This window comes from Schistocerca nitens, chromosome 2 (genome assembly GCF_023898315.1).
Source record: "Schistocerca nitens isolate TAMUIC-IGC-003100 chromosome 2, iqSchNite1.1, whole genome shotgun sequence".
Classification (NCBI taxonomy): domain Eukaryota; kingdom Metazoa; phylum Arthropoda; class Insecta; order Orthoptera; family Acrididae; genus Schistocerca; species Schistocerca nitens.
Window position 1 is genome coordinate 308,402,094 of NC_064615.1, and position 288,358 is coordinate 308,690,451.

General features: G+C 41.6%; 2 protein-coding genes across 2 annotated transcripts; one reads left to right on the top strand and one right to left on the bottom strand.

Annotated features, from left to right (window-relative positions):
- Positions 1–28,282: 28,282 nt before the first annotated feature.
- On the top strand, positions 28,283–197,572 carry LOC126236076 (sodium-independent sulfate anion transporter-like). The gene is made up of 13 exons (XM_049945136.1): positions 28,283–28,362; positions 100,619–100,751; positions 131,570–131,796; positions 138,035–138,230; positions 146,658–146,878; positions 153,964–154,141; positions 154,263–154,439; positions 165,985–166,146; positions 168,263–168,403; positions 168,771–168,916; positions 172,256–172,420; positions 179,129–179,282; positions 195,840–197,572. The coding sequence occupies exons 2-13, from the start codon at positions 100,619–100,621 to the stop codon at positions 195,902–195,904; spliced, it is 1,965 nt and encodes a 654-aa protein (XP_049801093.1). The 5' UTR covers positions 28,283–28,362; the 3' UTR covers positions 195,905–197,572.
- A 26,072-nt stretch (positions 197,573–223,644) lies between these two features.
- On the bottom strand, positions 223,645–250,501 carry LOC126234382 (sodium-independent sulfate anion transporter-like; the record flags this gene model as incomplete). The annotated part of the gene is made up of 11 exons (XM_049943068.1): positions 223,645–224,364; positions 232,302–232,455; positions 232,577–232,750; positions 232,913–233,058; positions 233,326–233,466; positions 236,646–236,807; positions 238,114–238,278; positions 238,464–238,641; positions 240,391–240,611; positions 246,885–247,080; positions 250,304–250,501. Coding segments are annotated over 11 exons (1,788 nt in total), but the record flags the coding sequence as incomplete, so codon positions are not given.
- Positions 250,502–288,358: the final 37,857 nt, after the last annotated feature.

Sequence of the window (288,358 nt, forward strand, 5' to 3'; positions counted from 1 at the left end):
AAGGAGAAAAATAATAAAGAGCAATAGATAGAAGTGGAACAGTGGTAGAAAAAAATGGTTCAAATGGCTCTGAGCACTATGGGACTTAACATCTGTCGTCATCAGTCCACTAGAACTTAGAACTACTTAAACCTAACTAACCTAAGGACGTCACACACATCCATGCCCGAGGCAGGATTCGAACCTGCGACCGGAGCGGTCACGCGGATCCAGACTGAAGCGCCTAGACCGCACGGCCACACCGGCCGGCAACAGTGGTAGATAATTAAGTATTTTACTGTTAATAGCATATTTTATAACACAGTTTTTGCCGGTACATTTTGTTTGTCATCGTCAACTGCAGCGCAGTTAGTATTCCTCTACCAGCAATTCGCTGTTCAAGCCATCGACAAGCCCAAAATCATCCTCGAAGTTTTCTCTGCTCTTCTTCGGCGATCACCAACAGAGTTAACGCAGCTGTTTTACGCGTATCCGTTTTCGTAAACAAACTGGATTATTTGACTCCAGATGCAGCCGACAACTGCCGCTAGAGAGCGCTGCAGTCGCAAATCACTACGAGGAGCGCATTCCTTCAAATGTGTGGAAGGTCTCTCAGAGCCCGCATGAGCCACGAGGGATACAATTTGTGGCGTGCTTCGCAGTACCAAACGTCCCGTGTCAGGACGGCTTAAAATGATTTGGTGGAGTTGGGTATTGGAACAAAAAATTGGAGACGCATACCAGACAAAAGACTGATAATCGAAAAAATAACATGTTTTGGCGTACAGTGAAGGTAGCTCGCAAGGGCGGAACTGTGTTTAACCCTTGTACGCGAGTTACAGCGACCCCATGCTGACAGGTATTGCTGAGCGGAGATGGTACGTTGCGTCACTGTCCGGATGATACAGACTTTCGTGACTTTGTGAAGGCTATTCAGATCCTATATTTTGAAGACAAGATGTTAGTCAGTGCATGTAATTGAGGTACTCCAGTAATTGAGGTACTCCAGTAAACATTTGCTCTAAAAATGATGCAAATGGCTCTGAGCACTATGGGACTTAACATCTGAGATCATTAGTCCCCTAGAAGTTTACTGGAGTTTTCTGCTTCGAGTGATCGTCCCTGTCATATCCCTGAATATTGACCATTCTGGAACACCGTGTATAGATGGCAAATTCCAGTCAATAGTAGTCTCTGCCGCAGACGAACCAGATCCTGAAAAAGAGAAGTGTCAGTCGTAGCGAGGTAATTCGGAACACAGGTTTACCTCAATTTTACATGCACTTAAACCCAACTAACCTAAGGACATCACATACATCCATGCCCGAGGCAGGATTCGAACCTGCGACCGTAGAGGTCGCTCGGTCCCAGACTGAAGCGCCTAGAACCGCTCGTCCACACCGGCCTACATTTGCTCTAAAATACGAGTGCCACTTTGTCTTCGATACTGTGAGACAAATCGTTTCTACTACAAGCTCTTCGACTTCCATATTTTGGGAGGACGCAGTAATGATCAAAAGAACAAAAAAATTTGCCGTGAACATGGACTTTAAAATACGGTTCTTAAGAGCTATGAGAACTTGCCCGTACGAGGGACTCATTTCTCAGTAGCGAAGAGGAAAACTTGCACGTAGATTTCAAGGTATCGACTTAAACCCACGTTTACTGGACGATTTTTTCTTTTATTGGTTCTTACTACCACCACTCAGAATACGGAAAGCAAAGAGCTTGTAGCAGAAGAGATTTGCTTCACAGTATCGAAGATGAAGAAGTGCACGTAACATATAAGATACACATTTTGGAGCTTCTGCTTACTACACTTTCTTGCTACGAGTGATGGTCCTATCATATCCTTAAATATTGACCATTCCTCATGAGACACCCTGTATTTGGGAGATTATTTTTATTCGTATTTAATTCCGTGGTAGGGCGCTCTTCTTTTCGCCACGAACGTTAATTACCATAAGGAAGGATTGTTGTTGTGTCAGTCAACTGTCTGTGAATTGTGTAATCCTTTTTCTCTGCACATATTTGTACTGTAACTGTTTGCGTATTGTAGATCTGAGGACTAGAATTGGAACAAGCTGCTCACTTCGCTATTGGCTATTCGCTATCGGTGAAATATACTATCAAAAGGAAAAGAATGTAGCTTGTAAATATTTGTACGCTCACACGCACGGCTTCAAAGCCTTCCAGTCCGAGAATGTAGTCTGTAGACTTATTATGTGCAAATATTTTGTGATCCTCTGAACACATGTGGTACTAGTTGCACGCTGTAAACAGGTGGGACATTGTGTGCCGTTGCGTCAGTTTGTGAGGATTCGCGCACGGCTTAGCTCCGCATGGGCTTCACTCGGCAACAGACAGCGCTGGCTTATCTGTGTCTGCACCCAGCGGATGCTCGAGGAGTTTCTTGTTTGCCGGCAGCAGGGTACAGATCACTTCAGTACCACTGCCTCCGGGTGTCATTAAATGAAACCTGTTATAAAATGGTTCAAATGGCTCTTAGCACTATGGGACTTAACATCTGAGGTCATTAGTTCCCTAGAACTTAGAACTACTTAAACCTAACTAACCTAAGGACATCACACACATCCATGCTCGAGGCAGGATTTGAACCTGCGACCGTAGCGGTCCCGCGGTTCCAGACTGTAGCGCCTAGAACCGCACGGCCACACGGGCCGGCAAACCTGTTATAGTTTAGCCATTCGTGGTAAAATAATGATTAAAATTTATATTTTTTGAGGTCACTATTTAGTCACAATAAGCAGTGATTTCTCTTCAGCTTTCATTTTACATTATTTGAGATGGCACAACAGGAAAGTACTGAGTATGGAAAGCTTCAAATCCTTATCATGCCGTACTAGTGTTTCAAGGTTTATCTAACTCACTAAGAGTTAATAATCCCTTAATTCTTTAGTCAGTGCTGTGTGTCGAATGAAGTCGATGGCAATGGGATCACCAAACGTTAATTTTAATTTTAATAATCAACAGCCTCAGTTGCACCGTTTACCTAGAATTTACCCAGGTTTCAGTCGGGATAACCCAACATTTTTCAGAATAACAGTAACTACCGTTTGTCCATAGTGGACATCGTCAAGCTAAAACCACAAATCCATAAATTATCGCCAGACTGTAAAAACTTCTCTGAAACTGCCTAGGCCCCACTTCGCGTCCGCGATGCGGCAGCCATGAGTGCTGTACTGGAATCAGACGATGTCCACTATGGAAAAACGCTAGTTACTGTTATTCTGAAGAAGGTTGGTTCAAAAAAGGCCTCTGAGCACTATGGGACTCAACTGCTGAGGTCATTAGTCCCCTAGAACTTAGAACTAGTTAAACCTAACTAACCTAAGGACATCATAAACATCCATGCCCGAGGCAGGATTCGAACCTGCGACCGTAGCGGTCCCGCGGTTCCAGACTGCAGCGCCTTTAACCGCACGGCCACTTCGGCCGGCTATCGCATGTGCTTGTTACCCTAATGGCATAAGAAAACCGGCAGCGTACCACGTATAGCTCAAAATTCCCAGGCGGAAATAGTAAACGGGAGACAATGAAACAGACATCAATGAACTATGAAAGACAAACTTTTGAAAAACACAACCCTCAGTCGCGAACACAATTAATTTGTGACCTACGTTTCGGTGTCACAAGGGACACCTTCTTCAGACAAAATTAAAACTAAATGTTACAGCATAACATACCAAAAAATACGAAAGCTGCGGTCATACCTGACAGCGTCAGATAGTCCGAAATAAAGTAAAATGCAACAGAGGTGCAAGCCACTAGGAGCTGCATGTGTCCTCTGCTACAGTCAACAAAGTCAGTACGTCATGGTGTAACATTTAGTTTTAATTTTGTCCGAATAAGGTGTCCCTTGTGATACCGAAACCTAGGTCACAAATTAATTGTGTTCGCGACTGAGGGCTGTGTTTTTCAAAATTTTGTATTACACAACAGTCGCTGATTGACAGCCATGTTAAAAAACCTTAACTATGAAAGACGTTAAGTACTTGGATTTTATCAGATAATACCACTGTATTCTTAGTGATACTCGTCATATAGTTTTCTGACCGCCTGGAAGGAGAGGAAACAAGATTATAGGTCAATGTCCCGTCGACGACATGGTCATTAGAGACGGAATACTATCCGGAACTTCCTATGAATTACCTTAAATGCTTAGTTAGCTACGTAAGTTACCCTAGTGTCAATAATTTACTTCATATTTGGAAGCTTACATTTTAGGGTTTATCAGTTTCATTAGCGAGGCACCGTACATGACAAGAGTTCCTTCGACTTGGGGAGGCCATAAATAATTACACTTCTCATAATATAATAAAAAAACGCGTACAGCCGTTAGACAAATTTAGTCTTGATATTCTTCCCAAAACGAATTCATGAATAAATAAGTTTGTCGTCTTTTTAGTTTACACGCGTTTATGTGTTTCAGATTCTTTCCTGTCAGCTGTTCGACATGACATTGTGAAAGGCTGTTTTCTGTCTGCATGTAGTTGCCAGTGGATCAACATCGACTTCCGTGAGATGTTTTAGTGTCGATTAGCCATCGTCCATTGAGCACACGTCTCATAGCTTCCATATATTTTTAAATGGAAGGCTTTCAATCTGTGCCGATAAATACTACACGTTTCAAAAATGATAAATTTTCTTTTATTGTCAGTCTGTGAACACACCCATTTTTAAGTTTACGCTTATTGCTGTTTGGAGATTTTTGCAATGGACTTCGGTAGCACAAGGAAAACAATGTTTAAAGAAAAAAAACTGGCTAGTTGCATGACTACCGCACTGAGGGCCCCGTAAAAACTTAATATGTATATACACAATTTTTGCCAGTTATCGACATTAATGCTGGCAAGATACCGGTCCCAGAGACCCCCTGATTTTCGAGAATGTTTTAATCTCCTAATTGTGACATTAGTCATGCAGTGGGCAGTCGACCATTATTACAATAATCAGCAGTTCTCTATTCAGCCTGACTGGGTCACAATGGTAGAAGTCAAATATCAGGCAAGGAAGGACTTTATTGCTCATATGACTAATCCGCGAATGTTTGTTTTACGTACAACTTGAAACGCACGTCTACGTTCAGTAATCACTCCCTGATATCTGGTGACGGATAAATCCCAAAACGAGTCATATGAGCAACAAGGTCATTCATTGCTTGATCTTTCTCTTTTACCCCAGTCAGCATGAATGCAGAAGCATGATCGTTTTAATTCTAAGTTTGACTTTGGATAACAAGTGACAAAAAATTGCTCTGAGCACTATAGGACTCAACTGCTGTGGTCATCAGTCCCCTAGAACTTAGAACTACTTAAACCTAACTAACCTAAGAACATCACACACATCCATGCCCGAGGCAGGATTCGAACCTGCGACCGTAGCAGTCGCACGGTTCCGGACTGCGCGCCTAGAACCGCGAGACCACCGCGGCCGGCACAAGTGACAAAAGAAATATTTTTTCGATAAATTTGTTTTCAAATTTTCTTTGGGTTGCACTGTGAGACCTTGCTCCTTGCCAGATTTCATGATTCTAGGTCAACGGTAAGGACCATTCTAGTGCAAGGTTTTGATGAGTGAGCTGACGAGTATTAAAGTATGCGAAATAAAAGGCCATACCTTTGATTGCACTGACATAAACTCCAATTTTTTACACCACCAAGGGAGCATAGACATCAATATGTGACACAAATTTCAACTTGATACGTATACCCCTTTCTGAGAAAAAGGGTTTTTAACGGTCAGACAGACAGACGGCTCACACACTAAAAAGGACAATGCGTGATAGAATTGTAATTTTCGTTAACAATGACAAAGTTTTGGTGGTGAACGCCTTCCACCTTAGAAGCAAGGGCTAGACCTGAGCGCATTGTTCAACGAGTCAAGCGCTGAGTCTGAGAAAACAGATTTCTAGACTGACATCAAATCTGCTAGAGATGATGTTACGAAGGTTGCACAGACAAGCTAGATTTCTTCTTTAAAAAAAATGAGGTTAAATACTTGTCTAAGCAATCGTCAAATTAGCTGAACCTTCACCACTCACGATATGCAAGTAGTAAAATAAACACACAGACCAGATTCTGCATAATTACAACACAGACAGTCAGTTGAGACGACCTTACGATGACAGTAAAGTATCCAGCTGTAGGATTACACGTCAAGTCAAGATCTAGTAGATGTCTGGGCGCAAAAAATGCTGATGTAACAAGAAGCAAGAACACTGCAATGCTTTAGTCACATAATCCAAATGCAGCAAATTAAATTCCCATCCACCATTGCGTCATTTGTAGAATCTTCAAACACGAGTTTTCCTAGTTAAAAGGCTTGTCGTTACAATTTTTTCTCCACAAGCAGCTTAGTAATTTTCCTGATAACTAGAAAATCTTGCTTTTTTTCCCGCGCCCCCCTCACCCCCTCCCCGTCTCTCTTAGGAATTTTATCCACAAAGGACAACAGCGTGTCTCACGATCATCTTGCTAATCCAGTCATCCTAACAACTTTTTTCATCATGGACGAAAATCTTCGATGAAGTGCAACCAGAAAAGTTGTAATCAACAAAGAGGAATAGCTGCAGAATTTAATTTCATTTAGCTACGCGTATTACTAATGCAGTGTACTCTGTCACTATATACACAATAAATGCTGAATTAAATCATCATAAAAGTGGCTAAAATGTAAAATTCTGCTGCGTTCCCATTTATTCAACGTCTTGTGACTTTTCTCTCAATGTTTCATATGCCCGTGGCCCAGAAGCGAACAAATTCAACATCTGTAAAATAAGTTAGGTGCGTAAAAGACATTTACTCCATTTTCTTTTCTCTAGAAAACAAGTGCAGTAGTTTTCAACTAGATTTTTTTTCTCGAAACAGTATTCGGTACCATTTTGCATGACCATAGGGCCACGGAGGAACAGAAATCTAATATTTATGAGAAATCTGATGATAGGAAGTGGCCAAAAACAGATAGTGTCCATCAAAACGCTTAATGTGCGCCCTAAAACACTAATAATAATAATCATCATCATCAAAACGCTTAACAGTATTAATTGATATAACAGAACTCCTTCATTCATTTGAATTTTAAGTCACAGGCAGTGCTGGAGATAAAAAAAATACTAAGTATCCCCTCTTTATTGCCCACTGTTTGCATAATAATTTCACGATTACATTGGTAACGGTCTGTAGGTGCTGTTTTCTATACGCTGTAAAAATGGGAGTTTGTAGACAATGTATGTTATTAGTTATCGTGCTTTCAACAATGACTTCAGAAAATCATACGAACGGCATTTCAATACTTCCGCACACTGTAAGATCGAAATAAGGAAAATAATTTATTTTACAAAGTACATTTACAAGTCTTCAGTAAAATCTCCATTCATAATGATGTCAGCTTCTCTACGTTTTGGCAACTTCCGTATTGCGGATAGGGCACCTACGTTGTTGTCTCATTACGCGTGTACACCACCGGAAGCTTCATAAGTTATATCAAAACGTTATCCACGGAGCTGTACGTCGAACTTGGGAAACAAATCAGAGACAAGGGGGCTCATATCAGGACGGTATGGTGAGTGGGGCAGTTATTTCCCGTGCATATTTGTAGAGCGTTCCTGTGACGGTTTGGGCAATATGCGGTCTAGCACTATCAGGAAAACTGCGGACACCAGCTGCAAGGATGTCAGGCTTTCTTTGACGAATTTTCGTGCGCGAAACATTTTGCAGAAACAGTTTGCAGTACGCGTCTGTTACAGACGACCCCTGGTGCACTTTATTTGTTGTTGTGACTCTATTCATGTTATACGGAAAGATCATCATCAGTTTCACCTTAGATTGTTGGCGGCGGAATTTTTTCGGGCGGGGAGAGTTAAAATGTTTCCATTGTGACGACTGAGACTTCAATTCTGGCTCAAAATCTCGTATCCACGTTCCATCAAGTGCAACAGTCGGTTTTAGAAACTGTTCTCCTTCTTTCTGATAACACTGAAGCAATTCTTTTGCGATTCTTTTGCGATCTGCCTTCTTCTGCTCTTCACTCAGAACGTGCGGAACCCATGTGACAGCAACTTTTCTTATCTTGAACTTTTCAGTTATGATTCTGTAAACTGAAGTGACAGACATTCCGGTCTCTTACGCAACTTCCTCACATGTTTTGCGTAGATCCTCTCTCCAATGTCATTAACAATAACCTGAGAGCTGTAGTCTGTTGCACTTGACGGCCCACCACTTCTTAGGTTGTCTTCAGCGCTTACCCGAATTTCGCGGAAACGAGCTACACAATTTCCACACACATTTCTCAGAGTGTTGTATATTTTCGTTGGGGTCTTTCCACGTATGGCGGGTTCCCGGGTTCAATTCCCGGCGGGGTCAGGGATTTTCTCTGCCTCGTGATGGCTGGGTGTTGTGTGCTGTCCTTAGGTTAGTTAGGTTTAAGTAGTTCTAAGTTCTAGGGGACTGATGACCATAGATGTTAAGTCCCATAGTGCTCAGAGCCATTTGAACCATTTTTTTTCCACGTAGGGATTCGATTGTGATGTAGGAACGCTGGTCGCTACATGTTATCCGATCTGACTCGGTTTCGGCTTATATTTTAAAACAGAACTGCTCACGACACAGCCTCGCTTATCAGCAAATACATTTACAACCGTTACGCCTAAAGTCTCGCTCACGACTGACATGAATTTGACTTTGTAACAGTAACGATTGCGCATGCGCAGTGTGCAGGACTTTTGAAGCGATCCTAGTATTTTAGGTACAGGGTGATTATAATTAAAGTTAAAACTTTCAAAACACAATAGAACTAATACCACTGGTCAAAATGACGTCAAATTGCAACGGAATATTATCGGAGAAAGGGGAAACCGTATGGAAGAAGAAAAAATAGTGTGAAAATTGATCAATAGATGGCGCTGTATGTGTCAGAATACGTAAATACGTGATGATTTATGTCGAGAACAGTAGACATTTGCCTTACCTCCATACATTAGTCGCTCTAAGCCTGTAATTAGTTATGTCTTACCTATTCATGGAATGTATAGCCAGACTACATAATTTTATTTATTGACTGTTAATATGTTGCTTAAACGTTTTCTGTGGGAGACATATCACGATGTATGTAAAGCGTGGTTATGTCCTTACGATCGGTGCGCACCTACATAACGTCCTGGCGGCCGACCCAACAGAGGGCGCTGATCATTGATCTGTCTTTATCAGCTGTCATATAGACATTTTATCGTTCATAGGCAATTTATAGGTTGCTACAGGCAATGTATTACGTATATTAATTGTTGACCATAAATTAACCATAAATAGGGTCGGACCTATTCTCTTCATATATTTCCTTTTAATAATTTTATATGGGTAACTGCATTCGTCTTTTAGTTTATCACAATTGGTTTCCATGATAGTTATCAATTTTAAAGGTCTGCTACATGTATTTTATATAATGTGTTTTTGTCAGATTATGTTTGTTGCGTTAAATGATAACTTCATCTAAGCCCACAGTAGCGACATCTAGGGAGGATGTAGGCAAACAGATTTCTGGTAGCTACTTTACTTCAGTAGCCAGTTGCAATAATCATTGTGTGGACGATGCCACCTGTTCCACGCCTTATTTTAGATCTATATGACGATGCTGAGCTGATTACATTTATATGTTTTGACGATGCCAATATGGCCTTAGCACTTTAGGACATGGTGTAAAAAAGGTACGTTTTACCGTATTTTATCTGTACATTTCCCTGGTTGTATGATAGTATATTGTGATACATATTGCTATTTTATGTTGAAAGACACACTGCTCACTAGGTGTATATATTTGTATATTGTAGATCTGAGGATGGTCATCGTCTAAACAATTGAGATTGTGATCAAAGACTGGAATGAAAAAATTAAACATTTGTAAATGAAAACACCTGTCATGCGCACGCCGGGTACACAGCTTTCCTCCTTTCGCATCTGCGACGTTCGCCATGACTGTCTCAATACAGGATCGCGCTCTGCTTGTAAAGCTGTAACACAAGAATGATGACTGTGCACACGTCGCTCGGCAGAAGTTCCGGACACTGAACGGTTTGAAAAAAAAGGCGTTGTTCCGATGACTGCCGTGGGTCTGGAGAAAATGATTCGGAAATGCGAAAAGACAGGTTCTTTTGGTGTGCAACATGGTATAGAGAGGAAACGAATTGCTTCGATGTCAGTGAAAGCAGTGGCCACAGCAATGCAGGAGACGAGTGGTGGTGTGCAAACGTGTAGTGGCCGGCCGGTGTGGCCGTGCGGTTAAAGGCGCTTCAGTCTGGAACCGCGTGACCGCTACGGTCGCAGGTTCGAATCCTGCCTCGGGCATGGATGTGTGTGATGTCCTTAGGTTAGTTAGGTTTAATTAGTTCTAAGTTCTAGGCGACTGATGACCTCAGAAGTTAAGTCGCATAGTGCTCAGAGCCATTTTTGAAACGTGTAGTGCACGGAGAATTGCCCGAACATTGGACATACCCGTGAGTAAGGTGCGTAAAATCCTACGAAACATCTTTCTTTGCTATCCATTCAAAATCACTCATGTGCACGAGTTGCTTTCTGTTGACCTGCCAGCAAGAGAGTCCTTTGCTTTAGAATTTCTTGCTCGCATGGAAGCGGACCATGATTGGCCGTATAAGATTTTGTGAACAGACGAAGCCCACTTCCATCTGACAGGACATGTCAATACACAGAATTGTCGAATATGGGCAACGGAAAATCCACCCGAAAATCAACCAGTACCACTTCATCCTGGAAAGATCACTGTGTGGTGCGGGTTTACGGCAACATTTCTCATAGGGTCATATTTTTTGAAGAGACAGGTGCTTCCGGTCCTGTTACGTGTACTGTCTCTGGTTAGCGCTACGAGTGTCTTTTGCGCCAACTACGCCATTCCAGCTGTCCAACAGCGTGGATGTGTGGATGGTATCATTTTTATGCAAGATGGCGCACCTCCGCACGTTGCAAATTCAGTTAAGCAGCTGCTGAAGCGCCAGTTCGGAAATGCTAGAATTATCAGCCGCCATTTCCCTATAGCCTGGCCGTCCCTAACACCCGATCTTAATCCGTGTGACTTCTGGCTTTGGGGCTATCTGAGAGATGTTGTGTTCAGTGTTCCGATTGTAAACTTAGCTGCATTGAAGGCACGCATTGGGTAACACATTCTGAACGTGACCCTGGAAACACTTAGATCAGTTGTGGAACATGCTGTACCTCAATTTCAACTTGTTTCAGAAAACGGTGGACAGCATATTGAACACGTTTTGCGCCAGTCACACGGAAATTAATACTCCGATTTGAATTTGATTGGTGATTTTTATGCGGTTTTTGGTCTCAGGAAATTAAAAACCGATTTTTCCATCCGATGTGATATGACCTTGCCATGTTGGATGGGATTACGTAACTAACAATATCACAGCTGTACGCTTATGCACACTGACAAGGGAACCTCCCCATCGCACCCCCCTCAGATTTAGTTATAAGTTGGCACAGTGGATAGGCCTTGAAAAAATGATCACAGATCAATCGAGAAAACAGGAAGAAGTTGTGTGGAACTATGAAAAAAATAAGCAAAATATACAAACTGAGTAGTCCATGCGAAAGATAAGCAACATCAAGGGTAATATGAACACAGGAGCGCCGTGGTTCCGTGGTTAGCGTGAGCAGCTGCGGAACAAATGGTCCTTGGTTCAAGTCCTCCATAGAACGAAACTTTTAATTTTTTATATTCAGACAATTATCAGAGTTCAGGCACTCACACATAATCAACTTCGCTCTTCAAAATTCCAGGACGTGTTCAGATTTACTTGGACATATGCAGGATTTAACGGTCTACACACGGAAAAATTTGAAAACGTTAAAAACATGTTTTGACAGAGCACAGGGAAAACTGTGTGAATGTGAAACTGTTGCATTCATTTGTTGCAGTTTATGTGACAAACTCTTATGTTTTCATCACTTTTATCGGAGTGATTATCACATCCACAAGAAACCCTAAATCAGGCAAGGTAGAAGAATCTTTTTACCCATTCGCCAAGTGTACAAGCTAGGTGGGTCGACAACGTATTCCTGTCATGTGACGCACATGCCATCGCCAGTGTCGCATAGACTATATCAGACGTGTTTACCGGTGGAGGAATCGGTTGACGTATGACCTTGCGATCAAATGTTTTGGGTTCCCATTGGAGAGGCACGTCCTTTCGTCTACTAATCGCACGGTTTTGCGGTGCGGTCGCAAAACACAGGCACTAAACTTATTACAGTGAACAGAGACGTCAATGAACGAACGGACAGATCATAACTTTGCGAAAATAAATAAAGTAAACTTTTCAGTCGAGGGAAGACTTGAACCGAGGACCTTTCGGTCCGTAGCTGCTCACGCTAACCACGGGACCGCGGCGCTCCTAAGCTCAGACTCTCCTTGATGTTGCTCATCTCCTACTCAGTTTGTATATTTTGCTTATTTTTTTCATAGTTCCACACAACTTCTTCCTGTTTTCTCGATTGATCTGTGTTCAGTTTTTCAAGGCCTATCCACTGTACCAACTTATAACTAAATGTGAGGGGGGTGCGATGGGGAGGTTCCCTTGTGAGTAGTACAGTTTGTTTAACGTCAGATGTACACCTTAGGCATTTTTGTATGATTCGTCATTTGTAGTAGACATCTATTAAACTATAATGCTTACAGCGCCATCTATTACTACATTTTGTAACTATGTATTTTTCATCTGCCATACGTTTTCCCTCTTCTCCTATAATGTTCCGTTGCAATTTGACATCATTCTAACGAGTGGTGTTATTTCTACAGAGGTTTGAAAGTTCAACTTTAACTATAATCACCCTGTAGAATGACCGGCACAAAACATATTTTTGATTTTCCTTAGAATCTGCAGGGGTTCCTAGCTTTTTCCTTATGTTTAGAGACAGTATCTCAATACAAAACTTCACCATTGATCCTAAACAAAAACAGAAGTTCATTGTAACTGGGAACTGATTGTACAAATATAATTTTCTTTGAAGAGATCACTGTAAAGTGTACCACTACGGACTGTACTCAATATACGTTTTGCTCGCTGTTATAGAATAAGTACTTCCCAATCTCAATTGCATAAGAGAAAAAGATAATTTCATGCAACAACGAAATGTGCAACATAAGCTGGCAAACCTGTCTGTAGATAAACAAAGTGAGAAATGTGGAGAATTCTGTACGAAATTCAACCTAGGTCAAAGTTGTCTTATGGAACCTACTAAGTATTTTAGAACATGCTACTTTATCTAGAAACATTAAAATAAAATGATGATTATGTAGGACTGGTATTTACAAATTATTTGTTCCTATTCACTTTTATAAGTAGGTGTCACTACTGCATATTTATGTTTTTAATGAAAAATACATGGATTCACTGCCTGATTGTAAAGTCAAATCAAGTAATGGTCACATCAATTTAGCGTAACATTTCAATGCTTTATTACAAAAAGCAGTAATTCTTCTGTCTATGATCACATACAGAAGAATTATTACTTTTCAGTACCGTAACTGTTTTTCTAATCTTTGTAGTGGTTCTAGGTTTCATTCCTGTTCATGGCGTTTGCTATGCATTCCGGGGTAAATCATGCTTCTGAACAGTTTTAATGATTATTGGTTCCTTTAGTTGCTACTATATCCACGAATTGTAAATGAACGAGTCAACATTGTTGCCACAGCGACCTTTAGTTAACTCAGATCCATTTCTATTTCTGTCGCTGGTTTTCTTTAAGGCATCTACGGTTCAGTCACAAGCCTCGCTTTTACTGCAGCACGTGACTGTAAAAGAAATTAGTAGAACCTTTCAGAAAATTTTCGGTAAGCTCCCACGTAAATTATGTCGATTATTACGAACAACTAAGCAACATAAGGACATAAGGTGTGACTAGAATAGTTCTTTCTGCCTAGCATTCACGAAGAAACAGAAAAGGAGGGAAATGATAGTGATGCACAAAATACTCTCCGTTCGTTTGCTAACTATAAATGTACGTTTAGATTTAGGGACTGTTCATAAACTATGTAGATACAATGAGTCATTTCTTCCTTAATGAGATTTATCGATACCGAAGTGTCCACTGCGCAATATGTTTCTCCGGAGTGTCCCACACATGTTCTCATGTGATTCAAGTCTGGATAATACGCAGACTGTTGATTTCGGATGATGTTCTCGCTTCTCGTAATGTCAACAACGAGAATGGTTCTATAGGTATGGGCCTACTGCATAACGGAAACGTCAAACATCTTCCATTATCCCCAGACATACACGTTCCCTTGTCGCAGAACCTACTCCCTAGATATTGCGTGGTGTCCTTACATTGACCACGAGACCGGTGCACCTCACGAATCCACCCCTTGCTAATAGTCATTCATTCGTTCATTGCGAACCGAGATGTATCTCTAGCCCGACTGCAATGAAGTCCGACATAACCGAGACTAGCGGTCGTAAATTGTATGTTACTTAAATACTATGCTTTCCTACAGCCATTTACGTGAATGTCCTGCTGCGTCCCAATCTCTGTGTCAGAGGAACAACAATCAAATACTGAGAGCCTGAAAAAGTACAAAACAGTGAACGAGATCTACAGACTGACAGCGCACTTACGTTTTCGCTCTTCCATTGAGTTGACATTGACTTAAAAAGTGCATTCACCCAAAGAAACAAGAAACTGGTTAGGGCGAACAAACATTTGCTAGACACAAACCTCGCGACAGTGGAATAATTCTGGGATAGAGAAAAGAGGGAGAGACGAAAATGCCTAAAAATTTAGAAAATATCATTCCAATAAATTATTTCACCTAGTGACTGATAGGATAGAAGGCCCAAATTGTGTGAGCTTTGTAGGTTAGGACCTGTATAAGTTCAGAAAGGTTATGGCAACGGCTACAAATTGATATATATACTGTTGAATTTATTCTCCACTTGTAGGCAACACACAATTAGATTGTGCATGGGGGCTTAATTAAAAAGGAAAGGACTAATATTAATGAATAATGGAATAATTTTAGTAGCTGTGGCCCTGACTAGTATTAGCACGCAATCTGACTGCTTAAAATAAAAATAAAGAATGATAAGGAATTTCCATTAACACAATTGATTAATTAAGTCCCCTGCAACTATAAAAGCTACGAAACAACAAAGCACAAGTGTATCTGTTCTATGTGTGGTAGTGTGACTCAACGCACATATATCTGGCTCGGTTCTTTCTCAATACGACAAAATATTTTAAACACCATTTACAATGAACTAATTGAAAAACCAGAAATACTATAATTGCACATAGAAACCAGAATTACAAGTCTAATAAATGAACACGAGCCAGATGCTTTGTTGACTGTACCTGTGAGCAAGAGGGATTGTCATTAAAGAAAACTGTAATACCTTTTTACCTAATTATATATTGACGAGAATATTCCATTACACCAGTATCATAAATCAAAAGCCCATCTCCTATGTCAAATATATTCTGACAATTGCAGCTTCTTCCATCTATACGTTACACCAACCGAACAGCGTTTACTCTCTCACCCAACAGAACAACACCTGCCCTCGACATCCTCTGAACTACTACTGCCCAGTGGAGACGGCGGAATAATAATCATTGGCGCAATCTCTGGCGCTGTGACTCAGTGTAGCCACCTTTCATATGCCCCTCCTCCACGGGCTAGAGTTTGGTGGTATTTTTGCCAGCATTGGTGGTGAAAATACCACCAAATTCGTCCAAAAAACACAGATGAAAAAAAATTATATTAATAAGTAAATATAACATAACTAAATAAATTTTGGCTTTGCACTGACCCTTCAATAACCTAATATATAAAAATACAGTAAGGAATACAAATGCTTGCATACATGTGATTTTACATAATAGTTTACACAAGTATCACTTCTCAAAGTAGTTAAACAGTTCAATCAATGGCACCAGCAATGACGAATAGGTGCAGATGAGAGTCTCATAACATTTCATAAACAGTAAATACACAATAAATCAGTTTACACAAATATTCACATAAAATCTTTTCAATAGTTCAATAAACAAGTAGCACTCAGAGTAGTTGACAGTTCCAACAGTAGCACCCAGCAGTGGTCAACAGGTGCAAATAGCAGTCCCATAACATTTCATCAGCAGTATTTGAACAGCTCCTTCAGTGGCACCCCGCAATGGCGAGCAGGTGCCGGCAGCAACAGTTACATCATCTCAGTAGCAGCAGTTCCAACAGTGGCACCCAGCAATATTGAACAGGTGCAGACAGCAACAAGTTACATCATCTCAGTAGCAGCAGTTCCAACAGTGGCATCCAGCATTGTTGAACAAGTACAGGTCAAGTCCATAATATTCAACAGCAATAATTAAACAGTTCATCAGATTTCATCAGCAGAAATTAAACAGTCCATCACATTTCATCAGCGGAAATTAAACAGTTCATCACATTTCGTCAGCAGAAATTAAACAGTTCGTCACATTTCATCAGCAGAAATTAAACATTTTCAAGTTGCACCCACCAATGATAATAGGTGTAAGCACGAACAACAGTTTGAATGCACACACAATTGCTTTTACATAATTATTATCAATGCTCTTACACTAAACATACAAATTATAATAAACACACAAATGATATCAGATAATTATCATATTAACTATTACAAATACACAAATATCAGTAAACCTACAATATTTGTGTGTGTCAGTGTAAGCCACAACAAATAAGTAAAACAATATTTAGGAGGTAGGTCGGTACCAATTATTTGGGATTAGGAAAGGAAAACACACAAAATACACTCACTCATCTTTCATCCACATACTAAGTACTATTATGTAATTGAATAGTGGTAACTGTGTAAATGCAATTCTATCAAAATTTGATGTTTAACATGTGTATCAATTAGTAGTGGCAGCAGTGTATAATAGTCAATAGTAGTTAGGCAACGTCATAGTCTTCAGTCAGTCAGTGTTAAGACCAATGTTTGCCAAGCCACATCAAAATATACGGTTGCTGAACAGCTGTTAGTTTGCCAACATACGCAAATACTTTCCCAAATAAAAGGTATATACTGCTTATTGATTTAACAATGTGTGTGTGTCGACAATCTTGCTTCCACTGGAGTGTTCTAGTCTGCCATCTTCATCCTGTTTGTTCTATATAAACCAACAAAAACAATCTCTTATCCACCAAAACTCCAATAATCATCAGTATCACACAATCTCAATACTTCAATAATACCTCTTCAATACGTCGATACATATAAACCTCATCACCAATATCACTTCACTTCCATAACAACTCTTTCCTCTAGTCAGTCTCCTCGAACAAGTACAGATAAAATCCTAGTGCAAACTTCAGTTCATCATCCCATACAAGCCGAAGACACAATGTCCACACACAACCTCTGTGTAATCCACCTGAGCCAAATCTTCTACTCATTATGAATTATAAAATACATTTTGGTTACCTTGTCCATCATAAAATAAAAGAAATGTATACATGACCTTTAACAGCCTTTAAGTAGGTGCGAGTATACAGTGTTAATGATCACATAAGAATTTGAATGAATAAATCATAATATTTCACAGTGTATACACCACTTCAAGAATCATGGCAAAACAGAAGCAAACATGTGGAGTATTTCTTTGTGTCAAGTGTCACTTGTTATTTCAATTGCTCACGAAGAATGCAGTGTAATAAATGTCAATGGTCTAAAGCTAGTGTCGGTATTTCATGTCGTCAGCTTCCTTTCTATAATAATGAATTTATACAGCTTCCATAGAACCTCCAGTTCATGTGACTTCAATAAAGTTTCTTGTACCCATGTAGTTCGTAGAATTACAGCAGTTCATTTTCTTATCCTAAAATGTAAATCACTGAGCATAAGCAAAACATGAAATAGCGAGTAAATATACCAGTAGAGAACAGAATGTCAAGAAGTGGATGCAGCATAATCCCTACAATGAGGCTCTGCCAAGCGTACAGTTATAATTAATACCATAGTGTAACGTAAACTCTATGTTCGTACACAGTAATTAAGCATTTCTATATACTAAATTAAAGATTAGTTATGACAACAAAACAGAAATGTGTATATATGCAATCCATATGCAAAGCAGCAAGTATATATCTTACATAATAAATAAGTCATTAGCATCATATCAGCATAAGCAAATAAATGTTCATATGTAATCTTAATAAGTAAACATGAAGGTGCAATCAGATAAATCACAAAGTATAACTTACATAGAAAAAACGGTTCGAATGGCTCTGAACACTATGGGACTTAACATCTGAGGTCATCAGTCCCCTAGTACTTAGAACTACTTAAACCTAACTAACCTAAGGACATCACACACATCCATGCCCGAGGCAGGATTCAAATCTGCGACCGTAGCGGTTGCGCGGTCAAAACAGAAATGTGTAAATATGCAATCTATATGCATAATAAATAATTCATTAGCACCATATCAGCATAAGCAAATAAATGTTCATATGTAATCTTAATAAGTAAACATGAAGGTGCAATCAGATAAATCACAAAGTGTAACTTACATACAAAAAATGGTTCAAATGGCTCTGAACACTATGGGACTTAACATCTGAGGTCATCAGTCCCCTAGAACTTAGAACGACTTAAACCTAACTAACCTAAGGACATCACACACATCCATGCCCGAGGCAGGATTCAAATCTGCGACCGTAGCGGTTGCGCGGTTCCAGACTGAAGCACCTAGAACCGCTCGGCCACACCGGCTGGCTAACTTACATACATATCCATATCAGCACTACTAATCAGGTGACAAATATAGTATAAATAAATAGGAACAGCATTTGCACTGAGCGCTCGATCAGCTGTAGGTAAGCGTGACGTAGGAAGTATTTGTTTACGGTCAACCGCTCCCTTGTGAGGACCGCGGACTGACTGTCGCTTTGTGTATGTGCCGCCGCTAGAACACGGCGCGGTATCCCTGTGTTCTTTGCGTGTTTACGAGTAACTGTTAATTATCTCAAAAGTGTCATTCGACAAAAATTTTAACGTTCGATATATGACGTATTCCCTTAGAGCGCCGTGATTTAAGAGTTTCTACTTCAACAGTGTTAACATGAATAATTTTGCGAACTCTATATGGACCGTTATCAAGCAGAAAAAAATTGCGACATAAGCCTTTTCCTTTGTGAGACAAATGATGAGACTTAATTAACACCTTTTGACCAACTGACAAAGTTTTTAAACAACCAGGACGTTTAGCTGATTTCTCTCTTCTAGCAGCAGGAGATGCAATATTTTGTAGAGCCAGGTTGACAACTTCAGAATGCCTCAATTTCTGTGTAGGTGGAAAAGGAACGATTTCAGAAATACGATTTGTCGTTGCTTTATTTTTTAATATCAATATAGGCGGTAAAGAAGTTGAATCATTAGGGAGTTCGTTCAGAATGTTTTGAAAAATATGAAGATACTGATCCCACGTTCTGTGATTATGATGACAATAAAGACGACACAATTTATTAATTTCCTTCGTCCATCTCTCTGACGCGTTAGATTGAGGGTGAGAAAGTGAAATGAAAATTGGTTTAATCTTACGACGCCGTAGAGTACGAAGCCAAATTTTAGAGCGGAATGTGATCGATTATCTGATATAACTTTATTAACATGACCCACTTCTTTAAGAAAATGTTTGATGAAAGCATTAGACACTGCACGAGCTGTTGCTTTGCGTAAAGGTGTAAAACACACATATTTTGATGTCAATTCCACTACTACTATTAGTAGAACGAACCACTGGACCGAAGAAATCGACTGCAGCCATCTCCTTTAATCTCGCTGGAATGATAGGAAACAACGGTGCTCTGTGAGAAATAGTTGGCGGCTTAGCCTTTTGATGTAATTTGCATTTAGCAAGAACAAATCGAATACGTTTTTCCATATTACTGAAGAAGCAATTTTCTCGTAATTTATGAAAGCATTTTCTGGGACCAAAGTGTGCATAGCTGAAATGTGTATACCAAATCAGTTTATTAACCCACTCATCAGGAATGCAAACTAACCAAACCGAGTTGTCAACCGATTTTCGTTTAAAAAGAATATCATTACAAACTAAATAATACTGTCCAATCGCTACACTTTCCTTTCTCCTCCACTTCTCCTTAATGTCCTTCCAGACTGGATCCTTGTTTTCCTCCTTAGCGATGTCTTGGAGCGAAGACGAAATGAAATTTTCAAACGCAACACCTTGAATATACATCAAACAATAATTGTTTTCTTTGCAGTCTTCCTCAGCACTTTGTTTCAAACCCATAGGTGCGCACGTGATAAAGCATCAGCAATAATATTAGAAGAACCCTGGATGTAAACAATACTGAAATCAAATTCCTGTAGATGCGGTGCCCATCGTGATAATCTTCCATGTGTTAATTTTGTTGACATAAGAAATTCCAAAGCTCGGTGGTTGGGGTAAACCTTAGTATGTCTGCCATACAAAAATATGCGAAATTTTGTGAAAGCCCAAACAACAGCCAAAGCTTCAAGTTCCGTGATCGAATAATTCTTTTCTGATTTAAGGAAACTACGAACATCACGTTTAGCAGTAGGAACAGCAAATTACGAATAGCGTCTAGTTTCTCTGGATCAGGAAGAATAACTTCTGTAGAAATAATATGACCAAGAAATTTCACCTGAGAACGACCAAATTCAGATTTTTCCAGGTTCACTGTAATGCAAACTCTTGCAAAAATACGTAATAATGAATCCTAAATTCTGATATGCTCACTTCAAGAACGTTTAGCAATAAGAATATCGTCAACATATGAAGTAATATTGTTACGAAGATAAACAGGTAAAATTTCATTTAAACCACGAATGAATGCTGCTGAAGATACAGTAAGCCCAAACGGTAATTTCCGAAATTTATAACAGTTACCAAAGGCTAAAAAAGCAGTGTATTTTCTACAGTCAGGGTGGAGCTCAATTTGCCAAAAACTTCGCGGAGATCAATTGTGGATAAAACTTTAATTCCATGGAAATGTTGAAGAAGTTCATCTAAATTTTGTGGACGGTCAGTTTCAGGAATGATGATATTATTTATCTGTCTGGAATCCAGAACCAAACGAATTGACACATCCTTTTTAGGAGCGACATGTAATGGGCTGGTATAATGACTGACTGCTGGCTCAATGATGCCTTGATCTTACATGTATTAACCTTGTCTCTATAAGCCAAAGGAATAGCGTACGTTTTTCCCCGAAATGGTGTGTGTTCTTTTACTTTAAATAAATATTGTAAGCCTTGTATTGTTCCTGTGTGATGACTAAATACTATAGCATGTGAAGTCAAAATTTGGTGTAATTCTTCTCTTACAACGTCATCTGTCACTTCAGCTTTGTTAACCTTTTCATTAATTAATTCTTCACTTTTAATCATATCCATCGCGTCTCTGTATCTATTGTCGTTGTCATGAATGAACACATTGTCGTCATAATACTCAGCGAAAACATCAGAAGTAAGAAACCTTAAACAATTTGTGTCTGATTCAGATTTCGTTACACACTCGAAAAATTTCAAACGTCTCGGCATTCCGGCAACAGTCAAGTTCACATTTCCTTCCCTAAAGTTTGACATTGCTTGATATGTGTTAAGAAACTCCAAACCTAATATAATTTGTGTACTGAGTAATGGAACAATAATAAAATTAGCAGAAAATTCATATCCTTGACAAATGAAATTTAAGTTGGTCTGTTGTTTGACTTCCACACTTTTTCCAGAAATAGCTCCTCCAATTGTGGTTTTAGAAACAGGTAACACAGGCCAAGCAATAGTTCTTACACATATACGAAAAACTGATTCACTAATAACGTTCAATGGGCTCCCAGAATCTAAAACCGTAGTGAACTTATTCTTACTCACACATACTTCAATAACAGGATGTAAAAATGCGTCTACATTATTTTCCTTTTCGTCTAGCAAAAGATCTCTCATCTCTTCCAAGCGTATGTTGTGTAAAGTCGTAGTGTCATTACTTTCTGAATCGTTTATATTGCTGTCAGAAGCCGAAGTTACAAGTCATTGTCGATTGTTTGCGTCACGTCTTTGATTATTCGCGTCACTTCGCGGATCAATTTCTATGATTTGCAATTGTCTCTGTGAATTTCTGTCACGTGGAGGATGCCAATTAGGTCCCTCCTGTCTGTTAGATGTAAATTCTTGGTTGTGTCTGTTATTAAAATTTCTATTTTCCTGGCTATCTGCATGACTACTTCTTGCGTAATTTCGACTGTCACTTCTGAAATTATTGTTGGGTCTACTACCCTGGTTATTTCTGTAGTAAGAATTTCTGTTATTGTATGAATAATTTCTGTCTTGATGATACCGATTACAGTTTCCGTATGATTGATCATTCCGATAAGAATTTCTGTTATTATAGTTGTCTGTGTAATTTATGTTAGAACGTCTGTTATTGTCATAAGGCTGGTATCTATTGTCCTGTCCGTTTCGTCTCTCATTTTCAAAATTACCGCTATAACGTCCGTTCCGATCATTATCCCGGTCCGTCGTCGTTGTCATACTCAAGTTCTTGTAGCAAAGGCTTAAAAGTTTCAATGTCGTCTTTACATCTTCCAGCTAAAGCAATATGTCTTATCGATTGTTGCAGCCTAGTTAAACAAATGCCAATTAATTCAGTCGGGCTATAAGGGTTGGAAAGGAATTGATTCTTTCGAATCATATCTTCAAAGTATTCTGCCGGCGTGCGGAACTCCGACTGTTTAAAATTACGCTGCATAATAAGACTGCCTTGCGTGTTTTCGGACCAATGTGCCGATAGAAATACATGATAAAAATCATTTAAATTATTACAATCTCTAATAAGTGCGCGCATGAGCGTTGCCGGTTCGTTTTCTAAATATCCACACATACATTCCAGTTTGTGACTTAGTGGCCAATTTGGCGGAAGTGCGTACATAAATTGATCTAACCATGAACATGGATGTATGTCATTATTAGAATTGCGAAAGACCTTAAATTTCCGAACAGTTAAAAAGTGTTTATAGTCAAAGTTTTCGCCTCGTGGCGACAAAGACCTACGGCGTCTGTCCCAGTCCGAATGTAGATTATTGTCAAGTTCGCGCGCCTCTCTTGTTGCATCTCGTAAATGAAATAAATTATTTTCTTCAATCCCCCACCCCCCTATCAGTGATTCAAAATTTCTTCTACTGTCTTTTCCTACGATTTCGCTTTCAATTTGTTTAACTTGCTTTCGTAAAGCCTCAAATTCCCTTTCAAGGCGTTCATTAAATTTTCCCTGATTTTCAACATGTTTATTTATATTCTGGTACTCTTCTGTTTCTGCAAATGGCATTGGAGCGGTATCATCTGAATTTCTGACCCATTTAAAGTAAGACTTGTCAATTTATCTGACATCTCAACTTTTTCCGATAAGTCACCTATTTGTTCTTTCTGTTTATTTACGTCTTCCGTAAGTGTCGTGACTCGGGTTTCAGTATTGACACATTTAGTAGTTAACTGGTCATATTGTTGTGTTAGGTCATTTATTCTGTCATTTGGTACGAATTCCTTGATTCGTTCAAATATTTTTTCCTTATCCCGTGCACGTTGTAAATTTAACTCTGAAAATTTTTGTACTATCACGCGATCTCTTTTTTCCTGTTCCTTTGACTAATGTTTATTGAAGTTAATCTATTACTGTGAGGATTCAAAATCGGTTGTACTTCTTCTCTAATTTCTTTCTTTAATTCATCTTTCATGTTTTTAAAACATGTCCCTCTTCGTGAGTCTAACCGTGTTTCCATTGTTCCCATATTAGTATTAATTGTTGCTATTTGTGATCACAAATTTAATACTGCACTCATCAACTGCTCCATATTAACTGGTTCGAAATTATTTTCGCCCCTAACATTTCCCGTAAAACTAACTTCCTTCGTCATAGCCGTAAAGCTCTCTGTGTTCGATACTATTCCACAATCTTCTATCGTTAATCTCGTATTCTGAAAATTTTTCGATTGTGGAAAATTTTGAACTGGTTCCGGACTATTTTCTCGGCTTATTAAATTGTTTTCTACTTCATTATTCACCATACTGTTCTCCTGTGTTGGCGAGTTCGCCATGTTAACGATTTCGCTATTCTGACTATACATCATTCTTGCCTTTTTCATCGATGGCGTAATCATTTTCAAAACATACAAAACTCGTCACTATACGAAAATTACACACAATATAACACTTTATCACCAACAATACCATCCACACAAAATGCTTCCCGACAAAGACGATTAACGAACAATTAAAACCTTCACAATTGCACAAAATTGTCAAACCCGTATACGACACATCAAAAATTAAATTCTACAAAAATACCATCAGAAGAATGACAAGGTAGCTACAAATGTTCAATTGCAAAATCTACACGTGCAATATAGACTACAATTACTAAACTACAAATTACTACAACAATACTACTGTCTACTATTTTTACTGGCAAAATAATTCCAAGGGACGATCCCAAGCAGCGGTCGCCACGTGCATGGGGATTAATTATAAAGAAAAGACTAATATTAATGAATAATGCAATAATTTTAGTAGCTGTGTGACCGGTTACGAAGTCTCGTAACCGGTTGGCCCTGACTAGTATTAGCACGCAAACTGACTGCTTAAAATAAAAATAAAGAATGATAAGGAATTTCCATTAACACAATTGATTAATTAAGTCCCCTGCAACTATAAAAGCTACGAAACAACAAAGCACAAGTGTAATTGTTCTGTGTGTGGTAGGGTGACTCAACGCACATGTATCTGGCTCGGTTCTTTCTCAATACGACAAAATATTTTAAACACCATTTACAATGAACTAATTGAAAAACCAGAAATACTATAATTGCACATAGAAACCAGAATTACAAGTCTAATAAATGAACACGAGCCAGATGCTTTGTTGACTGTACCTGTGAGCAACAGGGATTGTCATTAAAGAAAACTGTAATACCTTTTTACCTCATTATATTTTGACGAAAATATTCCATTACACCAGCATCATAAATCAAAAGCCCATCTCCTATGTCAAATATATTCTGACAATTGCAGCTTCTTCCATCTATACGTTACACCAACCGAACAGCGTCTACTCTCTCGCCCAACAGAACTGCCCTCGACATCCTCTGAACTACTACTGCCCAGTGGAGGCGGCGGAATAATAACCTTTGGCGCAATCTCTGGCGCTGTGACTCAGTGTAGCCACCTTTCAATTGTTATAACACACTAAAGTCAGTATTTGAAACTAATGTTAACGCTGCGAAAACAGGGATAGAAAAAAGTGTTCACGATTTTGTTCCCCATAAAAATTATCAAAAATTTAAATAATTCAAATTTATTTTTCCATTACAACGTGAACAAATACTTCTAATATCATAAATCACTTGAAAGCCACGAATCAACAATGTTTTAGAGTTATTTTCAGCTTCCAAACATGTGAATTTGTATGTCTACGTAGATGAGGAGCACGTTTCGTGATAAGAAGTAATGCACTCTGTGCATCGAACTCATTTCTCTCCGCTTGCCTCTATAAGTGGCAACAGGAATAAATTTTTAATAGTAGTTCCAAATTTCGTGACGTGGACGGAAATAGAATCTACAAGGGAGACGAATATACGAACATAGCCAGATTTATTATAATGGCCGCTGGAGCAAATAGACAAAACCGTTGACTATAGTGATTATACGCCAGAAACTACAACACACGACTGAAATGAAGTCCAATTTTATTATAATGACCGCTAGGGCAACATAGGCCAAACCAATGACTATAACGGTTACCCACAGAAACTACAGTACACAACAAAAATGAAGTGTAATATTTGAACATAAACCAGTGCTCACACTATGAATAGCAGGCTGTCATTTAACTGCTGCACTAACTCACCTGAGTGCAAAAGGATGAATTCTCTCTTACACGAAAGATAAGCGTGCTACACACACCAGATTCTCTCAACAAAACCACGGACCGAGGTCGCTTATGCGTGCATTGTTAAAATATTTCCTAGAGTGTAGAGTAAATCCTGAATGTTGGAAGCAGAGAACGCGTCAGCGAGCACGTGGACGTACTGACACTGGTGCAAAGCAAAGCTGGGGAGGTCTAGAAACTGTGGATGTGCCTTGAAGGTAGGCTGCGAAATGAGTCGGCCGATCGACAATTATGCTTACGTTCGTCATTTTTTTAATATTTTTCGTCGTTCCTTAATTGCTTGCACATTCTTGTAGACGCGGTTCCTTTAATGCAACTAAATTAAAGGCTGTTTGTATTGTGCGTTTGACTTCTTTTTATTTATGGAGTATCTTCAGTGGCTATTTGTGATCGTATTAGTGCATGTGTGCCGTCCTGGACTACGTACAGCTCCAGGACGGCACATATACGCTAATAGGATCACGAGTCTCCACTGAATATGATCCACAAATAGAAAGAAGCGAAATGCACAATACAGCCAGTCTTCTATTTAGTTGCCTAAGGCGAACCATATCGCCAGGAATTTGTTTACGTTGTTTGTCCAGGGACTGTATGGACATTTACGTAGTTGGCAGGTAGGAGGCACGAACGTTTTTTGATGCTTGGTTGAATGCGAGCCTGCTTATCTCACAAACACCCTGGTGTGCAGAACTTAAGGACGAAAGTAACATTCGTGTGATGTGTCACTGCCAAGGAACACAGCTCGATGAAACTTGGACAATATTTTGAAAGAACTGTTACAGTATAGTACAGAACGTAACAGAAAGAATTCGTCGGGGTGTGATCACCGCAGACAGCAATGCATGCTCTGCATCGTGCTCGCAAACTGGTCATTGGTTTGATAAGCATTTCTTATGGTAGGGCGTTCCGTTCCTGCGTTAGTGCGGTTGACAACTGATGCACGGGCGACGGCGCTTGTGGACGTGTTGCAATGCGTCTTCCCAACGCATCCCACACATACTAGATGGGATTTAACAACGGGAACGGAACGGACTGCCCATTCGCCGAATATGCTATTATTCCAAGAGCTTCTCCATCTGCGTTGTTCGATGCGGTCGGATATTGTCATCAGGAACAAATGCTCCCCTAAAAAGACGCACACGGGGAAGGAGCACATTGTCACAATCGCGTTGACCGGTGGGTGTGTAATCTTTAAAGATTTGGAAATCACTTCGTCCATACAGCATTTTGCCTTTCCACACCATAAGACCTGAACCACCAAAACGATATGTTCGACGATGTTCCTGGGTGCGTTACGTGTTCCCATCTCTCGCCGTACGTACAAAACCACTACTCATACTGAATCTTATCCGAGCATACCGAGCGAGATGGCGCAGTCGTTGGCACAGTGGACTCGAATTCGGGAGAACGACGGTTCAAACCCGCGTCCGGCTATCCTTATTTAAGCTCTCCCTGATTTCCCTAAATCGCCTCAGGCAAATGCCGGGATGGTTTCTTTGAAAGGGCATGGCCGACTTCCTTGCCCATCCTTCCCTAATCCGATGGGACCGATGACCTCGCTGTTTTGTCCCCTCCCCAAACCAACTACCAACCGTCCGAGCACGCGACCTTATTCCTCGTTGGTCCAGTCCCTGTACTCTTAAAACTATCGCAAACTGTACAGTCCTGTTGGATATGGTAGCAACTGCTCCCGCTGTTCGATGTGCATCGCTTCTTGCCTGTTGCACAATGTAGAGGTCATCTGCTGCTGTGGTTGACATCTGCATGGTGACTGCATGCGGGTAGTTTCTTTGTCCGATGACCAATACATTGTGCTCTGTGACGTGCAGCCTGCTGCACATCACTGGGAGACCTCTGGCTACATGGTCCCCCACTTTCATTCATATTCATTCGGTAGTCGTTATGTTATGGTACTTTATCTACCTCGTCCTCAATTATTGCAGAGCGATGCAATTACATTTGTTGACGCCGTTCTGTGGAAAAAACTTTTAACCAATGAGCTTTGCAAAATGTTTTTGATTGCTCGATGGATTCTCCGTGTAACTAAGCGTGCTAAGACATTGAGGATTTTTATTGCCGATGTTAGGAATACTGACGGCAGTCACAATCTTAATCCCCCTGGAGTGTTGCATCAGAGAGCCAAAAACGGTTGATCCCTGTGCAACGGTGCGCACCCAAGTTGCGCGAGTCACGTCATGACAGGTGATACACAAATGTTTCGAGCTACCTCCAGATGGCTCTGCACTGGCGAGGCACCTCTTATTTAAGCATCGCGCGACCGTGGTGTCGGCCGCATCCTCACCGCGCGCCGACGCCAAACAGTCGGCCTCCATCACTACGCGCCACACCAAACTGCACATCAGCTCGCAACGCAAAGGTAGGCGGCGGCAGAGGCTGAGCGCCAAAGCATATCCTGTCGCAGTTGATTACTAAGTAATCGGTCTACATAAAGCCACTTTACAAGTGCGTGTAAGAGTGTATAGAGGAAAGTAAGTGTACGTTTCGTGTAACACAATGAACTGATGAAAAAAAATCCTGATGATGATCAGGTAGATTGAAACCGGTAACAATAAAGTAACTTTCTTTTATTTGCAGTTCATGGTGTTATATAAAAATTACTTTCCTCAAATAACTGAACTTCTTTTACTGTGTTGATTTCTACGTGACCTGCGTGTACATCGTAACTTTCGATTTTCGCTTACGTCCGGTATTTAGGTTCTCAACATCTTAAGAGTAATCGTCTACGTCCTATGTTACACGTTACTTCTAATTACACAATACAGATCGAGTTGAACGGTTAAGATCTCTTACTAACTACGAGCGCTATCCACAAAGTACATTACGTTTTGGAATTAAAAATAAATAAAGAATTGGAAAATTTTTTCATGATATACAGATGAAAGCCACACTTATATACTAATTTTCTACATAGTTGCCATTTAAATTAAGGCACTTATCGTAGCGATGGACGAGCTTGAAAATTCCTTCGTCGTAAAATTCGGCCGCCTGCGCCTTCAACCACGTGGTTAATCAGTATCCCGGTGGAAATACGATTTTTGTGGATTTCCTGGAAAGAGGCACTACAATAAACTCTCAAAGGTATTGCCAAACTCTGCACAACCTCAGAAGAGCAATACAAAACAAGCGCAGGGGAAAGTTGGTCTCAAAGATCTTGCTGATTCACGACAACGCCCGGGCCCACACGACAAATGCCACTCGTGAAGTTCTCGAATCTTTTAAGTGGGAGTTGTTTCCTCATCCGCCGTACAGTCCCGACCTGGCACCGAGCAACTTCCACTTATTCCCAGCAATGAAGAAGTGGTTGGCTATGCAGCGTTTTGATGACGACGCACAGCTTCAAGAAGAGGTAACCACGTGGTTGAAGGCGCAGGCGGCCGAATTTTACGACGAAGGAATTTCCAAGCTACTCCATCGCTACGATAAGTGCCTTAATTTGAATGGCAACTATGTAGAAAAGTAGTATTGAAGTGTGGCTTTCATCTTTATATAATAAAAAAAATTTCCAATACTTTATTTATTTTTAATTCCAAAACGTAATGTACTTTGTGGATAGCCCTCGTAAATCAAAATATAAATAATCGCGCAGCTCGTTTCTAACAGTTGCTATACTTGTTTCCTATGTCCTGTGTAGACGAGCTACGTAGCCTTCCAAAACGGAATGAAAATTCCCGCACTAATAATACTGTTGGGAAGTACAAGTCTGCGTATAAGTTTGTCATACAGAATTGTGATTCATAACGATCGACAAACTTAGTGGCCGTGGGAGTACATTTTTATTACGGATGGGCTCTGACCCTCCATTGGAACCCAAAAGCGACATACATACAGCATTGATTCTCGCAGATTGAAAAACACAAATATTTGAGCAGTGGAAGAAAGGAACGCCAACTTGTGTGGTTCCATCCCACATTCAAGCATTTTCCGCTACAGAATAGTATAAGACCTCAAGAAAAATATATTTAAGTGTTCCTTACACGCATGAGTCGGTGAAATCTCGTACTGCCTACTTGATTCACGCTATAATACACAAATTATACGTAAACAGGTAGAGTGTGCCGAAACAATGACAAGTTTAGAAGTAAAAAGTCAAGTATTTAGCCTGTGAGACTGTCGTCTTTAGACGCGAGCCACTTTTATGAAATCAGTAGTAACATGCTGTGGAAAACGTTGTGTTGAGACCGATTAAAGAAATTTGGATCAGTTCAGCGTAGTTAATTATGTCTTGCAAGAGGCGAACTCTTCGTAACAAAAATAGGTTTGCAGCATGGAAATAGAAAGAGCTAGAATATGGGGAGGCTTGTTCGCGACGTCTAATGCGCTTGTTGCCTCATCTGTTTCTTCCAGTGGCTAGTCCCAGATATTCGACTGTCGTGGCTCTCTCGTTCCCTGTATCGATTCGCAACTTCAGCCAATAGTACCAAAAAGCTACCAAAGGTATCTCCTAAGTTAGAAACATTCACTAATCGGCTGGAGCATTATGGTTCTGAGAATTAAAAAACCTAGGTGAAATGTAAAGGGTAATATGAGTATTATTATGACGCGTTGGTGTGGATATACGTGGTGCTTCAGGAGGAATAGTAAATAGTTCAGACGGTGATGTTGTACACTAGTTCGAATAAAACATTCCATATAACATTCGTTCAGTTTTTACTGGATACAGAGACAATTTTTCATTTCGTACGTCGGTATTCCAGTTACTGTGGGTTTATTTACTGATTACCGTTTTTGTTTTGAAACCAACATACCTTTGAGGAGACACATTTCCAAAAGCGCTCCTCTGTAAATGTGTGATGTGGACGTTACAGACAGGCAGTTGATTTGGCGCATTGTGTTACCTCATCGTCCTACAGGAATCTGTTATCTAAGAATTTCTCGTAAACGAGCGTCCAGTAGTATTACAAATGGTTGCTCTGGAAACAATGTTGGGTACGTTCTTCCAACATGAAGGAACCCTGCACATGCTAGTGAGCAGGTGACATCATTTAAACCTAACATTCGCCAGAAGATAGATTGGCAGAAGTAGTCCTTATCCCTTTAGATTTTTGTGTGTGGGGATGGTTGAAAGAGAGACGAACTGATCGTTCGGATTATGAAAAGTGCTGCTCTCATTAAAGAACGCCATGAAAACATTGGGAAAACTACACGTGGTATTGTCAAGAGAATTCGAAAGGCATTGAAGTCAGAGGTGGGACGTATAATAATTGACATGTAGTAATAACAATAAATAAAGTGGCCTCAGGCTGCAGTTATGGTGTTACACGTTTTACTGCATGATCGATTTCTAGACCTCCGACTCACTCTCAGATGCGCCTTTGTGCACATCTAATCGATGGTTATTTGATACTTTCCCATCTCACACAGATTATCAACCGAAATATCGGCAACCACATCCTACGTCCGCAACGCAATGCAAGCGACACTACACCGGAGGGCAAGAGACAAAGTTGTTGTCGTCGTCTGCAGAGAACAAGAAAATAACGACTACGATGCCCCGCGGCTAACGCCAGTTATCACCGACACGGCAAGGTTCGTTAAGCTTCCAAGTGCTACCGCCTTTCGGATCTACCGAAAATGACTCGTGATGAAACTGTTGGCATGTCGTACCCATGACTATTCCAAGGTGCGGGTATTGCAGGATTACCCGCTCTCTAAAGGGGAATAAATGACTAACTATACATAACGCAAATGTTAATAAAGTTCATTGCTACGGAAGCGATATTACTTTTACAGAACTCTGTTCATCGTATGTCGGTGCAAATATGGCTCAACGACAGTAGCCGGTATTCCATCTTTACCGACTCAACGATGTCGTCAGTTACAACTGCAATGTGAACAGGAGCATCTTGACTGGAGAGAGGAACAGTGGAAAAACTTGTCTAACTAAAAGAAGTTTGACGTACGGCACTGTTAGTTGCGGATTAGTTTCATTCCTCTGACTGGAAAGCTCTCATATATTGGCACCTTCCTTCAGAATGTGGGTTCCTTAATGTGTCTGTTGAGTATTGATGGCTATGATAAGATCGTGTGGCACATAGCCCACTGTTGCCGAACAGCATCAATGGGCTCACCTAGAGTCCTATAGCCGGATTAGCATCACCAGAGATTACCGATAGGTTTGGTAACTAACCCAAAGTGTTGGTGCACAATCTTGTCATTTAACATCCAGCCAGTACATTAGCGTAAACTCTGTCGATGGGGAACCTTACCCCAATATCTCCTCCCATGACGACCAAACAGTGGCGTGGATTTTTTTTTTCCCATCGTGACAATTCGGACCGGTTACCTCAACCGTCATGCTTTAGTGCCCCCAGCTACGGTGGTTTGCCGTATGCCGTTATATGACACCTCGCTCATCATATTAGCATAATTAGTGATGTAAAACACTTTTACCATGGAAGGTACACAGAGAACTCACGGCAGTATTATTATTTTACTGAGAGTAGAATTCTGTAAGGAAGACAGCACGAAAACTGTAGGTAATATCAATCCTATTTCTTATGATTACTTATGACGAAACACTCATAACTCCAAAATATCAGTCAATTGGTTACAATCACTATATATGATGACTTGCAGCCCTTAATGGTTAATCTTTCCCCACCGGATGCACTATTTTTTAGTGATTTGAGGAGCGTGAGAAGTAATTCCCTTCAGGTTCTCGCTTATAAAGACGTTTGTCGTATATCGTCGAACATTAGCTCACAAGAAAACACCGTGACTTCTGCGTCGTTTGTGCGAGGTATAAAGAGGTTTTTTCGAAAGTGTTAGTACAAAAAAAGACCCACCACCAGCTGACAAGCGATCCATGGCAAGACAAACCTTCTACGGTGTGTGTTACGCTCATATGGACATAACTGGCAGACTAAAAATGCTACTAATAAACTTGCGCAGAATAAGATAGGTTTTTCCTCAATAATAACAAAAGCTGTGTCTAAGCACTCACGAGGGGGAAAGCGACTAGGACGAGCCGTTGTCTCCACATTTTCAGAATTATTCAGATGTTGCTAACGGAGATTATTTGGATGTGGTAGCATGCAATAGGATGCGAACCAGAGTGTTCATGAAGTTTATCTGTAAAGTGGCAAACTGCAATACAGAGTTCATTATAATTTTACAGCACATTTCGTTGGCACAAAATACGAGGGTTGGAACTTTAGTAGTGGCAACTATTTATTTGCAGCTCGTACAAAATAGATATGTGTTTCAAAGTTTTACTGACCTTCAGAGTAGTAACCGGCATTGTATATAACCCGTTGCAAGCGATGTGGAAGTCGTAGGATACTCTTAGCAGTGCCAGTTGTGTTGAAAGCTCAAGCTGCGCGTTCTATTGCCCGGCGAATTTGTAGCAGTTCTGAAGCGAATGCCGTGAAGTGTTTCATTCAGTTTAGAAATCGAGTTGAACTCAAAAGGGCTTAACTCAGGGGAGTGCGGTAGGTGGTATAGCACTTAGCAATCCCATCATTCAAACAAATCAGTAACAGCTTGCACTGTACGTGCTTGAGCATTGTCTGCAAAATGATGGCCAGGCCCTGCAGAAACTGCCGTCACGTCTGTCTCTAAGCTGGTCGTAGGCTGTGTTCCAAAAATAAACAGCACAGAGGCAGAAGTGAATACACTTTCTGCGGGACCTGACCATCATTTTGCAGGACAATGCTCAAGCACATACAGTGCAAGCTGTTATTGATTTGTTTGCCTGATGGGGCTGTTAAGTGCTACACCACCTACTGCACTCCCCTGACATAAGCCCTCGTGAGTTCAACCCGATTTCTAAACTGAAGGAAACGCTTCACGGCATTCGCTTCAGAGCTGATACAAATTCGTCGGGCAATAGACCGCGCCGCTCCAACTTCCAACCCAACTGGCACTGCTAAGATTATCCTACAACTTCCACATCGCTGGCAGTGGGTTATACACAATGTTAGTGACTACTCTGACCGTCAGCAAAACTTTGAAACACGTATCTATTTTGTACGAGCTGTAAATAAATAGCTGCCACTATTGAAGTTCCAACCCTCGTTATTAAATATACAGAATTGTATGTGTGCGATTATTCGTGCGAGTGCAAGTATCAACGTCAGAGTACTGTCTGGTGGATGGTGGTAAACCGACGTTGTGGAACAGTGTGTGTAGGTTATGAGTCAAGGAGCAGCATTTCTTCCTCACTGCATTTGATCAAAACCAGAGTTCGCACTATTTCCGAAACTGTTATAGCCCAATTGCTCCACTCTTGTTTGGTATACATACGCATTCCGTAGCTCCGGTGTAACGGATTCCATGTAACAGATGCCTTTCTGACGTATTGTTGAAGCGTTTTCCCTACGTACGTCCTCCTGAAAGTCAAATGGGTCGATACTGAAAACAGGGTCATTACTAATTACAAGTTGAGCCCTCTCACCCTATAGAAAGATGAGGCTGTGGCATCGTTTGCTCTTTTTTCTGAACTAGCTACTTTGCACGGAATGGCGATCCCTGCGTCTTACGTTTAAACCAGTTTTCTGTTTTGCAACGAACTACTGCTTCCCGGAATTCAGTGCAATTTATGTGACGCGCAGTTTTATGTCAATTTCGCATTACGTCATTATCGTACAAAGTTCAGCGAGCATCCTTGAACCAAGTCAACATCGTTTGTATTGGTACATGTGCGATACCTGCCCGTGGATACCCATACCTTTTCTTGCAGACCACGCTGTCGTACTGCTGCGAAGTATAATGATATTTTCTGTGATGGTTGCTGTTTTTGCTTTCATCCTGTATGTACCTAATCACGGCTTGCACCATTTCAGCAAAGTATGAATCCTCCCTACCTCGGTGACGCCATTTCTGCATTTGACGCCGCGCGGGATTAGCCGAGCGGTCAGAGGCGCTGCAGTCATGCACTGTGCGGCTGGTCCCGGCTGCGGTTCGATTCCTCCCTCGGGCATGGATGTGTGTGTTTGTCAAATGGTTCAAATGGCTCTGAGCACTATGGGACTTAACATCTATGGTCATCAGTCCCCTAGAACTTAGAACTACTTAAACCTAACTAACCTAAGGACATCACACAACACCCAGCCATCACGAGGCAGAGAAAATCCCTGATCCCGCCGGGAATCGAACCCGGGAACCCGGGCGTGGGAAGCGAGAACGCTACCGCACGACCACGATATGCGGGCTGTGTGTGTTTGTCCTTAGGATAATTTAGATTAAGTAGTGTGTAAGCTTATGGACTGATGACCTTAGCAGTTAAGTTCCATAATGTTTCACACACATTTGAACATTTTTTTGCATGTGACGGCACTTATTGCTTTCACCCCTAGCCTTCTCCTTCCGTTTCACTCTGTCGTCTCCAGAATTCATCGTCATCGCTACACTACATGTACGTTGCCGTTACAATCTAGAGCGTACGATTCCTACGTTCGTCACTTCCTTTTTGCTGTCTGAAATTTCGTTTGCCATTCCTGAAGATACTGCAACATTGGTGTTTGTTACTGTAGACCGCCTCTAAACACTTCACCGTCTACAGAACATGAAACGGAAAACATTCTTCCTTTGCTGCTGTAGAGCTCTTTCAATATTCACATGTTTTGACACAGCCACTACTTTTCTCGCCGTCCACCACATTGTTTCTAGCATTCTCGTGCAGTATGCACCACATTAGCTCACATGATACTCATTAGTTCTGTATAGCCCCGCTCCCTGTTGCCATTACAAGCCAATAATGTGCACGTGAGATAAGAATCGCCTGCCGGCGCTTCCACTTTAGTAAACATTCACCAAAGGCCACTCGAAGATACGCAGATTCCCATCACAGCACACATATCATCGTAATCTTTAAGATTGTGTAACTTTTTCGATGAAGATCTAGCGCTGTAAGACTCCGGTTATGTTCTGCTTGCTCATGGGATCAGTGTCACGAAGGACTAAAAAAAATGGCTCTAAGCACGATGGGACTTAACATCTATGTTATTAGTCCCCTACTTAAACCTAACTAACCTAAGGATATCACACGCATCTATGCCCGAGGCAGGATTCGAACCTGCGACCGTAGCAGCAGCACGGTTCCAGACTGAAGCGCCTAGAACCGCTCGGCCACAGCGGACGGCTACGAAGGACTGATTACTTCTGATTTGGATGGTAATGTTGAATTAATATTCTAATGTTTTTACTGATTAGCGTAATAGTGGCCATTCCATGACGCTTCCTTATGGTACAAATGTTCCTTTCTGACTTCCTGTCTCGTCCAGAATTAAGTATACAGCTCCGTCTGCTCTGAAGTCTCGACCCAATGGCATAGCTGAACAGGCATATGCTAGTACTTCATTTACACAACTACAGCGAGTCGAATGTTTGGTATAGCAGAGCGACTTCGATAATACAACGCTAGACAGCCCGCCACAGGTCGCGACAGAAAACTTGTTTATAAATGAAGCACATGGTAGGTACGAGCAGATCCATACAATGCAGCGCTGCTGTATCCCTACTCCGGCTGCAGTGTGGAGCAGTTGGCTGAATAGAAAAGCCAGATTTAAGATTTTGAACTTGGCTGCGCTTCAGCAACTGTGCGTGAAAGAGATTCAATGAATTGGAATTAATAGCCTACCAGTTTCAAAATACATGTTTATTAAACCTTGACCATGATTTAGACAGTTTTAAAACCGTTTTCTTCAGAAGGTATTATAGGTAGAATCACATTATCTGTATCAGATGTGGGAGCCTCTGACTCTGTCCAGTACATGTGCGTGTCATACACTTAATAGCCATTTAAAATAAATCATTTAAAAGTAGTTGCTCTCTACTGTAGAGCTTTGTATTAAAACTTTTTAAAATACCACACATTTGACAGTGGATGCAACAAAGTGTAGTGTGCCACTTGATAGTCCGCAGCTCGTGGTCGTGCGGTAGCGTTCTCGCTTCCCATGCCCGGGTTCCGGGGTTCGATTCCCGGCGGGGTCAGGGATTTTCTCTGCCTCGTGATGACTGGGTGTTGTGTGCTGTCCTTAGGTTAGTTAGGTTTAAGTAGTTCTAAGTTCTAGGGGCCTGATGACCATAACTGTTAAGTCCCATAGTGCTCAGAGCCATTTGAACAATTTTTTTGTGCCATTTGATAGATTAATACATGTATGACATTAGATATAATACTGGCATCGGATCTTTCAGAGCTTAAGTACGTCACGTACAAACCTTGTGACATGTGCCACGTTAAATAAACTTGTATTATGCAACTGGCTGGCCACAGCCAGATGTGGTTTTTTTTTTTTTTTTCGTCAGACTCTTCAGACATAGCTGTGTGGTCTCCAAGCGTTTGCTTCCAATGCCTCTATACTTTACAGTGCCAGAGGAATTCACTACGAGAAGACGACTCGATATGTGTCGAACGCCCAAAGTGTATGCAACTCACCTGGGTCTCGTTAACTACAAATAAAAAAAAATGTTCAAATGTGTGTGAAATCTTATGGGACTTAACTGCTAAGGTCATCAGTCCCTAAGCTTACACACTACTTAAACTAAATTATCCTAAGGACAAACACACACATCCATGCCCGAGGGAGGACTCGAACCTCCGCCGGGACCAGCCGCACAGTCCATGACTGTAGCGCCTTAGACCGCTCGGCTAATCCCACGCGGCACTACAAATAAATCTAATAATGAAGGTCGAAAGACAGTCAAGACAATACTTGTACAATTACTAGGAAAGTTTTAAGGCATAGTATCCATGGCAATATAAAAATCTTCAATAATTAAAGTATGCGAATGTAGATAACGCAACAAACTAGATAAGCCTCTAATGGTATTTCCATATGAAAGTATTTGCAAACGAAGAGAAGTGTAAAGACAGTGAAATTGGAATTACATGATATTTTCAACAGGCTACAGAAGGAAAAGTATCAGAAATAAAGTACTTCATATATTATTTTCGATAAGTTATGGATATCTTCGTTCGACATGACTCTTAATGTTAGTGAAGGAATCGGAAACGTAATCTTTTTTTCGCGAACACTACTCTTTCAGCTGAGACACCTAAACACCCTTCAATGAAATAAGCCAAGCTCACGTACTTCTGAAAGTGCTTTGCCACTATCTTCTTTCAAGCTGTGGGTGACATACCACACATGTAACGAATCCACATGGAGGACTGTCATCGTCTAATGTGCGCTGCAATGCTGTGTGCGTGTGTGTGTTCTTTTGGATGATTAAGAAATCGAGCTGCCATCAAACCTAAGGCTGCCTTACTAGCCATCTTCGTATTTCAGCTGGTATCGCCCTTATTGGAGGTGATATCGTCTTGCCTCCCTCCGAACATTGAACTAACTCACTAAGCCAGTTACAGGGGTGCCCACAGTTTGACGTGGATTCCGAATCACGGTGCAGTTCGAGTTTTTTATATTAACAAACATTGCCGGAGGGGAAACAGGTGCGTATGGAGATAAAAATCCTTGGACTGACTATGTATCGAACCACAGGCTTTCGAATTCATAGCCTGGCATTAACCAATCAGTCATCGAGCCACACCTTTGTGAAAATGGAAAGACAGATAAAAGTGAAACATTGTCGTGGCACACTGGCAATTTCTCTCCAGTACTGCGTAGATGTCCGCCAGGATTCGGCACCAGTTAGGACGCTTGGGTGGTCATCAGCACACTCATTTCATTGTCCTCGATAATGACACGTAATGGTGATAGGGAAGTGAACTCGACAGCCAGCCAGATTTTCGTCGCGAAAATTGCTTCCTCCATAAGCACTCAAAGCAGTTACTTAACACTAACTCACAAGCGAGAGCGACGGTGATCTAGTATAGACACGAAACCTTATGTTGATACCGACCTGTGTAGCACGAAAAGCAAATTACTTGAAACTGTTTGGTTCCAGAGACCGTTTCAAGTCTCAAACATCTATGATGAATGTACGCAGACTGAAGCGACGAATAAAAGTTTGTACAAAGGTCGGGATTCAAACCCGGATTTCCTGCTCACTAGGCAGATGCTCCCTGGCACAGTGGCTTTGTACAACTGCATGGACTCCCCTAGCACGCCCCCCTCCGCAGTCCAAATTCCAAATCACGCCTCAGCCAACTACTATTCCCCGTAAACTTGAACAGCATTGCAGAGGCTCCCAAACGGTGTTAGAATAGCACTTCAGCGTCGAAAGAAACGGGGGATCCTGTCTCAAACTCTAGCACAGATGCTGAAGTCAAGTGAGATTATATGGTTCCAAAGATCTTTCTAAGTCTCAAACATCTATGACGAATAAATGCAGACTGAAGCAACGAACGAAAATTTGTACAAAGTCCGAGATTCGAACTTGGGCTAGGGCGTGGATGGGAATGTGGATTGAGGAGGGAGGCGTACGCGGGTAGTCCGTGCAGTTCTTCGAAGTCACTGTGGCTGGGTGGCATAGTGGTTAGTGCATCTGCCTAGTACCTGGGTTCGAATCCCGGCCTTGGTTCAAATTTTCTTTCGTCGCTTCAGTCAGCATATATATAGATAAAGCAAATTGCAAGGTCTGCATTGTGAAATTGAAAGCACTTTTAGATACGTATGCGTAGTATTCCACAGCCGTTGTCACAGTCAATAAAATTCTTCTGGGTATGTGACCGCATGTGTAAAATTCTCCGACGTGTCGGCCAATGGTGGCCGAAACGCCGGACAGTTTTACACATTGATAATGCGGTCACATACCCAGAAGAATTTTATTGATAGTTCTTGAGACATTCACAAAAATATTGTGGTGCAAGCTACCTGAATTGCTTCGGGACTTGTCGCTGGTCTACGAAACAACACCAAGAAGCATAGCAAAAATTAAAATTTATTTACTGCACGAATGCAGTATATGAGGAAGAAAACTTGATTAAACTTGTAAGTGATTTGGGGCTACACAGTGTGCGAAATTTGTAACACAGAGTTGTCACCTCTTACAGCTCAAATACCTATGTAGCAACCGAAAACTGAGTCGAAATGAGCCTGGATGACGTCAAACACGAGTGCGTCACCTGTCACTTCAGTCGTAGTGGCTGGCGAGTAGTAGTGTGCCAGACTTCGGCGACTCACAACCAGATGTTGCTAGTGGACCAGGTCTCTGAAAAACTTGCTGGCCAGGACAGTAGTTGAACACTCATTGTACTCAGGTAGGTCAGGAGCGCACGCCCGGCGTATGGTCCTGCGTTATCTTGTTGAGAGATGGAGTCCTCCAAGACAGGGCACAGCTACTTGCCTTAACAAGTCACAAGTGTAACTCCTGCTTCCTAATTTACAGGCAGTGTGAACCAGAGGTGTTCGTGTTGTGCACCCAGTAACACCCCATACCATAATGGTCAAGTGCTGTGCCCGTATGCCGATGACGTATGTAATATGGCAACGTTCGTTCTCCTCGGAGCGTCCACAAATGGATACGTCCATCGTGGTGCCATAAGTATGACCGGAAAGGCGACCTGGCGCTACTACTGTGCCGAGAGTCATCAGCGCGCCTCTCCCGTTTGCCGATTCAAGGGAAGCCGTAGTGCTCCAGCCGTCGCAGTACCGCTGTAGGTACTTGTGTCGCTATAAATAAGCCCTTTAGCTGACTCAAAGTACGTGAAGTGGCTGTACGATCCTGTACAGCCGTGCGAACAGTATGTCTGTCTTCTCTGGCGCTAGTCGCGCGGGGCCGTTGGGATCTTACACGTGGTTGAGTATAATCTTTCTTAATATTTATTGGCTCTAAGAGAGTAATTTGGCAAGTCTGGTGAAAAGCAAGACATATGTTTGTTTTGTAAAAAGCTCAGCCGGCCGAGGTGGCCGAGCGGTTCTAGGCGCTACAGTTTGGAACCGCGCGACCGCTACGGTCGCAGGTTCGAATCCTACCTCGGGCATGGATGTGTGTGATGTCCTTAGGTTAGTTGGGTTTAAGTAGTTCTAAGTTCTAGGGGACTGATGACCACTGCAGTTAAGTCCCATAGTGCTCAGAGCCATTTGAACCATTTAAAAAGCTCACCTTACTTCTCGACATAGTTTCATTTGAGGGATATACACTTGGTCCAGTGATCCTGCAGCTTTTTCATCCCATCGGAAAAATAGGTTCTGCTGAACTCTGTAAAATACTCAATGACTGCTGCTAGGAGTTCTTCATTTGGTGAAAATTTCTTCCCGACAAGCCAAAGTTTTATGTTAGGGAACAGGAAGAAGTCACTTGTGGCTAGGTCTGATGAATAGGGTGGATGAGGAACCAATTCAGTGATCAATTCATGCAGTGTCGCCATTGTTATCGCTGATGTGCGAGATGATGAATTATCCTGGTGAAAGAGCGTTATTTTTAATTTTTCATTCTTTTTAATAGTGCCAAACTTGATCTTTTTTCAGCCAACGCAAGTTTCAAACGATCCAACAATGAAGTACAACAAGGTCCAGTTATGGTTCTGTATTATTCCAAGTAATCTATCAGAGTTATTCCTTGGGAATCGGAAAAAAACAGTAATCATCATTTTACCAGCTGACAAAATTGTCTTCGTCTTCTTCGGTGCACTTTCACCAGCCTTTGACCACTGTGTTGACTGCCGTTTTAACACTGGTGTATAATGATGGATTCAGGTTTCACCAATAGTCACAAATGGACGTAAATGACGGACTGCGATTAAACATCGCCAGACATTGTGTTGAAATGTGACGGATGCGCTCTTGGTTGCCTTGAGCAATCAGGGCACCCACCTCGAACACAGCTTCTTCATAGCTAATTCTCCGTGCGGGATATCATGCACTCGCTCCGTTAAGAAGTCTACAGTATCAGCAAGCTCATAAATTTTTATTTGGCGATCTTGCATTGTCATATCACGGATTTTATCAATGGTTTTCTTTGTGGTGACCTCAACTGAACGGCCGGAGCGTGCATCGTTTTCGGCGTTTGTCCGACCACATTAAATTCATTAACCCAAAAGTAAATGGTCTTCAATGATAGTGCAGAGTCCGCGTGAACTTCATTCAATTCTCGTTTGATCTGTGTGGCAGTCCAAACCTTCAAATGAAAATGTTTGATAATGACACAAAACTAGGTGATCTCCATTTTTAGTTGTAGTCAACACACTGACCAATTCAGACGGCTATCAACAATGAACGGTACGATAAACATTGTTGAATTACTTTATACGATCCTTGGAGTAATCAAGCTTACCAACCACGAAGGGCCAAAAAAAAAAAAGGTAGCTCCAGTATTTCATGGAAATTTGACATATTTATCAAACTACCCTTGTAAGTCAAAATTAGTTCCCTCGTCAGAAATAACTTAAAGAAAACTACGTTAATCTTTTGAGTTCCTCTATATGCTGGGAACCCCTTGGTGAATTTGTAACTCACTTACTCCGAGTTAATAATAGATATTACGTAACATAGCTTAAAGATACTTTGTGAGTGTTAAGTTTATCAGTAGCAGCACCTATGTGTACCAACCTTTCATGAATCCTCGTAAATCTATCATTTAGGTGCACCATGAATTTCAAGATAAAAATGTATCCACAAATTCTCCTAAGTCTCGTGGATCAGAACTGAGGAGCAAAGTATTAATCTTGCTGATACCACTAAAGACTTTAAGTCACGGATCCTTACCCTAACGAAGGCCGTGTGCTAAATGAAATATTGTCGTACTGCTGAAGAACGACAATATGAGATTTTAGTCTATGATTAACTTGATTTCGATAACTCGATTTTTTTAGACGAGTGAGAAATAAATGTTGCCCAGTGAGAGCAGATTGGATTGTCTTCTATTCATCTACATCTATAGTCTGCAAATCACACTTAAGTGCCTGGCTGAGGGTTCATCGAACCACCTTCACAATAATGCTCTATTATTCCAATCTCGAACACCTCGTGGAAAAATCGAACATCTTTATCTTCCCTTGCGAGCTCTGATTTCCCTTATTTTATTATGATGATCGTTTCTTCCTACGTAGGCTGGTGTCAACAAGATATTTTCGCATTCGGAGGAAAAAGTTGGTGATTGAGATTTCGTGAGAATAATCGGCCGCTACGAGAAGCGCCTTTGTTTTAATAACGTCCACCCCAGATCCTGTATCATGTCAATGACGCTCTCTACCCTATTTCACTATAATATAAAACGGGCTGCTTTTCTTTGAACTTTCTCGATGTACTCCGTTAACCCTCTCTGGTAAGGATCCCAGACCGGGCAGCAGTACTCCAAAGGAGGACGTACAACCGTAGTATAGGCGGTCTCTTTAGTAGATCTGTTACATTTTCTAAGTGTTTTGCCAATAAAACGCAGTCTTTGGTTTGCCTTCCCCACGACACTTTCTGTGTGTTCTCCCCAATTTAAGTTGTTCATCATTGTAATTCCTAGGCATTCGATTGAATTTACAGACTTTAGATTAGACTGAGTTATCGTGTAACCGAAGTGTAACGGATGATCTCACACTTTTCTTTATTTAGCGTCAATTGTCAATTTTAGCACCCTACAGATATTTTTTCTATTTCGCTTTGAAATTTGTTTTGATGTTCTGGTAGGTTACAAACGACAGCATCATCTGCAAGTAACCTAAGACGGCTGCTCAGATTGTCTCCTAACTCGTTTATATGGATAAGGAACAGCAGCGGGCTTATGACACTACCTTGGGCCACGCCAGAAATCACTTCTGTTTTACTAGACGACTTTCCATAAGTTACTACAAACTGTGACCTCTCCGACAGCGAATCACGGATCCAGCCACATAACTGAGACGATTTGACTACATGCCGCCTGTGTGGCACAGTGTCAAACGTCTTCTGGAAATCTACTGCCGCAAATACATATACATCATTAGCAAACTATCAGTCACTACAGTTAATCCATAATTCTACAAAGTGTGGAGTCGTGTGTTGTCGTCCGAAAAGCAAGGTTGCATAGCAAGGTTGGTACCTCGCAACGCAATCACAAGAAAAGACAGTCGCTAGAAGCCGGTTCGGCGGGTGAGTGACACTGGTGTTAACGCGCTCAGGAACGTTTCGCTGTCACCGCAACGAATCTTCTGCTGTCTTACGGCTGAGCACAGTACCGCGCGGCCCAATCCGTGATCACTAAGACAACAGCATCGCCTTCTAGTTGGCCAGCTGTCTGATCAATATATTTGGCAGAACACTAAACAGAAGTTATTTTTAAATGTACTTTGAGTGAGAGACTTGTATAAAAGTAATACGTTACTGTTCAGAGACATTTGTAAAAACTCATGACATTCCTGTGGAAATGGATTGTACAAACGTAAGTAATTCATCTTACCTTTGTTATAAGAAAGTGAACCAATTAATATTTTATACACTCCTGGAAATGGAAAAAAGAACACATTGACACCGGTGTGTCAGACCCACCATACTTGCTCCGGACACTGCGAGAGGGCTGTACAAGCAATGATCACACGCACGGCACAGCGGACACACCAGGAACCGCGTTGTTGGCCGTCGAATGGCGCTAGCTGCGCAGCATTTGTGCACCGCCGCCGTCAGTGTCAGCCAGTTTGCCGTGGCATACGGAGCTCCATCGCAGTCTTTAACACTGGTAGCATGCCGCGACAGCGTGGACGTGAACCGTATGTGCAGTTGACGGACTTTGAGCGAGGGCGTATAGTGGGCATGCGGGAGGCCGGGTGGACGTACCGCCGAATTGCTCAACACGTGGGGCGTGAGGTCTCCACAGTACATCGATGTTGTCGCCAGTGGTCGGCGGAAGGTGCACGTGCCCGTCGACCTGGGACCGGACCGCAGCGACGCACGGATGCACGCCAAGACCGTAGGATCCTACGCAGTGCCGTAGGGGACCGCACCGCCACTTCCCAGCAAATTAGGGACACTGTTGCTCCTGGGGTATCGGCGAGGACCATTCGCAACCGTCTCCATGAAGCTGGGCTACGGTCCCGCACACCGTTAGGCCGTCTTCCGCTCACGCCCCAACATCGTGCAGCCCGCCTCCAGTGGTGTCGCGACAGGCGTGACTGGAGGGACGAATGGAGACGTGTCGTCTTCAGCGATGAGAGTCGCTTCTGCCTTGGTGCCAATGATGGTCGTATGCGTGTTTGGCGCCGTGCAGGTGAGCGCCACAATCAGGACTGCATATGACCGAGGCACACAGGGCCAACACCCGGCATCATGGTGTGGGGAGTGATCTCCTACACTGGCCGTACACCACTGGTGATCGTCGAGGGGACACTGAATAGTGCACGGTACATCCAAACCGTCATCGAACCCATCGTTCTACCATTCCTAGACCGGCAAGGGAACTTGCTGTTCCAACAGGACAATGCACGTCCGCATGTATCCCGTGCCACCCAACGTGCTCTAGAAGGTGTAAGTCAACTACCCTGGCCAGCAAGATCTCCGGATCTGTCCCCCATTGAGCATGTTTGGGACTGGATGAAGCGTCGTCTCACGCGGTCTGCACGTCCAGCACGAACGCTGGTCCAACTGAGGCGCCAGGTGGAAATGGCATGGCAAGCCGTTCCACAGGACTACATCCAACATCTCTACGATCGTCTCCATGGGAGAATAGCAGCCTGCATTGCTGCGAAAGGTGGATATACACTGTACTAGTGCCGACATTGTGCATGCTCTGTTGCCTGTGTCTATGTGCCTGTGGTTCTGTCAGTGTGATCATGTGATGTATCTGACCCCAGGAATGTGTCAATAAAGTTTCCCCTTCCTGGGAAAATGAATTCACGGTGTTCTTATTTCAATTTCCAGGAGTGTATATTGTGGTATCCACTCGGTCTTCTCCCAGAACAAACCAAAGACTCCACTGTTGTAACGACGAGTGTAATTTCGTCAGCTACAACACAAAGTTGTGAAGCAATAGCTAGTATGCAGATCCCTACGAACATCTTTAATTAATTAAAAGAAACATATTTTCTAATATTTCATTCCCTACTAAAGTCGGCAGGCAAGGCGAGACATTGTATAGTACTACTGGTATCTCTTGTCCAAATACCAAATAACTGGGAATTGGGTTAAGGCTTTTTTTTTCAAAGTAATGTTTTTTTTTCTTTTTCTTACCCACGAGGCAATAGCGGACTCTGTGAAATATGGCCCGTTACAGCAATCACTTCTTTTCAGCAAAATCCCAACGAACTGGTAACGGCCAGGGAAAGTGAGAGCTGAAAAATTCGAGTTAGGCATTTGGATTACAACCAAGGTAACCATTCCAAAACCCTTTGTCAGAACCGGAGGATAGGCATTATTTTTTAATACTGAAACAATATGTTCCAGACAACAATATGCAAACGTGGGCGTTATACGTGTTTTTGTTTGTATGCATAGCAGAGTAATACCGACGACTTGTTAGACATCAGCAGCGCACATATGACGTTGACGATTACCCGTAACCCTGATTGCTGCTTTAATTCACCCTAGAGGCAGAGTGGAGAGCGGACTGTGCGGGTAATGACATGTTGTGGAGTTGGGTTCCTTTCAGAATATACCAGACGAGCTATAAACGAGAAGATGCAGTCCTGATTTGGAATACTTACCAGTTCCAGCAAGAGAAACCTTTGAGAAGTGTATTTGTTTAGTGTGTGACAGAATAATGACGATGACTTGCTCTATACATGCAGATCACTAAGGCTTTGCAGGCGGTAACCTGTTATGGCAATTTTATTTTTTTGTTTGTTTTTCAGTCTCCACTCCAAGAAATAGAACGGGTTATTTGAGATCTAACCCAGTAAGAGGTCGCTGTTTTCGGTTGAGTTGTTGTGGGGGTCCAGATCAGACAGCGAGGTCATCAGACTCATCGGATTAGGGATGAACGGGGAAGGAAGTTGGCCGTGCCCTGTCAAAGGAACCATCCCAGCATTTGCCTGGAGCGATTTAGGGAAATCACGGAAAACCTAAATCAGGATGGCCGGACGCGGGATTGAAACGGCGTCCTCCCGAATGCGAGTCTAGTGTGCTAACCAGTGCGCCACATCGCTCCGTGTCGCTGTTTTCTTCACCCGTAAGTGGCGAGCTGGTAATGGACTTACCAACTAGGAATAAATGGGACTGTGATGTTTGATTATGTTTCGTTTGTGGGACGCTCAACTGCGGGGTCATCAGCGCCCATACGAAGTCCCAATTTTTACAAATCCCAATTTTTGTACACAGTCCAGTCTAACCTCGTCACGAATGATAAGGAAGATGAAATGAGGAGGACAACACAAACACCCAGTTCCCGGGCGGTTAGAATCCTCAACCCGGCCGGGAATCGAACTCGGGACTCCGTGATCCAGAGGCAGCAACGCTAGCCACTCGACCACGAGCTGCGGACAAATGGGACTGTGCATGTATTTAATCGTATACAGAGTGATTCACGAAGATATGCAAATATTTTAATTTGTTGTTCTACAAGTAAAACTAAAGAAAAAAGTTCGTATAAACATAGGTCTGCAAATGTTTAGTTACGGCTAGTAAAAGATTTTGCCATAAATTTAGCAACTTCGCTAATGTGAAGTCATCGCAAAACTGTACGAGGTTAAAGTAAAGCACGATTTCCATTTATTTTGTTGTTATTTGCCTGGTGAATCTAATAAGACATGTCCCTGTCGTGTATCTGTTGTAGTTTTCAAGAACACCCCTGGCTTCATTTCATTGTCTCAAAATACTGAGAACCTGAGTAACGCTTCTTAGAGTTCGTGATTGTTTGAGCAAACTAGAAATGTCAAGTTCGAGATTACACAAACAAAGAGATAAGCTCGTCAGAAACATTCAGCTTTATCGTATCCATTCAGTGCAGAAACAATGACTTCCATAATGGATGTTTAAGAAGAACAATAGTCAAATACTCGTTAATGAAACGACACTCACATGTGCACACATAAAGTTACTCAATGATGTCGCGTCAACTTTTAACCACCAGTTCCAAGTCTGTCGGGAGACAATGATGGAAATGCCATTCGCGTCCATAGAATGTACTGAAATACCGTGCACTAAAAATCGACCAAACTAGGAAGATTAGCACTGCATTTGACACTATTTCGAAAGGACGTATTGAGTATGGTTCAAATGGCTCTGAGCACTATGGGACTCAACTGCTGAGGTCATTAGTCCCCTAGAACTTAGAACTAGTTAAACCTAATTAACCTAAGGACATCACAAATATCCATGCCCGAGGCAGGATTCGAACCTGCGACCGTAGCGGTCTTGCGGTTCCAGACTGCAGCGCCTTTAACCGCACGGCCACTTCGGCCGGCCGTATTGAGTATGAGGGTGGATTTTATCTGAGATAATCCAGCTCCGTAATCGATGTCGCTAATCAACTTTGAGGTAGCCTGTCACTATCCGGGCGATGAATAAAACTTCCCCCTTTAATATTTCCCATGAAATGGGAGGAGGTAAAGAATTTCCTAAACATCAGATTTTGCGTGAATGTCTCCTTCTTCCTCTTGCGGATTATCTACGTCTGTCGCCGCTTCTCCGCTACCAGTCACCATCTTCTTGTCTTGACTTTCTTCAGCATTCATATTCCTTGCTTGCATTGCCTCCTCCACATCATTTTCCTAATTGTGTAGTGAGCGACTCCTATTCTTCCGCTGGGATGCTATCCATCGTGGTACCCTTTTTGTTATGCTATCTTCATTCACCCTATTCACATGGTCGAACACATTAGCTGTTTTTGTTGTGTGTCGCCGTAGATATCCCCATCCATTTTCAGCCTTTGTTGGATTGCGTCATTTCTTATCCTCCTACACTCTGGATTGAAGTCTTACACATTCTTCGTTGGCCTTCTTATCATTTTGTCTCACAACAGAGTTCATTGTTCTTGTTAATGCATTGGCTTAAATTCCAAACCTTTGCTCAAGGTCTCGTAGAGCGAGTACTTGTTACACTGCTGATGGGGGTCCGACAGCGGATGGGAACGTCAAGCTCAGCGGCCCCCTGTGTTGCTGTTCCATAGGAGTAGGTTCTCTCTTGTTCAACAGTACAAACGCGATACTGCACTCAAGACGTACGCATCACGTTCAACTACGGGAAAAACACCTGACACCCAAGCCACGCCACTGGCACAAACGAAAAATATGTACACAAGCAACCATAAAATTGTGAAGTGAAAGGAGGAGTTCCACATTATCTTTCCGAGTAACCTCATATGAAGCCCGTCACCCAAAAATGAAATTATAGTCATTTGTTTTTTTTAGCAATTTACGTATGACCAGCGATACATAGGCATAAAGTTATTGGTAAAAAACTTTCTAAAACCAAGATCGCGTAAATATTTTTTTTTATTTTCAACCAGCGGTTTCGACAGAATTTGCTGTTATTTTCAAGTCTTCAAAATTGTTATTACAAAACGTGTTCATTGTGAGGTGGAACCCCACGTCAAGTTGTCATGTTAATGGATCAAATGTAGCACACTATACAAAGGTTTGTCAGAAATAAAACAAACATTTCTATAGTGTGCTACATTTTAACCGATAACATGACAATTTAGCATGTGGTTCCAACTAACAATGAACACGTTTTGAAACAAAAGTTTCTAAGACCTGATGATGACAGCGACGTCTGTCGAAACTGGTAGTTGAAAATAAGAAATATTTATGCGATCTTGTCTTCAGAAAAGTTTTTTACCAGGTAAAACAGATCACTCCTTCTCATTTTTCAGCATGACAAAATTTAATCATTCGATTACTGGTAGCCTCAGGGTAGTACTTGCAGCCAACGTCCTCAATTATTTGTTGGGTGTATTCCATCTCCGTTTTCTTCTACAGTTTTTGCTCTTTACAGCTCCATCTAGTACCATGAAAGTCACTCCCTGATGTGTTAACAGATGTCTCCTTGTCAGTGTTTTCCACATATTCCTTTCCTCTCCGATTCTACTCAGAACCTCCACAGTCCCTACGTTATCAGTCCACCTAATTTTCAAAATACGTATGTAGCACCACATCTCATATGATTTGATTCTCTTCTGTTCTGGTTTCCTCACAGTCCATGTTTCACTACCATACAATGCTGTGCTCTAAACGTATATTCTCAGAAATTTCTTCTTCAAATTCAGGCTTCTGTTTGATACTAGTAGAATTTTCTTGGTCAGGAATGCCCTTTTTGCCAGTGTTCTTCTGCTTGTGTAGTCTTCTTTGCTCCCTCCGTCATTGGAACTTTTTCCGACTAGGTAGCAGAATTTCTTAACTTCATCTACTTCGTTACCTCAGTCCTGATGTTAAGTTACTCGCTGTTCTCATTTTTGCTACTTCTCATTACTTTCGTCTTTCTTCGATTCACTGACAGTCCATGTTCTGTACTCATTGGACTGTTCATTCTATTCAGCAGATGATGCAGTTCTTCTTCACTTTCACTCAGTATAGCAATGTCATCAACGAATCTTATCATTGATATCCTTTCATCCTGAATTGTAATCCCACTGCTGAACCTTTCTTTTATTTCCATCATTACTTATTCGACGTACAGATTGACCAGTAGGGGCGAAAGACTACATTCTCTTCTTACACTCTTTTTAATCCGAGTACTTCGTTCTTGGTCGTTCACTCTAATTATTCCATCTTGGCTGTTGTACATATTGTATATTACCCGTCTCTCCCTATAGCTTACCCCTATTTTTCTGAGACTTTCTAACATCTTACACCATTTCGCATTGTCGAACGCTTTTGCTAGGTCGACAAATCCTATGAATGTGTCTTGCTTTTTCTTTAGTCTTGCTAACATTATCAACCGCAACGTCTGAATTGCCTCTCTGGTGTCTTTACCTTTCCTAAAGACAAACTGATCGTCATCTAACACATCCTCAATTTACTTTTCCATTCTTCTGTGTAGTATTCTTTCCAGCAACTTGGGTGCATGAGTTGTTAAGCTGATAGTGCGATAATTCTCGAACTTGTCATCTCTTGAAGTCTTCGGAACTGTGTGGAAAATATTTTTCCGCAAGTCAGGTGGATTGTCGTCAGACTCATACATTCTGCACGCCAATGTGAATAGTCGTTTTGTTGCAAGTACAGGTGGCGCACTGGCGGGGGGGGGGGGGGGGGGGGGGGGACGGTTTAGAGGAATTATGAGTTTTCCGATGTGAAGAAATAGGATACCAGTTGCGTTAAGAAACTATTTTTAACGCAACTAGTGTGCTGTTTCTTCACATCGACATTCTTCAAAACCAGTTTCAGAAAATGATGAACAAAAATGGAAGGAGACGTGGGAGGAAATGCTGACGTAATCGGCGTTCGGCGCTACCAGCAGAAACTTTAACGTCACCACGCAATTTTGACACTGCAGCTGCTAGGTCGCTGGAATCTGCAGATATGAAAAAACAGGGTAGTCGACATGAAGTGTTCCAGACAAATCAGATATGTGACGGAAGACGAATACGACACCTTTTATTGAGCCACTTACATGCAGTTACCATTGCTAGCAAAGTAGTTATCGCCAAGCGTGAACGTGAATTGTTTTCCTTTCAATTCTTTCTCTAAGGAGGGTAAGCAGGCTGCTAGGTTGTTGATGTAAGAATATCTAGTAACAATACTTAAATATACAGTTCTAAAACTGGCGGTGCATTTACAATGTGGAGCCGATAAAAATAAGCCAGTACGTTGATATTTTTTCTATTGGTATATCGATTCTTATTTAGATATATCGACTGCCGATATTGGTATATTTATAAGTAACTATAAATCGGATCCCCGATATTTTTAAAAATATCAGCGGTCCTAGTTCAAATCCCAGACCAGCCATCCAAGAGATAGGTTACTTATCGTTTCACTGATTCGATTAAGGCGAATGCCGAGGTGGACACCGTAGAAGAAAAAGAATACTACGATTTGCTTGACATGTCGGAAGCTGTGCTTCTTCCCGAAAGACCACTCCGCTGACGTGAAGTTAAGCCCTAATTCCCCTTCTGAACAAGTTCCTGGCAAGGTGCGGTCAACAACCGGCGTCTGAGATGTCAATAAAAGTAAAGAACGACCGACAGTGCTTGCTCACGGCGTGTCCTTGACAGTGAGGGGAGTTCCAGGACAAGGCGTTCAGAACGTGTATCTCGTGGCCGTGGCATGATGTCATTGCTACTGGCGGCCTCGCCTGCTCGTGTTGCCCTTATGGCGGACCAACTGACGGCGCGGAAAAGGGACAAGGTGTTCTCGCGCGAGGTTGCAGCCGCCGGGTTCCGGCTGGAGCACCTTATCAAATCTACATTCATTCTCGCGACGAACACCAAGGAAATAATTTTTCCCAGTACGGAAAACTATACAAGAGGTCCTATTTCTTAATGTACTGCATTGTAATGGATATCTTCGTTTGTATATGCAGAATCGGTGCAGGATCAGGTTCTCAAACTATGTTGCAGTCATAACGACAGTGCGTAGTGCGTTTCCGCCATTCACATATGTGGGAGACATGAAGTAGACCTTAGATAATTCTACGTGCAGTACAGACCTGTCTCTTTCAAGCTTTCATTTCGAAAGTGAACAAGCATCTTACCAGTGAAGTTAAGATGATGACTTCCTAGATATTATGAGATGACGCCCCGCCAGAAACCGGAGGTGTGAGGGGTGGCCGAGCGGTTCTAGGCGCTACAGTCTGGAACCGCGCGACCGCTACGGTCGCAGGTTCGAATCCTGCCTCGGGCATGGATGTGTGTGATGTCCTTAGGTTTGTTAGGTTTAAGTAGTTCTAAGTTCTAGGCGACGGATGACATCAGATGTTAAGTCCCATAGTGCTCAGAGCCATTTGAACCATTTGAACCGGAAGGTGTGAATATGGATTACTTGAAGTATTGTCGAGGTACGAGAAACGCGTCCCTATTCAGGCAGCCTATTTGAAGAAGGATATGAGAGTACCTCGTAAATGCTGCGTACTTTATTGCTGTAGTACTGTTAACTGATATGCTTACGGAATCATACGGTTTTTCAGTTTCCGAATTACTTTCGCATTTGGGTATTTCATGGTTTCTCTAATTCACTGACGGTGGACCTAATTATGGTTCATTCATCTAGAGCCACAGGTGACTTCTCGCCCACTGTTTTCAGATTTAGCTGCAGCACTCATGACCCCACCACTGGAGAATGTGAAAGCTATGGAAAGGATTAAACACTTTGCGGACTGACTGACTGATTCTCCATTCATTCCAGTCTCATAATTCGTTTGAAGACTTTCTCACAACAGTGATTATTGATTTCCTTTCCAGTATAAAGTATGTTGTTCGAAAGAAGCAGCACTTTTCTGGAGACGACGCCATTTGTGTAATTTGTCCACTGTTCTGAAACAAAAAGATTTTTTTAATGTTGTTGAATTCTTCTGACGATGCTTTGCAAAGCAGATTAGTATCCGTCAATGAAGAAATGGAGTGTGAGGTTATACGATGTTTGACGATGATCTGGTAAGCTGAAAATATGATCATAACATAAATAAAGTTGCATAACATGTTTCTGACTTTACTGATAAAAATTTTTTCGTTGTCTACTTTTGTATACTTGACAAAATGAGGAAACAGTATGCAGCTTGATGATAAGCAATGAAATGTAACTGACCTCCCTTGTTTCGAGAGGATTGTTTTTCTTATATCATGACCTCAGTTGTTCAACATCGGCTACCCTCACGTTCTACACTGGAGAGCCAAACCGAGCGGGGTGGCGCAGAGATTAGCACACTGGACTCGCATTCGGGAAGACGACGGTTCCAACCCGTCTCCGGCCATCCTGATTTAGGTTTTCTGTGATTTCCCTGAATAGTTTCAGGCATATGCAGGGATGGTTCCTTTGATAGGGCACGGCCGATTTCCTTCACAAACCCACCCTAATCCGAGCTTGTGCTCCGTCTCTAATGACCTCACTGTCGACGGGACGTTAAACGCTAATCTCTTCCTCCTCCTCCTCCTGGAGAGCTAAAGAAACTGGTACACGTAATATCGTGTAGGGCCCCAGCGAGCAGGAAGAAGTGCAGCACGACGTGACATGGACTCGATTATGTCTGAAGTAGTGCTGGAGGGAACTGACGCCATGAATCCTGCAAGGCTATCTATAAATCCGTAAGAATACAAGCGTGTGGAGACCTCTTCTGAACAGCACGTTGCAAGGCATCCCAGATATGTTCAATAATGTTCATGGCTGAGGAGTTTGGTGGCCAGCGGAAGTGTTAAACTCAGAAGAGTGCTCAGGGAGCCGCTCTGTAACAATTCTGGACGTATGGGGCGTCGCATTGTCCTTCTGGAATTACCCAAGTCCGTAGAAATGCACACTAGACATGAATCGATGCAGATGATCAGACCGTGTACTTACGTATGTGTCACCTGTCAGAGTCGTATCTAGACGTATCAGGGGTCCCATATCACTCCAATTCCACACAATCCACACCACTACAGAGCCTCCACGAGCTTGAACATGACATGCAGGGTCCATGGATTCATGAGGTGGACTCTATACCCGTACACATCCATCCGTTCGTTACAATTTGAAACGAGACTCTCCCAACCAGGCGACGTATTTCAAGTCATCAACAGTCCAATGTCGGTGCTGAAGCGCCCAGGCGAGACGTAAAGCTTTGTTTGTGTCGTGCAGTCATCAAGGGTACACGAGTTAACCTTCGGCTCCGAAAGGCCATACCTACGATGTTTCGTTGAGTGGTTCGCACGCTGACATTTCTTGATGGCCCAGCATTGAAATATGCAGCAATTTGCTGAAGGGTTGCACTTCTGCACGGAGAACGATTCTCTTCAGTCGTCGCTGGTCCCGTACTTTCAGGATCTTTTCCCGGGCGCAGTGATGTCATAGATTTCATGTTTCCCCAGATTCCTAATATCCACAGTACACTCGTCGTACGGGAAAATCCCCGCTTCATAGCTACCTCGGAGATACTGTGTCCCATCGCTCATGTGCTGGCTATAACACCACGTTCAAACTGACTTAAATCTTAAATCTTGATAACTTGCCATTGTAGCAGCAGTAACCGATCTGACAACTGCGGCAGACACTTGTATCACATAAGCGTTGCCGACAGCAGTGCCGTATTCAGCCTGTTTAGATAGCTCTGTATTTGAATACGCATGCTTATACCAGTTTCTTTGGTGGTTCAGTGTATTTCTTCTAGTGCCCCGACAAGAAACTGGGGCTATTACTTGTGACAGAGACACGACAGAATCGTTTGTTTCCCTGTATTACACCCTGTCATATATTTTCATTTATATACAAGCAGATAAAGAGAAGAAAATATACACCTCAGCACAGTCTTGAGATAATTTCAAATCGACAATGTTGCTGTTTAAAATCGATCAAAACTTCCAAAAACATTAATCTGAAAGTTGTAAAAGGTTAAGGTATTGTCTCTAATAATACCACGACGAGAAAGGATTACTGTTTTTTAAAATCTTATGGGACTTAATTGCTAAGGTCATCAGTCCCTAAGCTTACACACTACTTAACCTATATTATTCTAAGGACAAAGACACACATCCATGCCCGAGGGAGGACTCGAACCTCCGCCGGGACCAACCAGAAAGGATTACTGATGTGTATCCTAACTCAGAGAAAATGAGGAGGCAGAAATTAACAATTTGTTACGTAATAAGATTGAGACTGCATAAAGGCATACACTAAGTTGACAAAAGTCATGATTCCTAATATGCTTCCTCATATCGTGTTGGGCCTTCTTTTTCTCGGTATAGCGCAGCAACTTGACGTGGCATGGACACAAGAAGTCGGTGGAAGTCCCCTGCAGGAATACTGAGTCATGCTGCCTCTATAGCAGTCCATAATTACTGCTAAAGTGTTGTCGATGTGTCATTTTGGCACGAACTGGCCTCTCGATTATGTCCCATAAATTTTCGATGGTATTCATGTCGGACGGTATGAGTGGCCAGATCATTGGCTCCGATTGTCCAGAATGTTCTTCAAACCAATCGTAAACTGCTGTGGCCCAGTGATATGTCGCACTGTCATTCAAAAAAATTCCATCGTTGTTTGGGAACAAGATGTCCATGAATGGCTGCAAATGATCTTTAAGCAGCTAAACACAACCATTTCCTGTTAAGGATCGTTTCGGGAGGACAAGAAGACCAAGTCTATTCCATGCAAAAGCAGCCCACACCACTGTTGAGCCACCACTAGTTTGCTCAGTGCCTTGTTGACAACTTGGGTCCATGGCCTCGTGGGGTGTGCGCCACACTCGAACGCTACCTTCAGTTCTTACCAACTGAAATTGGGACTTATCGGACGGTTTTCCAGTCGTCTCGGGTCCAACCAATATTGTCACGAAGCCCAGACAGGCGCTGCGGGCTATGTTCTGTTAACATAGACATACCCCATTAACACCAGACTTGGCCGCACTTTCCAAACGGATACGTTAGTCGTATGTTCAACGTTAATTTCGACGGCTGTTTCACACTGTTTCACACTGTGTTGCTTGTCTGTTAGCACTGACAAGCTCCGCTTTTTCTTTCCTTTATTGAGTTTCGATTACCATCGAAGGGGGTGGGCTGGCAGCAGCTTAGTACGCCGCTCTTCAGCCTACGGAATATGTTTTAAAAAACTGAAGATAATAAATAATAAAAGCAGGCGATAAAATCGGTGACGTAAATGTTAAATGGCGGAAAATTGTGGAACTTAAAACATAAGACAAAGGGTTGGTGATGCTAATAAAATACACAGGAAGGAAACAGGTAATATAATAGACAGACAATCAGAAAAAACACAGCATAGTCTGGTTTCTGTTCGCAAGAGATATGAAAATCACACCCAGCGACAGCATGATTTCTGTTTGCAACACTTTGGAAAGACACACAACACTGAACACTCACTTGAACACTGCACTAAAAAGTTGGCACAAATATGACACACCACAGCCGATGGCACAAGGGGGGAAGTGGGGGGGGGGGGAACCTGGACAGATGATAGGAGAGAAAACGGGGGAAAGAGAGGAAAAACGAAGTAGGGGGGGGGGGGCGGGGGAAGGACACAATGGAGGACAAGGACTCATAAGAGGGGGGGTTGGGGTGGGCAGACACGAGAGGGAATGGGGAAAGGCAGAGGAGGAGAATGCAAAAGGACTCGGGGGATGGGGGGGGGGGAGAAGGGAGGCAGAGAGAGGGTAAGCGGGGAAAAAAACAGGATGGAAGGGGGGGAAGAGAGAGCCCGGGGAAAGGACAGAGGAAATGAGGGGGAGATGAGGATCAGAGTTGATAGGAGGGATAAATGGAGGGAGAGAGGGCATCATGCGGGATGGGGAGTTGACGGAAGCCACCTTGGGAAAGGAGATGAAGGGTGTAGAGATGGAGGGTATGGAGGACAACAGTGAAGGCGTGGCAGAGGGCGGGGGTTGAAGAGGAGAGGAGCAACCAGGGGATGAGTGGGATCGAGGCAGCAGGAGGTGTAGAGTATGCGGATATGTTCGAGGAATAGGAGCACATGGGGGAGGGGGGGGGGGGAAGGAATGAGGTCTTAGAGGATCTGCGTGGGGGATTGGAGGCATATACGGAAGGCGAGGTGGAGTGCATGGCACTCGAGGATCTGGACAGACTTATAGAATTTGGGGGGAGGGGGTGGATATCCAAGTGGGACTGGCATAACAGAGGATGGGATGGATTAAGGATTTGTAGATGTGGAGGATTGTAGAGGGGTTCAACCCCAATGTCCGGCCAGAGAGGAGTTTGAAGAGTCGGAGTCGGTTGTGGCCTTTGGATTGGATGGAGCGGAGATGAGGGATCCAGGTGAGGTGACGGTCAATGGTGTGGCCACGGTAGGTGAGGGTGGGGGAGAGGCGGGCAGGAAGGGCGCAGATGGTAAGGGAAACAGCTCCGCCAGTGCACTGCCCTTTTATACGTTATGTTTGCGGTACTACCGCCATCTGTTTATCTGCATATCGCTATCCCATGAACTTTGTCACCTCAGTGTAAAGGAAAGGTAGCGAGTATAGTTTTAATTTCAGATCAGATGACAGAATTATAAAAGAATGTCAGTGAACAGATGAGAATGTAATGCCCGAAATTTCTAGAGGCGAAGAAAGTGAAATACAATTTTAAAATGGTAAACTAAACTTGAATAAAACGTCACAGTTAACTCATGGTTCAAATGGCTCAAATGGCTCTGAGCACTATGGGACTTAACATCTTAGGTCATCAGTCCCCTAGAACTTAGAACTACTTAAACCTAACTAACCTAAGGACATCACACACATCCATGCCCGAGGCAGGATTCGAACCTGCGACCGTAGCAGCCCCGCGGTTCCGGACTGCAGCGCTAGAACCGCACGGCCACCACGGCCGGCAGTTGACTGATGATTTAGTCACACGATTAGTTTCGCTGCGTTAAACTGGGATCTTCTGGTGATGCTAAACAGAAAGTAAAGCATTCTTTTAACACACATAATTAAAAATTAGGGGCAGCCAACAAAAATAAACCTGAATTGAACATACTTACAGTAATGTCATATGTATTAGCACACGAAGACGCCTCCCCCCACCCCCTCAATGTTCATAATCACTGAATCCAACGCATGAAGAGGGAAACAGTGAATAAATAATAATCGGCAGATCGTTGGGGTGAACAGTGTGAGGGACGAGGCACTGTGGTAAAAAGAACAGTAATGGAACGTAATAAATATGATTAAAATGTAATACAAGTCGCATAGATAAGACATCATTTTTTAGAGAGTCTGTGCGAGAAACGTAGTCCATTAACCAGCCCCGTTACAGTAAAGATAAAAACTCCCAGAACGAAATAATATGAATAGCCGTTTCTCACACAGACCTCTTACTAATGATATCTTACTTTATGTTTTAATTATATTTATTACATTTCACTGCGGTTCTTTTTTCCACAGTGCCTCACTCATCCCCTTCAATATTTGTCTCCTGTGATTTGTCGTCTGTTATTTGTTGAGTACTTCCCGTCTTCATGGCGTTGGATTCGCGGACTGAGAAAGTTGCGTACATCTTCGTGTGCTAATATATGGGCCACTACTGTTAGTACTTTTAATTTAGGTTTGTTTTTATCAGTTGCCCTTAATTTTTAATTATTTCGATTAAAAAGATGCTTCCCTTTCTATATAGTATCACCTGAGGATGCTGCTTTAACGCAGTGAAACTGGTCGTGCGAACAAATCATCAATTAACAATTGTTTGCGGTTTTATTCAAGTCAATTTATCATGAATCATGGTTGCCCATAGTATAAAGTTGCCCGTGACAACTCAAGAACTGTCACACGTGATTCATAAGTGACCTAAAAGGCAATGGCGAGTGTCCTATGCCTACGGTACAAACTCTTTTCCTCACAAACTTTATTTTGGAATATATTAAATTTTTTATAAATAATTCTGGACGCACTATATTGATTTCACCAAGTGCAAGCACGTCACTTGCATTTCTCGAGGGGAGGTGAGGGGCCAACTAACACTTCAGCCTCATCCGCTAGTCAGTATTACCAACAACCTAACTGTACTGTCACCCAGTACGGCAGTGTGGAGAAGTTCTTGCAGACTCAGTTCTAAAAGTCTCCTCGTCTCGCCCTAGTTACCACCAACTGCATCTTGCTGAACCGTTACCAATACAACTTATCGAACATACTCCTACACACTTCATATCCTCTCCCAGCGCTACTTCAACAATCTCCACCCTCTCATGCAATGAAATCCATGTATAACTCACACCTTCCTTCCCTTTCCTTTTTCACGTTTCTCTTTTCCACTTCCCAAGCTATCTCTTTCTTTCCTCTCATTGGTCTTGCCTCCATCTCAGTTGTTCCTGTGTCTGCTGCCAACCCACTATCCCACAATACAGATACTCATACACCAACCTGTCAACTCCACTGTCGACACAGTCTTCGCAGCACCACTTAATACCCCTACTCTCTTCTTATCCTCTCACAGTGCAAGTCGTACAGCTTACCATATAGTGCAGTGAAGAGCTCCAGTTTCATTAATTATCATCACATACTGCAACATTTGTTTTTAAATTAACCAATGTACAGTTGTCCTTTTAATAACTTCTAAACAATATAGATATTGCGTCATTTAACATTTTAAAACTATATTTGTGTTTATAAATACTTTTGGTTGAATAAATGCAAAATCATTGTTACAAATTCGATTAAATTACAATAAAAAAACTGGAATAACACGGAATATCATCGCGAACATGGTGCAGTGTGGCTACCAGCAACTGCACGTCACCCTCCCTCAGAGGAACAGATTGCACAGTAGTCTCGCATTCAGGAGAATCAGAAATGGATTTCCAGTCCAGCTCCTTGAGAGAATGACTGAATGGTTTCTCTGGCGAGGCCGAATTTACTTCATTCGTCGTTATGTTAGTAATTCGTATATCATAATGTCAGTGAGTGATTGCAACGCTCAAGTAGGTGAAGATGTAGAAATCAGAGGCAAAGGAGAATATGGGTTCGACAGGAAAATCAGACAGCAGAATGGCTAATTGAGTTCTGCAATAAATATTCTGTTCGTCAATCACAAGAAGAGGAGGTACACTTAGCAAAGACCTGGACACACAAGAAGATTCCAGCTGGATTACGTCATGCTCCGACAGAGACTCTGAAATCAGATAGTGGGTTGTAAGTGATACCCAGAAGTACAATTTAGTAATGACCAACAGTGGACTGAAGTTTAAGAACAGCTTCTGGAAGAAACATTGTGGCAAGAAATTGGATATCGAAATACTGAGGGATTATGACTTGCGTTTGAATTTCTAAGGTTGTAGATATTGCAATGATGAATACCAGAATAGGCGGTTCAGTTGAAGACGAATGGATGTCTCTAAAAAGGGGAATCACAGCAGTTGGACATACAAAAAAGGTTACAAAGAAAGTAACCGCGAATAACCGTGGGTAACAGAAGAAATATTTCAGTTGATCAACGAAAGAACGGACTACAAAAACGTTCGACGAAATTCAAGAATACAGAAATATATGTCACTTACCAGTGAGATAAACTGGGAGTGCAGGATACACACAGCAAAATGGCTGTAGGAAAAATACAAGAAATGGTCGTCAGAAGAACTGATTCAGTATATAGAAGAGTTAAAACAACTTCGGTGAAATTAAACGCAAAGTCGTCGACACTAAGAATGCAAAAGGTGCCCCACAGTTAAACGCAGAGGACACAGCAAATAGATGGAGAGAATACTGAAGGCCTCTACGACTGGGATGAACTCTCTGGTGATATGGTAGAAAATGAAATAGGAGTCGATGTGGAAGATATAGGGGATCCAGTACTGGAGTTTAAGAGACATCTGTATGATTTGCGATCAAATAAGGCGGAGGCATGCGCAACGTTCCTTCAGAATTCCTAAAATAGTTGGGGAAGTGGAAGAAACCAAACGGCTGTTGATATCGGTTAGAAGATTGTAAGAGTCTGTAGACACACCATCGGGCTTTCGGAAAACTGTCATCCACGCATTCCCAAAGATGACAATGGCAGATAAGAACAAAAACTATCGCTCGATCAGCTTAACATCTAATACGTACAGGGGTAATAAATAGAAGAGGGGAAAAGAAATTAAATGTCTCGTAGATGACTATCAGTTTCGCTTTAGGAAAGATAAAGGCACCAGAGAGACAGTTCTGACGTAGCGTTTCATAATGTAAGCAAGACTTAAGAAAAATCAAGACATGTTCATAAGTTAGTCGACATAGAAAAAGCATTCAACAGTTTAGAATGGTACGAGATATTCCCTTCTCAAGAAAATGGGTGTAGCCTATAGCGACAATATCTATAGAAACAAAGATGAAAAAATAAGAATGGAACACCAAGAACGAAGTTCTCGGATTAACAGCGGTACAACAGCGAGATGTAGTCTTTTCACCCCTATTGTTCAATCTAGACGTCGAAGAAACGACGACGAAAATAACATAAAGTTTCAAGAGTGGGATTAAAATTCAGGGTGAAAGGATAAGTAAGATTCCCTGGTGACTTTGAGGAGGAACTGTGGGACCTATTGAATATAAGGAACTGGATTGGGGGTAAATTAAAGAAAAACGAAAATCATGAGGAGTGGTAGAAATGAGATCAGCGATGAACTTTAAACCAATATTGTGGACCACGGAGTCGACGGACTGAAGGAATTCCGCTACTTTGGAAGGAAAATAAACCATGACAGACGAAATAAGAAAGACTTGAACAGCAGACTATTACAGGCAAGAAGGACATTCCTTGCCAAGAGAAGACTACTGGTATCAAACACGGGCCTGAATTTCAGGAAGAAATTTCAGCAAATGTACGTTATGAGCACAGAATTGTAGGCTAGTGATTAGCAGAGAATCGTGGACTGAGGAGAAACAGCTAAAGAAGAGAATCGATGCGTTTGAGGTGTGGTACCATAGTAGGATGTTGAAAGTTAGATGGACCTCTAAGATAAGAAATGATGGATCCGCAGAGTCGACGAGGAGAGGAACGATCGAAAAGCATGAAGAAGGGACAGGATGGTACTACATGTGTTGGGACATCAACGAATAACTTCCGTGGTGCTGCAGAGGGTAAATACTGCAGTGAAAGATTGAGATTATGATATATACAAAAAGTAATTGAAAACGTTTGGGGCAAGAACTTTTGTGAGTGGGATGAAGAGGTTGGCACAGAAGAGGAATTCGTGGCGGGCCGCATCAAATCAACCAGAAGTCCGACTGAAAAGAAAAAAATAAATAAAAAAAGGAACCTCAATCTAGAGAAAACCTTCCTCTTTCTTTTTTTCGCAAACATCTCTTCCAGTCGCTGGTGAAGAACTCCAGTTAGCGTAGGGTGTTGTCTCTTGTAGGATGTGAAATAATTAGTTCTGGCTCAAGCGACAGTACATTACTGAGACTTGGAAAATTTACCCACGAATTCGAGTCCACAGTACATTACGAGAGGCTTTTGAATTTTTCGAAGTCTTGTGAGACTTCGGTGTGCTATGGACTGTAATTTTAGATCTCTCCCGGATTACAAGCAAAGTGACCCTGACATGATCTCAATATCCCAGTAGACGTAGTGCTACATTCATAATGTAATTCATTTTCGTCTCTGTCTTTAGAAAGTGATATATTTACGGAGAACAATTACACTCTGCTGCATTGAACAACCCCGTCGCTATGATTCACGTCCGTGTCAGTAACCACATTCGTGCGCATAGAAGGCCACTTCTGAAGCTGGCAAATTGTATATGCATGGCTGGTCTCCAAGTCCTTACATGTGAAGTGTGGACTCCATGCGACCTCGTCCCTGCAGTACAAGTTACGTAGTAACACGCCTTACAGTGAAGTACACTGAAGCCTGCATTCAGCTGCGTGCGCATAACGCAGGTTCCAAATACCCTGTTGGAGAAACAAGAGCAAAACATCATGAAGAACCCAACTCTTTTTGCCATACGTGGCTATAGCTGGCAAAAAACCGATACGTTTTCCAGTTAACACAATTACATTATTCCAGAGAAACAGATATTTTGTGGCACCTCCAGTAATAACCCCACAGGTCCTGTACAACCCTCTTTCCATTAAATCAGAGAGGCACCTTATTTGTTTCGGTGGTATTCCTTACATCGCATTTTCAGTCCTAGTCTGCTGTTCATTGGTACCGAACTGTGCAGGATACTTTAGCCACTTTCCACACAATATACCACATTTTGGCTTCATGCTTATTAATTTAACAGGCAAGACAGAAATGAAATGGTATAAGCTGCCGAATGAAGAAATCTTCGACATTCTTGGGACGCACTCACTGGTGACTGTCCTGTAGAAATATAGTAGACGTAGAGTTGTGACGAAGACAGTGTACTGCTACGCACTCCACACTTTCACATTAGCTAAACAGGGTGCAGAAGATATATCCCATGCGTCATACTAAGATGTCGAATCGACCAAAATTTGTCAGACAGTCTAAGCTAGGAAACGCACGGTTGTGGGAATCCCATAAAATGGCAACCAATCAGCAACGAGCAAGCGATAGATTCTACAGTAAGCGAAGGGCGGTGGCGGTTTTGAACAGTGTAGCTGACAGTAACGAGTGCATCTGGCCTGTGAAGTCGTGTTTGCTTTGCAGTAATAATAAATCAGAAGCTAGAAGGTGAAACTAGGTACCAGCCTACTCTTGTCGAGCAGCAGCGACAGTGTCACATGTCGTCACTCCATGAAAGAAAATCTTGGAATTTGATACGGATTTTTGTTTATATTCTGGTGATCAGGAAGTTCATATGTGTCCTCTCTTTCCACACAAATACTGGTCTTGAAAATTTTTCTCGCCACTAGGATTCGAACTGCTTATCGCCTAATCCAGTACCAATGCAAAACCCGGAGGAGAATTTTTGAACTGTAGAGGACATGCTTTGAGCGGGTGCAGGAGACAAGCTCGCATGACTCAGCTGGTAGAATACTGTCTGCGAAAGACAGAGATCTGATCGGGGTCCAATTCAGGAACTGGTACTATTTTTTTCCTCTGCCCCAAAGCTTTTCCGCTGCTGTTTTACCCCATTTTAAAAGAATTGTGAGTACTGTATGTACCGAACAACGTCCGCACTGCCGCTTGCTCCAAAAAGTGCGCGCTTACGGTCTGTCCGATGACATATGCGGTTGGATAGAAAGTTTTCTAACAGACAGGGAGCAGTATGTTGTCCTGAACGGGGTGACTTCAACAGAAACAAGCGTAACTTCAGGTGTGCCCCAGGGCAGCGTAATAGGTCCGCTGCTTTTCACGATTTACATAAACGATCTAGTTGATGGTACTGACAGCGGCATTAGACTGTTTGCCGATGATGCTGTAGTCTATAGGGAAGTAGTATCTCATGAAAGTTGTGAACAAATCAATGAGAACTGGCAGAAAATAAATGCGTGGTGTAATGACTGGCAGTTATCTCTCAATATTAGTAAGTGTAACCTACAGCGTATAAGAAGGCGAAAATCCCCATCATTGTACGAGTAAAAAACAAATACCTAGTCTTTGGAAGCGGTAACATCCGTCAAGTAGCTGGGTGTGACTATTCCAAATGATCTCAAATGGAATGATCAGATTACACAAGTAACGGGCAAGGCGAACTCTAGATTGCGGTTTATTCGTAAAATCCTGAAGCGATGCAGTCCTTCAACAAAGGAAATAGCTGGCAATACGTTAGTTCCTCTAGTCTTAGAGTATTGTTCTGTATGGGACCCTTACCAGTTGGGTCTGATTCAAGAGATTGAGAAGGTCCAAATTTACCCATCGCTAGAGCGTTACAAATCTCATTGAGCGTTTGAAGTGGGACACACTTGCAGATAGACAGCGCGCTAAAATGAAGGGGCTGCTCACTAAATTCCGAAATCTGATCTTCACCGAGGATGTAGAGCATATATTATTACCACCAACTTTCAAATCGCGCAGTGATCACCATTCAAAGATAAGGGAAATTAGAGCTCATACTGAGGCGTTCAGACAGTAGTTTTTCCCTCGCGCGATCCGCGAGTGGAACAGAGGGAATGAAATATACTTTGGCGCGAATTGTGCCGCCTGGTGGCCAGTGGAGTATAAATGTAGATGTAGATATCATGTGGCGTCAAGTGCTTGTAGAATAATTAATCGCAAGCAAATTTTTTAAGAACGCTTGGGAACTCATTTCTGGTTTAATCAATGGCGAAGATGCAGCAGGTTATGAAGGAAAGAAAGGCTGATAAATTTTATGTAAGGAGCCGAGTTTTGCCCTCCATTACAGAGAAATAAGAGACGCGAATGACAATACAGTCGTGCTAGGGCACTCGAGTGATGTCATGTCGCGTTGCGGAGTGCCTGCCATTACCCACAATGTATTGTACATGCAGAAGCCCTGCAACTCTCCACAGGATCGCGACTAATGATCTATGAAAACGAATTCCGCAGGGTCGCAGAAATATTTCAGCGAATGACTCGACATTCAGGATGAAGCTCGACTGAAGCATTTTCTGCCAATCATTCTGCGTAATGCGAGACAGAGGAACCACTGAGACATTTCCGTTGAAAATCCTGCAAGTTCTCTAGAACTACGTCGGTCCCACTTTAGTACATTCAAATTTGCTATGACCGTTTGGTGTGAGAAATAAGATTAACAATTCACGATTGCACGAATTCGTGCTTTTGTCGTAAGCCTCTTAGATAAGACTGCACCTCCATCACCCATCTTTGTTAGCGTCATCACCTAATATCACTCATTTTATGTATATAACGGTCGCCGTCACGTTTTTGTTTAACTGTTATTACCATCTTTGGCAGAATTACTCTTCAGACTCAAAACTAAAATGTTGTTGTTGTTGTAGTCTTCAGTCCTGAGACTGGTTTGATGCAGCTCTCCATGCTAATCTATCCTGTGCAAGCAAGCTTCTTCATCTCCCAGTACCTACTGCAACCTACATCCTTCTGAATCTGCTTAGTGTATTCATCTCTTGGTCTCCCTCTACGATTTTTACCCTCCACGCTGCCCTCCAATACTAAATTGGTGATCCCTCGATGTCTCAGAACATATCCTACCAACCGATCCCTTCTTCTAGTCAAGTTGTGCCACAAGCTCCTCTTCTCCCCAATTCTATTCAATACCTCCTCATTAGTTATGTGATCTACCCATCTAATCTTCAGCATTCTTCTGTAGCACCACATTTCGAAAGCTTCTATTCTCTTCTTGTCCAAACTATTTATTGTCCATGTTTCACTTCCATACATGGCTACACTCCATACAAATACTTTCAGAAACGACTTCCTAACATTTAAATCTATACTCGATGTTAACAAATTTTTCTTCTTCAGAAACGTTTTCCTTCCCATTGCCAGTCTACATTTCATATCCTCTCTACTTCGACCATCATCAGTTATTTTGCTCCCCAAATAGCAAAACTCCTTTACTACTTTAAGTTTCTCATTTCCTAATCTAATTCCCTCAGCATCACCCGACTTAATTCGATTACATTCCATTATCCTCATTTTGCTTTTGTTGATGTTCATCTTATATCCTCTTTTCAAGACACTGTCCATTCCGTTCAACTGCTCTTCCAAGTCCTTTGCTGTCTCTGACAGAATTACAATGTCATCGGCGAACCTCAAAGTTTTTATTTCTTCTCCATGGATTTTAATACCTACTCCGAACTTTTCTTTTGTTTCCTTTATTGCTTGCTCAATATACAGATTGAATAAGATCGGGGACAGGCTACAACCCTGTCTCACACCCTTCCCAACGACTGCTTCCCTTTCATGCCCCTCGACTCTTATAACTGCCATCTGGTTTCTGTACAAATTGTAAATAGCCTTTCGCTCCCTGTATTTTACCCCTGCCACCTTCAGAATTTGAAAGAGAGTATTCCAATCAACATTATCAAAAGCTTTCTCTAAGTCTACAAATGCTAGAAACGAAGGTTTGTCTTTCCTTAATCTTTCTTCTAAGATAAGTCGTAGGGTCAGTATTCCCTCACGTGTTCCAACATTTCTACGGAATCCAAACTGATCTTCCCCGAGGTCCGCTTCTACCAGTTTTTCCATTCGTCTGTAAAGAATTCGCGTTAGTATTTTGCAGCTGTTACTTATTAAACTGATAGTTCGGTAATTTTCACATCTGTCAACACCTGCTTTCTTTGGGATTGGAATTATTATATTCTTCTTGAAGTGTGAGGGAATTTCGCCTGTCTCATACATCTTGTTCACCAGATGGTAGAGTTTTGTCAGGACTGGCTCTCCCAAGGCTGTCAGTAGTTCTAATGGGATGTTGTCTACCCCCGGGGCCTTGTTTCGACTCAGGTCTTTCAGTGCTCTGTCAAACTCTTCACGCAGTATCACATCTCCCATTTCATCTTCATCTACATCCTCTTCCATTTCCATAATATTGTCCTCAAGTACATTGCCCTTGTATAGACCCTCTATATACTCCCACCTTTCTGCTTTCCCTTCTTTGCTTAGAACTGGGTTTCCATCAAAGCTCTTGATATTCATGCAAGTGCTTCTCCTTTCTCCAAAGGTGTCTTTAATTTTCCTGTAGGCAATATCTATCTTACCCCTAGTAAGATAAGCCTCTACATCATTACAATTGTCCTCTAGCCATGCCTGCTTAGCCATTTTGCACTTCCTGTCGATCTCATTTTTGAGACGATTGTATTTCTTTTTTCCTGCTTCATTTACTGCATTTTTATATTTTCTCCTTTCATCAATCAAATTCAATATTTCTTCTGTTACCCAAGGGTTTCTACCAGGCCTCGTTTTTTTACCTATTTGATCCTCCGCTGCCTTCACTATTTCATCCCTCAAAGCTACCCATTCCTCTTCTACTGTATTTCTTTCCCCCATTCCTGTCAATTGTTCCCTTATGCTCTCCCTGACACTCTTTACAATCTCTTGTTCTTTCAGTTTATCCAGGTCCCATCTCCTTAAATTCCTACCTTTTTGTAGTTTCTTCAGTTTTAATCTACAGTTTATAACCAATAGATTGTGGTCAGAGTCCCCATCTGCCCCTGGAAATGTCTTACAATTTAAAACCTGGTTCCTAAATCTCTGTCTTACCATTATATAATCTATCTGATACCTTTTAGTATATCCAGGGTTCTTCCATGTATACAACCTTCTTTCATGATTCTTGAACTAAGTGTTAGCTATGATAAAGTTATGCTCTGCACAAAATTCCACCAGGCGGCTTCCTCTTTCATTCTTCCCCCCAATCCATATTCACGTACTATGTTTCCTTCTCTCCCTTTTCCTACTCTCGAATTCCAGTCACCCATGACTATTAAATTTTCGTCTCCCTTCACAACCTGAATAATTTCTTTTATCTCATCATACATTTCATCAATTTCTTCATCATCTGCAGAGCTAGTTGGCATATAAACTTGTACTACTGTAGTAGGCGTGGGATTCGTGTCTATCTTGGCCACAATAATGCGTTCACTATGCTGTTTGTAGTAGCTAACCCGTACTCCTATTTTTTTTATTCATTATTAAACCTACTCCTGCATTACCCCTATTTGATTTTGTATTTATAACCCTGTATTCATCTGACCAAAAGTCTTCTTCCTCCTGCCAGCGAACTTCACTAATTCCCACTATATCTAACTTTAACCTATCCATTTCCCTTTTTAAATTTTCTAACCTACCTGCCCGATTAAGGGATCTGACATTCCACGCTCCGATCCATAGAACACCAGTTTTCTTTCTCCTGATAACGACGTCCTCTTGAGTAGTCCCCGCCCGGAGATCCGAATGGGCGACTATTTTACCTCCGGAATATTTTACCCAAGAGGACGCCATCATCATTTAATCATACAGTAAAGCTGCATGCCTCGGCTTTCAGCCGTTCTCAGTACCAGTACAGCAAGGCCATTTTGGTTAGTGTTACAAGGCCAGATCAGTCAATCATCCAGCCTGTTGCCCCTGCAACTACTGAAAAGGTTGCTGCCCCTCTTCAGGAACCCCACGTTTGTCTGTCCTCTCAACAGATACCCCTCCGTTGTGGTTGCACCTACGGTACGGCTATCTGTATCGCTGAGGCACGCAAGCCTCCCCACCAACGGCAAGGTTCATGGAAGGGGGGGGGGGGGGGGGGGGGGGAAACTAAAATAATTATAAATAAAAACATGAACCGTCCGCAGCTCGTGGTCGCGCGGTAGCGTTCTCGCTTCCCGCGCCCGGGTTTCCGGGTTCGATTCCCGGCGGGGTCAGGGATTTTCTCTGCCTCGTGATGACTGGGTGTTGTGTGATGTCCTTAGGTTAATTAGGTTTAAGTAGTTCAAGTTCTAGGGGACTGATGACCATAGATGTTAAGTCCCATAGTGCTCAGAGCCAAAAACATGAACCGTTCTCTGTCGCCTAAGTATTTATAATAACATATGAAAGATGCAAGTCTGCAAATACAACAGGTTACCTGAAGTACAGAAGGTCTGTTGTTACCACCTTCATCAACTGGTGTGCGTCCTTGCAACGGAGAAAACAGGAAAAGCGCCGCAATTTTACATGACAGTTAAACCACTTTGTTTGCTTCTCATCAATTTAAAAATATCCTTTACGGCATTATATGTATTTAACAACGTTTTTTTCTTCTCTGCATTAAATTTGGGAACATGCGTACTTTCTTCTCGTTGTGACACACCGTTACCCTTTTCGAGTTCATGCACTGGTCTGTGGTGTAGATGGATAACTCAGTTGTTTCATGATTATGCAGTAAATAAAATATATCAGTTTTAATCTTTCTCTGATACTTAGCAGATACACTATGGTTCAGTACCGATGCTAACATGTAAAGGGAACAAAGTACACAGCCTGAAAAAAAAAAGTGAAGCAACCAGGAGACATAGCTGGATGTCAGCGTAACTTCGTACACGTAGATCCCATTGGCAGGATTAGAGTAACAATTCTCTGTGACAAACAGAACGGCCACCAGACTGCATTAGTGTTTTTCGTATTTAGTGTTATTACCAGGCATGGTAAGCTACGAGGGTCACTTTAAAGGAAATGCACACAATTTTTGTAAAAATACAGTTTTCATTCTGCATGTGTGAAAGTTTTACAGTGTGTAGATATATCTTTGCCGCTTGTTTTCAAACTTAGTTCGACCTGTTCCCGTTAGTGGCGCCGTCACAGCATGTCTTCAAGATGGCTGCTACACTTGGCGTTCGTCAGAAGCAACGTGCTGTCATAGAATTCCTGTGCTGTGAAAACGAGACAGTGGGAAACATCCACAAGAAGTTGAAAAAGGTGTATGGAGATGCTGCTGTCGATCACAGTACAGTTAGTCGGTGGGCAAGCAGGTTATGTGATGAAAGCAGCCACGGCAATATTGGGGATTGTCCTCGCAGCGACAGGCCTCGTACTGCACACACTCTAGACAATGTGCAGAGAGTTACCGAATTGGTGACTGCTGGCAGACGCATCACAGTGAACGAATTGTCACGCTACGTTTGGATAGGGGAAGGAAGTGTTTGCAGAATACTGAGAGTGTTGTCGTTAAAAAAGGTTTGTGTCAGATGGGTTCCCAGGAAGTTGACAGTGGCTCACAAATAAACAAGAAAAACGGTATGCAGCGAACTTTTGGAACAGTACGGGAATGGTGGAGATGAATTTCTTGGAAGAATTATGACAGGTGATGAAATATGGCTAAATCATTTTTCACCAGAGACGAAGAGGCAATCAATGAAGTGGCATCATGCAAATTCACCCAAGAAGAAAAATTCAAAACCACACTTTCTGCTGGAAAAGTTATGGCTACGGTGTTTTCCCATTCCGAAGGACTCTTGCTTGTGGACATCATGTCAAGTGGAACCACCATAAATTCTGATGCATATGTGACGACACTGAAGAAACTTCAAACTCGACTGAGTCGTGTTCGACCACATCGGCAAAAGCAGGATGTTTTGCTGTTGCACGACAATGCACGGCCACATGTCAGTCAAAAAACCATGGAAGCGATCACAAAACTCGGATGGACAACACTGAAACACCCACCTTACAGTCCTGACCTGGCTCCATGTGACTGTCATCTCTTTAGGAAACTGAAAGACTCTCTTTGTGTAACAAGGTTTGAAGATGATGACTTCCTTGTGCACGCTGCCAAACAGTGGCTCCAACAGGTTGGTCCAGAATTTTACCGTGCGGGTGTACAGGCGCTGGTTCCAAGATGGCGTAAGGCAGTTGAGAGGGATGGAAATTATGTGAAGAAATGAAAATATTGTTCCTAAAGGATGTATCTACACACTGTAAAACTTTCAAACATGTGGAATAAAAGATGGGTTTTTAAAAAAAAATAGTGTGCATTTCTTTTGGAGTGTCCATCGTATATAATGGGACAGAACAGTGGCAGTTGTCGAGTGTTTACCGTGAAGGACACAGATATGTCACTTACTCATTTTTGACGGTGTTATCAGCACCTGACAGTAAAAGGGGCCTAATTTTGGGTCTACATTTGGCCAACTACTCGAAATGTGTAATATTCAGATTTGTGGGGCATTCGGTTGTCACCATGGCCCGATCTGGGACTGCGTGGGGACGTAAGGATAGGCATACTAGCTGTCAAATTTCTGGTCGACCCTGTCTGGCATCCACAATGGAATATCCGTGTGCACCAAGCACATCTTCGCATCTGTGGGGACAGCTAATGGATTCTCGTAACACTAGGTGTCATTAGACACTAGCAGCAGCCATACTAGTGAATTACCGACCCATGTGTAAGCTACCGTTAACACTGTATCCCAAACGGCTGCGTTTTGATTGCTGCCGAGTGTGGGGAGCATGGACTGCTCTTCAATGCGTCGTATCCTGTCCAATAATGTTCAAATGTGTGTGAAATCTTATGGGACTTAACTCATAAGGTCATCAGTCCCTAAGCTTACACACTACTTAAACTAAATTATCCTAAGGACAAACACACACACCCATGCCCGAGGGAGGACTCGAACCTCCGCCGGGACCAGCCAAACAGTCCATAACTGCAGCGCCTTAGACCGTCCAATAATGAATCACGGTTCTACACTATCTCTCTTCGCCATCATTGGCGTGTATGGCGGTGACCTTTGGAGAGGCACAGCGTTGTCACATGGTTCAAATGCCTCTGAGCACTATGGGACTTAACATCTGAGGTCATCAGTCCCCTAGAACTTAGAACTACTTAAACCTAACTAACCTAAGGACATCACACACATCCATGCATGAGGCAGGATTCGAACCTGCGACCGTAGCGGTCTCGCGGTTCCAGACTGAAGCGCCTAGAACCACTCGGTCACAGCTGCCGTCCACAGCGTTGTCACTCCTGGCCTCATGGTGTGGGTAGCCATTGGGTATGACTCCAGATCACGGCGGGTAGTAATTGAGAGAGCTCTGGCGGCACAACGCCACGCCATGGAAATCATGTGCCCTCACATGCTGCCACTCATACAGCAGTATCGTGATGCTATTTTTCGACAGGATAATGCTCTTCTACAAATGACATGTATATCTTTGGACTGCATACTCGATGTTGAGGAGCTCCAGTGACAGCAAGAGCCCAAGATCTGTCCACAATAGAACATGTGTGGGAGCAGATGTGACGTCAACTCCGTCCCAGAGCCAGTGACAAGGCTATCAAGGACCACTTACAGCCGGCCGGAATGGCCGAGCGGTTCTAGGCGCTACTGTCTGGAACTACGCGTCCGCTACGGTCGCAGCTTCGAATCCTGCCTCGAGCATGGATGTGTCGGATGTCCTTAGGTTAGTTAGGTTTAAGTAGTTCTAAGTTCTAGGGGACTGATGACCTTAGAAGTTAAGTCCCATAGTGCTCAGAGTCATTTGAACCACTTACACGTTGGGGGAGAGTTAGCCTCAGTAGAGAGTACAACAGATTTATGGTACCCTTCCCAAACGACTCAGTGCATGCAACCACGCTGCATCTGCAAGATATCTGTATGCTGCAAAAAGTGGCAATTGACTCTAAATCTTGAAAACTATGAAGCCATCTACATGTACACTAAAGAGAATCCGCTAAATTTCAGTTACACGATAAATCACACAAATCTGAAGGCTGTGAACCCAAATAAATACTTAAGGATTGCGATTACGAATAACTTAAACTGGGACGATCACATAAATAACGCTGTGATGAAAGCAAACCAAAGACTGCGATTTATTGGCGGAATAGTTAGAAAATGTAACAGGTCCACTGAGGAGAATGCTTACACTACGCTTGTCCGCCCTCTTCTGGAGTATTGCTGTGCGGTGTGGGATCCTTATCATATAGGATTGACGGGGCACATCGAAAATTATCAAAGAAGGACAGCTCGTTTTGTATTATCACGAAATAGGGGAGAGAGTGCCGCGGTTCTGATACACGAATTGGGGTGGCTGTCATTAAAACAAAGGCGTTTTATGCTGCTTCAAGACCTCATGAAATTTCCATCGCCACTTTTCTCCCAAGAGTGTGAAAATGGTTTGTTGGCGCCCATCTACACTGGGAGAAATGATCATCATAATAAAATAAGAGAAATCGGGGCTCGCAAGGAAAGATTTATGTTTCCGGAATGACATTTTCACTCTGCAGTGGAGTGTCTGCTGATATGAATCTTCCCGGCAGGTAGAAACTGTGCGCCTGACCGAGACTCGAACTTGTGACCTTTGGCTTTCGCTGGCAAGTGCTGTACAGTCTGGACTATCCAAACACGACTCACGAACCCCCCTCCCCGCCCTCACAGCTTCAGTTCCGCCAGTGCCTCGTCTCCTACCTTCGAAACTGCACAGAAGATCTCGTGCTTGGGTAGCTAAGACGGCAGAGTACTTGCCCGCGAAAGGCAAAGGTCCCGAGTTCGAGTCTCGGTCCGGCACACAGTTTTAATGCACCAGAAAGTTTCAAAGATTTAAGTGTTCGTTTTCCCGCTAGCTGCTCGATAGTGGAACGGTAGAGAAGTTGCTTAAAGGTGGTTCTATGAACCATCTGCCAGGCACTTAACTGAGAACTGCAGGGTAATCATGTAGATGGAGATATAGATGTAAAAGGAGTGCAAAGTCGCACTGAAAAATTAGCTCATGCTGTCAGTTCTTTGTAACTCTGACTCGATTTTGTAATCACTGAAAAAACATCGCATACCATCTCAAGACGTGAAGCTTCATTTTCTTTCCTGCTTCCTTTCTGGGTGCGTCATATTCTTTGTCAGGCAGTGTAGTAGTTGAGTTAAATGTCTCATCAGCATCGTACCACAAGCTTACGTGGGCAGGGATGGGAGTTTTTAAATTTTCTTTTCAGTCTGAGGCGACTGTTTGAGATCTGTGAATTTGGGGGTTTGGTAGTTTTGTGCCAAATCCTAGAGACCTAGAGGTGGAGCAGGAGGTTTCCAGGTGGGAATGTCTAAGATTACTGGTTCCGACGTTTATCTTACAAATCAAGAAAGAGCTCTTGAAATTTTTTAGCAGATATGAGCGACTGGTGCTACTTTTATCTCTTTCTAGGGTAATGTGTCTAACGTAAAAATGCGATCGTTTAGTGTGTGTGTAAGTCCGCCATCGTAGCTCAGTGGTAGGAGTGTGTGACTGGTACGCAGAAGACCCAGATTCGATTCCCGGTACTTTTCCTTTGTAGGAGTCTGTAACGGAGTGCACTCAGCCTCGCGATGTCAACTGAGGACTCCGACGCCTAGAAAGCCTAAGATGATAGAACGATATGCTTATCCCACGTTCCACCAAACCGCATGCGAGTGACGCTATTAGCTCAGTACGACACGGCAGTCAGTCGGTCCCTATTGGCGCGTCTGGACCAGAACTCGGAGCTTTACTTCACTGTAAGTGTATCTGTTACTGTGTCAAATAGAATCAAGTGAATGACGTGCTCAACGTGTGTAACAGTGTACAGGAAAGGAAATCGACATATTTGAAGGGACCGCTCCGTCTGCGTCATTCGTATAAGGAATTTAGAGAAACTAAGAGAAGTGTAGATTCCCGGAATGGGGCCTGACCAATCTCTTTCCGAATGGTCTTATAATATCTCAACACATTAAATTGGAAACGACTCAGTTAAAAATAGGGAGAACTAGAGTACAAACTGAGTGACAGATACCATAGAATGTCTTTTCGTTTCGCTCATGTTCTTGCACGGGAAACCTATCGGGACAAATACTTCAGTATTTCCCGGCGTGACTGCGTCTTATGCTAGCTGCCAGGCGCAATGATAATGAGCAAAGGTTGCATACTTGCTCCAGATAAACGAGTCCGGCCCCTTCCGCGTCCTCAGCCGCGCGAGATAAGGCGGGCAGGTGTCCTCGCCAGGAGACCGCTATCAGCGTCTGGCCTCACCAGTCACAGCTCAGGCAGCACGCGGCCGACCTGCCGCACTGGTTCCTCCATTGAACTGCGCAGCCATGCGCCAGGAGCGCCGCCGATATTGGAAGGAGAATAATGCAACTGGCTCATTGCGGCAGCGCATTACAGACCATACTCCCCGCAAGTAGTCTGTCGAATAGCATCCACATACAAGAGAACAACGAAGAGCTCTCAAAGGGCGCTGGACGCACCACCAAGAGCTGTAGGATGTTTTATCGTAAAATAATATTAATAACTGGACAGTCGCCATGTTCTGTTATATCCAGCAAACGGAAATTAGTTTTGACAGAAGGATGCTGTTCCTTTTTCTTATTCTCGTTCGTTTTCTCTTTATTTTTGTTTGTCCTTGAGCCGAATTCCTTGCTGTGGTGTACTTTATCGCCAGTACCGCTCGGAAAATTACGTTCTTCCAACTGTTGTGGTGTCAACACGATGTTGTTCGTCCTTCGATGGTATCGCGCCTACTACTCTTCCTGTAAGATGTCTCACTAAACAGCGGCAGGCATTTTCCATTATTGTTCTCTCAGAGTGGCAAGCAGTTTTGCAGCCGTTTTGGAGACGCCTGACCTACTTGTCAACCGGTGTTGCATCCTGATATGACTTCAGCTGGGCTGAAGTTTTAGCTCTATATCCACACGAGTGCCGTGCAATTCACACTTAACCATCTGGCAGAGGGTTCACCAAACCATCTTCAGACTATTTCTCGAATTGAGCCAGGAAAAAACGAACACTTAAATCTATCCGTGCGAGCTCTTACTTCTCTTATTTTATTACGATGCTCATTTATCCCTAAGTTGGCGGGCGGCATCAAAATATTTACACATTCGGAGTAGAAACCTGGTGCTTGAAATTTGTAAAAACATGACGCCACAACGGAAAGCACTTTGTTTTAATGATTGTCATCCCGATTCCTGTATCAGTCGGAGCGTCCTCTGGTTTCATTCATTTACATTTCCTCACATGGCAGCGCTTTAAACTTCGTTTACTGAACGGAATGATTGTCATTTTTGAAACGTAAAAATAAAAAGTATTATTATACGGCAGGCGTCATCGTACATGGTTGTAGTAACTAATATCAGTGGATCAACGACAAAGGGGGAAAACACTTATCTCCTAAATTGCAGAACGACACAAAATGCAGAAAGCAAAGAATGAATTGAGTTCAATATTCTACTTGCGGCCCGACAGTCAGTTCTTTTCATAGCAGGATCACTTTGGTTGTCATCGCAGGACCCGTACAGCACAGCGGTACGTCGACGATATTCTACGCCCCCTTTTGTTGCCCTGCATGGCAAGCCCTCCTGGGCTTACATTTCAGAAACATAATGCCCTACCGCACACGGCGAGAGTTTCTACTGTTTGTGCTTACCAAACCCTACCTTAGCCACCAAGCCCACCAGATCTCTCCCCAATTGAGAACGTGTGGAGCATCATGGCCAGGACCCTCCAACCAGCTCGGAGTTTTGACGATCTGACGCTTCAGTTGGACAGAATTTGGCATGCTACTCCTTAGGAGGACATCCAACAACTCTATCAACCAATGCCAACCCGAATAACTGCTTGCATAAAGGCCATAGGTAGACCAACGCGTTATTTACTTGCTCGATTTGTGCAGCTCTTGCTCTTGAATAAATCGTCCATTTTTTCTGAAATTGTAATACCTTGTTCGCTGTACTTGCACATCACATCTACCGAATTCAGTCCCTTTCGGATACTTCTTTCGTAGGGTGCGTCGTTTTCCTTTCTTTTTTTTTTTGTCTTAGACTGTATGTAACTGAAACTGAAAGAGTTTGAAGAAAAGGAAACAAAACTTTGTTGGATTTGCATAAAATTTAACAGATAAGATGGCTGCTGGTACAGCGACAGAGAGTAGATTTTATAAACGTTCCATAATATATTTAAAAGACTCAGAAACATAGAATATTAATACCGAAAATAATTACATTACGAAAGTACAGGGTGATTATAATTAAACTTTCAAAACGCTGTAGAAATAACACCACTGGTCAGAATGGCGTCAATTTGTAACGGAATATTATCCGAGAAGGGGGAAAAATATGGCAGAAGGAAAATAATAGTGTAAAAATTGATCAATAGATGGATATTAACTCATTCGAATTAACTGCTTGTGGCCAAAAACCGCAAAGTTATACGTAATTGCTTGTTGACTGGGAGTGCATGTCTCACTGCAGAATTTTATTGTTCCATTCTTTCTCGTATTAATATTAGAAAATAATTCTCGTGCGTTGTGGATGTGTTAAAACTCTACAAGTGTTGAAACCAAAGGCAATTTATAATGAATAAGCTGCAATCAGTTGCTTTCATATATTTATTTTTCCGTGATGACTTTTCAAGATGCCTGGCAAACGTTCTTCAGATGTTTACATTTATTTACGGATTGTGAACATTGTTCCTTTACCAACGACGTCGCAGAATTTTGCCACGGAATTTTTTAGGACAGCTATTTCAAAACACTGTAAGGAGAGAAACAATGTTCACGACGGGTAAAGAAATGTAAACAGCTGAAGATGGGATGAATATAAAATGAATGCACACTCAAAAACACGTGTTTCCAAACATAATTTGTTGGCTTGGCGCGTAGGAAAATTTTCTCATTCATATCGGTTTGTTAACTTATTAACATTGTCACGGACTCTATAGTTTTGACTTTGTGTGCTAGGAGCGCTGCTGTCACGTCACGTGACGAGGTGTCCTGCGTGCTTAAGGAAGTGTCTGAATCTGTCCCGCAAGTCACCAAAGGTTGCCAGTGCCTGCAGTAAACGGTGATAGCTGTAGGAAATTTTGTTTTGCTATAAATTATCTTCCATTATCGCATGATGACACCTGCCACGACCAAAACTACAAGACTGCTATCTGTTCCGCTATCGTACAGTTGCGTGTCTCTCCGATAGAGTTAATTTTTTTGGAAATCGTCAATTTTTGATGGGTTTGATAAATGCCTTTGCACTTTGGCCTGGTAAATAAACAACTCACTGCTGCTAAGCAGCTACTGCTTATCCTATTCAAAGAAAATAAACCCATTCCCACAGCAAATCCACGTTATCTTAATCCTGGGAATAACTATAGGCAGTCATTATGAACTGCGTGAAACTGTGGAGTCAGTTCTGATAGTCCATTCGGATGGCGCTTTCAATTAATCGCTTGTACATCCCTTTGGTACTGTGATTAATCTTATATTTTAGCTTTTCAGCCTGTGCTTCTCCTGAAGTAAGCTACGACAGAGGAATGTGTAAAACAAGGTTATTTAAATATTTAAGGGGGAAATCGGTGTTTCCTTTTTTTCAGGCGCCAGCTAAATCGATATCCATCACTATTGTGAAGAAAGGAAGGAGGGAAGGGAGATAAAGTTCAACGCTCCGTCGACGACGAGACCGTTAGAATTGGACCACATACTCGGATTCGGCAACGATGGAGAAGCAAATTGATCACGTCTGTTTCGAAAATATCGGCCTAGCATTTGCCTTACGATCTACGAAAACCACGGACAACGTATATATCTGGAGACCTGGCGAGGATTTGAATCCCTTTCCTCTTGAAAGCGAGTGCAATACCTCAGCAATTGTGCCACCTAACTCTGTCTCTTGTACCTTCCTGCGAGATAAAACGTCCAACAAGTAACAGTGACGCCTTCCTCTGTGTTGCTTAGTCTGCGCTCCCTCCTCCCCTCCCCCATCGCTCCAGTGCATGCAACGACAGTTTGGTAGAAGCAAATTAACTTATTAGGAGCAAACAGCTCGGTAAGCTGCTAATCCAGATGCGAAGTCTATAGTTGTCATTGCATCAACTTCCACAGTGATAGATTAGATAACTCTGATAATCGACTGCCCCCCATCCCCTTATATTGAAATCGGTCCTAGTAGGATGATCGAAGAAATTCTTTCGATCTCGTACTGGGCAGAAATCGCCTCCACTATAATCTCTGCTGAACCACTGCGACATACACCCATCAGAACCTGCTTTCTGTCATCAACCACTGGTCTCCTAAAACAATATTTATACACATACACTTTACCATAATGATGATTCCTTGGGGCATCAGGATGTGTTTTTAGGCGAGTTGTGTAATAAATAAACCTATTTTTTCGCCAGCTCGATTCAGTACCTGATTAGTTACTGGGTCTACCCATGTAACCTTCAACATCCCCCTGCAATAAATCATTTCAAAAGCTTCTGTTCTGTTCGGGTTTGAACTGTTTATCGTCCACGTCTCATTTAGGTACAAGGCTACACTCCAGACTAATGTCTTTGGAAAAGAATTTCTAGCATTTACATTTGCAACTGATCACCAATTTCTTTTTTCAGAAACGCTTTATACCTATCAGCGGTCTGCTATTTATGTCCTCTCTAATTCGGCCTTCGTCACTACTTTTACTGAGTGTACTCTTCCAGTCCCCCCATGAACCATGGACCTTGCCGTTGGTGGGGAGGCTTGCGTGCCTCAGCGATACAGATGGCCGTACCGTAGGTGCAACCACAACGGAGGGGTATCTGTTGAGAGGCCAGACAAACATGTGGTTCCTGAAGAGGGGCAGCAGCCTTTTCAGTAGTTGCAGGCGCAACAGTCTGGATGTTTGACTGATCTGGCCTTGTAACATTAACCAAAACGGCCTTGCTGTGCTGGTACTGCAAACGGCTGAAAGCAAGGGGAAACTACAGCCGTAATTTTTCCCGAGGGCATGCAGCTTTACTGTATGATTAAATGATGATGGCGTCCTCTTGGGTAAAATATTCCTGAGGTAAAATAGTCCCCCATTCGGATCTCCGGGCGGGGACTACTCAAGAGGACGTCGTTATCAGGAGAAAGAAAACTGGCGTTCTACGGATCGGAGCGTGGAATGTCAGATCCCTTAATCGGGCAGGTAGGTTAGAAAATTTAAAAAGGGAAATGGATAGGTTAAAGTTAGATATAGTGGGAATTAGTGAAGTTCGCTGGCAGGAGGAAGAAGACTTTTGGTCAGATGAATACAGGGTTATAAATACAAAATCAAATAGGGGTAACGCAGGAGTAGGTTTAATAATGAATAAAAAAATAGGAGTGCGGGTAAGCTACTACAAACAGCATAGTGAACGCATTATTGTGGCCAAGATAGACACAAAGCCCATGCCTACTACAGTAGTACAAGTTTGTATGCCAACTAGATGATGAAGAAATTGATGAAATGTATGATGAGATAAAAGAAATTATTCAGGTAGTGAAGAGAGACGAAAATTTAATAGTCATGGGTGACTGGAATTCGAGAGTAGGAAAAGGGAGAGAAGGAAACATAGTAGGTGAACATGGATTGGGGGGAAGAATGAAAGAGGAAGCCGTCTGGTGGAATTTTGCACAGATCATAACTTAATCATAGCTAACCTTGGTTCAAGAATCATAAAAGAAGGTTGTATACATGGAAGAATCCTGGATATACTAAAAGGTATCAGATAGATTATATAATGGTAAGACAGAGATTTAGGAACCAGGTTTTAAATTGTAAGACATTTCCAGGGGCAGATGTGGACTCTGACCACAATCTATTGGTTATGAGAAGAAACTACAAAAAGATGCTAATTTAAGGAGATGGGACCTGGATAAACTGACTAAACCAGAGGTTGTACAGAGTTTCAAGGAGAGCGTAAGGGAACAATTGACAGGAATGGGGGAAAGAAATACAGCAGAAGAAGAATGGGTAGCTTTGAGGGATGAAGTAGTGAAGGCAGCAGACTATCAAGTAGGTAAAAGACGAGGGCTAATAGAAATCCTTGGGTAACAGAAGAAATATTGAATTTAATTGATGAAAGGAGGAATTATAAAAATGCAGTAAATGAGGCAGGCAAAAAGGAATACAAACGTCTCAAAAATGAGATCGACAGGAAGTGCAAAATGGCTAAGCGGTGATGGCTAGAGGACAAATGTAAGGATGTAGAGGCTTATCTCACTAGGGGTAAGATAGATACTGCCTACAGGAAAATTAAAGAGACCTTTGGAGAAAAGAGAACCACTTGTATGAATATCAAGAGCTCAGATGGAAACCCAGTTCTAAGCAAAGAAGGGAAGGCAGAAAGGTGGGAGTATATAAAGGGTTTATACAAGGGCGATGTACTTGAGGACAATATTATGGAAATGGAAGAGGATGTAGATGAAGACGAAATGGGTGATAAGATACTGCGTGAAGAGTTTGACAGAGCACTGAAAGACCTGAGTCGAAACAAGGCCCCAGGAGTAGACAACATTCCATTAGAACTACTGACGGCCTTGGGAGAGCCAGTCATGACAAAACTCTACCATCTGGTGAGCAAGATGTATGAGAAAGGTGAAATACCCTCACACTTCAAGAAGAATATAATAATTCCAATCCCAAAGAAAGCAGGTGTTGACAGATGTGAAAATTACCGAACTATCAGTTTAATAAGTCATAGCTGCAAAATACTAACGCGAATTCTTTACAGACGAATGGAAAAACTGGTAGAAGCGGACCTCGGGGAAGATCAGTTTGGATTCCGTAGAAATGTTGGAACACGTGAGGCAATACTAACTTTACGACTTATCTTAGAAGAAAGACTAAGAAAAGTCAGACCTACGGTTCTAGCATTTGTAGACTTAGAGAAAGCTTTTGACAGTGTTAACTGGAATACTGTCTTTCAAATTCTGAAGGTGGCAGGGGTAAAATACAGGGAGCGAAAGGCTATTTACAATTTGTACAGAAACCAGATGGCAGTTACAAGAGTCGAGGGGCATGAAAGGGAAGCAGTGGTTGGGAAAGGAGTGAGACAGGGTTGTAGCCTCTCGCCGATGTTATTCAATCTGTATATTGAGCAAGCAGTAAAGGAAACAAAAGAAAAATTCGGAGTAGGTATTAAAATTCATGGAGAAGGCACAAAAACTTTGAGGTTCGCCGATGACATTGTAATTCTGTCAGAGACAGCAAAGGACTTGGAAGAGCAGTTGAACGGAATGGACAGTGTCTTGAAAGGAGGGTATAATATGAACATCAACAAAAGCAAAACGAGGATAATGGAATGTAGTCAAATTAAATCGGGTGACGCTGAGGGAATTAGATTAGGAAATGAGAAACTTAAAGTAGTAAAGGAGTTTTGCTATTTGGGGAGCAAAATAACTGATGATGGTCGAAGTAGAGAGGATATAAAATGTAGACTGGCAATGACAAGGAAAGCGTTTCTGAAGAAGAGAAATTTGTTAACATCAAGTATAGATTTAAGTTTCAGGAAGTCGTTTCTGAAAGTATTCGTATACAGTGTAGCTACGTATGGAAGTGAAACATGGACGATAAACAGTTTGGACAAGAAGTGAATAGAAGCTTTCAAAATGTGGTGCTACAGAAGAATGCTGAAAATTAGGTGGGTAGATCACATAGCTAATGAGGAGGTATTGAATAGGATTGGGGAGAAGAGGAGCTTGTGGCACAACTTGACTAGAAGAAGGGATCGGTTGGTAGGACACGTTCTGAGGCATCAAGGGATCACCAATTTAGTACTGGAGGGCAGCGTGGAGGGTAAAAATCGTAGAGGGAGACCAAGAGATGAATACACTTAGCAGATTCAGAAGGATGTATGCTGCTGTACGTACTGGGAGATGAAGAAGCTTGCACAGGATAGAGTAGCATGGGGAGCTGCATCAAACCAGTCTCAGGACTGAAGACCACAATAACAACAACACTCTTCCAGTTGAGTCAGCAAAACAAGCCTAAATGAACCATGCAAAACTCTGTCTCAGTGGAAGTGGTTTGTTATTATATTCTTCTAACCTGTGGGCTATAAGCCAAATACGTAACTGATCTCTATGGATAACTGTTATCAGTTATTGTGCGGTGCAGTGATCTGTTTGTATTCTCATGGATTGTTAAAAAGTAGATATATCATCGACACGAAAGTAACTTTACTAGCCGGCCGTTGTGGCCGTGCCGTTCTAGGGGCTGCTGCTACGGTCGCAGGTTCGAATCTTTCCTCGAGCATGGATGATGCCCTTAGCTTATTTAGGTTTAAGTGGTTCTTAGTCTAGGGGACTGATTACCTCAGATGTTAAGTCCCATAGTGCTTAGAGCCATTTGAACCATTTTTTAGCTTTACTGTGCAGGGTCCTATTGGAGATAGTACACCCTTGCTTCCTCTGATCACTGACCTAGTTTACCGAGGCACGTATGCGGATACCGACAGTTTAACGTGTATTCTTAACAACTATGGAAATCGCAATTTTTAACATTAACAAATGGTGCCAGAGGGAAAAAAGCTAGAAGTGACAGATCAAAATCTTAGGACCGAATAGGTGTCGAACGCCAGGCATTTGAATCCGTATTCTAGCACTAACCGCCGAGCCTCGTCAGTGGGTAAATGAAAAGACAGAAAAAAGTGAAACCCGGCACCAGCACATTGATCATTCCTCTCCAGCACTGCGAAGGAGTCCACCAACTTTCAGGTACCAGTCCAGACACTTAAATGGTCATCAGTACCCTCATTTCAGTACCAATTGCTGGAACATTTGGATCCAGTCCTGGATACTTTAGGATCGAACACTAGTATAAGTGAATGTTACAGTGTTGTTTTGCACCGGTGAAACTTGTTCTATACAACGAACAGGTAACTGTAATGTTTCTATTGTGGAACTGAAAAAAGTTTTGGTTAGTATTAAGGAAAGTGTATGGAGCAGGGAACCTGAACTGCTTCGCGAATGCACATGTACATAGGAAACGTGGCTTGTGAAGCGACACACAGCTAGCTGCCCATTATAATTTCAACATCAGGAACGATAATAAATAACGAAATATTACTTATTGTGCGTGTGCAGTAGGTAGGAATAACACATACCTGAATCTGTAGGCGATATGGGAGTGAGTATACGGGATGCGAAATTTAGTACACAGAGCTGACAAGTCTAGCTGAAACCGTATGTCTAACCCAACTGGGCACTGAGACGAACTAAGTGTTGGTGACAGATACGGGATGTCAATCCACGTCGCTTCAGTCACAGTGGCTGGCGAGCAGTGTTGTTGTGCTACGTCAGTCCCTCGACATCCCACGTCTGGATGTTTTAAGTAGGCGAGATACGAGATGTGGCTTTAAAATAACTGGACTCATGCTGTCAAGAGTAAGCATGGGCGAGAGATGGGAGACGAATATCCGGGATATGTGAGGCCTTCTCAGTCGAATGCGGCATCTCTGGTGTCTGCAGACAAACCAGTGTACCCGTGGCTTTCGTTTGTATGAAAGCTGTTGTTTTGTTTTGCCGGTAAAATGATAAGTGTAATAATTGAGCAACGAGTTGTCGTGGAGTTTCACATGAAACTTTGGAAAAATACTAAAACATATCTGTTACTAAAAGAAGTATATGGCGAAGACTGTTTATCGCGTGCATGAGTCCTGAGTGTTTCAAAGATGGCCTAGATGACGTTGAAGGTAACTCATGTCCGGGACGCACTCCAACATCAAGAAATGAAGAAAATATCGAAAAAATAGGAAATTTGATTCGGTCTGACCGTCGACTGAGTTTTCGATTGATTGCTGAAACTGTAGGAATTGAAAAAGAAAGCGTAAGGCAAATTTTAAATAATCAGTTTAACATGAGAAAAAATATGTGCGAAATTGGTGCCGTAAATTCTGACGACCCAACAAAATGAAGCTCGTGAAAATGTTTGTGGTGAATCTTGTTTTTCCACTTATGATCCATAAACTAAGCATCAGTCTATGCACTGGAAAGTCCCAACTACGGCGAGAGAGATAAAAGCTAGAATGCGCAAATCAGGACTCAAAGAGATTACGATTGTGTTTTTCGATATTCTAGGAACTGTGTATCTTCACTGGGTTCCTGAAGGCCAAACTATTAATCAACATTACTATCATGAAGTTCTTGCTCAATTCCGTGAGAAAATAAGAAAATAACGAACCGAATTGTGGAAGAACAAGTCATGGGTTCTGCATCAAGACAACGCACCGGCTCATATCGCCTTGCCTGTTAAAAAGTTTCTAGCGAAGCACAGCATCCCAGTGCTGGACCACCGACCTTATTCACCAGACCTAGCACCATGTGATTTTTATCTGTTCCCCAAGGTCAAATCTGCTTTAAAAGTCTGAACAAGATTTCAGTCCGCTGAAGCAGTTAAAGAAAAGCAGGACACGTCATCAAGGAAATTCACAGAGAAAGACTTCCAGCACTGTTTGCATCAACGTAAAATTGACAAGGAGCGTTGCAGGGATAGATGGTTGGTTCAAATGGCTCTGAGCACTATGGGACTCAACTGCTGAGGTCATTAGTCCCCTAGAACTTAGAACTAGTTAAACCTAACTAACCTAAGGACATCACAAACATCCATGCCCGAGGCAGGATTCGAACCTGCGACCGTAGCGGTCCTGCGGTTCCAGACTGCAGCGCCTTTAACCGCACGGCCACTTCGGCCGGCGCAGGGATAGAGGAGAAGAGTATATTGAAGGGTTAAATACATATGATGTATATATGCAGACTGAAACAATAAATGAAAATTTATACGAAGGTCAGAGTTCAAACGTGGGTCTCCTGCTCATTAGGGAGACGCGCTAACCCTACGACACGCTGGCACAGTGACTTTGTACAACTGCGCGGACCACCTCCTCAGTCCATATTCAGAATCCCATTTCTAATGTCATTGTGCCAGCTTATGGTAGTGATTAGTGCACCTATCTAGTGACCAGGAGATCTGGGCTCGAATACCAACAACGGTTCAAATTTTCATTCATTGCTTCAGTCTGCATGTACACATCATACATGTTTGAGCCTTGAAAGGTTTCTGGAACCATATAGTTTCATTTGATTAAATATGTATGTTTTTAAATAAAATGTTTTACAACAATAGTCCAGTTCTTTTATAGCCACATTTCGTATTTGGAGATTGTGGTTCAAATGCCTCTAAGCACTATGGGACTTAACTTCTAAGGTCATCAGTCCCCTAGAACTTAGAACTACTTAAACCTAACTAACCTAAGGACATCACACATATCCATGCCCGAGGCAGGATTCGAACCTGCGACCGTAGCAGTCGCGCGGTTCCAGACTGTAGCGCCTAGAACCGCTCGGCCACTGCGGCCGGCGGAGATTGTGCTGTCCAAGGGAACAGCCGAATATCCTTGTCTCGACTTGGATCAGAAAAGCACGGGAAAAATGCTGTCTTGCATTGTCTCGTTGAAAGAGGGAGACCTCTAAAATAGGGCACATCCAACTGCCTTAGCACGTCAGAAATGTGATCTCTGCTGTCCAGTTTACCGACTGTACCAACCAGAGGTGATCTTGATGGGACCCAGTGGCATCGCATGCTTTCTAAATCTACATATATACTAATACTCCGCGAGCCACCTTATGATATATGGCGGAAGATATTTATGTACCATTTTCACTCCCACTCGCCCCCCTTTTCCGTTCCGGTAGTGAATGGTCTGTGGGAGAAACCATCGTTGGTAATTCTCCGAGTGAGGTCGAATCTGTGTAATTTTACATCTGTAGTATTTCGGTAGATGTTCATAGGAGGAAGCAATATACTGGTTGATTGTTCGAGGAACGTACGCTCTCAGAATTTTAACAATACACCACACCGTGGTGCACAACGCTTCTCTTCCAGTATCGTCACTTGTAGTGTTTAATAAAAAAAGAAAATGAGAAGAGAAGAAAAGGAAAAGAAAATGTTGAAAATGTAGGAAGAAATCGTGAATAAAAAGGGGGTTTTAAAATCGTAAATGACCGTGAAAAAAGGGAAAGATTGAAAAGCAAATCGGACTTCGTATTACAGAAAAGCTATTGTTGGGGTGGTCCTTGTGGCGTTTTTGAGCAAACGTTAAACCAATTTCCACTACAAAAAGTATTGAAAAAGAACAGAGAATAACAAAATGTAAGTGACAGGGGGAAATGGCGTAGATAAGAGTTAATCCTTTACCAGGTTAAATGTCTTCTTTCATGCGGCGTCCAGGTCTTCAAAAATCTCCTACTTCATTTCTGCGCGAAAAGTCTGCTCCGAAATCTTGCAATAAGTTTCATTGTCCAGGAATTTCTAATGTATACAAAACCGTCTTGATCTTAAATACAATTTATTTTAGTTGCTTCTCTCCATCCTCCGAATTTCGTAACAACTTCCACGATGTCTACACATTAATAAGTTTTTTCGTCTTAATCAGATCACGTCTGCCTTAAGCTTCGGCTATCAAGAGACAAATAAAAAACGAATAGAAAACAAAAAAAGAGTTACAATTTTAGTAGTTTCTCTGCCGTCGAGCGCTCATACCGCTGCGACGGGATATTTTTTATCTGAGGGAACGAGTGTAGCGCCGCGAAATTCAAAGTCCCGCTACACACTGGAGTTGGAAGGACATCACAGTGACGCTTTCGCGGTCGCTAAGCGAACGTGAGACGAAAAACGCTACTCTTCTTTAGATATTTTCTATTTGCTTTATCAATCCTATAGTTCACCAGACTGCTGAGCAATACTCAAGTATTGGTCGAACTAGAGGCTTCTTAGTTACTCCAGGTTTCTTCCTATGAATATCAGTATGGCATTTGCCTTTTCCACCACCAAATTCGTGCAGTCATCCTGTGTTTCGAACTTCCATTGGCGGTTTTCGAGCAACCATAGAATATTCCGTAAGATGCATTTGAGGAATTGCCTCTATAGGACAGTGATCTGACCTCCTCACAGCTCTTTACTACTGCTTGACAGAGTCACATAGATTAAGGATGGAGGCCTTAAGTTTCAAAACGATATGAACTATGAGTAGAACGAGAACGTAAGAACAACAGTAGGGAAGGCGAATAGTGAACTTCGGTTTATTGGCAGAATTTTAGGAATGTGTGGTTCATCTATAAAGGAGGCCGCGTATAGAACACTAGTGTGACAAATTCTTGAATACTTCTCGATAGTTTGGGATACCCACCAGGTAGAATTAAAGGAAGACATCGAAGCAGTTGAGAAGGGTTCCGCTAGATTTGTTACCGATAGATTCGAACATGACGTGAATGTTACAGAGACGCTTCGTGAACTCAAATGGGAATCCATGGAGGCAAGACGACGTTCTTTTCACGGGACACTATTGAGAAAATTTAGGGAATCGGCATCTGAAGCTGACTGCAGAACGGTTCTACTGCCTGCAACAAACATTTCACATAAGGACCGTGAAGATAAGAGAAATTAGGGCTCGTGCAGAGTCGTAGAGGCAGTCGTCTTTCCCTCTTTTCGAGTGGAACGGTGAAGCAAATATCTAGTAGTGGTACAAGGTAACCTCCGCCATGCACCAGACCGTCGTTTGCCGAATATGTATGTAGATGTACTACAGCAGTTCATGTTGTTGAATTGGCGAGTGATCCGCGACGCCGTGGCCTTTGTAACTACTGCTGCCATCGGAGCTAGCACACAGCGATCCATGTTATCCACACGATGTCGACCACGACAGTTGAACCTAAAGGTAGCTATATTCTAATCGAGGTACTCACGGCAGATGTTTCGCACAGTTATTAGGTTCAAACGACTTCGGAGTGAGCGCCGAAGATCTGGAAGTGGCTAAATGCTCTAAGATCTCACGTTCCTCCGATCCGGCGCGTTACTTTCTGATGGTTGGTACAACGACGATCAACTATTCCGCCGAACTATCCCATACTCAGTTATGTCAGTACGACCGTCTCTGCAGCAATGCAGCTGTCGCAGTTCAATTGGTTAACAGTGTTAATATACAGCGTGGCTATAATTGTATTTTCGCTACTTGATCCAGTGTAGTCGTTAAACTATTTACTGTATGGGTACGCAACTTTACAGGAATGGTGTTCCGAGCGTTCGCTGCAGGATTTGCGTTATTAGCAGTGATACTGTTGTGTCTTACCCTTAGGAGCCGGTACAGCTACGGCCAGGCAGTGTTGAAGCACGAGCGTCAGTGCGCATTACAGTTGCAGACAGTCAACATGGCTCTGGACAAGATGGGCAGGGCTTTGCTTGCAAAACTGTTTCATCAAATCAACAGCAATAGCGCTGCTGCTCTTTGCAAATATCAAATGGTTCAAATGGCTCTAAGCACTATGGGGCCTACCACCTGAGGTCATCAGTCCTCTAGACTTAGAACTACTTAAACGTAACTAACCTAAGGTTATCACACACATCCATGCCCGAGGCGGGATTCGAACCTGCAACCGTAGCAGCAGCGCGGTTCCGGACTGAAGCGCCTAGAACCGCTCGGCCACAGCGGCCGGCTTCCAAATATCGACACATTAAAGAAATAGGGAGAGGTACTCTTTCCGCTTCAGGGTTGAAGAACATGATTCGGAAGTACGAATTACCTGACGATTTGGGAATTGCTACTGGGAGAGGCCGACGGCCAATTGCTCCACAAATTGCTGAAGAAGTTATTGTTGCCATGGTTGAGAATGTCTGACGCAAGGTACGATCATGAAGCAGCGTATGGGCTGTGTCACGACAGCTGCACATGCCCATGGTCCACCGTTCGAGAAGTACTGCGAACAATTTGTACCTCTAGTACGGCTGCAGGGTGTTGTGGATGCAGATGGTGGAAAGTAAACACGGCAGGCAATTAACAAATGAAACCCTCTCATACTGAAATTAAAATGTGTTTCTTTCAGTGATTTATTCGTTATTTCTCTTCCCATGTCCTTACAAATGTTTCCACAAATTTTCATTGTCCTACGGCCACTCACTTTACATAGGTACCCTCTCAGGTAGCAAAGTTTAGTTATAACCACCCTGTAAATGAAATGATGGGTAAAGAACTACGCATACATTGTATAGATGAAAGTATCCATGGATACAGTCAAATGCTGCAACTTTCGTTTAAACGGTATTATATGACTGTGGCCCCAAGCAACGGAAATATTACCGACACATGCAATCCCAAACCACAGGAGTCTAAAGGCTATCATAATATCTGGGAAGATTAGGGATTAGGGAGTGTCTCGCAGCTTGTGTACATATAGAAGCGATATGACCACGAGGGAAGTAGATGACAAAAATGTCGAGTTACATCAATTGTGCAATGTTTGGAAACTACAAAGCTTCTTATTTATACCGAACAGGTGATCTGAATTCCTGCTGGATTCTACACGTTATCAGATGATTAAGACGTTTCCGTATTCAATAAACAGATAGTAAATACGTCGTCGAGGAAATGCTAAAATTTACAACAAGGGTTAAGCTGTAAAATCCAATCTTTCTTTTCCTTTTTATGACTTAGTTTCTGTTTCTAATTGTAGCACACGCCTCATAAATACATACTGCTGCTTAGTAGTAAACGCATCGTCATACAATTCAGAATCGTAAATAAACAACAACACTGCAGGAATTACATAGATTAGTGGGGAATAAACCATGTGTGTCTACAGAGTGGAACTAAGTTGTAAAAATGGAAATAATTTTGAGTACCAAAGATGAAGGATGATTGGAGTATAACGTCTGGTCGATGAGAAGGTCGTTAGAGACAGAAAATAATTTCGAACTATACAAGGATAGGACGGGACAGAGGCCTTGGCCTATTCGAAAGAACGTTTTAAGAGATCAGCAGGTAACCTAATTCTGGATTACCAGACAGCAGGTGAATTACGACACTCCAGAATACCGATCTAGTGACACAATCACTGGGATATCTCGCTGAAAAGTAAACAGCACTAAAGCCCAAAGTGTCCAAAGTGAAAATAAACAAATAAGAAGAACTAAGTTGTACCAAAAGGGTAACAAACACGACAGAAAGAAACAGCGATTAGCACAAAATTAGGTCACACTATCAAACAGCGTTCGCTCAGTAATGGGCCATATCTAGCGCGTTCTCGCAAGCTACCATAAGTTCACTATGCGTACGACTCGGGCTGGAATATAGGCATAGAGGTATGTTTGGAGTGGTGTATTCTACTGCAAAATCAATCACACAGGACTGATTTTGCAGGAAAACACTGTATCTACAAATTTTCCTCCCGCCCCTTCTTTTATTATTAGATTGTAGGACAGGCCAGATGGGCTTTGGATTTGCCGACAACTACGCGCGACAAGTTCTGTCACTTTGACATAGACTATGGCTCTTCGTTCGTGTTATTAAGCGTACTTGCAGTGACGACCACTTTTATGAGACTCCCACACACGCAATGTGAACTTCGGGATTCCCCAGAGAGCGAGTAGAGAGATTCCCAGGAACATACTCCTGAATATCAAGTTCACTCATGGGAGCTAGTGTCCATAGGGAAATCGATTCATGTGTTTGGACTTCGCTACATTATTTCTGTGCAGCACTTTCTCGTCAACAGTGTTTAAAGGAATGCTGGAGAGGACTGACAACTCGCCTTTTTCTGATGTTAAAAATCTGGTTTTTTGGTTTACAACGACATCCACCTGCCCTGGGTATATAGTCTCATAACAGGCAGAGCTGTAATACTCCCCAGTGGAACGACACATGGCGTAAACAGTTAGACGCCGTATCTATCGCATTGCGTTATCCCTCGCCTTTGCATTTTGTTTGATACTGATCTGATCCAAAGTTGCCCCCGGGTACTTTTCTGCACGAAATTTCTCTGGGTTCATTCCATTCTAAATTACTTCTTAGAAGCTTGCTGCTACCTGACTCTTCTAATGGAGGCCAAAGTTTGTTTGTGATATACAATTATTGGGTAGTAATTACTCTGGCTCAAGAAGTGCAAAGTAAATATTCCTCGATAAATATAAATTGCGCATAAGTAATAGCAATAAAGTACAGAAATTTCGATCGGTCAGAAGTTTACAAGAACAAATAATACCGTCAAACCACACAAATTCCGTCACACACTGAGTGGCAGTTTGTCAAGATTCCATTAATCAATTGTCTCCACTATATTCACCACTCCATAACATTTCCTCCTAGAACATACAGTGGAATAGGCATTGACTTGGGGACTTGTAGATAGACTGTGACTGGTATTAGACCCAGAAGTAGCTGATACCTCAGAGATAGGTCCTGTTTGTTGATATACAACCCTGCCTCCTTCGACAAAACGAATTACAGCATTCGAGATACGTGCTCCTTGGCTATACAGTTTCAAAAGTACCGTAATATTTGCTCATTGAAGGAATGACATTGAAAACTGCATGTGCAACACGCAAAGTTCTCAGCTGCTCAGCGGATTTACTAATTTAAGAACCCCGACGGCTGCTACCGCGACAGTTCTCGGTGAATACAAGTCTCATTGCGAATGCTTCAGGCGGACCGTGTGCGTCACAGCATAATGAGGAAGTGCAGAACTTTGCTTTAAACTGACCGCCATGTCAGTCGAGAGCGTTTCAATTTCAAGGTTTCGTATACAGAGAGTCTTCCGTGTTCCTGCAACGCATAACTACGTTGCGAGAGATTTCCATAATTTATTGCTGTGCTCAACAGAGAGTTTACTCCATAACATTCTGGACATCGGTAACCAACTAACCTATAGGTAAAATTATTATTTTCTGTGTCACAAAATTAGGTCTACTAAATTGAGATTCTACGTAGCATTTTCTGTGTGTTAGTAAGAATCGTATTTGAGTCTGACAACAGTTATTGGCATGTGCGAACAAAGTCTTTTGGGTTGTTTTACAGGCGTAAGGCTCAATTACAGGGCCGGCCGCGGTGGTCTCGCGGTTCTAGGCGCGCAGTCCGGAACCGTGCGACTGCTACGGTCGCAGGTTCGAATCCTGCCTCGGGCATGGATGTGTGTGCTGTCCTTAGGTTAGTTAGGTTTAAGTAGTTCTAAGTTCTAGGGGACTTATGACCACAGCAGTGGAGTCCCATAGTGCTCAGAGCCATTTGAACCATTTCAATTACAGGTAAACAGACTAAAATCTGACTACAATTATTCTAACAAAAGGGATATTGATTTATGAATTAATTTATTAAATATTTCAAGGTTTCACTACACTTCGATCTATGAAATATAACGAAGGTTTCCACTTCCCAGAGAAATAAAGTCCTTGCGAAAGTCATCATAGCGTGAACGAAAGTCATCATAGCGCGAGCAGCAAACATTCCTAAATATATGAAGAAATAACCGCACAAATGTCTTCATATTGGGAGATTTACAGTATATTTTAATCTTGATAAAAGAACTATACGTTTTCAAACTTACCACGTTGAAATATTGGAAAACTGTGCATCTAGTCACCTTTATGTAATTTTTTTTATGTTTTACTAGGTGCGCCCAGCGGCGTTACTCGCGGTTAAAAAGTTATTAATAAAGAGATGCTAATGCCGAAACCCACTATCCACGCGTATACGTTGTCACAAAAGTTCTCTCTTGGACGTATTGAAGCGCGAGCCACTTGCAGCCCAGCAAGCCGCGCGACATCGGAAAAAAAAGAAAGAAAACTGAGGCGATGTGAGAAGCTGGCAGAATAAATGTCGCTCACAACTCACTCATTGTATTGAGGAACTAATCTGTATACGCTAAACTTAATGCATTCATTTGATAGTTAACTTTTATGGATGACTTCAGTCACGTTACCCATCCCTGGACAACAATAGTCACGTTGACCTGCCATGGGACCAGTGATTCTTTTTAGGAATAAAAGGTAACTTGAGTATATTCTATATCCATTCCAAAGAGTAACAACTGTACTGACTCGACGTGCTTGTATGGAAGTATGGATTAAGCACTTCGAGGGTTGTAGAAGCATTGTGTTTATTACATTGAATCCTATTACGTAGGACATATTGAACAGTAAATGCATTTTCACGAACACAATGCAGGTCAAAAGTCAAAGAGTAAATAGCTTTTTCTAAGAGCAATTATTGTTCCACATTTTGCGTTATAGTCATCAAATCGATAAATATCTTGTACTACACACTTTTAAAAGTAGCCTATGCGTTAAATTAGGTTATAAGCTAATTCCCTTCCAAATCCGTCCAGCCGTTTCAGCGTGAAGGAGTAACATAGATTCTCACCCACAAACTCGCATTTATAATACATGGGATTTTGTCACAAATTGTACTGTAGATTCCATCACCTGTCATTCTCTAATCTATTTCTTGTCACCAGAAATTTAGAGAGTCTCCTATTCGTCAGTGGACAGCGAAGAGAGAGACAGAAGCAGACATCACCGTTACGAACGGATACTAGAAGAGCATAGGGGAAGGTGCGATAAGGTGACGAAGCGGTTAAGATGACAAACGCGGTATTTCTCCGATGCATTCATAGATAGCAGTACATCTCCATGACGTTTTTGAGACTCAGACGACGAGCTACGAAGTTTGCCGAACGAGATTTCAGGACTGACTGTTTAGCGAACATTAGCAACAAAGCTGTGTTTTGTTGATGTGCATTTGTAATTTTTGGACTTCGCAGCACAAGGAATTATTTGAGTGTGGCAAGTTGTTCAAGCTCTTCCATAAACTATTCTCAAAACACAATTCGTCATTTAAAGAACAATGTATTCTGCAGGTAGTCGACAATAAACTAGGATAATAAAAATCGAGTTCAAAACGGAAATGGCGGCTCAGGATGACGAATGTCAGGGTGGGTAAGGTGACGAGAAGTTCGCTGGTTTGCCATCTTACCCGGCATATTTTGGAGAAGCAATTTTTATTAATAGCTTTTGTCGTTGTGTAATAATTGATTTTGACACTGAATTTTAGACACAGGTTTTTTTTAGTTTAAATTCTAATGTACGGCTGTTTATTTATTAATATTTTAGATTTTATAAACTTAATGCCAAGAAATTATACCAGGAAAAGTGGCAGGGGAAACTGCGAATGCACGAATGCTGAAGTAAAAGATAAAACCTGTAGAGTAAATGCAGCGGCAAAGAAACATGACATGCCAGATCCAACACTACGGAAGTCCTCAACAGGGAAGTCGTAAGTGGGCTACTGTAGCAAAAAATTTTTAAGGAAATGCCTCAAAACATAATGCATCTTTAAATTTACGGATAAAACTTTTATTTGTTCAAGGAGTATCCTTGAAACTTAGGAAGATTTAAACACACTTTTACCGACCATTAAATAAAAGAGCTGAGACGACATGTGGCTGATTCGGAGAAAAGACCTTTTGGGGTAATATATAAATAGTTTGGCAACCTGTGTTTTTCGTAAGCAGTAAAAGTAGGACTGAGGCATCAGTTCAATAAAGATAAGAATGCCGCTGGATAATACTTCATAAAGTATTTTCGTAAAATATGCAAACTGACTTTGAGAAAACCAGAAGCAACATCAGGAGCTCTACTCATGGCCTTCAGTCGAGCTGTATATGTTCAAAGCCCAGAATATCTCCAACATCGATGAAACGGAGTTTTCCACAGTGTCCACGGAAACTGATAAAAGTGATCTCACACATTGGTTCCCTCCGTGTGATTAAAGTTTTTTCTGCTGAACAAGGAGTAATAGTCACAGCTTTATGCCGTATAATTGCTACTAAGACTTACATTCCACTTTTTCCCGTCTTTCCCAGAATAAGAATGAATCCTGATTTTCTTAAATGGGCCACCCCCAGGCACTATTGGACGGGCTCATGAATCAGGGTAGGTGATTGCTCAAAATTTTCTGAATTTCTTGGGATACTTTAGCAATCATGCTCACCCAAGCAAACAAAATCCAGTTCTAATTATAATGGACAATCACGCATCGCATGTCACTCTAGAGTCCATTGACCTTTGTAGGAATAATGGATATACCTACTAGGATTTCCAGCTCGTACAAGTCAGAGGTTGCAGTCACTCCATGTTTCTTTCTATGGTCCACTGAAGACTGCCTACTGTCAAGGCTGCGAAGATTGTTTAGTGTTAGCCGTTCGAGAAATTGTTGAAATATTTGGCAAAGCATATCTCAGAGTGAGACTGCTGTGAACGGGCTCCGAGCTACTGACACTGAGCCTCTAGACAGCAACATTTTTGCAGATGAAGGCTTTGAAGCCCCGTACACCACTGATCTTGTTGAAAACAATCAACAGGCTGCTCCCGCCGCTGGTCAGCAGCTCGTTCCCTCAGCTCTTTCTCCAGACCCACGATGTCAGCAACCCCATCTCCATAGACTTATCATTTCCTCAGCTGTTCCTCCACAGCCGTCAAATGACTCAACAGCTCCCCACTTGCTCAGATCTTCCTCCATTTCCGAAAGCGAGCAAAGAAACAGTCAGGAAACCAAGGAAGAAGCTGCCTTCTTACCACAGTGCTCGGTAGACCGCATGCTCACCCATCCATGGGCTAGCCCAGCCCGGCAGCGCTTAACTTCGGTGATCTGACGGGAACCGGTGTGACCACTGCGGCAAGGCCGTTGCCTCAGTTTTCATAACTGAAACGTTTTTAGTTGGAGGGTAGGTCCCACAAGCAGGTAAACGCGAGATCATTAAGAGCTGTGACCGTTCTAGTGCCAGTCCCATGTTCCTGTTTCGACTCATAACTACTGGTTGATCATTATTAATTTTTCATTTATCCAGTTAATCGTATGAGAATGTTCTACATCGTATAATTCTGAACGGGTAAAATACGTAACGCACTGCTCATCTGGCAAGTCTTTCAACCTAACAGCTCAAGTTGTCATCCGCCATCTTCATTGCGATTAGTGTCATTCTAGATCGTTCTCCGTGAAAACCTAGAAAATTTAGTTGAAACATCGTATCTGACAAATGCCATTGCTCATTATTCACATGTGACTGTTAACTTTAACCTCCTGAGCTTGCTCAGTTCTTAACAGTTACTTCCATGACGACCCTCTGTTTGCAATCTGTTTACCCTTTTGTTTTTGGGTTAACAGTCTTTTAACCGATTTCATGCGGCCCTCCACTAATTCTTCTCTTATTCTCACAGTAGTTCTTCTACTCAACATACTCCATTATTTGCTGGATGTATTCTAATATCAGTCTTCCCCTACACCTTTCATCCTCTACAGCTCTCTCTAGTATCAAGGAAGTTATTCCCCGGTGTCTTAACACCTGTCCTATCGTCCTGTCCCTTCTTCTTGTCAGTGTTCTCCGTACGTTCCATTCCTTGCTGGTTCTGCGGAAACGCCATTTCTTGCCTTCTTTAGGACCCCATAGCAAAAGCTTCGATTCTTTTCTTTTCTGATTTTCCTACAGTCCATGATTGACCTCCGTACAGTGCTGTGCTCCAAACGCACATTCTGAGTAATTTCTTCCGCAAATTAAGGTCGATATTTGAGTACTAGTAGACTTGGTTTGGCAAGCCCTTAGCTAATTTGCTGTTTATATTTTGTTCGCTTCGTTCGTCACTTCCGAGGTAGCAGGTAGCAAGGTTTTTTTATCTACTCAATTTTTATGTTAATTTTATCGCTAGTCTCATTTCTGCCACTCCCACGGTTTATTCTCAGTGCTTATTGTGTACGCATTAGACTGTTTATTCAATTCAGTAGATACTGTAATTCTTCTTCACTTTCTCTGGGGGTAGCATTGTCATCAGTGAAGCATCATTGACATCTCTTCAGCCTGAATTTTACTACCATTCCGGAAACTTATTGCTAACTAAAATTTTTCTCCTCACGTACCTCTGCATTAATGCCATAGTTCATAATGATTACTGTTTCACGCAACACCCACCAGCTCACGAACTGACTGACGCCACAGGTCTCAAACGAGGTCAAACTTTTACTAGCTTCAATTGAAAGAGGGATACACTGTCAACACTACAATACCCAACGACTATTAACTTGGTTACCAAAGGACTTGGCTGTGATAGATATAGTAGGTTTACACATGGTTCTCATAAATTGCTTAAGGCAAATGCAGGGATGGTTTCTCTGAAAAGGACTCGGCCGACTTTGTACCCCGTCCTCCAACCTGAACTTGTGCTCCATCTCTAATGATTTCAACATCGATGATATGTGAAACCCCAATATTCGTTCCTAAACAGACTCAGTCAATGCCGAGACGCTTCCTATGAAAAGGACATGGATGATTTGCCTCCCTTGCGTTTCGTTTTCCAATCCGAGTGTCTCTAACAACCTTAACCAGAAGGATTGCTCGACTGAGAATTCTGCTTATACAGACCCTCTCAAATAGTACAAGTCTTAAATAATAATATATCGCCAGTTAGTATTTTTTTTATCTTTCTAAGGCGTTTGACTGTGTAGATCAAATGTTCAAAAAAAATGTTCAAATGTGTGTGAAATCTTATGGGACTTAACTCCTAAGGTCATCAGTCCCTAAGCTTACACACTACTTAATCTAAATTATCCTAAGGACAAACACACACACCCATGTCCGAGGGAGGACTCCAACCTCCGCCGGGATCAGCCGCACAGTCCATGACTGCAGCGCCCTGTGTAGATCATGATACTCTTTTATAAAAACTCAAGTTTTCTGGAATCGATGGCTTTCACACAGCTGGTTTAAATCCTACTTCAGAATGCAGAACGTTATGCTGAAGAATTCAAACACTGTCGGAAAGGTAGAAAATTTTACAGACTGGGCAAAACAACAATCACAAAGGGAATCCCGCAGGGCTCAATTTTGGATCCATTCCTATTCTGTATTTATGTGAACGACCTTCCACTTAACATTCAACAAGGAAAATTGGTACTTTTTGCAGAGATACTAATGTTATGACGCATCTCCTTAGAGACAAAGCAATGTAGGAGTTAGTGAATGATTTTTTCTAAAGAAAGTCGTTCTGTGAAAATGGACTGTCCCTAAATTAAAAAGCATTACATTCAGTTCTGTACAACAAATAGCTTCTACAACTATTGATATAGGATAAGAACAGGAGTCAGTAAGTAGAGTAGAATGCTCCAAATTTTTGGGTGTACATATTGATGAAAGCTAGAACTGGAAGAAGCATATTACTGAGCTTCTCAAAAATTAAATGCAGCTCCCTTTGCTCTTCGTACAACTGCTAATCTTCAAAACAAACGCATGAACTCTTCATAACTGGGATTCACAGTCATGTAATTTTTTTTTTTTGAAAGACTGACGTAAACATGATGTCTTTCAAAAAAACGTATCAACTTCGTGACATATTTGCATATTTGCACTCAATAAAGTCGCATGGAGTAGTTTCCCTGGGCAACTCATCACTTAAAAATAAAGTGCTGATTGCACAAAAGCGAGGTGCCTACTCACGGACATCGTTTAGGTATCTCTTCAAGAAGCTAGGCATTTTAACTTCGCAGTCACAGTACATATATCCGCTAATGAAATTCATCATAAATAATCCAGCACAATTTGAGAAGGACAGTGGTGTGCATACCTACAACACTAGAGGGAAAATGACCTTTATAACCTATTGTTAAATTTGTCAGTAGCTCAGGAAGCATTTCAGTATGCAGCAGTAAAAACTTTTGTTCTTTTTTACAATATCATGAAATGTCCGACAAATAGTGAAGCAAGGTTTCAATGTAATTTCAAATCATTTCACCTGGACAATTCTTTCTATTCCAAAAAAAAGTGTAGTTGCATGATTAGGACTGAAAATAATAGCGTGTTCATTAATTTTACACTAATTATGTATACTGATTCGTTCCACGTCATTTCGATAAAAGAATCTTTCAGATCATCTATGGAACATGTAACTAACTACCGTCATCGACAAGTTAACTTCTAAAATTCGTTCCTTTCTGCTTTCACTCTCGTCCTAGTTGCCTGCAGAAAACGTTTCCACACCCTGGATCAAACCGCCCACATCTGGATTTAAGGCGACTGAGGTTTCATCGTCTCAGCCTCAGTAAGGGCTTCTCAAGAGATAAGGCGATTAATCCGTCCTTAACGATCTCGTTTCCACTGAGACACCTTGGCACCCGAAAAACTCCTCACACAGAATCTTCCGTTGGACTCTGTCCCTGAGGAACAAATAACCGTAACAGCTTAACGCGGGGGGATTTGCAGAAAGCGGTCCACCTTATCTTCTCCCGGCGCGCACGCCTAGACCTGAGAGCAGACGCGGAGGCGCTTAGACAACAGCACGCGCCAACAGGTGGCGTCACCAGGCGAGTGGCTGGACCGGCGGGGAGGGGGCGGGGTTGGAGGCCGTCGGCGGGTGGGGGTAGCGCAGCGGCGCCTCGTATAAGAGAGTCCCAGTGACGCCGGCGCTGACACGCTTGCGCTCTCTGCTGTGCTGCAGATGACCGTCGCCGCCTACCACGCCAACTCCGCCGAGATGGGTTTCGACGCTACTGAGGACGACGTCTACGCCAGCGCCGCCTACGAACAGCAGACGGCCCGGCAGCAGCGCGCCGGCAGCACCGACACCATCCGTAAGTTCCACTCTGCAAGTGTTTGCCATTGTCTCAGCTCATCTACCGAGTGTTTCACAATTCATGTTGCACGCTTCTCGTGGTTGTAGATGGCACTTAGTAGATCAAATTTTACAGATATCAGAACGATTTTCGTTTGTAACTTTCGTTTCTGAACCAGACACACATTCATCCTTCTCCATCATCCTTGAAAGTGAGTAACATCATCGCAGAATAACCCAGTATAAACATACATATACAAATACTGGCGCCTATAACTTTGACGCTCTGCAGCGCCGTTGGATGACGTTTCCGGACATGGTTCAAAAATGGTTCAAATGGCTCTGAGCACTATGGGACTTAACATCGATGGTCATCAGTCCCCTACAACTTAGAACTACTTAAACCTAACTAACCTAAGGACAGCACACAACACCCAGCCATCACGAGGCAGAGAAAATCCCTGACCCCGCCGGGAATCGAACCCGGGAACCCGGGCGTGGGAAGCGAGAACGCTACCGCACGACCACGAGATGCGGGCTTTTTCCGGACATGGGTTCCATGTAAAACCTGATCTACTAAGTCCCGTCTACAGGCCCGAAAAGCGTGTAACATAAATTATGAAACACGCTGTATATCACTAAACAGTTAATACGGGAACACTGTTTCAGTCGTAAGTTGCCTGTATTACGTCTTCCAGGAGTACTAAAACTTGATTTTTACTATTTCTGTCAACTATCAAAATGGTTCAAATGGCTCTAAGCACGATGGAACTTAACATCTGAGGTCATCAGTCCCCTAGACTTAGAACTACTTAAACCTAATTAACCTAAGAACACACACATCCATGCCCGAGGCAGGATTCGAACCTGCGACCGTGGCAGCAGCGCGGTTAAGGACTGAAGCGCCTAGAACCGCTTTCTTTAATATAACCTCATTTTGTTCCTTTTCCATCGTTGCATCTGCTCGGGGCGGACGTCGCAAGACACCCGTTTCAGTTCGTCGGTCATGCATTAACTCAGTTTTTTTTATTACAGAGGGCAGCTAACCCTCTTACCAAACACGCTGAGTTACCGTGTCGGCGAACCGCTCGGCCACAGCGGCCGGCTGTCAACTATCGATAGAACTTAAAAATTTAAAGTGCTCTCATAACCTACTCATTAACAAATATATTCTTATGATGAAGTCTTAACACAATAAGTGAAGTATTAAAGTTAGAAACTGTGCATATTATGTCTTGACGCAGAGTAACTGTTCAAATGTGTGTGAAAACCTATGGGACTTAACTGCTAAGGTCATCAGTCCCTAAGCTTACACACTACGTAACCTAAAATATCCTGAGGACAAACAAACGCATCCATGCCCGAGGTAGGACTCGAACCTCCGCCGGGACCAGCCGCACAGTTCATGACTGCAGCGCCACAGACCGCTCGGCTAATCCCGCGCGGAGCAGAGTAACTTACAGCGCGCATGTTACCCAAACTACATTCATTTAGTATTTGAGAATGAGAGCACTTCGCAACTTCCAACAGACTTTACACATAATTTCAAGCCTTCTCGAAACTTTTCTGGCTAACTGCTCTGCGCAAAATACTGAATGGAAAAAAATTTATCGCTTACTGTATTTTCGTTGTTTAACCAGAAAACTCCAGCATCAGGCATGACTTTCTAATTTACTGTATCTTTACTATTAACTATAGTCGCACACATGTTGCAGACAGTATCCGCACATACGATTGAATGTACTGGCAAAATTAAGTCCATGTAGGACACGTAGTTCACAAGATATGACGTCATAAACATTCAGTTACCAGATACTGGTCTTGCAGGATCATGAGGCAGCCTCCTTCCCCTTTTGTTAGTGGAAAATTGTTACAAAAATGAGTGTTTAATCTTACGATACCCTTAGTCGTGATCTTTTTAATGTCATGCTCACCTCGTAATAAGTTCGATCTACTGAGCTGCTTGCTTTATTCTCAAACGATATCTTGCAAATAGAAGACACAGGTCAACAGGTATAGTCCGTCTTTATAGTTTTTCGAAAGGTTTCCGTCGTAGTAACACATATGCGACTAACGACCAAGACATGATCATATGGGGAATCTTCACAAATGTGCGAGTGACTCGGTGTAATTTTGTCTGAGAGAACCCCTTACGTCACACCACTCTGGAGGCGCCTCATAACGTTGTATTTGTAATTGTGGTCTAAAACTTAAATGACCACATTCACGTCCATTGACAAACTACGTATGTATACTTTTTATCTTCTAGGTACGCCAATGAAGCCACTTAAAGATTACAGAGTTGCTTTTCCAATCAAGGCGTCAGTGTGTCTGCTCTACAAATTAATATAGTATTGGGTTGGGACGTAAGTCAGTAGCCTTTTTGCATAAGCAAAAAAGAGACATGTAACAGAGACATTAGACATTACTAGCATATTCTCCACTATTCACAACAGTCTGTCAATGCTGGGGTAACTTTTCGACACCGCGACTGCAGAAATCACGTGGTTTTGAGGCGAAGGACTCGTCAAGCTATTTTCGGAGCGCATTTTCATCGGGAAAGGAAGTTCCTCGAAGGCTGTTCGACAGAGAGCGGAAAAAGGCGAAAATCTGAGGACGCCGGATCAGGTGAATAAGATGGGTGCGGAATGACATCCCATCCAACTCCTGTATAATGTCTTTATCAGTGTAGGAGAATGCTGGCGGGCGTTATCACGGAATAGCAACACTTCACGCAGTCTTTATGGTCGTTGCTCTTGGATGGCGTCTTTAACGCCTCAGTAGTTGACAACAAATGTCAGCAGCAATGATTCCACCTCTGGGAAGCAATTCGTAGAACACTACACCATCGCCGTGCCACCAGATGCTTAACATTGTCTTTTGTGGATGCCCGTAGAGTTGCTACTTTGTTTGGGCTTAACCATACCTTTCTTTTCCTTATGTCAGCATGAAAATACCCTTTCTCGTCAGCAGTAAGAATACACGATAGCAACAGTCGATGTTGTTCACGAACCTGTTGATGACGAGCAAGCAGAGACGCACGTATGACAACCCACTGATTGTTGTGATTTTGGCTTAGAGCTTGCGATATCCATACACTCGTTTTTGAACGTTCCCTACTGAATGCGATGTTGCACGATGGTGAAATGATCACACATTTGCTAGTTTTCAGGTTGTTGTTGTTGTGGTCTTCAGTCCTGAGACTGGTTTGATGCAGCTCTCCATGCTACTCTATCCTGTGCAAGCTTCTTCATCTCCCAGTACCTACTGCAACCTACATCCTTCTGAATCTGCTTAGTGTATGCATCTCTTGGTCTCCCCCTACGATTCTTACCCTCCACGCTGCCCTCCAATACTAAATTGGTGATCCCTTGATGCCTCAGAACATGTCCTACCAACCGATCCCTTCTTCTGGTCAAGTTGTGCCACAAACTCCTCTTCTCCCCAATCCTATTCAGTACCTCCTCATTAGTTATGTGATCTACCCATCTAATCTTCAGCATTCTTCTGTAGCACCACATTTCGAAAGCTTCTATTCTCTTCTTGTCCAAACTATTTATCGTCCATGTTTCACTCCCATACATGGCTACACTCCATACAAATACTTTCAGAAAAGACTTCCTGACACTTAAATCTATACTCGATGTTAACAAATTTCTCTTCTTCAGAAACGCTTTCCTTCCCATTGCCAGTCTACATTTTATATCCTCTCTACTTCGACCATCATCAGTTATTTTGCTCCCCAAATAGTAAAACTCCTTTACTACTTTAAGTGTCTCATTTCCTAATCTAATACCCTCAACATCACCCGACTTAATTCGACTACATTCCATTATCCTCGTTTTGCTTTTGTTGATGTTCATCTTATATCCTCCCTTCAAGACACCATCCATTCCGTTCAACTGCTCTTCCAAGTCCTTTGCTGTCTCTGACAGAATTACAATGTCATCGGCGAACCTCAAAGTTTTTATTTCTTCTCCATGGATTCTAATACCTACTCCGAATTTTTCTTTTGTTTCTGACGTATATCATTGTGGATTCGTTTAAACAATCTTCATCAAATCCCGAAGGTCTTCCTGAACGTGGAGAGCCTCTAATGACATACGATTCTCCGTAAAACGAGAAAACGATTTTCTTGCCATGCTCTTTCCAAATGTAATGCCGTGCGGGTTAGTCGCGCAGTGTAAGGCACCTTGTCACAGTCCGCGCGGCTCCCCCCATCGAAGGTTCGAGTCCTCCCTCGGGCATGGGTGTGTGTGTCGTCTTTAGCGTAATTGAGTTTAAGTTAGGTTAAGTAGCGTGTAAGCTTAGGGACCAATGACCTCAGCAGTTTGCTGCCATAAGCCCTTCCCACAAATTTCCAACGGTAATATTTCCTTACACGGTGCTATTTTTCCTGGCTCCCTCAGATGCTGTCACCACCGCACTAATTCAAATAGAAGAGCGTGTGGCAAATGTTCCGATTTCTCCACTTAGCACTCCATTTTCTAGCGTCCACAGATCCACTCACTCTCTCCAAATGATTAAATGACAATATTTTAACTGAAATAGCAACAGTCAATTAGAAATAAAAAAGACAGTCGATAAATAAACCGATAGCGACCAGATACCAACAGCAAAACAAAAGCGCTACTAACTTATGTGCCCACGTAGAAAAACTCAAATTTCGGTGACATTAACGAAAACAGTTCAGTAAGTACAATGTCCAATAAGTACCTGCCTTCTAAGAAACTTGTTTCTGAACTGTGTAAACTCCGTTCTGCATGTGATCGTATGTTAACCGTTTGTATATCGTATTTTCTGAGGAGGAAATCATATTCAGTATTTCTCTAAACTAGAGTGAAAAACCACCTAAAAGCCACACTCAGGCTGACCAGTGTACCAGCCACGGTCGTTTATCCGTCGCGCAGATTCGACCCCGGGTCTAGCTCACCTTCCTGCTTTTCAAGAAATTAGTTTCTGAATAAATAAATTAAACTCATACACAGCAATTTCGCGGACCATAACTTTTAAATGGACCTGTACGACCAATTTAAAAAGTGCCTGTAGACACTGGAGGGAAGCTCATGTTTTATTCTAACCAGCTCCGCAAACAGCCAATCCGTTCCTGTGTCCAGGGCTGACAAGTATACGTCACTGATGTCGTTCATCTTCTCACATCAGAAGTGTGCTGATTGTATAAAGTGAATTCTATGGAGGTCTTTTTTATAGGGCCTCCCTTCTCCCCTCACAGCCTTTCCTTGCTCTCTCCAAAGGGGCTTTAGTTAAATTTAAAAGTAAATGTCATGTTCCGACAAAAAGTGATTCATAATCTTCTCACCTTTACAGAAATAAAGAACGTAACCAAGAAATAAATAGTACGAAATGAAATTTTAAGCGTTCCTCGGAGTCCATATGCCGTGACGAGAATTTTTTTTGAGAACTGAAACCTTCATGATGTGTAGCAAGAACAGAAAGTGTGTTTCTTCATAATGCAAATTTGTATATAAATATCTTGACGTACCGCTATTCTTACAGCCAAATAACAGAACGAAGGATAATCATAATCGGCAGTAGATGATCGAACTGGCAGTCCGTCACAAGAGTTTAAAGCCTGAGACGTTTCTTGGTTACCAGATGCAAAACTAAAATATTTGCTGGGCGCTGTACAAAAATAATCATTATCGAAACAGTTCGTCGAAAACGTTTTTTTATGGATAACAAAATAATCGTCTTCTAAATCAAAAGCTCCTGACGGAAATATGGAATCAAAAATAACATAAACTGACAGTATACATTCTCGTTGACACTCGAAGTAAATGTTCACCTCCAGAGTTTACATCGTGCTTGGACATCAAACGTACCTTAAATATAAGAAACAGAAGATCCTTCCAGCTGTTCTACTGGTCCAGTGTCAGGCAACGTCTTCCAGTAGGCCAGCCACTTGTCCCCAGTACACAAAGAGACGTGTACTGGAATGCACACAACACTAAGCAACGCCAGAACAGTCATGAGGCAAATTTCCTACGTCTGTTTTTCTGTCAGTGCTCTTCTAATAAAGTGCTACACAATTGAAAGAAATCTCAGCACATGCGGCATAGGAAAAGTAAATATGGACTTCGGACAGCACAGTAGATTTGGAAATCACATTAAATCACCAGCCATGACTGAATTTCAATCTCGCAGAGTTCAATTCGAATCGCCTTTTGTTCCCTGCGCCAGTGGAGTTACGTTCCATGTCTCACTACGTGCCTTCACTGTATGTGAGTAGAAAGAGCCGTTGTGTTAATTTTCTGTATCTCGCTCCTTGTTCTAGACACTTTCGGTCAAAACTGTTTATAATCTCTGTGAGTCAATAGCGGAATTTAAGTGCATTACAGTTTCACTATTCCAGGTCAGTTCGCCACATACCGTCCGATGTAACGGTGGTTGCACGAGGAGTCAGTAATTGGTGGTGGTTAGTGTTTAACGTCCCGTCGACAACGAGGTCATTAGAGACGAAGCGCAAGCTTGGGTTATGGAAGGATTGGGAAGGAAATCGGCCGTGCCCTTTCAAAGGAACCATCCCGGCATTTGCCTGAAACGATTTAGGGAAATCACGGAAAACCTAAATCAGGATGGCTGGAGACGGGATTGAACCGGCGTCCTCCCGAATGCGAGTCCAGTGTGCTAACCACTGCGCCACCTCGCTCGGTGTCAGTAATTGTCAAATGAAGATGAAATAATAGCAAAACTTATTTATAGAAATAAAAGAAGCAGTTTTACTGCTCACATCACGTTATCTGCTAAGATGTAGAATAATTTTTTCTGTCACTGTTATTAACAGTGATGTCCTATCATTCGGTCCGTTTGCTGACTTAATACCTTAAAACTCGAGCATCCACCCTTATTCATTGTCACAAATAACCATCTGAGTAAATTGCAGAACAAATACCTGATTTCCACTACACAAGTTTCATAATCTAACAGCGTGGTGTAAGTTTTTGGTATTTTCAAAGCATCGTCTAGACTGCTGTTGTCAGGCTTCTACAATAAGTCAGGATCTGGAGAATGAATTAGGAACGAACTAAAAACGAGCGTAAACTTTCATTAACATCCGAAGTCAGAGGCCAATATTATCAATAACCCTCCGCCAGGCACTTAAATGTAATTTGCAGAGTATCCATGTAGATGTAGATGAGTAGCCACTGAAATTCTTTCAAATATTCATTCCTTTATGCGTAGCAATCTCAACTAACATAAAATGCAACTTTTTTTTGTTTCAGTAAGCTTATTCACGAGTGTTTTGAGGTTTCTGCTACAATGTACCTCTTAATTTCCTTACGGAGATGGTGTAATCACAATACGCAAAGCATTCAGTAAAGCTGTGTCAAAGGTACCAGACAAGAACAAAACAGCTAAGGAGAAATCGAACAATTCGCCTATTTGTGGATGCGACTCAGATGTTTATACGATTAATAAATTTTTCTGCATAGCTACGCGGCGGCGCAAGTTTCGTCTCACTAAAGGCTGCCGTCAAATAACATCGTCCCTTTGCTAAATTACTAGAGGCTTGAAAACAATGACGGATATGACTGTTGACAAGTAACTAAACTGATTTTAATTCCTTGTATTATGGGTCCACAGTTTCTATAAACGCATGCGACGTCACATAATAAATTACCAACGGTGGCTGTCTATCAAACTTTCTAAAGCGTCCTTACTGGCACAAGAAATAACTGAAGACGTAAATCGATATGAAGTGCTCAAAGGAGAACAAGAGTAAAGATTCAGCTTACCTTCAGCCGCCTCGGTGCACGAAAATATACATAAACGGAACACCTGCCACGTTCGACGTGTAGTTACCGGATACTGCGTCTGCATTAATCACCAGAAATGGCTGCTTAATATTCGGCCTCTACCTCTGATGTTGCCAGAAATCACTTTAGACATTGACCAACTGCCGGAATATAGGGTCATAAAACGGCAAAAATATTTCAGATCCGGAAGATAAAAAGAAGGTGACGTCAGTGGGTAGCCTGGTAGCGGATCAGTACTCAAAGTCGCTGGCATTGACCTTTTTTGCGACCTTCTCGGCCATACCAACCTATCTGGTCCTTAAACTTGGGAAGGGTGCACCTTCCGACGGACACAGCCTTGGTAAAGGTGCACCTTGGAATGGAAGCTGTATCTGGAATAAAGCATAAACTAGCCCTGCAGAAAGAGGAAGTTGGTGGCAGTAACTCTACAACATTTTAAGGTTTGAGGAGAAATGCAGGAATTAATAACAGTTTTGATTAAAAAGTAGTCAAGTTTTCAAACATCAAGATAAAATCACAAAAATACTACAACAAAAAAGTATGTTGTCGAATTGTAGAACACCTGACGCAGTATAAAAGCAGCACAGGCAAATACTTTATGCTGGATATGTACTAACTGGATTCTAGCTTAGTATATTTCTCGTTTTGCAGGAGTCCTGGGTTCGTCTCGAAATATTCGTAGAAAATAAATTGTCAAATTTGTCGTCTGTCAGCGGTCAGTAAGTTCGTGATGTGTTCGACTGTACTTCCTCGTCTGCAACCATTTCTTTGACGGATGGTTCGTTGGTGACAATTTATTCCATCTTCTCATCAAAACAAAATGTAACTGCTGGCATACTCCATACCAAATCAGAGATTCTTGACAACGGGTCTGCTGTTATCGTCCGTGTAGACTACTGGCAACACATACATCGCACCTTCATTAAATCTTTCATGAAAGATTTATAACTCTTTCAGTGGCTTCAGAAAGGCAGAGCCAAGTTATCGTCTATTCGCTGACCTATTTACTTGAGAGCATAACAGCAAATATCGGTCATGAACACGTGTCGAGCCCTTTGAGAGTCCTGAATGGTCCATTTCGATCTCGAACTTGTGGTATATGGACAAGAGAACGAACAGCCCTTAACCATTCGGAGATTGTTTCCTGAATTTGACCTTCCATGTACCATTTACCGGTATCAGATACACTTAACACACAAATCGCACACTTCGCGAAGGAAAGGTGCCAATGTGTGCGAAGGATAGGTAAACATTTCCAATTAGGAGACTGAACCTGCTCTCGAGATCTCACGATTTTACTTTTAATCACTGTTTTTCGTAATTTTTTCTTCGATTTATGTAAACTAATCTATACAGGGCTATTACAAATGATTGAAACGATTTCATAAATTCACTGTAGCTCCATTCATTGACATATGGTCACGACACACTACAGATACGTAGAAAAACTCATAAAGTTTGTTCGGCTGAAGCCGCACTTCAGGTTTCCGCCGCCAGAGCGCTCGAGAGCGCAATGAGACAAAATGGCGACAGTAGCCGAGAAAGCGTATGTCGTGCTTGAAATGCACTCACATCAGTCAGTCATAACAGTGCAACGACACTTCAGGACGAAGTTCAACAAAGATCCACCAACTGCTAATTCCATTCGGCGATGGTATGCGCAGTTTAAAGCTTCTGGATGCCTCTGTAAGGGGAAATCAACGGGTCGGCCTTTAGTGAGCGAAGAAACGGTTGAACGCGTGCGGGAAAGTTTCACGCTTAGCCCGCGGAAGTCGACGAATAAAGCAAGCAGGGAGCTAAACGTACCACAGCCGACGGTTTGGAAAATCTTACGGAAAAGGCTAAAGCAGAAGCCTTACAGTTTACAATTGCTACAAGCCCTGACACCCGATGACAAAGTCAAACGCTTTGAATTTTCGGCGCGGTTGCAACAGCTCATGGAAGAGGATGCGTTCAGTGCGAAACTTGTTTTCAGTGATGAAGCAACATTTTTTTCTTAATGGTGAAGTGAACAGACACAATGTGCGAATCTGGGCGGTAGAGAATCCTCACGCATTCGTGCAGAAAATTCGCAATTCACCAAAAGTTAACGTGTTTTGTGCAATCTCACGGTTTAAAGTTTACGGCCCCATTTTCTTCTGCGAAAAAAACGTTACAGGACACGTGTATCTGGACATGCTGGAAAATTGGCTCATGCCACAACTGGAGACCGACAGCGCCGACTTCATCTTCCAACAGGATGGTGCTCCACCGCACATCCACCATGATGTTCGGCATTTCTTAAACAGGAGATTGGAAAATCGATGGTTCGGTCGTGGTGGACATCATGATCAGCAGTTCATGTCATGGCCTCCATGCTCTCCCAACTTAACGCCATGCGATTTCTTTCTGTGGAGTTATGTGAAAGATTCAGTGTTTAAACCTCCTGTACCAAGAAACGTGCCAGAACTGCGAGCTCGCATCAACGATGCTTTCGAACTCATTGATGGGGACATGCTGCGGCGAGTGTGGGAGGAACTTGATTATCGGCTTGATGTCTGCCGAATCACTAAAGGGGCACATATCGAACATTTGTGAATGCCTAAAAAAACTTTTTGAGTTTTTGTATGTGTGTGCAAAGCATTGTGAAAATATCTCAAAAAATAGAGTCATTGTAGAGCTGTGAAATCGCTTCAATAATTTGTAATAACCCTGTATTTTTAAGATACAAATTGTGATTATACGGGTAAATAGTTACGAATAAAATGGGATTTAATAACCAACTACTAATTTTCCTCAATAGAATTAGCAAACGACCGAAGGAAGAACTACTCTGTTTGCCGTTAACATAGTGCATACAGTTCGTTTCCGAGACAGTGACAGTTTAATGAAAAAATAAACAAAGAAATAAACTGACCATCCGTCACAGCTGTGCGGCAACCATCGTTTCAGTTTCCATCCATGGGAATGACACTAGACAGAGGGTCCGTCGCATGTAGGAACACTGAAGAGTAGTGCGTTTTATGAGAAATCTCAGGAACTGACCATTATCGGTATCTACAACTCTGTGAATCGCGATCTGATTTCCAAACATACACCATCCGTTAAAAAGTGTTTGCACACTCCTATATAATGAGAAATTGACCACTAGATGTCACGTCAGTCGGAACCACCAGTATAAAAGGGGGTGAGGAGTATTGTGTTGTCAGCAGAGAAAGAGTAACGGTAGAATTCTTCTATCAGGAAAGCTCGGAGACTTCGAACGTGGACTAGTCACTGGATGTACCTGAGTAACATATCTATCAGGCATATATCACCTCTTCTAATGCTGCCCAGTTCGACTGTTGGTAATGTGACTACGAAGTGGTGTAACAACCGCTCGCTCACAGAAAGAACCATACCTAAAGACCGGAAAATTGCTCAAGTCACACCAATACCGAAAAAGGGAAGTTGGAGTAATGAGGTGAATTACAGGCCTATATCACTAACTTCGATTTCCAATAGGGTTTTGGAACGTATACTGTGTTCTAACATTACGAAGTACCTCGAAGAAAATGTTATATTGACACATAGTCAACACGGATTCAGAAAATATCGTTCTTGACAAACATAACTAGCTCTTTATACTCATCAAGTAATGAGTGCTATCGACAATGTATGTGAAATTGATTCTATATTTTTAGATTTCTAGAAGGCTTTCAACAGCGTTTCTGACAAGCGTCTTCTAAACAAACTTCGTGCCTATAGAATATCTTCACAATTGTGCGACTTGATTCGTAATTTCCTGTCAGGAAATTTCGTAGTAATAGACGGAAAGACATCGAATAAAACAGAAGTAATATCCGGCGTTCCCCAAGGAAGTGTTATAGGCCCTCTATCGTTCCTGATCTATGTTAACTACCTAGGAGACAATCTAAGTAGCCGTTTTAGATTGTTTGCAGATGATGCTGTCATTTACCGTCTTGTAAAGTCATCCGATGATCAAAACTAATTGAAAAATGATTTAGATATTTTTTATGGTGCGAAAAGTGGCATTTGACCCTGAGTAAAGAAAAGTGTGAAGTTATTCGAAGTTAGTCACATGAGTACTAAAAGAAATCCGCTAAATTTCTGATACACGATAAATCACACAAATCTGAAGGCTGTAAATTCAGCTAAATACTTAAGGATTACAATTACAAATAACTTAAACTGGAACGATCAATAAATGATGTTTTGGTTAGATCAAACCAGAGACTGCGGTTCTTTGGCAGAACACTTAGAAGGTGCAACAGGTCTACTAAAGAGGCTGCGTACACCATTTTTGTCCGCACTATTCTGGAGTATTGCTGTGCGGTGTGGGATCCGCATCAGGTGTGACTGACGGATGACATTGAAAAATTCAAAGAAGGGCAGCTCGTTTTGTATAATCGCGGAATAGGGGAGATAGTGCCACAGATATGATACGGGAATCGGAGCGGCAATCATTAAAATAAAGGCGTTTTTCGTAGCGACGGGATCTTATGAAATTTCAATCAACAGTTTTCTCCTCCGACTGCGAAAACATTCTGCTGGCACACACCTACGTAGGGAGAAATGATGATAACGATAAAATAAGAGAAATCAGGACTCGTACAGAGAAATTTAAGTTGCTGTTACGGTATGGAAATGATTTCGTGGCTAGGGTGTGAACAGCTTATTGTGCTTAAGAAAACCCTAAATGCGGAAGGATATGAACACATTTTACAGCAATGTGCACTTCGTGCACCAGAGCAGTAGTTCGGAGACGGTGACGGTTTGTACCAGCATGCCAATGCCCTCTGCCATCAGCAGCACCTGTGAGGCAATCGTCAGAGGACAATAACGTTCCTTAATGGACTGGCCTGGGCAGTGTCCCGACCTCAATCCTATAGAACCCAATGGCAATACATTAGGACGACGACTTGGCTCCAGACCCCGTCGTATTGAGGAAGAACGGGCTGCCATTCCACCACAGACATTCAGACCTCTCATTGATAGTGTTCCCAGCAGAGTCGAAGCCATCATAAAGGTGATGGGCTGGCGCTCTTTATTAACGTTCACGTACCCGTGGTCTAGGGGTAGCGTCTTTGATTCATAATCAAATCGTCTTCGGTCCCGGGTTCGATCCCCGCCACTGCCTAAATTTTGATAAATAATCAGCATTGGCTGCCGAAGACTTCCGGCATAAGAAGTCAGCCTCATTCTGCCAACGGCCTTGTCAAAGAGGGCGGAGGAGCGGATAGAGGTTCAGGGCACTCTCTTGTCCTAAGGTGGGAAACTGCCCCTAAAGGCGGAAGAATCAGCAATGATCAACGACATGAGGATGCAGAAGGCAATGGAAACCACTGCATTAAAGACACGTAACGTGTATCCACAGGACATGTGGCCTGTATTTGAAGTGTCATGATGATCTCTCCATTGGCAAAAGATTCCGGAATAGTCCCCCATTCGGATCTCCGGGAGGGGACTGCCAAGGGGGAGGTTACCATGAGAAAAAGATTGAATAATCAACGAAAGGATAACGTTCTACGAGTCGGGGCGTGGAATGTCAGAAGCTTGAACGTGGTAGGGAAACTAGAAAATCTGAAAAGGGAAATGCAAAGGCTTAATCTAGATATAGTAGAGGTCAGTGAAGTGAAGTCGAAGGAAGACAAGGATTTCTGGTCAGATGGGTATCGGGTAATATCAACAGCAGCAGAAAATGGTATAACAGGTGTAGGATTCGTTATGAATAGGAAGGTAGGGCAGAGGGTGTGTTACTGTGAACAGTTCAGTGACCGGGTTGTTCTAATCAGAATCGATAGCAGACCAATACCGACAACGATAGTTCAGGTATACATGCCGACGTCGGAAGCTGAAGATGAACAGATAGAGAAAGTGTATGAGGATATTGAAAGGGTAATGCAGTATGTAAAGGGGGACGAAAATCTAATAGTCATGGGCGACTGGAATGCAGATGTAGGGGAAGGAGTAGAAGAAAAGGTTGCAGGAGAATATGGGCTTGGGACAAGGAATGAAAGAGGAGAAAGACTAATTGAGTTCTGTAACAAGTTTCAGCTAGTAATAGCGAATACCTTGTTCAAGAATCACAAGAGGAGGAAGTATACTTGGAAAAGGCCGGGAGATACGGGAAGATTTCAATTAGATTACGTCATGGTCAGACAGAGATTCCGAAATCAGATACTGGATTGTAACGCGTACCCAGGAGCAGATATAGACTCAGATCACAATATAGTAGTGATGAAGAGTAGGTTGAAGTTCAAGACATTAGTCAGGAAGAATAAATACGCAAAGAAGTGGGATACGGAAATACTAAGGAATGACGAGATACGTTTGAAGTTCTTTAACGCTATTAACGCTATAGATACAGCAATAAGGAATAGCGCAGTAGGCAGTACAGTTGAAGAGGAAAGGACATCTCTAAAAAGGGCCATCACAGAAGTTGGGAAGGAAAACATAGGTACAAAGAAGGTAGCTGCGAAGAAACCATGGGTAACAGAAGAAATACTTCAGTTGATTGATGAAAGGAGGAAGTACAAACATGTACCGGTAAAATCAGGAATACAGAAATACAAGTCGCTGAGGAATGAAATAAACAGGAAGTGCAGGGAAGCTAAGACGAAATGGCTGCAGGAAAAATGTGAAGACATCGAAAAAGATATGATTGTCGGAAGGACAGACTCAGCATACAGGAAAGTCAAAATAACCTTTGGTGTCATTAAAAGCAACGGTGGTAACATTAAGAGTGCAACGGGAATTCCACTGTTAAATGCAGAGGAGAGAGCAGATAGGTGGAAAGAATACATTGAAAGCCTCTATAAGGGTGAAGATTTGTCTGGTGTGATAGAAGAAGAAACAGGAGTCGATTTAGAAGAGATAGGGGATCCAGTATTAGAATCGGAAATTTAAAGAGCTTTGGAGGACTTACGGTCAAATAAGGCAGAAGTGATAGATAACATTCCATCAGAATTTCTAAAATCATTGGGGGAAGTGGCAACAAAGCGACTATTCACGTTGGTGTGTAGAATATATTAGTCTGGCGATATACCATCTGACTTTCGGAAAAGCATCATCCACACAATTCCGAAGACGGCAAGAGCTGACAAGTGCGACAATTATCGCACAATCAGCTTAACAGCTCATGCATCGAAGCTGCTTACAAGATTAATATACAGAAGAATGGAAAAGAAAATTGAGAATGCGCTAGGTGACGATCAGTTTGGCTTTAGGAAAAGTAAAGGGACGAGAGAGGCAATTCTGACGTTACGGCTAATAATGGAAGCAAGGCTAAAAGAAAATCAAGACACTTTCATAGGATTTGTCGACCTGGAAAAAGCGTTCGACAATATAAAATGGTGCAAGCTGTTCGAGATTCTGAAAAAAGTAGGGGTAAGCTATAGGGAGAGACGGGTCATATACAACATGTACAGCAACCAAGAGGGAATAATAAGAGTGGACGATCAAGAACGAAGTGCTCGTATTAAGAAGGGTGTAAGACAAGGCTGTAGCCTTTCGCCCCTACTCTTCAATCTGTACATCGAGGAAGCAATGATGGAAATAAAAGAAAGGTTCAGGAGTGGAATTAAAATACAAGGTGAAAGGATATCAATGATACGATTCGCTGATGACATTGCTATCCTGAGTGAAAGTGAAGAAGAATTAAATGATCTGCTGAACGGAATGAACAGTCTAATGAGTACACAGTATGGTTTGAGAGTAAATCGGAGAAAGACGAAGGTAATGAGAAGTAGTAGAAATGAGAACAGCGAGAAACTTAACATCAGGATTGATGGTCACGAAGTCAATGAAGTTAACGAATTCTGCTACCTAGGCAGTAAAATAACCAATGACGGACGGAGCAAGGAGGACATCAAAAGCAGACTCGCTATGGCAAAAAAGGCATTTCTGGCCAAGAGAAGTCTACTAATATCAAATACCGGCCTTAATTTGAGGAAGAAATTTCTGAGGATGTACGTCTGGAGTACAGCATTGTATGGTAGTAAAATATGGACTGTGGGAAAACCGGAACAGAAGAGAATCGAAGCATTTGATGTGGTGCTATAGACGAATGTTGAAAATTAGATGGACTGATGAGGTAAGGAATGAGGAGGTTCTACGCAGAATCGGAGAGGAAAGGAATATGTGGAAAACACTGATAAGGAGAAGGGACAGGATGATAGGACATCTGCTAAGACATGAGGGAATGACTTCCATGGTACTAGAGGGAGTTGTAGAGGGCAAAAACTGTAGAGGAAGACAGAGATTGGAATACGTCAAGCAAATAATTGAGGACGTAGGTTGCAAGTGCTACTCTGAGACGAAGAGGTTAGCACAGGAAAGGAATTTGTGACGGGCCGCATCAAACCAGTCAGTAGACTGATGACCAAAAAAAGGCGATATACGATACTGCGTGAAGAGTTTGACAGAGCACTGAAAGACTTGAGTCGAAACAAGGCCCCGGGAGTAGACAACATTCCATTAGAACTACTGACGGCCTTGGGAGAGCCAGTCCTGACAAAACTCTACCATCTGGTGAGTAAGATGTATGAGAAAGGTGAAATACCCTCACACTTCAAGAAGAATATAATAATTCCAATCCCAAAGAAAGCAGGTGTTGACAGATGTGAAAATTACCGAACTAAAAATACTAACGCGAATTCTTTACAGACGAATGGAAAAACTGGTAGAAGCCGACATCGGGGAAGATCAGTTTGGTTACCGTAGAAATGTTGGAACACGTGAGGCAATACTGACCTTACGACTTATTTTAGAAGAAAGATTAAGGAAAGGCAAACTTACGTTTCTAGCATTTGTAGACAGGGTTGTAGCCTCTTCCCGATGTTATTCAATCTGTATATTGAGCAAGCAGTAAAGGAAACAAAAGACAAATTCGGAGTAGGTATTAAAATCCATGGGGAAGAAATAAAAACTTTGAGGTTCGCCGATGACATTGTAATTCTGTCAGAGACAGCAAAGGACTTGGAAGATCAGTTGAACGGAATGGGCAATGTCTTGAAAGGAGGATATAAGATGAACATAAACAAAAGCAAAACGAGGATAGTGGAATGTAGTCGAATTAAGTCGGGTGATGCTGAGGGAATTAGATTAGGAAATGAGACACTTAAAGTAGTAAAGGAGTTTTGCTATTTGGGTAGCAAAATAACTGATGATGGTCGAAGTAGAGAGGATATAAAGTGTAGACTGGCGATGGCAAGGAAAGCGTTTTTGAAGAAGAGAAATTTGTTAACATCGAGTATAGATTAAAGTGTCAGGAAGCCGTTTCTGAAAGTATTTGTATGGAGTGTAGCCATGTATGGAAGTGAAACATGGACGATAAATAGTTTGGACAAGAGGAGAATAGAAGCTTTCGAAATGTGGTGCTACAGAAGAATGCTGAAGATTAGATGGGTAGGTCACGTAACTTATGAGGAGGTATTGAATATAATTGGGGAGAAGAGGAGTTTGTGACACAACTTGACAAGAAGAAGGGACCAGTTGGTAGGATATGTTCTGAGGCATCAAGGGATCACAAATTTAGTATTGGAGGGCATCGTGGAGGGTAAAAATCGTAGAGGGAGACCAAGAGATGAATACACTAAGCAGATTAAGAAGGATGTAGGTTGCAGTAAGTACTGGGAGATGAAGGAGCTTGCACAGCATAGAGTAGCATGGAGAGCTGCATCAAACCAGTCTCAGGACTGAAGACCACAACAACAACGACAACAATAGGTATTCGGATACTTTTGACCAGAAAATGTACCTTGGTGCACCCGTATGAGAGGGAGGGGTTCCACCAACGGTTTTGCTTTTTCTATCTTACAAATGTAATTGAGCTCCTGAATGAAACGTCTCACTCAATAGTGTGCCGAAACGAACTTCCCCTGTAGGTAGTAAAAACTGTTACGGGAGGGAAGTTGGGCACGAACGTTTGCCTCTCGTGAGTTGAGTTGCATTCAACTACCACGCTAATACCGTCGTATATCTCCACTGAATCAACACAAAGACTCTGTCTATAACTACCTCTTCACACTGTAGCATTAAATTATTACATTTAATTGATTCAGCTGTAGGTTGTTGGCAAAACATTGTACGCTGCGTTACCGAAATGAAACACTGTTTTAGCCTTGTTTCACAATCTTTATTATTATTGTGCGATCTAGGTTCGCGTTATAAGCCCATTTTTCTTGTATATAACTGCTTATTAGTTGCTTGACGTGGCAGATAATGATTTCTGGACTTGTAACTGAACAGACAGAATTGTCTGCTACCACCTGTTTGTATAAATTTTGACAGTACTAAGCTTACAGTTGTACTCCGCAACCCTGCTGATCGTGTGCGGTAGAGGCTGCATCTTGTAACAATACACCACCCCCTACCCATTTGGCCCGCATCTCGTGGTCGTGCGGTAGCGTTCTCGCTTCCCACGCCCGGGTTCCCGAGTTCGATTCCCGGCGGGGTCAGGGATTTTCTCTGCCTCGTGATGGCTGGGTGTTGTGTGCTGTCCTTAGCTTAGTTAGGTTTAAGTAGTTCTAAGTTCTAGGGGACTGATGACCATAGATGTTAAGTCCCATAGTGCTCAGAGCCAGAGAGCCCTACCCATTTGTCACATTCGTGTATGATGGTGCACCGGGAGAAAGCCTCAGTGTAAGCTGTCCGTATCAGAATAGCTTCAGCCGGAAACTAAAGTTTCCAAGTCACAACACGATTCAGTATAGACGGCTTGTAACAAGATAACAACGATAGAGCAATATTCTGAGTAAGGGACCTGGCCTTGTTCACGTGATTAACCTTAATGGGGACACAGCTGACTCTGTTCCGAGCTCATATTCGCTTAACCTTTAGAACGGCGTACTTCATAACTTAATTACGTTCAGTGGGTCAGGGTGTGTTTTATCTTCATATTGCTAACCTAAGTTTCCGTCAACTGGATATTCATTAGTTCACTTTGGAGGATATTAGAGCAAACCAGTGAATACGCTTTAGCTTACAGCCATTATTGTCAACGTAAACTGAAGCCACGACCTCAAACTTCGATTTACGTTCAGAAATTGTCAAGTGTGAGTCTCTAATTATGGGAGAGCATTTGCAACAAATAAAATCATTCCTGACGGCTCATATGATGTCTAACGGCTTGAGAAGAGTCATTCAGCACGCATTCTAAGACATTTCTCCTAAGACTCTCATTTATGGCCGTTTACGACGCATTGCGATTGTTGCGTGTTAAGTGCAATTGTCTGTGTAGGATACTTGTGCTATAGCGCCTTTATATTGGAGCTGTTTTTGATGGTTCATCTAGAGAGGATGACCTGTGCACGGTACACTTTGCTTCTCATGCTGAGAAGGACCAAGCGAGACAACAGAATAATTTCCCCATCCACTTGATTGGCATTTCACATTCACTTCATGAAAGTTAATACAGGATTTCGAGGCGCAGCCTAACTATCAGGAAGTAGCTTTTCCTACAGCCTTTATTCTATTCAGGTACTACTTATTTCTAACGATGAAATTTACGAGGTACATACATATCCGTTTCCTTCTCCTCTTTGTGGGCCTTAAGGGCCTTCACTTGGTGCTCATATTTCATCATACTCTTTTGGATCAAATGCGGTTGAGTTATTAGTTAAATTAAGCCGACCCTTTCGAATAGTTTACGGGCCATGAATTTCTTGTGGGATTTTTAGTGCCTGGAGATGACGAAAAAAAAAAAATAAAAAAATAAACTGCATAGTTGACATCAACGGAAGAACCAGAAACTTTCAGCTGTTTGTAGTGCCATTTTCTGTGTGGATACTCGAAGAAAGTTTCACTGCACATAACGTAACACGCGCAACTTTATGTGTCCCCTGTTTCCAACAACAATAAAATGAATGAAAATGAATGAGAAAATGTGGGAAAAAGTTTCTGTCACCGCTCGTTTACAATATTATGGCTTACGTCATCCACCACCACCTGCGATATCTGTCATTTCAGACAAAAGATGACAATGTATTTGAAGGATGAGGCAAATGATCCCGGAAAAGAAAATCAACTGAAATCATTGAGCAGAGGAAAGCAAACTCGACCCTTTAACATAACTTCAGAATTCCGTAAGCTATATGTGTAAGACCTTACTCTCTTGTATCAGTAGTTACCGTAGGTCCCTGGAGCAACGAAGAGCACCAAGGTACTGGAAGAATCCAGCAGGTTATTTCCGTTCTGAAGAAGGGTACTGGGCCTATTCGAACAATTATAGATGCATATTGCTGACGCCTGCTGCAGAAAATGTTTCATGTTTACGTAACATGAGATTTTTCGCGAACGAACCTGTCTTCTGTAGGAATAAATATTGACTCCACAAAAAGATACCTTATATAACTTAGCTCCATCTGTTCGTCCTACAGATCCAGAGGGAAGTACACAACAGAGACTAGGTTGACGACTTGCGGAAGGTATTCCGTACAATTCCGTTAGTTCCATATTTAACAAAACAGAACGCGGACGTAAGTGTGTGTTGACTGATCGTGACAGACGATCATTTGAGAGAATTGTGACGAAAAATAAGAGGAATTCAGCTGTAAGAGTCGCTGCAGAACAGAATGTCGCTCTTGCGAACCCTGTCAGCACCAAAACAACACGGAGCTCCATAAGCAGGGAATTACACGGCTAGCTAGAATATTCCAAAACCACTCATCAGTTGTGCAAATCCCCATAATAGGGGAATATTTTGCCGAAACCATAAAACCTGGGCTATGGGGCAATGGAAGAAAAACATTTGGTCGGATGAGTCTTGTTGTAGACCGTTTCCAACTTCTGATCAAGTTCGTATCCCGAGAGTGAAGCGTGGCGGAGGTTCGGTGATGATTTGGGAGGCCGTACCGTGGTATACCATAGGCCCGTTGTTACTCTGAAAGGCCGCATTACTGCCAAGAATTACGTGACCATTTTGGCTGATCAGGTCCATCTCGTGGTACTGTGTTTTTTTCCAATTGTGATGCTCTGCTGCAAGATGACTGGGCCCTGTTCACACAGCTTACATGGTCCGGTACTGGCCTTGTGAGCACGATGATGAATTGTCGCTTCTCGCCAGACCACCACAATGACCAGATATCGTTATTACTGAGCCTTTGTGGTCTAGTTTGGAGAGAAGGATGCGTGATTGCTATTCACCTCTACCATCGTTACCTAAACTTACCACTATTTTGTAGGAAGCATGGTATACAATTCTCTGGAAAACCAACTAGGGCCTGGATTTATTCATTGCGAGACGATTCGAACCAGTTTTGAATGCCAACGGCTTTCCTACACCGTACTAGTCGCGGTAATGTGTCGTATGTTTCGTGTTTCCATATTTTTGTCCAACAAACCCTGTGCTCAAGATGACCACCATTAATCTTAACATCGTTCATTTACGCATATGACACAGCACTTGCTGTGCAAGGTAGTACTTTTGAGGAGGTAAAAGGAAAACACACAACAGGTTTAAGGCACTATCTGACTATTGTGATAGCAACTACCTGGAGCCAAACCCTTCAAAGTGTGTGCATTCCACTTACGGAACAGAGAGGCTCGGAGGAAACAAAATAACCTGGAGAGGTCATCAGCTAACCCACTGTGACACCCCAAAATACCTCAGAGTAAAGTTAGACCGTTCTCTCGCCTTCAAAGACCACTGCACAGATACAAAAATGAAAATGTGTGCTAGAAATAACATTATTAGGAAGCTGACCGGCAACAACTGGGGAATACATCCACATGTCCTCCACATATCTGCCCTTTCTTTGTGCTTCTCCGCTGTTGAATATGCAACAGCTGTATGACAGAACTCCAGCCATGCCAGAGTGGTAAATATTGCCCTAAATGAAACAGGACGAGTTGTAACCGGTTGCATGCGGGCAACCCCTCTTAATAAAATCTGCTACTTTATGGGCATAGCACCTCCAGACATCCGAAGGAGAACTGCAGCTGAAATAGAAAGAGAGAAGCAGGAGACGGACCAAAGAGACCCTTGTTACGAAAAGAACATCAACCACCAATACTTACATCGAGAAAAAGGTTCCTCCAGACAACACAACCAATTCAGACAACAACTGCAAACCGTATTATACAACTCTGGCATAGCTCATCATCAGAGAAATATTGGAACAACCCCAAAGAAGAACTTGCTGCAGGACATCACCTCCCATACGAGACATGGAAGATCCTCAATAAACTGAGAACTGGAGTATCTCGGTGTAAGGTGAACATGAAGAAGTGGGGATATATCTCACGGGATGAAGTGTGTGAGTGCGGTGAACCACAAGTCCACCAGCACCTACTCAGTTGCAGGAGACTATCAAAACCTGTATCCATGGACGATATGGTTGCCGCCAATGATAAGGCAGTCGGTGTAGCAGCATTATGGGCAGCACGTGGAATATAAATGTGCACATATACTTTGTATATAATGAATACAGAGTATATGTGCACATTTATATTCCACATGCTGCCCAAAATGCTGCTGGTGATGCAATACATCAAAAAACATTTTACATTACCCCAGTTCCCAGAACTCCTCAAGATAGATGTTGACTGTGATATTGTGTCACACACAGTCCATTTGACCAGAGACGTCACTAAACCCGCCCAAAGATGTAAACAACCATGCATGAGCAGCGCCTATTAGGCGGAGGGGGTCAGACAGCCGATCAGTTCGTCATTCCACCAGGAAGGAGGTATACGGCTCGCGTTGTCTGCCTAGACGGTCATTACCGCGGTTCGCTCGCGTCCGCATTCTTACTTTGTGCCAGGGAGGGCTCTCAACAAGGGAAGTGTCCTCGTCTTGGAGTGAACCAAAGTGATGTTGTTCGGAATGGAGGAGATACAGAGAGACAGGAACTGTCGATGACATGCCTAGCAAAGGCCGCCCAAGGGCTATTACTGCAGTCGATGACCGCTACCTACCGATTATGGCTCGGAGGAACCCTGACAGCAACGTCACCATGTTGAATAATGCTTTGCGTGCAGCCACAGGACTTCGTGTTACGACTCAAACTGTGCGCAATGGGCTGCACGATGCGCAACTTCACTCCCGACGTCCATGGCGAGGTCCATCTTTGTAACCACGACACCGTGCAGCACGGTACAGGTTGGCCCAGCAACATTCCAAATGGGCCGTTCAGGATTGGCTTCACGTTCTCTTCACCGATGAGTGTCGCATATGCCTTCAACCGGACAATCGTCGGAGACGTGTTTGGAGGCGACCCGGTCAGGCTGAACGCCTTAGACACACTGTACAGCGAGTGCAGCAAGGTGAAGGTTCCCTGCTGTTTTGGGGTGGCATTATTTGGGGCCGACGTACGCCGCTGGTGGCTATGGAAGGCGCCGTAACGGCTGTACGATACGTGAATGCCATCCTCCGACCAGTAGCGCAACCATATCGGCAGCATATTGGCAAGGCAGTCGTCTTCATGGACGACAATTCGCGCCTCCCTCGTGCACATCTTGTGGATGACTTCCTTCAGGATAACGACATAACTCGACTAGAGTGGTCAGCATGTTCCCCAGACATGAACCCTATTGAACATTCCTGGGATAGATTGAAAAGACGTGATCCACCAACCACTCTGAAGGATAAACGCCGAATCGCCGTTGATGAGTGGGACAATCTGGACCAACAGTACCTTGATGAACTTGTGGATGGTATGCCACGACAAATACAGGCATGCATCAATGCAAGAGGACGTGCTACTGGGTATTAGAGGTGCCAGTGTGTACAGCAATCTGGAGTACCACCTCTGAAGGTCTCGCTGTATGGTGGTACAACATGCAATGTGTGGTTTTCATGAGCAGTAAAAAGTGCGGAAATGATGTTTATGTTGATCTCTGTTTCAATTTTCTGTACAGGTTCCGGTTCTCTCGGAACCGGGGTGATGCAAAACTTTTTTTGATGTATATACATTATGCATAATATGTTATGTTCTGCACACGTATAAAAAAATAAATAAACAAACAAATAAAATCTTTTAATGAGACGCTGTCGGGTGAACTGGCCGTTTCTCATTTGGCTGACTCGAAGCGGCTGCTTTCTGTGGGGAACACCCGCCAGCTGGCTGGCTTAACGTCCGGTAAGTTCTGACGAGTGTCAGCCAACTATCGGCCATCAGCACTCAGCACGCGACGCACGGCTCACATTCCGAAGCGGTCCGCAGCACTCGCAGAATGCGAGCCTGGATATGACAGGCAGCGAGCAGCAGCTCTCGAGCCGGCCAGACGGTGCCGGCGGAAGGAGGTCGGCGGTACTGGCTGCTTCTGCCGCCAGCAGACACAACACAGGGGCTGGCGTGGCTGCCAACACGCTTACCGCAGGTCCGGAAAGCCGGCTGACACTCCACGCACTGGTCACTGGACAATCACGAGCAGCCTGCAACAGCACCCGCAGAACCAGTTTTTATCTTGTATCGTGCTGCAGTCACAGACAAAGAAATAATTACGACATGGGAACGCGTGTCACGAACGTCACATCTGGAGAGCCGTAAGCTGTTGCTCTTCATACATACATGTTTTCCAGTTCGTGTAGCAGCGTAGTGCTCATAATTTCAGATTAAGCATTCAAATAGTCTGATGCCTATTGCCTACAACAGGGTCGGCCACGGCGTGCAAGACTTCAAGCGTGCACAATGTGCCGCCTGCGAGCGGTGCGTGGCTCGGCCTTTCTCGGCAACGCTCGGTAATGTCATCTTTCTTCCGTCCTTCTAGGTACATCACGACATTTCATTTCGCAGTGCAATGTGACACTTTCTTTCAGCATTTGGTACGGTTTGTTTGGTCGGCACGATTTTTGTTCACTATGTCAGAATCGTGGTGTAAGCGCAGTTTATCCTTCGCTGTTTGTTCGTGGTATAAAGAAAGTTTACAGGTCCAGGGACTGTTGTCTCAAAAAACAGGCAGTCCAGAGATATATCATCGTAATCCTTTAAAAAGAAAAAAAAGAAGTTTTTAAAAAGAAAAAAATCTTCAAAAATGAAAGGGAATCACAGAGGAGAAGGATGAGAACTCTCAGTATCTCTTATGTACTAGCACACCATCGAAACAAAGAGTAGGGAGACGTTATACAGTGAAGTGCCAAAGAAACTGATATAGGCAAGTGTATTCAAATACAGAGAGATGTAAACAGGCAGAATACGGCGCTGGAGTAGGCAATGCCTATATAAGTATCTGGCGCAGTTGTTAGGCCGCTTACTGCTGCTATAATGGCAGGTTATCAAGATTTAAGTGAGTTTGAACGTGGTTTTATAGTCGGCGCACGAGCGATGGGACACAGAGCCTCCGAGGTAGTGCTGAAGTGGGAAATTTCCCGTGCGACCATTTCACGAGTGTACAATGAATGTCAGGAATCCGGTAAAACGTCAAATCTCCCACCTTGCTGCCGCCGGAAAAAGATCCTGCAAGAGCGGGACCAACGACGGAAGAGAAAATTTGGAAATTTGAGGTAAGTTTCTATGGGACCAAACTGCTGAGTTTATTCGTCCATAGGCTTACATACTACTTAATGTAACTTAAACCAACATACGCTAGGGATAACACACACACCCTTGCCCGAGAGAGGACTTAAACCTCCCACAGGTAGGGGGGGAGGGGGGGGGGTTGGCGACGTGGCGAACCGTGGCATGGCGCCCTAGACCACGCTGAAGGAAGAGAATCGTTCAACGTGCCAGAAGTGAAACCCTTCAGCAAATTATTGCAAATTTCAATGTTGAGCCATCAACGAGTGTCAACGTGTGAACCATTTAACGAAACATATGGGCTTTCGAAGCCGAAGGCCCACTCATGTTCCTTTGATGACTGCACGACACATAACTTTACACCTCGCCTGGGCCCGTCAACACCGACACTGGACTGTTGATGACTGGAAACATGTCCCCTGGTGGGACGAGTCTCGTTTCAACGTTCAAACACGATCGAAGTTGTACCGAGTTTTGCGATGTTTCTGGAAAACTCGAGTCCATTGGAATGCAAGTATCGTTTGCCCAACTCTAGCTTAATTACTTCGACATAATCTCTAGTAACAAATAAAACCTCCTTCATTTCTGTATCTGGTCACTATGACGTGCACTGGATAACTATTTGATGTATGTACGATCACACTTTGCTCTTGATACTCTTCCTCTTCTACTTCTTCTTCTTATTTGCGCTGTCCGATATCTCTAGGGGTTCGGCTTAGTTATATGGGTTGTGACAATCTTACTGGTTGCTGGTGGCTAGATACCCTTCTTGTCGCCACCCTGCTCCTGGTGAATACGAGGAAAGAAAAAATCGTTAAACCATCTGCACCTGGTTGATTTTCCGCAGCTTGCGGAAGAACACAGCCAACCTCTTTTGAAGTAGGATGATGCTCTATCATATAGGTATCTATGTGGAGGGTACAAAACTGATTCAAGCACAGTTACTTCGCGGATGCACTAGGAGACGAAAAGCTGTCATACGTCATCCGCAAAACTTCAGTTGCACAGTGACCGTTTCTTCTGTGGGCATATGAAGAATGTAGTTTACGCTCTGAATATTCGTTCCTTTAACCAGTTGCCTGACACGATGGTGGAACCTGAGTCGCTATACAAATAGTATCCACATCAATCATTATGAACAAACGTGGGAAACTTAGGCTTATAATTGTACAGTAACAAACTTCGTCTTATCACTTATTATCATTCTTAATGCCAGGAATTCAGTTCCACCTATAGTGCAAACAACTGTCATTTATAAATGCTCAAAATTGTTTAAGCTCCTTTGCACCATCACCAGTGGGTACTTTTATTCATTTCTGTGGAATGAAAATATGTTTTAATTATTAGCATTCTAACAAAATTTGAGCCTAAAAAATGGATTGTTTGTTGTGTCTTCTACGTTATTTTTCTATTACTAGGTTCTGTAGGACCCAGCAATGAGAAATTGAGATAATAACCGTAGCAAACATAATCTGTTTTCTGCCTAAATGTATTGGAAAATTAGTATTTACAACAGGCAATAAAAGAACGACGACAGGTTTGGCCGGCTTGACCGGTCTCCACGTGATGTCACAAAGGCACATCGGCAGCACGTGATCTTGCGCGCCTTGTTTGTGTACAACCAGCAGTGGACCACTCCCGAGTGACTGGACGGTACTGCAGGTTGCAGACAAACAAGGCGAGTAGAATCACGCGCTGCCGACGTGGCTTTGTGACGTCAAGAGGACACTGGTCAAGCCGCCCAGCCCTGTCGTCGTGCTTTTATTGCCTTGAACGAGGAAACATTGTCGTGGTTCGCCACGCTGAGTAGTTACTGAGCGGACAATACGTGGTTCGTATGCCACATGCACCCTTAGTAGTTACATTATTTATCTTAAGCAAATAATGAAGATTCGCATCTTAGACATACGACAAATGAATAAATGACCTTAGCCATTGGTGTAATTGACGTATATTCTCCTCCACGCATTTCGCAATTTTGTGCAAGTATTTGCAAATCGTTTGCTGACACATTACGAAACATCGAATGCCATGATAATGCCAACGAGTACTGGAATATGTTGAAAGAAGGAATCATAAAAGAAGGACTATGTTGAAAGAAGGAATCATAAAAGAGGGACAGAAAAGCATAAGATATGTAAACGGGTAAAGAACAAAAATGCCGTGGGTTACACAGGAAATGATTTCGAAGACGGAGGAGAGAAGAAAATTGAAAAATAAAAATAAAGAAAATGCAAGAAAAACATACTGAAGGCTGGATAACGAACTGCGCGGAGAAACAGGGCAGGATAGAAAAAAACAGCAAAAAGAGGAGTGTGACTCAACTGAAGAACTGGAGAGGGAGGATAAATATGCTTTACTGTAGAACAGAGTTAAGACTACGACATGGGATCAAAAAAAGTGCTACAGTGTAAATGATACCGAGACAGGACCAAGATCATAATGGAATAAGTAGAGTGTGCAATAGCTACAGTGAAAAATGAGAAAGCAGTAGTACAGATACAACACCAGGAGAAATACTAAAATGCATGAAGCAAGAAGGAATCTGAGTGATATTGAGGTGACAAATATATGACACAGGTGATAGACCAGAGGACCTGCTGACAACAGCAATGATTGCCATATCAAAGAAACGAGGAACCTAGAAATGTAGTGAGCAAAGGATAATTACCCTGATTTCACATGAAAGCAAAGTTATGTCAAGAACCATTAATAAAAGACTGGTCTTAGATGGAATACAAGCACAAAAGATGCAATAGGACTCTTACGAATTTTGGGAGAGAGGGTTATTGAAAAGGGAAGAGACTTATGAGAGCTATTCGGAAAGTAAAGTCTGACAGGCCGTGAAACTGAAACGACAGGGATAACCCAATGAGGCTTTGCACAGATGTATTGGGCAGAGTCTCTAGCATGTCTGTCGATCGCGTAATGTCGATCTTTTCAGTTCTGAGCACATAAATATGCCTAGAACAATAGCGTCTTACGCCAAGTACGTGTACCTGCTGAGAGGTTTCGCCTGATTTCATGCAACCCCACATAACATAACTGTCATTTGTTTCCTTCCTCATGGCAATATTCTCGTCCGGACACAGCAGAGACCATGAGGACGTCTCTTCCCGTTTTCGATTGGGAGTGTTTGATCACCCACCATAAAGTCTAGACTGGGCTCTCTCTGATGTTCATCTCTGCTCACATGAACCGCTGGCTATGAAGTCAACATTTTAGCACAAACAACAAACTGCAGACCAGCGCAGATAAGTGGCGGAGAGAACAGGCGGCTGCATTCTATAAAAATGGTATTCGTAAGTTGGTACACGCTATGACAAATGTCTCCGTCGGAGCGGCGACTATCGACTATGTAGAGAAGTAACTGCAAGGCGTAAGTAACTGTTGCAAATAGGCCTAAAATTTTTTGATTTTGACTGTGGTTTTGATTTCGCGACGATCAGGCTTTACTTTCCGAATAGCCTTCGTATATACACTCCTGGAAATGGAAAAAAGAACACATTGACACCGGTGTGTCAGACCCACCATACTTGCTCCGGACACTGCGAGAGGGTTGTACAAGCAATGATCACACGCACGGCACAGCGGACACACCAGGAACCGCGGTGTTGGCCGTCGAATGGCGCTAGCTGCGCAGCATTTGTGCACCGCCGCCGTCAGTGTCAGCCAGTTTGCCGTGGCATACGGAGCTCCATCGCAGTCTTTAACACTGGTAGCATGCCGCGACAGCGTGGACGTGAACCGTATGTGCAGTTGACGGACTTTGAGCGAGGGCGTATAGTGGGCATGCGGGAGGCCGGGTGGACGTACCGCCGAATTGCTCAACACGTGGGGCGTGAGGTCTCCACAGTACATCGATGTTGTCGCCAGTGGTCGGCGGAAGGTGCACGTGCCCGTCGACCTGGGACCGGACCGCAGCGACGCACGGATGCACGCCAAGACCGTAGGATCCTACGCAGTGCCGTAGGGGACCGCACCGCCACTTCCCAGCAAATTAGGGACACTGTTGCTCCTGGGGTATCGGCGAGGACCATTCGCAACCGTCTCCATGAAGCTGGGCTGCGGTCCCGCACACCGTTAGGCTGTCTTCCGCTCACGCCCCAACATCGTGCAGCCCGCCTCCAGTGGTGTCGCGACAGGCGTGAATGGAGGGACGAATGGAGACGTGTCGTCTTCAGCGATGAGAGTCGCTTCTGCCTTGGTGCCAATGATGGTCGTATGCGTGTTTGGCGCCGTGCAGGTGAGCGCCACAATCAGGACTGCATACGACCGAGGCACACAGGGCCAACACCCGGCATCATGGTGTGGGGAGCGATCTCCTACACTGGCCGTACACCACTGGTGATCGTCGAGGGGACACTGAATAGTGCACGGTACATCCAAACCGTCATCGAACCCATCGTTCTACCATTCCTAGACCGGCAAGGGAACTTGCTGTTCCAACAGGACAATGCACGTCCGCATGAATCCCGTGCCACCCAACGTGCTCTAGAAGGTGTAAGTCAACTACCCTGGCCAGCAAGATCGCCGGATCTGTCCCCCATTGAGCATGTTTGGGACTGGATGAAGCGTCGTCTCACGCGGTCTGCACGTCCAGCACGAACGCTGGTCCAGCTGAGGCGCCAGGTGGAAATGGCATGGCAAGCCGTTCCACAGGACTACATCCAGCATCTCTACGATCGTCTCCATGGGAGAATAGCAGCCTGCATTGCTGCGAAAGGTGGATATACACTGTACTAGTGCCGACATTGTGCATGCTCTGTTGCCTGTGTCTATGTGCCTGTGGTTCTGTCAGTGTGATCATGTGATGTATCTGACCCCAGGAATGTGTCAATAAAGTTTCCCCTTCCTGGGACAATGAATTCACGGTGTTCTTATTTTAATTTCCAGGAGTGTATGATTGCTAAGAAAGCCGCTATTGCGTCTGCGTACTCTGAAAGGAACCTGATTGGTATACCATCTGAACCGGAAGACTTGCCTTTCTTAAGTGATTTGAACTGTTTCGCAACACCTAAGATATCTACTTTTATGTCACTCATACTAACCGCTGTTATGGTTTCGAATTCTGGAATATTTACTTCGTCTTCTTTCGTGAAGTAATTACGGAAAACAGTATTTAGTAACTCCGCTTTAGAAGCACCATCATCGGTAACATTTCCATCGCTATCGCGCAGTGACGGTATTGACTGTTTTTTTGCCACTGGTGTACTTTACATACGACCAGAATCTGTTTGTGTTGTCTACCATATTTTGAGACAATGTTTCATTGTAGAAACTGTTAAAATCATCTCGCATTGACGTCCACACTAAATTTCGGGCTTACGTGAAACTTAGCCAGTCATGGGGATTTTGCGTTCTTCTGAATTTGGCATGCTTTTTTCGTTGCTTCTGTAACAGTGTTCTGATGTGTTTTGTGTTCCATGGTGGATCAGTCCCGTCCCATAGTAACTTATGCGGTATGAATCTATCTATTTCTGTCGATACTGTATCTTTGAATATCCTATAACTTTTGTCACCCTAGTGTAAAATCACTGCTGTGAGAGGATAAGTGGTACCGTCGTTGTACCGCCTGCTTCTCAGAGCCTTAACGCGCCGCCGTTGCGCTGTTTGCACAGTGACGTCACGCAGCGGCTACGAGGGCACCCTGCGGCAGAGGATGGGCAGCCGCCTGCGGAAGGCGTTCTCTCGGAAGACGCTCCTCAAGAGGCTGCCCGTGCTGTCGTGGCTGCCGCGCTACTCCACCGAGGACGCCGTGGGGGACCTGGTGGCCGGCGTCACCGTCGGACTCACCGTCATCCCCCAGTCGCTCGCTTACTCCAGCGTCGCCGGCTTGCCGCCACAGGTAAGCGCCGGACCTCAGACAAGGTGTGGTGACTGGATCAGCCTTGTCCACTTATTCACCCTTCAACACGTCACATTTTCTACAACTGTGAGTGGCTTGGCGGAGGCTTTGGTTGTAGAAGTCTGCCTTGTGGTTGCTCAGGAGACGTTCCGCTTGCAGCGACTGATCTGTAGATGATGAGTGATACGAATAAAACTGGCGATATCACTGCGTTCGCCGTTTCCCAGTCAGACTGGTGGAAGTATATGCTAATCAGCTAACCCTGGACCGTGGAGACTTCTTCACTTGGCAGGTCTTTCGCCGCCTAATAGATTAATTTAAAGAAAGAGGAACAGGGGGAAAGCCACATAACAGCGATAGCCAGTAAAGGCGATAAAATTTGAGTGTGTACAAGGGATGTTAAATAATAAAGAGACAAATTGATGTAGAAAAATCCTACTTTACAAAACGAAACTTTTACTACTTCTGAACATAATATTGATACGTTGCTCCCAACGATGAACCGCATTTTCTTATACCTCATGTAACGAAGTTTTTGTCTTGTTGTCTGAGCCACTTTCCCACAAATTCTTGGATGTCCTCGTTGTTGCTGAACTGTTTCCACGTAACGCCTTCTTGAGTGGACCAAGGAAATTAAAATCCGAGGGACTCACTGGAAATGAGCTTCTTTCGTTGTGGGATCCTTAAGCATATCTTAACCCCGAACATAAAGACGTTACTTCAGGAAAGAAGGCTTCTCTGGAAGCATCACCTACAGCTACATTTACAAAAAAAAAAAAAAAATGGTTCAAATGGCTCTGAGCACTATGGGACTCAACTGCTGTGGTCATTAGTCCCCTAGAACTTAGAACTACTTAAACCTAATTAACCTAAGGACATCACACACACCCATGCCTGAGGCAGGATTCGAACCTGCGACCGTAGCAGCAGCGCGGCTCCGGACTGGAGCGCCTACAACCGCACGGCCACCGCGGCCGGCTAGCTACATTTACATGTACATATATATATACACGTAAGGCGCGTGTGGGAGGGTACCGTGCACCACTATTAGTCATTTCCTTTCCTATTCCACTTGCAAATAGGGCGAGGGAAAAACGACTGCCAATACACTGAAAAGCTAAAACATTATGATCACTGCCCAACGCGACGTTGGATACCTCCTGGTGGCGCTGTGGGCACGTGACGCGGTAGCAAAAGTATGTAAGCGGAGCAGGCACGGACGGCGGATCACCCTAGCGAACATATGGGCTGCAAATTAGGAAATCCATTGACAAAGGACAGATTATTATTAAGAAGAACTTGCGAGCGAGTGTCTCTAAAACGGCGAAGCTGGTCGAATGTTCACGTGCTACTGTCGTGAGCATCTAAGGAAAGAGGTAGAAGGACAGTGAAACTACCACTAGGCGCTAAATGCTCTACGTCCACGACTATTCAGAAAATTTTGCGTTCGGAGGCTTGTCTGCTCTGTAAAGTAGAATACATGCTGATCTGTGGCATCTCTGGTGAAAGAGCACAATGCTAGTGGACGCACAAGTGTTTCGGATTACACTGTTCATCGTAAGTTGTTGAGCATGGAGCTCCGCAGCAGACCACTCTTACGTGTTCACTTGTTGACCCAACGACATCATCAGTTACGATTGCGGTGGGCACGGGTCTGTCGGGATTCGATCGTCGGTCTATGGAAACGTGTCGGCTCTTCGGTTGATTCACATTTTTGCCACACTAGGTCGATGATCGCTTCCACAAACGCCGTCATCTAGGTGAACGGTGGCTGAAAACTTGTAGAGCTTCACGAATGCAGGCTGGTGGGAGCAGTATTATGCTATAGGAGCAGTACTATGCCTCTGCGCTTGCATGGATCCTGTGGCAGTAATAGAAAACACGCTAACAGCTGTGAACCACCTGAATCCATGTTTGATGTCTTCTCCGACGGCGAAGTCATCTTTCAGCAGTATAATCGTCCATTTCTCGGAGCCAGAACCATTCTACATTAGTTTGAGCAGCATTGTAGTGTACTCACGTTGATATCTCGGCGACCAAATTCGTACGATGTAAATACTATGGAGTCCATATGGATCGCTATCGGGCGCTATCATCACGTACGCAAGTCAGTGGCGCGCTATTTACGCGAATTACATTACCTGTGCACAGGCATCTAATGCCACATACCTCCACAAACATAGCAACAAACTGTTGGATCCTTGATACGCAGAATCAGTGATGTATTTCTTTGAAAAGACGGGCAGTCAAGCTCATAAACAGATGGTCATAATGTTTTGGCTCATTAGTGTATGCCTCCGTACGAGCCCTAATTTCTCATACCTTATGCTCGCGGTCCTTACGCGAAATGTATGTTGGCACCAATAGAATCGTTCTGCAGTCGCTTCGAATGCTACTACTACCAGTTTCCAATGGCTCAGAAGTCGAAACAAGACAAGATTTTGCAGACACGGTGCTGTCATGGATTTAAGCTTTAATAAATTATTAGTAAGCTGAAGCCTAACATATCGCTTAAATATTTAGGAATAACACGAACAAGCGATCAGTATTGGAAGACGCACGGGGAACTTAAATTACAATATTTGGAAGAGTGCCAACGTTGTTCACGCGAAAATCATGTGAATAAATTGTGTGTGTCGGTATTTGAGGAGGACTGTGCAACAGTTCCTCTAGTACCATATTGCTTCTACCCTAGGAATGATAATATGGCGTCAGTGGCCGGGAGTTCCCACGCGGGAAGTTCAGCCGCCAAGTGCAAAACTTATTGAGGGCGACGCCACATAGGGCGACCTCCGTGTCGACAATGGGGATGAAATGTTGATGATGACAGCATAACAACCAACCCCTGAGAGGAGAAAATCTCCCACCCCAGCCGGTAATCGAACCTGTGCCCCCGTGTGTGGCATTCCAACGCGCTGACCATTCAGTTAATGGGGCGGACACCTGGGGATAATGAGAATAAGGAATGACACACTACGAAGCTTACAGCTGCATACGGAGAGGTACTCTCCTCTACCTAAATACGCGAATAGAATAGAACAGAAAATCTTTAATACAGATACGAACTGTACATCCAAATCTGACAGCTTTCTTAAAGAAAATGGTTCAAATGGCTCTGAGCACTATCGGACTTAACATCTTAGGTCATCAGTCCCCTAGAACTTAGAACTACTTAAACCTAACTAACCTAAAGAATTAACACACATTCATGCCCGAGGCAGGATTCGAACCTGCGACCGTAGCAGTCCCGCGGGTCCGGACTGTAGCGCCCAGAACCGCACGGCCAGCTTTCTTAAAAACAACACGTTGTAAAATATGTACATGTGTCTAGACTATACGATAAAATCTCTTCACACTATGGGCGACGAGCGTTTTACGTGCAGCTGATGGGGTTTTTGAAGGCTCTTCATCTATGCAAACAAATATCGTTTCTTCCTCGATCGCTGTAATGTTGTACTCCTTGTCCTGCCTCCCATAAGCAATGGAAGAGTTCTGGAAACAAGGTGTGTGTTGAAAGTCTGTTGCGGGGATACCCATTGTCGACGCTCAAGTCGCCCAATGGGGCGTCGCACTCAAGAAGAGGCACTTGGCGGCCGGACTTGCCGACTGGGAACTCCAGGCCACTGACGCCATATTATCATGCCTACGGTGACCGTTCGTATTACCCAACAAACAAATCGTGCCTGCTTGCTCCACAACTGTGTACAATACAATTTCGCGAGGGCTGATGCACTTTTAACTTCAACGTTTAAATACAGACTGTAGCGTTACAGTTGTTGTATCAAGACAGGCTATATCAGTCTACTCTCAGGGAGTTTTCTGTCTCCAGACCTCACGGTTGGATGGTTGATTAGTTGATTTGCGGGAAGGGACCAAACAGTGAGGTCATCGGTCCCATTGGGTTAGGGAAGGATGGGGAAGGAAGTCGGCCGCGCCCTTTCAAAGGAACCTCCCGGCATTTGCCTGAAGCGATGTTAGGGAAACCACGGAAAACCTAAATCATGATCAGCGGACGTGGATTTGAATCGTCGTCCTCCCGAATACGAGTCCAGTGTGCTAACCATTCGCCACCTCGGTCGGTCAAACCTCACACATACTGGTCGCTTTTATGCACCCTACAAGGTTAACAGTAAAGAATAAAATAAATTTGTTTACTACATCATACAAAGAGCTACTCGTATTCCATTGATAGAGTTATCTGAAGTACACCTAGCTTGATAATTGGCGGCTTATTGTATTCTGCATCAATCCTTACCTCAAACTGATACGTTTGTTTTTCTGTGTCATTCCCGAAAGTTTTTGTCATGATTACGGAAACATCTTGTTTAGTTGCGACATGTGAATCGGGATTTGAAAAAAATAACCTATAGTTTATTTCTATTCCATGCGTGGTGTCTGTTCTTTCGGACACGCCCGAAAAAGCAGAAACCACACTGTAATGATTTCGGGGCTGTGTAAATAAATGATGAAAGAGAAATACGGACTTCAACCGCACGAGGACTTTAAATAATTCAGTGGCAACAAGTGAAAACCTGTGCAAGACAGGCATTCTAAGCCGGATTTCCTGCTTTACGCGAATGGCTGGCTTAATCGCTTCGGCTATCCGAGCACTCTTCACGTCCGATCCAAATACCCAACTTGTCGCGCACAACTCCCGTAGCGTTTTCCTCATTGCTCGCAGCACATCACATTGTTCCCGCAAGACGACTGGGAATTTGGGTAGGATGTGAAGCACGCTTCGATAGCCGAAGTTGTTAAGGTGACCGCTTGCACAAAGTGGGAAAACTCGTTTCGAGTCCCGGTCCGTCACAGGTGTTCACTCATCGTCATTGATTTACACTCAAGTGACAAAAGTCACGGGGTAACGATATGCACATATACAGTTGGCGCTACTATAACGTACACAAGGCATAAAAGGACAATGCATTAGCGGAGCTGTTATTTGTACTCGGGTGATTTGTATGCACAGATCTCCGACTTGATTATGGTTGCACGGCTGGAATTAACAGACCCTGAACGCGAAATGGTATTTGGAGTTAGACGCATGGGACATTCCACTTTTGAAATAGTTATAGAAGTCATTATTCTGAGATTGTGTCAAAAGTGTGTCGAGAATATCAAATTTCGGGCGTTTTCTCACCCCAAAGGCAACTCAATGTTCGATGGCCTTCATTTAACGACCGAGAGCAGAGGCGTTTGCATAGAGTTATCGGTGCTAAATAACAGACGATCAACCGCAGAAATCAATGTGGGACGTACGACGAACGAATCCGTCAGGACAGTGCTGCGAAATTGGGCGTAAGTGGACTATGGCAGCAGACGACCGACCTGAGAGCCTTTGCTAACAGCACGATGTCGTCTGCAGCGCTTCTCCTGGGCTCGTAACCATATCGGTTGGGACCTAGACGACTGGGGAAACCGTGGGCTGGTCAGATGAGTCCTGATTTCAGTTGGTAAGAGCTGATGGTAGAATTCGAGTATGGCGCAGATTCTACGAGGCCATGGGCCCTATTTGTCAACAAGGCACTGTGCAAGCTGGTGGTGGCTCAATGATGGTGTGGGCTGTGTTTGCATCGATCATTCGCTGGAAATAGCTATGTTCGGCTGCTTCGAGCCATTTTTCAGCCATTCATGGACTTCATGTCCTCAAACTACTATGAATTTTTTATGGATGACAATGCGCCATGTCACTGGGAGCCAGTTGTTCGCGACTGGCTTGAAGAACGTTCTGGACAATTCAAGCGAACGATTTGGCCATCCAGATCGTCCGGCAACTCTTTCGCAATTATGGAAGGCTATAGAGGCAGTATGGCTCAATATTTCTGCAGGGGGCTTCCAACGACTTGTTGCGTCCATGCCACGGCGAGTTGCTAAACTATTCCGAACAAAAGAAGGTCCAACACGATATTATGAAGTATCCCATGACTTATGGCACCTCAGTGCATTTCAGTGCCGTAACGCTGCTGACGTCGGTACTTCTCTTTCATCACATCATTTTATTGTTGGGAAAATGAAAAATTACCTGACTATTTGTGTTTCCTTTCTAAACTGGTAATATCAATCACTAGAAATTATTAACTTCCTTTGTAGGCCCTGTTAAATTCCTGAAGAGACGACAACGTCATATACGGTGTGTCTTTTTCGTTCAGGCAGTGCTGAGACTCCCGCAGCAACGCCAGACGTGCGTAGCCGGACGCTTTGCTTTGTTTACATTGGCGGCACCGCTTGGCTGTTGCAGTACGGGCTGTACGGGTCATTCATGGGCTGTTTCCTGTACGTGCTGCTGGGCAGCTGCAAGGACGTGCCGATGGGCCCCACGGCCATCATCTCGCTGCTGACGTTCCAGTCGGTGCGCGGCATGGGCCCCGAGCACGCCATCCTGCTCGGCTTCCTCACCGGAGTCGTCCAAGTTGTTATGGGCATTCTCGGACTCGGTAAGCAGGACAGCGGGCGATCGCTGGGACGCTGGGCTCCACTGCGAGCAGTGCGTTTTCAATTCATCTTCTTTCGCAGATCTGTATATGAGCTCGACAAGCCTATATACTATGTATGGTGGAGGGTACGAAGTGCAGCAGATTCAACCATCCCTAACCACCGCCGCTATTCAATTCATACGAGAAGACAGACTGTCGGTACTCAGACTAATGCCGGCCGAAGTGGCCGTGCGGTTAAAGGCGCTGCAGTCTGGAACCGCAAGACCGCTACGGTCGCAGGTTCGAATCCTGCCTCGGGCATGGATATTTGTGATGTCCTTAGGTTAGTTAGGTTTAACTAGTTCTAAGTTCTAGGGGACTAATGACCTCAGCAGTTGAGTCCCATAGTGCTCAGAGCCATTTGAACCATTTGAACTCAGACTAATGTGATGTAGTCATAAAGCTCTAATTACCATCCCGGAAAAATGAAGTTCTGTGATTTTTATTTTTTTGCTGTATGTGAGGTTATAGCTGAGATTTAAGTATACCGCTGTAAAACTGTTAAGACCTGAACCCAGTGACCTTCGCCGTGAACAGGTAGATCAAGTGAATCATTGATCAAAAGTTGCACAACAGATAATTATATGAAACATCTGAAGTTAAACAGGTGTGGCCCAATTATACATGAAATATCGCCACCATACCTCACAAAGATATCGGTAGGGCTTGATCTACTTATGGAATGAAACAAGAGGTATTATCGTATTACCGTAATACAGGTCTTACCGTATTACTGTATTACATGTCATGTTTTGGGTATCAAATATTAAAATATTGACCGGTTTAAGTGCCTTGCAGTTGACCTAGACACTTAAGATGGGACTAGTTGTAGCAGCCGCATTGCACGAGAAAATGCGAAAAGTGTTAATTTGTAGTAAAAACTTAAGAAAACCTCCCGTGTTTGTCATTTGTTTTCGTACTGACGTAATGCCAGTGTAGTGGACTGACAAGGCAGCCAGTCCACAGTGACGGGTAGCCGAAAGGGCACACGTACACACACGCCGACTGGCGCGAAGTCTGGAACAGGATTCGTAATGAATGTGATAAAGAAAAGAACGTAGCTACTAGAACACTTAACTTTTATATCGTCCTTTGGTATACAGCATTCTTGATGATACAAGTGAGACTATCTTGATATACATGCAATGGTACAAATGGCGCCTTGCTAGGTCGTAGCCATTAACTTAGCTGAAGGCTATTCTAACTGTCTCTCGGCAATTGAGAGAAAGGCTTCGTACGTGTAGTCGCTAGCAATGTCGTCCGTACAACTGGGGCGAGTGCTAGTAAGTCTCTCGAGACCTGCCGTGTGGTGGCGCTCGATCTGCGATACTGACAGTGGCGACACGCGGGTCCGACATGTACTAATGGACCGCGGCCGATTTAAGCTACCACCTAGCAATTGTGGTGTCTGGCGGTGACACCACAGCCAGAACATCACCTTGCTCTCCTTTCTCTCGGAAAAGTTTACATTTATCGGCTGGAAATTTTGTCACGTACTGAGGTATCCAGTCTCTTCGTATTGTACAAAATAGAAGCTTCTAAGTTAATGCAATCGACAAGTAAGCCGTATTACAGGTCATGTCTTAGTTATTGGAAATTCAGTTATTGACCGGTTTAAGTGCCTTGCAGTTGATCTAGGACCTTAAGATTTTGCTTGTGAGGAGGTGTAGCCGCTACGTTGCACAAAAAAATGCGAGAAGTATTAATTTGTAGTAAAAAATTAAGGAAACCTAATGTTATTGTGATTTGTTTTCGTACTGATTTAATGCCAGAACTTCGCATTGCTCGCCTTTCTCTCGGGAAAGTTTACATTTATGGGCTGGAAATTTATGTCACGTACTGAGGTATCCAGTCTCTTCGTTCTGTACAAAACAGAAGCTTCTAAGTTAATGCAGTTGACAAGTAAGCCGTATTACACGTCATGTTTAAGTTATCGAAAATTCAATTATCGAGCGGTTTAAGTGCCTTGCAGTTGACCTAGGACCTTGTCAGGTGGGTTGCGGAGTATGGATGTAGGTCTAGATGTAGGTCACAATGCAGCCTTGTTTATTACTAAACGTATGGACTTCGCTTTTGAACACAGAATGGGTATAAAAAGTATACAATTAGATTGATGAGGTTACAAATGAGCTATATCAATAACATAATAGTACCTCGGCAAAGGCGGATAAACAGAAGTGATGATAAGGAGGGAAATTAACTATGTTCACGTGAACCATCAATGATTGCTAAATTAACTATAAGAATGAAGGATCAGACCCAGAAAAGAACATCCTTGCATTAGGTTCCTTGCTTAAGCACATACTGAGTTGAATTTGCTTAATGCACAGATGAATTCAGAGTACCAAAACCTAATTCGAATCAGTGGACTTCACAGTCACCTCGAAATGTCATCCACCAAGGGTTGACTTGCTTATCATGCTTTGCACAATCAGAGACAAAGAATGACTATGGTGTTAGTTGAAAATCTGAGTTCAACCCATCATCTGTGAACATGACACTGCAGATCTGGAACGAAGTGTTCTCTCTCGCAACCTAAGAAGTGCCTCTTGGTTCTTGCTGTAGAAGTGTGGGATTGTCCATTGAATTGCCGCTTCCAAAGCTGACTTGTGACGTAATCAAAACGGAAACAGTTTTTCCCACTTTGTTTAAAAGTACATCTTACAATTAACCAACCAAACCAAGGCGTGGACTGTGGAATTTTCCACCGAACGCTCATTCGAATTTTTGCTCGGCAAACTGGCGGCACTGGCATTTTTAGCCTCCTCCAAATGCGGCAAAGCATTTGACGCTAAGAGATCCTGACGATTGGATGGCGGCCATTCACACTCTGAGAGGCTGCACAAGAACATAGCCTCTGTGATTTTTAGGAGGTAGTTGGTAACAGGAAGTTGGAGTCTGGTGCTGTAGTGAATAACACGAACTGCTTCCAAGTGTATTTATATAAGCCAGGAAGAGCCATGTTTTAAAATTCCCTAAGTATTTCCCTATATCACACTCTGTGGATAGCGTTTACAAATATTTCAACAGTTCTCTTTTGTAGGTTGAAAAAATTTTTGCTATCTGTATTGATTCTGTACACAGGGTGTTATTCTGTATACAGGGCGGAACAGAGTAAACGAATATTTTAAACTAATGTATGACTTCCACTGTACGCAGCTCGTGGTCGTGCGGTAGCATTCTCGCTTCCCGCGCCCAAGTTCCCGGGTTCGATTCCCGGCGGCGTCAGGATGTTGGGTGATGACTGGGTGTTGTGTGCTGTCCTTAGGTTAGTTAGGTTTAAGTAGTTCTAGGGGACTGATGACTATAGATGTTAAGTCCCATAATGCTGAGAGCCATTTGAACCACTTTGACTTCCACTGTTTTATTTATAGAAAAACAAGTTTTACATTAAATAAAATATTTCCATAGAATTTTTGAAATCTGCATACATTAATTAGGTTCAGAAAATAATGTCGTTAAGATGGCGTCCTTCATGTGAGATGCAAATTTGAGGCCCCTCCTCAAAACTTCACACAGCTTTCTCCAACATTCATTCGAGACAATTTCAGTTTCTTGACGAATGGAAATTTTAAGGTTACAGCTTGTCTGGGGCGTTGTTCACATGCACCCTTGATTTCAGTCAACGCCATAAAATGAAGTCACAAATCGATATATCGGGAGAGGATGCTGCCCAGGAATATCGTCGAATGGTGAAACGACATGTCCAGAAAACGTTTATTGAACCACTTCCATGGATGGTTTCGCGATGTGAGCTGTGGTACCATCCTGTTGAAACCACATTTCTCTCATGTTGACACAATGCCTTTCCATTTCCGGATGTAGGAAGTTGTTTAACATTTCGATGTAGTGTGCTGATGTTACAGTAAGTGTGGTCCCTCTGTCTTTAAAAAAAAAAAAAAAAAGTAGAACCAACAATCTCTATATTGCAGACACCGCATCAAGCTGTTACTTTTGAGATGTAGAGAAGTTTTGGTGTTGTTCACATTAGTTCTCTGAAGGCTAGTGCCGACACTACTGTTCATTAACAGTGCCCTCCAGATGGAAATGAGCCTACTGTAGGACGTCTGCTTCTTCTGTAAGAATGGCATCTGTTATGCCACAAAATTCTTTGGGTTGCACTAAATCCCTTTCATTAAGCTGCTAAACGAACATAATTTTGGATTGGTGAAATCTGGTGTGATGAAGCGAATGACGTGAAATATCCATCGCTAAACGCCGTCACATAGCGGATTGTTTCGGACTAGCAAGAGTTCCCTTCTCACTCTGTCTATATTTACCGGAGTTCGGACTGAATGGGGATCACGAAGTCTTCTTTATCATCAAAGATCCAGTATCTGTAAACACCTCAACCCATCAGATTAGGGTTTTTCGATCTGGGACTGCACCTAGATGTTGAACACTAAAATTTCGACCGAAAGGTACCCGGCGGGTACTAGCAGTTTAAAGAAACAGATGTTTGATCCACTCACCTTGTAAACACGCACACAGTACTGCGTCAATATTGCAGCAGTCTCTGAGCTTTCTTGACGTATAACACTACGTTTTTTATTCAATAACTCTATATGTTTCTGCCATCTTAGATTATCATCCAACCATGTGCAAGACGTTTGTTTAGTAAATCATGTCCCTCACTTTGCGTTTATGTTATCTCTGATTTGGTTTCTTATGGACCTGAAATTCATGCATATGGCCCTCCTTTCATTTACAACCACACAGTTATCCATCAGTTATCCATGAAACATTTCCTGGTCTCGTCCCTTGTTGCTGTGAGTTTTTATTCTATACCTGCTTCACTCGATCCCTCGATGAAATGGCTTCTCATCTGCTAAAAGCACTGCCTCTGTCCTCGGTAAACTATTTGTGAAGACTTATAATCTAGCACGAAGACTTGTGATTTGTGATTTAAATCAGATGGCTCTGAGCACTATGAGACTTAACATCTGAGGTCATCAGTCCCCTAGAACTTAGAACTACTTAAACCTAACCAACCTAAGGACATCACACACATCCATGCCCGAGGCAGGATTCGAACCTGCGACCGTAGCAGTCGCGGGGTTCCGGACTGAAGCGCCTAGAACCGCTCGGCCACCGCGACCGGCTGATTTAAATCATTTATGAAGACTAATAAAAGCTGAGGAAACGAAACAGAACCTTGGGCCACGAGACAGTTAATTTTGTGGGATGTCGAGTAATTCTCTGGATTGTCCTGGTCAGTGATCAGTAGTGTAGTGACTTCACCGACAGCTTTTGTCTGAAACTGATTTTTTGTTTCATATATGTTCCCATATAACCTAAGTGTATGACAGTGTAATTTAGTCTAAATTATGCATACTACGGTGGAATCTACATCTATACCGTGCAAACCCCTGTGAGGTGCATGACAGAGGGCATGTCCCATTCTGCCAGTCATTTGGGTTTCTTGCTGTTCCATTCACGCATGGAACGCTGGAAGAAAGATTGTTTGAAGGCCTCTGCGCGTGCAGTCATTATTCTAATCTTATCCTTACGATCCCTATGTGAGCGATACCATGGGATTGTCGTATATTCCTAGAGTCACAATTTAAAGCTAGTTCTTGAAACTTTATTTACAGACTTTCCCTGAATAGTTAATGTCTGTCTTAAAGAGCCTTCCAGTTCAGTTCCTTCAGTACCTCTGTGACACTCTCCCACGGATTAAACAAACCTCTGACCATTCGTGCTGCCCTTCTCTGTACACGTTCAGTATCCCCTGTTAGTCCTGTTTGGTACGGGTCCCAAACACCTGAGCAATATTCTAGGATGGGTTGTAGGGATGATTTGTAAGCAATCTCCTTTGTAGACTGATTGCTCTACCCCAGTATTCTACAAATAACCGAAGTCTACCACTTGCATTACCCACTACAGAGCCTATGTGATCATTCCAATTCATATCCCTACAAAGTGCTACACCCAGGTAATTGAATGAGTTGGCCGATTCCATAGGTGACTCATTGATATTACAGTCTCAGGATACTATGTTTTTTCGTTTAAGAAGTGCGCTATTTTACATTTCTGAAAATTTAAAGCAAGTTGCCAATCTTTGGACTACGTTGAAATCTTATCAAGATATGACTGAATATTTAAGAAGCTTCTTTCAGACAGTACTTTCTTAAAGATAACTGCTTCATCTGCAAAAAGCCTGATGTTACTATTAATATTGTTTGCAAGGTCATTAATACACAACATGAACAGCAAGGGTCCCATCACACTTTCCTGGAGTACACTCGATGTTTCTTCTGCATCTGACGATGACTCTCCATCCAAGATAACATGCTATGTCCTCCCAACCAAAAAGTCTTCAATCCAGTCACAGACTTCACGTGGTACCCTTATTTTCTACTATAGTAGTCATGTCTATAAAGTGTAAGCAGAACGAAATGTCCATCTTTCAAACTAGAATCTTCAATTTTTTTATTGTAAAAGAGAGCGAGATGGAAATAATTTCTTGTTGTGTAAAACAGTATTAAACACTGCATGTTTTTTTAACAATAGTTTGAAGAAATTGTAGCAGTTAAATATATTCCGACTGTTCGACAGTCTTATTTAGTACGCAAATGCAGGTAACCTGGAAACTGTCACGTAGCAAAACAGGGAATTTGACTGAAAATAATTATTATGTGTTATGTTTCCTTGTTTATATTTCAATTCATTTATTTCGATACTGAATTTCAAGTTAGATAAGAAGCTTGCGTGCGAGGTTTGAGACAGGGAGGGGGGAAACAGTCCTTGCCCTCCCAACTGCTGCCTTTGGTCAGTGTTACTGGCCGTCTAGAAAACATTGCTTTGTTAGCAGACTTGACGGTCAGCGTTGTGTATCATTGTTTGCCCGATACGACCTCAGAGTTCCGTTCAATTTATTATTTACAGCTCCACTTCTAAACGAGGAAATTCTGCTGAGCAATGAATGCAGACATCACGTTCACATGAAATGCAAGAACGGAACGAGAAAATCCTACAACTGTAGATGTTTCCACTGAATAAAACGAAACGGGGTATCATAACAAAAAACAAATATCAGTAATTTCACACGCAAAACAAGTTTTGATAAGTTGTTGCTACATCAGTTACTGATAACAAACACACAAATGGAGAATTTCGCCGACATTATTTCAGTCGCATCAGTCCACTGACGATACGAACCGATTTAACATATTTACGTCGCACAGACCTCTTCTAGTCAGTCGCAGTTGCAAGTTCCACGTAGCTGTATTCATAAAAATGTTTTTAGAACAGCGTATACTGCCCTATCTAGACCACGTTGCCCCACACGCAGTCACATTCCCGTCGCGCGCACTGTTCTCAGCTGAGGACAGTTGCAAGAAACCAATTTCCGATTGTAGAACGCTGGAACGTGGGTGTAACGGTCGACTTTTACATTTTTACACGTACTTTTATTTATGGGGTAATAAGTACTGCAAGCATAGTTATTAACTGCAAAAAAGGCTTTGAAATCAGTAATGTTATTCACAGCAAAGGCACCTAACCAGATGTCAAATTAATGACATTGCGGACAATACTAATAGTAACTCCGGACTTTTCGGATATGATGCAGGTATTTAAAGATAAGTTCTGCCTGAAAGAAATTGCACAAATATTCAGTCAAATCCTGATTAGTTACCAAGTGTTGCAGTTTGCTTTCAGTGTTCCTAAATGTAAAACTGTGCTCTTCGCAAAAAGTAAGAACGTAGCATTATTTGACCGTAACATCAATGAGTCACAGTTGGAATCAGCCAACTCATACAATTCCCTGGGAGTATTAATTCGTAGGGATATGAAATGGAACGATCGTATAGGCTCAGTCATAGGTGAAGGAGGTGGCACACTGCGATTCATTGGTAGAATACTACCGAAATGCAATCAGTATAGAAAGAAGACTGCATAAAAATACTCGTGCGATCCATCCTAGGATATTGCTCAAGTGTATGCGACATGCACCAAATAGTACTAGCAGGGAATGTTGAACGTATACAGACAAGGGCAGTACGAATGGTCGCAGGCTTGTTTGACCCATGAGAAACTGTCACGGAAATGCCGGAAATGCTGAACTGGAACTCTCTTCAGTATAGAAGCAAACAATCCCGAGAAAGCCTATTTACGAAGTTTCCAGAACCAACTTTAGGTGACGATCTATACCACAACCCCATAGATAACGCCAAGACGAGACTAATTACAACACTTACAGAAGCAATTAAGCAGTCATTCTTTCCACGCTCCATACACGAATGCAAGGAAAATAGCCCTAATAACTGATACAATGGGACGTACCCACTGACCTCCACAATTATTTCGCAAGAGTATAGATGTAGATGTAGAAAGTAAGTCAGACATTGTTGCTCACGTTATGAACGCTCATTGTTGATTTTTCAGGTTTTCTAATCGACTTCATTTCGGGCCCTGTGTCGTCGGGTTTCACGTCAGCAGCTGCACTCATCATTGTGACGTCACAAGTGAAAGACGTCCTGGGCATCTCGGCACAAGGCAACACGTTCGTGGAGATGTGGCAGAGCCTGTTTCAGAACATGTGGAACACTAAGATGTATGACGCTATCATGGGATTTGTTTGTATCGTTGTGCTGCTCCTGATGAGGGTGAGTTTTTAATTTATAAACATGACTGGTACCGCGTAAAAATTTCAGTCAACCAGTTTTTATCCAAATTCATAAAAGGATGCTAAACACTGTCTTATTCTTAAAACACATATTCGCAGCGAGAGCAGATTCAGAAGCGAGTTAACAGATACCTACGACTCGACCCATCGCTGTGGTCCTTTCCATCTTTGTTCACTGAAACATGTTTGTCTTTAAAAAGGGCGTGGTGGCTACATATTCAGAAGAAGATAGCAGAGCAAATCAACATCGCCTGTTGCTGAGAACATCATTTGCTGTTGTGAAAACTGTTTACAATAAACCTTCCTATCCAGTATGTGGCACGGTGGAAAGGACTTAGGCCTTAGGGCATGTCACGCTACACCCCTGTATTAAGCAATATTACTAATTTACCGATAAATTCTGCTTATTTTAACCAGTATAACAAAAAGCACTCGTAAATATGAATGCAATAGGGCCTGCTCAGAATTTTTTATTACGCGCAGAATTACATCTAAAATACAATAGTACTGCACTGCGAGACTGATAGACCCTGTAGTTTTGTCCCTTTATATCCCAAACCAACCAACCAACTGTAAACCGCAAAACGAGAAAATGGCTTTCTGGCATACAGTATTGCCTTGGTGCATGCTGGAACGACTGCTTCACCCATATGAATACCACGGGTGACAGCGGTGCCATCCTAATGTAGTAATCAGTATTAAGTAATTCTTTTAGTATTTAGTCTGCATATCGAACATTTTATCGTTTACTTGGCATAATAATTCAATGGAAAATTCACGGTGAATGTACCAGTAACTAATTCTAACACATAACGTCTTTAAACCCAAATAGACATCAATTTAAAGGGAAATTTTATACAAATAATTAGCCCAAGAAGTCACAAAATCGTTACTAGTATAGGCAGAAATTATTTAGAAAATATGTTATGATATATTGAACGGAAATTTTTCGCCGCAGCAATAGGCAAAATGTTGACTAGAATCGATTTCTTTTTTCATGTCACTCATTATTTTCGTTTTATCCACCAAGTATTAGATCTAATGAAATATACCACTTCGTGATAAAAATTGTAGTAAATTATTTGAGTATCTTCTTGAACATAACTTGTTCAATCCTTAGGAACCAACTCCTGTACAGGGACCAAACAATTTTTTCTGTTCAGTGTTAAGTTAGAGTTTAAAATTAACCTTATCCTTGCTGTCTTTAGGATAAGACGCAGATACAGGCTGTAGCCCAGTCAACGAAAACCACCAAAGGTCGAATAGTGAAAAATGATCGTGCAGTCGCAGATTTTTGTACGGTGGTAGGGGGAAGTATCTTGAACAACATAAAAAATAAAAATCCCCACCTGTGGGGTGTGAACTTGCGGATGGAGAGGAGTTTAAAAGCCACATTGTAAGTTTTTCATAAATATCTCGAAACCGCCGGCTTCTAGCGAAAACGTTTTCTAGTACAAAATTAAACTATAATAAATTTCCTACATAAAAGGACATATTCATTTTATCTCTGGGAGTAATAGTTTCCTAGTTTCAGGGGATGGAAAAATCGCCCATGATTAAAAATAAAGTTTTAATGGTATAGCCTATAATGTGTACCACAGCTAAGTGCAAGAGAACAGTATTCAGAAATAAGTTATGTTCAAGGTGTGTAAAGGGGCAGAAAGGGGGCAGGAAATTTGAGGTAAGAAGCGTGAATGCGGGCAGGTCATGCACTCCCCACCTTAATAGGTCTACAGACTGCGGAGCGAACAGGCGTTTCCCCATTCTCTCTACCGCTCTAGGCCTACGCCATAAAAAGCAACTACGGGGTGTTTCACGAAGTTATACCGACCCTTCCGCAGCGCGCCTTATGCGTCACTGGTGATGCAGTGTGCAGCCATTCCTGAGGTGTTTATTTCCCCCAGAGTATGTTAACACTACATTGAGTTGCTAATAATACCAACGCTTACGGACAGATTCTATGTATATCAGTGCATGATGTTATACACTGATAGAGGTGATATGGAGTCTTAGTCATCATGTAGCATTCTTCTGGACCAACGTGACTTTCCCCATCACTGTACCTTCCCAGAATTTCCTCTCCAGTTCTCATCGCGAATTAGACAAAATAACTTCACTGAGCACGTGTTTGTACAGTGGAGTTATTTTCAGAACTTCTTTGCAGTCGTTTAGTGAGCCTTTCTGTAAAATATATTTCTACAAACAATCACTGAGAAGTTCTTAATTTGTAAGTGCAGTGCAGTCAGTGACCTACTTACAGTTGGCATCTATATTTACAGCTATATTCCACAAACCACTGTGAGGTGCATAGCAGAGGGTAGAGCTATGTAACCATTAGTAGTCACTTGGTAGTGAATTAATGAGTGACCACAAAGGTACTGCACTTCTCTCACCATTAACTGTGTTACTGGTAGACTGTATAAATCTCTCTCATTCAGGAAGTACTGGTACTTGTATAGTGAGCTGATCTGAAAGGAACCACTTACCACCTGTCTACAGTATTACAGTATAACTTGCAGGTAGATGTCAATATGTCTGATGGAACCAGACTGATCATGTTCAAGTCTAGAACAGTAATATGATATAATAAATTGCTTGACTTACACTGAAATATCTGAAGTTCCATAACTCATAGGTAACCTACTCGTGTTGCAATGGGATACTATTTAAACTCTGGACCTCTTCAGATGTTAAGAGACTAGGGCAGGGATAATGCATTTGATATCACTCATGCTGTGAGAAACATTCCAGCCATTGATAGTGGAGAGAATGAAATCACCATTGTCGAATATGTATTAACAGCGTGTTACTCTTGTGATAGGCTCATCAGTGTATTAGACAGTTGATAGCTCCACCTGTTGAACTTTTTGATATAACAATTCACTAAACCACTGCGAATGAATACTCAATAAACTGAAAATTACTCCATTATACAAACAGGAGCTTAGTTAACTTATTTTTCCCACTGTTTTAAGAGAAGTAGACAGGAAATTCTGGGGAGATATAGTCTGACTGCAAGCCGAAAACCAAGCTGTACTTATGGTGGAGGAAATTGCATATCCCAGAAGAATTGTACAGCTGCCATACACAATTGCTTAGATTCAATTTCCCCTCTAGAACTGCAGAACAGAGGCAGAGATTTGTGTTGATTCTCCTCATAAGTGTATTGATTGATTGACTTGATTTATTGATCCATTTTCATCCACAGCTGCACAATGTGCAAGAGATATTTGGATTTTTTTGTTAATATTAACAGTTTTACATATAATATACCTTTGTACATAATAACACACAATAATATATGAATTAATGATGAATATTTATATAAATGTTGTTATGCTATATACAGAGATAAAATATAAATGTTCTTCTGAATGAGACTACATTGGGTAAACACACCAAAATTTAGTTTTGTAGGTATTCATTTACTGTGTAAAAGCAGTGATCAACCAAGTACGACTTCAGTTTAGATTTGAAGTGACCAATGTTTTGTATGTGTTTTAATGGTATCTGCTAAGGCATTGTATAGTTTGATACTAGGATGGATAAGGCTGTTTTGAAATAACTTTGTGTTGCTGCTTTGAACATGTACATCCAATTTTTGTCTTGTATCATAGCTGTGTATTGTGTGATTTTGAGTGAGAGTGGTCTTTTTGTATGTAAGTTTTGCTTTAAATACATTATATTTTCAAGTATATATATGCAAGGAAGTGGCAGGATCATCCTTTTCTGAAACAATGGTCTACATGATTTGCGATTATGTACCCCTTCCATTATTCTTATAATTTTTTTTGGATTTTGAATGTTTTGATGGCATCTCCAGAATTTCCCCAGAACAAAACCCCCTACCAGAGGTGAGAGTGTACAACTGCATAATATACACACTGAAGGTTGTTGTAGCTGGTACAATTGTTTAATGTATGCAGCACAAAACAAGAAGTACTTAATTTTTTGTTCATCTGCTCAATATGTGCTTTCCATTTCAAGTTGTCTTGTAGATGATGTCCAAGAATTTTGGTACAGGCTGTTTTGGCAATTGTCTGTCCATATAGCTCTAGATTGGGTGATATCAGATTTTTTGTTTGTGCTGTGTGTATATCCATAGCTACAGTTTTTTCAGTGTTTATTATTAAGTCGTTGTCATCAAAGTAACATGTTAGCCTGTCAGTGGTTTCTTTTATGTTTTTTACAAGAGTTTCTTCTGGGTTTCCTGTAATAAGAACACTCGTATCATCAGCAAATTGAAATATTTTACTGCTGTCATTGCTTATGTTTAGGTCATTTACATAGAGTAAGAACAGAACAGGGCCCATAACTGATCCTTGTGGCACTCCATATTTAACAGTCAGTAGCTTGGAACTATATTTCCTAATGACATTGTCCCTTTCTTGATCTATTTCCACATATTGTTCCCTGGTTTTAAGATAAGAGCTGAGCCAGTTGTTAGTTGTTCCCCTAATGCCAAGATTTTCTGGCAGCTAACAACTGGCTTAGTTCTCTTGCATCAGTGTTACTAATAATTCAAACATTTATTCCATGTAGTGTTAAAATGCATTTTGTGGAAAATAAACACTCTCAGGCACATCTATACACTGTGTTGTCAGTGATTCTAAGGCCACACTGCGGACTCAGTATGACTCCACGATGTAGTGCGGTAGAGAGAATGGGGAATTGCCTTCTCACTCTTCAACTTGCAGACCTATAAAGGAGGGAAGTGAATGACACAATCTGTTGACCGACCTTCCCTCATGCTTCTTACCTCATCTCCTCCCCCCCCCCCCCTTTCCACCCTGTTACAACCCTAGAGCACAATTTATTACTTAACATTGTTCTCCTGCAGTACACACACTTAACATTTTTTCTCAACCCACTTCATTTATCAATAAGCATTAATTGTGTACCATTAAAACACTATTTTTGATAAACTATCCCCCACAATGCAGAAACTATTACTCCTAAAGAAAAACTGAATGTGATATATCTTTTAGGGAATTTAATGTAGTTTAATTTTGTGCTGGAAAGCATATCACTGAAAATATAAGTGAAATAAGTGTTCACGTCAGTAGTGTTGAGAAACAGCTGAAATTGTTAAAATTGTACAAAGCTACAGGGACCGATGGGAGTCCCTATCAGATTCTATACTGAATTTGTGGCTGATTTAGCCTGTCTTATAACTATAATCTATCATAGATCCCTCCAACAAAAAACCATGTTCAGTACTTGGAAGAAGGTGAAGGTCACACCTGTTAACAAGGATGGCAGAAGAAGTGTTCGAGAAAACTGTCATCCAATAACCTTGGTATCAATTTATTGTAAATTCTTAGAATATATTTTGAGATCAGACATAATGAGGTATCTTGAATAGAATGACCTCCATGCCAACCAGGATGGATTCCAGAAACGTTGACCACGCAAAACCCAATTCGCATATTTCTCACATGACATACTGAAACCAAGATAAAGGTAGTCAGATAGATGCTGTACCAGTATAACTCAGTTTCCAGTGTGCTGTTGTCAAACGTTTGATCATCTGGGATATGAAGTGAAATTTGTGACTGGACTGGGGATTTTTTGGTAGGGAGAATGCAGAGTAATTGTCAGATATAGAAGTAACTATGGGTGTGCCCCAGGGAAGAGTGTTTGGACCATCTCTGCTCATGTTGTATATTAATGACCTTGTGGACAATGTTAATGGTAATCAGACTTTTTATAGATGATGCTTTTATGTATAGTGAAGTACTGTCTGAAAGAAGCTGCATAAAAATTTCAGTAAGATCTTGATAAGATTTCAAAGTGGTGCAAAGATTGGCAATTTGCTTTAAATATTCAGATATGTAAAATTGTGCACTTTGCAAAATGAGAAAACGTAATATCCTTTGACTATAATATCAATGAGTCATAGCTGGAATTGGCCAACTCTTACAAATACTTTTGTGTAACACTTTGTAGATATATGAAATGGAATTATTACATAGACTCGGTCATGAGTAAAGTGGGTGATAGACTTCGGTTTATTGGTAGAATACTGGGAAAATGCAATCAGTCTACAAAGGAGATTGCTTGAAAATTATTTGTGCAATCCATTCTGGAATACTGCTCAAGTGTGTGAGACCCACACCAAATAACACTAACGGAGGATATTGAATGTATACAGAGAAGAGCAGCACAAATGGACATGGGTTTGTTTTATGAATGACAGGATGTCACAGAGATGCTAAAGAAAATGAACTGACAGACTCTTGAAGATAGACGTAAACTACCCTGAGGAAGCCTGCGTGCAAAGTTTCAAGAACCAGTTTGAAATGATGATTCCAGGAATATACTACAACCCACTACTCGTTTCTCACATAGGTACAGCGAGGAGAAGATTAGATTTATTACAGTATGCACAGAGGCAATTAAACAGTCAATCATCTCACACTCAATATGTGAATGGAATAGAAAGAAACCCTGATAACTATGCACAGTATAGATGAAGATGAAGTTATTGTTGCTGCAAAAGCCTCATGGTCACTGATACCAGTCTCAATATGAATATTCCCAAAGAGTTTGCATATACTCTCTTAGGTCCAAGATTGTGAAATACCAAAATATGGAATTACTCATCAACAACTACATCACAGAGGACAATAAATAATCCCAAGGAAAAAAAAGAAATATGTAGTGCTATCAGATGGTGATCAGATTACAAAGAAAATTATGAATAGTAGCACAGGAACACTTTGAGTAAGGATTCAGAAAGAGCCTGGTAGGCAATAGACAAAACTGTGTGTTCTTTACAGTTGAGGTTTCCCGTGTTTAAAACGTTATGTTATTGCCTGGCTTTACTCTGTGATTTCAGCTCATCTGATAACGTATTATTATCAATACCTTTATTAATGTGAAAATAACCTGTAGGCTTCAGGTTTGGCTAGCACATTTGTATTTATTATCACAACTAACTACTATTGCCTTTTTTTTACTTTCTCATTGGGTTCAAAAATCAATCTGTGTTGTTAATTTACAGTTTCACAATTCATGAAATAATGTGATAAACTTTTCTCAGGTGATTTTCTTGTTTTGCAGTTATTAGCAAACATCAAAGTAGGACCAAAGGAAGACGAGCATAAGGAAACAATCCACAAAGTGGTGAACAAATTTTTGTGGCTTATTGCAACCTCAAGAAATGCCATTCTAGTAATAGTATGTGGAATTATAGGGTATCAGCTTTCATTACTGGATGAAGTACCTGTTAATCTGATTGGTATGTACAGCAGACAGAATTTACCTTAAATATAATGTTTGACCTCTTCTTTACTATTATATAGATAAAACTTGTGGCTGTCACTGATCATTGAATGAATCATTCATTTTAATTTTTATAGGTTACATACCAGCAGGTCTTCCAGCATTCCAGTTACCACCATTCAGTGTGACTATAGATTCTGGAAATTCAACGGTTTCATATTCATTTCTCGACATGTGTTCAAATCTTGGATCTGGAATATTTGTTCTACCTCTGGTTGCACTATTAGAGAACATTGCAGTTTGCAAGGCATTTTGTAAGTAATTATATTGATAGAAAAATTACAACTGAAGTTTATCCACCACTGGATAAATAATAAAAGGAAATAATGTATTTTGTTACATTTTTGCAGTTTTATATTAGACTCTTATACAATATATAATAACAATCAAAGACAAGATGTTGTTGTTGTGGTCTTCAGTCCTGAGACTGGTTTGATACAGCTCTCCATGCTACTCTATCCTGTGCAAGCTTCTTCATCTCCCAGTACCTACTGCAACCTACATCCTTCTGAATCTGCTTAGTGTATTTATCTCTTGGTCTCCCTCTATGATTTTTACCCTCCACGCTGCCTTCCAAGGCTAAATTTGTGATCCCTCGATGCCTCAAAACATGTCCTACCAACCGATCCCTTCTTCTAGTCAAGTTGTGCCACAAACTTCTCTTCTCCCCAATCCTATTCAATACCTCCTCATTAGTTACGTGATCTACCCACCTTATCTTCAGCATTTTTCTGTAGCACCACATTTCGAAAGCTTCTATTCTCTTCTTGTCCAAACTGGTTATCGTCCATGTTTCACTTCCATACATGGCTACATTCCATACAAATACTTTCAGAAACGACCTCCTGACACTTAAATCTATACTCGATGTTAACAAATTTCTCTTCTTCAGAAACGATTTCCTTGCCATTGCCAGTCTACATTTTATATCCTCTCTACTTCGACCATCATCAGTTATTTTACTCCCTAAATAGCAAAACTCCTTTACTACTTTAAGTGTCTCATTTCCTAATCTAATCCCCTCAGCATCACCCGATTTAATTTGACTACATTCCATTATCCTCGTTTTGCTTTTGTTGATGTTCATCTTATATCCTCCTTTCAAGACACTGTCCATTCCATTCAACTGCTCTTCCAAGTCCTTTGCTGTCTCTGACAGAATTACAATGTCATCGGCGAACCTCAAAGTTTTTACTTCTTCGCCATGAATTTTAATACCTACTCCGAATTTTTCTTTTGTTTCCTTTACTGCTTGCTCAATATACAGATTGAATAACATCGGGGAGAGGCTACAACCCTGTCTCACTCCTTTCCCAACCACTGCTTCCCTTTCATGCCCCTCGACTCTTATAACTGCCATCTGGTTTCTGTACAAATTGTAAATAGCCTTTCGCTCCCTGTATTTTACCCCTGCCACCTTCAGAATTTGAAAGAGAGTATTCCAGTTAACATTGTCAAAAGCTTTCTCTAAGTCTACAAATGCTAGAAACGTAGGTTTGCCTTTTCTTAATCTTTCTTCTAAGATAAGTCGTAAGGTTAGTATTGCCTCACGTGTTCCAACATTTCTACGGAATCCAAACTGATCTTCCCCGAGGTCCGCTTCTACCAGTTTTTCCATTCGTCTGTAAAGAATTCGCGTTAGTATTTTGCAGCTGTGACTTATTAAACTGATAGTTCGGTAATTTTCACATCTTTCAACACCTGCTTTCTTTGGTATTGGAATTATTATATTCTTCTTGAAGTCTGTGGGTATTTCGCCTGTCTCATACATCTTGCTCACCAGATGGTAGAGTTTTGTCATGACTGGCTCTCCCACGGCCATCAGTAGTTCTAATGGAATGTTTTCTACTCCCGGGGCCTTGTTTCGACTCAGGTCTTTCAGTGCTCTGTCAAACTCTTCACGCAGTATCTTATCTCCCATTTCATCTTCATCTACATCCTCTTCCATTTCCATAATATTGTCCTCAAGTACATCGCCCTTGTATAAACCCTCTATATACTCCTTCCACCTTTCTGCCTTCCCTTCTTTGCTTAGAACTGGGTTGCCATCTGAGCTCTTGATATTCATACAAGTGGTTCTCTTCTCTCCAAAGGTCTCTTTAATTTTCCTGTAGGCAGTATCTATCTTACCCCTAGTGAGACAAGCCTCTACATCCTTACATTTGTCCTCTAGCCATCCCTGCTTAGCCATTTTGCACTTTCTGTCGATCTCATTTTTGAGACGTTTGTATTCCCTTTTGCCTGCTTCATTTACTGCATTTTTATATTTTCTCCTTTCATCAATTAAATTCAATATTTCTTCTGTTACCCAAGGATTTCTATCAGCCCTCGTCTTTTTACCTACTTGATCGTCTGCTGCCTTCACTACTTCATCCCTCAAAGCTACCCATTCTTCTTCTACTGTATTTCTTTCCCCCATTCCTGTCAATTGTTCCCTTATGCTCTCCCTGAAACTCTCTACAACCTCTGGTTCTTTCAGTTTATCCAGGTCCCATCTCCTTAAATTCCCACCTTTTTGGAGTTTCTTCAGTTTCAATCTGCAGTTCATAACCAATAGATTGTGGTCAGAATCCACATCTGCCCCTGGAAATGACTTACAATTTAAAACCTGGTTCCTAAATCTCTGTCTTACCATTATATAATCTATCTGATACCTATTAGTATCTCCAGGATTCTTCCAGGTATACAACCTTCTTTTATGATTCTTGAACCAAGTGTTAGCTATGATTAAGTTATGCTCTGTGCAAAATTCTACAAGGCGGCTTCCTCTTTCATTTCTTCCCCCCAATCCATATTCACCTACTATGTTTCCTTCTCTCCCTTTTCCTACTGACGAATTCCAGTCACCCATGACTATTAAATTTTCGTCTCCCTTCACCACCTGAATAATTTCTTTTATCTCATCATACATTTCATCAATTTCTTCATCATCTGCAGAGCTAGTTGGCATATAAACTTGTACTACTGTAGTAGACATGGGCTTTGTGTCTATCTTGGCCACAATAATGCGTTCACTATGCTGTTTGTAGTAGCTAACCCACACTCCTATTTTTTTATTCATTATTAAACCTACTCCTGCATTACCCCTATTTGATTTTGTATTTATAACCCTGTAATCACCTGACCAAAAGTCTTGTTCCTCCTGCCACCGAACTTCACTAATTCCCACTATATCTAACTTTAACCTATCCATTTCCCTTTTTAAATTTTCTAACCTACCTGCCCAATTAAGGGATCTGACATTCCACGCTCCGATCCGTAGAATGCCAGTTTTCTTTCTCCTGATAACGACGTCCTCTTGAGTAGTTCCCGCCCGGAGATCCGAATGGGGGACTATTTTACCTCCGGAATATTTTACCCAAGAGGACGCCATCATCATTTAATCATACAGTAAAGCTGCATGTCCTCGGGAAAATTTACGGCTGTAGTTTCCCCTTGCTTTCAGCCGTTCGCAGTACCAGCACAGCAAGGCCGTTTTGGTTAATGTTACAAGGCCAGATCAGTCAATCATCCAGACTGTTGCCCCTGCAACTACTGAAAAGGCTGCTGCCCCTCTTCAGGAACCACATGTTTGTCTGGCCTCTCAACAGATACCCCTCCGTTGTGGTTGCACCTACGGTACGGCCATCTGTATCGCTGAGGCACGCAAGCCTCCCCACCAACGGCAAGGTCCATGGTTCATGGGGGAAGAAAGACAAGATAGGATAACATAATTGAAGCTAGCGATGGGAAACAGACAAAGACACAAACTGAAGAAGAAAAACTGCTATTTTTGTGATGATGAGGTTCCTTTCTGCCTTAATGGTCAACAAAGCATTGGAAAGATAGGGGTAAAGGAGAGAACTATTCAAGAATTTCATCCAGGGAGACACAAAAGGGTAAAATATTCCTGTTAAATAATCATTTCCTCTAGCTCTTTGAAACCACCATTGTAAATCAAGAGACAAGAAAGTTAACTCTTAAATGATCACTGGTGTAAAACAATGTTTTATTATTCAGTGCCAAAACTATTTGTATTTACTTCCTCATATAACCTTGTAGCTTCCAACACTTTTCACAGGAAGCCACCACATGACAGTATTGTCATTTTGGAAGCTGTTGCCAGCTGTTTGGGACACTCTTTAATTAAATTCTGTCAGTTTCTTTTCCACTTCAGGTCTTACCTCTGAGAGGGAGGGTTAACTCCTAAAGGAAGGATAGCAGAACTTTCATTACAGAAAGTTCATTGACTTGCTGTAAAACTGGCGTAACAGGAAATGTGCGAATGTACACCTCAAAAATTTCTGATCAATGTGGCTTTTCGCCCATACATCGACACTATATGTGACATGATTGCCAGCTCCAGTTCTCACATCACAGATTCTTCACCTGCCTGCATTTCCACAATCCTATGAAACAGTATCACAGTGGCAAGACAATCACATTGCACTTTTAGGTATTAATATTAAAGTTGTCTTCAAATTACACTGTTACTGGATACAATTAGTTACATGAAGACTGATTATAATGCTCAGAAATGTTTGTAGTTGTTACTCAGTAATTAACATGTTACAACCAGACTGTAACCTAGAAGTACTGCATGATCTATGTTTAGGAATGAACTGAACTTCTCCCATAGAGAGTTGTAGAGATGCAACATACAAGATGATATGATCTTTACACAGGTATTTTAAACATAATGATGTTGAGACATCAGCATGCAGACTGAAGATTTTGGGGGTGGAGTTGGCCTTATAAAGGCTAGCATATGAACATTTTAGCATTTTGGAAATGACATTTTAGTTTAAAAAATGGCTATATTAGATTTTCTATATTTTGACAATAATTTGGTTTTAAAGGTATGTGTAAAAATTCATGGAACGATTTCATATGCCTGCATTGTGAATAACCCATTTACTGGTTCAGGCTCAATCTTTATAATTATTTATGAAAATTTGCACAAGTTCTTAATTACTGTACTAGCTTAATTATTTAGTGAAAGGGGCAGGGTGGGGGTCATTCAGTTAATAAAATTTATGGTGACCAGCAGGTCTTCCAGCATTCCAGTTACCACAATTCAGTGTGACCATAGATTCTGGAAATTCAACAGTTTCATATTCATTTCTCGGCATGTGTTCAAATCTTGGATCTGGAATATTTGTTCGACCTCTGGTTGCACTATTAGAGAACATTGCAGTTTGCAAGGCATTTTGTAAGTAATTATCTTGATAGTAAAATTACAACTGAAGTTTATCCACCACTGGATAAATAATAAAACCTGTACAGGGACCAGAAGGCAGTTATAAGAGCTGAGGGATTTGAAAGTGAAGCATTGTATGAAAAGAGAGTGAGACAGGGTTGTAGCCTATTCCAAATGTTATTCAGTCTGTACACTGAGCGAGCAGTAAAGGAAACCAAAGGAAAAATGGAGCAGGAATTAAAGTTCAGGAAGAATAAATAAAAACTTTCAGGTTTTCTGATGGTTTTGTAATTCTGTCAGAGATAGCAAAGAACTTGAGGAGCAGTTGAGCAAAATTGACAGTTCTTGAAAGGAAGATATAAGGTGAATGTCAACAAAAACAAAACTAGTATAATGGAATTGAATCAGGCGATGCAGAGGGAATTAGATTAGGAAATAAGGCACTAAAAATAGTACACAGATGTTGGCCAAGTAGAGGTGATTAAAGTGCAGGCTGGCAGTGGAAAGAAAAGTATTTCTGTAGAAGAGAAATTTGTTAGCATCAGATATAGAGTTAAGTTTCAGGAAGTCTTTTCTGGAGGTATTTTTTTGAAGACTAGCCATGTATGGAAGTGAAACATGGATAATAAACACTTTAGACAAGAAGGGAAGCCAGCCGGAGTGACCGTGCGGTTCTAGGCGCTACAGTCTGGAGCCGAGTGACCGCTACGGTCGCAGGTTCGAATCCTGCCTCAGGCGTGGATGTGTGTGATGTCCTTAGGTTAGTTAGGTTTAATTAGTTCTAAGTTCTAGGTGACTGATGACCTCAGAAGTTAAGTCACATAGTGCTCAGAGCCATTTGAACCAAGAAAGGAACAGAGGCTACAGAAAAATGCTGAAGATTAGATGGGTAGATTGTTATTAAACAAAGAGGTACTGAATAGAATTGGAAGGACAAGAAATCTGTGGCACAACTTAGCTAAAAGAAGGGATCAGTTGAGGGTATACATTCTGGGACATCAAGGGATAACCAATTTAATGTTAGAGGGAAGTGGGGGGGGGGGGGGGGACACAGCTAAAAATTTTAGAGGGAGACCAAGAGATGAATACAGTAATCAGATTCAGAATGATGTTCGTTGCAGTAGTTATTTGGAGACGAAGAGGCTTGAACAGGATAGAGTAGCATGTAGAGCTGCATCAAACCAGTCTTTGGACTGAAGAACACAACAACAACTGTTGTAAGTTCCACTTTTTCCGAAATGCTTTTCTTGCTATTGCCAATCTGCATTTTATGCCCTTTCTGTTTCAGCCATCATCACTTATTTTGCTGCCCAAGTTGCAAAACTCAAAGACTTCGTTTAATGTCACATTTCGTAGTCATATTCCATCAGCACCACCTCATTGAATTTGACTATATGCTATTGCCTTTGTTTTACTTTTGTTGATATTCATAATTATAAACTTTCTTCCAGACACTATCTATTATGTCCAACTGTTCTTCCAAGCCCTTTGCTGTATCTGCTGGAATTACAATGTTTTTTTGCAAATCACAAAGTTTTTATTTCTATTTGCTGAACTTTAATTTCCTTTCCAAATTTCTCCTCGATTTCCTTTACTGCTTGCTCAATGTACAGACTGAATAACATTGGGGACAGGCTGCAGTTCTGTTTGCTTTCTCACTCCTTTCTCAATCACTGCTAAACAATAATAATAATAATAATAAAAAGGAATCATGCAAATGTGACAGAAATTGGTATATGTGATGTACATGTACAATTTCAGAAAAACTGGATGAGTTATTCAAGAGAAAGAGCTTCACCAACTGAGCAAGTCAGTAGCATGTCTGGCTCTTATGCAAGCATTTATTTGGCTTGGAATTGACTGACAGAGCTGTTGGATGTCCTCCTGAGCGATCTATCTATCTACCGGGTGATCAAAAAGTCAGTATAAATTTGAAAACTGAATAAATCATGGAATAATGTAGATAGAGAGGTACAAATTGACACTCATGCTTGGAATGACATGGGGTTTTATTAGAACCAAAAAAATACAAAAGTTCAAAAAATGTCCGACAGATAGCGCTTCATCTGATTAGAATAGCAATAATTAGCATAACAAAGTAAGACATAGCCAAGATGATGTTCTTCACAGGAAATGCTCAATATGTCCACCATAATTCCTCAACAATAGCTGTAGTCGAGGAATAATGTTGTGAACAGCACTGTAAAGCATGTCCAGAGTTATTGTGAGGCATTGGCGTCGGATGTTGTCTTTCAGAATCCCTAGAGATGTCGGTCAATCACGATACACGTGCGACTTCAGGTAACCCCAAAGCCAATAATCACACGGCCTGAGGTCTGGGGACCTGGGAGGCCTAGAATGACAAAAGTGGCGGCTGAGCACATGATCATCCCGAAACGACGTGGGCAAGAGATCTGCCGGACATTTTGTGAACTATGTTTTTTTTTTTTCCCTAATAAAACCCCATTTCATTCCAAGCATGTGTGTCAATTTTTACCTCTCTATCTACATTATTCTGTGGTTTATTAAGTTTTCAAATTTATACTGACTTTTTGATCACCCGGTATATCCTGATTCCGCTCCAGCTACTGCCGGGTCTGGCTGCTGACGAGTCCTCTCCATTTGGCTCAGTCCTCCCACCACTTTTCTTCCTCCACTTGCTGCCCTGCCCATACCATATTAATCTGTTTTTTTTGTTTTTTTTTTTTTTCAATTTCTTCTCTCATACTTTCTTGTTTAAAGTCTTTTCTAATATCTACATTTCTTACTCTGTACATTCGTGTTTTTCCCTGTAACTGCTCCGAGAAATTTCATTTCCCCTGCTTGCAGTCTGCTCCAGTCTCTTTCTGTCATTGTCCATGTTTCTCCTCCTTTGCCTCCCATCTGTAACCTCCTATTAATTACGTTGGTTATTCTTCCATCACTAGATATTTCACTCCCTAAATAAGTGAAACTGTCTACAACTGTGAGGGGTTCTCCATTCAAAGTTATATTTCTTTTGATCCCTTTGTCTCTTCCCAATACCATTACTTCACTCTTATCTTTATTTATTTTTATCCAAACCTTTTCATTATTTCCTTCCACGCATCAAGTTGTAGCTGTACATCTACCTCTTTATCACCCCATATTACCATATATATCATCTACAAAAATCATCTTTTTGTCTTTTTTCTTTTACTATATCTGTAACTGCACTATTCATTCCCTCCATCACAACATTAAAAAGTGCAGGAGATAGAATACTTCCTTGTTTAAGTCTTTGTCTTATTTCGAAGTATTCGGAGTTCCCCAATGGTATTCTAATTCTACCATTGTGTCCTCTATACATTGTCTTTATTACATTACTGTATCCATCTTCTGTATATGTCATCTTCATTTCTTCCCAGAGTCTTTCCCTGTTAACTGAGTCATATGCCTTTTCTATGTCTATAAAAACCATGATCACCCTTTTGTTATAGTCACAAATTTCAGGTCGATCGTGCTTCTTCATTTCCTAAATCCATGATGTTCTTCACTCAGCTCCTTTTCTATATTTTCACTTATTCGATTTAGTAAAATTCCTTCAAAAATCTTGGCTGTATGAGTCATAAGCATTATTCCTCTGTAGTTTTTACAAAGCCTTTTATTGCCTTTTTTGAAGATGGTAACAATGTCTCCCCTTCAATCATCAGGTATTGTACTATTTCTCCACACACTTGATAGTACTCTATACAGTCACTGCATTCCCACTGGATCTGCTGCTCTTATCATGTCCACTGATACTTCATCAGGTCCTGGGACTTTCCCCCCATTCATCTTCTTCACAGCTATTTCCATTTCTTCCCGTGTAATTTGTCCTAATTCTGCTTCCCAACTTCTGTCAATTTCTCCATGATTTGTTGTTTCCATGTGTACCTGCTCCTCAGCATTTAACAGTTTCTTAAAATGTTATCTCCAGATATATTTTGTATTTCCTGGAACTTCAGTCACAGTACCATCCTCTGTTTCCATCTTTACTGGTACATCAGAAGCCTTCCTTTTATTATTCATCATTTTATAGAACATTTTGTTATTGCTCTTCACGTCTTCTTCAGGTTTTTTGTAAACTCTTCCCATGCCTTTTTCTTTGCTGTTTCCACTATTTCTCTGCACTTCTTCTTTTCCTCTATATATGTTTTATGGTCCTCATCATTTTTAGTTTTCCACCACTTTCTCCATGCCCCATTTTTTTCTTCTAACTGCTTGGATTGTGGTATCATCCCACCAACCAGTCTGTCTTACTTTTTCCTTTCCAGATGTTCTGCCACATACTTTTTGTGCTGCTTCAACTAAAGTGTCTTGAATAAACTCCATTCTTTTTCTACATCGCAGAAAACTTCTTTTGGAAAGATATTTTGGTGATATTGTGTCCAATTTGCACAATCCAGAGCTGGTTGGAGAAACCTGCCCATAATGAACATTCTCAAGTGGGGAGAGATCCGGCAACCTTTCTGGCCAAGGTTTGGTTTGGCAAGCATGAAGACAAGCAGTAGAAACTTTCGCCATGTGTGAGTGGGCATTGCCTTGCTGAAATACAAGCCCAGGATGGCTTGTCATGAAGGGAAACAACACGTGATGTACAATATCATTGACATACTGCTGTGCTGTAAGGGTGCCACAGATGACAACCAAAGGGATGTTGCTATGCAAAGAAATGGCATCTACACCATCACATCTGGAATCTAATTGACTGCAATAAAATTGTCTTCAGGCCTGCTTCAGATTGAGCCCAGATGATCAGCAGACATGTGTCTGTAGATGCCATGGACAATGACAGGATACTAGCCTTACTGTCATCTGCTATATGGGCTGACAACCAGGAGTGATGGTCTGGGCTTTTTGTAGCAGGACCCCTTTGGTTGTCATCTGTGGCACCCTTACAGCACAGCAGTATGTGAGTCATACTCTACATCCCACATAGTTTCCCTTCATGGCAAACTATCCTGGTCTTACATTTCAGCAAGATAATGCCTGCCCACATGTGGTGAGAGTTACTACTGCTTGTCTTCATGCTTGGCAAAGCCCACTTTGGCCAGCCAGGTTGCCAAATCTCTCCTTTTAACTGAGAACGTTTGAAGCATTATGGGTGGGGCCCTCCATCCAGCTCGAGATTTTGACAATCTAACATGCCAATTGGCCAGAATTTGGCACAATATCCCTCAGGAGGACATCCCACAACTTTGTTAAACAATACCAAGCCAAATAATTGCTTGCATAAGGACCAGAGGGGGACCAACATGTTATTGACTTGTCCAATTTGCTAAGTTCTTTCTCTCAAATTTTGCTGAATTTGTTATCATTTGTTTGCCTGTACACGTACATCACATCTACTGATTTACTGATTTCCATCCCATTCAAGTAGTTCCTTTGCGGTGTATCAGTTTTTTTTTTTTGAGTGCACTATAAATAAAGGTTTGCTTCTTTTCATCCTATCTTCTAAGATGAGCCATATGATCAGTATCGCCCCATGTATTTTACATTTGTCTGGCACACAAACTGATTATTCCATAGGTCAGCTTCCACAAGTTTTTCTATTCTTCTGTGAATAATTTGCATCAGTACTTCGTAACCATGCCTTATTACGCTTGATAGTTTGATAGTATTTAGATCTGTCTTATTTGGAATTGAAATTATTACATTCTTGTCAAACTTTGGAGTTTTTTGCCCTGTCTCATATCTTGCAAACCAAGTGGAATAGTTTTGTCATGACTGGTTCTCCCAGGGATCTCAACATTTCTAAGAATATTTCACCTACCCTTGGGGCCTTGTTTCAACTTACCTCTTTCAGTACTATATCAAATTCTTGCAGTATCATATTTCTCATCTCATCTTCATTTACTTCCTCTGCCATGTATATAATATTGTATTCAAGTTCATCTCCCTCATAGAGCCCTTTTGTGTATTCCTTCCACTACCATCTGAACTCTTGATATTCATACTACTGCTTCTCTTTCCCTCAAAAGTTTCTTTAACTTTCCTACAGGTGATAACTATCTTTCCCCTAGTATTGCATACTTCTAAAGCCTTGCATTTCTCATCTAGCCATTCTTGCTTAGCCATTTTGCATATTCTGTTAATCTCATTTGCTAAATTTTTTATTCCTTTTCATCTACTTTTTTAGGTTTCCTCCTTTTGCCACTTAAATTCTATATCTTTTATGTTATCCAAGGTTTTCTACTAGCTCTTGCCATTTTTACTTGTTTGATCCTCTGCTGCCTTCACTATTTCATCCCTCAAAGCTACCCATTGGCCCTCTACAATATTCCGTTCCTTTTTTCAGTCGACAAAGCTCCATTTGAAACTCTCAATAGCCTCTGGCTCGTTCAATTTACCTAGGTCCCATCTCCATACTTTCCTACCTTTTTACAATTACTAATGAGAGCATTTGTTTGAGTCTGCTATTTTGCAGCCCTCTCCAGCAATGTGTATCCTGATTGGACAGTGTGTTATCTAATTATTACAATGTGCTCAGTACAATGCACTCTTTTCAACTCCTTTGTTTTTATCTCCTACATTTTTATTTTTTCTGAAAGAAACCATTGTACAAAACATTTTAACTAACTTCAGCATTAACACTAATAAGGTATTTCTTATACTTGTAGCAAATGGTAAACCAACAGATGCTACACAAGAACTACTCGCCATTGGAGTCTGCAACATTGGTAATTCATTTGTTCAAGGATTTCCTGGAAGTGGTTCATTGTCTCGTAGTGCTGTTAATAATTCAAGTGGTGTGAGGACAACTCTAGGAGGCCTCTACACAGGTAATAATAATAATAATAATTCACAGTTTTATCCACTCCACACAAACTCAAACTTCAATCCATCAGTTGTTCACAAAATTTTGTTTGTTGTGTCTGTTGCATAATATTAATTACCTTCCTCATAGTATCAGAGAAACCATTTTGTATTTCTGTTTTAAGACTATGGCATGATTAAAAGTTTAAATTGAATATCTTTCAGAATGCCAAGGGTACTTCTTGAGCTACCTAATAATTTGCCTTCAGGCAAAATCAAACAATGGAAAATCCAGGATGGAATTTAATAGTACATGGAAAGGATGGTTGCTACTCACCAAATAGCGGAGATGCTGAGTCACAGATAGGTGTAAGAAAAAGACTGTCAGAAAGTGATCTTTCAGCCAACAATGCCTTGTCAAAAAGAGATAAAACACACACAACACAAGCACATGTGGCCACGGTCTCTGGCAGCTGAAGCTGTGATCAGCGGTGGATGATGATAGAGGCAGGTGGGTGATGGGGATAAGGAGGAGACTGATGCGAGAGGGAGAGGGATAGCAGGGTAGGGGTGGGAGATGGTAAAGTATAATGGTGGGGGTGGGGGTGGAGGTGGAGGAATGGAAAAGGAGAGAAGTAAAAGGACTGGGTGTGTTGGTGGAATAGAGGCTGTACAGTACTTGAATGGGAACAAGGAAGGAACTAGATAGGTAAAGACAATCTCTAATGAAGTCTGAGACTAGGAGGTTTACGAGAATGTAGGACATGTTCCAGGGAGAGTTCCTACCTGTGTAGTTCAGAAAAGCTGGTGTTGGTAAGAAGGAACTAGATGGCACAGGCTGTGAAGCAGTCACTGACATGAAGAATGTATTGTTGGGCAGTGTGCTCAGCAACAGGGTGGTCCAGCTGTTTCTTGTCCACAGTTTGTCAGTGGCAATTTATGTGGATAGACAGCTTGTTGGTTGTCATGCTCACATAGAATGCAGCACATTGGTTGCAGCTTAACTAACAGTTTTGTCATGGTTGGCTCTCCCTAGGCTAGCAGTAGTTCTGACATAATGTCTTCTAATCCAGGGGCCTTATTATGACTTAAGTCTTTCAGTGCTTTGTCAAATTCTTCTCGCATTATCATATATCTGATCTCATTTTCATCTACATCCTCTTCCCATTGTATACTCTCTCTAAGTACTTGTTCTAGCTTTTAACTTTCCCTTCTTTGCTTAGTACTTTTTTCCATCTGGACTCTTGACATTTGTACAACTGCTTCTTTTTTCTCTAAAAAAGCCTCTTTATTTTTCCTGTGGCAGTATCTATCTTTCCCTAGTAAAATATTTTGAATCCTTCCATTTGCCTGTGACTCAGCATCTCTGCTATATGGTAAGTAGCAACTATCCTTTTCATAATATTGTAATGATATTGCCTGATATTGCAACAAATCTCCAAATTTATGTAGGATACTAGTATTCAATTCTCATAGCCACCATGTGGCACAGAATGTTTGTTGTTGAATTATATAATGAAACCACATCACATGTCTTGCAGGGCTCAATAAACCCTGTCCTATATTGTACAGTTATTTGGAATGATGAAGCATATACTCAGCACTAAGGCATTCATTGTGTTATGTTGCTTTAGAATATCTATGTGCTTTTTCTAGTCATGTTACTTTACAACTGGAATTCTTCTTAAATATTGTGTGTGCTGTTTGCTGACTGAAAAAAAAAGAAGAAAAGAAAAAGAAATACAGTTAAAGGGCAGGAAAACCTTTGGATATTACATTACAGTGGGTATGATGGAGTTTGAAATTGCATAACTCTTCATTGTCTTTCATGACCACCAACTGGAGAAAAACTATAGAAAACCATATAATTCAAATTACACTTGAAAATTTGCAATGAGAATCAATATATAGAACATTCATTAGTTTCATTGCTCAGAGCCACTAGAAAAAAGAAAAAAGTGTGTAAGTATTTCTCATTGTACAAGTTCCAAATTTGTTCTTCAGTATGGAGATTACTATAATTACACACAAATAACTGCTGAAGTAAAATTAATCTGCTCACTCAGAATCTTTTGAGAAGCATTTTGTGCTACATTACAGAAAAAGGTTATGTGTTTAACTAATACTATTTACTACTTACAGGACTTTTGGTGATTCTATCACTGCTCTTTTTTACCCAGTATTTCTACTTCATACCAAAAGCAAGCCTTGCAGCTATTATTATTGCTGCAGTAATATTTATGGTAGAGCTGCATGTTGTTGTTCCTATCTGGAAGACGAGCAGTAAGTGTCATGGTGCAGTATTGCTGATTATACTAGTATATAGGTGTTAGAACGTAACATAAGTGTTAGTATTTGTTATAGAATACATAGGTCTCTCTCTCTCTCTCTCTCTCTCTCTCTCTCTCTCTCTCTCTCTCTCTCTCTGTCTGTGTGTAATTTTCCAGTCTTCTCTTCATATTGCCTCTTTTTATGTCTTCACAAGATGAATACTAGTCTGTTACGTACAAATACATTCAACACTGTCAGTGTTACATTATATAAGTGGAATGTCTGAACCTCTGCTGTTGCTTAGTAAGTAGAATGTTTTCTACCTATATGTAACTGGCATAATTTTATCAGAAGCTGTTATACTTGATGGGCTTTTCAGAACAGGACCTCATCCCTGGCTTTGCTACCTTTATTGCCTGCTTGGTGCTGCAACTAGAACTGGGAATCGTTGTTGGCATTGGAGTGAATATTCTGTTTGTTCTCTTCAATATTGCAAGACCAAAAATAAGAATTGAAACCAACACAGTAAGTACTGTACTTTCAGTGCTTTCTCCATTTGTTGACAATGTAACTTTAACAGCAAAAATTTGTACTTGGATACCTGAATTAACATTTTACTTGTTTTAATGCATTACATATAGGTATCTTATGCTATGAAATGGACAAGCTGTGTCCCATCTTCTAAACCAGTTAACAATATTATGAAAAGGATAGTAGCTACTCACCATGTAGCGGAGATGCTCAGTTGCAGATATGCACAACAAAAAGACTGTCAGAAATGAGCCTCAGCAGCCAGAGACTGCAATTATGTGTGAGTTGTGTTTGCATGAGTGTGTGTATGGATGTTTTATCTCTGATGAAGGCCTTCTTGGCCAAAAGCTCATCTTCTGACTGCCTTTTTGTTGCGCGTATCTGCGACTGAGGCATCTCCACTATATTGTGAGTAGTAACTATCCTTTTCATAATATTGTTATATTCCATCCTGGATTTTCCATTGTTGAATCTAAACTAGTTAAGAAATATGTAGATAATAATATGGTAACCATATCATCTTTCTGCGCACCTTGAAAAACTCACAGGCACATGAAATAACAAAAGAGAAATATAGTTAACTACCATGAGACAGTCTTCTTATTTACTGTATGGATACATTGCTTCATCATTAAGAATGAGGAAAATTCACTTTAGTATCAAATAATGGAAGTGTTATGATATTTCCTCGCACATGACATTGTCATGTTTTTCATAATCGTGCGTATTACCTACACACAGTCGTAGTATATATTTGGTAAGCATAAGTGACCAATGTATCATTGAATATCTTACAGAAGCCTCTTCAAACAACTGGAAATTCTTATTCTCACTTCCAATTTTATTTACTCTTTAATTATATTTGTAGCTAACAATAAAAGTCAATGTAAGATATGTATGATTCACAGAAAGTAAAACACAAAAAATTGTTTCAATGTAGACTTTGCCTCCTCATCTAACACAGAGCACAGAATGGGATTTTGTGTTCTGTTGCAAATGCCTTCAAGAGGCTTCCATCAGATAGAAAGTTAGAAACTTGGTATATCTATAAGTTCCATAGAAAATTACAGGAGTCCTTGTTTACTACTCGTTCTACAAGTTAATTGACTTTGAGAATCAAGGCTGAAGGTTCTTGTTAGCTGCATAAAAAATAGAAATTTTCATTGTTGACAACGTTTTCTATGTATGGTATGTTAGTAACTGCTGTTCATTGATAAATATGTGTAGTCATGTAAATGTTAGGCTACTATTACGACATGAACAGCAGTTATTTAATATAACTGAAATGGCAGTATTTTTCTAGGTAGCACCTATCATATTAATTTTACTAAATTTAGCCTGAATAAGTAAAAGAAAGTTACCATACTTAAAGTGGTCAAATTGTGGGTTTCAACTGAACTTTTCTCTCAATGATGTGTCTCCCCTAGTTGTTTCTATAAGACTTTGGTAAGGTATTCATTTCCTCAGATCTTTCAATATGCCAAAACTTCTCCTGCCTCTGCTTCTTTTTCTGTCTACTTTTGCTTTAACAAGAATTTGCTGACAATAATTTTTCCTTTGAATGTGTTCAATCTGGTTTGATTTTCTCTTTCTAATATCCTCCAGTAGAGTTCTAGTTTCCTTCACTTTCTCAAATTCATCAGCATTTCTTATTGCTTGTGCCCATTTAATTTTCTCTACTCTTCTTCATTGCAAGATTTCAAAGCTTTACAAATATCTCTCATCTTTCTTCCTTATTGTCCAAGGTTCTGAGCCATTGTAACTGCACCCCAAATAAAGAATCTTGCAAATCACTTTTTTATGTTGTTTCTTATTGCTTTTGTAAGAAAGTGTCATATTTTTCTAAAGGCTTTTTATTCATATATCATTTTACTATTCACTCCAAAATTATCTGATGATCTTCACTCTCTGTGACCCCTTGATCTCACATATTTAATCACTTTCATTTCCTCTCCACTTTTATTGTAGCTATACTAGTGAAGGCTATGTCCACTAGTCTTTCACCATAGGTGTTAAAAGGGGTGGAGATATTTAATAGCTTCATCTCACACTTTCTCTTGATAGCCATTTTATCTATTTCCTCCTCCTACCATTGTCCTGTCTCTTACAAATAATTCCCTACTAATCTCCTATTGTTCCATTCTGTTCGTATTTTCTACAATATTTTAAACATTGCCTTCCATTTCCCTTACAGCACTTTATTAAGTTATGAAACATACATATTTCTTCCTATTGACTTCATCATACTTTCTGTCAACATGCATCCAATGGTTTCTCTGATTACCTTCTCTCTCCTTAATCCAAACTGACCCTCTTATAAGTTGTTACCTCTCTTGTCATCCATACTTTACAGTATTGTATGATTAATAGCATAATATTTTACAATGGTTTATTTGTTTCTCTGTCTTTAATGCGTAACACCAGTCACTCCACACCCATAAAGATTATCTTAATTATAGGATTTGTCAAACCTAGTGAAGTAAAGAAAGCACTGGTAATGTAATGCTCTGGCCACATAAAAACAGATAAAACTGTCTACTTACCAAAGTAATAGGGGACAGTAGTTCTAGAGACAGAAACTCTTAGGGTGAATCTCAACTTTTCAGTTTATTGATTCATTCAGATGTCATATTTTGTTGGTATTTTCATAAAGAAGAACCTCCAGGGAAGTGGGCAGTATCAGAGTATTAATTACATAGAATACCAGACATGAGAAACTGCTTTCGTACAATACCTTTACCTAACATTATTCTCCTGTTCCCTGTGTGTGCCTAAAAGGCAGTAAATTAATATAGTTAACTGGAAGCAAATAAAAAGAAAAGAAAACTTAAAAACTGATGTTTTTATTTCTTATAAAAAGTGTCTGTAATTTATCTATTTTTGTTTACTGTTTACAAGAGTGTTCTAAGAACTGTTGTGGATCACATTACATGCTGTTAGAATAGTATGTATGTATGTATTTTAGCTATCCCCTAATCTAGAACCCATGATTCCATCTGTCTTAACTACTGTGGAAAAGTAGGGATAAGAAACGTGTAGAGCAGATGTGAAAAATAACTCAAGACACACAATTAAAAATCACAATAAGAGATTGCTTGAGGCACACATCTTTTTTGCATGTCTGATGTGTTGTTGCCACATACCATTGTATTCCATTAAACAGATTATTTGTCTATCTGAAGTATTTCAACATAGATTCATATAATACCATTTATAATAGTCATATGTCAGGATATCTTTTCTTTATTCATTTAAGAACAATTTTTGAACAAAGAAACCAAGTAACTGATGAAGAATGATGGACAGTTAATTTCAGTTAAACTTTTGTTACAGACACTGGAAGGCGTGGAATATTTGGAAATAACTCCTGACAGGTGCTTGATCTTCCCATCAGTTGATTATGTACGCAATTTGGTGATGAAGCACAGCATGAGGAATGACATGCCAGTTGTCATTAACTGCACTCATGTATTTAAAGCAGATTACACAGCTGCCAAGGTAAATTATTTAGTAGTTTTGTATTTAGTACCCTTTTTCCAGAATGTGAGATCTCTGAATGTAATAATATGACTGATAGTACAGTATACCATATAGTAAGACTGTGAGCATATCTTTGACTGCAGCTAAGAGTCAACAGTAAGAATAATTGAAAAACAAGTAAAATAAACTTACACCGCCACTCACCAGATTTTTCTAAATGAAATGGATAGCAAAAAGCCAATGCAAAAACTGTTCTGAAAGACCTCTCTTGGGAACAAAGAGGCAAATGCCAGACTCTTGTGGTGAATTGAAAATGATTCTCTTTTATGGAATTTATCAGTACTGGCGAAATAATGTGGATTTTTGCAATGCATTGTGGAAACAAAGTGTCAGAGCCCAGAATTCACTATTAGGCGCAAAGACTACAAAAGTGAGAATGAGAAAATAATTGTTCATACTGATCTTCTATTTACAATGTAGGAAAAGACAGAGTGCTACTTACTGTAAAGAAGACATACCAAGTTGTAGACAGGCACAATTAAAATACAGTTACATAAAGCTTTTGGCCACAGCCATTATCAGTAAAAGAGAGACACACACCATTCATACAAGCAAGAGAAATGTAGACCACCCTGTGGCAAAAGTGGCTGAGCACAACACACTAGATTTCAATGGCTGCTTCACTACTTGAGCCATCTGGATCCATTCTTCCCCCACCAGCTTTTCTGAACTGTGCAGATGGGAGATATCCCAACTACACATTCTCAACTCCCATAATTATCCCGGCTTTGACCTACGGTAACATATTGTCCCTACTCCCTCCACCCAACAGTTTCCACTCACTTGTCTTATCATCTCCTCCCCATTGCCACCTCCCACCCTGTTTATTTGCAGCCCTCTGCCAATGCAATATGCCTGTCTTTCCCTGCTCCTCTCCTTTTTTCCCCACCTCCCTGTCCCACAACCTCCTGACACTGCACCTGTTAGCATTCTAGTCCCTGCGGACTCCACCAGACAGCATTTGTCTCTCTCCCCTGCTGTACATTACTACTTCTTCCCCTCCCCCACCCGCTCCAGATTGCTGCTGGCTCTCACTTGATAGTTGCATTCTGGCCCAAGATGCTGGAGTTGGCAGTGGTATGTGCATGAGGTGTGGTTGTTTGTGTGAATGGTGTGTGTCTCTCTTTTACTGATGATGGCTGTGGCCAAAAGCCTTATGTAACTGTCTTTTAATTGTGTCTGTCTGCAGCTTGACGTGTCTTCTTTACAGTATGTAGCAGTCTGTCTTTTCCTACATTGTTAATCTACTATTTGATAGACAAGAGAAAATAAAAAGTATTTGTGCCTCAAGGACAGATGGTAAATCAGTAATTTTACTATTATACACTCCTGGAAATTGAAATAAGAACACCGTGAATTCATTGTCCCAGGAAGGGGAAACTTTATTGACACATTCCTGGGGTCAGATACATCACATGATCACACTGACAGAACCACAGGCACATAGACACAGGCAACAGAGCATGCACAATGTCGGCACTAGTACAGTGTATATCCACCTTTCGCAGCAATGCAGGCTGCTATTCTCCCATGGAGACGATCGTAGAGATGCTGGATGTAGTCCTGTGGAACGGCTTGCCATGCCATTTCCACCTGGCGCCTCAGTTGGACCAGCGTTCGTGCTGGACGTGCAGACCGCGTGAGACGACGCTTCATCCAGACCCAAACATGCTCAATGGGGGACAGATCCGGAGATCTTGCTGGCCAGGGTAGTTGACTTACACCTTCTAGAGCACGTTGGGTGGCACGGGATACATGCGGACGTGCATTGTCCTGTTGAAACAGCAAGTTCCCTTGCCGGTCTAGGAATGGTAGAACAATGGGTTCGATGACGGTTTGGATGTACCGTGCACTATTCAGTGTCCCCTCGACGATCACCAGTGGTGTACGGCCAGTGTAGGAGATCACTCCCCACACCATGATGCCGGGTGTTGGCCCTGTGTGCCTCGGTCGTATGCAGTCCTGATTGTGGCGCTCACCTGCACGGCGCCAAACACACATACGACCATCATTGGCACCAAGGCAGAAGCGACTCTCATCGCTGAAGACGACACGTCTCCATTCGTCCCTCCATTCACGCCTGTCGCGACACCACTGGAGGCGGGCTGCACGATGTTGGGGCATGAGCGGAAGACGGCCTAACGGTGTGCGGGACCGTAGCCCAGCTTCATGGAGATGGTTGCGAATGGTCCTCGCCGATACCCCAGGAGCAACAGTGTCCCTAATTTGCTGGGAAGTGGCGGTGCGGTCCCCTACGGCACTGCGTAGGATCCTACGGTCTTGGCGTGCATCCGTGCGTCGCTGCGGTCCTGTCCCAGGTCGACGGGCATGTGCACCTTCCGCCGACCACTGGCGACAACATCGATGTACTGTGGAGACCTCACGCCCCACGTGTTGAGAAATTCGGCGGTACGTCCACCCGGCCTCCCGCATGCCCACTATACGCCCTCGCTCAAAGTCCGTCAACTGCACATACGGTTCACATCCACGCTGTCGCGGCATGCTACCAGTGTTAAAGACTGCGATGGAGCTCCGTATGCCACGGCAAACTGGCTGACACTGACGGCGGCGGTGCACAAATGCTGCGCAGCTAGCGCCATTCGACGGCCAACACCGCGGTTCCTGGTGTGTCCGCTGTGCCGTGCGTGTGATCATTGCTTGTACAGCCCTCTCGCAGTGTCCGGAGCAAGTATGGTGGGTCTGACACACTGGTGTCAATGTGTTCTTTTTTCCATTTCCAGGAGTGTATATCAGTACCTGTTGAAGGGCCACTAATATAACACCAAGAATGATACCAAAGTAATTGCTGCATGAGGGCAATGTGCCCCATCCCACAGCACTCTCTGTTAAGCAATTTTATAAGTATTTATTTCATTCAGTATTGGTTGGCTCTCCCCTGCTTGCAGGAATGATCAAATTGGCTTGCCTGTAGGTAAAGCAGGTGGTAGACTTCCTTTCACAACTAGGATACTATGAAAATGCAGTCAGTCTACAAAAGACAAGATGAGAAGGTGAACCAAAGACTGAGTTTTATTGGCTCAACACTTAAAAGGTGCATGAACTCTACCAAAGACACTGTCTACATTGTACTTGTCCCTGATCTTCTGGAGTATTTCTGCACAGTATGCAGTTTTTATCATTTAGGATTGACAGAGAACCATGAAATAGGAGAGAGATTGTCACAGGCATGATGCACGAGTCTGTGTGGCAAGATTAAAACAAAGGCATTTTCCATTGTGGCCAGATATTTTCATGAAATTTCAGTCACCTACTTTCTCTTCTGAGTGACTTAAATGTTCATTTTTCAAGCATGCTGTTCGAGAGTGGAACAGAGGGAAATAGTCTAAAAGCAGTTCTATGAATCCTTTCCCAATCACATAAGTGTGAAATGTAGCGTTGTCACGTGAATGTAGATGAAGGTGGTTGTTTACAAAACATTTGTGTGACATATTCTAGAATACTGTTCAAGTGTTCGGTAGCCATATGAAATACAACATAGCAGTTTGGTGAATAGACTGGTGGCACTGATATGACAACATGAAAGCAGACAAGCACGGGCAGTGGCGGAAAGACATCTACAAAGGGTTAGGAACCACACACAGGAAAACAGCATCAAGTTGCAGAACCAAGTTTTAATGGTTATTTGAATTCAGAGACAGCAGGGATTGTGCTGAAAATCATGAAAGCACTGGGCACTCACCAACTGCATGCAAACTAAACAATGTCCAGTGTGTCAGTGACTTGATAATGGGGCACAGGCAAATCACAATTGATGAACTAGAGAAGGCAACAGGTCTCTCAAGGGGAACACTCCATGCCGTCATTCATAAGGATTTGAAGATGAAGAAGGTGTGTGCACAATGGATGCCTGATTCCCTTACCATTGTGCACAAACAGAAGTTTGCAGAGATATGCCAACAGTATAACAGTACAGTGCAGATCCTGTGGAGTTCTTTGAGCATCTGGTCACCATCAATGGGTCATGGATATTCCACCAGACTCCAGAAAAGAAATGCTAGTCTGTGGAGCAGAAGCTTGCTGGGATCCTAATCTCAAGTAGTCACAGCCAGGACTAGTCATGTAGAAACAAATGGCAACTGTGTTCTGGGATTGGGAAGCTATACTGCTGGTGTATTGACTCTCTGTCAAAATGACCCTCAAAAGTGCTTGGTACTGTGGTTCACTACCAACGAATTCAACAATGCCACCACAGAAAATGGGCTGTGGTATTCTACTCCAAAACAGCAGTGGGCAGCCACATGACAATTGCTAGACCATAGCAAACCAGAGTTTATTGTGCTGCCACATACACCACATTCGCCAAATCTGAGTCCTAGCAACTATGCCCTATTCAACACAATGGAAGAGATCACACTGGGTAAGAAGATCACCACCAATGATGAATTTCATGCAGTTATCCACCAGTGGTATCTGGGTAGCCAAAATAATGGTTTGCTATGGAAATGCAGAAGCTGCCAGAGTGACTGCAAAAGTTCATAGACATTTGCAGGGGAATACCTGTAAAATAATATAGTAAATCTGTGCTGTGAATACAAAAAATTGTTGTATCTATCATTTTTGAACACCCAAGTACACACATATACACTTCTGTAGCTCTTCAGACACCTTATTCCTGAAACCTTCATCTCTGGAATATTATTGTCTTGTTGGAACTGAAAAGTCACATGGAAGTACACCATTTCAGGACAGTAGAGAACTTTGAAACAGTCATAATGTACCTATCAACAGCAACTCTAGTTTTTGAGTTCCAGCTCTGTTATAGCAGTGAATTCAAAGTGTTGTAAGTCTGTTAAGAAAGTAAAAGATGTAATTAGTTATTTACATGGCATAAAAATCTTGTAAAAATCTAGTCTCATTACTTTATTTCCGAACCGTAGTCACGTCAAACATTTATATACTTACTTAAGTTTCTTTTTACTTGTAGTCATCAAATGATGGCTTTCACAGCTGTCGTATCTGAATACAGAAGATTAATGCAGAATATCATTGATATAAAGCTGCTGTAAACAGTTTTGACACATTACAGATTGCGTAATAAGGTAATGGTTTCTATGCTTGTATACAAAGATTTATATCTACTTTTGGACTTACAATTTCTGTTTCCCACTCAGGTTATTTCACACCCCACAGCTACTTTTATATCTACTTTCATAGCTTAGAGCATGTATCATTGTTCAAGGGTCAACATTGTTAACACTTGATATGTTGTTGTTGTGGTCTTCAGTCCAGAGACTGATTTGATGCAGCTCTCCATGCTACTCTATCATGTGCAAGCCTCTTAATCTTTGAATAACTACTGCAACCTACACCCTTCTGAATCTGCTTACTTTATTCATCTCTTAGTCTCCCTCTACAATTTTTACTCTCCGCGATTCCCGCCAGTACTAAATTGGTGATCCCTTGATACCTCAGAATGTGTCCTACCAACCGATCCTTTCTTCTAGTCAAGCTGTGCCACAAATTCCTCTTCTCCCCAATTCTATTCAGTACCTCCCCATTAGTTATGTGATCTACCTATCTAATCTTCAGCATTCTCCTGTAGCACCACATCTCAAAAGCTTCTATTATCTTCTAGTCTAAACTGTTTATTGTCCATGTTTCACTTCCATACATGTGTACACTCCACGAAAATACTTTCAGAAAAGACTTCCTGACACTTAAATCTAATGTTAACAAATTCCTGTTCTTCAGAAATGTTTTCCTTGCTATAGTCTGCATTTTATATCCTCTCTACTTTTATGATCATCAATTATTTTACTCCCCAAATAGCAAAACTCATTAACTACTTGTAAGTGTCTAATTTCCTAATCTAGTACCCTCAGCATCACCTAATTTAATTCAACTACATTCCACTATCCTTTTTTGATTTTGTTGATCTTATGTCCTTTTTTCAAGACTCTGTCCCTTCCATTCAACTGCTCTTCTAGGTCCTTTTCTGTCTCTGACAGAATTACAATGTCATCGACAAACCTCAGATTTTTATTTCTTCTCCATGGATTTTAATACCTACTCCAAATTTTTCTTTTGTTTTTTTTTACTGCTTGCTCAATATACTGATTGAATAACATTGGGGAAAGGCTACAACCCTGTTTCACTCCCTTCTCAATCACTGCTTCCCTTTCATGCCCCTCAACTCATATAACTGCCATCTGGTTTCTGTACAAATTGTAAATAGCCTTTCGCTACCTGTATTTTACCCCTCCCACTTTCAGAATTTGAATATCTGTCATAATAATAGATATGTGACTCATGAGTTGTGAGTCACCTCTAATAATCTATGTATGAATTCCAGAGTATGTTTTATATACCAGCGATTCCACATTTCTCATTTTTAAATTACTGCTCCTTTTTAAAATTCAATGACATCCCTAATTTATTGTGATGCTAGTATTTATACTCATTTCAGCATTGTAATGAATAATTCCTGCCAATGAATTCAAATTTTCAGTCTCGCATTTCTACATATTTTCTTTGAAAACCTACAACAAAAATTATGATCAAGAATTGCTAATTCCATAAAAAATTCATTGTTACCTTTTGCACCAGGATAATAAAGGTTATAATAATCAGTAGATAACAAGAGAGAACATTTACATGTAAATAACTTTAAATTACATTTGTGATGAGTGAAGCCATTGTTTTCAGGTTGTTGAATGTCTAACACATGACTTCTCAGTAAGACGTCAACCTCTCTTCTTCTTCAATCTGAAGCCAAGTATAGTCAACATGTTCAGTGGTCTGCGTCCAAAGGACTTCATTGTGTACGACCAAGAAGATGAACTGGATAGTCTTATTCGTGGTAAGAAAAAATTCTAATCAATTTTTGCTTTTTTGATAGATTAACTGATATTTAGAAATTTTAATGATTTCACCTACAGATATCATATAGTTTAGGGTTACTACCACTCCTAATATGGTATCCATAGCTAGAGCTGCAATCCTTCATAAAGTAACATATGATGATGTTCAATAAATTAATTTCTGAAATTCTGCTTCACAATTGGCTCCCAGTAAAATGTTTCTCTTTTGAAATGATTGTGAAGTATAGGTAATGAAGGAGATTTTTCAGTATTTCTATCATGTCACAATTACATAAACGTGAGAAGTATTTTATAAGCAGACAGCCTAGACTTCTTAATTATAGGTTCAGTAAATGTGACAGAAAACACTTCTGCTACTCCATTAGGTCTGTCAAGTAGCAAACAGACTGGAACAAACTCCCAGGATGACTGTATCAACCAATAATTTACCCATACGGCATTGCTCTGCCATCAGTTGTGCACTTATTGGTGGCATGCATCTAACTATTTTGACAGAGAGTTACAAGTCATAAGTTACCATTTATCAAATACTGTGGGAGCTTATTTATCATGTTTTCCTCCTATTACAATGGAGTTTTATCATAGAGTCCAGCAAGCTTATGAACTACATCCCAGCAGTCTTGCTTTACTCCACCCCCACCCCCCCTTTTCTACGATATCATTTACCCAACAACTAAGCCCCATTACAGTAATGAACAAGCAAATGGGCTAGAATTAACTCACTTAAAATATAGAATTGTAATGACACAACTGGACTAGTCTTTAAGCAACAATATAATGAAAAAGATAGATTGCTACTCACTACGTAGAGGAGATGTTGAGTCACAGAGAGGCACAACAAAAAGCTTGCTATGTATTTGAGCTTTTGGCCAAAAGGCCTTCTGCTAAAGTAGAAAACACACACATTCATGCAAGCACAACTCACACACATATGATCACTCTCTCTGGTAACTGAGGCCAGACTGTGAGCAACTGCATGCAATGGGAGAAGCAATCTGTGGGTTATGCGGCAAGGAGGAGGCTGAGGCAGGAAGGACAAGGGATATCAAGGTAGGGGTGGGAGAGGATTAGTGCAGCTTGCGGTCGGGCTGCTAGGTGCAGTCTTGTGGTTTGAGACTGGGGTGGGGGGTGGGGGGGAAGGAAAGAAGTACAGGAGGGGAAAAATACTACTAGGTGCATTGGTGGAATAGGAGGCTGTGTAGGAGTGGGATCCAGGAAGGAGATAGGTGAGTGAACGACAGGCACTAGGGAAGATTGAAGCCAGTGCGTTATGGGAATGTAGGATATATTGCAAGGATAGTTGCCACTTGAGCACTTCGGAAAAATTGGTGTTGGTAGGAAGGACATGGATGGTGCAGGCTGTAAAGCAGTCACTGAAGTAAAGCTCATTATGTTTGGCAGCATGTTCAGCAACTGACTGGTCCAGTAGCCTCTTGACCACAGTTTGTCAGTTGCCATTCATGAGGACAGAGAGCTTGTTGGTTTTCATGTCCATGAAGAAAGCAACACAGTGGTTGCAGCTTAGTTTGTAGATCACATGATTGCTTTCACAGGTAGCCCTATCTTTTATGTGATAGGTGATGCCTGTGACCAGACTAATATAGGTCATAGTGGGAGGATGTGTGGGACAGATCTTACAACTAGATCTATTGCAGGGATATGAGCCATGAGGCAAGGGATTGAGAGCAGGATTGGAGTATGGATGGACAAGGATATTATATAGGTTTTGTGGACATCAGGATACCATTTGGGAGGGGTGCCAAGGATAGCTGGTAGGATATTCCTCATTTCAGGGCATGATGAGAGGTAATCGAAACCCTGCCAGAGAACGTGATTCACCTGCTCCAGTCCTGGGAGGTACTGACACAAGAGGGGAGTGCTATGTCAGGAGGTTTATAAACAGCACACTTTCTGCAGTAGAGCAAAAGATCCTTTCTGGACACTACATACCTAATTTTATGCTACTAATAATACATGTTTCAAAGATCTACATCTATACTCTGCAAACCACTGTGAACTACATGACAGAAAGTACCTCCCTCTGTAAGAGTTATTAGGTCTTTTCTCTCATTCCATTCATGTAAGAAACACAGGAAGAATGATTGATTAAATGCCTCCACATGTGGTATAATTAATGTAATGTTGTTCTCATGATCACTTTGGGGGTATCGTAGTGGGTTGTTGTATGAGGGCTATCCACAAAGTACATTACGTTTTGGAACTAAAAATAAATAAAGTATTGGAAATTTTTTTTATTATATACAGATTAAAGCCACACTTAAATGATGCGATGGACGAGCTTGGAAATTCCTTCATCGTAAAATTCTGCCGCCTGCTCCTTCAACCACGTGGTTACCTCTTCTTGAAGCTGTGCGTCGTCATCAAAACGCTGCATAGCCGACCACTTCCTCATTGCTGGGAATAAGTGGAAGTCGCTCGGTGCCAGGTTGGGACTGTACAGCGGATGAGGAAACAACTCCCACTTAAAAGATTCAAGAACTTCACGAGTGGCATTTGCCGTGTGGACCCGGGCATTGTCGTGAATCAGCAAGATCTTTGAGCCCAACTTTCCCCTGCGCTTGTTTTGTATTGCTCTTCTGAGGTTGTGCAGAGTTTGGCAATACCTTTGAGAGTTTATTGTACTGCCTCTTTCCAGGATATCCACAAAAATCACACCTTTTCTGTCCCAAAAGACAGTCGCCATCACCTTCCTTGCCGACATTGTCTGCATGCATTTCTTGGGTTTTTGGGGGGAATTTGTGTGCCCCCACTGCATTGACTGCAATTTTGTCTCGCAGTTCACATGCTTAACCCATGTTTCACCACCAGTAACGATGCGATCTAGTAATGAGTCGCCATCTTTCTCGTAAGCGTCCAAAAATGTTAACGTTGCAGCCATTCGCTGATTTTTGCGAATCTCTGTCAAGATTTTTGGTATCCATCTTGCACAAAACTTGTGGTAACCAAGCTTTTCGGTAATGATTTCATGCAACAAACTTCATGAAATTTGTGGAAAACTCATAGAGAGTTCCGTTATTGTGAAATTACGGTTTTCACGTACCACGGCATCAACTTTTTCGACAAGTTCAGCAGTCACTATGCTGGGTCTTCCACTTCACTCTTCGTCGTGAACATTAGTTCGGCCATTTTTAAATTTTATGACCCATTGACGCACTCCACCTTCAGTGATTATGTTGTCCCCATACACTTCACAAAGCTGCCAATAGATTTATATCGGTGTACAGTTTTTTGCAGTCAGAAACCTTATTACAGCACGCACTTCACACTTCGTGGCATTTTCAATTAACGCTGACATTTCAAACTGTCATGGTAACTCAACGGAGTACAGCACGAACTTCTCACCAGCACGGCAGGATGCTGACTGAGCGGCGGAATGCCATGACACCAAGATAGCCCCGCTAGCCCCGCCCCTAACGGATACAAACGAAAACGTAATGTACTTTGTGGATAGCCCTCGTATATTCCTAAAAGTCATTATTTGCTTCTTGGAACTTTGTAAGTAGGCTCTTTTGGGATAGTTTACAACTCTTGTCGAAAGTCTGCCAGTTTAGTTTCTTCGACATCTCTGTGACACACTCCCACTGGTCAAACAGACCTGTGTCCATTCATACTGCCCTTCTCTGTATATGTTCAATATCCCCTGCTAATCCTATTTCGTACAGTTCCCACACACTTGAGCAATATTCTGTGATGGCTCACATGCTTGGTTTGTAAGCAGTCTTTTTTCTAGACTGTTTGCATTTCCCTAGTAGTCCACCCATAAACTGAAGTCTGCACCTGCTTTACTCACAACTGAGCATAGGTGATCATTCCATTTCATATCCCTGCAAAATGTCACACCCAGGTATTTGTATAAGTTGACTGATTCCAACTCATTGATTTTATTGTTATATGATAATACTTTTTTTTTTTTTTTTTTTTTTTTGTGGAGTGCACAATTTTATATTTTTCTGAACATTTAAAGCATGTTGCCAGTCTTTGCTCCACCTTGACATCTTGTTAAGATCTTGCTAAATATTTGTGCAGCTTTTTTCAGACAGTATCATCTGCAAAAAATCTGACGTTGCTATTAGCATTATCTGTAACATGAACAGCAGAAGTCCCAACACACTTCCCTGAGGCACATCCAAAATTACTTCTGCTTCTGTTGAAGGCTATCCATCCAAGATAACTTGTTGTTTCCTCTGTACCAAAAAATCCTCAGTATAGTCAAAATTCTCACTTAATGCTCCATACAACCATACTTTTGATAATAAGCATAGATGTGGTAGTGAGTCAAATGTTTTTTTGGAAATTGAGGAATACTGCAACTATCTGTCTCCATCGATCCAAGGCTTTCAATATGTCAAGTAAAAAAAATACAAGTTGGGTTTCACAGGATTGGAGTTTTTGTAACCTGTGCTGGATGGCATGGAAGAAGTCATTCTGTTAGAGATACCTCTTTATGTTAGGGCTGAAAATATGATCTTAGATTATACAACAAATTGATGTCAAAGATACTGGACAGTAGTTTTGCGGGACACTTCTACTACCCTTCTTGTAGGCTGGTGGAACCTGTGTTTTCTTCTAACTACTGGGCATTGTTGTTTGACTGCATTCTACATTTAATTTTTGAATGTAAAATGATCATAAAAGAACATTTTTATCTTATCTATGGAACTGTTAAAATGCGGCATGTGCGTGTATGTTTTTTCTATATCTCACGCATATGTAAGCCAATGAAGATGGAGGCGAAATTACAGAATTTTATCGTCATTTAACATACAAGTTAAATTATTAATTTAGTGTACAGGAGACTTGTCAGCTTGTAACTAGAATAGATTACACATGGAATGCAATATTAGTTATCATAGAACTCCGGAGTCTGAATTAGATTTTTTATCATCCTCAAATGATCAGTTCACTATTAAAAATTCCTCAGCAGAGTAATAGTATTTCTGTATCAGAGACCTCCACAATTTTCTTGTAAATGATAATACAGTTTCAACCTTTCGAAAATTTTTGTCATTTAATGTGTTGCATATATTTATTCCCATATATTGCAGTATCTGTGTGACAAGGCAAATATGCCATTCATCACATTCGTGTAGGAAGCATGAAACTTTCTTTGTTCCTAGTTTCATACCAGTGCTGCAAGCTATTTTGAAGAAACAGTTTAAGAGGGGTAGGACGTCAAACGGGCCGACTTGGAGCAGGAGAGGCATCACAGGACATTTTAATTTCCAGTGTCTATACTTTTACAAATAAATTCATAACCAGGAAGGATTCAAGATTCACACTCATTGCAGTGGAAGTTCGAAAACATAACAAAATAATTGTTTTTACATGTGAAATTTCATCATTTTTTCACTTACTAATGGCTGCATTTGTTGCTATACGTACACTTTTCTTCATAAGTTACAGAGATTCTTCGATGAATTTTGCACAGCATACATACCATACTTACAGGTATATGAAACTCTAGAATTTATTTAATTTATGAAAAAACGAATGATCTGTTGTATTTTAAACTTCATGTTTAGAAAAAACACAAATTTTGTAGTTAAATACCTCAATTTTTACCACAGTTTTTAATAGATTTGGAAAATTGTAGAGTTTCATACACCTTTAAGTATGGTTTGTATACCGTGCAAAATTCATTGAACCCTCTCTCTTACTTATGAAGAAAAGTGTACCTATAGCAACAAATGCTGCCATCAGTAAGTGAAAAAATTGATGAAATTTTACATGTAAAAAAAATTACTTTGTTATGTTTTCGAACTTCTACTGCTATGAGCGTGAATTCTGAATCCTTCCTGGTCATGCTGACAAAGTTTTATGAATTTATTTGTAAAAGTATAGACTGTGGAAATTAAAATGTCCTGTGGTGCCTCTCCTGCTCCAAGTCGGCCCGTTTGACGTCCTACCCCCCTTAAGATTTTTGTTTGTGAAGAGAATTACTTCATAGAGGTACAATGAGGGAGAATTGTAAGTTACAGATAATAACTACCCACCAAGTGGTGGCAGAACACACACATAAAAGAAGGTTGTAATTAGGTAAGCTTTCAGATTCAGTGCCTCCTTCTTCAGGCACAAGGGTTGAAGGGGAAAGAAGAGGGGTGAAGGAAAAGGACTGGAGAGGTCTAGGAAAAGGGATAGATTTTGGGAAAGTCACCCAGAACCACAGGTCAGATGAGACTTACTGCACGGGATGAGTAGGAAGGATTTACCTTCTCAGGCTGTGTATGCAGTAATGACAATTGGTTTATCAACATTTTAAGAGTAAATTGCCAAAGCATTGGTAAAAAAGTTCCTGAATTTACTGTCTTCCAGGAAACTTGTCATGCTTAAATTATTCTGAGAACTGTGAGCTGGATGAAACCTGAAGTAGAAAGCTCCACCACAATTAATGAGGCATGGAATATATATTGAAAAGATGGATCCCGTTTAGAGTCTATAAGTGCAGTCACGTTATATGTGAAGTTAGCACAATAAACTCAGTAATTTCGAGAATAACCAAACAATTCAATAGCATTATTTATCTTGTGTCGGTATTCTCCTAGTTGAAATTGCGTTGCAGGTTTTTCTTTCCAGAGTCATCATGTATTCTGTGCAGATATCTTTTAACAGTACCTGTATTGCTAGAAATAAAAATACTGGCCATTCAGTTTGTCTGCAGAGATTAATTTATTAATCTGGATGAAAAATTAACTCTCATAGAGAAAACATTCCACAATCAGTGCTACTATTGTGCAATGATTTAATACACAAGAGCCCTTTACAAGTATGTCTGGTCATCAGCACATAAACAGTGTCTCTCTTGTCAAGTCATTATGTCTCTTAATTGTTGAATTACTCGCCAGATCAAGAAATGATTGTCTTTTCTTATTGAGTCAAAATGTCTCATAATTGCTGAATTACTGGCTATATAAAGTAAATGATAACATTTATATTTTTCTTTCTTATGCAGGCCATTAAAAGCACAATATTTAAAAAATGTATGTGTTATTGATGGTTTTCATGAACTATTTCAGTATTTATGTAATCATTCTTTTATGCAAAGATATAATTTATAGTTTTTGCTCTTTTGAGTTGAGGTAATTTGGGCTCAGAATTTGTATCAAAATTCTTTAGTCAAATTGAGATTTTAAAGTAGAAATCTATTCTGGATATTCTGTCTCCTAAGCTTTGTGATGTGATATAGAAATGATTTTGAAAATTTGGCATTCTTGAATGTATGTCTATTTCTGTTTTTTAGTAATTCAGAATGTTGATTAAGCATTATGATCATTACCAGACTATACCCGGGCCGCTGAAACATTGCACTTGACGTTTGCGTATGAAGTTGGCAGCGTAACAGAGTAACAAGTGAAGAACGATAGGCGCTAGGCGTTCAGCGTAGGGCGCCAGCCAATCACAGCGCAGTGAGCACTGCTGTTACTCACGTGCTGTGACGTCAAAGTTCCCGCGTTGCCGGCTTTGTTTGGTGAATGTGTATACAACGTGAATTGTATGTTGTTTACCGCGTGTTTTCGTTGTACTGTGTGCTATATCGTTGTGACTTTTGTTACGTTGTGAGTGTACATACTTGGAAAATGCCACCGAAAAGACTTCGTTCACCAAGTGACAATCCTTTGCGTCGAGGGGTGCCGCTAAACAGCCAGGCACTGGAGTTGCTACGCAGAACTCGTGAGTTTTACGAGCAGGAGAAAAACTACGTAAGCATTCATGGACAGCCATCAATTCCTGCCGACAAAGTGGTGGAACGTACGTCGAAAACTCTTGGTATTAGTGCAAGAACCGTAGTAAGTAAGGGAGTATTACTACAAAACTTGGAAGATACTGAAGTGAGCCGTAATGATTCCGAGCTGTCTGGATCAAATAATACATTTTTATCAACCCCGGGAAAGAAGAAAAAGCGGCCTAGTCCTATCACAGATTCGGATTCTTTCCAGACTGATGCAATTCGTAGGCATGTTTATGCTTACTACAGCAGAAAAGAGTATCCGACTGTAGCTAAGTTATTAATCTCTTTAAAAGAAAGTGAACTCTTCAGGGGTGGTAAAACATCACTAAAAATTGTGCTAAAAAATATGGGTTTCCGTTACAAAACGCTAGACGGACGCAAAGTACTGTTAGAGAGGGCACATATTGTTACCGCTCGTAGCATTTTCTTGCACAAAATTGTGGGCAGAGACATTCATTCCATAATTTGGCTAGACGAAACGTGGGTTAATGCCGGGGAAGCTGTCAGTAAATGTTGGACGGATAACACACCCAGCAGTAGCGGCCATCAGCCGACGGGAAGAGGAGCTAGATTAATTGTGGTCCATGCAGGCTCCTCCAGTGGTTTTGTTCCTGACGCACTTTTAGTTTTTAGATCAAAAAAGACTGGTGATTACCATGAAGATATGGATCACACACGATTTGTTGAGTGGTTCAGGAACCTTTTAAAACAATTTCTTGTCCCTACAACAATTGTAATGGACAATGCTCCATATCATTCGGTGATACAGAACAAAGCCCCAACCACAAATGATCGGAAAGAAGTTATGGTGCAGTGGTTACAGGCTCGAAATATTGCAGCGGATATGAGTATGACAAAGGTTCTGTTATATTCTCTTGTTAAAGAAAATAAGCCTACGACACCTACATACGTAGTAGACGAAATTGCCAAGGAGCAGGGTCATACTGTAATAAGGCTGCCACCATATCACTGCCATTTCAACCCTATTTAGTTAATATGGAGTGATGTAAAAATGTATGTAAGGAACAACAACAAGTCCTTTACAATAACAGAGGTGGAAAAGCTGTTGCGTGAAGCTCTTGTGACTGTGGATGCAGCCTCATGGAGAAAAAAAGTAGAGCACGTCGAGAAGCTTATACGAGCAGCACAGACAATAGAAGGCATTATCAGTGGCCATGAACAATTAATGATTTGTCTTGCTGATGACGACGATGAAGACGGTTTTGGCGATGAATCGGACAACAGTGACGATGACGAGCTGGATGGAATTGCGCCATTATCGCTGTAAATTGGTGAGTGAAAAATTACTAATATTGGTTATTTATTTATTTTGTAAACTACGTACATTATTGATTTTAAAGTACCAGTCGTCAGGTGCTTGTTTTTTGTATTTCTTTGCTCCGTTATCGAAAGGGTGCGCATCGTTGTGCTTTTATATGCGTTATTATACGGTTGTTTACTTCCTATCATTGTAGTACAACTAAAAACGAGTTTTTATATACACTGTAAATGCTCAATCGCTTGCATTTACGAGACGGGACGGGAAACTGTGTCGTCTGCTGTGTGTATAGAGGCTGCTGTTGCAACATCGCTATTACAGTATAGCCAACCTAACTAGACAAAAAGCGAACTGTCAAGTGCAATGTTTCGCCGGCGGGGGTGCTATTGTAATTTCAGATTCTTTCCAATTTATTTGATTTTGGATTATTGTTTAGTTTCAAACATGGTTGTAATTATAGTATGTCAACAACCTTTGCTAACTGGAATAATATTAAGTTGTTGTTGTTGTGGTCTTCAGTCGTGAGACTGGTTTGATGCAGCTCTCCAAGCTAATCTATCCTGTGCAAGCTCCTTCATCTCCCAGTACCTACTGCAACCTACATCCTTCTGAATCTGCTTAGTGTATTCATCTCTTGGTCTCCATCTACGATTTTTACCCTCCATGCTGCCCTCATATATATGTCAGTTGGTAAATCACGTGGGTGCTTTCACACGTGGCTCTGCCTCTGATCGTGTACACCTTCCGTGTTACAGGACTGGAGTAGGTGGTGGTGGGAGGGTGCGTGGGACAGGTTTTACACCGGGGGCGGTTACAAGGGTAGGAGCCAGAGGACTTCTTCACTTTTGAAGGCCAGACATACCAATAATTAAAGGGAACAGCCATGGGTACCAGGATGGCTCCCTCGTACGCCAACCTATTCATGGGTCGCTTAGAGGAAGCCTTCTTGGTTACCCAGGCCTGCCAACCCAAAGTTTGGTACAGATTTATTGATGACATCTTCATGATCTGGACTCACAGTGAAGAAGAACTCCAGAATTTCCTCTCCAACTTCAACTCCTTTGGTTCCATCAGATTCACCTGGTCCTACTCCAAATCCCACGCCACTTTTCTTGACGTTGACCTCCATCTGTCCAATGGCCAGCTTCACACGTCCGTCCACATCAAACCGAACAAGAAGCAACAGTACCTCCATTATGACAGCTGCCACCCATTCCACATCAAACGGTCCCTTCCCTACAGCCTAGGTCTTTGTGGCAAACGAATCTGCTCCAGTCTGGAATTCCTGAACCATTACACCAACAACCTGACAACAGCTTTCGCATCTCGCAACTACCCTCCCGACCTGGTACAGAAGCAAATAACCAGAGCCACTTCCTCATCCCCTCAAACCCAGAACCTCCCACAGAAGAACTACAAAAGTGCCCCACTTGTGACAGGATACTTTCCGGTACTGGACCAGACTCTGAATGTGGCTCTCCAGGAGGGACACGACTTCCTCAAATCCTGCCCTGAAATGAGATCCATCCTTCATGAAATCCTCCCCACTCCACCAAGAGTGTCTTTCCGCCGTCCACCTAACCTTCGTAACCTGTTAGTTCATCCCTACGAAATCCCCAAACCACCTTCCCTACCCTCTGGCTCCTACCCTTGTAACCGCCCCCGGTGTAAAACCTGTGCCACGCACCCGCCCACCACCACCTACTCCAGTCCTGTAACCCGGAAGGAGTACACGATCAGAGGCAGAGCCACGTGTGAAAGCACCCACGTGATTTACCAACTGACCTGCCTACACTGTGACGCATTCTATGTGGGAATGACCAGCAACAAACTGTCCATTTGCATGAATGGACACAGGCAGACAGTGTTTGTTGGTAATGAGGATCATTCTGTGGCTAAACATGCCTTGGTGCATGGCCAGCACATCTTGGCACAGTGTTACACCGTCCGGGTTATCTGGATACTTCCCACTAACACCAACCTATCTGAACTCCGGAGATGGGAACTTCCTCTTCAATATATCCTCTCTTCCTGTTACCCACCAGGCCTCAATCTCCGCTAATTTCAAGTTGCCGCCACTCATACCTCACCTGTCATTCAACAACATCTTTGCCTCTGCACTTCCGCCTTGACTGACATCTCTGCCCAAACTCTTTGTCTTTGAATATGTCTGCTTGTGTCTGTATATGTGTGGATGGATATGTGTGTGTGCGCGAGTGTATACCCGTCCTTTTTTCCCCCTAAGGTAAGTCTTTCCACTCCCGGGATTGGAATGACTCCTTACCCTCTCTCTTAAAACCCACATCCTTTCGTCTTTCCCTCTCCTTCCCTCTTTCCTGACGAAGCAACCATTGGTTGCGAAAGCTAGAATTTTGTGTGTATGTTTGTGTTTGTGTGTCTATCGACCTGCCAGCTCTTTCGTTTGGTAAGTCACATCATCTTTGTTTTTAGATATATTTTTTCCCACGTGGAATGTTTCCCTCTATTTTATATATATATATATATATATATATATATATATATATATATATATATATGACTTACCAAATGAAAGTGCTGACAGGTCGACAGACACACAAACAAACACAAACATACACACAAAATTCAAGCTTTCGCAACAAACTGTTGCCTCATCAGGAAAGAGGGAAGGAGAGGGAAAGACGAAAGGATGTGGGTTTTAAGGGAGAGGGTAAGGAGTCATTCCAATCCCGGGAGCGGAAAGACTTACCTTAGGGGGAAAAAATGACGGGTATACACTCGCACACACACACATATCCATGGATATTTTGTGTGTATGTTTGTGTTTGTTTGTGTGTCTGTCGACCTGCCAGCACTTTCATTTGGTAAGTCACATCATCTTTGTTTTTACATATATACATATATATAGTTATAATAGAGGAAAACATTCCACGTAGGAAAAATATTCTAAAAACAAAGATGATGTCTGCTTGTGTCTGTATATGTGTGGATGGATATGTGTGTGTGTGCGAGTGTATACCCGTCATTTTTTCCCCCAAGGTAAGTCTTTCCGCTCCCAGGATTGGAATGACTCCTTACCCTCTCCTCTAAAACCCACATCCTTTCGTCTTTCCCTCTCCTTCCCTCTTTCCTGATGAGGCAACAGTTTGTTGCGAAAGCTTGAATTTTGTGTGTGTGTTTGTGTTTGTTTGTGTGTCTATCGACCTGCCAGCGCTTTCGTTCGGTAAGTCACATCATCTTTGTTTTTAGATATATTTTTCCCACGTGGAATGTTTCCCTCTATTAAAAACAAAGATGATGTGACTTACCGAACGAAAGCGCTGGCAGGTCGATAGACACACAAACATTTTATTAAGTAATTATAGGCATTTTAGGTATTTCAGATATCTAGTATTTCAGAGTTTAAAACATTTCAATTACAGATATTATTCACTGAAATAAGGTGTGAAAAGTTCAGCTGAAGAGATTGGTAGCCAGCAACATATGATTCAGTGCTTGACAACTGGCCAGATTACTTAGTGAACTGAAGAGTATTTATGCTGGATAGAGTAAATAAGCATCCTACTAAGACAATGAATGGACATCATTTGGTTCCAATATGGTGAACCTACAGGATTTATGAGCAAAGTTTAAAGTGATTGTAAATCATGTTCTAGAAAAGTATATGCCATGTAAGTGGACTAAGGTCAGAAAAGACCTACCGTATTTAAATAACAAAATTCAGAAAATACTGAGGAAACAGAGATTGTTGCTAACTTGGTTGTCAAAAACAACATGGAAAAGTCAACATGCAAAAGTTAGTAGAAATTTGTGTATCTATCAAGAGATTGATATGCAAAGCATACAACGTCTTCCACTGTCAAACTTTAATGAAAGACTTCGCTAAAAAGCTAAAGGAAAACTCTGAAACTGTGTAAAGTCATTAATCAGGATGAAGCTTTCTATCCAGTCAATCATCAACCAATTTGGTGTGGCAATAGAAGACTGCAAATGGAAGTTTTAATTTAAGAAATCATTCATGCAGGAGGATCATAAGGACATACCATCATCTGACCATAGCACAGACTCCCATATGGAGGACATAGAAGTAGGCATCCTTGGCATAGACAAACAGCTGAAAGAAAACAAAACGAATTAAGTGACAGGACTATATAGAATCCTAGTCCGGATTTTCAGAGAGCACTACTGCACTGTCCTCTTACTTAGCTCGCACCCAGAGCAAAGTCCCAAGTGAATGGAAAATATGTAGGTGACTCCCATATATAAGATGGGTATAAGAATCGATCCATAAAATTACATGCCAGTATCCTTAACACAGGTTTACTGCAAATGTTTTCTTACATTCTAAGTTCAAATATAATAAATTTCCTTGAGACAGAAAAGCTTCTGTCAACAAATCATCATGGATTTGGCAAGCATCACTCGTGTGAAACTCAGCTTTCCCTTTACTTACATGATATCCTGTGACCTATGGATAAAGGGCAAGAGGCAGTGTTCAAATTTCAAAATTTCTAGAAAGCAATTTACGTGTGTCCCATCTCAGACTGTTAATGAAGGTCCAGGCATACAGAATAGGTTTTCTGATATGTGAGTGGCTTAAAAATGTAATAGAACCCAGTACATTGTCCTTGATGATGAGTGTTCATCAGAAACAGGGCTACCATCAGGGGTGCCTCAAAGAAGTGTATAGACTGTTCTTGTTCTCTGTATGCATAAATGATCTGACGGGTAGAGGAAACAATGATCTGTGACTGCTGGTGATACTTAGCATATGGGAAGGTAAGTGTCATTGAGTGATTGTAGGAGGATATAAGATGACTTTCTATTTTGTGTGATGAATGACAGCTTGCTGCAGATGTAGAAAACTGAAGTTAATTCAGATGAGTGACAATACTATAGTGTTCAAATACAGAATTAGTGGTGTGCTGCTTCACACAGCCACAGTGATATCTTGGCATAAATTTGCAAGGTGATATGAAATGGAACAAGCTTGCAAGGATGCTAGTAGGGGAGGTGAATAGTTGACCTAAGTTTATTGGGAGAAGTGCAGCTCAGTGTAAAGGATAACATAAATAGAACACTTGTGCAACCATTTCTTGAGCTGTACTTGAGTGTTTTGGACCCTCATGACATCTGAATCAGTACTCTGCAAGCCACCTGACGATGTGTGGTGGAGGGTATTTTTGATAGCCCTACATGATCCTACCCTTACCCGTTCCACTTGTGAAAGGCACATGGGAAGAATGATTATTGGTATTAGCTCCAATTTCTTGAATTTTCTTGTAGTAGTCATGTCATGGGACATATGTGGGCAGATGTAATATGTTGTCCAACTGTTCCCAGAAAGTAGTGACTCAAAATTTCAATAGTAAACCTCTCTGTGATGTACAGTGCCTCAGTTGTGGCATTTGCCAATGGAGTTTTCGGAGCATCTCAGTAACGCTCTCCTGTGGACTAAATGATCCCACGATGAAACACATCACTCTTTGTTGGATCTACTTTATTTTTTCTGTCAGACTTAATGGTTAATGGTCCCAGACTGATGAACAATACTCTAGAACCGTGGAACAAGTGCCTTCTCAACCACTTCTTCATTGGATAGATAACACTTCCTTAAGGTTCTTCCTGTGAAACTGTCAGACATCTGCTTTTTCTACTACTTGTTTTATAGGTAATTCCATTTGATAGAGACCCCTAGATATTTTATGGTAGTTACTGTTTCCAACAATTTGTCATCAATAGGGTACTTGTACAATAGTGACTTTCTTTTCCTGTGTATGTGCAATATGTTACATTCATTCACATTCACATCGACTGCCTGTCCCTATGCCATTCATTAAACCCCTGTAGATCTTTCTGCAAATCATTGCTGTCTTCTGGTGTTGTTCCCTTTTTATAGATAAGTACATCATATAGAAACTTCCTCAAAGAGCTTCAGATATATTCTCCTAGATCATTCATACACATTGTAAACAGTAACTGTCATACTTCCATGTCATACACCCATGAAACTGCCTTTATATGATTATGTCCATTTTGTTCCATGAAGATTAAGTGTTGAATTCTATCTGCCTGGAAGTTTTGAATCCAGTCACAGATCTGGTCCAATACTTGGTAAGCTCAGTTATTTTTTCACTAAGAGGTGGTGTGGTACAGTGTTAAATGCCTTGCTAAAGTTAACAAACACTGCATCAACATGAGTGCTGATGTCAACAGTGCTGTGGATCTCATGGAGGAACAGAGTGAGCTGAGTTTCATGAGATCTCTATTTGTGAAATCCATGTTGATTTTTATAGAGGACATTTTCATTCACAAAAAACATCATAAAACATATTCCACGAGTCTTGAAAAATTTGACATGAACTATATAGGCCTACAATTATGTGCATCTATCCTGACCCTTTTCCAAAATGGGAATGACCTGCATTTTTTTCCATTTACTAGGTACCCTCCATTGCTTCAACAACCTACAATAAACTGTTGCTAGAAAGGGAGCAAGTTCCTTCACATAATCTCTGTAGAATCTTAATGGTATCTTATCTAGTCCTGACACCATTCCACTACAAAACAATTGTAGTTGTTTTCATGTTCTGCAGTCAGTTATCTCAATATATGTCATTATGAAGCTTGTAAAATGATTGAAAGTTGGGCTCATGTTAAGCTCTCCCACAGTGAAAGGATTAAGTGAAGATACTGAAGCAGGTCAGAGACATGCTGCTAGATTTGTTACCGGTAAGTTTGATCAACATACGAGTGTTACAGAGATGCTGTGTGAACTCAAATGGCAATATCTGAAGGTATGTTAATGTTCTTCTTGCAAACACTATTGAGAAAATTTAGAGAACAGTATTTGCAGGTGACTCCAGAATGATTCTACTGCCATCAGTATATATTTCATGTAAGGACCATGAAGACAAGTTAAGAGAAATTAGGACACATACAGAGGCATATAGACAGTTGTTTTTGACTCACTACATTTATAAATGTAATAGGAAAGGAAATGAGAATCTAGTATTGGTAGGAGGTACCTACAAGCATATACCATGTGATGCTTTACGGAGTATGTATGAATGTATGTTGATGCAGCTGTAGAGAGAACATTTAGAATATTTATGTTTCTTAACTGTGGCCAACAAGATTCCCTTGGTCTTGTATGGCACATTTTCCAGACAATTTTTTTCTCCAAGGTTAAAGTTCTTGTCAAGATGCTAGCATTTCTCCAAAAGGCAACACCATATCTCATAACTGCCTCAAAGTAGCTATGGTACAAAAAAGACCTGTAGTTTTGTTGTGTTTATATGAGTTACATTGGCTAAGACAGACATGGTGAATGTTGGTTGTTTAATTTATTTTTCAGGTAGTTCTTGTATGAGGACAATGATAAGGATCTGTTTTTGTTGCATGCATTTGTGTGTGTGTGTGTGTGTGTGTGTGTGTGTGTGTGTGTGTGTGTGTGTGTGTGTGTGTGTGTGTGTGTGTGTGTAAGGAAGAAAGAAAGGCAAATTAATTTTCATCTGTTGTATGTTACAGCTCATGAGAAATATGCAGCTGCTTATCAGAATGCAGTGGATCTCAGCATCATCTGTTCTGGATAACTAAAGAGGAAACCCCACAAAGAATATTTCTCTCATATACACACCTGTGTATTTACAAACTAGTCAAACAAATATAAAGTTCCAACTGTGTGATGCAGTACTGTATAATAACATGGCAATAAACCAAAACACACACCTGCAGCTGCAGAATTGTACTTTTTTGTGAGATATCAGTTCTCAAGAGTTATTTTTGGTATCAATGTCTTACTGTTATTTAGTCATTCAGATAATATTCAGAATAAATAATTACTTGTTGCATGAAGTATTGACAGTGATATTCATCACACTATCCAAGTTCCTGTGTAGTTCTGATTGAAACAAAGGGCTCAGAGCAAATGATCACAAAGGTGCAGTGGGATGAATGTTTATAAACCTCCTCAGGAAACTGCTTTTATCAGTTACTACACATTCAATATAAAATTCTGACAAATGCTTGTCCTCCAACCTGAATCACAGTGCCAACACTTTTTTTAATGTAATATGTATATAATATTCAATACTTGGGCTTATACTCAAGAACAAAACGACAGGGAAAGATACATAAAAGAAAATATATGTCAAACATTCAGACAATGCAAATTCCACCTCACAAAAATGATGGATTTTTGTAGCAACCTTTTTGAACCAAATTGTATGTGTGTATATTGTGACAATAATGGATGGAGCACACAATCCTAGTCATGAAGAGGCAATGAACAAATATTTTTAGTCTCAATTAGAGCAGAATTGTTAACTGCATGTTTGCTATAAGAAATTATAAATTTGAAATTATCCTTTTAAAATACATATTTCATTCACCACATAATGCTAGTGTGCCCTGTAAGTGGTGTTCTTATAAGAGTTTACAGTGCTCATAAATGCATTCTTCTAAATGGTGAATAATGCTAACAAATATGTATATGCTATGACTCAATAAAATTTCAATGTGGTAACTGAAAGTGCTTCTCTACTACAACTGGCCCATTAATGAAAATAACACGTCATTAATACTTAATGTAGAACTTATTATTGTAAAATCCTGAGATTGTGACATTTTCTCAAGTTTAACTTGCACTACTGCAATGCAATGACCTAGATCAGTGACAGTGTATGCTTAGGTATTATAAATATGTCTAATGAAGACATTTTCATCAAGTTATTTTCCAGTTTCATAACACTGTAATTAATTTGTTGGTAACTGAATAAGAATACTCATTTATCAAACAATGGAAAATTCAGGATGGAATGTAACCATATTTTGAAAAGGCAAATTGCTACTCACCATATAGTGGAGGTGCTGAGTCACAGATACGCACAACAAAAAACTGTCACAATATAAGGCCTTTTTCAACATGTTTCACAGATAGATGTAGACATGTCTTGTATTTCAATGATTTGGAGACCAGAGTGCTGGCTTATTTTGCATAATTGCCTTTGTTGAAAAAGGCCTTACTGGCTGAAAGCTTATATCGTGGCAGTCGTTTTTTTGTGCCTACTTGCGATTCAGCATCTCCACTATATGGTGAGTAGCAACTTTCCTTTTCAGAAAAATCTTTTGCTGTGGGCAAATTTCTTCTTATCATAACTTATTGTGTATAAAAAATATCCTCTTGCTTCACAATTAATTCACTTTACAGTAGTCACATAGTGTGCTCCCAGCTTATTGTATTTATTCTTAGTTCTGCTTACTGTTTTGCAGAAACTGTGATTTTTTTATTGAAAATTTTCACTGACTGATGTTATCTTTTTTATTTAGAAATAAACTGAAGTTTTACTTAAAAGATCCTGGTTTTTGTTTCTCCTATCAGTAATTTTATTGATCATGTACATGTAGTGAGTTAAATAAAAACTGACTCACTTTTGATACATGAATTAAAACCTCCAGTTGTTTTATGTAAGTCTTATAATCCCACGAAGGCTGATATAGCACAGGTTCAAACAAAGAAAAGTTAGTTATTGGCACCAGAAATAAACATTAATGATCAGAAACTATACAAAACAGAATGTGTAAAATTTGTTGGGAGACATGATCAATTTAAAATTGAATCAGTACATAGATAAAGTAATCAAACATTAAATTCACATGTTTCACAGATAGAGGTAGACTTGTCTCGTATTTCAATGATTTGAAGACCAGAGTGCTGGCTTATTTTGCATAATTGCTCTCCATGCTGTCTAATGTAATAAACTTTTGGAGCAATTCAGAAAAATTGAAGAAACCATTCACTCAGAAAATGAAGCAGTTTGATTACTGTATGATATACCATAAATTAATGAACATTTTACACAGACCTCTTCAAAGATCAGATAATTATTACCCTATGGTAAATATTGAAGTGGAACCCCAGATCAGGGGAGACTTACTAGATGGGATGAGAAGGAAATACTGATTGTTGGGGACTGCACCGGACAAGATTTGAAAACATGAGAGCTTAAAGGTGGAAGGTAGGGTAATACACAAGACAGAAAGTGCATTGTATGTGGTAGGAGCACTGGATGGGAAAAAACAGACAGGTCAGAAAATGAAAGATGTGCAAAAGAAAGAAAGTGAGAAAAGGAATAGCTGCTGTGAAGAAGTGCTGAGACCGAAGAAATTAATGTAAATGCTGTTGTTAGTAGATTTAATGTGAACAGAAGTGTGTAGCTGACCAGTGAGTGTAGAGCAACATCAAGCAAATTGGCATGAAATTTGGAATAAGACCATGTGAAATTTAATTAGGAGAATATATTTAGAGATGCCAAGATTTTTAATAGGTCAACCACACTGAAGGTCAGCCGCGTGCTTCGGTTCACATTAAACCTACTAACAAATAATAGAACTTACATTTTTACAGTTTCCATCATTTTCATGTTGAATGTTCCCTCCCATACAGCTTTGGCATTTGAGGTAAATGTATTTGTTAAGATGCAGACTCTCTACAGCAGTACACCATCATTTCACCTCAGCCTTCAATGGATGTATTTATTCCCAGCCTAGGTCAAAAGCAGATCTCCCAGGCGATCACGTCCAGTCCTGGTACTACTGATCCCTCCATAAAACAACTAAGGAGTACACCTCTTGTCACTGAGTATTATCCAGATCTTTATTGTGCTAATCAGCTACTTCAACAAGGCTATGACTTCCTAAAATCATGCTCTAAAATGAGATTTATTTGGTCCAACATTTTCCCCATCACACCTAGAATAGCTGTTCATTGCCCTCCCAATCTCTGCAATATCCTCATCAGACCCTATGCTCCTTCTACACCCATCTCCCTACCCTATGGCTCCTACACCTGTGGCCATCCCCACTGTAAGACTGGCCCTATGCACCCCTCCTACCACCATCTATACAAGTCCTGTAACTGAGAAAGCATATAAAAGCAAAGGAAGAGCCACCTGTGAAGCAACACATATCATATACCACATGTTATGTAAACAGTGTTTGGCCTTTTGCATCGGCATGACTACCACCAAGTTATCAGCTAGGATGAATGGGCATAGGCAGAGATTGTATACTGGCAACATACAACATCTTCTTGCAGAGCACACTATAACATGACAGTTGTGGCATTGATGTCTGTTTTATCACATGTACCATCTGTGTTCTTACCACAGACATGTGTCTCAGAAATCCACCGGTGGGAATTGACATTACAATATGTCCTTGGTTTTCACCACCCACCTGACCTTAATTTACGTTAATTTCTTCAGTCTCAGCATTTCTTCATGGTAACTATTCCTTTCTTCACTCTCTTTTGTTTTTCTATATCTTTCATTTTCCGACCTGTCTATTTTGCCAACTCCCCGTCCCACCTCTGTCACATACAATGCACTTTCTGTCTCATGTATTACCCTATTTTCCATCTCTAAGCCCTCATGTCTTCATATCTCAACTGGTGCACTCCCCAATAATCAGTCTTTCCTTCTCATCCTGTCCAGTAAGTCTTCCCTGACCAAGGGTTCTGTGCACTTTTCCAAACTCTACCCTTTTGTCTATAACTCACCTGTCCTTTACCTTCATCTCTCTTCCTTCCTTTTCAACCCTTCTGCCAGAAGAAGCAACCATTGTCTCTGTACACTTGCAAGCTTTATCTTTATATGTGTGTTCTCTTGCCACTGCTTGGTGGGTGGATTTTTCATCCATCCTATTACTTTATAGTGCACATTTAGTCAGTTAAGTCTAGACCACACACTGTTCTTCATATTATGTTCCTCTGCTTTGACTGAAGGATGTATGATGCCTTGAAGATTAATAATGGCTGAGTTCCATATCTAGCATCATTGTCCCGTGGTATTAAGATTGATCTGTTTACCTCGTCTTTTTACTAGGTACTGGACTTTGCCAATTTGGAGGTTAGTTCCACGGATTACTTGTACGATTAACTGAAATAGTGTGACACTAGTCATTTGTGGCTACAAGCTGACCATTTACATGATTTGATTTTTTTTAATGGATGTAAATCAGCAATTTCTTCTCATCACCTTTTACACATAAATAGAAATTCTCCTATGAAAAAGAAAGAGTTGTCAAGGAGAATCTTTTTCTCTTTGTATTCACGTTTAACTTGCTGTCTGTCGGAAACTGGATCAGTGATCAAAAATTTTGTTAGCAGCATGGCACATCCTTTTTTTGGGCTAAAGTCAACAGCAATATGGAGAAAATAATGTCATTTTTTCTGGTATTGTAATTACATAGATCACTGTTCATTGTGAACTTAAGTGGGTTATTTACAATAAACTTCATGAGAGAATACATATATTGTGAAACAGTAGTCAAAATGCCTAATTCTTTAAACAGATTTCTGCAACACGATCCTAGGTGAGCACAACACGCTTTCATGGTACAGTTCTCAGCAGTGAAAACTATCTTTCCTAAAGTTAAGTTACTCATAATTGTTATCCATAGTCATTCTTGAATGAAAATATGCAGAATTTATAACTTGCGGATTTGTCTCGCCACAAGATTTGCAATGATCCAAAGTTCAGTAGTGCCTGATCTGAGTTGTTTTATGAGTTCATGAATGTGTTTTTTTTCCATTTTAAGTTCTCATCAATTTAGACACCTAACATTTTCAAGTTTCCATCCTAGTTATTGTCAGTACACCGCAACCCCTGATTAAAAATTTAAGCTCCCAATATGAAACAGCTTCAAACCTCTGATTAGTTTTCAAATGAGTTAATCCATTAAATATTTGATGTTAGGCATTTAAGAAACACAAATTTTAGAAAAGGACTGAAATTTTGCTGAAAATTTGTTGGAGGTCACTAAAAGCTCTCCACCAAATGAGTATAGTTAGGGTAATTTGCACTCCATTTTAAGCAAAAGCTCACACCTCAGATACCATATTTCCTTAACTATGTGTCATACAGTTATGTAATTTTGTGAGTGCATTGAGTGCTATACATGAATCATGTCTGCAAATTTCACTGTAGATAGAGTTCGTAGTTAATAAGAAATACATTAAAATGTCATGCCTGTGCTGAAGTTTCACTGCATGAACAGCAAAAATGTAGTACGTGATAAACATTTTTCCTCTCGTCATTTCGCATAGTGCAACAGCATCAAAATGTTTTTTAAGTTTTGAAATTATGTGCAAAGTTTGTTGGAAATCACTAATTGCTTTCATTATCAAATGTAGGAATGTAGTAGAACTAATTCTCTCTATTGTGTATTAGGTGGATTGTCATTTATATGCACTGCCTTACAAAAAGAGTAAGGCACCCAGAAGGGGGAGAAGAAACAAAATGAAAAGTCATGGATAGAGAGATTATTTGCTGTTACTTCAGTGATTATAAAATGTAATCAATTTTTCAATGGACTTTGAAGTATTAGCCTATTTATCAGTATGACATTGCACCCCCTCTGGCCTGGATCCATGCACTGCTTCAGTTGGAAAGGGTGTCATAAGGCCACTGTTTCCCCTCCTGAGGCAAGCTGGCCCACAAATGTTTTAATTGGCCATTGATACCCGGCATACTGGCAATGGGACAGAGTTTATGTCCAAGTTAGTCCCACACTTGTTCTCTCGAGGACAGATCTGGGAATCCTACTGGCCACAGAAGTACTTCAACATTACGTAGACATTTCACAGAGACACGTGCAATGAATGGACGAGCAACATCCTGTCAAAAAATTGCACCTCAATGCTGTTCCTTAAAAGGTAACACACAAGGACACAGGATGTCCACAACGTATGTACAGTTGTGGCATCAGAATTCCCTCAGTCACTACCAGCCATGACATGAAGGCACACGCAGGGGCTTCCCACACCATGATACTGGGGGTAACACCACTGTGCCTTTCAAAAACACTGGAGGAATGTGGTCTGTTCTCTGGTTGCTGCCCTACTCACAGGCGATGGTCATCCAGGGTAGTGCAGAACCACAGTTCATCAAAGAACAAAGTGCGAGATCATTATCACTAGTCCATGCTTCTCAGCCACAATAGCAGTCCTAAATAAAGCTGTTTGTGTTATGATGTTACTGGCATTCTACACAACATACAATAATTTCCTATTTCAGCACTGGTAGTCTCCAACCAATGGTGCACACTGACACAGAAATGATGCAGGCAGCCCATTAGGTGGCTCTCAGATGGCAGGCACGGAAGTGAAGCAGTCACAATGTGCTTGGTCCACAGTGCAGCACAATGTGCTTAGTCCACAGGTGCTGACGATACACACTAGGTCTACTTTGAGTCTTGGGGTCAGTTCCACAATGCTAGGTCTTATAGTGATGACATCTCGATCGGCGAAGGATTCAAGTCCAGGAAGGGAGGCATTTTCAAAACGAACAATGGCTAGAGTAAACCAAGCACTACCAGAATTTCCAGTAGCGACATCCAGAGTAAAATTAACCCTACAGCCTCGGAAGAATATAGGTCCATTTAAGATTACTGCTTGAGCTGTTCCATTGCCTCCAAGTTTATTTTCGAGGCTTATAATACGTATGTAGACAAGCCTATACTCTACGTTATGTTTGTAGACAGACCTATATTCTTCCGAGGCTGTAGGGTTAATTTTAATCTGGATGTCGCTACTGGAAATTCTGGAAGAGGTTGCTTTACCCTAGCCATTGTTCATTGTGAAAACGCCTCCCTTCCTGGACTGAAATCCTTCGCCGATCGCTCTTGTAGAAAAGTTAGTAATGATGAAAAATACATGTATGGATGAAAGGACTTGGTGTACTTGCTGACAATGTAACAGTAACTGGAGATATTACTTTGTACTACAATTATTAATAAAGTGTGATCCTTGACCTCTGTAACTGCTAGATGTACATCGTGAACCAGGGGCTCAAGATGTAACAGTTTGAAAAAATTCAAAAACATAGTGCTGCACTGCCCACTGAGTGCCTTGTGGTGGTCAAATGTGGTTGATCAGTACCTTGATGTAGAGTATGCCTGCCTTTGCCTTCCTGTGCATTCCAACATCGAATCATTGTCTCATCTGAATGCCCCACAGATCTGGGTATTGCACGATTCGACTGGCTGTTAAAGCTGAAACCCACAATGAGCCACCATTCAGACTCTGTCCGGTGCTGATCGAGCTTTCTCACAGCAGTACGTGGCACCTCCAGGTCCCTCACACTGATTACTTAACCCCTTTTGCTGATCGAGAAATTTACCTATATTACTAAATCGTACCAGTTGCAGGCTGTCTACATGACAGCTTCCAGGGCAACAAAAATTTGACTGTCAATATTTTGTATAGTTATTGACTGAATTACAAAAATTTAAATTCTGTCAGAACCCACCCATCAAGAGGTATAAACTTATGACAAAAATTTAACCCAATAAGAGAAGTATTAGAGTTAGAAACTGTGTGCTTGTCTTGAGGCAGTGTAACTTCATTCATCCGTTATTTGAAGATAAGAGCATTTAGTGACTTCCAACAAACTTTACACAAAATTTCAAAGCTTTATGAAACTTTTTCTCACTGACAACCACCACAAAATGATGAGAGGAGAAAAGTTTACTGCTTACTAAATTTTGGATGCCATCTGGCCCACAGGCTGTATCGGGGCACTGTGCCAGGGCGCTCTGGAGTTCCCACAAACTAAATGGGGCGTTATATGCCTCAGGGTGGCGAGAAGCAAAAGAAAGCCGTTTGCCTTCCTCCCGGCGTTTGAGCGCGCGAAACGCCGGCAGGTAATTCCCCGACGCAGAGGCCCGAACATAGTGCTGTGCGAAATGCCCGGCGATTGCATCGGCATCGGTGGATACCGCCCCGTTGATGGTAAGCCCTGGGACACCTGCAGAGTACTGCAATCCAAAGATACGCCGAATCTTCATCCACACCTGGGAGGGTGAAGTACGGGAACCAATGTTGGAAACGTACCTCTCCCAGCACTCCTGTTTCCGCCGTTTGATAAGCCTCCGGACCTGAGCACGGAGACGTTTGAATAAAATGAGGTTCTCCAGAGACGGGTGCCGCTTATGTCGCTGAAGAGCCCGCCGACGTTCTTTAATGGCTTCAGCGACCTCTGGAGACCACCAAGGCACTGACTTTCGCCGGGGGCACCCTAACGAACGAGGAATGGTACGTTCCGCAGCAGAAGCAATCATTGCAGTCAGTGTCTCAACCGCCACATCGACGGTACCGTGGGGGAGAGAGTCAACAGTGGCAGCAGAGGAGAACATTTCCCAGTTTGCCTTGCTAAAGGCCCATCTAGGCAAGCGTTCATGGGAGCGACGCTGGGGTAGTGAAAGGAAGATTGGAAAATGGTCACTACCACACAAGTCGTCATGGACTCTCCAGTGGACCGATGGTACAAGCCCTGGGCTGCAAAACGACAGATCTATGGCCGAGAACGTGCCATGCGCCACACTGAAATGTGTGGTGGTGCCAGTGTTTAAGAGGCAGAGGTCGAGTTAGGAGATGAGATTCTCGACATCTCTGCCTCGGCCAGTAATCTTCGTTCCACCCCACAGGGGATTGTGGTCGTTAAAATCCCCCAGGATAAGAAAAGGCGTGGGAAGTTGGGTGACAAGTGCAGCCAATTTGGTCAGGGAGACTGTACCATCTGGAGGGAGATAGACACTGCAGACGGTTATGTCCTGGGTAGTCCTTACGCGGACAGCCACAGCTTCCAATGATGTTTGAAGGGGCACAGGAGCACTATATACAGAGGTAAGGACATACACGCAGGCTCCACCTGACACACAATTGTAAGTGCTACGGTTGCAGTAATAACCCCTGTATCCACGAAGGACAGGGGTCCGCATTGCCGGGAACCAGGTTTCCTGGAGGGCAATGCAGAAAGCAGGTGTCATGCTTAGAAGCTGACGTAACTCAGGTAGATGGCTAAAATAACCGCCACAATTCCACTGGAGGATTGTACAAAGCGTGTCCTGTAGGGGCATGCAGGCACTGAAAAATCAAATTAATTCGCAGGGTCACATGCTGCCATCGACTGAGAGATGGACGTCGCTACGTCCATCGTTTCTGAGGAGACGGCGAGATCTAGGTCATCAGGGGACGCAAAGAGCTCGACCTCATCCTCAGAGGCTGAGCTGACAGGAAGCGGTGGCGCGGGAACCACTGGGTCCTTAGGCTTCTTAGAGAGCTTCCTCTTCTCTCTCTTGTCTTTTGGAGGAGGGTTTACATGCTGGGAGGGCTTTCCTGACGTATTATCAGGAACAGACGAAGAGCGTGAAACCCTTCGACCAGCAGCTGGTGGCTTCTTCAACCACTGGCAAGTGTCTTGTGAGACACTGGGGAAGTCCTTGGAAGGGACTCCCCCAAGGGATCCCTTCCGAACAAGTGAGGCCGGAGGAGGCCCGTGCGTCCCCGGCTGATCAGCCGGAGAGGGCTGTCGCCCCTCCGGCTCAGAAGCCTGAGAGGGCCGTCGCCCCTCCGGCTGAGAAGCCCGAGAGGGCCGGCGCCCCTCCGGCCGAGAAGCCGGAGAGGGCTGTCGCCCCTCCGGCTGAGAAGCCGGAGAGGGCTGTTGCCTCTCCAGCTGAACAGCCGGAGAGGGCAGTCGCCTCTCCGTCTGAGAGGTGGGGACTGACGTCCCCAGTTGTTCGGGGCACACTGCTCCCAAACTGGGTGTTTTAGGAGCAGTGGAAGAGAGAGTGGCCCCCACCTGTGGTGGGGCAGGCGTAACGTGACTGTTCGGTGGGCCAACTGTGAGAGGAATCTTTGCAGGAACTGGTGGCGGCAGTGTTACAGCAGCATAACTCCTCAACATAGGTGTGGGGTTGAGCCGTTCTAATTTCTTCCTTGCCTCTTGGTAAGTTAAACGGTCCAGGGTCTTAATTTCTTGTATCTTCCGCTCTCGTTGGTAGACTGCACAGTCTGGCGAGCAGGGGGAATGATGCTCCCTACAGTTAACGCAGGTGGGAGGCGGAGCACACGGAGCATTGGGATGAGAAGGTCGTCCACAATCTCGGCACGTGGGGCTGGCAGTGCATCTGGAGGACATGTGTCCGAATTTCCAGCACTGGAAGCATCGCATAGGGGGCGGGACATAGGGCTTGACATCGCACTGGTAGATCATGACCTTGACCTTCTCAGTCTAGCAGTCGCCTTCAAAGGCCAGGATGAAAGCACCGGTAGCGATCCTATTATCCTTGGGTCCCCTAAAGACACGACAAACGAAGTGTACACCTCGTCGTGCCAAGTTCTCCCGTAGCTCGTCATCAGACTGTAGCAGAAGATCTTTATGAAAGATAATCCCCTGGACCAAATTTAGTGACTTATGGGGAGTGACGGTAACAGGTATGTCACCAAGCTTCTCACAGGCGAGTAACGCCCTTGACTGTGCAGAGGAAGCTGCTTGTATCAAAATGGCCCCGCTCCGCATTTTGGAAAGAGATGCCACTTCCCCGAACTTATCTTCAAGATAGGTCACAAAGAACAGAGGCTTCGTTCCCAACAATGAATCCCCATCAGTTCTGCTGCACACAAGGTATCGCGGTGAATATGGCTCCTGTCTGTCCGCAGCCCTGCGTCCCTCCCAGGGCATGGCTAGGGAAGGGAACGATTTGGGGTCATATGCCACAGCGTTAAAGTCGACTTTACCGCGCTTAGAGACGTTGGTGGTCGTGCGACCACCGGATTGAGACTTTACCCGCTTCATTGCGGGGTATCCGCCCTGATGCCACCCACTCCGACCAGGGGCTCTCCCCACGGGCGCCACCCAGCCACAGCAAAGGCCACCTGGCAGGATGGCCGTTGCCGGGAGTCCTGATGCCCCAGACAGACGGGCATCTACTCCTTGGCTTACGTGGGGAGGTGTCAGCACAGGCATCGGCAGTACAATCCCTGTGTTGTCAGGGGGCTACAACCTAGAGGGTACATGACGACCCCACCACAATGGGCTGGCTACCGTGCTGGATTTTGGGTGCCACTGGTAGGTAGTCCATAGTGATCGTGGATGCAGATGGTGACGCACTAAGGGCGTAACTGACACAATCCATCAGGTGTATATGCCCAAAATGAGGGATGGAGGGTGCAGTTACGACGCCAAGACGATAACGTGTGCCAAGGTCTTAGGGGACAGAGGACTCATGGTGCACCACGTAAGGTGTCCTTCCCCAAAAGGCTCGTACTCCTGTTGAATTTGGAAAAATGGAGGTCAAACCCCAATGGGGACCATCTCATTAAAGGCCGAAACAGTTGAGACTCCTTTTAGTCGCCTCTTACGACAGGCAGGAATACCGCGGGCCTATTCTAACCCCCGAACCCGCAGGGGGGGTCGAACTGGTCTCACCGAATGCAGAGCATGATCTTGGAGCCTTGAACATTCGGTTTGGCCATCGATATAGAAGCATGGCCGGGAGCACTGAAACCACTCACGACATGTTCTTTCACTAATAACGTCCTTATCATACATACTTGATAGCATTTGATGAGACTCAGCCTCTGTTTTCTTCATATTGAAACAAAACCGTAACACCTCCCACAAATAATGAGAATTAGTCTCGTAAACTGACATTTTCAGTCAAGAAACTAATGTTTGAATGAGGTTATGTTGACCAAGGTTCAAGCTAACTGCCTGATGTCTGCGATCTGTTTTTTTCTTACCGTTGTCGCCACCTATCGGCAAACAGCAGAGGCCAAGTTGTACACCTTTTACTAATACAAAATAGGCAGCCAACCAACGTTAACCAATAGTGAGAAGAAAAGCCTGGTTGAAGGATTATTGTGTTGTGTGAAATGGGGGTTTCCTTTGAGGAATAATGGTGTTAGGGACAATGTACAGGCATATATCAATTGAACAGGGAGGAATGAAAAAATTGGTAAACTCTTTTCTGAAAAGAAATAAAGACCTAATGGTTAGAGTAAGTGAAAATGTGAAGAGGGCAAAGGCAGCAGTTACACAAGAAACAGTGACTGATTAATTTAAAACCCTTGAAGTGACGTTGAGTGGTGTCCCTTCATCCAACATTATAAACTACGGCGAGACAAGCTTTTTTGATGATACTGGACAAGTGAAAGTAATAGTGAAGCAAGGCACAAGACATCCTGAAAGGATAGTGTAAGTCAAGTATCAGCGTAACGATAGCAGCAGCTGCCAACGGCTCATTCCTCTCGACGTACATTGTTTATAGGGCAAACTAACAGCAATCAGAGGAACCTAAAGTGATTATAGGTGACAATCTCTCGAGTTATCTGTTATATAGCATGATTAAACTGTGTCAGGAATAGGACACTACATTTGTGCTTCTACCATCTAATTCTACTCATTTGTGTCAGCCATTTGACGTGGCCTTTTTTAGACCTTTAAAACTTGCTTGGAGAAATGTGTTAAATGATTGGAAAAGGAAGAATAGAGGAGAGGTACCAAAATCTGAATTTCCTATGTTGTTGAAAAAAAACTTTGAAAATACAGCTATCACGTCCAAATCAAATGTAATATCTGGGTTCAGAAAGCAGGAATTTTTCCTTTCTGTCCCAATAATGTCATTTCACAGACTCCAGAAGCAACCGATAACAATGCACATGGCACCAGCTCATCAAAAGTTTCTTGGGCAGCAGCCTTCGAAATGCAATTGAAACAGGTTCGCTCTAGTGAAGCAAAAGGAAAGCAGTGCCAAGCAAAGATGTTATAATGTCAAGTTTAACAAATGTATTTCAGAACGACACAACACATATAAGTCACAGAGTAAGTTGACAAGCAAGACATGTGTACACGTTAGCATTCGAATGAGCACTGAGTCCCAGTCCAGCGGCCGCTGCTCGGCTGGCTGCTTAGGTGGCGCAGCTGCTGCATGGCTGGCAGACAGCGCCGCACGTAAAGGACGTGCGTAACTGCGCGGCGGCGCTTTGAATGATCGGCGAGTCACAACACTTTTCCCCCCTTTGAAATTGTTGCACTGGTCTTGGTGGAGGTGTCCTGGAGATGGCTAACGTCCATAGGCGTTGTTTGACTCGCCGTAAAGTCTCGAGGAGGAGGCTTCCCGTACGGACGGAAGTGTCCCTGATGATAACGGGTCGAGATGACAGGAGACGTAGGGGTCGAATCTGCTGAGGCCCCCTGCACCATTCTGCCCGTTGCGGCAAGTCCAGTTGATATGATAGGAGACATGGGCGATGTCTCGGCGTCCGTTGGAGGAGGAGGCGAGTAGATTTGCTCTGACAGAGGATGCTCATCCGGTTCCTGCATGGGCACGTCTCCTGGTGGCGTCCGTTCTTGTGCTGGCATCGTGATGACGGTGAGAGGGCTGCGTTGTGAGTATTGAGAGATGCCAAGATCCCGAGTGTCAGGTAGGGCCAAAAGTGGTGTAGCGGCATTCGGAACAGGCGTTGCTGGCACACGAGGCCGAAACTGGTCCGAATGACGCACTGCAACACCCGTGTCCGTCTGGATTTCATGCAGGCGTCTGCCACGGTGTCTTAAGATGCGGCCCGGGCTCCATTTTGGCCGCCTGCCATATCCCTGTACCCAGACGAGGTCGTCGGCGGTGAACCGGCCAAGGGAAGGCACCCGCGGCCGTGAGGTGGAAGGCCGCAGAAGATGAAGTGGCGTGCGGGGCTGTCTGCCATGTAAGAGCTCAGCCGGGCTGTGGTCGCCCATGGGGGTGAAACGGTAAGACGCCAGAAACTGGAGAAGCGCATCATCAGCAGCAGAAAAAGTCAGAAGTTTCCGCATCTGAGCCTTAAATGTGCGGACCAGTCGTTCAGCCTCACCGTTGGATTGTAGATGGAACGGCGGGGCCGTGACATGCGTAACGCCGTGACGAGCACAAAATACCGCAAATTCGGAAGAGGCAAATTGCGGACCATTATCAGTAACAAGAGTAGAGGGGAGGCCTTCCAAAGAAAAAATGCAGGCGAGAGCACTGGTGGTTGCCGCGGTGGTAGGCGACGTGCAACGGACAATGAAAGGAAAGTTAGAGTAGGTGTCAATTACGAGGAGCCAATAAGTACCTAAAAAGGGTCCGCAAAGCCAGCATGAATGCGCTCCCAGGGCTTCTCAGGCGAAGGCCACGCTGACAAAGATGACTTCAGGGCAGCGGCCTGTGACGCACAAGGGCCGCAGGCAGCGACCATGTGTGCTATTTCAGAGTCGATGCCAGGCCAGTACACATGACGGCGCGCCAGAGATTTTGTGCGAGACACACCCCAGTGCCCTTGGTGAAGGAGGCGCAAGACCGAAGCACGCAAAGACGCAGGTACCACGACACGCGGCGAAGCATTGTCAGTGGAGAGAAGGATTACACCATCCCTAGCCGTGAGGCGGTAGCGCAAAGCGTAGTAGTTCCGCAACGGATCAGAAGTCTTAGCGGACGGGCGATCTGGCCAACGTTTCTGAATACAGCGTAAAACCCGGGAGAGGGTAGGGTCAGAACTCGTAGCAGCAGTCAGCCTGTCCCCAGTGATGGGGAACCCGTCCACAGCCCGCTGCTCGGCAACATCCAGGTGGAAACACAAAAGTTCGTCCCTATCGAATGCCTGGTCAGGACCCATGGGAAGGCGAGACAGAGCATCAGCATTTGCATCTTGAGCCGTTGGCCGGAAATGAATCTCATAATTGAAACGAGACAAGTAAAGAGCCCAACGCTGGAGGCGGCGTGCAGCCTTGTCGGGAAGTGACGTTGATGGATGAAACAAGGAAACAAGTGGTTTGTGATCCGTAACAAGATGAAATTTTGAGCCATAGAGAAAACACCAAACTTATGAAGAGCATAAATAATGGCCAAAGCTTTTTAAATTTGAGAATACTTTTGTTGGGCATCCGTGAGCGTTTTGGAGGCATAAGCAATGGGTTGTTCCGAACCGTCAGAAAAACTGTGCGCAAGGACTGCACCGACCACGTATTGAGAGGCGTCTGTGGCAAGAACAAGATGTTGGCCAGGTCGTTAAGTAGCCAGGCACGGGGCCTGTTTCAGCATAGTCTTCAATTTCTGGAAAGCCGCATCGCATGACGCGGACCAGTGAAAAGGCACGTTTTTATGCAACAGGCGATGCAACGGCTGAGCCACCGAAGCCGCAGACGGTAAAAACTTGTGATAGTATGCTATTTTCCCCAAGAAGGCCTGCAGTTCCTTAACAGATGTAGGGCGAGGAAGGGCATCGATCGCAGCGACAGTTTGCTGAAGCGGACGAATACCATCCCGAGAGAGTTGAAACCCGAAGTACGTGATAGATGCCTGAAAAAATTGTGATTTCTGAAGATTACACTTAAGACCGGCAGTCTGTAAGACACGAAAAAGTGTGCGGAGATTTTGAAGATTTTCTTCAGTGGTGGAGCCAGTGACAACAATGTCGTCCATGTAATTGATACACCCAGGGACAGGGAGCAATAATTGTTCCAAGAATCGCTGAAAGAGAGCAGGGGCGCTAGCAACCCCGAATGGCAAGCGTTGGTATTGATAGAGGCCGAAAGGCGTGTTAAGGACCAGAAACTGCCGGGAAGCAGTGTCGAGAGGAAGTTGATAAGCTTCTGACAGGTCAATTTTAGAAAAATACTGGCCTCCAGCAAGTTTAGTGAACAGTTCTTCAGGACGAGGCATAGGGTAAGTATCGATGAGGCATTGAGCATTTACAGTGGCTTTGAAATCGCCACAGTGACGAATATCACCATTTGGCTTAGCAACGACAACGACAGGAGAGGACCACTCACTGGAAGTGACAGGAAGCAAGACCCCTGAAGTTGAGAGACGATCCAACTCCCGTTTTACCCGATCACGAAGGGCCACAGGAATGGGCTGAGCCCGAAAAAACTTAGGCTGAACAGTGGGTTTGAGCGTGATATGAGCTTCAGAGTCGTTTGCACGGCCTAACCCAGGAGAAAAAAGGGACGAAAATGTCGGCGACAAGGAATCCAGTTGAGCATAAGGAATAGCACCAGAGACAATATTGACAGAGTCATCCATGGAGAACCCAAAAACGCGAAAGGCATCGAAACCAAAAAGATTTTCTGCGTTGCTCTGGTCGACCACAAATATGGGAACAGTGCGAACGACGGATTTTTAAGATACCTCAGCATTAAACTGTCCCAAGAGAGAAATCTTCTGTTTATTGTACGTCCGTAATTGCCGAGTGACAGGTGACAGGAGTGGAGAACCCAACTGAAGATACGTCTGAAAATTAATTATAGTGGCAGCAGAACCGGTATCCACTTGCATGCGAACATCTCGACGAAGGATTTGGACAGTGAGGAATAACTTCCCTGAAAGGGAAGAAGTGCAATTGACAGACAACACAATCAGAATCAACGTCATGTTCATGAACATCATGTATGCGATCGGATTTGCAAACGGAAGACACATGACCTTTCTTTTTGCAATTATGACACACAGCCCAACGTTGGGGACAATCCTCGCGTGAATGTTTCGTAAAACACCGCGGACATGAAGGAAGTTGCCGGGGGTTTTGCTGCAGTTTCTTAGTGGGGTGTTTACGGCTAGGCCGAGGCTGCGCGTGGGAGCGCACTGCGGCCACGTCGGCCGGCGGGGACGCGCCGCGCGCGTCGTCAACAGCGCACAGAGGTTGTATTTCCCCGACATCACCCCACGCCTCTATTTGCGCCCCAGCGGCGTGAGAAATTTCAAATGACTGCGCAATGGAGAGAACTTCATCTAGAGTCGGATTCGCCAACTGAAGGGCACGTTGCCGAACTTCTTTGTCGGGCGCCGACCGGATAATAGCATCCCGTACCATGGAATTGGCATAGGATTCTTTGTGAACGTCAGTAACAAATTGACTCTTTCGACTGAGGCCGTGAAGTTCAGCAGCCCAAGCGCGATAGGATTGATGTGGCTGTTTTTGACAACGATAAAAGGCAACACGAGAGGCTACCACATGCGTTTGCGTTTGAAAATAGAAGTGAGCACATTTCAGCAAAGATGCAGGATCCTTCACAGGAGCCAATTGCGACAACAACCGATACATTTGAGGTGAAATCCAGGAAAGGAACAGAGACTTAGACTAATGACCTCAGCAGTTGAGTCCCATAGTGCTCAGAGCCATTTGAACAGAGACTTACATGGTTGTTCGTCCGTGACATGGAATGCCAAGAAGTGCTGTCGAAGACGTTTCTCATAATCAGACCAGTCTTCCGCCGTCTCGTCGTAAGGAGGAAAAGGAGGTACAGCCAACGACGAGAAACGCCCCGCATTTGACGCCGCGACGAAATCGCGAATCGCCGCTGTTAGAAGCGTTTGCTGTTCAAGGAGATTTTGCAATAGTTGCTCGACAGTAGCCATGGAACCCTGTGGGTCAACGGTGAAAAGGAAAAATCCCATCCTCGTCGCCAATTGTTATAACGTCAAGTTTAACAAATATATTTCAGAACGACACAACACATAAGTCACAGAGTAAGTTGACAAGCAAGACATGTGTACACGTTAGCATTCGAATGAGCGCTGAGTCCCAGTGTAGCGGCCGCTGCTCGGCTGGCCGCTTAGGTGGCGCAGCTGCTGCATGGCTGGCAGACAGCGCCGCATGCAGAGGACGCGCGTAATTGCGCGGCGGCGCTTTGAATGATCGGCGAGTCACAACAAAAGCATTTAGTATTAACTCCAGGAAAAAGGACTGTTGTCGGCGACTTCAATGAAAATGAAAGTGATGGGGCTGCAAGCAGGGAGTCCCTATCTCGAATGTCTAACAGTAATCTGGAACAGCACAAGTCAAATGAAAATGAAGTAATGCACAAGGAGAAGGATAAAGATTGGCATGAATTTAAAGAAAATTATTTCACCATAGTTAAATTTCCTACGAAAAACAGATTCAGGTATTTTATTGGTAAAACTGAAAGCATCTCTAATGACACCTATGAAATGACATTTCTGAGAAAGGAAGTTCTTGGTGGTAATGTTTATTATGTCCTTCAAGAAACTGATGATGCAATTGAGGTAGAAAGAGCACAAATTATTAAAAAAATTGTTCCAGAACATAGAAAACGAGGTAAATTTATTTTTGAAGGGATAGATGATTATGACAGTGAGTAAATACTTTTTATTTAGAATATGACATACAATAACTAAAAATTAATATCTGTTTGTGTGATTTCATGAATGCAAGTGTTTAATAGCAAAATCTCAAGTTTAATGCACTTGTAAAAATTTGTCTAATCTAGAAATTGTAAAATTTTGTTGCAAATACTGCAGTATATTTTTTAAAAATCAAAATAGTGGTCAGATTCACTCCACTGGGAGTCTGGTTCTGTTCCTGGATACAAAATACAATGGTGATCAGATTTGCCCCAATTGAGGAGGTGACACTCATCAACAATTAACTTAAAATAAGAACTGCAATTATAAACTAAAAATAACATAACACGTGAATATAAATATCAAGGTGAAATTAACATACTGAATTTTTATTCAGATATCACAACAGTAAATGGACAAAATTAAAAAAAAAAAACTGCTGTTTTTGATCAGATTAACCTCATTTTATGGTACCTATTTATGTGGAAACAATTCTTTAGTGTCCTGTCGGAAACAATCAAATTCAACTGAGTTTTTGTATTTGAGAAAATATATACTTTTCTTTATTGCAGAAGGAGAAATGGATGAGACACCCATATGACTGAATTCAATGAGAGTAGCTTTTTCAACATACTGCTTTGATTTTTCTATTGAACTAATTGTCTCTACTTTTTCCTACTACTTTTAAGAAATGGTTATTAAACTTGGCTGTTACCTGTGACTGATCATTTACTGCCCTTTCATTTTAATCAATAGTGGTTTTGTCCTGTTCATTGGCCTGTTTTCCTGTCTCTCATTCCACATATTTTATATAGACTTGAATCTGTTGTTATAATTACCAATTTTTAGTATACTGTGCATTATTAGTAATTTTGGGTATTTTTGTAGTGTGCAACTATTTGAGGACTTGTTCTTGCCAAAGATACAGTTCCCTTTTCCTTTCACAAGATACTTTAATCCCTGTAGTGAGCTACAGTTTTTACATGACTGTTTACTTTCCATTCGGATTACTTTATGAAGAGATCTATTTTCAAATAATCATATGAATTTAATATGGAACAGATTAAATTTAATGTCAGCATTTGACCACTGCAAAATTTGTCCCAGACCATCTCTTGTGAACTGTTGTTAAAAACTTTTGTCTTCAATTCTTTAACTATTCTGATTTCCACAGAGGAAAAGCTATAATCTAAGATATTGTCTAATCAGCACTAACTAAATGTGTACAATGATCAGAGTTACCATTTGTTGCTGGGTATACTGGTATAGTGTTACTCTGAGATTCACCAAAGAAAACATCAACAGTCAGTGTTCTACTATCTTTATTTATGATTGTTGGAAATTTAAATACTGGTATCAAATTTTATGAGCCAAATAAACTTACCAAATCATTTTCCATATTGTTCAATAAGTAATGCAAGACTTTTTTTTCTGAAAGCAGAATGGTTTTATTGAGGTTTCCAATATACCGTATTATTCCCCTCTCTTTTGGCAACAAAACCTATTTTTTTATATAATCTCCTTTCAATGCAGTAACCTCATGCCACCTTACTGGGAGGTTATGCACATCCACATGGTTCCTCTCTACTGGTTGAAACTGGAGCCAACATCTTGCTGCATCACTAACCTCGCCATCATCCATGTACTGCTTCCCATGAATGTGTCCTCCATTAGGCTAAACAGATGGAAGTCAGAAGGGGTGAGATACGAACTGTAGGGTGGATGGATGAGGAAGGACAATCCAATGAAGTTTTGTGAGCTCCTCTTTGGTTTGAAGATTTGTTTGAGGTCTTGCATTATGCACAAAGAAAATGTTGTTTGCATTTTTGTGGTGATGGACATGCTAAAGTTGTTTCTTCAGTTTCCTGAGGTTGTGTGCTGGTGACTGGCACACAGAAGATCAGACAGATTTGTGCAACCTTGTTGCAATAATGAAAGACACCTTTCCCAACAACTCACCATGCTTTTGTTCACTGCTTGGAGTGCTGTTCCATTACAGACACCATTTTGTAGGCTACATATGGCACCACCATCTATCGGAACTTCATGAAACTATAGGGGATGAAGTGGGAATATTTCCTGATGTCCTACAGAAAATTCTGCATTTTATCAACCAAAACTGGACAAGAAAAATATGTGCTGCATGACTTATTGAATGTCCCTCATGCAATTAAAAGTGAATTATTTTTATTATTAATTCACACACTTCTGTATCCTGATCACTACAAAATCTATTTATTTCAGTGTTTTCTATTTGTCTTCTGTCTTTATACACTACCTGACAAAAAAAGTATATAACTTTGTACACAGATCATTGGGTAGTATATAAATGATTAGAGCTGCAATTCTCTGGAGCAGGTTCAATGGTCACCAGAGTGCATTAGGGTCATTCATGTTGACTGATGTTATCAGGCCCGATAGGGTACATAAGGAGTTTGAACAGGGTCAGATATTGACTGATCACTGTGAATGACACAGAGATGGCATGTTCTCTTGTGAGACAGCATTATCAGCATCTGACAGAGTTTGACAGGGGCCTCACTATTGGTCCCCATTTGGGCAGGTGATCACATCATACAATATACAAAATTGTCAGTATGCAGATGCAACAGTTGCCTGATGTTGGACTCATGAGAATGTGAAGCAGACATACTTCTCATCACAGTTCTGATCGACCATGTCTGACTGCCACAAGGCAGGAGTGCTGTATTGTGCACCAAGCACATTGCAGCCATTCACATCTGTGCCTGCCATTCAAAAACAAGTAGTGGGCTCCCTGCAACATTCTGTGCCATCCTGCACCACTGGTCAAAGATTAGCAAGAGCCAGCTTAGGGAATTGCTGTTCCATGTGCAGGTTGCCATTAACACCACAAAACAAACAGCTGAGTTTGGAGTGATACCACAGCTAGGAAGTGTGGACTGCTGATGAATGGCATCACATTGTGTTTAGCGATGAATTGCAGTTCTGTACTGCCCTGAATACCATCATCAGCATGTGGAGAGGTTCCATTCTTTGAATATTTTGGAAAGTTATAACTGTGTTACTCCTGTCATCATGGAGTGGGGAGTCATTGGGTATGACTTCAGGTCATGCCTGGTAGTGATTGAGGGAACTCTGGCAGCATAATCATATGTTGGTTGGTTGGTTTAAGAGGGTGGGGGGGGGGGGGGAGGGACCAAACTGCATGGTCATTGGTCCCATAACCATGTGTCACAGACATCCTGTGACCTATTGTGTTACCTCTTACATTACAGTATTGCGTTTCCATTTTGCAACACAATAATGCTTGTTTATGTGTGGCACCTGTCTGTATGGACTGTCTATGTGATGTTGAGAAAACTTCCATATCCAGCAAGATCCTCAGATCTGTATGTGGTAGAGCATGTTTGAGACCAGTGTTGTTGTCAACTCCATCCCAGTGACATTGTCCACTATATCAAGCACTAGTTATGACATTTGTGGCTAGCTCACCTCAGGAAAGGGACAATGGCTTTGTGACACTCTTCTCAAATGAGTTAGTGCATCCATCCATGCCAGAGTGAGTGCAACATCATACCACTAAGTGGTCTCATACTGCCAAGTTTTTTGTAAATTTGACTTCAGTTAGTAATCACTGTTGTCATCGCATACCCTCTCAAACCTTGAAGTTGCATCTCATTTCCTCCTCCCCTCATGGATGCTTAACTTTTTTATTGGGCAGTATATATGTAGCAACTCCTGCTATTCTCATATTACTGATACATGATTAGTATTGTGGAGACATGTACAGTTCTGTTGTTGTTGTTGATCATTAGTTATAACAAAGTGAACTCCCAATCCCACTCTACACTGGCAGTTCAGTTGGATGATATTTTGATCTGATAACTGCTAGAAAAAGCAATGACCATGACTACCTCTCCACCTGTAGGCTGCAATGTCTTTTTCCTCAGAAACAACTCCATTGCAGTTACGAAAAAAATTTAGTGAGGTGGAAACTGACTACAAAGAATGGAAGCACTATCCAGCCTTCTAGGCGTATTCTGAAACAAACTCTTCAAACACATATTACATGGTCAAGTCCTGTACAGCAATTGTTTATGCAGTAATACAAAAAAGTTATCCCCTCACTGGTGCCAAAGATTTTTAAATTTATGGAGAAGTTGCAAGTTAAGTCAGCAAAATTCATTTAGCAGCTTACCCTAAAGTGGATTCTTGAAAATGTGAAGTTCAATTGAAGTTCTTTAGTATGAAAAGAATCTACTTGCCATGTGGTAGTATATTTTGACACTGTACAAGAAGCAGTTTATAATTCTTAAACTCCTAGAAAAAAATTTAGAGTCCAGAATCATGTGAGCAGAGTTTCCCAAGTTCACCATCTAGCATGATGAAAATTCACACACAACAAAACTGCCGAGGCAGAGTGGAGACTAGCATAGTGATGATGTCCTTGTACAACACACCTCATTCCAGGACCTGGCAGTGCAGACAGTGGAAGGGATATCTGTGAGGGCTTAAACCAATGGGTAGTTAATCTGAATGGGTTTTACTATTAGGTCTACAACTTTGCTTCTGCTGTTTTGCATTGGACGGCATAAATAGAAAGTAGTGGTGCAAGTTGTCAGTCGTAAATGCCATACAGTAAGCTTAGGCATTTGAGAACATAACGTCATTAGCATATTAGTCAATTTTTGATTGCATCTTAAAGTTATTCTCAGCTGAATATATCAACTTACGAGTCCAATTCTCATCATCTGCACGAGGTTTTAATTTTCTGCTTTGATATGAAGAAATCTGTGGCTGAGGCTCATAAAAAGCTGGGTAAGACCTATGATGAGATGCCTGATAGTGACAGAACTTTGCAGAAAATGATTTCCATACTTCAAGAACGGTGATTTTGATGTTGAAGACCGACATGGTTGTGAAAGAGAGAAAGTTTTCGATGCTACTGCAACTGACGAGAACAATCACAGGAGATCATTATCAAAAGTAATTGATGTGTTTGAGCTGAGCACTGAAAGACAAACAGCCACAGCACAACGATATACATGAAAAGGTGATTATGCAGCATGACAGTGCTCGACCCCATGTTGCAAAACCCGCCAAAACATACCTGGAAACATTTAAATGGGAAGCCCTATCCCACCTGCCATATTCTCCAGACATTGTTCCCTTTGACTAAAAACTTTTTAGTTCAATGGCACACGACCTAGCTGTCCAGAGCTTCCTGTCATATGAACACTTGCAAAATTGGATTGATGCATGGATCTTCTCAAAAGAAGCTCAGTTCTTCCACCGCGGGATTTGTATGCTGCCCGAAAGATGGGAGAAAGTAGTAGTCAGCGATGGCCAATACTTTGAAATATAAATTTTTTGTAAGATGCTCACAATAAAGCCATGAACTTTGAGAAAAAACGGCAGAAGCAAAGTTGTAGCCCCAGTATATTTAGCGAAATCATTAATTTCAGGATAACTTGATCAAATTTAAAGATAGGTCTACATGATAAAGGGAATGCTTGCTGTATATGAAATAAATGTTACTGTTGAATTATAGCTTACTAACACCATTCTCTGGTGGACACAAACACACAGAAAAAGCATCAATACATCCAAAATTGTACATTTAATTTTGATGGCATCTGACAGAATAAATGTAATCTAGAGGTTCTCATAGCTACTCACAATTTAGTATCAGTCACAAATTTTCCTACTCAAGAGACTCAAGATAATAGTACCTTTATAGAAAATGTGTTCATACAGCAAACAAAAGTTAAAGAGGCAAATGTCTATCCTGCAGTAAAGGGACTGGCAGATCATGATGCACAGTTAGTCACATTATTTTGCTCCATGTATGGTACAGAAACTCTCAAAGAAAACTTAATGCTAGTTTTAAATTCAACAAATTTCTTAATGAGTTTCTATTCAATTATTAAAGCAGCTTTCCTAAGATAATTACATTTGATAGAAGGCAGTCATAAAAGAAAATTGGATCATTACAGGCATCAGAGTCTCTTCACAATGAGAATCTCTTCACAATCTACAAAATAGCCCGAACAAGTAATGATCCAGAAATACTTTTAAATTATAAATAGTACTGTAACATATTAAAGAAAGTTGTTAAACTCCAGGAGTATGCACATCTTGTCTAAACCTGACGATCAGACAGTAAAATCAAATCACTGCAAAATACTGCTGCGAGAGAGACAAGGAAAGGAGATATAGAAGATGACATTATTTCTATTCAAGAGAATAGGGGCACTCTAAAAGACAGTTCACATGTAACAGATATTTTTAGTAACTGATTTTCAAAAGTATGGGGGAAATAGTTTAGAAAATATAACACCAAAGAAACAATATAGAGGACATTGAGTGAAATAAAAATTAATCTCCATCATAAATAAGGAAGATCATCTTGGCTTTAAAAATTAAAAGTTCATATGATGTGGATCATATCTCCATTAAGACACTAAAATGCTGAAGCTCTATAACACATAACGTTCTTAGTCACTTCTGTAATGCATCATTAAATCAGGGTGTATTCCCATACAGGTCAAAATATCTACATCTACATACAGTGTTGTTATGCCTCTCCATAAAGAAGGTGACTCCACAAATGTCAATAACTACTATTTACGGACACTCCTTAAATAATTTTCTAAACCATTTGAGGAGCTAATGTACTCCAGGGTTGTCATCAACCTGTACAGTAATCAGAAACTTAGTCAACCATAGATTGGATTTAAAAAGAGCCACTCTAGTGAGTCAGCTATTTATACATTTACTAAACATTTGATAAAATCTTGTATCTTGTCCACATAGCAACAATGGCTGTGCTACAGACAGTTATCGATGTGATCAAGCCAAAGAGGTTCATCCTATCATCTGCAGGGGATACTGTGGGCAGAAAATTTTGTGAGTGAAGGCAGAATACATCCTTCTCATGACATGTTTATGGAATTTGGCTGCTCTCTTATGGATATTGACTTCAGATTACTCTACAGACTGATAACTGCTGTATTTTTAATGATACCAGGAGTATATACAGACTTTCTGATATTATCCTTTCACAGTCTAGACTATGCGACTCAGCACATTCAGGTTTTGTGCTTTACTTTGTTCTGTGGTTGCTTTAATTCAGAGTTATCAAAGGTTGTGCACACTGGTACACAGAAAGCTTACCTGCATATATAAAATCCCTATATATTTATAGTGACTGAATTTCAAAAATATAGAAATGACCAATTAGTACGCATTACACAGAAAAGACGTTGAGTTGCAGACAGGAACATCGACATCTACATTTATACTCCGCAAGCCACCCAATGGTGTGTGGCGGAGGGCACTTTACGTGCCATTGTCATTACCTCCCTTTCCTGTTCCAGTCGCGTATGATTCGCGGGAAGAACAACTGCCGGAAAGCCTCCATGCGCTCGAATCTCTCTAATTTTACATTCGTGATCTCCTCAGGAGGTATAAGTAGGGGGAAGCAATATATTCATTACCTCATCCAGAAACGCACCCTCTAGAAACCTGGACAGCAAGCTACACCGTGATGCAGAGCGCCTTTCTTGCAGAGTCTGCCACTTGAGTTTGCTAAGCGTCTTTGTAACGCTATCACGCTTACCAAATAACCCTGTGATGAAACGCGCCACTCTTCTTTGGATCTGCTCTATCTCCTCCATCAACCTGACCTGGTACGGATCCCACACTGATGAGCAATACTCAAGTATAGGTCGAACGAGTGTTTTTAAGCCACCTCCTTTGTTGATGGACTAAATTTTCTAAGGAATCTCCCAATTAATCTCAACCTGGTACCCACCTTACCAAAAATTAATTTTATATGATCATTCCACTTCAAATTGTTCCACACGCATACTCCCAGATATTTTACAGAAGTAACTGCCACCAGTGTTTGTTCTGCTATCTTATAGTCATACGATAAAGGATCCTTCTTTCTATGTATTCGCAATACATTACGTTTGTCTATGTTAAGGATCCGTTGCCACTCCCTGCACCAAGTGCCTATCCGCTGCAGATCTTCCTGCATTTCGCTGCAATTTTCTAATGCTGCAACTTCTCTGTATACTACAGCATCATCCACAAAAAGCCGCATGGAATTTCCGACACTATCTACTAGGTCATTTATAAATATTGTGAAAAGCAATGGTCCCATGACACTCCCCTGTGGCACGCCAGAGGTTACCTTAACATCTGTAGACGTCTCTCTATTGAGAACAACATGCTGTGTTCTGTTTTCTAAAAACTCTTAAATCCAGCCACACAGCTGGTCTGATATTCCATAGGCTCTTATTTTGTTTATCAGGCGACAATGCGGAACTGTATCGAATGCCTTCCGGAAGTCAAGGAAAATGGCATCTACCTGGGAGCCTGCCTCTAATATTTTCTGGGTCTCATGAACAAATAAAGCGAGCTGGGTCTCACACGATCGCTGTTTCCGGAATCCATGTTGATTCCTACAGAGTAGATTCTGGGTTTCCAGAAACGACATGATACACAAGCAAAAAACATGTTCTAAAATTCTACAACAGATCGACGTCAGAGATATAGGTCTATCGTTTTGCGCTTCTGCTCGACGACCCTTCTTGAAGACTGGGACTACCTGTGCTCTTTTCCAATCATTTGGAACCTTCCGTTCCTCTAGAGACTTGCGGTACACAGCTGTTAGAAGGGGGGCAAGCTCTTTCACGTACTCTGTGTAGAATCGAATGGGTATCCCGTCAGGTCCAGTGGACTTTCCTCTGCGAGTGATTCCAGTTGCTTTTCTATTCCTTGGATTTAGAGAATGAACTGCAGTGCAGTCTTCCTCTGTGAAACAGCTTTGGAAAAAGGGGTTTAGTATTTCAACTTTACGGATGTCATCCTCTGTTTCAATGCCATCATCATCCCGGAGTGTCTGGATATGCTGTTTCAAGCCACTTACTGATTTAACGTAAGACCAGAACTTCCTAGGATTTTCTGTAAAGTCGGTACATAGAATTTTACAATGAAAAAGAATGTCAGAAATATTTCAGCATCTGGCCAAAGTCCTTCTTCCCTGTTTGAATTTATTTACTGATTGAATGTGACATTTTGAGGGCATTCAAGCAGTCTGCTTTTCTTTTTTTAACTTTGTTATAAATTAAATATAGTGTAGCATAAATATGTATGTAAATGTTTAGTAAGTGAAGAGTAGTATAAGTATGTCATATTTTAATTCAATCCAGTCTACTTTATTCTCTCATGTAGCAACTTGTCACGGGCTAATGGTTAAAAGTCTTCTCCTTTAATTTATATTTGTTTCATATATGCTATGTTTCTTATCATTTTGTAAATTAATAATTTGATAATAATTCAGTCACTGTGTATGTGCTTTATTAATGTCTGTACATTTGGCTTTCGTAATTGCAAAACAGTGATTATAACAAACAGTAATATCTGATACTTTGAAGCATCTGAGCATCAGTTGGTGTGAAAATGGGACAGGAGACAAAAGGAATATAGGAATGGCAAGTTAAGTATAATAATGGCATCAACACAAAATGAAAATCTCGAATTTAATCTACATCTTTTCTCCAACTCTCTATAAAAAAGGAAAAAAGTTTCTTTGGTTGATGAGAGACATTTATAAATATGCTTATCTATATACACAATAGTGCAATATTGTTCTTTGTTTGACTTTTTATAAATTAATATTACACATTGATTGTACAACAATATTTTTACAATTATTACATCTCCATTTACAGGAATGCAGGAGATGTGTAGTATAAATTGTATGTATAATACTACAAATGGTCATGCATGCACACATAGGTGCTCACACACACACACACACACACACACACACACACACACACAAATAGGAATTCAATACTGTTTTGTTGCATGAATATTCAAGCCAATCTGAAGCCACAGTTCATTCTTCAATAATAACGCTTATGTGTAGTTCACAGAACACACCAGCTTTAGCATCACTGAACCTTATGTTTCTGTAATTAATTCAAATATTTCTAGTTCTAGGACACTGAAGAAACATTGGGTTGATCACAAAATCCCAACTCTGACAAATGATGAATACTGCGATTTCAAATCCTGAGAGTCATCTGCTGTTGGTGTCCTTGTGTTTGGTTTGCATATGCTGAAAGAAAAAAAATTGTGTGATTTAAAAGTATGCCATAGCTAATGAGAAGATTCTATTTGACTTCCACAAATCATGCATCTTTAGCATCCATAGGTAAGGCAAATAATGTCCCCTAACATAATATTCGTTATTGAAGTATTTCACAGTGGCACTGCTGAACAAAATGTTCTCAGTTTTCAAGCCACATCAAATAAGATATAATTCTTCAACAGCTGTCACCACAATAGGGTTTAACAGTTAGCGAATCTGACCCACCTGTAGAAGATTCTGGACTATGCTGCTTCAAGCATATAACAAGGAAAGCAGTTCTTAACCCCTAAAGATGATGGCAGTGACAGTTGTGAGAAAACTATATAACTCAACTAACATGACTTTAAACTGAGAGACACTATTCATAAAGTAAATTTGTTTTTCTTCACAAAATAAACAATTACCAAAATAGTGTGTGTGTGTTTCAGTAAGAGAGAGAGCTACTACCTTATCACTGTACCCATGTACTATCACAGTACTTGTGCCAAACATGGGATTTCTAATGCCTAGCAGGAGGTCAAGCATGGAGGAAAATTCTTACAGATATAAAAGGAAGTGATTTTCAAGGTTTCAGTGATGATGAACTAACAACTGCACGGATAATGAACCTGGCAATGGGTTTAAATGGTTTTGAAACTATTGATGAAGAAAACTTGAATGAGTGGCTGAAAACCGATGCATGTGAACCCAGCTCACAGTACATGAGGGACACAGAAATTGTGACCATTGCTAACAACAAAATAAAAAGGACAGTGAATGTGAAAGTGAAAATGAAGACAATGACCTTTCAGTCATTGTACCATGCTGCAATGTGTTGATACTCTTCTAGATTATATGGACCAGAGTCGGTTTCAGTACATTATCACTGCAAGAAAAATTTGAAATGCCATGTGGAAAAATATCAACTCATCAACTCCTCTTAGAACCAGACCAGCATCACAGACTATTTTAAGAAATAAACAGGCCTACAGTACCTATGCACAGAACTTGGATAAGCTTTTGAACAAAGAATACATGTTTGAAAATATCTTGATTATGCATGTTTTTCTATTATTCATGCACTTTCTCTTCCACATTACACAAAATAATCAGGAGTATTGTAAATTCAAATATATTATTTAGAAACTTTCTTTCATTACAAAGACAATTATCACACATTCCAAAGAGAACAATTTGTATCGAAACTTCCTTTCACTCAGTACATTTCAAATGTCATTTGTTATCAAAGAAAAATGAAGTCAACACAATGATGAACTATTTACAGAGATTTTAGGTTATGAACATAAACATAACCCTATATCATCACCCCTTAGTATGTAAGTCAGTGAACTGTACTTTTTGGGGAATTCCACAACTCAGTCAAATAAGGATATCTTCCTTTGGTGAGACTCCTAGAGTAACTCATTCACAGGTGAAGTGCTCTATATGTTATCATGTTGACAACTGGTGTGTGAGTTTATAAGGATGTCTGCTGGTTTTCGGCTGTTAAACAAGATTTTAGTTGCCACATCATTAACTTCATATAGGTCTTTGTAGGGAGGCACTAGTGTGACTTAATTTTGTCATCCCTCAAAGATTCATGAGTCATTTATGCAGATCTTTACAAATGAGTGATGTTTTATTCACCTTGTAGGAACAATTTGAAGGGCTTAGTTTATCCATATGATGGCGTAACTGAGAAGTAAATGCTGGTAGATCTACTTCTTGTTTCTTTTCCAACCTTACAATGAAAGCACCAGGCAATGTTAAAGTTTAGCATTTTGCCAACTGTTCAGTCACTTCCTTTTCTCATATGGCAACAGAGTTCTAGGAAAATTGTAGACATGATGTCACTCTGTTTATTTTCACCATATGCTCTGATGGCTGCCTTCTATGTTTGACAGAATCTCTCTATTTTCCCATTTGGTTGTGAATAATATGCCATAGTTAGTGTTTATTTAGAACCACTTATCTGAGCTAACACGTGGATCAGCTCTGATTGGAACTGTGCTCATTCATCAGTCACTTTTTGGTTATGTGTTCCAAATCTAGTGATCCAGAAGTTATAAAATGCTTGTGCCACTGTTTCTGCTCAAACATCATATAGTTGGATGACTTCTGTTCAGTTATGGAACTGATTGATGGACATTTAACAGCGAATGAATTCATTTGGGCTGATCAGACAAATATGTACCACCTTAAAGTGTCCATCTGTGCTTGGAAACTGGCCAATAGAAGATTTAGTATGTCAAGTCACTTTGTTCTTTTGGCTTGCTATGCATGATTTCACTCATTCTTGGATATCTTGTTGATGTTTGACCAAATAAATCTACATACAAGTAATTTCACAGAAGGCTTAATACCAGGTCGTGTCATACTGTTGTAATGTTGAAAAACTGAATATCTGAATTCCTAAGGAATATAAGGATGAATTTTACTTATTGATACACTGTACCATAATAATCTCCCATAAGGTGTTTTATGCTGTTTAAACTTCAATGAGGTATTAGGAACACACCAAAGTTTCTCTAGTTCTTTATCACTCCCTTGAGCATCTGTTACCTTCTCATAATCAATTGGTAATATTTATTCCAATCTGGATAGGTTGTCAGCAACAGTATTGTCTTTTCTATAAATGTGTCCGATATCTGTCATAAACTGTAATATGAGTTGTAGGTGATGCTACTGCATAGGGGTTGCTTTATTGTTTTGTTGTTAAAAAGCATGTGTCAAAGGAGCAGTTTCGGTATACACTGGAAATGAACATATTTCTTCAAGGAGGTATTTAAAATACCTTATTGCCATGTACATGCTGAGAAGTTCCCTATCATATGTTCAATATTTCTTCTGGGATCGCAATAACTTTTTGGAGCAGAAACCCATTGGTTTCCATATTTCTTCATCCATCTGTTGCAGCACTGCACTGGATGCCAAATCTGAAGAGTGCACAAATAATGCAAATTCATTGTTTACATTTGGGAATGTTAGAAGGGCTCCATTTGCAAGGTCCATTTCACACATCTTGTCCTGCCTTATTGAATCTTCTGTCCACTGAATGCTTCTTTTGTAATTTTTCTTTACATTCCTCAAGTAATAATTTAGGATAGCTTGACTTTTTTGTTCCAAATGCCTTCAGTAAAAATTCAGTATGCTTAGAAAATGACATAATTCCAACATTTTAAATTAGTTATCACTTGTACTCATTTTGGGTCTGGTTTGGTATCTTCTGGAGTAATCACATAACCTAAAAAGTTAATTTCTTGAAATCTAAACGTAGATTTTTCAACACAAATTCTTGAACCAAAATCGTTCAACTGTTAAATACGATAGTTAAATCTTGAGTGTGTTTTTCCGGAGAGCTAGAAGCTATCAGTATGTCATCTAAATGTGCAAACCGAAATTTAATCTCTCAAAACTTCATTAATTCTCTGTAAGGTACTGTGTGCATTCCTGAGGCCAAACGGTGTGAAACTGAATTCATAAAGTCAGAAGTGTGTGATCAGTGCACTCTTTTCCGTATCACTTTCAGCTATTGGGATTTGGCAATATGCTTTGAGGAGACTGGCTTAGAGAATATTTTCTTGCCAACAAGGATGGAATTTACATCATTTGTATATGGGCCTGGATAGCAGCCAAGAAGGTCTAGTCATTAAGAAGTTGATAGTCTCCACAAAGAACCAGCCCACAGGTATTTATAGCGGTGAGTTATACAGGGTGTTTATAAATTAATATAGGTGTTTTAACACTTTATAATATTTATTACTTTAAACTTACATTTGTCACATTGGTTGAACTTCACTGTGCCCAAAGCTGGATAGCCCGCAAGCGGCCTAATGACAGGACTTGCTTTGCATGACTTCCACGTTCTCCTGACCTAACAACATGCGATTTTTTCCTTTGGGGCTTCATCGAGGATCGTTTGTACATACCTCTGCTACAAGCAGACCTTCCTGAATTAAGAAACTGGATTGAAGCAGCTGTTGCTACAATCACTGAAGACACACTTATCAATGTTTGGGAAGAACTCGCCTATAGACTTGATGTGTGCTGTGTGACAAATGGTGCTCACATTGACCATTTATAAGATTCTTCTTGGTAAAACTGTTTGGGTTGCTCTTTCATTTGACATATCATTTATAACTGTAAGTTAAATATAATAAATATTATAAAGCGTTAAAACCCCGATATTCATTTATAAACACCCTGTATTATGATTTATTTGGAACTAAATTTTTTTGTTTAGACAGGTTTAATTTACGTTGACCTGCCTGGTGGGCTTTTGAGTACACTGGTGTGCCACTGCTGACTGCACTATAATATTTAACATCATGCTTAATTTCTCCTTGCATAATGTGAGATTTAAATGATTAATGGAAAATCTCATATAAAGATGTGAAACAAATACTAACAAAGAGATAGAGGGGCTGGCCAGTACTCACCTCAGCTCAGTACAGCCGATAGATACACAAAAAACAGAACCGAAAATTTATGTTCCTAGCTTTCGGAACAAATGTTCCTTCATGAGGGAAGAGAGAGGGGAAAGAAAGGGAAGATGGGAAAGTAGATTCAGTTACTCACAACCCAGGTTATGAAGCAACAGGAAAAGGAAAACAGGGAGAGTAGTAAGGATGGAGGCATGGTTGTCAGAGGGAAGCCAAAGATATTCTACTGCAAGTACAGAAGTAAAGAGGTATATAGTATACTATATACCTCTTTACTTCTGTATGCATCTTCTTTGGTTTGAAGCTGGCACAGTACTTACAGTATAATATCTTTGGCTTCCCTCTGACAACCATGCCTCCATCCTTACTACTCTCCCTGTTTTCCTTTCCCTGTTGCTTCATAACCTGGGTTGTGAGTAATTGAATCTACTTTCCCTTCTTCCCTTTCTTTCCCCTCTCTCCTCCCTGATGAAGGAACATTTGTTCTGAAAGCTAGGAACGTAAATTTTCGGTTCTGTTTTTTGTGTATCTATCGGCTGTACTGAGCTGAGGCAGGTACTGGCCAGCCCCTCTATCTCTTTGTTATTATTTATAATGTGAGATTTGTCATTTAGGACATTTCTTAAGTAGTCCAGAGTATTTACAGTTTGTGTGGAGTGAACTAACAGAACTGCACAAATCAACTGCACTCTGGAGTGCAGCTACATGTAACCGAGTATGGCTGCCAACTAATAATTTTCTTTTCACTTCTGTTAATAAGTGAATTGATGGAGGAAGTCTGCACTGATCACATCTTATGCTGTGCTGGTTACAATGAAAGACCACTGAAAAGTTTTAAAAGTATTTGTTTCTCAGATCCATTCACAGCATAAAGTTTGTAATCTGCCTCTTTAATCTTATCCTTGGGTCACACTGGTATAATGGAAATTTCAACACCGTTGTCAACCTCAAGTTTTATCCCTAATGAACAATCAATATTGGCAGCCTGATATAACTGCTGTAGTACAACACTCAGCTGCTAGTGTATATGCCAGTTGGAGTTTCTCTCCCTTTTCCATTGGCAAGGCTGGACACATTTCTTATGTCTGCAGTTTGAGGTATAACAAAAATGAAAGTAGCAGTACTTTCCCATACTATTATATCACAGCTTGCTGCAGTCTGTGCTGTGAGTATGTCATCATGATTGATACTGTCGTTCCCTTGAACTGGATTTATGCACTCCACTTTCAAGCTCTTTGATCCTTACCAGAATATCTTTCACAGATACAGAAAAATCACATGTCACAGACAGTCTGGAGCCGGGCGACCGCTACGGTCACAGGTTCGAATCCTGCCTCGGGCATGGATGTGTGTGGTGTCCTTAGGTTAGTTAGGTTTAAGTAGTTCTAAGTTCTAGGTGACTGATGACCTCAGAAGTTGAGTCCCATAGTGCTCAGATCTATATATATGAACATGTCACAGAGGACACTTCCTTTGAAATTGATTGAGGTTCCTGATTGCTTTGCATTTCCATCATCTGTTCATCCATTTGTGCTAGTATGTCCACATTTTCTTTGGAAATTATTAATTTATTTCAGATGCTACCAGGAAGTTTTATTAGCCAGAGAGTCTCCAAAATTTTATCTGAAATATTCATTTCTCCATAAACTTTCATTTCCCAAAGCAACAGACTGGGCTTCACATCACCAATTTCTAATTTGCTAACTAGTTTCTTAATTTGATGTCCTTCACTTTCTTTAAAAAGTTATTAACAGTCTTTCTTTAGCTAATTAATATTTGTTGTTTTCTTCACTGTTCATGAGATTCCATATATTTTTGATAAATCAGCACTCTAACTCCACTAACAAGTAACTCAATTTGGTATCTTCAGCCTGTATTCCCACAGTTGTGAATTGTGCTTTGGCCTCACAAGCCATATATCAGCAGAACACACAGAACACATGCATAAAGACAGTTATAAGTAAGCAGGCTTTTGGAGCCAGAGGCTGCTGCTTCAGGAAGAAGAGTTGAAGGGGGAGGAAGAGCAGTGAAGGAAAAGTACTGGAGAGGTCTAGGAAAAGGGGTGATTTTGGGAAAGTCACCTAGAACTGTGGGTCAGTGGAGACTTACCGGGTGGGATGAGAAGATGGGCGAGTAGATTTTTTATCTATCCAATTAAATTATTTTGTCAAAAATTAAATGTTTCCATTGTGATATTAAATCTTTTTTATTTCCATCAGACTTCTGACTGGTGTGATGTGGCCCACCACAAATTCCTCTCCTGTGCCAATCTCTTCATCTCCAAGTAGCACTTGCAACCTACATCCTCAATTATTTGCTGTATGTATTCCAATCTCTGTCTTCCTCTACAGTTTTTGCCCTCTACTGCTCCCTCTAGTACCATGGAAGTCATTCCCTGATGTCTTAACAGATGTCCTATCATCCTGTACCTTCTCCTTGTCAGTGTTTCCCACATATTCCTTTCCCTCCAATTCTGTGCAGAACCTCCTCATTTCTTACCTTATCAGTCTACTTAATTTTCAGAATTTATCTGTAACACCACATCTCAAATGCTTTGATTCTCTTCTTTTCCTATTTTCCCACAGTCCATGTTTCACTACCATACAATGCTGTACCACAATGTACATTATCAGAAATTTCTTCCTCATTGAAGGCCTATGTTTGACAATAATAGACTTCTCTTGGCCAGGAATACCCTTTCTGCCAGGGCTAGTCTGCTTTTGATGTCCTCCTTCCTCCATCCATCACCGGTTATTTTACTGCAAAGGTAGTAGATTCCTTAACTTCATCTACTTCATGACCATCAATCCTGATGTTAAGTTTCTCACTGTTCTCATTTCTGCTACTTCTCATTACTTTCATCTTTCTTTGATTTACTCTCAATCCATAGCCTGTATTCATTCAGCAGATCATGTAATTCTTCTTCACTTTCACTCAGCATAGCAATTTCATTATTGAATCATATCTTTGGTATCTTTTCACCTTGAATTTTGATTCGATTCTTGAACCTGTCATTTATTCTGTAACTGCTTCTTCAATGTACAGGTTGAACAGTAGGAGTGAAAGACTACATCCCTATTGTATACCATTTTTAATCTGAGCACTTCATCTTAAGTCAGCCACTCTTATTATTCCCTCCTGGCTCTGTATGTTACCCATTTCTCCTTACAGCTCACTCCTATTTTTCTTAGAATTTTGAATATCTTGCACCATTTTATGTTTTTGAATGCTTTTTCCACCTTTGTACTACAGACTTTGATATCCTTTACAATCACATGTTATTTGAAGGAACTTCATTATGTGCGCACGCACACGCACACACGCACACACACACACTGAGAGGGAGGGGATACACAGAGAGAGAGAGAGAAAGAGAGAGAGAGAGAGAGAGAGAAGTTGTGATAATTACTTTCATATTGCCGCATAATTTATTCCAATAGTAAACTACATTTATAAGAAATATAAATATAAAAATTAAGATACCTTTCAGCATTTCATTCAACTCTGCTTCATTGCTACAATGCTTAAGATCTTTGGGTTGCACTCCCTGGAAAATTTCTACCACACTTGGTTTTAGGTTGTAAAAGAGTATTGGTTGATTTCGTTTGTAGAAGTCTTCAATCAAAGACTTGATACCCTGCAAGATATATGCACAGTATTACAATACTTGTAGGCTTCTGTGAATTATTTAAGTTTATTAAGTACACATGAAATACACATATGTCAAAATAAATTTACTGCTCAAAAACTGCACATACCTTAGCTGCTGTAAAGTCAACAGCTTGAATATGTCGACTGTCAATAACAACTGGAATTGAGCTTGATCCCTGTTTAATGCCTGCTTTTGAAACCACATTTCGTACATATTCAACAGATGGGAATACTAAGCTTCTGTCAGGAGTAATTAGTAGATATTCACATCCTGATGAACTCTGGAAAATAGGAAGATAAGCATATGAGCAAAAATTATTGTTACAAAGTGGAATAGTAGATGGAACAGGGCAAAAGGAAGGAAAAAATTCCCAGTTCTAAATCACTGGCCAAACTCAATGATTAATAACTACAAAGAAAGTTAGAGAAATTGAATCACTCACCACAAATTTTTCCACCTTGACTGATGGCCTTGCAGAGGCATATAATAGGAAAACAACATTAATTCCAATGCCGACTACAATGCCCAGTTCCAAGCGGTAGAAAAGGCATGACAAAAATGTTGCACATGCAGGGATCAGGTCTATTTCTGAAATGAAGTACTGACATGTTAAAATTGAAATTGGCAAAGTTAATCTTAAAGTGATAACAAAAAATATGTATGTACCGGTACATGAAAAGCTATTTGGCTAGACAGTTAAGCACCATATGATGATAATGTTAAACAGTCTGATGATCAGTAAAGAAGAATTAGCTTTTAACATGAATTATGGCTGTAGTAGACATAGCAATGTTGAACATTTCATGATCAAATAATATTATCTTCAAAAACAAAGTAATCTCATGTAATACTTACTTTTTGTTCTCCACATAGGCTTCACCACGTGGAATTCTACCATGAACACAACAGCAGCAATAATAACTGCTGCAAGAGATGCTTTTGGGATGTACGCGAAGTATGGTGTGAATAAATGAAGAGAGAGTATCACAATAATTCCTGAAAAAAGTGATGTTATTAATCACTGTTTATAATTAATTTAATGATTACAGACAAAATAAGTGTATCATGCTACTGCAAATAGTGCATAGATAAACAGGTTAAATGACAACACATTTCTTTTGTGTTCAACAGATGTAAAGTAATTAATGAACGCTATTGACAAACTACAGTCAACATTTCCATTCAACTCTGAAGATATTTCTGAATCAATTTTCCTGATATGTGTGGCAACAACAGTCAAGATATTTGCTTCCTTAATTTTCCACTGGTGTACATCTAGCCAGTGCCAGGTTGGGACTGGTGTGAGACTTCAATTTCATGAAGAACCAGCCATACCTGTATATAGGCTATTACTATGATGGCATTGCCAGTCTCAAAGGTGTTTTAAAGCTATTGCCCCCCCCCCCCCTCTCTCTCTCTTCGCATTGTCCATCCATTTGTATGAGGAATTTGTGTACCCCATCTGTAAAATCTAGTGTGCATTATACGATGAAATGTGACCAAGTTTTTCAAAGTATTTGCAGGCTGTGGGAATCAGGCTAGTATTTATCTGAAGGAAGTGGAAAACTGCTTAAAAACCATATCCAGAATGGAGAGCATTCTGTATCTCATCGTTAATCCATGAGACAGATTCAATCTGGGGCCAGTGCACCTCCCCGTGTCTGAGAAGAGTGGGCTTAACCAGTTTGGCTATCGAGATGGATTCAGCACTTTTGCTAATATTTGTAATTCTGTCTACTGGTGTATTTCCTACACACTGGAAAGTGGTAAATGTGAAGGCTTTATTCAAGGAAAAAGGTAAGACAGAGTCAACATTCACAGATAAATCTCTGAAATATTAGAAAAAGAAAGTATTTTACATACAACTGATAAATAAAAAAATGTTTTCATGCACAATGTATTGTTTGTGAACATATAAGTACACAGAAAGTGTTGTCTTTGCACTGTTAAAGAATGTCAGGGTCTCAGTACTGGTAAAAAATAAAGATTACATTTCTGCCACATTTTTGGACCTCACAAAGACATTTCATTTCAGAAGTTGTACATTGCTACTCTGAGCACTGGAGCAGGTAAGCAGACATAAGATAGGACACCAATATATGCAGTATTACCTACAGAAAATATGGGAAATAAACTATCTAGAGAGAAGTATGCATCTATACCAATAAAAACAGAAAACAAAAGAGGAAATAAACAAAATAACATACATATGGTGGCTCATTCTTTAATTTTAGGCCCAGTCTTATTCCTGATATTCATTAACAGTTCAGAATCATGCACGAAATCTTAATAATGTATTAAACATGCAGATGATACTACTGTGTAAGGGTGGAATTGCTGTTGAATTGAAGCAAAATTTTTCCATGGGCAGGGATCGGGGGTCCTCTCACATACCATCAGGTGCTGCTTTATAGTCCAAAAATGAATAACAACACCAGTAGAAAAGGAAGCTTTCAAGAGGTAATGCATAGCACTTTTCAAGGTGGTTCAAGTTTTTCCTCTACCTTGTTTGGACATTTTGCAGGTTACATCTTTCATAAAGAAAATTACAGGAGTGTTTATTTATTTTTGTCCCAAGATCTTTGAGGTATATATATTATACCCTAGCTGCTGGACAAAATTTCACTAATTTAAACAATTTTACATTGAATATTATTTGCTAGGGTCATTTTTATTATGTAAGTGCAGGAGTACTTGTACGATGACATGACTGAGGAAGAAATGGGAGTCAACAGAGAAGATGTAGGGGCATCCAGCAATAAAGTCAGTGTTTAATATAGCTTTGGAAGACATGTTATCAAATCAAGCAGAAGGGATAGATAACATTTCTTTGGAATTTCTGAAACCATTGTGGGAAATGGCAACTAAATGGCTCTTCAAATTGATGTGTAGAATCTATGCATCTGGAGACACAATATCCATATTTCTGACAAGAATAATTTGCAAAAGAATTGAAAAGAAAATTGAGGACCTGTTAGATGATCATTGCCTTTGCTTTCAGAAAGATAAGGGCACCAGAGAAACAATTCTAGCGTTGTAGTTTATAATGAAAGCAAGACTTAAGAAAAATCAAGTCCACTTATAGGATTTGTTGACCTGGAAAAACGTTTGACAATGTAAAATGATACAAGATGTTCAAAATTCTGAGTCAAATAAGAGCAAGATGTAGGAAAACATGGAGAACATAGAATATGTACAAAAAGCAAGAGGGAACAATAAGAATGGAACACCAAGAAAGATGTGTTTGGATTAAAAAACAGTGAGAGACAGGGATGTAGTTTTCCACATTTACTGTTCAATCTATACATCAACTAAGCAACAATGAAAATAACAGGAAGTCCCAAGAATGATATTAAAATTCAGGGTGAAAGAATCTCAATTATAAGATTTGCTGATCACATTTTTACCCTCAGTGAAAGTGAAGCATTACAGGCCATGTTGAATGGAATGAACAGTCCAATGAGTACAGAATATGAATTAAGAGGAAACCACGGAAAGACAAAAGTAATGAGGAGTAGCAGAAATGATAACAGTGACAGACTAAACATCAAAACTGAGGAACACAAACTAGATGTAGTTAAGGAATTCTGCTGTCTTGGGAGCAAAATAACACATGAGTGATGAAGCTGAGAGGATGCAAAAAGCAGATTAGCACAAGCAAGGAGGGCATTACTGGCCAAGAGAAGTATCAAACATTGGCCTTAACCTGGGAAAGGAATTTCTGAGAATGTACATTCATAGAACAGCATTGTATGGTGAGGGAAAACCAGAAAAGAAGAGGAGTGAATCATTTGCACTGTGGTGCTTTAGAAGGACACTGAAAATTAGGTGGAATGATAAGATAAGGAATGAGAATGTTCTTCACAGAAGTGGTGAAGAAAGTAACATATGGAAAATACAGAGGAGAAGAAGAAGAAGGGGCAGTATGATAACACATGTGTCAGGAGATCAGGGAATAACTTCCATGGTACTATATGGAGCTGTAGAAGGTAAAAACTGTAGTGGAAGATGCAGATCAGAATACATCCAACAAATAATTGAGGACATATGGTGCAAGTGCTCTTCTGAGATGAAGAGGTTGGCACAAGAGAAGAATTCCTGGCAGGCTGCTTTGAAGATGACTAAAAAATTGTTAATTATGGTTGCTAGCTGGTAATCTGTGTCACAGTACTTACCTGTGTAAATGCCACCAAACGTTGTGGCGACTCCACTTGCATGATTTACAGCTCCACGAGACAATGCTCCAGATACAGGCATAGAACCCACAAATGAAGACATGATGTTGCACACGCCCAGAGCAATCATTTCTTGTGTAGCATCTACTGGTTTACCTTCAGCTGCAAGTATTAAAGTGTCATTTTTTAAATCTACACCAAAATTTATTTACTAAAAAGTCAAACAAGCAATTAAACAATGGTTATCAATATTAAAGCTATGATTAAATAAATCACTTCCATCTTTGGTGTAAATTACTATTTTTTCCTTTCATGTCAATGCTAGAATGATTTTATTGCTTTGTTGTAGACATTCATTTCCTTTATCATTCAACCAGTTATTCCTCCAGTATATCAATCTTACTGCATTCCATAGAATACACCATGAAAGTTCTTTTATTATGACCTATAATCTATCACAATCAAATGCATGAACTTAATACAAATCTTTCTGCTGTTTACATTTGATCACTTCAGTTGAGTATTTTTCCTTTCTTTACAGTATCAGATTTTTAGTTGTCTACAAACCCAATGAATATGTAAAGTGCAGGCAGTAATGTTATCTATTCCTCCATCCAGCAGTTTTCATTATTATTTAACAGTACACAGAAACTGACATAATGACAGTGGCTTACTGACACAGTTTTCAGGAACTGTTGCTGTCTGTTATTGTAATCCTTTTTTTTTGTACTATTGTGAAGGTTGTTCTTTATAATGGATCTACAGACCATGAAGTGGAGTGAATATATGACCATTACTACACTACAGTTCCTGGTATATATTATGTTCAAAATAGAATTTACTTTGGAGTTGAGAAATTAACTCTTATTCATTCCTCACAGCATAAATATTTGACTGCAGCTGTCATATAACTCTATTACCAACTGTATTGTTATCATTGGTAATATAAAGATTTCAAATACAATTCCTACTGCATGCGAAGCAAGTCACTCGTTGACAGCTGTGTCCTGCAGTATGTCAGTAGTTGCTAGACAATAACATTAAACTGATTCATAATCCCTCATATATTGAATGTGAGATATAAATAAGAATCAGTTTCATAAATGAACTATAAATGGTATTGTGGCTTATGTGCATGAAAATCCTCAGTGAAAGGATCCTAACCACATTTATGAATGAAAGTAACAAATGATGATGGGATGAGAACTTCCTTTACAATTAAAACTATGTGCTAGACTGGTCACTCAAACCCAGACATTTACTTTTTACAGAAAATGTGATTAGCATATTGATGGTCTAAGCTGCTTCCTGGTTGAACTCAGTGCTTCATACTTTCAATATATGTCTACTACTCTTCCAAAATGTGCATAAGCTCTCTTCAGTATATTACTGGGCTACTGGGAGATGGATAGAGACCAGGGTTTTTTGTGTTGATAAGTTTTCAAATTAATATACTAATTAAACTCACAAAATACTTTAGCCAGAGCTATGTTTTCCAGAATGGCCAGCAATGGAACAACAAATGTAGCAGAACTTAGATTAGAAACCATGTTCAAAAATGTGTATGTCTGGTTGTTCACTTCAGCAGAAAATGGTGGAAAAGTGAATTCTGGGAGGCCACCTTTGATTTCTCCTGGAAAAAAGAAAAATATTATGCGAGAAAGATTTTTATTCCCCAAAAGAAAGTATAGCATACTAAGAGATATAGTGAGTAATATTTTTCTACTAGATGATGCTTTCAATTTATTCACTTAATTATGTCTAAAAGAATGATTTAAGTTCAAGATAAAATGCAATGCCACAAATCAAGTTATTTACCTGTAAGAATAAATGGTTCCTCCCCATGCTCTTTGAACATGTATGCCATTACAGCACATACGACAACAACAATTATATTTCTTGTAGTTGAAACAAACCAAAGGAGTTGACCAAGAATTTTCTGAATTTTTGTTTTTTCCTTTGGATCAGCAGGACCAACAGGAATGTCTTTCACTTTCTATAAAGAGTAAAGAAAAGAAATCATCAGTGGAGCCATTTAACTGCACAAAACCTACAGCAGATGTTGCAAAAGAAGATCCCTGACACTTGCAGTTCGTATGTGCAGCTGCTTCATGCATCTACCTCAACCAATCACATAATGTGATTTTGTATAGGTTTCCATCACAACATCTCAATGCTGACACTGCTCTATAGACAACTGTTTTTGCCTGCAGGCATTTGCACTTCACAGTTGAAAATTGGCAACAGCACTGACAGCTGTCAGGGATCTTCTTTAGCTGAGCTTGCTATAGAAAATAGAAAAGATGCAGATGATTAATGTTTAGTATGCTATAATTTCACTGCCATTTAACTAATAAAGCAAGTAAGAGCATTAAATAGTTAATGTTGATCATGCAGCAATTGGACAGAAATAATTTGCTTTTCCATGGTTTTCATGTGGCGCAAAATGCCACCACCATTTTTTTCTCTGGTTTAAAGTTCAGTTCTTTATTGAATACCTACAATACATAAAATTTTATTGGTTATTCTAATATGGACTCTATGTGTATAAGATTAGGCATAGTTTATGTTTTAACATATTACATTTTGCTATCATGACTGTAAGCGATTCAGCTGGATAAGTCGAAACCTGTCTTGGTGGTGATTTGAGCCCTGGTTTCTCACTGGATTTTGTTGCTCCTTCTTCACTAGGTTCTCACATTTAACAAAAGCTACATACATGTTTAAAAAACTCTATTTCACAGTGGCCCAACTAACTTTTGCATTGATGTTTGGTTTAGCATGCATTTTGACATGCATCGATGTCCTTTTAAAAACAGAAATCATGTAGGCCAAAGCATTTAGGGTTCATTTTGCCACTATCACAGTATTTAATCTTTTGGAAAGTCTTCAACTAAGTTCTGATGATGGTGGAATTTTCTGAAGCAAAGTAATTATTTATTGCCAGATCTCTGAGTTTACTGAACTGTCAGATCTGTTCATATCTATGTATTGTGACCTATTAATGCCTAAAACTTCCTTAAAGTCCTTCACAAATGAGCAACAAGAAAATTTGCACTATTTTCGGCAATATTACCCATTTGTGATTAAAGACTTCTAAGGGCAATACAGCTATTTAAGTTGTATCACATCTTGATATATCACTTTGTCACTACTTTCTGTATCAAGACTGGAACACGTGTCCCCTACAATGTTTGGCATAGAAGATTGATGATTGGTGTGTGAGTACATCTAGTACATTCTTTGGTGTATCAAAGTGATTGTTGGTTTTATTGTTTCCCTGATATTTACACTTCAAAACAGAGATGCTAACACTAGTCCTGGGATTTCTAGCATGACAACACAAAAAGTGCATTTTGTAAGGTTATCTAAACTTCTGATGTGCAGAGTACATTACGTGCACAAAAAGATGCATAAAACTTTTCTAACAGCTATCGTTCTATGTGTTTTCTCTTTCAGTTCTATCCATCTCTATTGTGAGCTTCAGGGCAACATAACTGTCACAGTTGTTGGTCCATTTATTTTGTCTTTTGTTACTTATAATTATGTACCAGCAAACTGTAAGAAATATAACTAAAACTAGTACTAGATACTGGGTTCTGATCTGCTGTCTGATGTTGAGCCTCCACAGAATCTAATGAAATACAATCTAAATGAATGGGGAAAAAACAGGATCAATTTAAAACAATATTAAAAATTTAGCCAATTTTTTCTATAATTCATTTTATATTTTACTTCTACTTACTCGAAGAAGCAACAGGACAGCCATACAAGCAAATCCAAGTATAGCATCCCACTTTCTTGTTTCTGTTATATGCTCAAATAATTTGCGCCACACTTCGAGGAACTCACTTCCAGAGAACCTCAGACCAAGTACATCCTTTACTTGTGTTGTAGCAATTATGATGGCCGCAGCTGATGTGAATCCAACTGACACAGGTCCAGATATGAAGTCAATAAGGAAACCTAAAAAGAGCAATGAAATTTTAATTTTTTGGTGGTATCATCCAGTAAAGTACATACAGACACAAAACAAAACCTATAGGATACAACAGAAGGACACAGGCACTACCCTTCTGCTAATCTGTTAGCTACAAGCCAATGCTTAAAATGCATAGAGGGCTGCAAAACAATAATGTACTCCAGAGAAATATACAGGGTGATTCAAAAAGAATACCACAACTTTAGGAATTTAAAACTCTGCAACGACAAAAGGCAGAGCTAAGCACTATCTGTCGGCGAATTAAGGGAGCTATAAAGTTTCATTTAGTTGCACATTTGTTCGCTTGAGGTGCTGTTGACTAGGCGTCAGCGTCAGTTGATGCTAAGATGGCGACCGCTCAACAGAAAGCTTTTTGTGTTATTGAGTACGGCAGAAGTGAATCGACGACAGTTGTTCAGCGTGCATTTCGAACGAAGTATGGTGTTAAACCTCCTGATAGGTGGTGTATTAAACGTTGGTATTTCAGCCAATAAAGTTTTTGGTCCCTTTTTCTTCGAAGGTGCTACTGTAACTGGACTACAGTATCTGGAGATGTTAGAGAATTAGCTGTTCCCTCAGCTCGAACAAGAAGCACAACAATTCATATTTCAGCAGGATGGAGCGCCACCACATTGGCACTTATCTGTCCGTAACTACCTGAACGTCAACTACCCGAGGCGATGGATCGGCCGCCAGGCAGCCCGTGACAGAGCACTTCATCACTGGCCTCCAAGAAGCCCTGATCTTACCCCCTGCGATTTTTTCTTATGGGGGTATGTTAAGGATATGGTGTTTCGGCCACCTCTCCCAGCCACCATTGATGATTTGAAACGAGAAATAACAGCAGCTATTCAAACTGTTACGCCTGATATGCTACAGAGAGTGTGGAACGAGTTGGAGTATCGGGTTGATATTGCTCGAGTGTCTGGAGGGAGCCATATTGAACATCTCTGAACTTGTTTTTGAGTGAAAAAAAAACTTTTTAAATACTCTTTGTAATGATGTATAACAGAAGGTTATATTATGTTTCTTTCATTAAATACACATTTTTAAAGTTGTGGTATTCTTTTTGAATCACCCTGTATATCAACCAATTACACAAAACAGCTTTTTAATAGAGAAGACTAATCAAAATATATTCATGTGTTCTTCATTTCAGAACATTTGAGTGGGCAACAGAGATATTTATCATCAAAACTTACTGGAAAGTTACTCACAAGCTGTAAGTTCCTGAGAGCATGAAAAATAAGGAATAGTATCACTTTATTAAATTTACAACCAAAATTTTATTATTATTATTAGTAATATCATAACTGTTACTACCAACAGTAGCTGCAAGACTGCAAATAACTGCACTGAAGATGTGAACTTGATGGTTACATAATATTTTCAGTTATCTTATGAAGTATTTCATCACTTCTGTTTCATGTAAGGCTTGTGCAGTTTGGTGAAACACTAAGAGGATTACTTAATTTATAGCACACTATCGTAACAGATAAGTTATGGAAATGTAAAACTGCATTAGGTATGAGAAGGAAAGGATGAATGCAAGCACTTTGATGGGAAAAGCAGCAAGCAAACATATAAACTTTTCTTCTTAATAGTAGGATTCTTCTATACTGACATGTTCTGGTGTCTGGAATTGTTTTCAGGTTCTAAGACTAGAGACTATCTTCTTATATTTTTATCTGCTTCTTGCCATCTTCATAGTGCAACTTTTTGTATCTTTCTGCCATACTTCATGTTCCATATCTCTACTTTCTGCTTATTTTTCTTTCATACTGTTTTTAACAGGGTTCATACGGTGCATTTAAAGCAGGATTCTGTTGTTATAGACGTGGCTTTTGTTGGAATAACTCTGGAATTTCACTACTAAGATTGTTACAATAACTGAAATTCTGTGATGGAAATAAGAAACAAGACTGTGACTGGTTGTACTGAATGCATAGGATACTATGTACTAACATTTTTTTTTTTTTTCTGTGATGTGCGCAGTTTTAAATTTATGAAGATTTAAAGCAAGTTAACAATCCATGTGACCCTTTGAAATCTTATCAAAATCTGACTGAAGACTTTTGCAGCTACTTTTGAACTGTACTTCATTGTAAGTAACTGCACATCTGCAAAAAGTAAGAAGTTGCTACTAATATTGTCTGCAACATCATTAATATACAACATGAACAGCAAAGGACCCAACACATGACTGCCGTGGTCCATGTTTCTCAGTATGTTAAGTGAGAAAAGTATGAGTTGGCTTTCACATGATTGCTTTTTTTTTAAATCTGTGCTGGTTGTCATGGAAGGAGTCATTCTATTTGAGATTCTCATTATGCCTGAGCTCAGAATGTGTTCTCAGATACTACAGCAAATGGATGTCAAGGATAATGGATGGTAGTTTTGTGGCTACAGAGAGATGCTGAATGAAATGCATATAGTTGTCAAGAGAAAAATGCAAGAAGCCTTCAGTGACTATCATAGCAAAATACTGTCTGGAAATCTTTCACAGAACCCAAATAAAATCTGGTAGTGTGTAAAAGTAGTGGCACTACAGTTTTCATCCAGTCACTCATGAATGAAACAGGAACTGAAATTTAGGACAGCAAAGTAAAAGCAGAAACACTAACTCTATTTTCAAAAGTTCCCTTAGAAAGGAAAATCCAATTTAATTCTCATAGATATTAGTGGCAGTGGCATTGAGAAAGAGCTGAAATTTTTAAAATTGAACAAAGCACAAAGTTTTAATGGTATCCCTACTGGATTCTATACTTAATTTGAGATTGAGTTAATCTCTCTTAAAAATAATGTACCACAGATGCCTTGAACAAAAAACCGTGCCCAGTAGTTGGAAGAAAGCACAGGTCACACTATTTACAAGAAGGGCAGCAGAAGTGATCCACAAAACTACCACCCAATATCCTTAACATCCATTCATTGTAGAATCTTAGATCATAGTCTGAGCTCAAACACAATAAGGTATCTCAAACAGAAAGAGCTCCTCCATGTCAACCAGCACATATTTCAAAAACATCAATCTGTGAAACCCCACTCTCATTTTTCACATGACACACTGGAAGCCACAGATCAAGCCTGAGCACTAGATGTAGTATTCCTTGAGTTCCAAAAGGCAATTGATGCAGTAACACACTTATGCTTATTACAAAAATTAGGATCATTTGGGATAATGGGATATCATGTAAAATTTGTGACTGGACTGAAGATTTACTGGTAGGAAGGATGCAGAAGGTTAGATGGAAAGTCATTGACAAATGTAGATGTAACAGCAGGTGTAGCCCAACAAAGTGTGTTGGGTCCCTTGCTGTTCACTATGTATATTAATGACCTTGCAGGCAATATTAAAGTAACCTAATACTTTTCACAGATGATGCAATTATTTACAATGAAGTAAAGCTACACAAATGTTCAATGAGATCTTTTCAAGATTTCAAAGCAGTTTCCAGATTAGCAACTTGCTTCAAATATTCAGAAATGTAAAATTATGCACTTCACAGAACAAAAAAGTGCAATATCTTACATTACAGTATCACAGTTGGTATCAGTATGCTCATACAAATAACTGGGTGTAACACTCTGTAGGAATGTGAAATGGAATGATGACATAGGCTCAGTTGTGGGTAAAGCATATAGCAAACTTCAGTTTATTGGTAGAATACTTGGAAAATGCAGTAAGTCTACAAAGGAGATTGCTTAAAAATCACTTGCACGATCCATCACTGAATATTGCTCAAACATGTGAGGCACCTACCAAATAGGACTAACAGGAGATATTGAATGTATACAGAGAATAGCAGCACAAATGGTCACTGATATGTTTGACTCATGGAGGAGTCTCATAGAAATGTTGATAAAACTGGAACTCTTTCCAAAATAGACAAATTATCCTCAGAAAGTCAGTTTACAAAGTTTCAAGAAACAGATGTGGATGATGACTCTAGGAATATAATACAACCCTCTACATATCACTCCTGTGATTAGATTAATTACAGCATGCACAGAGGCCTTTAAATAGTAATTCTCCCCACACTCCATACATAAAAAGAATGGGAAAAAGCCCTTGTAAATGGTACAATGGGATTTTACTGGGGGTTGCAAATTATAGATATAAATATGAAAATAGAATGAAGAGCCCCAACCTTTCGCCTGCAGGCAGTGGGTGGCAAATACAAGAACATTTGAAAATATCCTAAAATTGCACTAATATTTTGGGCTTTTGATCTTTACCTACTAAGGAAATAGGTAAGCAAGGGTTTGGTAGAGCAGGGATGGACACGGAAATGAGAGGAGAAGAAATAACGATGGCAAGTAGATGGAAAGAGGGATCTGATGAAGAGGGCTAATTGTAAGTGAAGGTTTAGGCCAGAGGGATTTACAAGAATATATGCCAAAGCCACAGTTCCACATGTGTAATTCACAGGATCTGGTGTTGAGTGCCTGGGGGAGAGGAGGAAACTCAGAATGGCATGAATCACTGAAGACATTGCTGCTGTGGTGTGCATCTGTTCAGCAACTTGTTGGTCTGGTTTACAGTTAGCCACAGTCTAGTAGTGGTCATTACTTACCATTTACTTTTAAATTTAATAAGCTGAATTGTCATGCCAACATAGAAGATTTCAGTGCAATTCTGACATTGCTGTAGCTCCTTTAACACATTGTTCTGTCTTTTAATAACTTAGTCAGATGTATTGTGGCTTCCTGCAGAAGAATGACCTGGGGGTTGTAGAAATGGGAGCAGGATTGACATAGGATAGACTAAGATACTCTGTGTTTGTGTAAATTATGTGGATCACAGAATACAACCTTGAGTTTTGGAGTAAGTATTCTGTGTAGGATCTCTCTCCTCACAGGGTGTAAGGAAAGTTATTGAAAGCCAGGGTAAAGAATATGATTACAAATTTGAAGACCTGGCTGATATTGGGAAGTATTGGTCTGTGTTTGGTTCACAGTAGTAGTTGTTGCTGTCAAAATACCATAGGACATTTTGTTGTAAATTATTAAAGAGAAAATTCTGCTCGAGATAGTTATTTTGCCTGATAAAAGTGCAGGAAGTTCTCAGCATGGCTGTTTAACAATAGAGTTAATGATTTCTGGCACTGAAATTATAACATTTTCTACACAATTACAAATTTTGTAACTGACTTATTTGCTTTGTGAAAGTCATAGAGGATATGTATCCACAGGCAAATACACAGTATACCCCAAAATTAGGTCATATCTGAAATGGTTACACAGTTGCCTGCTCTCGTGTTACAACTATTACTCAGAAGTTTCTAACACATGACCTCATGAATCCACAAATATTTCCACTTATCATTCCTCAATCTTTTCAGCCAATGTAAAGAGATAGCAGTTCCACTGACCATAGTACAGTTTCTATGGTGCACACTGTACTGGATATTAAAATCAGCCTTCCATTTAATGTAACTTGCCTACCAAAAACCTTACAATGTCCCACTTATTCAATCCACCCACGTCTGAGGAGTTACATGCAAGCAGAGGAATAGAAAGAGTATCAGTAGCTATTGTAGTTTGTGTACATAGTTAATAATTTATGTGTTTTGTGAGCACATTTATTTTAACAGATTATACATATGGTAACACAAAGCATATCTTTGTCTGATCACTCGATTATTGGGGGAGGGGAGGAGTTAAGAGAAGAACATGAATAGTAGGAGACCAAACTTTTATATCTTTAACTAAAGCATTTGACATGATGGAACTACTGTAAGTAGCACCCTAACTATGCATTACCCTCAAACATGTTTCTGTAATGGGCAGTCAAATGAAAGTGAGTCAAAGGAAAAATATAAGTAAACTGTTTATTATTTCAAAAGTCTTTCCCATAACTGTCAATACATTTATTCCACTGTAAAACAAAAAGATGGTCAATGCCGTCATTGAAAAATGTTTATGATTGCCTACAGAACCATGACTGTACCCAGGAACACATGCCTTCGTTCAAAGCAAATTGACAGCCATGAATGTCTTTCTTCAGGCCTCTAAAAATACAGAAATTGCATGATAAGATATCAAGAATGTATGGAGGTTGTGTAAGCGCATCCCTGTGAAACTTTTGCAGTGTACTTGAAACAACCTTGGCAACATGTGGGCCTGCCAACATTACTTTAGAAATAACTTACTTTTTTCCATCTGCCTTGTTTTCATTTGCCTTCTCCCCATACGTGATGTGATGTTGAAGGTATGTTATTGCTTAAATCACCTCTGGAAGGTCCTTCACTTACCTAATTGCAGTATACCCATGAGTAACTCAACACAGCCACTGAGGAAACATAGGAGCACTGCAAATGGTGGTCCCAGGCCTTGCAGGTTTTCCCTGGTCAAGATAGCAGCTATTGCAGTAGGTCCAACAGGGCTGTCTTTGCAGCTACCAAAGATTGTGTAGATAAAGCATGCCATGAATGAAGAGTACAGCCCATACTGTAAAAGAAAAGTAAGTAATTTTATCACAGGTTTCGATGCAATGACTAAATATCTTAAAATGGGACACATATACTGTTTCATAGTGACATTAAGTGTAAAACAGTCAACTGGCTGCATCCTGTGCAGATTTACATGTACACAATACCAGTTGTATAAAATAATAACGGAACAAAATTTGAGGATATTATGAATCATGTGGGAGAATATTCATCAATTAACAAGACCAACTTCCCCCTTGAAGAATGCAGTGTGGAATGAAATGTTGGAGTAATAATTACACCAATACTGTAAACAACCTGTGGATTAATTCTTATCAAGAGTGCTTTTGACATCCCACTTTAAGAATATGTGGCTGACCTGGCTTCATGTTTTACATCATTCAATGTGATTTTGTTAAGTGTCAGCCAAATGCTTTCACAATAAATTTAGCACTGAAAAAGCTATAAACACAAATATATTTCAAAGAGTGTGTTTCAGTTAACACTACAAAAGCTTTCTCTAAATCTACAAGTGCTACAAATGTATGAAGAGTATTCAATATGTAATGCAACACTTTTGTTTTTTTGGCCAATTTTGGCTGAAAAAATTGGATTCATGGAATATTTCCACTTCAGCTGCCACAGTTTCATGAAGTTCTGATAGGTGGTGGTGCTATACATAGCCTTCAAAATGGTGTCTGTAGCAGAGATGCATTCTAAGCTGTCGTTCTTTTACCAGACAACCAGAGCATCACAGCTATTCATAGGTGCTTTCAGGAAGTCTACAGAGACCTGGCAGTGAACAAAAGCACGATCAGCCACTGGGAGAGGCTTCTGTCATCATTGCAACAAGGTCGCGCAAACCTGTCTGATCTCCCATGTGCTGGCTGGCCACACACAGCTGTGACTCCTGGAATGTTGAAACATGCAGACACTAATTCGCGGTGATCAATAGATAACAAATCAACACCTTGCTGCACAACTTGATGTCTCTGTTGGTAGTGCTGACACACTCATCCAACAGCTGGTGTACTTAAAAGTGCATGCCAGCTGGAATCCTTGCTGCCTAACAGAAAGTGCAACAAAGGATCATCTGTGCAGAATTGCTTGTGCTTTATGCAGCTCTTCGTGATACTCTTTTACTGAACATTATTACAGGTGATGAAACATGAGTTTATCACTTCGAGCCAGAAACAAAATGGCAATCCATAGAGTGGTGCAACACAACCTCTCCTATGAAGAAAAAGATCAGTCAAACTATCAGCTCATAGAGTCATGGAACTCTAAATGGGTTACTGATGCAATACAACGTTGGCTCCAACATTGACCAGTAGAGAGGTACCGTGTGAGCATACAAGTCCTCCCCATAGGGTGGCATAAGGCCATTGCACTGAATGAAGATTATGTTGAAAAATATGGTTTTGTAGCCTAAAGTGTGAGGAATAATACATGAGGTGACAAAAGTCATGGATAGCGATATGCACATGTGCAGATGGTGGTTGTATTGGTACATGAGTTAACAAAGGGCAGTGTATTGGCAGAGCCATCATTTGTACTCATATGATCCATGCAAAAAGGTTTCCTGCATAATTAGGGTGGCACTAAAGGAATTAACAGACTCTGAACACAGAATAGTAGTTGGAGCTAGACGCTTGAGACATTCCATTTCGGAAACCGTTGGAGAATTCAATATTCCAAGGTCCAGGAGTGAGGCGAGACCACGAAATTTCGGGCATTATCTCAGCAGTGGCTGATGGCCTTTGCTTAATGACTGAGAGCAGTGTCATTTGTGTACAGTTGTAAATGCTAACAGACAAGTAACATTGTGTGAAGTAACCACAGACACCAATGTGGGATGTACGATGAATGTATCCTTAAGACAGTGCGGCGAAATTTGGCACTAATGGGCTATGGCAGCAGACAACCGACACAAGTGCCTTTGCTAACAGCAGTGCCTCTCCTGGGCTCATGAAAATATAAGCTGGGCCCTAGATGACTGGAAAACAGTGCCAGGTCAGATGAGTTCCGATTTCAGTTGGTAAGAAATGATGGTAGGTTTTGAGTGTGACACTGACCCCACAAAGCCGTGGACCCAAGTTGTCGACAAGGCACTGTACAAGCTGATGGTGGCTCCACAATGGTGTGGACTGTGTTTACAAAGAATGAACTGGGTCCTCTGATCAAACTGAACCTATCATTGACTGGAAATGGTTATGTTTGGCTATTTGGAGACCATTTGCATTAATAGATTTCATGCTCCCAAACAACGGTGTCACTGGGGTGCAATTGCTTGCGAGTGGTTTGAATAACATTCTGGACAATTCGAGTAAATGATTTGGCCACCCAGACTGCCACCGAGCGAGGTGGCGTAGTGGTGAGCACACTGGACTCGCATTCGGAAGGACGACGGTTCAATCCCGCGTCCGGCCATCCTGATTTAGGTTTTCCGTGATTTCCCTAAATTGCCCCACGCAAATGCCGGGATGGTTCCTTTCAAAGGGCACACATGGCCGACTTCCTTCCCCATCCTTCCCTAATGCGATGAGACCGATGACCTCGCTGTCTGGTCTCCTTCCCCCCAAAACAACCAACCAACCACCCAGATTGCCCGACATAAATCCCATAGAAGATTTATGGGCCATAATCGAGAGGTCAGTTCATGCACAAACTCCTGCAATGACAATACTTTCGCAGTTACGGACGTCTGTAGAGGCAGCATGGCTGAATGTTTCTGCAGGGGACTTCAAATGACTTGTTGATTCCATGACACGTCGAATTGCTACTTGTGCCAGGCAAAAAGAGGTCCAGCAGGATATTAGCAGGTATCCAGTGACTTTTGCCATCTCAGTGTAAGGCGTATTGGAATCTTGAATAAAACCATCCTGCTTTAAGAAGAAGAACGTGTTGCATTACTTATTGAAGCTCCTTGTAAGTTGGCCTTCCTTCAGTCTATCTTCAGTAAGTCCTATGGTCATTATGGCATATTCGTACATTTGTCTGGAACGCAAAACGGCACTGGGGTCACTTTCGACCATTTATTTCCATTCTTCTGTAAACAATTCGTGTCAGTATTTTGCAATACATCGTAACAGTTGGATGTGTAAATTGCTATTGTAATTATAAATTCAAAGTGAAGAAAATTTTCTCGTAAGCTCAAATTGAAGAAAATTTTCAAAGTCAGTTGTCAATGTGGAATGAAACGTAAAGTGGCGAAGCTTTGGGCTTGGTGGAGCAGACGCTACCTGCGGCGGCAGGCCGGCGACGCTGGCGTAGGCGATGGCCTGCGGGATGACGGTGAGGCCGACGGTGAAGCCGGCCACCAGGTCGGCCACGCCCTTGGCCAGCGTGTACTGCGGCAGCCACGCCAGGATGGGCACCCGCCGCAGCAGCAGCTTGCGGGTGCAGCCGCGGCGCGCGCGCTGCGCCGCCCACCGCAGCACGGCGCGGCCCCGCCGCCTCCCGCTGCCACCGCTACCGCCCCCGGGGGCGGCGCCGCCCCCGCCCGGGCCCGCCGGCGACGGAGGCCCTGCGGCGCCCTGCTTCGGAGGGAGCGTTTCATCCGCGATGGCCACGGACACGCTGCCGCCATTGCTCACTGCAATATACATCACAATGTCGCATTTGTCACTTCGGTCGAAAAATAAATAAATAAATATGTTGAGCAATAGCGGAGTGCAGAATAATTTGAGAACACACTGCATGTCGAACACGGGAAAGTATCAATCCAGCGGCGTCCTTCTTTTGCTTTATGCACTTTTTACAGAGCAGGAAATTACCATTTCGTGTAGGGATATGAGTTGTGTTCAAAAGTAACGAAATTATACTTTTTTGGGAAAATTTTTATTTGATCGTGGGATGTTCAACCCGCTGCCCGCGGGCCGCATGCGGCCCAAAGTATCAATGCGGCGCAAGTAGCGAACATTCATCACAAAATCGGTATATGAAGGGCTTATTTCGATAGTGGTACAAGCCCATTACCTCCAATTCTCTGTCTATAATGCTTCTGAAATTAATGAGCCAAACAAACAGAAAGAAAGGTTCATCTCTAGCAAGAAGCCATATGCTTGAATATTTCTGGTATCTCAACTGCAGATTTTTCTGCGCTCATTTAACTTTAGGACTGTGTATCTCAATATGAACAAAAGTGGACTTGTACCACTATTGAAATAAGCCCTCCCTATGTTCCTTTTATGTAACGTTATGATAAAATGAATTTTTTCAATTTGAAACTCCCGTCAAACAATGATGCTATTTTCTCATTGGGCCATCAAGTTCCTAACACTGCTGTCGTTGGTATACCTGAAGCCCCAGAGTCTCGTTCTTATAACCGGCCAATCCGTCAGACGCGCTGGTCTGCTATCTTACGTTACTTCAGTTGCAAGTGCGAAACTATGGATAGACAGACGTATAATGACATTAATTTATAGAAATGCACAGAAATTTTGTGTTATTTCTGAACATTTGTGATAAAGACCCTTTTTCATCGTAGTTAAGATCACTGCAAATGGTTCAAATGACTCTATGGAATTTAACATCCGAGGCCATTAGTCCCCTAGATCTTAGAACTACTTAAACCTAACTAACCTAAGGACATCACACACATCCATGCCCGAGGCAGGATTCGAAGCTGCGACTGTAGCGGTCGCGCTGTTCCAGACTCAAGCGCCTAGAACTGCTCGGCCACCCCGGCCGGCAAGATCACTAAAAGTCGGTATAAGTTAGAAATCTTCATGCAGATTGCAGTTGCTCCATTGTCTGCTATTAACAGTACAGTAATTCTATTACAACAGGTTTAATCTGATACGATATCCACCGCTACAAATAAGAACCACATTCGGACATGAACCTCTCTGATAAGTATTTTAATAATGTGAACTGCACCAGTTATATGATGACAAATGATGAAGACAACACAACGCCCCGTCCGTGGGCGGAGAAAATCTCCGACCCAGCCGGGAATCGAACCCGGGCCCGTAGGACGGCAATCCCTCACGCTGACCACATCAGTTTCCCAAATGTCGCATTAAGTCTACGATTTGTAATTACTTACACATAAAAGTATTAAATCTCACATATAAAATGTCAAATTAATTCCGTCTTGCTTCTTCGTTATGAAGAATCATAAATTAATAAATTCTAAATTACTTAAATGTGTTAACTATATACCTCTAACAGTCCCTAATTTGTTTTTTGCTTTTTTCAATGGTTATTGTTAGTGTTAAGTATGTTATGTGCGGCCCAAAAATACTCTTCTTCCAATGTGTCCAGGTAAGATGACGGTCGTTGTCGGTTTTCTTGACCTTGGAACCGCTATCTAATCGGTAGAGTAACTTTTCAGTTGAGCTCACGAGCCCGAGACCACCCCTTACCAGTCCTTCCTGGCAGCATCAGGAATGGAACCCCCGCAGAGCAGCCAGGCGCGCTAACAATATCAGCTACAGGCGGATCTAAATCCATATTAACCCTTTCAAAATAGTCCCCATTAGATGACATATGAGGTCTATGCAAAAAATTACGGAATTTTGTCCACAAATTTTTTCTACGCTTACCCTTTACTTATCGTGCATGGTCTCCTTCGAAATACTCTCTTCCACAATTGATACACCGCTCCCACCGCCGTTTACGCTTCTGACAGCAGTGTAGGTCTATCGTTGCAAATCTTCGTCTGTTCAATGGGCTTATCATCTTCGGAAATAAAAAAATAGTCCGCAGGGGTGAGGTCTGGAGAGTACGTAGGATGAGGCAGCACAGTAATTTAGTTTTTTGTGCAATAGTTACGCACCAACAGGGATCAATCTGAGGGTGCGTTATCGTGATGCAAGAGCCATGAACTGTCTCGCCACATCTGAGATCGTTCCCTTCTCACATTTTCTCGCAGGCGTCGCAATACGTCCCGATAGTACCATCGATTAACAGTTTGTCCCCGTGTCACAAATTCGTGATAAGCTTATCCTTCGAAGTCAAAGAAAACTATCAGTGTGGCATAGACATTTGACCTGACCTGACGAGCTTTCTTCCGTCTTGGAGAACCTTCCTCGAATCATTGTGAAGACTGAACCTTGGTCTCACCTTCATAACTGCAGATCCACGTCTCATCACCAGTTCTTTCTCTTCTTGGGTAATGAGCCGTGGGACCAACTTGGCGGAACACGATGCATTCCAAGAAGGTGTGTCAGGATTTCATGAGATGATGTTACATTCTTCATTAATCTCTCAGACAGTCAGTATTCGATTGTCACGCACAATTTCGTTGACGTTCCTGACATGAGCGTCGTCGATAGACGTCGGAGGGCGTCCTGGAACGAGGGTCATCTTTAACTTCCGTCCGACCATTTTTAAACCGTGTGAACTATTCGTAACACAGAGTACGGCTTAAGCACTCATCATCGTAGGCTTCCTGCATCATTTGGTGTGTCCCTTCAAGGGTTTTCTTGAGTTTCACGCAAAATTTAATGCAGACGCGTTGTTCCTCTAACTCTGCCATCTCGAAATTCGCCAACAGTGCGACACATGTTCTACTCAATACACCACTGAACAAACAACAGACATACAACAATGAAACTTTCGGCAGTTACACTTTAAACACAGGCGTGTGCAGGGATGCCAACCGTATTTGTCTTCAACACACGACTGGCGCGAAATTACGGAAGTTTCGGAATTTTTTGAACAGACCTCATACTATTAAGCCAGTAGCCAAAGAATTTCCGGAACTCAGCTTAAATATCTCTCATCTGTGCTTGTAGAACGACGACTCTTTACAGTTTGCCTTTAATTTGCGCAGCACAAAAAAGTAATTTGGGATCCTGTCGTGAAGACGGTGGCATCATTACTTCCTTACTTTTGACCAAAAATTCACGAACAAGCAACCTGTAAGTAGTACTTTCTATTGACTGTTTGACCTTGTAACAAGGACTCGTGTTGCACTAGGCCGTTAAAATCGAAGAACACATCAGAGCATAATCTTCAGGCGTGCCGCACATGACGAGCTATTTTAGGTCTTGGCGATCCGGAATGATTCCACTGCGACGACTGAGCCTCAGCTTTGATGTCACATCCGTAAACCGACGTTTAATCACCTGTTATGACATGTTCAGTAGTTCTGCATCGTTACTGACAATCTAGCAATGCCTCAGCAACTGCTTTTGTTCAAAATTCTGCAATTTCGGAACAAATTTTTCTGACACATGGAATGAGCCAGTTAATATGCAATTTCTCTGTGATTCGGCGATCGTCCATAACCATTCTTTCGCTTTTCCACGATTTTAGCGGCTGATGTTTTGCTGGGGCATCCGTGGCGCTCGTCATTATCAACGTGTCACAGTTTTCTTCGAAAAGCGTACAGCACTCGTAAAATCTTGTTTTACTTGCAGCAGACTCGCCAAAGACAATATTTAACGTTTCTAAAACTTCGCTGCACTTTATTCCGTTCTTCTAGCAAAATTTAATACAAACTGATTCATCCATTTTTATATAAAATAAGTAGTCAACGATGCTACCAAAACACACGTAATCTTGTTGACAGCTGACAACAGACTAAATACCCAATAACACGCGGGTGCTTTTCAGATATGTTTACCAACACAAAAACGAAAAAAACTCACTCAGATCGTGCTAATTCAACACTCGACATCACGGAATTCCCGTTGCTTTTTGAACACAGCTCGTACAGTGTGTCTCTCAAGTCTCCATCTACATCTAAATCTATACCTACATACATATTCTGCAAACACTGCGTAGTTACGGTTTGTTTCCGTTCCTACTGTAGAGCAAAGGGGGTAGAAAGACTGCGTAGATGCCTATTAGTTAACCTAATCTTGTATTCGCGGTCTCTAGGGAGCGTGACATAGGAAGCTGAAGTTACGTTTCTAGGTTCTTCACTTAACGTAGGTTCTTGAAAAAAAAATGTTAAGTAGGTTTTCGTGGGAGAATCTACGTCTACCTTCAAGCGCCTGCCAATTCAGGTTTCTCAACGTTTACGTGACGCTCCACCATGAATCAAACAAACCTCTGACCATTCATGCTGTCCTTCGTTGAATACGGTGGATATCCCGTTCTTCCTTTTTGGTGCGTAGCCCTCACATTTGTACAATATTCTAAGGTGAGACTGACAAGTGTTTGTAAGTTGTCTCCTTTCCAGACTGGCTGTATTTTCCCACTATCCCACCAATGAACTGAGTCTCCCACCCGCTTTACCTACGACTGAGCCGGTGTGGTCATTCGACTTCATATCTGCACGAATTTTAACACCCTGATAATTCTATGAGTTCACTGGTTCGGTTAGTGACTCATTGATACTGTAGTCGCAGGATGCTGCTTTTCTGATTTTGTGGAGTGCACAATTTTAAACTTGTGTACATTTAAAGCAAATTACCAATCTCGGCATCACTTTGAAATCTTATCAACTTGTGACTGGATACTTGTGCATGTCTTCTGATATTACTTCACCATAAATAACTGCATCAAAAATGTGTGAGGTTACCGATTAACATCGTCTGTGAGCGCCTGGGATAGATTGTTGAGAAGACAAGCCATGTAAAAAATATTCTTCTGAACTCCATGTACTTTATTAGGCTTGCTGCGTCCTATTGCGCCCTATCCGATTCTTCTGAGGCTTTACACACCTCCCCATCTAAAAATACTATCTTAACGCACACAAAATGGCCTCCACTGACAGCTAAAGGTGGTTAGCGTTAGACTTGGCCACTGTTTCTATGTTTCGATACAGTGTATCGATACGTGGAACTGTTTCAGTGTTTCGGAACGGCTGTGGTTCACTGTTTCGAAACAGTGGTGTTTCATTCCGCCCCTGTCTCGGATAACCGGACCAGATTCGATCTCGAGCCAGACACAGAAACTGTATCGTTGTTTCAAAATAAGGCTGTTTCAGTCCACCTGTGCTTGGAACGGACTAATTGTATCGAAACAGTGATGTTTCATTCCGCTCTGTGTCGGACGATATTCGGGCTCGGCACAGGTACTGAAACAAAACATAACACTTTATGAAACACTTTCAAGAGTGTCGAAATCTTTTTGACAAGCAATAGCATAAAGCTTAAGATATCCGAAAATAAAGCTTCGTTTCTAGCTGACTGTCCTGTTACAACATCTGCTTTATAAACACTAACCAAACAATAAAACAACGCATACTATTCACATTCAAAATAATAAATATGTGAAAATCATTCAGTTAAATTACAATTTTTTATAACATATGCTTCTCTGTTCATGTACAGTAATCACATTAAGAAACGGAAGTAAGCCTACAACATTTTGAATAAAAAATGGCGTAGAGTGACAGTTATTAGACATATACATAAATTTGATGTAGGTATAATTGCTAGCAATCTGTTTGACGTATCACTTATACTGTAATGGTGAACGGGAAGGGCTGGGAAGCATGGTGAATTTATAGTAACGGTTCGAAACACTTTGAAAGACAAAATTTTTTCTGTTATATTTTGTTATTTATTCGAATTATTTGGCGTTATTTGTGAGTCTATAGTCACTGTGCCTATTATCCACAATGATTCCCTTTGTGTGAATGGAAATTAGCAGGATGGGTATATTACCCATACTAACAGACTATGGGAATCCCAGTAGCATATCCGTTGTTTCTGCAGTTTGCTCCCACCTCCAGTTCCGTTCGTGGTGGCTCTTCTGTCTTCAGCTATGGCTGTCCTCAGCCAATTGAAAAGTATGAAAGTCACACGACACGAAAGTAGCGCATTTGCTGCAGGAAATACGAAACTGCCAAGACGCCTAAGTGATAGTTTCATGCTTTCTGCGATATGAATAGCGCTCTCGCACCTCATTTGTGTTTATATGGACATACTTATAGAGTAGACATTCAAGATGATAAAATGTGTGGGTTTATTAGATTACTAAACACAAACTGTTTCACTGTTTCGAAACAGCGTATCGAAACATTACATTGTATTGTTTCATTTGTTTCGAAACAGTTAGGTGTTTCAGTTTGCCCATCTCTAGTTAGCGTATTACGGATGTAGACGTAGAACGAAGCACTGTCCTTAAAGGCGATGTACTATAGTTTGCCAAGGTCAGGGAAGTCTGTGTCTTTGGCGACTGAGATAACCAGTAGCGTCACCAATATAGAGATATCTCGACGCAGGAGCCAGAACGTGTGTGTTTTAGAAAAGCTCAGTCAAACATAATCCTAGGAAGAGAGTTCTTGTAAGATATAGTGGAAGTGGCCGTCAAAGGGAGAGCTCTAGTCGAAGACGAACTGTCTAGAAGGCAACCCCGTTATACGAATAATCGTGGCTACCGGTTCCGTAAGCGAAATCTAAGATTTGTGTTATTCAGATTCTTTACAAATTACAGCCGGATTGAAAATTACGAAAAATATTTAAAAAAACATTAAATATTTCTTGACAATGCCAAATAATTGAAGTTACATTGTTCGTTATGGAATGGTCGCTAACGGTCAGTGGTGTCTCCTGTAGCCATGCGGTTGACGTCAGCTCTTAGTGGAAGCTGCAGCTGGAACGCATACCTTTTATGAGTCCTAAAGGAGGTAAATAAGTTGAATCTTTCATGCTTTTCAAAAATAACAGTAGAAATCGAACTGTCGTTACATTAAGTTGCGATTTATGGGACTAAACCGCCAGCATACTAGCGCTTACAGTCGGTGGTGTAGAATTTTCATGAATCTGAAATGGTAATATGAAACCAGGACAGGCATGTTTCTCTCTCTAACTCCATAACATATGTTTCATTCGACGTTGGTAACTGGAAGCAAAAATGCAATTCTGTGGTGTTATAAACGACACACTACTGTTTGCAGATGACCAGATGGTAATTATCGTCGATGCTGAAGACGAGAAAGTTTGAAGAATATAAGAACCGGGCCTCGAAATAAGTTCTGCAAAGGCAAGGTAACTGGATATAGAATTTGATGGAGAAGACTTGGTTGTTCACGAAAGGATGGTTAATGCTTCTGAAGAATTCAAATGTCTTGGATCTTTGATTGATAAACGTCCAGACTATGTAAAGTGCGCCCGCATCTCGTGGTCGTGCGGTAGCGTTCTCGCTTCCCACGCCCGGGTTCCCGAGTTCGATTCCCGGCGGGGTCAGGGATTTTCTCTGCCTTCGTGATGGCTGGGTGTTGTGTGCTGTCCTTAGGTTAGTTAGGTTTAAGTAGTTCTAAGTTCTAGGGGACTTATGACCACAGCAGTTGAGTCCCATAGTGCTCAGAGCCATTTGAACCATGTAAAGTACATGACCAGATAACAACAAAATGGTGTATCGTGGAGCAAAGCCATACGAAATGACATTAAGAAACGAACGCATTAGATAATTATTGAGGGCGTGATTGTCTATAACTCAGAAATATTTGACTTCAATAATAAAGATCTACAACAAAATAGAGGAAATGACAAAGTCTAGAAGTGGATGTAGTAGGAAGAAGCTACGGAATGTTGCGGTTTGAGAACTACTAATTATAACCATAAAAGGAAGAATAAAGATGACCGAAAATATTAGAAACAGGCCACAAAGGAGTAGACTGCGACGGTAGAGATAATTTAGAATGGAACACAAAGGCGACCGGTACCAATATGATATCCGATTGATTCTGAAAGGTGAAGACACTTTTAGGGTTTGAATATAGGAAAAGGTGAATGCTGTAAAACATGTTTTGAAAATTAATGTACCGGAATTCCAATAAAGGACAGGAGAAGTAGAGGACGGGCAAGGGCATCGCGAGGAGGTTTGGTTTCAGAAGTAACACCACACGCGCACACCAGCAGAAACCTCCAAGCTGGGAAGGCGGTTAATAACAGTTATTTCATGGACTTCCGGCGCAACTTTGAGAAAGCTGTGTAGAATCACGGTTCTCGCTGTGACGCATTTGCTTTGCGAAGCACTCGTCAAGTCTCCAAATACTCTGTCTCAGGAAATGCTTGCTTCGCAGTAGTTGCTGTGAACATCTGGCAGTCAGCTTTTCACTAACGAGAACAAGAAACTTGGACAAGAGCGCCCACAGGCAATCAGAGACATCTGTTACGGGCAGCGGTACCTACATCGATCTGATCAAGGGATCAGTTAATTGTGGGGTAGAGGTTTCTTTTAGTGATTGTCGCAACAAGATAACGACAGAGAAAACCAAATCGAGCCTAAACTCTTTTATCGTCAATAGATTCAAAACGGAGGCATAAGAGCAGTGTGGGGCACGTAAACTTTGCGGGCTAAAACACCCTATCACTCTGGAAAAAAGCTGACACAGAAGGAGTAAGTCAAGTGAGCGCTACAGTTGCGACCACGGAAAAAACCCCGACCGGGAAATGTAGATGTGTTTCTTCCTGCCGTAAATAAAGCTATAAACATTTTGCGAACACACTCTGAAATCCAACAAGAAATCGAAGGAAATAATATCTGCCAAATACGTGAACAATCTAAGGCCGAGTTCCAGTCTGAACAGCATCAATTAAACTTGCGGCGAAGTCTATATGGGGGCAACTAAAACATTTAAGGAGATGTACTTCGATTTATATCAGCAAGTCACTCGTGACAGAACAGGCTTCACTACGGGAACGCAGTGTTAGCCGTTACAACCTGTGTTGATCCTGGTTGGCTCAAAGAAGCCACAGAAATACAAAATTATAAATGCAATTTCTATAGAAACAAGAAAAGGATAGCTATTAAAACATAGACTCCAATATTGTGAAATAAGTTTTCGTAAGCAGCAGGGTAAAAACTACAGCCCGTAGGAAGAAACAGAAAAGAAAAATTACGGCGTATCCAAAAACTGGAGCAGTTACCAGTGTTCTATGAAGCGGAGACAAAATAGTGTGCTACAAAATAGAAATATTTTCCAAAGAAAAGTATGAAATGCGGAGACAAAATAGTGTGGTACAAAATAGAAATATTTTCCAAAGAAGAGTATGAAATGCAAGGAACAGTATATTTTTCTCGACTTGAGCCACAAAACTAGGCGAATGTATGTCATATTCTTCAGAAACGTAACAGGAAGAAGTATATATGTGTTAGACATTGTCTTTTTCATCCTTCAGGACGATCTAAAAGGGTTGTGCTAAATAAAAAAGGAAATTGCATTTATGAAGGTTAGTGGTCGTCCTTATCTGCACGTGTGTTCACATTAATAAGAGTAATAATGAAATACGTCGAAGATTACTTCCGTCCGGATCACAATAAATTTAATGTTTCAGGCAATGTTCCTACATAACGTAAAGAAAAATAAAGGGGATATACAATTGTTCGCAAAAATTACACTGCCGAGAAGGAGCAATATTATTTAAAGAGGGGATTCGTGCATGTACTAACGAATTAGAAGTAGTAATGTGAGTGTTTCTGCCCGGAGCGGTAACTGAAGGCGTCTCAATACCATACAGTTTGGAAGCACCCACTCACAAACGGGTATTTTCTACAGAGAGAGCAACGTAAAGTTGTGTGGAACAATTCGTATACTGGGCTCATTATTTCAGAACATTTGAGTCTTTATGAATATAGAAGAGTACACAAACACTTATGAAACATGAATTAGTGCTGTCTGAGATTGAATGTTTATAATGTTAACAACTAAAGCGTGCTTTGCCTGGTGAACTTCTATACGACTGTAAAGAGTGACTTGAGACAACAATAGTGTATTAGAAATGAAAAATAGGGCTTTTTTTTTTTTTTTTTTTTTTTTTTTTCTACGGCATAAGCCTTCGAAAGCGTTCTGCCATGACGGCTGCTGGTCAGCTGACGCGGTCCGAGTCGCTACGTGCTGGCCAGTGAGGACACGGAGCACTCGGCTTACCTTGCTGCAGCCTCGGAGTGTTCCCTAGCGAGGTGAACGTGCTGCTCTGTCGCACTTGTTCCCACCTGCCGTGTGCGTGTGCGAGAGTCAGTCCCTTCAGACCACACAAACGTGAAATACTAATATCTAATCTGAGTGTCTCCCTTCTCCTAGCGACATGCTTGGTGTCCAGTACACTGTTAACTGTTTCTCATGTTTACAGGAACAGCGATGTTTAGGAAGAACTCCGTGTCAGCCAGTGGAAAGTCTGAGCACCACAGCCTGTAATCAGGAGGGGATTATCCCAATCTACTCGTTCGAAACCTGACACGAAAACCGCTTAAACCTTGCCGGGACACGTACGAGTGCGTGATAAAAAGTAGTTCCTCCGATTTTTCATGTGGAAACTTTAAAGCTATTTAGATGAAACAAACGATGTTAATGTTCTACATCTGTGTTATTCATGTCTGAATGTTTATTTCCCAACATAGCCCACCTATCGTCGAACAAATTTCTCCCAACAAGAGACCACTTGGCTGATGCTGACACTGTAAAATTTTTGGCTTTGTTGACGGAGCCATGACCCCCTCACACCTGCTTCACCACCTCGTCACTGTTGAAGTCAAGTCCTGGAAGATGTTCTTTAAGTTCTGGAAATAGATGAAAATCGTGTGCGGCCAACTTGGGACTGTGCGGAGGACGGTCGATGACAGTGAACCGAAGGCATCGAAATGTCGCAGACGTCGCAGCGCTCTTGTGTGGTCTGGTATTGTCATTCTGCATGTTTGGTCTAACCCTTCCAGTTCGAAATTTGATAATAGCGCGCTGTTTCTCACGCACCGACATAGTTACAAGTACACTATGTGATTAAAAGTATCCGGACACGCCTAAAAAAATATATTTTTCATATTAGGTGCATTGTGCTGCCACCTACTGCCAGGTACTTCATACCAGCGACCTCAGTAGTCATTAGACATCATGAGAGATCAGAGTGGGGCGCTCCGCGGAACTCACGGACTTCGAACGTGGTCAGGAGTTTAGGTGTCACTTGTGTCACGATTTCCACACTCCTAAACATCCTTAGGTCCACTGTTTCCGACATGATAATGAAGTGGAAGCGTGAAGGGACACGAACACCACAAAAGCGACCAGGCCGACCTCGTCTGCTGACTGTCAGAGACCGCCGACAGTTGAAGAGGGTCGTAACGTGTAATAGGTAGACATCTATTAAGAGCATCATACAGGAATTCCCAACTGCATCAGGATCCACTGCAAGTACTATGACAGTTAGGCGGGAGGTGAGAAAACTTGGATTTCATGATCGAGCGGCTGCTCATAAGTCACACATCACGCCGGTAAATGCCAAACGACGCTCCGCTTGGTGTATGGAGTGTAAACAGTGGACGACTGAACAGTGGAAAAACGTTGCGTGGAGTGACGAATCACGGTACACAATGTGGCAATCCGATGGCAGGGTGTGGGTATGGCGAATGCCCGGTGAACGTCATCTGCCAGCTTGTGTAGTGCCGACAGTAAAATTCGGAGGCGTTGGTGTTATGGTGTGGTCGCGTTTTTCATGGAAGGGCTTGCACCCCTTGTTGTATTGCGTGGCACTATCACAGCACAGGCCTACATTGATGTTTTAATGTTTTAAGTACCTGCTTGCTTCCCTCTGTTGAAGAGCAATTTGGGCATGTCGATTGCACCTTTCAACGCGATCGAGCACCTGTTCATAATGCACGGCCTGTGGCGGAGTGGTTGCACGACAATAAGATAGCTGTAATGGACTGCCCTGCACGATGTCCTGACCTGAATCCTATATAACATCTTTGGAATGTTTTGAAACGCCGACTTCGTGCCAGGTCTCACCGACCTACATCAATAGCTCTCCTCAGTGCAGCACTCCGTGATGAATGGGCTACCATTCCGCACGAAACCTTGCAGCACCTGATTGAACATATGCCTCCGATAGTGGAAGCTGTCATCAAGGATAAATCAAGGCTAAGGGTGAGCGAACACCATACTTAATTCCAGCATTATCGATGGAAGGCGCCATGAACTTCTAAGTAATTTTCAGCCAGGTGCCCGGATAGTTTTGATCACATAGTGTATGTTCCACACCGCCACGTTACACGCTACAATTCAGAGCCCTCTAGTGGCAGAGGGCAGCAAATATGTAGATATGAAGGACAAAGAAACAGAATGTTAATAACGTTTGCTCTGTAAAAAAGTTTAAAGAGGTTTCACATACAAAATTCGGAGGCATTACTTTACAGCACACCCTCATAAAAATCCCGATTACACTAGATAGGATAATATTTCATAGAATATATCGAGTGTTTAAATTAAGAGGCAGTCTTACAAACATAATCGAAATTTAAAAAATTCAGCTTTTAGAGAGCTACGTTCGCAAATTTGTATTAAACAGCCTTTATATCGAGCTTACTCGCTTTCAGTTTTGATTCATAAGTCGATCGAAACAAGTGGTTGATGGTGCTGTGTATTTTAAAACTGTTGGGCATTGCTGCAAATCTATTCGTCGTCAGACAGAGGAGCTAGTGCCGAAAAAGAGACAAAAATTGAAACTGAAAGTCGGGTCATTCATTACTGAACGAATGGTGCAAGATCCACTCCTAACTTTACAAAGGTAAAGATGATTATAATGCTCACAATACTGTGTGTCCCTCATGTTTTAGTACATCTCGCGGAGCAGAGAGTGACATTAAATAATGCGCAAGCAGGACAGAGAAGGAGGGAACCTACTAAGGAGGTTAAATCTTCAATTTACACTTTCTTCTAATGTGTCATTCGTGTCGTTGTGACACTTTAAGGATTGACAATATTAAACCAATAACTGTAGGACACCTGTAGGTGTTAAATCGACGAGCGAGGTGGCAAACTACTTAGCAGACAATGGACTCGCTTTCGGGAGGAGACGGTTCAAATCCGCGTCCGGTCATCCAGATTCAGTTTTCTATGGTTTCTCTCAGCCGCTCCAGCAATTGCCGGGAGTGTTCCTTTGAATCGGAGCGGCCGAAACAAACGGAGTTTGCGCTCCATCTCTAATGACCTCGATGTCGACGGCCCGTTAAACAACAATATTGCTTCCTTGTGTCAAATTAGCTTTAAAGTTATATGTGTCCAAACAGTTTCGAGTTTGTGCGTCAGACTCGTAAAAAATGGCAACTTCGTATACAAAAATCCTGGCCACCTCTCCTGTAAAGCTCCAATATATGGTATCGGGCCCAGTTGCAAGACGAGGAGTCTGAGTCTCTGTGTTGAATAAAGTTCAATTATGCGAACTGCCGTAAGCTGAGAAAGCAGAACTTTGAGTCAAACCAAGTCCACCATTTCAACACTTGCGTGTGGTGCGCTGCTCTTGATCTATTCGCCAATTCACGTATATAGCGTGAATCCAACACATGAATTACTAAAAAATGGTGGAAGCATTCAGACGCAACTGAACTCTTAACACAGAACGACTCGCACAGGATTCGATGCTATACTTTCACGAAGAGAGTGCGTCGCGTAATTATTTCACGACTGCACAGTAGCTGGGAGAAAGTGATGAATTAACGATTGGCTGGACGTCTGTGAAAGTAAATGCCTTTAAAACTAGCTGTATGCCGAAGAATTTATATTAACTTCCTGACCACGCCATTCTGAGAGAAACAACATGTAATCAGATTAACGTAACAGCAAACATTCGTGTTTTATGACAAGTATCACGGATACAACTACAGCTTAACGGAATAAAAATTGTGTGCGTTATTGAAGAGTTCCAAATAAATAATGTAAGGTGAGCTAATGTGGAAAAAAAGGATTGTGTTTATCTGTCCAAGTCTGTGATTCTATGGTGTTAATGTAAGACGAATGAACCAGAAAGTGAACGACCGACGAGACCTGACACACAAACGATCAACAAAGCTGCACACACTGAGGCAACGCGTTCACTTGTTGCTCACTGTGTTACTTGGGAGAAGGAGATAAAACACGAAAACAGATTCTGCCAAAATTCGCGGTATCAGATTCGACCACCGTCAATGAACCCATGTGGCTTGCCAGGAAATGTTGAGGAATGAGAAACTGAATATTTGGAAGGAGATCGACTTAACAGTAAAGAGAAGAAATTGGTTCTCCTATAAATTGTCACACATGAAATACACGAATTTATTGAGGTAAGAGTTACAAACAGAAAAACGTCAGCAAAATGGTACACTCTTGAAAATCAATCGACGCTAACATCAAACATAATGCAACCTATAGATAGATTACTCAATAAATAGGTTATGTATCTTTATTGGTATCTTTAGCGTTCCTCCTTCGTTTAGGCATCTTTTTCTGTCGGTAAGTGCAACTAAAGAGGCCAATATTTGCGTGACGGGTTTCCTGAGCTTCAGGCGAACAAAGCAAACTCCACAAACGAAAGGAGCTTTTTTGTACAACAGCATAACTGAAATGATTAGAATAAGTGCGAAACTCAAATTATGAGAATTTCGTTTGGTTTAAACAGCACACAGAGAAGAAAATAAGAGAAGAGACTGTTATTAACAAGAAAACATTGAACTTAGGATAATGCTGAATGTTATATTTATCGGTGATTTATTTTCTTCCGGAAGACTAAACTATCACAGCTGATTCTGTCACAAATCTTAGTGCAGTTTCTTAGTGAATTTCTACTTGGTAACACATAGTATTTGACACGAATTTATGGTGTGTGAATAAATGATAATTAATTATATACAGTAGCCAACAAGAGATGCTCCCGAGAGATTTTAAACAAAATAAGCCTGTCACGATATAATGGGAGCGTCAAAATATTTGCACTACAACAGATAAGTTTCAAAATTATCTGAAGTCCCTGGCTCGATATGACAGAATTTAAGTCTGAATTCATTCTCTCTCTCTCTCTCTCTCTCTCTCTGTCTCGTGTGTGTGTGTGTGTGTGTGTGTGTGTGTTTTTGTCTGTCTCTCTGACTGTCTTTCTTTCTGTCTGTCCGGGTGGGGAGAGGGGAGACGCGGGGCTATTGACCCTTGGTGAATAGCAGCTAAGCCGGTCTTTATTGTTTGGACGTAGATCTGAAATTCATTTATTGCGAAAACAGGTGTTTTATTTTGTTACTAATAAATCTCGATATTTGCCTCAAATATGATCACACAAAGAGTTTGGGAAAGAGATTTCTTAATGTTACAGAGAGAGCATATGTCTCGCTGCCCGTCTGGGGATAAAGTGTCACACATACGAACATAAGTCACGCTTTTATTTGTACAATAACCTTGCTAAAATCTGTGTGGTATTGTCATTCGCCTCAGTAAGAATTCAAAATATTTGAGAACTGAACCCTGAAATAAAACACCCATCTATGCTCCCTGTGACTAGTGAGAAACTATGATTCGTCGATTTTGAGGATATACGTTACTGTTCTTAGATTTAATTTTACATTTACGCTCCCCACAGGAAACTATCTGTTTAACAAATCTCTTAATAACAGTATTGCGTATGGATGAATCCATTAGCTTCCAGTGTTGTAACGGGTTAAAGTGATGAGTCTTAGGTAGCGTGTGAACAAACAAATACAGAGCCACGCGGTACTGCATTGTTCCGATTAACACCGTGCATTAAGTTAGTTTGCGTAAAACACACTGTGAGAAAGGTACTTGCAAATCGCACTGTAAATGTACTGACAGGTAAAGCAGGTGTGTCTGCTCTCAGCCACACGCGTGCGCAGAATCAGACTAAATGCTGCCAACCTTGTCCCTGTAGCTTTCACCTTGGGACGTACGATTTCGGATGTTCCGCGAAACACTGAAAGTTCGCCACTACTGCCAATCGATTTCGTTTTGCTAATTATTTCGCTTTGATCTACTGTTGTTCACTCCATTACACGAACAACGGAGGCCGTATTCAATTAATGCGAAATCCTGTTATTATTCTTCTCCTGTCTGATAGAAGAAGCTTAGCTTCTCTTGTCACGAGAAGAAATTGCTATCCCTTCCAGCCATAACTGTTTCATTGTCCGTTAGTCACAAGGTCACTTGACTGTGTTCGAGACGTAGTACATTTCACATTTTCTTTCTCTGTGACGAAACTACACAGATGTACACAGTAGCTTTCCAATGCTTCCACTGAAATCTGTAGCGCTGGTAAACATTTACGTACAGCAAAATGATTACATGTGTATAACAAAGACGAGTCAAAAGAACCAGTTTCCGGCTGGGTTGGGGATTTTCTCTGCCTGGGGACTGGGTGTTTGTGTTGTCCTCATCATTTCATCATCATCGTCATCATTCGTGACAATGGCTAGATTGGGCTGTGAAAAAAATTGGACTGTGAAAAAATTGGGACTTTGTACGGGCGCTGATGACCGCGCAGTTGAGCGCCCCACAAACCAAACGTCATCATCATCAAGAACCAGTTAGATTGGTTTTCTAGCAGTAAACAGTGTAGTTGCTTCAACTTATCAGTGGTGTTTCTACGTCTATAAATCTATAACGAATGGGATTACGCACTTCTACGCCCTTGGAGCTCTACATCTATAAGCATTAAATTAAACATCCGATACCGGTTACAGCGGCTCTAGTTTCATCACTGTTGGACTCCAGCAATACCTGACAGCATCATGAAGAACGACGAATCGCGTTACGCGTCATGGGAATGCAAAGGAATTATATGAATATCGTAAATGCGAGTTACGTTGTTGTATTTCATAACTGCCAGTGTGAAACTCTGATGAGCTGGTGTAGGACAGGGATATTAATAGCAGTCTGGCGTTGATTGACTGACTGCAGTTCAAGAAGTCACGAATGTCGAAATGTAATGGTCACTACTGGGTAATGTTCTGGTAACCTGGCTACAGAAAAAGTAGGAAAGGCGCTTTACTAGCAAAATATGACATTTATTTCGTTGTTATAAAAGTTGTGGACTTTGTATTCCCTTTAACACGACCACAGGAAATGCTTTATATAGTTAACAGGTGTCGCCCACCACTGGCAATCACCAGTACAATTGAAATCTCCATCAGACGGCCACCTAGTATCGATTTGTCTGACAAGCATTACTTGATAACCACGTGATGCTGCTTTTAACTGTTCTAACGATTGCCAATGGTGGCCGGTACCGTTTAACGATATAAAACATTTTCTGTGATTGTGTAGAATTAAATGTTAAGAATACAGTTAAAAAGTCTTGCTATCTCCACGACAAAATGCCATTTTTTCTGTAAAAGATTCCTGGATTTCCTAGTACAAATAATTAGCAGAGTGTCTACGATGTTTCGAAAAGGAAATTTCTTTGTAAGGGGTAGGTAATAAACGAGTGGTTTCATGAAATGAGAGTTAAACTGAATCATGTAGCCAGCTCACATATGTCAGCCGGGCACAGCCGAAGGTAGTAGAAGTAGTAGTAGTAGTAGTAGTAGTAGAAGTAGTGTTAATAGTAGCTTTATTCATCCGTGGATCTCTTTTTACAAGGATATAGGACATGTCAAAGTATTTACAACTTTAGATCAATTTAAAATAAGCTAATTCGTATACACATATATTTACAGACTTGTAGTTGCGGACAATCATTAGATTTAGGCCTACTCCTGGTATACAATACTTTTTTTACAAATAACTTATTAAATAATGTAATGCCACACTGTTCACTCATATCTAACTATCAGTCACTACACACACTAAACACACACTGATTCATAACACTTCACTCACTCACTACATACACACACACACACACACACCGTAATGAACTGACAGCCGATATGAATTTCTTAGCGGAACCAATGTACTGAAGCAATATCACATAAAGCGACCTCTATGTAATATCTACACATCTTCAGCGCAACAATGAGATCTGTTTAACTAAATATTGTATTTCTTACGGTTCATGGCTACAGTAGCCCATAAATAATTTTACGCACTTTAATATGTATACATTCGCATGTTTATTACAGGACTCTTATAGATGTGTAAATGAAAATTTGTTCTGTTTCTTTCTTTCGGATCTTTCAGCACTTAGGCTGTGTAGAAAGAACGTCCATATGTTAGTTACCTTGTAAATTTTCGTGATGTCTTTTGTTTTTCACTGTTTCATGTCCTCGAGGATCTCCTCGCTACGGGTCTATAAAACGAACGGTGTATGTAATCTAATTTAGATCAGCGCGGATTAAAATCTTCGTAGAACTGATCACAATCCCCATGGTTGTACGCAGAAATTTATTCTTTAATGGGATAGATTCTTAAGTTTTCATTTCTTATGCAATTGATTCAGTGAGACTGAAGATGAGACGTGAACTCAAAACTAAATTTGAGATGAAGCAAACAAACTTATTGCCTATCAGAAATTTTTGGAAAATTGTGGTAAGGTCTTATGGGACCAAACTGCTGAGGTCATCGGTCCCTAAGCCTACACTACTTAACCTAACTTAAACTAACATACGCTATGGACAACACACACACCCATGCCTCAGGGAGAAGTCGAACCTACGATGGGGGGAGCCGCACGGACCGAGGCAAGGCGCCCTGGACCGCGCGGATAGCCGACGCGGCTGCATCTCAGAAGATTGATAGTTATTTGTTCAACATATTTCTAAAGGTAGATTATTTTGAAGCTTAAAAAGTAGGCATATTTCATTAGCATATGCACAGTATAGCATTTTGTGCTTGGGGATGGCATCGCTTTAGAGGGAATATTTTCTTGTTTTCTTTTCTTACCTTGACTCGTAATTAAAATTGAGGAAACGTGGTTTTAAAGGCAAATTTTTGGAGCTGCTTGCGTGAAGCATCACGAATGCACGGCGTTTGACTAGATGGACGTATGGAAAAATAGGCCAGGTGCAAGTAAGACTGGCGCACTGAGGTGTCCGTAGAAACATTAATAGACAGTTCGTCCACTCCGGAAGCTGAGAAACTCGACGAGGTTTGCCCGTTATCGACTTTGATTCTGGCAAGATAGAGGTCACGGGTATTCCAATACTCTGAGAATGTTTTAATTTCAAGTCTGAGGTCAAGTAACGAATGATAAAAGAAATATTTATTGTGTGATATAATTCCAAATTTACAATATTTTTTTCGTATGATATAATTTCAAATTTATAATTTTACGATATTTTTTCTTTACTTGCATTGTGAAACCTTGCTTCTTGCCAGGTTTCATGATTCTATACTAACGGCAAGTTCCCTATACACTTTGATGAGTGAGTTTGCGAGCATCAAAATAAGTCACATAAACTGCCACATCTTTTGATTGCATTGACGCAGAAGCTACAGCTTTTTACACCGTCAAGGGAATGTAGATCTTAGTATGTGACACAAATTTCAATTTTATACGTCTGCCCGTTACTGAGAAAGAGGACGCTTAAGAGACAGACGAACAGACAGTCAAATATCAAATGACAAACAATTTTTTGTGTGATGTAATTACAGATTAACAATTTTAAGATTTTTTCCTGTACTTGTAATGCGAAACCGTGCTACCTACAAAATTTCATGATTCTAGAGCAACCGGAAATACGCTATACGTTTTCATGAGTGAGCTCGAGAGTATCAAAATCTATGTCACAAATGTTCGTATCTTTTGACTGCATTGACATAGAAGCTTCAATTTTGTATATCGCCAAGGGACTGTAGACCTTAGTATGTGACATGAATTTCAACTTGATACGACTACCCGTTCCCACGAAAAAATGATTTTTAACAGACAAACGGACAACAAAGTGATACTACAAGGGTTCCGTTTTTTACGACTGAAATACAGAACCCTAAAAAAAGGACCGAAATCAAGACGGTTCTGTCTTCCCATTTGACACGTTATTGTGCAGGCATGCTAACTCAACTGCAGAATTTGTAACCCTATGACTGCACGCTGTGCTGTGTTGTACCCCGGAGAGATCAGGTATGGCTCGTTGCAGCAGTGCGAAATTAGTAGAATAGCAGGCGGTCATTTTTGGACAAACGTAATGAATTTAAACTCTGTGCGCCAGATTCCAAGCCCACCTTGAGGACGCCTGTGGCCATCCTGCAGGTGAATGTATGGACGTATCTACGGACATTCACTGCTAGTTCTAAAAGAAATGAGACAGCGGTGAAGAACATAACTGCAGCTCCTGGTGACAGTGCTGTGAACGACTATAAACGCGCACAGGACAAATGCGCCGTCAGGCATTACGTGATGCAGAAGCGGTGAGCTCGCAGCACCTGCGGCGGCCTGGGAGCAAGAGGAACCGAGTGACGGCGCCTCGCGAGACGCTTTTCCCCCCACACAGCTGGCCGCTCGGCCGCTTTCACCGGCGGCGCTGCCACAGCCGCCGCTCCTGCTTCAGTAGCCCATCTCGCGTCAACTCGCCTCGCCTTTTGGCACGCTCTCGTCCACTGTTAGCGGTCGCCCTGGGCGACACACGATGATCACATATTGGTGAGCAGCTTAGGTATACGAAACAGCAGTTCCTGTGTTATTCAAAAGTACACTACTGGCCATTAAAATTGCTACACCAAGAAGAAATGCAGATGATAAACGGGTATTCATTGGACAAATATATTATGCTAGAACTGACATGTGATTACATTTTCACGCAATTTGGGTGCCTTGAGCCTGAGAAATCAGTACCCAGAGCAACCACATCTGGCCGTAATAACGGCCTTGATACGCCTGGGCATTCAGTCAAACAGAGCTTGGATGGCGTGTACAGGTACAGTTGCCCATGCAGCTTCAACACGATACCACAGTTCATCAAGAGTAGTGACTGGAGTATTGTGACGAGCCAATTGCTCGGCCACCACTGACCAAACGTTTTCAACTGGTGAGAGATCTGGAGAATGTGCTGGCCAGGGAGGCAGTCGAAGATTTTCTGTATCCAGAAAGGCCCGTACAGGACCTGCAACATGCGGTCGTGCATTATCCTGCTGAAATGTAGGGTTTCGCAGGGATCTAATGAAGGGTAGAGCCACGGGTCGTAACACATCTGAAATGTAACGTCCACTGTTCAAAGTGCCGTCAATGCGAACAAGAGGTGACCGAGACGTGTAACCAATGGTTCCCCATACCGTCACGCCGGTTGATACGCCAGTATGGCGATGACGAATACACGCTTCTAATGTGCGTTCACCGCGATGTCGGCAAACACGGATGCGACCATCACGATGCTGTAAACAGAACCTGGATTCATCCGAAAAAATGACGTTTTGCCATTCGTGCATCCAGGTTCGTCGTTGAGTACACCATCGCAGGCGCTCCTATCTGGGATGTAGCGTCAAGTGTTACCGCAGCCACGGTCTCCGAGCTGATAGTCCATGCTGCTGCAAACGACGTCGAACCGTTCGTGCTGATGGTTGTTGTCTTGCAAACGTCCCCATCTGTTGACTCAGGGATCGAGATGTGGCTGCACGATCCGTTATAGCCATGCGGATAAGATGCCTGTCATCTCGACTGGTAGTGATACGAGGCCGTTGGGATCCAGCACGGCGTTCCGTATTACCCTCCTGAACCCACCGATTCCATATTCTGCTAACAGTCATTGGATCTCGACTAACGCGAGCAGCAATGTCGCGATACGATAAACCGCAATCGCGATAGGCTACAATCCGACCTTTATCAAAGTCGGAAACGTGATGGTACGCATTTCTCCTCCTTACACGAGGCATCACAACAACGTTTCAGCAGGAAACGCCGGTCAACTGCTGTTTGTGTTTGAGAAATCGGCTGGAAACTTTCCTCGTGTCAGCACGTTTTAGGTGAATGCTCTGAAAAGCTAATCATTTGCATATCATAGCATCTTCCTCCTGTCGGTTAAATTTCGCGTCTGTAGCACGTTATCTTCGTGATGTACTAATTTTAATGGCCAGTAGTGTACAACGCAATATCCCTTCGCACATGCATGCATGTATTAGGTTGGTGCATAGCTTCGTAGCGTTCTTTTTTTGCATGTTGGTTTTCGGGTTGCTATGGGTTTGGTTATTTTATTTGCAGTTCACAGTAACTATTTAAGTTTATATATTGTCATTTTGTCACTTGGAGATAGTGGCTGGAGCTGTGGACGGTAGAAAATGGACTGTCAAGTGGAGGCGTCGCAACATTTCCGACACATTCTTCTGTTTGAGTTCGGTAGAGGGGTGACAACAGCGGAGGCAGCCGGAGACATTTGCGCCGCGTATGACGATAATGCCATCGGACACAGCACGGCAAGAAAATGGTTTCCTTGTTTTAAGGAGGATCATTTTGACCTTAGTGACTCCCCACGTTCAGGACGACATTCGGAATTTGATGAAGATCGTTTAAACGCATTAATCCACAGTGACCCACGTCAGTATACCCGAGAACTGGAACATGCGATGAAGTGTGATCATTCCATCATCGCCCGACATTTGCATGTAATGGGAAAGGTTCAAAACTCTGGTGTATGAGCACCGCTTGCTTTAAGCGAAAACCGCAAATACCAGTGGATGGCAGTATGGACATCTCTGCTTGCTCGACATCAACTGGCTCGTGAACAACATAGACCATTCCTATGCTGTATCGTTACTCGTGACGAGAAATGGAAAATCTGGAAATTTGTCCCTAAGCTTACGCACTACTTAATGTAACTTCCCTAAGCTTACGCACTACTTAATCTAACTTAAACTAACTTACGCTGAGGACAACACATACAGCCATGCCCGAGGGAGGACTCGAACTCCAACGCGGGGTGCCGCGCGGACCGTGACGAGAAATAGAGTCTTTATGCTAACGTAAGGAAAAGAAAGGAATAGTTGAGTGCAAACAAAACAGCAGCTCCCCATACAAAAACCTGCGCATATCCACAAAAGATGTTATGCATCTGGTGGAACAGCGACGGTGTGGTGTTCTACGAATTGCGTCCCCGAGTCTAAGCATCACTGCGGACATTTATTGTCAACAACTGAGATGTCTTGCAGACTCTGTCCAAGAACAACGACCAGGAAGACTGTGTGAAGTGAGGCTGCTCCACGATAATGCCCGCTCGCATTCTGCTAGACTGACGAAAGCATTATACAAGGGCTGGGTTGGGAAGTCAGTCGCCACCCACCTTATTCGCCTTGTCTTGCGTCCTCATATTTTCACCTTTTCAGCTATCGAACAACCTTCAAGGAAGTTCCTTTCCGGATGAAGATGCGCTGCCGGCCGCTGTGGCCGAGCGGTTCCAGGCGCTTCAGTCCGGAACCGCGCTGCTGCTACGGTCGCAGGTTCCAACCCTGCCTCGGGCATGGATGTGTGTGATGTCCTTAGGTTAGTTAGGTTTAAGTAGTTCTAAGTCTAGGGGATTGATGGCCTTAGATGTTAAGTCCCACAGTGTTCAGAACCATTTGAAGATGCTCCCCGATCATGGTTCGACGAGTTCTTCGCTTCTAAACCACGTGATTTCTACAGTCGCGAAATCGAAAAGTCACCCCACCATTGGCAGACTTGTAAATAGTGAAGGAGGATATATTATTAATCACTAAATTCTCTGTTACGTATTTCTGTTATGTTTATCAAACGTACGGAAAAACTCTACGAACTTATGCACCAATCCGATATATGTCCTTGGGTAGGGTTGTTTGGGGAAGGAGACCAGACAGCGAGGTCATCGGTCTCATCGGATTAGGGAAGGATGGGGAAGGAAGTCGGCCGTGCCCTTTCAAAGGAACCATCCCGGCATTGGCCTGGAGCGATTTAGGGAAATCACGGAAAACCTAAATCAGGATGGCCGGACGCGGGATTGAACCGTCGTCCTCCCGAATGCGAGTCCAGTGTCTAACCACTGCACCACCTCGCTCGGTGCGATATATGTCCTCCTTGGACAGGAATATACGTAACGTACCAGTGCAGGTTGTGATACATGAATGACGACACACAGAAGTCTGGCTGCAACTTGTTCACGGGTAGCCGAAGCGGTTAAGGTGACGGCTGACGTACCCAGGTTCGAGTCCCGGTCCGGCACAAATTTTAACTGTCGTCATTCTAATATACAGCCGATGGTGGTTCATATCTGCAACTGCTAATAAATTTCCTGTAATTAGATATAGGTGCACTCCAATCGCTACGGCGAACAGATTAGTTCGGCATGCCACGTACCGGAAATGTCCTCGGGCCTTTGTGCTGTTCGTTGGCGCGACAGTCGAGTGCAAAAAGGGCAAGGTGCATGATATCAACGTGTTTTATGGCGGCCAGATCGTGGGAGAGCAACGTATGGGACGTTCCATCTCTGAGGTCGTGTCGGCACAGGGCTTTTCACGAGCCGTAGAGCCAAGAGCTTACACTGACAAGTGAGTTCTCCGATCGGGAAAACCACCTGACGCCACCAACATTCCGTGATCTACATCCTCTTCACGGTAAAAGTCGCCATCGATTACCGTGGATTGCGACAGCGGCTAGACTGACCGCAGTGAAGCTAACCTTTCACTACTCAACTGTTCGTGCTCTAAGGAACACTGTCGAAGTGTGGAAAAAGCCTGACTGGTATCAACAGGAGTACTGCACAATTTCTGTATTGGTCACTAAATAAGAAACCAGCAGCTGATAAACCAGTGAATCTATCTGACGCGTTTCGGGTAGACTCCAACCTCAGATTGTCATGATCTTGGTGATCAGATATACAAAAATCTGCATGTCATTTTTATATATCTGATCACCAAGATGTTCATGGCAATCCGAGGATGGGTTCTAACCGAAACGTGTCAAATAAAGTCACTGTTTTATCAGCTGGGGGCATCATATTTTTTGACCAATACAGCACTTGTGCAGTACTCCTATTGATTTACAATATGGTGGCATTCTTCCTGCGCAACTGTATGTCACAATTACGACGCCCCTGGAATGACAAGTCACTACAGTCAGTGCCGGATTAAGCCGCGAAGAAACCCTTGGTTTGCTTTAAGCCTCGAAAGTTTATGATACAGAATAAAACACCACCTTACTTTGGTCCCTAAATGACATGTACATTTTCTTGGATGGCTATTGTCATATAAAAATTTGTAACATAAATTCTGTCCCACCACGAGAAAATATAAACATTATCTTACTACAATCGCACTTTTTAAACAAATTCACTTAATTAAATCTGTGCAAAATAATAAAGTTAATTCAATGATTGAACAGAGGCACTCGAGAATCAGAAATTACATTTAAGAAATGGTATTTAAAAGGAAATTAAACGAATAACAATAAAGACCACAATCATTTCGATAAGAATTAAAAAAACATTTATCGTTCTGGAAGAAGTGAATAGCGATTTTATCCACTATGCTACGGAGCTAATGGATCAGCTCATGTTATTTTTAATGGTTTAGTGTCTCACGAGAAATTATTTTCGTCACATTTTTACAAACGATGGTGCACCAGTGTGGACGGTTACATGGTGCGAGATCTGGCGCGCAATGGGTGCAAGGATGGCTTCAAAAAGTCAGTCACCACCCCTGGTGTCTCAGTGGCACCTAATCTTTACTATGTTCGGATGTAAACGAGTTATAACGGTAACACTTTATCGTCAGATCAAAGGCCTTGCGGAGTGGCCGCGCGGTTTGAGGCGCCATGTCACGGATTGCGCGGCCCCTTCCGCCGGAGGTTTGAGTCCTCCCTCGGGCATGGATGTGTGTGTTGTTCTTAGCGGAAGTTGGTTTAAGTAGTAAATCTAGGGACCGATGACCACTGCAGTTTGGTCCCTTAGGAATTCACACACTCAAACACTAATAACTGATATCTACATCGTTACATGCGTTGCACATAGAACCTACTTGGCATTTTTTTTAACTTGATAGCACATGTGAACAAACCAATAAGTTTACTTTATTCTTCAGTGCTTCTCGTTTTCCTGTCGTCAAATTTTGCAGTCACTAGATAAAATTTTATTGCATTCTCTTAATGTTTTCTACTGTTTTTAAAAACCAGTATTGTATCGTATTGGTCCACGGCGAACGGTAAGAAAACGAGACAAATGAAACTCAGGAACCGTGCAACTACAACACATTATATAACAACAGTACGTCAATAAGAGAACGAAATTCACTCCAGAGAATCGTATCAAAGTATTGGAAGAACAGTAACTCCACTGTATTAATTACTTGCTTACTGGTAATCTATAAAACACCATTCTAATTGATCGGGCTATTACTACTTCGGACAACATTAGGGAAGTCCCCTGTAACGTTTGCGGTGTTGTCAATGTACGACTCATAATGCATGTTGTGGCCAGCGCACATATTTAAAAATGAGCTAAAATTGTTACTACTCACCGTAGATCTGACTACCGCCGTCTTTCCATTCGACAATAGGTAAAATACCGTTCATATCTAACTTGGTAGTTTGTTTTACACTTTACACACCACTAGCTCGGAGTCCGTAGCACTTGCTAACTCTTGCTACGTGGCTAACCCAGCACTGACTAAAGGACGCGATAGTACACGCCGATGCGATAGTATGAGTGAGTAGAGAACCAAGCGAGGTAATGGGTTTCACTTGTAAAAAGGGCAGCATTCAGGCATGTGTTGCCCGTATTCTCGTGTGGGGGACATCTACCTAGGGAGATCAGCGTCCCTGATGTATCTGCCATTGTATAATAATTTATTACGTTACCGATCGCTTAGACACATAAAAAGTATTCGCACTGCCCGTTCCGGAAAACATTTGCTGTCTTCAGATATGCTTCATCCACAAAAAGCTTCCTACAGACAAACAAATATAGTTAGGCATTTTGAACATCATGATCTATTTAACATTTTAATCAATGTATACATCGTCACATGAAATAAGTCTGTCGTTTTATCTGTCATTTAACATTCTTGAAATGGACTGACCTACCATGAGTTCCGATCTGAACCCAATGAGACACCTTTGAGATCAATTAGAATGTCGACTTGGTTCCAGACCTCAGGTCCAATATCACTACTGTCTCTCGTATCGGCCCTTGAGGAAGAATGGGCTGCCATTTCTCCACAGATATTGAGACACTATTGAACGTGTTCCCAGTAGACTTCAAGCCGTGAAGTAGGCGAAGGGTGGACACGCCATATTAACGTCAATCAATAGGTGCCCGGATACTTATGATCACCTAGTGTACTTTTACAGTATCCATAAAAGGAAGAAGAAAATAGTTCACAGTCCTCAATTTCAGTCCTCAATTTCTTTCAGCTTTGGCGCCTGATTTACTACGTTTAAAGTCATGCAAATGTTTAGCAGGTGTTGCTGTCCGTTTGTTGTCAGGTGCAATGGGTGTATGCGCATTTAAGAGCAGATGGAAGTTATTTTCGGACTTAAATTAACTGCATCGCACGAACAATTGGATCAGTCACGTGCGTATTCAAAGGGAAGGGGCCGCGAGGAAGGGGGGAATCATGGGGATCATAACCTCCTACTCCCAAAACAATTAGACCGAGCGAGGTGGCGCAGTGGTTAGACACTGGACTCGCATTCGGGAGGACGACGGTTCAATCCCGCGTCCGACCATCCTGATTTAGGTTTTCCGTGATTTCCCTAAATCACTCCTGGCAAATGCCGGGATGGTTCCTCTGAAAGGGCACGGCCGACTTCCTTCCCAATCTTTCCCTAATCCGATGAGACCGATGACCACGCTGTCTGGTCTCCTTCCCCGAAACCAACCAACCAACCCAAAACAATTTCGTACGTATGTCAGTTTACATATTGCGTTGGTATCTCCCGTAGAATGCAGTAGCATGACAGAGCAAGAGTCGGGAAAATGGCAGGGAATTCTAGAACTTACAAGGTATGTTTACGGGGGTAGTCCTCTTCGAAAATTTCAAAAAACAGATTTTTTTGCTGAAAATGTGCTCTTGGATGTCTGCTTTATTGTACTATTCATACCAAGTTCTCCAGAAACTCAGTTATCGAGTTATCAAGGCCATGTGTGAAAAAGAGTCTCCGAATACCACCCACAGCGGAAAAAATAATCGACATCGCGGACGTGGCAGCATATCATTTCAACGACGGCCTAATAGGCAGAATGGAAATTATGAACGTGCTAGAACCTGAGATTGTCCAAGCTGTTAACACCCTTTTGCACAAAAGCGAACGAAAAGCTTATCGAACGAACAGAGCTGTGCAGCGAATGACGGAAGTTGCCAAAAAGGTACGCAGGACCACCGTGATCACGAAAAAGTTGGAAGAGGACCTCGTTTTGGATGTGGAAGGAGTGCTAACCACAGACATGTTTAACTTAACTACAAATGTAACATAAAACTTTAAACGCGTTACTCTCTAAACTGTAGTTTTCCAGTTGGCGGGAAACATAACCTGAGAAAAGCTCATACGATTTTGATCAGAATTTGATGCTGCCATTCTGAATTGAATTCTTTATTAGCTTACGTAGCCGTTCTGTGATGATTTTCGGTGCACGCTCTTATTTCGATTTTATAGGCGAAGAAATTGACATTTGTTTCAAGACGTTACCATTTAGTTATAACTTCATATTTTTCAACTATCTTATGTACGTGATAGAAAGTATATTGAAAATTACTAACACAGAACTATTTTGTTACAGGTTAACAACAGGGCGTTGGGGATTCCCGATGACGACCAATGTTTCGGCTGTAAGGTGTCTTTTGACCTGGTGCAGCGGTTGCAGGGAGTGTTCGATCTGGATAGAAACGTGATTTCTTAAGGAGAAAGGTGTAAGGAATAATGCTATATCACCAATTTTAGCATTACTTTCTATTTTATTTGAAAAAGTGTCACGAAAATCACCTATTTTTCATGCGTTCAAAGAGCGCTACACATGTAACAAGCGACGTTTTTCAGTTACCTGGGTGAGAGCCTGATCACTGGGATGGGCCTGCGGCCCGACTGTTAACATTCCAGCCAGGTAAAGGCGCCACTTCACAGTCTGACCGTACTTGTCAACGACCACCCCGGAGTGCTTCGTGATGAGGCCAGCGAGAAATACGGGCCCCGCAACGAACGTATGACGTCACACTAGTTGCCTCGGTGCCAGCGAGACATACGTGTTCTGTGACATCACAGCACGTGACACTAAAGGCCTTATGAATCGCACGACCGTCTCGGACGTGGAGAGAGTTTCTGTTTCAGGCTAGTTTAATAATTCCGAATTGTGCGTTTAAATTCAAGCTATCGATAACACATGACAAAGTGAAGACCTTTTTTAGTAAGTACCTTTTCACTGGCACATTGGAGCCCAGATGGAGTCGAGCGTTCGCGATATCTTCGAAAGTCAAGTTCGTTGCGGGTCCCCATTTCTCGTGGGCCCTGCACGACATACAGGGTGGCGCACGAAATGTGTTACCAATTGTTTCTTTCACAATTTACGACGCATATTAGATATCCCGCTGGGATCTCTACAGCAGTACCAGCAGAGCTTGGATAAACAAATGAGTTACGAAATGACATGTAATTCACGATACTGCCTCTAGGAGACTAGTAAGCAGCAATGGCTAACAATGGAGGACTGACGACACAGCAACGATTGGCAATTGCGTTACCTTTTCATGAAACGAAAAGCCTTGTTGTGACTCAGAGGCGTTTTCGACAACAGTTTAACACACGATGGGTCCCTTGCAAGAAGACCATCCACAGGTTGTACGATAAATTTGTACAGGAAGGAACAGTATTGGAAGCGAAGCAACCTCGGCCTAAGCCTATTTGTTCGCCGGAGAATATTGAAGCGGTACGAGTTGTTGTACAGAGAAGTCCCGGGAAATCGTGTGGAAAAGCAGCAGTGTAACTGGGAATATCCAGACGCTCCGTTCAACGCATTCTTAAAAGTGACCTCCATATGTACCCATGCAAGATGACCTGTGCACAGAAGCTCACTGAAGAACACAAGCAGCAGAGACTACTGTTTGCTCAGTGGGCGGAGGGTAGGTTTCAAATGGCTCTGAGCACTATGGGACTGCTGAGGTCATCAGTTCCCTAGAACTCAGAACCACTTAAACTTAACTAACCTAAGGACATCACACACATCCATGCCCGAGGCAGGATTCGAACCTGCGACCATACCGGTCGCGCGGTTCCAGACTGTAGCGCCTAGTACCGCTCGGCCACCCCGGTCGGCGGAGGATAGGGAAGAAACTCTCAACAACGTTTGGTTTTCAGACGAGGCGCATTTTCATTTAGACGGGGTGGTTAACAAACAAAATGTACGCTTTTGGCCGCTGAAAACCCACAAGTGCTTCATGAGCGACAACATTATGCTCCGAGGATTACAGCGTGGGCAGCAGTTTCCAGTCACGGACCTATTGGCCCTTTTTCTTTGAAGAAACTGTGAACATCGTCCGTTATTTGAGCATGCTTCGCAATAGCTTCATTCCACAGCTTCTTGCCACTGCCTTGCCCTCGAACACGCAGTGGTTCATGCCAGATGGAGCAAGGCCACATACTGCAAACACTGTGTTGGAGTTTTTACACGAGCATTTCGACATGCGGATCATTTCACTCAGGTTTCCAGGTCGCTTCAATGACGGACAAAATTGGTCCCCTAATAGTCCAGACCTCAATCCAAGTGACTTTTTTCTTTGGGGGTACCTAAAGGAAAAAATTTTCCCGAAACGCCCACGTGATTTAATGGAGCTCAGAAGACTTATTCTTCAAGCTTGCAGTGAAATTACGGAAGACATGTGCCGTAGGGTAATCACTAACTTCAGTGTTCGTTTGAAGGAAGTTAGGAAACGAAATGGTGGACATATTGAGCATGTGCTGAGTTAGAACAAATCTCCATGGACGGCTCTTCATTGTAGCATATGTTCCTTTCAGATTGTATTGACAATAAAGTTTATATTCAAAAACAAAATGGTAACACATTTTGTGCGCCATCCTGTACATTGTGAATAGGGCGCACAGGAAATCGGTGTGTCGATAAAAAAGTACTCAGTAAGAGTCTTAACGTAGTCCTGTGTTATCAGAGCTTGCATGTACTTAAATGCGCAGTTAAGAATTATTAAGCTCGGAGACGGTCATTGGAACTTTAAGACCTGTACTTTCACGTGCTGTGACGCACGCCACTGGGTCCGTAGAAATTGTTGGCCTCAGTTTGTGAATTCACAGATGAAACAGGCAAACCACGTAAGCTGAGCAAGGGAGGACAGAAGGGGAAAGACTCTCCACTAAGAAAGGTTAACTTCCCGAACACAGATAGAAAGTGCCGAAAGAATTAACGTTAGCCTCATTTACGTGATCTTATAACCATATTTTGCAGACGTTCACAATCGTAGTGCTTAGTGAAATATTGAGTATCTCGAGCGCACACTTCGATATTATGTTGCGTAAGCTATGACATTATCAAAGCTGTGAGAGTTTATTGCTACTGTAGTTCTTAACTCAATTGCGTGAGACAAGTACGTCTCAAATTTTCAGACATATGCTCTTCAAAGGCTATTTTTTTCTGAATTACTATTTCTTGAACGTTGAGCTAAAGCAGTATAGTATTTACCGATGTAAACAAATTATTATTATTATTGCAGTAAACTATTTGATACACTTCAATTATTATTATATTAAAACATTTTAAATGTTTTATTGTTGTTATTATTAAATTCGTACACATCTGTGGACGTTAAAAGTGTAGTGACGCAAGTTGCGTTTGGTGGGGGGAAAATGACGGTACCCCCCCTTTCCCCAGAACCGCTCTCCAGATCCGCGTCTGGAAACCGTTAGCTATAGTACGAGGGGTGTCCAATAAGTAATGCAACATATTTTTTTTCTGAAGTCGTGTTGGATTTATTCAGGACTCCAATATACCTCATTATTTCTCGCTCTTTGGGCCACAAAGTCCTACTTTTCAATATCCCTTAAATGCGACGGCCTTACCTCACCTTATTGGTAGTCCTGTATGGCGCATGGTACCACTCTACTGCTCGACGTCGCAACCAACATACTACTGCATCATCCACGTACTGCTTCTTGCGGAATGCATTGGGCCAAGTAAGGAAGTCGGAAGTTGTGAGATCTGAGCTGTAGGATGGATGGGGAAGAACAGTTCAATGAAGTATTGTGAGTACCTCTTTGGTGCGCAGACTTCTGTCAGTTCTTCGGTTGTCACGAAGAAGGAGAATTTCCTTTCCATGTTTGTGACGACAAACACGTTGAAGTCCAACTTCGCAGGAATCATAGCTGTGTGCGACCGATCAGTACGCGGCGGATCGGCCAAGCCTGTGCGAAGATGACAGACGGCTCGCACAACGACTCACCGTGTTTTTGTTCACTATCAAGCCTCCGTAGACTTCCTGCAAGCGCCTATAAATATCTACAATGCTCTGGTTTTCCGCCAAAGATACTCACTGACAGTCCTCTGTTCGGAACGCACCTTCCTTACACACACCATTTCGAAGGGTACATATGGCGCCACCACCAATAGGAACTTCATGAAACTATAGGAGCTGAAGCGGGAATATTCCACGATGTCAACAAACTGCGCATTTTTTCAACAGATATTGGCCGAGAAAAATATATGTTGCACTGAACGCCTCTCGTATATTCTTTTGCGACGGTCGAGCGAAATGAAAATGCTACGTTGTGTTGAACATTTCCTGTGGGTGGGAAGTATGTTACGGCAACAGAATAAGTCGCTGGGGCGGTACTTCATACGGAAACAGATCAACGATGCGCAACGATCAGACGTATTGGAATACTCGTAACGTAGCGCTTAACGAAATAAAAATTCTGGGACGTCCATCCTCATTGGGTGTAGACGATGAATAAGGCATAAGCCGCCGAGAGAGCGCCATACCTCAGCGGGGCCACGTCAAGGGGTTACTGTCACAGCAGCATTGAGGACGACGAGACATGCTGCCGACCAATGTCTGCACTGCGAACCAAAGTACGTCACGGTTCGTAATACTGACTGACTGTGCGTCGGCGTGTCCTCCAACTCGAACGACTACACTAAGGGTATTGGTTACCACAAAAGCCTTTAACACGATCAGTTTTCTGGCCAAAATCGACTACTCATTGTGAGTGTGCTTAATGTGTTTGTATTTAAATCAACCGCCAACGACGTCGCGAGGGTATAAGTGAAATCAGTGCTCAGCTTACTGGAATTCCAAAATCTTGAGTATTTTGCAGACTGCTAAGATATGAAGATAACCTACCCCTCGGAATTCACTACTGTAGTATTGGATTTAGTGTGCTATTAACCTGTATTTTGTAGTTTGCTTTGTTTTCGTGACACATTGCCAAGTTTGCTCAATGGCCAGGTACTGGCCTGGTGTTTGTCTTACTAACGTTCTTCCAGAAGAGAGATGAAATACCTGAAAGTAAAAAAATATTTGCGTTTTACGATGCCAGGACAAAAAATGCCTACTCTTTGAGTAAATGACAACGTAAATAGATAAACGTTGTAATGAAAATTGTTTCATCAATGAAAAATTCAGATATATTTAAATAGGAAAATAATTTTCGATTTTATTTGACGCTCAGAAAGAAAACAAGATACAAACGCTAAAGTAAAAAGACGCTATTTTCTTCTTGTTTGATGTGTCCGTACTTGTCGCCCAGAATATGACTGCACCTGAGAGACGGGACGCGGAGGGAAGAAACGACCCAGTGAAAACTGATTACAGTTATGAAGAGGATGATCCACAGGACTGATACGGTGGATGAAATTCGAACAGAGAAAAGTGAACCAGTTTCCATATCTCTGTCGTCGTCATACGCGGGCGGTTTGATAAGTCTGGTAAATTTCCATGTAAAAACGAAACATTTTTGTTGGCCTTCATGGTTGGTAAGCTTGATTATTCCAAGGCACGCATAAAGAATTTCAACGTACAGCGTGCAGTTCATTTATTGTTGACAGTCGTCTGAATTGGAGACTGTGTCGACTGCGATTGAAAATGGAGAAAACCGAGTTTCGTGGTGTTATTAAACATTTCCATGACGCGCGTGATTAGCCGAGCGGTCTGGGGCGCTGCAGTCATAGACTGTGCGGCTGGTTCGAGGCCTCCATCGGGAATGGGTGTGTGTGTTTGTCCTTAGGATAGTTTAGGTTAAGTAGTGTGTAAGCTTATTGACTGATGACCTTAGAAGTTAAGTCCCATAAGATTTCACACACATTTTTTGAAACATTTCCATGAGAAGGGTTGGACTGCCTCACAAATCAAAGTAGAACTGAATGAATTACACGCGGACTCTGCGCTATCACTGAAGACCATTTACTTTTGTATTAATTAATTTAAACGTTGTCGGACAATCACCGAGGACAAAGCTCGCTCCAGCCGTCCAATTGAGGTCACCGCAAATTGACGAAATCCATGACTTGGTAATGCAAGACCGCCGTATAAAAATTCGTGAGATTGCTGAGACTGTACGCATTTCAGTTGAGCAAGTCCATTATACGCAGCACGGAGAATTGACTATGAAGAAACTGTGTGCAAGGTAGGTGTCACGGTTGCTCACATTCGACCAAAAGCGCATACGGCAGAACTTTTCAACACAATGTCTTGTGATGCCGGCCGTGGTGGCCGAGCGGTTCTAGGCGCTTCAGTCTGGAACCGCGCGACCGCTACGGTCGCAGGTTCAAATCCTGCCTCCGGCATGGATGTGTGTGATGTCCATAGGTTAGTTAGGTTTAAGTAGTTCTAAGTTCTAGGGGACTGATGACCTCAGCTGTTAAGTCCCATAGTGCTCAGAGCCATTTGTCTGGTGATGTTTAATCACAATCCGGACGACTTTTTGCGCCGATTCGTGACCGTTGGGGAAACGAGGATCCATTATTACGCACAAGAGTCAAAATGGCGGTCAAAACAATGGACGAGGTTTGGTGTAAGTGTGCCGATGAAGGCTACGAACATTTTGTCAGGTGGTAAAATGAATCCACCGTTTTTTGTGGTTTCCAAGGAATAACCCTTATAGATTACTTGGAAAATGCAGACAAATAACTATCCTATTGTGCTTCATTGTTGGATCGTCTGAAACATGTGATGCCTGGAAAAAGACACACACAAAACGTGCTCTTTCACCAGGATAATGCACCATACCACACGTCAGCGATTAAAATGGCGAAGCTGTTCGAACTGGGCTTTGAATTGGTTCCTCATCCATCATGTTCATCAGACTAAGCCTCAAGTGACTTCCTCCTGTTCCGTAACTTAAAACTTTGGCTTGTAGGGAGGAAATTTTCAACAAATGAGGAAGCAATAATAGTAATCAATTAGTATTTTGAAGAGTTTGACTGAACCTATTTTTCTGGTGAGATGAAGAAGCTGGAAGATCGCTGGACCAAGCATATATCCCTTGATGGAGATTATGCCGAGAAGTAAGTTGAGTTGTTTACGAAACAAATATTTTTTCTTTCTTTTTTACCCGTCTTATCAAATCACCCTCCTGTGCTGCGTATTGATCTTTACTCTCCAGACCAACACAGATGATTATATTCTCTACTGCTTCTTCCGTTAACACGTCTCTGAGCCAATATTTATTTTCAATTTCTTTTACATGTTCGCAAGCTTTAATCAATCATGATGGATAATCTAAGATTAAAATTCTCTGGTTATTTGTTTTAGGATGGTTAAATTAATGGAAGAAATTTTCTTCTGCAAATTTTTGTTTCCCTGTTTTCCATATAAGCTCTGCAGAGCTGACATCACAGTGGTATAGTGGGAGCCTTAGAACAGTAAATCCCTTACGCTTTAAAACTACATCTGATTTTAAAACAAGATTTAAGTTAACATAACACATAATTTGTAGAAGCTCATTTCTTCTTAAGCTCGGTGCATATATGATTTTGTTCTGATGAGCCTTTCCATTATGTTCTTTCAGCGAGTTCAGTAGGGGGGGGGGATGGAGGGACGGGGGGGGGGGGGTCTTCATTCCTTTGGACAGTATCATACAGTGCATTATCAAGAACGACAGTACTACCACATGTGTAGTTAGAAGTCAGTTTCTCTTCTAACTATTTGTGATTAATTATGTCCATTGGTATCAGCATGTTAATCTTGGGATTTAGAGTTCGAATCATAAATTAACATGAAATACATTGCTCCACAAGAGTGGACAACAATAGCTCTTTTCCTGAAATTCAGTTAGTCCCATCTCTTTCAAAATTTTTCGAAATGTTTCCCATCCCCCATGGAAATTTATCTCAGTTTTTGAAAAGCAGCTCTCTCAACTTTGGGATTTCCTGCTTACTATTACACAACTATTCTTCGACTAACTGCTGTACCTAAGTCATCTAGAGATCCCATTTTTCTAGAACATCTTTGTCTTTTAGGAGTTTTAACATTTTAATAATTTTCTTCCGCTTTCTTTAAGTCTTCCAAAATGTATTTTCTGTTCTTCGTAACTTCCCCATCATTTTTGCTGCCCAGAAGATTGCTTTCTGCAAAAGTGTCATTACCAGATTCTGTTTTTTTCCTTCCTGGTAAAATTCTACAACTTTTAATATAAGATCTTTTTCATCTGAGTGTGTCTGCTCTCAGGTGTGCTGATGCCGGCCGTTGTGGCCGAGCGGTTCTAGGCTCTTTCGTCTGGAACCGCGCTGCTGCTGCGGTCGCAGGTTCGAATCCTACCTCGGGCGTGGATGTGTGTGATGTCCTTAGGTTAGTTAGGTTTAAGTAGTTCTAAGTTCTAGGGGACTGATGACCTCAGAAGTTGAGTCCCATAGTGCTCAGAGCCATTTGAACCATTTTTGTGTATTGATGGTTCTGTATAACATCGCACTGCACTACTGACGATATTTCACGAGGACACACTGAACCACATGACAGCATTTGCGTAACTGACCTGAAAGCACGGAGAATGCGATGCGTTTTCCTTAGTCACAACTGTACTTCTCTACTGTAACGTCACCGCGTATTTAAAAAACGGTCACGGCAGGCCAAGTGCAGTAATATCGCGGTGGGGTGGCAAGCATATTATTTTCTCGAGCGCAAAAATTTAGATATTCTAGACGATAGTGTCTATTCTTTCACTTCTCAGAAGTGTAGAGAATTTACCATATGGCATTTGTTAAGAACATCGATTGTGAATTTTGCTTTTGTCATCAGCAAACTCTATTATTATTGCTAGTTCGTGCCTTCTGTTACTACATTTCAGTCTTTTCGTAAAAATGATAGTCCCTCATAACCTCACTTCCACCGTTCAGGTGTCACACTGCAAAGCAGACAGCCCTGACGTCACAATTTTGGGGTGGACTGAAAACGTAAACGACTACTGCTGACTGGCGACACTTAGTGCAGAAACAAAACGCCAGGGGCGCTGGAATAGACTTACACACAACATGTAGCCGATTGAGAAGGGGAGCACTTGTCAATCGAACTTTTGTAATTGCTTTATATTTATGGCAGCTGAAGATCAGAATAATATCAGTGTCCCAAAGCAGTTCGATACCACTCTCAGAAATTCTCAAGAAATTATACTTCCAAGATCTCCGAGGAACTATAATTCCATTTTCATGACGGGCTGTGTGGCTCACCAAGACATCCAAGACAAGAACGCTGATATGGTTCATTTATTATTTTATAAATTACATCATTAACCAGAAGGAGCGTCTATATATGAATTTAAATAACATACAAATTAAAAAAAAATGGTTCAAATGGCTCTGAGCACTATGGGACTCAACTGCTGAGGTCATTAGACCCCTAGAACTTA

What these genes read in the sequence shown, in the direction of transcription:
- LOC126236076 (XM_049945136.1), top strand. Translation starts at nt 100,619, where the DNA reads ATGACCGTCGCCGCCTACCACGCCAACTCCGCCGAGATGGGTTTCGAC. An exon ending in TCTAGGAGGCCTCTACACAG is followed by an intron (nt 166,147 to 168,262) that starts GTAATAATAATA and finishes TACTACTTACAG; the next exon opens with GACTTTTGGTGATTCTATCA. An exon ending in TCCTATCTGGAAGACGAGCA is followed by an intron (nt 168,404 to 168,770) that starts GTAAGTGTCATG and finishes TGGGCTTTTCAG; the next exon opens with AACAGGACCTCATCCCTGGC.